The sequence below is a fragment of the Orbicella franksi genome, chromosome 7 (assembly GCF_964199315.1).
Source record: "Orbicella franksi chromosome 7, jaOrbFran1.1, whole genome shotgun sequence".
In the NCBI taxonomy this organism is placed as follows: Eukaryota; Metazoa; Cnidaria; class Anthozoa; order Scleractinia; family Merulinidae; genus Orbicella; species Orbicella franksi.
The window spans coordinates 27542810-27806524 of record NC_138151.1 but is presented as its reverse complement, the minus strand read 5'-3'; the positions used below and the strand labels follow the sequence as shown (position 1 = coordinate 27806524).

Sequence of the window (263715 nt, the reverse complement as noted above, 5' to 3'; positions counted from 1 at the left end):
GGTTCAAACCATTTAAGATGTTTATTATATGGCGCAAACAAAAACAATTTAATTCGTTTAATGTAACTGGTTTGTACTAACTGACATTTTGCTTGCGAACGGCGATGAGCTCAATTTAATTCTGCCAAAGTTTGCTTGTCTTCTTTACTTTTTTTCCCATCAGGCTTTTTGGCACTTCCATAAATAAATATTGTTAGATGAAAACAGTCAATGATTTTGTGTTTTAGTTTGAAACTTTTTTACTGCAAAACATTACCGATCTAGATGGCGGTCTAGATGGGAAAATCTAGACCGCTTTTAATATCGATTTCACGAAATCAAATTCATCAATTTGGTAGTTCCCTGTCCTTGTGAGACAGAGCCATATAGTAATCACGCTGAAAGAACGGCATCAAATTTCTGAGGCACCTCCAAAGCAAAACGAGTCAATTTGAAATCGTTGTTAAGTGACTCTTAAGTCGTTAGCAGGTTTTAATACACGATTTCAGAAGTAAAAGGAAACTATAAACTTTTACTTGCTAAAAAAAAGTTAAGAACATTTGGTGATAAATCACGAAACATTTTGGCGACAAAAACAGCTTTGACTTTTAGCTAGCCGTACAGTAGAATACGGCCCGCTAAAATGACCAATCACAGCGCGCGTACTAACTGAGAAATATAATTGGAGCGTTTATGACCTAGTGAAAATCGAAAATCGGAGTCATAACAGAAGTCATACGCTCGACGGAATCGGAGTCGGAAGAATCAGAACGATTCCATTTCTTCCGATTCCGTTTATGACTCCGTCGCTTATGATCCAATAAAAACTAGGATGTCAGAGTCGGAAGCAGAAGCAGAAGAACCAACCAATCATAAGGTCCGGAATCGAGTATTGCGATTGGTTTATTCATCCGCTTCTGCTTCCGACTCCCGACAATCTAGTTCTCACTAGATCGTAAGCGACAGAGTCATAAACAGAATCGGTTTTCTGCTTCCGACTCGGTTGGTTTGATTATCTCTAGATCTTATCACTTTACACTTCTGATTACGACTCCGACTACAACTCCGTCGCTAGTGAAAACCAGCCTTAGAGATTTTTTCAAAGCACCAAAAGCAGAACCCGATTACTGTAATTCTGTCGGAAGTTTTCAAATTAAAAACTCGAAACTAGTTCGTGTATGCGGTCTAACTCCGCGGTTAAGTCTGTACTGCGATCGTTTTAGCTTTTAATAGATATAGGTATGTCTTTACTAATGCAGTTGGATTGTCCTGCAAGTGAAACTTTCCGAATATCTTTACAGCGAAGATTTTGTTTCACAACAACATACTAGCATCGTCTCTTGCTGGCGAAAAATAGTAAAAGGCATTTGCAGCAAAATATACAGAAGATAAGCATTACAATAATTGAGACTATTTACCTGCAAATCTTCGCTTTGTCCTGAATATATTCTATCACCAATTATTTGCAGCACACCTGGATTTCAACTGCCTAATGCGATCTTCATTAGGGTAAATACGCTGTTAAAACTACACGCGCCATCCTGCTTTTAAAAGTTTCAAATTTAACTTTCGCGCGCGCATGATCACTCTGCCGTACGCGCTTAGACAAGTAGTCAAAAGTAGGATGGCGCGTGTAGTTGTAACCAAGCATTTACACTGATGATAAAGGCTTCGTTACTTCTTCCTTGGTAATCTCTTTTTATCAATTCTCTCATTTTCTTTAATAAAAGAGGGAACAAATCCCAACCGAAACGATAAATTGTATGCCGGTAACGAAAACTTTAGTGTAACGTTATTATTTCTAAATTGGTCTCTTTGCTCAGGTGTCACGCCATGCAATTCTCCGGTAACATATCAGTACCTCGCTGCCTAACCAGATCGCAGTTTTAAACTGCTACCTTTGAATTTTTTGCTTTCCGTTGTTTTAGAAAAAGATACAGAATTGGGAAAAATATCCAAAAAAGAAGAAGCGAAACTTTTTCTGGTATAACTGTCAAATTTAAGCAAATTTTGGGTTGCAAAGCTGCCGTTCATCACTTGATGGTGGCCAATTAAGGACGCTGCCGACTAAACATGCTAAATAAAAAGGCTTTTGCGCCAGATTAGAACCATGCGGAAAAAGTAGATCTTTGCAAGGGCTGCTGCGAGGATTTTTGCGGATGTAGCGCGAGGAAATGTTTGATGCTTATGGCCCACAACTCAAAACGTTCATGTCTGTTGGAATTTTACTTCAGTATTTTCGTCGTAAGCTGCTCCAGTTTGAGTGAAGTAAGCTTTATGATGTCACTGACAAAGTTGTGTTCCGCTACTTCTTTTACAAGAACTCCACATTACTCCACTCTAAGTTTCACATACGTTGAAGATTAACAGCCTTTCCATAACACAGCAAAAAACTGGTTGGATATATTTGGATATAGCAGCGTTTGGGGACTTCAAAGTTTCCCTCCTCTTGCCACACACTTGCGAGGATTTCGCCAGTCTATCTCGACCGAAAAGTAAAGACAAAATTAATTGGAAGTTTGAGTTTCGCTTGAATTGTAAGCAACGCTTGATGTTTTATCAAGGCCCGATAAGTGACAATTAAGTTTATGTCTGTCGATACTGCTCAGTTTTGTTTGTGTAAAACTCCAATAAATTGTCTATTGTCGATGAATAAGAGCGCCCGCCGATGCGTGTTTTGTACAGTCAGTAAAACATGACAAATTGGACTTCCCCGCTTTCGTGTGAAAACGTACATCGAACTCATATAATATCCCTAGTTTTTAAATATGTTTAAGGTTGATAAATGTTTGAGAACATATTAAAAGCTTAGCTGAAAATATGTGAATACAGCAGAAATAATCAGCAAAATTACGATGACGCTTCCTTTAATCAACTCGAATAACGATTTCGATTTTGTTGGTTGAGTTATCAAAACTCCTTGTCTATTTTATTTTCGCAGCGTAAAATTTCACGATGTTAAAGAAACACACATGATGATAGCAGCCTTTTGGCGTTGGTGAAAATTGTTGCAGCATCTCAGCACAAAAGACAACGAAAGAAATCTCTGTCAAGATTTGTTGACTGGTGAAAACACCGACTCGGATTTGAAAATGCACGCGCTGCACTATGCAAATGAGCTACTTAATGCACGGGTTAGACTTTCCTTTCAAAAACTTTTGCAAACTTGCCAAACAAACAGAAACAATGAGAAACTATCAAAACAGGGTTTGGTTGTAATTAAACATTGTTTGGGAAACCTCACAAATTAAGGACTGTGCCTACTAAATACAAAGGTTTTTGCGCTAGGTAAGGACCACGTGGGAAAAGTAGACCTTTGCAAGGGCTATTGGAATCCACAAAGAAAAACTGGGGTAGCCACGCATTTTTTCGAGATAGTTAGCCTTGAATCTCAACAAAAATGCTGAAACCAGCATTTTCTGGAAAAAAGAAGGCAAGGATATTTCTTCGCAGATTTCCTTCGAATTCGCCTGTACAAACAGAAAAGCAAACACATTTATAAAGATCTTAAAACTGCATGGTAAATGGTAACATAAAATCCATTTTTTGTATGTTTTTAATATCAAAATCGTTCCAACATTGCTTTTAACGTCTCCAACAGCCTTCCTCTGGTTCAGATAAAATATAGTCTAAATACCTTTTACTCACAACCAGAAACTAATCACTTGTTGAATAGGCTTGCCACTTCCATTTCATAACAAAATGTGGGTGTAACCACGCGTTTTCTTTTTTAAGTTATTGATCTTTTTTCAAAACTTTTACGGTGCCCGGTGCATTTTTTTTCCTGTCACCTCCCCAGTAAGTAAAACATTTGCGTATTTCGCACTTGTTTTGCGCGCGCACTACGCCATCTGCAGGTACATGTTTACAGTTGGACTTCAGTACAATTTTCCACAGAAAACAACTAGTTTTTCAGCTGGATGACGTTAAACGTTAGTGGTTAGCGATATGCTGCTATTTTGGTGTTCCTGAATTTAGTACGGGTTCATTAAACTTGATTTGGTCACAGTAAGAAACTTTTGCTTTCTTTTAGTCGTGTACTTGGTAGCGTAGTTGATTGCGTCAATGTCAACCCCAGTGCGCGCGTGGCACTTAAACCATGCCTTGTGCAATGCAATCTCGTTCCAAGAGCCCAAGTGTCTTTTGGTTAGCGTTAAGACACGGAGCTCTGGAATAATCAATTTCCAGACTCCAAGATTTTAGGAGTTCCCGTTTCACGGCGCATGCGTGCCTTGGCTTAAAACATGGCAATCTCGTTCCCAGAGTCCACGTGTCTTTTGGTCAGGTGCTGACCAAAGGCGTAGCACATTTTCCAAAGCAAAATGAAGCTGTCAATAAAAAATACATTTCATGTGCATATAGATAGCGTTGAATTTGCTACCCAATTGAAGGAGTCTCCCAGTAGCCCAATGGTTACATTTCCGAACTTCGGTTCGGAAGGGCATGGCGTTCAGCCCCCGCGGGGAGACTCCGTTATTTTATTTTACTATTATAATTTTTTTTTTCGCGCACAACACGATCCACTTTTGAGAAGCCATTTCTGAAAAAATGTAACCAACAAAGAACATATATACTGAGTTATTATTGTTCGCTAGAGTGGAACTTGGTTGAGGTCTGGGTTGATATTAATACAGTCAAGTATTCAAATGGTTGCTGATAGGAAAGAAGAATGCAGGCGTTGAATATTTCATGTAAATCACGAGCGTTAAGAGAGAATGCCCCCGAAGACCGCGTGAAATCAAAAAAAAATGTGGCGCATGATTGAAAAATGAAAAACCTTTACATTTCGCTCAGAGATACCCTATGATGAGTTTAGAGATGTGATATGATTTTTTGCTTAGGTCTGCTTTTATTTTCCAGAAATTTCGCAAAAAACTACAAACGACGCCGATGGCCACAAAATGGCGGACATTATTAACAACACAAGATTTTCGGTTTTGAAAATTCCAAAAAGAAGCAGGCTCCTTAACTTTGGATATTTGTGTAGTAGCGCTATTAGGCATTGGCAAATTATTTAAGAGTAAAACCAATAGTTCAGAATTCGCAGTGCGCGTGGTTAAAAAATCTCATTCTGGAACAGTTTTTCATAAAATATTTTCCAATGCGGCATAGCCCAAAATCACTTGAGATTAACGTGGTGATTAGTCGAAATGTTTTGCTTCTCAAGGTTATAAAATATTATTCTGGGGCTTTTTATTACTGTTGAAAAAAGCACGCTCTATTTCGAGTAAAGTACAACCTCGACTTGTCAACAACCGCAAATGATCGAATTAGAGTCGCTATTATCGACAGAAAAATTCAAAACAAAACCTAGTGCAATGAAATGTAACTACCAAAATAAAGTACCCAAACAAAATTAGGCTTCAAGGTTGGTTTTCACTAGTGACGGAGTCGTAATTAGAGGGAATTCCAAAATCATTAGTGTCGATTACAAATTATTTGACTAGATTCGGCCATATTCCTTTAGGTTTATCGGAGTGTTTTATCACTCAAGGGAAAGCGAATGGCGATTGAGCTAATAAAGAAACAATAGTTTATTTTAAGTACACATTTATTATTTGTCCAGACTTTTTGAAAGAAAGGAAAATGTGTATGAAAAATATAAATAATCTTTTGTTCACACAGAGCTCGCAATCAGCATTTTCAGCGTCATTGCGAACAAATGAGAGTTAATAACTGCAATATTACCTTGTGTTTAATTGATGTCATAAAATTGCTTAGAAGTTTTTTTTGTCAGTCATAAGATCCTATATGAAAATTTTGTGTCGAACCTCAATAGCTCATTTGTATGTTTTCATGTGGTAACTGTTCTTTGTTTCACTTCTTATACACAGTGTAACTGTGCAAGCATTATACCACAAGTAACTGTCACTTCGGTGGACAAGGCAGTTACAACAATGGTTCTAGAGACAGCTGGTTAACTTTCAAATATCAAGTAGCTATTAAATCGCATTCCAGTCACGCACAGAAAAGTCAGATTAACCACATTGTATTCTTTATTTAATATTTCACAAAGTATTTAAAGCAAGGAAGTTTATCATATCTCGTTTGAAAAGCCACAAAAGGTACTTTCCATAAAACAAAGGTTGCCTTTATGAAAACTAATATTACTTTTAAAAAATCAAATTAGCAAAAAAGGTTTACGTTAAGAGAACTTGATAAAATACTGCAGAACCACTCTGTTGTTCGAGTTTGATGCAGAAAAAAAAAGCACTGGAATGCGGAAGGGCAAAATACTTTCAGTGGAAGTGCAGAATACTTTTAGTGGAAGTGCAGAATACTTTTAATGGAAGTGCAAAATACATTTAGTAGAAATGTAAAATACTTTTAGTGGAAGTGCAAAATACTTTAACTGGAAGTGCAAAATATTTTTAGTGGAAGTGTAAAATACTTTTACTGGAAGTGCAAAATACTTTTAGTGGAAGCGTAAAATATTTTTAGTGGAAGTGCAAAATACTTTTAGTGTTTTTACGCCCGATACATTTCAAGCAAAAAGTAAAAAATTGATTGACCTTTAAATTGTAGTTCTCTAATCACAGCCTTAAGTTTCCAACTATTGTACTGAGAGTGTTGATAGTATGCTTATCTCCCTATCGTCTCCTTATAGCTTTGGCCTCTCAAATTAATATTCTATGTATATAATTATTGTTTCAAGAAAGGCAGCTAATTTAATGACTGAATGGTGTGAACTAAAGCAGGCTTGACCGAGGTAGATTTAATCATGAAGCTTCATTGTATATGCTGCATCTTCCTGCTCCTGTTCAGAATCTCGAGTTTTTTCTGTTTCTCCTTTTTCTTTGTAGGTAGTCGCGGTGACCTCATGGTTAGTGCGCTCTTCTCCGGATCGAGCGGTCCGGGTTCGAGCCCTGGCCGGGGACATTGTGTTGTGTTCTTGGGCAAGACACTTAACTCTCACAATGCCTCTCTCCACCCAGGTGTATAAATGGGTACTGGCGAACTTAATGCTGGGGGTAACCCTGCGATGGACTAGCATCCCATCCAGGGGGGAGTAGAAATACTCCTAGTCGCTTCGTGCTACAGAAACCGGGATAAGCTCCGGCCTGATGGGCCACTTGGCTCGTACGCAGACTTTACCTTACCTTACCTTTTTCTTTGTATTTGTTTGTTAGCAGTTCCCAGGCCCTGCTGTGTAGAAATCTCGTGCTTTTCAAATCCAAAATGGAGTAAAATATCGAACACTATCGAACGAACTTAAAGCGATATGCAAAGATCTTGAAGAACCTGATTTTGAGGAGGAAGAGGATCCGAAACGTATTTCAAGTCATTAAGAAGGTAATTTTTATAATAAGCTCAAACTTCAAAGCTAAAATCCAGGTGAGCAAACTTATGCGAAGCTTCCAACTGGCACCTATTTTGCATTGTGAACACATGTTTGGTTAAAATGCGTTGGGAACGCCGTTTCCATGCTTAGAATCTCGCTTAAAGTAATGAGAAGCAGGCTGCTTTTGGGAGCATAGAGCTCAGTAACTTCAGTAACATTGGGATCGCCCGTCAGGAGCCGGGTCCGCCTTATTTCCTATAGACGGACTCGGCTAACGCGTTTATATCCTTGTTGCCACCCAATAGACCATTTTACACTTGTCTGCTCAGGGACCTGGCCTTTGGATGGCAGCGAGGCTGGAGTTGACCTTGTTTTGGTACAGACCTCACCGCTTTTGTTGTGTAAAACAAGTTGTTCTGATGCTAACTAGGTGCATTTGCATAGCAAAAGCAGTGAGGTCTGTATCAAAACAAGGTCTACTCCAGCCTTGCTGCCATCCAAAGGCCAGGCCACTGAGCAGACAACTGTAAAATCGCCGTGATGATTCATTTGGGAGGTTACAGTTGTGCAATTTGTGACACGCAACTGATTGAATAGGTACAAACAGAACAATTGCCGGTAAACCTCCTAGGTGAATAATCACATGATCTATATTGGGTAACAATATGTCTATTTTTGGCTTGCACTGTCACGCAATAAAAAAATATTTCGAAAACCATTCAGTGGATAAAGTTAGGAAATTGTGATGTTATAGAAGATTGGCAAAGAAGACTCTTCTCTAAGTTTTACGTCTGCGCGTTTTCCTAAACTTCAAATATTCGTCGAAATATTTTGCACAAATTTACAGAGCCCAGTATGGAGCCACCATGTTGGTGTACCTCCGTGGGACACCAACATGGCGGCCGGAAAATAGTGTAAACATCTGAAACTTACATTGTCTATCTAGGCGACTGATTATCTGTACTGAACAAAGAAGCATTCACATAAGCACTTTTCCTAATACTTTAACTTCTAAATAGGCTAGTATATATTTTTCGACAAACGCGTTCGTGGCTTTATGTCACGCACCGCCATAACTCTGAAATTCAAAATGCGCTGGTTTCCAGACGAAGCAAGCTACTGAGCTGAAAAGTTGTAAGCAAATATAAATTTACCCCCTCTTATGCCTGACGAGGATAAAAACTTTGGTGGCTCTTTAGTTTTAGATTTTAAAAAATGATGACGTCACGTGCAAGACAAAGAATAAGGGGTCGCTCTCCCTGTTGATTCGAGTTACAACTCTCGGAAGCCGTCGGTGGTGTTCGGACGATCCCAAGGTTTGGTCAACGCTAGAGAAATGGGTACAAGCTTTTCCATCGATTTCGTCCACCATATCAGAACTGCTTTGCACGTGTAATATTCATCTCATGGATTTAAAACAGATCTCCCTCCTGGGGTTTCCCCGAAGGTTAGTTATTTGTTTAGCTATTATCTTTTCATTATTATTTTTCACTTCTTCTGGTATTCTGTATTTCCTTGCCCTTACAATCGGTTAGCCCTGGTGTTGTTAAGATCGTCTATAAATGATAGATACATCACAAAGTTATCTGTAAGACTGTTCGAATAACTGTAGTAATACTTGTCTCATTTCTCATTGTTTTAAGGTTTCACCGTTAATCCCCTCTCTGGAAAGTCCAAGGTGAGTCTAGCAAGGTTATCTTTTGTAGTTCACTGATGCTTAATTGGCCGGGAATTCTTCCAAGATAAGTTTCTAGTCCCTTTTTGATAGCTCCAAGTGCTCCAATGATAACTGGTATCGTTTCCGTTCTCATGCCCCACATTCGGCTTGTTTCGATTTCCAAGTCCTTATATTTGGATAGTTTTTCACTGACTTTCACGGATGTGTTTCTGTCTGATGGTACTGCCATGTCAATAAATTTACAGGTTTTCGTTTTGTGGTCTTTAATCACTATATCGGGTCTGTTGGCTGCTATTTTCCTGTCTGTGTGTATTGGCATGTCCCATAATATCGTGACATCCTCGTTTTCTGTAACTGTTTGCGGCTCATGGTCATACCACTTTTCTGATGTCTTTATATTTTATTATTATTATTATTATTGTTATGTTTATTATTATTTTACGCTTCATCTGGTATTCTCTATTTGTTTGCGTTCACAATCTGGTGGTCCTCTTGTTGTTGTGTGTTTTGATGCTGAGACAGTCAGAAACTTCTACCTAAATACAGTCAAACCTGTATATAACGGCCCTGTATAAAGCGGTCACCCTGTCTATAACGGTCACTGAACAACTTCCCAAAAATCGTTCCTTATATTTACTGTTAAGTTGACCTGCATATAGCGGTCACCTGTATATAACGGACGCGGTCACCCTTTAGACTTCCTGAATCCACAATTTCATTATCTTTTACCTGCATATAACGCTCACGAAATTGGGTTACGATTAACGAATAATGACAAGCATTATTCATCAGCGCGTTAAATAGCAGCCACCAAGGCAGGGGTCTCACAAAAATACAAATATTAGTACTAAACAGAATTACTAATACATGAACATGAAGAACTTTCTTTCACACTGAGTAAAGTTAATGACATACTTCATGAAATCAAGCTTCGAGCTCCGAAATATCAGAAAACTATTACCGATTGTTTTTCTTCTTGAGATCCATATTGTTACGTTAAAAGCTTTTCCCTATAATTTTATGAGGTGATTTGTTTTTATATGGGGTCACGCAACTCTTTTACAAATTATCCTTATGGCTTATTTTTTTTTTGTTCGTTGTGCTGTAAATCTGCCATTAAATTGTAATAACTACAAGGAAACGTAGACCCAAGTACACTGTACCTCCCTTTAAGTACATCACGGACATTTTGTGGGCCTTTTTTATCGTGTTTATTTTGTTGCTGTTACTCGTTATTTAGTTGTCAATAAAACGTAAATTGAGTGATTATTTGCACATAAAAATGCTATTTATTGACTTCCAGGGGAGTTTAAAGGGAACCTGTGTACAGCGGTCACCCTGTATGTAACGGTCACCTGGCCATTTCCCCAGGGTGACCGTTATATGCAGGTTTGACTGTATCCCTGCAAGCATGTGAAATTTAATTGGCACAGTTGTAAACGGTCGCCACTAACAGCAAAATAATAGTTTAGCACGAAAAGCGAACAAGACTTACATTCACGAGCAAATTATATATTTTTCGGTAACAATTATTCATACAGCTCTTGTTATGAGCAACCCGCGTGTATTCGATTAAATAGTAGCGTGAACGTGCTACACGTATGAGCATCTATAGAATAAAATACGAGGATATCTGTTCTACTCAAGAGTTCCTTCCTGCGATAAAACAAAAAAATGAAGTGAAAGAAATGTTTCCGGGCAATGACATGGAAATGGGCAATGGGCAATGGGCAATAGGCAATATAGGGAATGGGGAACGGGCACGGGCAATGGGACGGGGAACGGATAATGGGGAACGGTGAACGGTGAACGGTGAACGGTGAACGGTGAACGGTGAACGGTGAACGGTGAACGGTGAACGTGAAATGTGAAATGTGAACGGTGAACGGTGAACGGTGAACGGTGAACGGTGAACGGTGAACGGTGAACGGTGAACGGTGAACGGGGAACGGGGAATGGGGAACGGGGAACGGAATAAAAGAACTCTGATGTGTTAGCAACCAGTGGCATAAAGCTGCCTTAACTTTCAGCTCCTTACAGACCGCTTGAGAGGCCAAAATCATAATGCGTTAATGTCTCGAAGAGAAACGAACGCATGGACTACTTCAGTAAATGTCATGCATATGGTTGTGTATCTTTGTTGATAGCTTGTATACCTGCCCGGTTTTCTCTGACAATGACACTTAAACTTGACAAATTGTTAATGAGTTTGCGAAGACCATTTCATTTATATTTAATTGCAGGCATTGTCTTTGAGCGGTTCAGGGTAAAGCAAGGTTTTCTGTTCTCTCGCCTCTGTTTGCTTTTTCTTCTTCCTCCTCTTATAAAGATAGCGTAGAGGCTGTTTGTCTAAAAACCGCGAGAAAAGATCTTAATTAATTCTTACCAATTTTTAATTCCTAACATAGTATTTCCGGCCTTCTTTTTCAACAGACCAAAGGAACTTCCATCAAAAAATTGGTTAAAATCAATTTTATTCATGATGAAGCAAAACCCAACGGGTTACAGACTGAAATTTTCTAAAAATCTGCCGGTCTTATTTTCATCTCAGATCTCTTGGCGGAGTAGAAGTTTCCCTTCCAAGAATACCAGTTGATGCCTTTCGCGTAATTCCTGTGAGGACCGTGAAGGTAAAGACTGTTCAGGTTTGAGTCACGACATTCATAGTACCACCATCCTCCACGAGAATGTACTGCACAGTTTCCCTCGTCGTGTGTGTCATTATCTTGATCTTTGGTCGTAAAACGGTGGCCACTATGTCGCTTAAAAGAGTCACCAGCAGTTCCTGGGTAAACAATAATAATAAAAAAGAATGTCGCTTAGGTACTTAATGCGAGTCTCCAGACGTCTAATACGGCGGGGCCATTTTAAAAAGGTCAAGCAGACATACGTTTTACCACAATAAGGGAATTATCTAATTTAAAGAGTGCAGTATCTGGGATTTTTAAAAAATAATGTATCAACACTGTAACAGTGTAGATGATAAATTAGAGTCCAAAAGTTGAAAGTCTTATATCATGTTATATTAAACTGTGAAGGAGGCGGCGGTTGATACAAAAATCCAAAACTCATCTTAGTCAATTTAACCTTTCTGAGAGTGAACAGAATTCTTATTGATCTGGAAAAAATAAGCAGTAAAATCTATGCACTAAAATGTCTGATAAAATACAGGGAATGTGTTTTACTCTGTGATTCAAGAGTATCGTTTAAACAAAATTAAACTTTGTGATTATTGGCGAGAGTGATTACTGAGTAATCACTTTCGCCAATGCTCACAAAGGACACAGGCAATTCACTGAACCACTCAAAATTAAACAAAAAAGGAAGGACAGTGCGGCTAGTGGGAAGCGCAGGAAAGCGTGTGCAAGCCCGTCACGTCACAAATTTTTTCTGATTATATGAGAAAGTTCACCGAGATTTTCACGCTTTGTGAACGTAAAAATCCTAAACCAAATCAATTGCAAATTACAGTCGACAGTCAAACCGTGTTATATCTCCATCGACAGCCGAAGATGGCTATTTTAATTTACTCTATTGGAGAGCTGTAAACGACAGCGCAAGATTAACACATAAAGTACATAGCATTTAAAATTTTACTTTCATGCCGGTTAGTGGTTGATCTTATTTAGTTTCATTCCCTTACCAGAGTACCTCCCCAGTCTTAGTCGATATTTGTTATTCTCACTCGCCACAGCAAACATGTCGTATTCAGCATAGGCAGTTTTTCCTTCGATGTCCTCAAGTTCTATTCGAATCCTGTTTCTTCCTTCCTTGGTCAGTCGGTGGATCTTGTCCAGTCCCAGCCAGAACTCGCCATTCAGGTTGCCGAACCCTCGTTTGTAGTCTGCCCAGCCTCGGTAAAAATCAACCGAGCCGTCCAATCTCTTTTGTATCACTGTCCACCCTCCACCGTCTGTTTTTTGGTCACAATAAACATAAAAAGGGTCGTCATCATCTGGATTGATGACGTACACACCACTGATCCCAGTTTCACCAGATTTTTGCAGATCGGCACAGTTTCTCTTGAGAGCTGCAGCAAAATAACTGAGATCAGTGTTACACCTGGTTATCAGAAATACTTTTTTTTACTCTTGATAACAATATATTTCCTATAATAGTAAGATGCTAAGATATAGTGTAGAACAGAGAGGGGGGTGGGGAAAGTGCTAGTAGAGCTACAATGAACAATAAATACTGATGATCACAAGGCTGTTAAACTTGATATAAGACCATGGGTGTGTCTGCGGTGGCGATCCACAATACCTTGCGAACCTAACAATGCCCATATGGCCCAAACAAAGCCAAATTTTTACAATATTTGTTCCTGTACTAAGGACATTGTGCAGCCTGGGTTTGAAGATTTTATAACTTTTCTGTACGTTTTTATGAACGTTTTTAAGGTTTGCTTGCGCCAAGAACTATGGGTAAATGTACCAGTCGCCATCTTTTTTCCTACGGAGGATTGATCGTCTTTGTGTGACACCTAAAGAGGACCTTTGGACGGTTGTTTTCGCTGGCTAGCCCCTAAGCGGTAACGGCAAAATCACTACGTGTGAGATCGCGGCGAGGATCAAGAGACTTAGGAGAAGCATCATGACATTAGGAAGAATATAAACAAAAATGTGAATATCCTTGCGAAACTCTGCGTTAAAAATTTACGTAACGATGATGATTAAACTTGATAGTTCGTAAAACATGACGGAGCCAATTGAGAAATCCGCGACTCTGGCTCACACGTTTGGAGACAAAACTAACAGGCGATTTAACTGCCAGATTTAGTTGTCATATTCTCTGTGAGGCAGTGAGCTAAAAGAGACTCGAGTCCTGAGAGGCCTTCATGGCAAACGAAAAGGGTCAGAGAAGTAGTGTCCAATTCTACTCCAAAGTAGACATCCTAGGATAAAGCCTGAACCGATTCAGCCAGGGAGGTAAGGTGTGATGGAGAGATTCTTAAGGGCCAAGATTTACACGTAACTCAAGATGGGAGAGAAAAATCCTCATCAACCCGTACATCGGCTTCAGGAGCTGGAGCTACAGGACCCCGACAATCTTTGTCGAGTTTGCCATACGGGTGCTGAGACTTTGCTATTTTACATCCCGGGCAACTCAAGCAGTATGTTCCATAACGAGCAAAGAAAAGGGAAAATTTACATTTTCTGCTGATTTAAACTTCTTGCCGAGTAGGATAATATATAGATTTAGCCAAGCCTAAAATCGGAGCTCCTGATTGCAATAATTAACCATAAAGGAGAAAAGAAGATTTGTTTTTCTTGAGTCAGAAACTCACAAAAAAAAGATCAATTGTGAGCATGTAATTATTCAGCGTGTGGTTTCGCTATTTTTTTCCAGTAAAATTTTAACAAACTATACCCAGTAAGACTTATAAGCGTAACCAAGATTGTAGAAATTACTTACGCAATATATCAGGGACTTTCCAACTTCCAAGAGACAATTGTGAAAGGAATATGTCGGAAGAAAAGTCAAGAATGCGCCAGGGGTTAATTTGCCTCGACATTTAGCCTTTGCACGTATTCCCTCCTTCTCCCCCAAAGTAATAACCTGGTTTGAGCCTGCGATCCGATGGAAAATCTGTACCTGGTCAGCGGTCAACTTAACACAGCATGCGGCCTCATTGAACTCTAAACATGAGCCCACGATGTGGTCACGTGATACTGGTCAGATACCTTGTTTTGACAGCTGTCAATTAATCATAACATGGATGTCTAATCTCAAAGATGTACCTATTTTAATGGTGCTGCTAACATATTTTTCAAGGTTTTGGGTTTGCGTACCGACGTACGGACGGACGCACGAACAGTCATATGACAACCAAAATTTTTTCGATCGATGGGTTATCAAATTTTCTAAGGTATGGAGCTCCGCTCGCGAGCCTTCGACGCGCCGGAGCTCCGCTACAACAGCAGCAAGGCTTAAAAAATAACAGATTTTCAAAATCCGGTTGGCAGATTAACAGAAACATCTTTCTTATTCTCAATAACGTATTTCAGAGCGTTTTTCTGGTGGTCATTGAGAGTTTTAAACCCCCCCAAATCGTAAACTTTACTGAATGTTGAGTTTTTATGGCTTTATTTGCGATTTTCATGAATTTCCTTCGGTGAAATCTTCCAAAATTTTTACATCACATCGCTTCCAGCAGGATACGAATTTTAAACACGAAAAAAGTAGGGTTTGTAATGGCAGTTTTTTCGATATTTTCAAATTTATGTCTTTTACCGCTGCAAAAAATTTGGTCTTATAGATTTCCCTGAAAAACGAGCTCCGACTAAAGTAAAATATTTTCTACCAATCTGTTAAATTTTACGGAATTTCACCGAAGGAAACGCGAGAAAATTCACTGTCAGTTTTGCTTTTAGTGCTCATGTTGACGTAATAAAATATCGAAAAACACTGACGTTTTCCTCTGAGCGCGCGCAGATTACTTCCTCAGCGCTCGCGCGATCGTAAAACTATAGAGAGCCACCTTAAGGTGGCCGAACACAGTTTTTGCGCGCGCTTTTGCTGATGCAATTCAGCGCGCACACAAGGATTGCAAAAAACAAACATACCGTCAATAGAGCGATCATTTTATTTACTCAAAACCCGCAGTATCTGTGCTATTTTTCTCTATAATTTGACGCAGTGTATTGATGGCTTAAGTCTTTTATTACAAAGATATGTTAGAAAAGGTAACGATGCAAAGAACTCAGCAATTCTCAGCTTTTTCTTTGTTACCGAAAGAACCCAGTTAAATGCAGCGCATGCGTAGTAGGTCAAAAAATTGCGATTGAATGAAAAATTGCACTCTCGGAAATACGCCTAATTCTCGAGAACCACTTATTAGAATTTCACGAAATTTGGCACGAAGATACTTTAGGAAATAAGTAACTGGAGTATTAGAAATAATTCTCTCCGTTAAATTATTAGTAAAATGGCGTTAACTTGTGAGAATCGTTACAAGCTTGTTGCAGGCAAATTATAACGAAAATCTAATGACTAGATTTTCTACAAATAAACAAAACCGATTTTAAAGGCCTGTTTATATTTATTCATGTTGCCATGGCAACGGCACATACGTCAGCTTAACCATCAAAAAACCAAAGTTTGTGTTATTAACTTGCTTGCTGCCATTTTTGGCGACCGACAGATCAAGGGTTTTAGAGAAAAAGGTGAATGAAACACAGGTATCAAAAACTCTGTTCAGCCACCTTGATTGGTCACTGCTCTATTAGGCGAAAAGGTGAGATAAAGTCTGTGTTCGAGCCTAGTGGTTAATCATTCTATCCTGAGTGTCAGAGGGTTTTATTTTTCGTGGCGAAGCCGCTATAAGTGAGCAGCGAAAAAGGAAAACCCTCCGGCACCCAGGGTATGTTACTACAGGCTGGCGCTTATCTTCGGTTTCTGTAGAAATAGGCGACCAGGAGGTATATGTCTACCTCCTCCTCCCTCCGTCTCTTTCTAATCCCTCGCAGGGCTACCCCAGCTTTAAATTCGCCAGTGCCCATTTATATACATACACATCAGTGGGTCAGGGCTTAAACCTGGACCACTGCATCCGGAGTCCAACATTTCAGCCGTTAGCTGCCAGTGCACCAGTGTGCCAGAGCGTATCAAAATTTACTTTATTAACGAGAAGAAACCATTTTTTTTTTCACAACATACACTAATGCTCAGTTGACTGGAAAAGCCTTTTTCGCGGTTAGCTTTTTTCGTTTGCATTACAATATAATCCAAGGTAGATGCGAGGCAATTTCGGACAGAAAGCACAAAATTGCCCGAAATTTCCTTACCATGATGTTGGGTCATATTGCCATGTAAATAAGAAAAGATGATAACCGTGGACATGGGTATACTCGAGATAAATGCGAAACCATACGTTACAAGCCAAAACCTAGTTTTGTGTGAAAGATACTTCTTTATCACTCTTTAAATGTCAAGCTGAATTCGAAAAGGAAATGATAATGTTTTGGGTCGCTGGTAAAAGTTGATGCATGGTGTTTGCCCGCTTGCGTGTGTATAACACGAGTATCTAAATCAAGGAGACCTTTTCTATGAGAAACTTTGTGAAAGCGTAGTTCGTCTCGTCTCCGTTTCACAGGACAACTAGGTGACTTACCGCTATAAGTAACGTTTTCAAGAGCGATGAGAGTTTCCTCTAATTGTTGAATCACTTCCTCTAGACAGGTCGGAGAACTTCTTACTTTCGCCATAAAAGTAAACAGCGACAGAAAAGCGCACAACACGATCCACTTTTGAGAAGCCATTTCTGAAAAAATGTAACCAACAAAGAACATATATACTGAGTTATTATTGTTCGCTAGAGTGGAACTTGGTTGAGGTCTGGGTTGATATTAATACAGTCAAGTATTCAAATGGTTGCTGATAGGAAAGAAGAATGCAGGCGTTGAATATTTCATGTAAATCACGAGTGTTATAAGAGGGAATGCCCCCGAAGACCGTATGAATTTAAAAAAATATGGCGCATGATTGAAAAATGAAAAACCTTTATATGAGTTTACGGATCTGATATGATTTTTGGCTTAGGTCTGCTTTTATTTTCCAGAAATTTCGCAAAAAAACTACAAACGACGCCGATGGCCACAAAATGGCGGACATTATTAACAACACGAGATTTTCGGTTTTGAAAATTCCAAAAGGAAGCAGGCTCCTTAACTTTGGATATTTGTGTGAGAGCGCTATTAGGCGTTGGCAAGTTATTTAAGAGTAAAACTAGTAGTTCGGAATTCACAGTGCGCGTGGTTAAAAAATCTCATTCTGGAACAGTTTTTCATAAAATATTTTCCTATGCGGTGTAGCCCAAAATCACTTGAGATTAACGTGGTGATTAGTCGAAATGTTGTTGTTTTCAAGGTTGTAAAATATTATTCTGGGGCTTTTTATTACTGTTTGAAAAAAGCACGCTCTATTTCGAGTAAAGTACAACCTCGACTTGTCAACAACCGCAAATGATCGAATTAGAGTCGCTATTATCGACAGAAAAATTCAAAAAAAACCTAGTGAAATGAAATGTAACAACCAAATAAAGTACCCGAACAAAATTAGGCTTCAAGGTTGGTTTTCTCTAGAGACGGAGTCGTAATTAGCTCTTATTAACCAAGTAGGAGGTCTGTATGGGAAAATCTTGACCGAGGTCGTGAGTACAGACCGAACGCAGTGAGTTCTGTACTCACGACCTCGGTCAAGACTCTCCCATAAATACCGACTAAGCTCGGTTAATAAGATATTTATTATATGGCGCAAACAAAAACAATTTAATTCGTTTAATGTAACTGGTTTGTTCTAACTGACATTTTGCTTGCGAACGGCGATGAGCTGAATTTAATTCTGCCAAAGTTTGCTTGTCTTCTTTCCTTTTTTTTCTCATCAGGCTTTTTGGCACTTCCATAAATAAATATTGTTAGATGAAAACAGTCAATGATTTTGTGTTTTAGCTTGAAACTTTTTTACTGCAAAACATTACTGGTCTAGATGCCGGTCTAGATGGGAAAATCTAGACCGCTTTTAATATCGATTTCAGGAAATCAAATTCATCAATTTGGTAGTTCCCTGTCCTTGTGAGACAGAGCCATATAGTAATCACGCTGAAAGAACGGCATCAAATTTCTGAGGCACCTCCAAAGCAAGACGAGTCAATTTGAAATCGTTGTTAAGTGACTCTTAAGTCGTTAGCAGGTTTTAATACACGATTTCAGAAGTAAAAGGAAACTATAAACTTTTACTTGCTAAAAAAAAGTTAAGAACATTTGGTGATAAATCACGAAACATTTTGGCGACAAAAACAGCTTTGACTTTTAGCTAGCCGTACAGTAGAATACGGCCCGCTAAAATGACCAATCACAGCGCGCGTACTAACTGAGAAATATAATTAGAGAGTTTATGACCTAGTGAAAATCGAAAATCGGAGTCATAACAGAAGTCATACGCTCGACGGAATCGGAGTCGGAAGAATCAGAACGATTCCATTTCTTCCGATTCCGTTTACGACTCCGTCGCTTATGATCCAATAAAAACTATGATGTCAGAGACGGAAGCAGAAGCAGAAGAACCAACCAATCACAAGGTGCGGAATCGAGTATTGCGATTGGTTTATTCATCCGCTTCTGCTTCCGACTCCCGACAATCTAGTTCTCACTAGATCCTAAGCGAAAGAGTCATAAACAGAATCGGTTTTCTGCTTCCGACTCGGTTGGTTTGATTATCTCTAGATCTTATCACTTTACACTTCTGATTACGACTCCGACTACAACTCCGTCGCTAGTGAAAACCAGCCTTAGAGATTTTTTCAAAGCACCAAAAGCAGAACCCGATTACTGTAATTCTGTCGGAAGTTTTCAAATTAAAAACTCGAAACTAGTTCGTTTATGCGGTCTAACTCCGTGGTTAAGTCTGTACTGCGATCGTTTTACCTTTTAATAGATATAGGTATGTCTTTACTAATGCAGTTGGATTGTCCTGCAAGTTAAACTTTCCGAATATCTTTACAGCAAAGATTTTGTTGACAACAACATACTAGCATCGTCTCTTGATGGCGAAAAAAAGTAAAAGGCATTTGCAGAAAAATATACAGTGGAAGATAAGCATTACAATAATTGAGACTATTTACCTGCAAATCTTCGCTTTGACCTGAATATATTCTATCACCAATTATTTGCAGCACACCTGGATTTCAACTGCCTAATGCGATCGTCATTAGGATAAATACGCTGTTAAAACTACAAGCGTCATCCTGCTTTTAAAAGTTTCAAATTTAACTTTCGCGCGCGCATGATCACTCTGCCCATGGATAGTAGTCTCTTTACTATCCATGCTCTGCCGTACGCGCTTAAACAAGTAGTCAAAAGTAGGATGGCGCGTGCAGTTGTAACAAAGCATTTACACTGATGATAAACGCTTCGTTACTTCTTCCTTGGTAATCTCTTTTTATCAATTCTCTCATTTTCCTTAATAAAAGAGGGAACAAATCCCAACCGAAACTATAAATTGTTTGCCGGTAGCGAAAACTTTAGTGTAACGTTATTATTTCGAAATTGGTCTCTTTGCTACGGTGTCACGTCATGCAATTCTCCGGTAACATATCTACCACGCTGCCTAACCAGATCGCAGTTTTAAACTGCTACATTTGAATTTTTGCTTTCCATTGTTTTAGAAAAAGATACAGAGTTGGGAAAAATAGCCAAAAAAGAAGAAGCGAAACTTTCTCTGGTATAACTGTCAAATTTAAGGAAATTTTGGGTTGCAAAGCTGCGGTTCATCACTTGATGGTCGCCAATTAAGGACGCTGCCGACGAAACATGCTAAATAAAAAGATTTTTGCGCCAGATTAGAACCATGCGGAAAAAGTAGATCTTCGCAAGGGCCGCATCGAGGATTTTTGCGGATGTAGCGCGGGGAAATGGCGTCCGAAATTCCAAAAATGTTTGATGCTTATGGCCCACAACCCAAAACGTTCATGTCTGTTGGAATTTTACTTCAGTATTTTCGTCGTAGGTTGCTCCAGTTTGAGTGAAGTAAGCTTTATGATATCACTGACAAAGTTGTGTTCCGCTACTTCTTTTACAAGAACTCCACATTACTCCACTCTAAGTTTCACATACGTTGAAGATTAACAGCCTTTCCATAACACAGCAAAAAACTGGTTGGATATATTTGGATATAGCAGCGTTTCAGGACTTCAAAGTTTCCCTCTTCTTGCCACACACTTGCGAGGATTTCGCCAGTCTATCTCGACCGAAAAGTGAAAACAAAATTAATTGCAAGTTTGAGTTTCGCTTGAATTGTAAGCAACGCTTGATGTTTTATCAAGGCCCGATAAGTGACAATTAAGTTTGTGTCTGTCGATACTGCTCAGTTTTGTTTGTGTAAAACTCCAATAAATTGTCTATTGTCGATGAATAAGAGCGCCCGCCGATGCGTGTTTTGTACAGTCAGTAAAACATGACAAATTGGACATCCCCGCTTTCGTGTGAAAACGTACATCGAACTCATATAATATCCCTAGTTTTTAAATATGTTTAAGGTTGATAAATTTTGGAGAACATATTAAAAGCTTAGCTGAAAATATGTGAATACAGCAGAAATAATCAGCAAAATTACGATGACGCTTTCTTTAATCAACTCGAATAACGATTTCGATTTTGTTGGTTGAGTTATCAAAACTCCTTGTCTATTTTATTTTCGCAGCGTAAAATTTCACGATGTTAAAGAAACACACATGATGATAGCAGCCTTTTGGCGTTGGTGAAAATTGTTGCAGCATCTCAGCACAAAAGACAACGAAGGAAATCTCTGTCAAGATTTGTTGACTGGTGAAAACACCGACGTCGACTCGGATTTGAAAATGCTCGCGCTGCACTATGCAAATGAGCTACTTAATGTACGCGTTAGACTTTCGTTGCAAAAACTTTTGCAAACTTGCCAAAAAAACAGAAACAATAAGAAACTATCACAACAGGGTTTGGTTGTAATTAAGCATTGTTTGGGAAACCTCACAAATTAAGGACTGTGCCTACTAAATACAAAGGTTTTTGCGCTAGGTAAGGACCGCGTGGGAAAAGTAGACCTTTGAGAGGGCTATTGGAATCCACAAAGAAAAGCTGGGGTAGCCACGCATTTTTTCGAGATAGTTAGCCTTGAATCTCAACAAAAATGCTGAAACCAGCATTTTCTGGAAAAAAGAAGGCAAGGATATTTCTTCGCAGATTTCCTTCGAATTCGCCTGTACAAACAGAAAAGCAAACACATTTGTAAAGATCTTAAAACTGCATGGTAAATGGTAACATAAAATCCATTTTTTGTATGTTTTTAATATCAAAATCGTTGCAACATTGCTTTTTACGTCTCCAACAGCCTTCCTCTGGTTCAGATAAAATATAGTCTAAATACCTTTTACTCACAACCAGAAACCAATCACTTGTTGAATAGGCTTGCCACTTCCATTTCATAACAAAATGTGGAGGTAACCACGCGTTTTCTTTTTTAAGTTATTGATCTTTTTTCAAAACTTTTACGGTGCCCAGTGCATTTTTTTTCCTGTCACCTCCCCAGTAAGTAAAACATTTGCGTATTTCGCACTTGTTTTGCGCGCGCACTACGCCATCTGCAGGTACATGTTTACAGTTGGACTTCAGTACAATTTTCCACAGAAAACAACTAGTTTTTCAGCTGGATGACGTTAAACGTTAGTGGTTAGCGATATGCTGCTATTTTGGTGTTCCTGAATTTAGTACAGGTTCATTAAACTTGATTTGGTCACAGTAAGAAACTTTTGCTTTGTTTAAGTCGTGTACTTGGTAGCGTAGTTGATTGCGTCAATGTCAACCCCAGTGCGCGCGTGGCGCTTAAACCTCCCCCATGCCTTATGCAATGCAATCTCGTTCCAAGAGCCCAAGTGCCTTTTGGTCAGCGCCAAGACACGGAGCTCTGGAATAATCAATTTCCAGACTCCAAGATTTTAGGAGTTCCCGTTTCACGGCGCATGCGTGCCTTGGTTTAAAACATGGCAATCTCGTTCCCAGAGTCCACGTGTCTTTTGGTCAGGTGCTGACCAAAGGCGTAGCACATTTTCCAAAGCAAAATGAAGCTGTCAATAAAAAATACATTTCATGTGCATATAGATAGCGTTGAATTTGCTACCCTATTCAAGGAGTCTCCCAGTAGCCCAATGGTTACATCTCCGAACTTCGGTTCGGAAGGGCATGGCGTTCAGCCCCCGCGGGGAGACTCCGTTATTTTATTTTACTATTATAATTTTTTTTTTCGCGCACAACACGATCCACTTTTGAGAAGCCATTTCTGAAAAAATGTAACCAACAAAGAACATATATACTGAGTTATTATTGTTCGCTAGAGTGGAACTTGGTTGAGGTCTGGGTTGATATTAATACAGTCAAGTATTCAAATGGTTGCTGATAGGAAAGAAGAATGCAGGCGTTGAATATTTCATGTAAATCACGAGCGTTAAGAGAGAATGCCCCCGAAGACCGCGTGAAATCAAAAAAAAATGTGGCGCATGATTGCAAAATGAAAAACTTTTACATTTCGCTCAGAGATACCCTATGATGAGTTTAGAGATGTGATATGATTTTTTGCTTAGGTCTGCTTTTATTTTCCAGAAATTTCGCAAAAAACTACAAACGACGCCGTTGGCCACAAAATGGCGGACATTATTAACAACACAAGATTTTCGGTTTTGAAAATTCCAAAAAGAAGCAGGCTCCTTAACTTTGGATATTTGTGTAGTAGCGCTATTAGGCATTGGCAAATTATTTAAGAGTAAAACCAATAGTTCAGAATTCGCAGTGCGCGTGGTTAAAAAATCTCATTCTGGAACAGTTTTTCATAAAATATTTTCCAATGCGGTATAGCCCAAAATCACTTGAGATTAACGTCGTGATTAGTCGAAATGTTTTGCTTCTCAAGGTTGTAAAATATTATTCTGGGGCTTTTTATTAATGTATGAAAAAAGCACGCTCTATTTCGAGTTAAGTACAGTACAGCCCAAAAATAATGCACGCGCAAGAACTTCTTTTTGCGTCTGCAAGCCGTCAACTTCTTGCGGCTTCTTGCGGGTCGCTTGCGCTTGGATCCTGCAAGACGCAAGAACTTCTTTGCGGTTAGGAGTTAAAACCGCAAGAACTTCTTTGCGGTTGGATTTTCGATACGCAAGAACTTCTTTGCGGTAGGATTTTCAACCCGCAAGAACTTCTTTGCGCTAACACTCTTAGCACGCGAAAATCCGTATCAAGACAGTACCGTCTTGGCGACGGGTTCTAAAAAACACAACTAACAGGCACAACGAAAAAAACATAACTAGCGCCGCGCTTACCGTAAGAAGCATTAAAACGACAAATTCTTAACTCTTGACAATTTAAACTCTAAAGTTCAGTTCAGACAACGAACTTTTCATGAGTCTAACTTAATTCGAATTTGGACCGATCCCCGGGAACGACCAAAGTAAAAGTAATGAACGGATGCGCGTTTGATGAAACTTCGAATTCGTTGATCGGCGTGAGCTGCTGTTTACATGTTCCACAAAGCTGTATTTCAATCCATCAAAACGTAAACAAATATAACAGAAGAAGAAGTTGATTCTCAGCCGTACCGACTAACAAACAAATCGTCGACCTTACTACGTATACGGCTACCGTTACACAAGAGATCTTCGGAAGCTTCTTAATGATGTGACTAATATTATAAGTTCTAAAGTGTAAGCCATATAAAGTCTAAACGCTGTTGAGGTCGTCCTTGGAGAGAGTTTTCGTTTGCGAATAAATCAGTTGGTAGATTTTATCTCTGACAGTGGGAAGATTTTCGTCACGTGCTAAGCAACCTGTGAATCGAGAGTGTCTCAAAATAACTTTACAGATTGAGACAGAGATAAGGCCTTTGGCTTTTTGTTGGTCTATAATTATTTTCATCAGTTTAGTAACAGTACATGTTTTATCGGTTGGTTCTGAATTAGATACTGGGTTCACTTTGTTTTGCTTTCCGGCGACATGGAGGAAATTTTACTGTTTACAATGTTATTACGATGTGTCCCGGAGTCCCGGGCCTGCGGTGTGATAGCGGCGCGAAATGAGTTTATTTGAAATGGCTTTTTCTGTCCGGAACAAAAGTTATAAAAACACATATTTACTGGGAAGTAACTTCCAAGTGTAACCCAAATTTTGAAACAAGCAAGTTTCTCAGTCGGCGAAAACAAGCACAGGACTACATGCATGCATGACAAAAGCGTGACTTTTCACGCATCAGTAATGTTTGAAGAGTTTATGCAAATTCAAGGCGTCACAACAACATGATTGTTATCAGTGCATGCTGTCTTGAAAGATTTCGTTCAATGGGATTCTCTTCGAAATAAGAGGAATGCATAAGGCAAACTCATGAGATTTCGCTGTTCAGAAGATCATTTATGTGCTTATCACAACCATAGTTATACCGGTAATGTTTTACCGCATTGCAAACAGGGTAGAATTTACGAAGTTCGCTTCCATAGGCGACTTTCAAGTTTCCTTGATTACTGTTTGTTTAGAAACACAAAATATATTTTCTGCAAGGGCTTTTCGCCTGTAATACTAATTCTGCGAAAAGTTCTTAAAGAAACTTACAACATCGTAGTGCACACGCAGTCTTTGCGGTTCAGTGTGCGATTTGAACGAAAGTTGTCTTCGCTCACATATCCGCAAGAAGAAGACAACACTTCTGAATGATAATGAATTTTGCATTCAGAAGCAAAAAGAGTTGGACCCCAGACTAACTACATCGTAGTTCGATTTTTCTACGTGGACTGTTTCTTCATGAGCTTCATTACTTGGAGACGTTTTGTGATTGTCGCATAATCTGCCAGCAGACTGTTCAAGTGATCGAAGGGCTTTTTTTCCCGTAGGTATCATGAACACGCGAGTGCGTTCGATATTATTTTCACAGTATAAACAAACATAAATCCAGATCTGGTCTCAGCTGTTGGAAATATATCTCTTCCCACTGCAGTGACATATCTTATGGATAACATTGCGAGCAAACGCTGAGCATTTCGACCACCAACATGGCACTTATAAACGAACAGACTGTTTGACCTGCAACAACTTCTTGCGCCTTCTTGCGGCTTGCGGTAAGATTCATAAGTTCTTGCGGCTTCTTGCGGTTAGATTTTCAACTTCTTGCGGCTTCTTGCGGATAGACTTTCAACTTCTTGCGCTTCGAATGTTCTTGCGGGTAAACCGCAAAAACACGACATTTTTACTTCTTGCGTCGGTTTGCGTGTTCTTGCGGCGCAAGAACCTCTTGCGCCACTTCTTGCGCGTGCATTATTTTTGGGCTGTACTGTACAACCTCGACTTGTCAACAACCGCAAATGATCGAATTAGAGTCGCTATTTTCGACAGAAAAATTCGAAGAAAACCTAGTGAAATGAAATGTAACAACCAAATAAAGTACCCGAACAAAATTAGGCTTCAAGGTTGGTTTTCTCTAGAGACGGAGTCGTGATTAGCTCTTATTAACCAAGTAGGAGGTCTGTGTGGGAAAATCTTGACCGAGGTCGTGAGTACAGACCGAACGCAGTGAGTTCTGTACTCACGACCTCGGTCAAGACTCTCCCATAAATACCGACTAAGCTCGGTTAATAAGATATTTATTATATGGCGCAAACAAAAACAATTTAATTCGTTTAATGTAACTGGTTTGTTCTAACTGACATTTTGCTTGCGAACGGCGATGAGCTGAATTTAATTCTGCCAAAGTTTGCTTGTCTTCTTTCCTTTTTTTTCTCATCAGGCTTTTTGGCACTTCCATAAATAAATATTGTTAGATGAAAACAGTCAATGATTTTGCATTTTGGTTAGAAACTTTTTTACTGCAAAACATTACTGGTCTAGATGCCGGTCTAGATGGGAAAATCTAGACCGCTTTTAATATCGATTTCAGGAAAGTTCCCAGTCCCTGTGAGACCGAGCCATATAATAATCACGCTGAAAGAACGGCATCAAATTTCTGAGGCACTCCAAAGCAAGACGAGTCAATTTGAAATCGTTGTTATGTGACTCTTAAGTCGTTACAGGTTTTAATGCTCGATTTCAGAAGTAAAAGGAAACTATAAACTTTTACTTGCTAAAAAATAGTTAAGAACACTTGGTGATAAATCACGAAACATTTTGGCGACAAAAACAGCTTTGACTTTTAGCTAGCCGTACAGTAGAATACGGCCCGCTAAAATGACCAATCACAGCGCGCGTACTAACTGAGAAATATAATTAGAGAGTTTATGACCTAGTGAAAATCGAAAATCGGAGTCATAACAGAAGTCATACGCTCGACGGAATCGGAGTCGGAAGAATCAGAACGATTCCATTTCTTCCGATTCCGTTTACGACTCCGTCGCTTATGATCCAATAAAAACTATGATGTCAGAGACGGAAGCAGAAGCAGAAGAACCAACCAATCACAAGGTGCGGAATCGAGTATTGCGATTGGTTTATTCATCCGCTTCTGCTTCCGACTCCCGACAATCTAGTTCTCACTAGATCCTAAGCGAAAGAGTCATAAACAGAATCGGTTTTCTGCTTCCGACTCGGTTGGTTTGATTATCTCTAGATCTTATCACTTTACGCTTCTGATTACGACTCCGACTACAACTCCGTCGCTAGTGAAAACCAGCCTTAGAGATTTTTTCAAAGCACCAAAAGCAGAACCCGATTACTGTAATTCTGTCGGAAGTTTTCAAATTAAAAACTCGAAACTAGTTCGTGTATGCGGTCTAACTCTGCGGTTAAGTCTGTACTGCGATCGTTTTGGCTTTTAATAGATATAGGTATGTCTTTACTAATGCAGTTGGATTGTCCTGCAAGTTAAACTTTCCGAATATCTTTACAGCAAAGATTTTGTTGATAACAACATACTAGCATCGTCTCTTGATGGCGAAAAAAAGTAAAAGGCATTTGCGGAAAAATATACAGAAGATAAGCATTACAATAATTGAGACTATTTACCTGCAAATCTTCGCTTTGTCCTGAATATATTCTATCACCAATTATTTGCAGCACACGTGGATTTCAACTGCCTTATGCGATCGTCATTAGGGTAAATACGCTGTTAAAACTACACGCGTCATCCTGCTTTTAAAAAGTTTCAAATTTAACTTTTGCGCGCGCATGATCACTGTGCCGTAGGCGCTTAGACAAGTAGTCAAAAGTAGGATGGCGCGTGCAGTTGTAACAAAGCATTTACACTGATGATAAACGCTTCGTTACTTCTTCCTTGATAATCTCTTTTTATCAGTTCTCTCATTTTCTTTAATAAAAGAGGGAACAAATCCCAACCGAAACGATAAATTGTTTGCCGGTAACGAAAACTTTAGTGTAACGTTATTATTTCTAAATTGGTCTCTTTGCAACGGTGTCACGCCATGCAATTCTCCGGTAACATATCTACCACGCTGCCTAACTAGATCGCAGTTTTAAACTGCTACATTTGAATTTTTTGCTTTCCATTGTTTTAGAAAAAGATACAGAGTGGGGAAAAATAGCCAAAAAAGAAGAAGCGAAACTTTCTCTGGTATAACTGTCAAATTTAAGGAAATTTTGGGTTGCAAAGCTGCGGTTCATCACTTGATGGTGGCCAATTAAGGACGCTGCCGACGAAACATGCTAAATCAAAAGGTTTTTGCGCCAGATTAGAACCATGCGGAAAAAGTAGATCTTCGCAAGGGCCGCATCGAGGATTTTTGCGGATGTAGCGCGGGGAAATGGCGTCCGAAATTCCAAAAATGTTTGATGCTTATGGCCCACAACCCAAAACGTTCATGTCTGTTGGAATTTTACTTCAGTATTTTCGTCGTAGGTTGCTCCAGTTTGAGTGAAGTAAGCTTTATGATATCACTGACAAAGTTGTGTTCCGCTACTTCTTTTACAAGAACTCCACATTACTCCACTCTAAGTTTCACATACGTTGAAGATTAACAGCCTTTCCATAACACAGCAAAAAACTGGTTGGATATATTTGAATATAGCAGCGTTTCAGGACTTCAAAGTTTCCCTCCTCTTGCCACACACTTGCGAGGATTTCGCCAGTCTATCTCGACCAAAAAGTAAAAACAAAATTATTTGCAAGTTTGAGTTTCGCTTGAATTGTAAGCAACGCTTGATGTTTTATCAAGGCCCGATAAGTGACAATTAAGTTTATGTCTGTCGATACTGCTCAGTTTTGTTTGTGTAAAATTCCAATAAATTGTCTGTTGTCGATGAATAAGAGCGCCCGCCGATGCGTGTTTTGTACAGTCAGTAAAACATGACAAATTGGACATCCCCGCTTTCGTGTGAAAACGTACATCGAACTCATATAATATCCCTAGTTTTTAAATATGTTTAAGGTTGATAAATTTTGGAGAACATATTAAAAGCTTAGCTGAAAATATGTGAATACAGCAGAAATAATCAGCAAAATTACGATGACGCTTTCTTTAATCAACTCGAATAACGATTTCGATTTTGTTGGTTGAGTTATCAAAACTCCTTGTCTATTTTATTTTCGCAGCGTAAAATTTCACGATGTTAAAGAAACACACATGATGATAGCAGCCTTTTGGCGTTGGTGAAAATTGTCGCAGCATCTCAGCACAAAAGACAACGAAAGAAATCTCTGTCAAGATTTGTTGACTGGTGAAAACACCGACTCGGATTTGAAAATGCACGCGCTGCACTATGCAAATGAGCTACTTAATGTACGCGTTAGACTTTCGTTGCAAAAACTTTTGCAAACTTGCCAAAAAAACAGAAACAATAAGAAACTATCACAACAGGGTTTGGTTGTAATTAAGCATTGTTTGGGAAACCTCACAAATTAAGGACTGTGCCTACTAAATACAAAGGTTTTTGCGCTAGGTAAGGACCGCGTGGGAAAAGTAGACCTTTGAGAGGGCTATTGGAATCCACAAAGAAAAGCTGGGGTAGCCACGCATTTTTTCGAGATAGTTAGCCTTGAATCTCAACAAAAATGCTGAAACCAGCATTTTCTGGAAAAAGAAGGCAAGGATATTTCTTCGCAGATTTCCTTCGAATTCGCCTGTACAAACAGAAAAGCAAACACATTTATAAAGATCTTAAAACTGCATGGTAAATGGTAACATAAAATCCATTTTTTGTATGTTTTTAATATCAAAATCGTTGCAACATTGCTTTTAGCGTCTCCAACAGCCTTCCTCTGGTTCAGATAAAATATAGTCTAAATACCTTTTACTCACAACCAGAAACTAATCACGTGTTGAATAGACTTGCCACTTCCATTTCATAACAAAATGTGGGGGTAACCACGCGTTTTCTTTTTTAAGTTATTGATCTTTTTTCAAAACTTTTACGGTGCCCGGTGCATTTTTTTTCCTGTCACCTCCCCAGTAAGTAAAACATTTGCGTATTTCGCACTTGTTTTGCGCGCGCACTACGCCATCTGCAGGTACATGTTTACAGTTGGACTTCAGTACAATTTTCCACAGAAAACAACTAGTTTTTCAGCTGGATGACGTTAAACGTTAGTGGTTAGCGATATGCTGCTATTTTGGTGTTCCTGAATTTAGTACGGGTTCATTAAACTTGATTTGGTCACAGTAAGAAACTTTTGCTTTCTTTTAGTCGTGTACTTGGTAGCGTAGTTGATTGCGTCAATGTCAACCCCAGTGCGCGCGTGGCGCTTAAACCATGCCTTGTGCAATGCAATCTCGTTCCAAGAGCCCAAGTGTCTTTTGGTCAGCGCCAAGACACGGAGCTCTGGAATAATCAATTTCCAGACTCCAAGATTTTAGGAGTTCCCGTTTCACGGCGCATGCGTGCCTTGGTTTAAAACATGGCAATCTCGTTCCCAGAGTCCACGTGTCTTTTGGTCAGGTGCTGACCAAAGGCGTAGCACATTTTCCAAAGCAAAATGAAGCTGTCAATAAAAAATACATTTCATGTGCACATAGGTAGCGTTGAATTTGCTACCCAATTTGAAGGAGTCTCCCAGTAGCCCAATGGTTACATCTCCGAACTTCGGTTCGGAAGGGCATGGCGTTCAGCCCCCGCGGGGAGACTCCGTTATTTTATTTTACTATTATAATTTTTTTTTTCGCGCACAACACGATCCACTTTTGAGGTGCCATTTCTGAAAAAATGTAACCAACAAAGAACATATATACTGAGTTATTATTGTTCGCTAGAGTGGAACTTGGTTGAGGTCTGGGTTGATATTAATACAGTCAAGTATTCAAATGGTTGCTGATAGGAAGGAAGAATGCAGGCGTTGAATATTTCATGTAAATCGCGAGAGTTAAGAGAAAATGCCCCCGAAGACCGCGTGAAATCAAAAAAATGTGGCGCATGATTGCAAAATGAAAAGCCTTTACATTTCGCACAGAGATACCCTATGATGAGTTTAGAGATGTGATATGATTTTTTGCTTAGGTCTGCTTTTATTTTCCAGAAATTTCGCAAAAAACTACAAACGACGCCGATGACCACAAAATGGCGGACATTATTAACAACACAAGATTTTCGGTTTTGAAAATTCCAAACCGAGCAGGCTCCTTAACTTTGGATATTTGTGTGAGAGCGCTATTAGGCATTGGCAAGTTATTTAAGAGTAAAACCAGTAGTTCGGAATTCACAGTGCGCGTGGCTAAAAAATCTCATTAAAAAAATATTTTCCAATGCGGTATAGCTCAAAATCACTTGAGATTAACGTCGTGATTAGTCGAAATGTTTTGCTTCTCATGGTTGTAAAATATTATTCTGGGGCTTTTTATTACTGTTGAAAAAAGCACGCTCTATTTCGAGTAAAGTACAACCTCGACTTGTCAACAACCGCAAATGATCGAATTAGAGTCGCTATTATCGACAGAAAAATTCGAAGAAAACCTAGTGAAATGAAATGTAACAACCAAAGTAAAGTACCCAAATAAAATTAGGCTTCAAGGTTGGTTTTCACTAGTGACGGAGTCGTAATTAGCTCTTATTAACCAAGTAGGAGGTCTGTATGGGAGAATTTTGACCGAGGTCGTGAGTAGAAACCGAACGCAGTGAGGTCTGTACACACGACCTCGGTCAAGATTCTCTCAAAGCAAAGACCGACTAAGCTCGGTTAATAAGATGTTTATTATATGGCGCAAACAAAAACAATTTAATTTGTTTAATATAACTGGTTTGTTCTAACTGACATTTTGCTTGCGAACGGCGATGAGCTGAATTTAATTCTGCCAAAGTTTGCTGGTCTTCTTTACTTTTTCTTCTCATCAGGCTTTTCGGCACTTCCATAAATAAATATTGTTAGATGAAAACAGTCAATGATTTTGCATTTTGGTTAGAAACTTTTTTACTGCAAAACATTACTGGTCTAGATGCCGGTCTAGATGGGAAAATCTAGACCGCTTTTAATATCGATTTCAGGAAAGTTCCCAGTCCCTGTGAGACCGAGCCATATAATAATCACGCTGAAAGAACGGCATCAAATTTCTGAGGCACTCGAAAGCAAGACGAGTCAATCTGAAATCGTTGTTATGTGACTCTTAAGTCGTTAGCAGGTTTTAATGCACAATTGCAGAAGAAAAAGGAAACTATAAACTTTTACTTGCTAAAAAAAGTTAAGAACACCTGGTGATAAATCACGAAACATTTTGGCGACAAAAACAGCTTTGACTTTTAGCTAGCCGTACAGTAGAATACGGCCCGCTAAAATGACCAATCACAGCGCGCGTACTAACTGAGAAACATAATTAGAGCGTTTATGACCTAGTGAAAATCGAAAATCGGAGTCATGACAGAGGTCATACGCTCGACGGAATCGGAGTCGGAAGAATCAGAACGATTCATTTCTTCCGATTCCGTTTACGACTCCGTCGCTTATGATCCAGTGAAAACTAGGATGTCAGAGTCGGAAGCAGAAGCAGAAGAACCAACCAATCACAAGGTCCGGAATCGAGTATTGCGATTGGTTTATTCATCCGCTTCTGCTTCCGACTCCCGACAATCTAGTTCTCACTAGATCGTAAGCGACAGAGTCATATGCAGAATCGGTTTTCTGCTTCCGACTCGGTTGGTTTGATTATCTCTAGATCTTATCACTTTACACTTCTGATTACGACTCCAACTACAACTCCGTTGCTAGTGAAAACCAGCCTTTAAAGAGTTTTACAAAGCACCAAAAGCAGAACCCGATTACTGTAATTCTGTCGGAAGTTTTCAAATTAAAAACTCGAAACTAGTTGGTGTATGCGGTCTAACTCCGTGGTTAAGTCTGTACTGCGATCGTTTTAGCTTTTAATAGATATAGGTATGTCTTTACTAATGCAGTTGGATTGTCCTGCAAGTTAAACTTTCCAAATTTCTTTACAGCAAGGATTTTGTTTGACAACAACATACTAGCATCGTCTCTTGATGGCGAAAAAAAGTAAAAGGCATTTGCAGAAAAATATACAGAAGATAAGCATTACAATAATTAAGACTATTCACCTGCAAAACTTCGCTTTGTCCTGAATATATTCTACCACAAATTATTTGCAGCACACGTGGATTTCAACTGCCTAATGCGGTCTTCGTTAGGGTAAATACGCTGTTAAAACTACACGCGTCATCCTGCTTTTAAAAAGTTTCAAATTTAACTTTCGCACGCGCGTGATCACTCTGCCGTGCGCGCCTAGACAAGTAGTCAAAAGTAAGATGGCGCGTGCAGTTGTAACAAAGCATTTACACTGACGATAAAGGCTTCGTTACTTCTTCCTTGGTAATCTCTTTTTATCAATTCTCTCATTTTTCTTTAATAAAAGAGGGAACAAATCCCAACCGAAACGATAAATTGTGTGCCTGTAACGAAAACGTAAGTGTAACGTTAAATCTCTAAATTGATCTCTTTGCTACGGTGTCGCGCCATGCAATTCTCCGGTAACATATCTACCACGCTGCCTAACCAGATCGCAGTTTTAAACTGCTACATTTGAATTTTTTTGCTTTCCGTTGTTTTAGAAAAAGATACAGAGTGGGGAAAAATGGGCAAAAAAGAAGAATTGAAACTTTCTCTGGTATAACTGTCAAACTTAGGGAAATTTTGGATTGCAAAGCTGCGGTTCATCACTTAATTGTGGCCAATTAAGGACGCTGCCTACTAAACATGCTAAATAAAAAGATTTTTGCGCCAGATTAGAACCATGCGGAAAAACTAGATCTTTGCAAGGGCTGCTGGAATTCTTAAAGAAAACTGGGGGTAGCCACGCATTTTTTCGAGATATTTAGCCCTGACGCTCAACAAAAATGCTGACATAAGCATTTCTCCGAAAAAAGGTGGAAAGGATATTTCTTCACAGATTTCCTTAGAATTCGCATAGAGAAAAGCAAACACATTTACAAAGATCTGAAGACTACATGGTAAATGGTAACATAGAAACCATTTTTGGTATGTATCTCTTTTCCCCTTTCAACCAAGTTAGGTGTGAAAAGATCTTTTCAGGAAGGACATCAAACCTGGTGGAACGTAAAATATTTCCATCTTGCAAGGTTTTCTTTTTAACCTCTCTTCATTAGCTTCTATCCAATAGGTAAAGACCTACAAAAATATGGATATTAATTGAGAGGGCTTTTTTTTTTGGCGAAGATTTATTAATGGATTTCAAAAAATATATATATACAACTTAAGAAAGGTCTTTATTTTTCTCATAGCACATTTTCCAAAGTAGAATGAGGCTATCAACAAAAACTGCATTTCATGTGCATAGAGGTACCGTTAAATTTGCTTTCCAATTCTCAACGAGCCGCCCTGTAGTCCAGTGGCTACATCTCCGAACTTCGGTCCCGAAGGGCGTGGCGTTTACACCCGTAAGGGGACATCGGTTTTTTGTTTGTGTTGGACTTAATTTATTTTTTTTCGTAAAATATTGGTTTTTTTTCCCGTTTAAACCAAGTTAGGTGTAAAGAGACCTTTTAAGAAAGCACATCAAACCTGGCTGACCGTAAAATATATCCATCTTGCCATGTCGTTTTTCATTTGAGCCGATCTTTATTAGCTTGCTTTCAATAGGCAAAGATCTGCAAAGTGTGGATCTTAATTGGGAGTTTATTATTTTTTTTAATTTGGGAAAGATTTATTAATGGTTCAGAAAAACTATATAACTTAAGCGAGGTATTTCATTTTTTCATAGCACATTTTCCAAAACCAGATGAGGCTGTCAATAAAAACGACAGTTCATGTACACATAGGTACCATTAAATCTGCCACTTAATTCAAGGAGTCCCCCTGTAGCCCAGTGGTTACCTTTCAGAGCTTCGGTTCGGAAGGGCATGGCGTTCAGCCCCCGCAGGAGGACTCCGTTTTTGTTTTTCATGTTTATGTTGAAGTTGTAGAAGCCGACAAAGATGTCATATACAGGACACGTTATGGGCGTGTAATCAGACGTCCCAAGAGACTGTATAACATTTAAATTATACGCGAGTGGGTGTGCGTGTGAGTGCTTGTTGCGTGTGTTTTTCTGTTGCTTGAAGAGTCGGATTACAAGTCTCGATGTAATACTACCGGATTAAACTGCTATGTCGAATTCTGCGAGTGTTCGTCGTTTTACTGGGCTCGTACATTGGTAGCAGAGCGAGGTTGTCTATTTTGTGGAGTTTAATACGTCGGCCGAAACACGTATACGAACATGGCAGGAAAAGGTCAAGAAGAAGTCCATTGATCTTTTTTATACGATTTTTTTTTCTGTTTCAACCAAGTTCGGTGTTTCGCACCTCGGATCAGGGTACTACTCGAATTGAAGACACACCAGGAAAATAAAGTCTACGGGATCTACCAGTTGTTTTGAACTAGTTTAATCAGCACAAGCTAGCTAGTCAACTGAAAGCAAAGGCATACATGTGGGTTGACTATAGCAATTCTAAAAAATCGGATCTAACCTAAAAAACGAAACAGCAAAAAACATTCTCCACCATACTGTCGATATACTCACAATTCTGTAAGGCGTAATCCCGTTTAAGACGCGCTATTTTCCTACTTTTGTACAGAGAGCACAAACACACTGTTTTCGATAAAAGGATTACTTTCTACTGATCTCTTGATATCCTACTAGTACCAGTCCACGAACGAGAGCCATAATCCGATTGGCTACTAAAGCAAAAATGGCGGGAATCTCGCGTGTTCGGTTTTATCACTAAGAAAACAAACATAATGTCTAAAAATAAACAAAACTCTCAACGAAGTGCAAAACATTCGGTGTGAAAAGATCTTTTAAGAAAGGATATCAAACCTGGGTCACCATAAATTGTACCCATCTTGCTATTTTATTTTATTTTATTTTATTTTTTTTTTTTCATTTAAGCCGCTCTTTATAAACTTACAAACGCTGCCAAATGCATTAAAAATGAAGGAGAGGGATTGAAGTTGATCAAAAACTGTAAAAAAGTAAATAATATTTTAAAATGACGGGTTGTGTTTATTTCACGTGAGCTCTATTTAAACAAAGAAAATAGATAGATAGATAGATAGATAGATAGATAGATAGATAGATAGATAGATAGATAGAAACTTTATTAAGAATGTCATCAACCACCTAGCTGGGGAAAAACTCCCCTACTAATACGGGGACATAACAAAAACGAGTTAAATTAGAAAAAAAATACTAAATTTACAATAGTAAAATTTAAATCCAAGTTAAAAGATGTTATGGGACTATGTACAGTGGATTTTATAATACAATAATACATACTTAAAAAAAGTTCTTTAGGAGGAGCAGAGGGGACAGCCTCTGCAGCCATCATCTAGTAATGCATCAAGATTGTTGAGATTTCTGATGTTCGTCTTAAAAGTGCTGAGAGATGTGGCCTCTCTCATGCTCTTTGGTAATTTTGACCACAATTTGGGTCCTAGATATCTGCAAGGATGCAAAACTTTTTCAGAATAAAGCGTGCAAAGGGTATTGTCTTTAAAATTCGTGACGTGCCTGTTAGCTAATTGGTCTAATTTTATTTTGCATATTCATGACGATTATTGCTGACCTAAGGTGCTTGTTTGCCATTTTGAGATGTTTGCCGTCGGAGTGAGATGATGTGTACAGTTCCCTTCTAGACGAGAAGCAAACTCTTACTTTGAAGAGGAAATGGCGGCCACGTTTGGGGATGCAGAGTCGGTTGGCACCCATTTCTGTCAATGGTTAGTACCAATTTCTTTGCATTCTACCTTCGCAAGTAACATTTCTACCAAAAATACCGGCTCCAAATCCTTGCCCCACGTGCGCTCTACGGACTCGGTTTACGTTTCGTCTCGAACTTCATAACAACCTCATTGCTTAAACAACGGAGTAAAACGTACGTTAGAAGTTAGTTTAGGAACCCTACAAGATGCTGAAGTTCGTAGCAGATATTTAAACGAGAGTTTGTCTTTCCTTACGAAAGTGGCGTTTCTTTGTCCAAATTTGTCTTGTGCTTGTCAACGCGCACTCGTGTTTAACAGCTCACTGTGAATTATGTTATTTTTCGTTTACTCTTTTCAGTTTCCACACTGGGGTTTGTTCCTTACTCAGTTTTTATCTCTTCTATTTTCAGGGTTTGTCAGCAAGACAGGGGGAGATCAGGGAGGGAGCAGGGAGGACAAAGTTAAGAATATCAATTCAGAATTTGGTTAAATTGAAATCTTTCCGATACGAAATGGCAGTCTTGGAATTAGAAAGTTATATCCGAGGTCAAAACTTCGTAGTCTAAAATCATTTTGATTGTTTAACGTTTTAATTTTTTTCTCGGCTGAAATATTTGCATTCGATTGACATTCGGGCGCGTAAAGCGTTTCAATTTGGTAGTGAAGTTTAATTAATTATTTCTGCCATTTTTGCTGGAAAGGTTTGAACCGCTTTTGAGGTTATCGTCTGTTATATGTTTTCAAATTGAGGGGAGTATTATTTCTCGGATCGAGCGATCATCAGTTTGATGAAATTAAATTTTATCGGTCGATATTTGCATGTTTTACTACATTTATTTTGTCAGATTCGAGTGCTTTTGTTTTTCTTTCGAAATTCAAATTGTTTTACAATCGCTCAACTCTCCTAAGTTTGAAAACATGTTACTAAACATGTAACTAGGCGATAAAAAGGTGGCACTGCAGGTTGAAATCAAACCGTGATAGTAATTGGACGTTAATAACTATAAGTTACGTGATCATGTCAATCATAACAAATTGTGTTGTGACAACAATTTAGCAAACAAGTCAATGCTGAATTTTTATTGGTCGTGTTCTCCAAAATCGCATTAAGCACTGAGGTTTTACGAAGGCCTAGTTTTAATTTATGATGCGAATTGCCTGTTGGAGGGCAATGCCCTTACTCCAAAACAATATCATACGACTGTTCAATAAAAATTGTTTCATTTTGGAAGCTTATCAAATACTCTAAGTTATCGAAGAATCATTTCTACTTGTCAAATCTTAGCATTTCAGACAGGAAATTAAAGTCTCTTTTAAGATCGAATTCACGTGAACATATTTAGATTTCCAATTTTCGCCCCAAAAGGTGTCACAGAGCTTCTAAAAAAGAAACACATAGCTATTAATTTCTGTGAATTGTAAACGTTGAAAGAGCATGCAATTTCCTTGCTCAAAATTTATTAATGATCCAATTAATTTGAAATGCTATAGCTTGAAGCTGATTAAAATTGCTCACTACCACTATCACACAAGTTGTATCGTTTCTTTCTACGTCAGTTGAAATTTTGAAACACTTCAACTTATTACAAGAATCGTTAGCGATTCGTTAGTAAATCTGAGTTTCGTGGCAACTTCTTTCAAGTTAATTTCTAAATATTTTAAGCATTTGTTGACATGATCACCTGTTATTAAACGCTTTTTTTCTTATTTCACTCGGCGTTTTTTTTATTTTTTTATTTTTCTCGGGTTTTTTATGCACTTGCAGTAAAATGCGTGGACATTTCTTCTGACGTTTGTTGTGTATTGACATGCAGAGCCACTTTGAATGAATAATTTTAGAAGAGGTTATTGGGTTTCTGCATTGATCTTCGTATCAAGAAAGTACTTGATCTATCGACAGATATTGTTATAGACATTTCTGTCAGGAAAACGGTCGGTTTAAATTTTACCTCGGAGGGGACTAAGCATATAAACATCAATCGCAGCAACCAAATGTATCCTCTTGTTTAACTTCCAGCGAGGCTGTAATGAATTATGTCTGGTATCAAGCAACTCTTTCCATTATCGCTTTTCGAAAAATTTAGGTCTAATTGTCTGAATTTCCAATTTTTTTGCTCTTATTACTGTCAGATCTATCAGTTTTTTGAAATGTAACTTCAATTGACGGAATGTTCTAAAATATTGCTTCCGTTCGCAATTGACAGACATTCTCACTATTTCAACTTTGATTTTCTAAACTTGGTTCCAACCGTATGATGCTTTGAAAATTTTATCGTTGTCGTTTGTATTTACTAATAATTTATCATCATGAACGTAGCTCCAAGTTTCTGATTGTTCTAAAATTCTTGCGTTATCGTTTGCTACGGACAAAAAATTCTCCAAACAGTTGCTATTGCTCTATTGCTTTTCCAAACTGCAGTTTCAATTTTCTGATTCATCTAAAATGTTATTGCTTTCGTCCGCAACTGACAGACATTTTCACTAAAAGTATTCACTATTTCAGCTTTGATTTCAAAACCTGGTTCCAATTGTCTGATTCTTTGAAAATTTTATCGTTATCGTTTGTATTGACTATTACATCTCCTGTCACGAACGTATCTCCAATTGTCTGATTGCTTTAAAATTTTATCGCTATTGTTTGCTACGGACAAAAATTTTCAAAGGACTTGCCATTAGCTCTATTGCTTTTCCAAAGTATCTTTAATTGTTTGATTGTGCTAAAAATGATGTTGCAGCTTTCGTCTGCAGCTGACAGACATTTTAACTAAAAGTAGTCACTATTTCATCTTTGATTTTTAAAACTTAGTTCCAATTGTCCGATAGTTCTAAAATTTTATTGCTATCGTTTGCTACGAAGAAAATTGTTCAAACCACTTGCTATATTGCTTTTCAATTTTCTGATTCATCTAAAATGATTTTGCTTTCGTTCGCAAATGACAAAGTTTTATAACAGAAGCCATAGGATGTATAGAGACATTTTAAAGCTTGATAACCAGACATTAACCTTTAACACCTCGCTGGAAGTGATTTCTAGAAGATAACGAAGCAAGCCATGAACAGTTTATCTTAAATTGGCCTATGATATGTCGGGTATTGGTTTTTCATCTCGGCTAAAAGTTATGGAAGTTCTAAAAATTTTCAAATTCTAGGTTTAGATTGAAGTTTTCGCGGTTTTTTAATGTTCGTTGGAGTAATCGGATTCATGGCTTGCCTTTGCTATCTTCTTGAAATATATTACATGATGATATCACGTTAAATAGTTAAGCTGTGAATGACAGGCATCTAGAAACCTGTTTACAGAAACGGGAAGAGCAAAATTTGTACAACTGCAACACTTCTAAACAACATTGAGAAGTTGGCGACATTTTGGAATGGCTATAGTTAAGAGAGTTTATATAGTAGGGGCTCAATTTACCCGGCTATATGAACGTTCTTAAATATAACGATTTAGAAATGTTTTCCCCCTCTCGATGTTGTGCGGACACTTCTTTGTTGTACAAATTTTTAACTTGCTCTTCTCATTTCTGTAAATAGGTTTCTAGCTGCTCGTTGTCTTTCGGCTAACAATTTAGCGAAATGTCATCATGGAATATACCATCTTGAACTAGAACAAATGTTCACCAGATTCAAAATTTTATTTTAATCAAAAAAACGAATAATTGGAATCAAAATTTTCCGTTAGTTTGTGTTCAAGATGGTATATGTCAAAGTATTTTTGGCGGGAAAAATTCAAGGGGGTACCCCCTTACAATTTTTGTCAAAAAAGTTGTCAGGGGAAACGCTGTGCAAATTTTTTCCAATTTTCCCGCCAAAAGTCTTAGTATATATAGTGCAAATTTTTTGATGACACCTTCGTAATCAATTTAATTGAATTTCACTTAACTAATTAACTATTGTAAGTAGAAAATTAAAGATGAATAAAACAATTGAAAGGAAACACTTGTTGTAAGTACTTTATTCTTTAAAATATTTCATTTAGTTAATAAAAAAGAAATATGGACAGCTGAATAAAAGATTGCATTTATTGACTATCAAGTTAAGCAATAATTTAGAATTAAATTACATCTTTGAAAAAGAAATTGGCGCATGCGTATTTTAGGCGCCGTTTTTTTCCAAGTCTTTTGGCGGGAAAATTAAGAATATTTAAACAGATGTTAACAAGAAGTATTTTTTTTTTAAAAAAAGTTGGCGCATGCGTATTTTAAGCGCCCGTATTTTTTCTAAGTTTTTTGGCGGGAAAATTAAAAATTTTGACAAGGGTTACCCTTAGAATAAATTTAGGCAGTCAAAACAAGTTTTCAGAATATTTAATAAACAAGAGAAATTGATTTTGTACAAAGCTAACTCGGCGAAATACGCGTGAAATAGCTCTACAAAAACTTAGCAGCGAATTTTGCTCTAAATTCTGGTTAAGACAATTTAAATAAACAAGACAATCCATTCTGAAATTGGTCCGTGAAAGAAAACTAGGAAAAAACTGTGATTCTAAACATGAAGGCTGACTATACAAATTTTCTTCTCGAGGAAAATAAAAGAATCACGAAGCTCACGATACGAGAACTCGGTGAATCATATGATAGAAACGTACGTGACTATTGATCAACATTGGTGTTGCGCTACACTAGCGACCGTTCAGAATATGTTAATAAAATTTTGCACAGGAATTATTCAAATCCAGGAAATGTTGCCGTATTTTAACTACTAACTCAGAATATAAAGAAAATATAGTTTCGTTTGGTACCCTGCTGCCTTGCTGTTTATCTAAACAAGCCAGCAAAATATCAAAAGGCCCTTTACAATCTTTATTAGCTAAATTCAGAAACAGTTAAATCTCCTGTTGCAATGCCGTGTATTGAAATTCCCGCTGAAAACCTTACTAACATATTCTCAATCGGCCGATAGGATAACGCAACACCACTGATGCTCAAGAGTCACGTACGCATCAGTCACACAATCCACCAAACTCTCGCATCGTGAACAAAGGCAAAAGATTAAAACTGGATGGAAATTTGTTAACGAAACATTCCATACAAAACGTAATTGTAAATCATTTCTTGGGCCAGTCCTTTTTCATAGAAAGCCTTCGTGTTTTGCTTAATTGCGAACTGAAACTTTTCCGATCCGAACGTTTAGTCCCAAGAAAAAATCCTATCTTACACGTTCTATTTTTTCGGCTTGAAAAACTGTCTCAATCGGTCTTACTTTGGTCCCCTCTGTATTATGCCTTGTCTTTAGTGCCCTGTCTTCTTAGTATTGCGTCCAGTGTCTTGTCTTTGCTTTCATCTTCCTTTAATCGTATGGTCAGAAACCCTGAAAGAAAAATGTTTAATACATCAGTCATAGTAAAGCTTCGAGTTGTTTCTCTTTTAATTTTTTTAACTACGTCAAGCTTTCCTCATCCTATCCCATGAACCTTGTCTAGATATTCTCATCACCTGTTTGTTGACAATGTGCAGATTTTGCAGGGAGAAATTAGATTTAAATCACATTTTAAGCAAATAGATCAGAAAATCTCCATTAGCTAAATCAACATTATTTGCAAAATCGATTTAAATAGTAATTGTTACAAGATACTTATTGAATTTCGTTGTTCTTTAAACAGAGAGGAATTTAGTTAAATTTGCAGACTGGCTAGACCAGAGCACTGGTTTCGAACCCGAATAAAAATATTTCATTCAAGAATGGTCTTTTTGGTTGTAGCTGTTGTTGCTGTTGTTGCTGTTTAATAAATTTGTAGATTTTGTAAACAGAAGCCCAGGTGAAGATTAACAGGACTAAGCAACGGTTACCATTGTAAACCTTCTTCTTTGGTTCCGCTAAATTTGCAATTTACGTACTGTACTAGGTTCAGGTTATGTAAACTTAGGACGAGAGTTCTTTCGAACAGGAGGAAAAAAAATATACTTTTGCTCGGCCGACCCAGTAAAACAAACAATCTTTTGATGACAACATGAATATCTTTAACTATAAGAAGAAGTCTCAGTTAAATTTTCGAGGGCATTTCAACGATTTGCAGCTGCTCTAATTTTGTCTAATTCGATAAAGAATAAACAGTTCACTTTTTGAATAAATAGAATAAACTCTGCGACTATTTGTCAACCAGTTTCTCTTTCACCATACGAAAAAATCGTTCATGTCTTTTGTCTCACTTAGTACCAAGAAAATTTCTTCCTTCTTCTATTTTAAAAAGAAAGCTATTTTTGTTTTTGATCAGAACATCTAAGCTTTAAGGATTTAAAGAAAGCTCTGCTTTTTAACTGATTTCACGGCCGTGACCAGTCTGAGGCAAACCAAGACACTTGCCTCGATCAGATTTTTTGTTTTTGTTTTTGTTGTTGTTGTTGTTTTTTGCCTTGTTGTAATATTAGCTTTTAACTTTGTTTTATAGGGCGGTTTTCATTTGAGTGTCGAAAAGTAACTGATTTTGCATTAAGTAGGCCACACGATTGGCTTAAAAAAATTCGTGCTACTTTTTCAACCAGTCAGAAGTAAAACCAAAACCAATCGTGACGCGTTCGCACACTTTTTCCCGCGCTTCGTGTCAGAGCGGCTACAGGTAATTACTTCGAGTTTTGATCGGTTCAGTTTATTGCCTGTGTCCCTTTTGATCGGCCAGAATGGTTACTTTGGTTTTGGGTTTACGACATTCAATTAAAAACTGCTCTATGTTTATATCTCTATTTAATAAGTTACTTTTGCTGTATATTTAATACACATGACCGTTATTTTTATTAATCGTATTTGTATAGATAGCTGCTTAATTTTTTCTAGCCACATGGTTGTTATGGGCAGCTAATGCCATATTTGTGAGCTTCATATTAATGTATCCTTCTTTCCTTTTTTTTTTTTTGAGCAAATAAGTGTTGTTGTTGTTGTTATTTTCTTTTTGAATGAAGGAAGTGAAACACTGCTAAATACCTAGGAAGAGAATTAATCCGTAAACTTTGCCTCAGTCATATATATTTTTTTTCTGTGTCTAGATAGATGTCTAGATAGATAAAGTTATTTCTCAGTTAATCTGTTAGTCGTGAGAAGGGTGCTGAGATCAAAACATGATTCATCGGTAAAATTTGGTAAAAACTGTCGATAAAGATACTGACATTAAAACATAAGATTTGTCATTTATAATTATCTGTAGACATCTGATCTACAAGTCATCAGAACAAATGTTAAAACTCGGAGCAATCTGTAAGCAATTACTTTCAAGCCATCTGTGAGCTAAAGGTATCTGTCCCAGAAAACGTACAGCACAAGTTTCATTTTGTATTTATCTGTCAGTTTATCAGTAACGATGTTGAAATCAAAACATATTATTCATCCGTGAAATTTGGAGTAATCTGTTTGCTGCCAATAAGAATGTTGAGTTCGAAACATACTTTGAAGTAAAATTTGGAATTATCTCCGGCCAGTTATCGTTTATGATCTCGAGAAGAAAAAAATTATCTGTTACTGAAAATGTGAAATCATGCCGAGTTGTCAGTAACGATGCTGAGATCAAAACGGGATTTTGTCTTTTAAAATTTGGAATCATCTGTCAGTTGTCAGTAAGAACATTGAGATCAAAACATGATTTTTACAGTTCCCGAACAGTTGTTACGCCAGATGGTCGCCATGACGATGCGTTCAGGTACGTAGCAACAACCGTGCCTCTTTAAATTTGTTACTCGGTTTTAGATTACAAAAAATTAACTGACCTGCCATATATACTTTTGACTCCACCATTGATCTTTCACTACTTCAATGCCATGACTATATGGGCGTCAACTTTATCTGAAAAGAGATACAAAAGTTTATTTAATTTGTTGAACAATGTGCTAGTGGCTCTAGTTACGTTTTTTTTCGGAAACCCTTGATCCTTTGGTCGCCAAACATGACAACACGCCAGTTAACAACCCAGACTTGTGTTTTTTTTTTTGATAGCTTAGCTGAAGTATGTGCCGTTGCCATGGCAACATATATAAATATAAACAAGCTAATCAGTTTTTGTTTATTTGCAGAAAATCTAGTAGTTATGTTCGGCCATTTTAACATAACGTGACTAAACGACATTTGCTTTTTTAGTGCAAAGAAAAAAATTCGCAGCAAAAATATGGATTTTGACTGTAACAAATAAACAAACAAAAGGCCAGTTACTTTTTGGAACCTTATTCCAGGTAAAGTGAAACATCAACTGACCCTGCATCGTAGATGTCTTTGACTCCACCACTGATCTTTCACTGTAGCGATGTCATCCGTCTCCGTAATAGATGTCTACCTGCCGTCAAATACAAAAGACATCTCGATGAACAAAATTATTAATAGTAATAATCTCCTTAGGTAACGCAAAACGTACAGCAAAACATACCGCGTAACGTAACGCAAACTAAAAGCAATGCTCTTATTGGGCAAAGAAATTATTAACAAGAACAGGTTATTTGCCAAACCTGGTTACTCTTCTCTGTATTGTATATGTATATGACTAGCTATATAACTCCATTCAAAATTTAGGAAAACATGAACTGACCTGCTGGAGATGTATATAGGTCCATCTTAGATCTTCCTCTGTTCTAATTCTTCACTTGATGAGCAAGTCTGCCTGAATAACACAAAATACGATTTCATGAGCAAATTATAACTGGTTATGGTTTCGTTTCAGAGTAACATTAAGCAACAAAAAGTGATGCCAGTACATAAATAAATAATACATCAATCACAATATTTAGAGAGCAAGCCACATCAGCCTTAGACTTATAGGAGAATAGGGATTTAGACACGAGCAGGTCCCTCTTAACCCCATTGTAGATCATTGTACACCGTACGCACTTTCTAACTCCATGCAAGAGTAAGGGAAACGTGAACTGACCTGCCATAGCATTATTTTGCTCCATCAATGATCTTTCACTTTTCCAGTGTCTTCATCTTTGGTTTCATTGCCTGATAAGAAGTACAAATTAAAAGACAATATGATCTTATCGTAAGGAAACATGACGAATTTGACAAACATTATGAAGGAGAAAAGCTGCAAAATATGAACCAAAGCTGTATCGGGAACCGTTTCAATTCAGTCCTTCTCCTTGTTCGTTATTGATAACTACTAAGTATTTACATCTCAGCATCAGTATAAAATTAGTTGTGCTGTACTGGCATGAATTGTTTATCCATTTTAGATAAATAAACGTATCGACTTTTTTGAAGTTATTTTAACGGTCTGACGTAAAATGAGTAATAAAGCGTAAAGTTTCTTACACATACCTTGAGCAAGTCAAAAGTATTTGTGAGCTCACTTCGCAACTTGAGCTCGCTTGCCGTTTCCGGCTCTCAAGTACCACATACGATCCACTTTCGTTCCAGAGGGTTTCTATAACAAGGGTTTTTATCTGTTTGATATGTTTGGCAACGATTCTTCTAATTTAGAAAAGTCGCTGGGCGAATTTTGAACCAAGAGACCGAACTTCCGAACACTTCGTGCAAACGTAGCGAGCAACATGAATATCAAGTGAGCGTAAAAGTATTTGCAATGCAAATAGAACAATTTAAAAAAAATTCTAACTTGGTTCCCAGGGGAACAAAAGAAAAGAAATTTAAAATTATCTATCTCTAAACATCGATGCGATTTCTCTGGTTTTATTTCCCTAAAGCCCCTGCCAAACGATCGCAACATTTCAACGCAACATATCGCAACATTGTTGGGCGCAACAAGTTGCGCGCGTTTGGCCACCCTGTTATGTATTGTATGTATTGCGATGTGTTGCGACATGTTGGGTGTTGTTGGCTCAAGTTTGAAAATTGTCAAATTTTTCACGCAACATTTGTGGATATTGCATGATGTTGTACTTTTTTGGCCATGTTCATGCAACAATGTTGCGCCAGGGCATGCGCACTAGTTCGATTTGCAGCACCCAAAATGTCGCAACACGTCGCAACAGGGTGGCGAAACGCACGCAATATGTTGCACCCAACAATGTTGTGATATGCTGCGTTGAAATGTTGCGATCGTTTGGCCGGGGCTTAAGCCCAAGCCTGATGGTTCACAAGGCTCAAACGCAGACTTTACGGGGGATCGGAAAAATTCGGTGACCTTTTTGATGGCGTTCAAAAATCGTCGGGAAGGTCTCGTTCTTCGTCGGTATTAGAAACTTTTAGATTCACGTTTCCCACGAACAGTTAACCGCTAAGGATCACGTGACCAGAGCCAGACGTCACGTTTGAGGTTTTCGACTCGCGTTTTGAACGTCAAGAAGCAGGTTTTCACGTAAGTCATTTACCACAAGCTTTATTGCCTTGAATTGTATTTTATGCCACGTACAAATGCTGAAAGCGAATAAAGTGACCCTTTTTCTACAAATCGGATGAATGTTTCAGGCAAATAAGTAAGTACCTAGCGTTTTGTTGTTATTTGAAGAAAGGCGTTTATCCTAAGTGGAAATCCAATATGGCGGCGGCTTAAGTCGAATGTGTGTTTTATGATGCTTTAGTTCTTTAGAAAACTACACATGCTAGAACACTTTTTTTTTTTCAAATTCGGTGCTATTTTGACAATTTCTACTGTAGTGACAGGATGATTTCTATTTGCTCCAATTGACCTCAATCTAAATCTGCGGTAAACGTGGATCTAAAGGTCTCTAATATGTTGCTTCAGAAAACAGCACTTTATCTAAACCAATCGGAATTCAGATATCTTGCCCTCTACGCTATAAATGAATGAAGATGTATTCTCAAGTAAACAAAAAGCAAAACTGGGGGTTCAGATGCTAAATGCTAAAAGTTACCTTTACTCTGATCAGTAATTCCAACTGCCGTCTGTGAGCTCTGCACAGGCAGCACCAGGTCATTCTCGGCAGTTTCGAACGTTACCATGAGCTTTCTCGTAGAGGGCCTAAGCACGAGACTCTATCACGTGATACAGCCGACTTTGGCTTGGCCGGAGACTGGGTTTACTGTCAAGTCCAGGGCCTTGTTGTTAAAGGTGTACAAGAACCAAACAGCTCGGCTTGGCTGTGACCGTCAGGTGTGTCCTCGGGATCTCCCACGGACATACAGTCGAGTTCTGGCTGGAACCATTGGACACATATCTCAAAGTCGCCTGCTTTGGTGGACCTGTCTACGAAATCTATGGAAAATAAAAATAAAAACAAAAATAAAGACCAGTAAAATTCCTGTCTCTTCATTTGGCAGGTCCCGAATCAGTGCTCAGTACCTTTACCTTAACCTACGTTAAGGTTTGCAAGCCAGTGAGAGACGGTAAATATCAGCAAAAGACTTATATTTGTTGTCAATACAGAGCATAAAGAACGAATTAATAACACATCGAGCTTTAATCTCTGGGGTTTTTAGTTTCCTGCCTAACATATTTGCGTCACCACAGTTGTAAGGCGCGTAGTTTTATTCTGAGAATCCTTAAATCATTTGCTGTGCGAGCATCATTCCGCGACATTCTTGTTTACATCAAATTATTGTCTCACCGTCACGATCGACCCTCAATCGAGCACTAGAGCTTGTCTTTTGGATATTGGTAGAGTTAAGACTGGGACCAGTAAGGTATGATACTAAGAAAAGAGATGAGTGTTTTCAACAGAGCACGGTGTGATGTAGTAGGTGAGGGGATTCGTTTGAGAACGGGAGGTTCGAGTCCAGGTAGGGAAAAGAGAATACAAAGAAGAAAAAATACGTAAGGGGACTAGTGCGCTGAAAATGGGGGGGCAGTCCATGGACAGTAGGGGCATTTATAGTCAAAGGGGATGTCTTTGGAAGACAACGGGGGGAGCCCTTCAGAGTCAACGGGGGGAGAAATTTCGGGGTCAACGAGGGGAGTCCTTGGAAGTCTACGGGGAGGCGAACTTCGGAGACATAGGGAGGCGGGAGATGCTGGAAGCCAACAGAGGGGTAGTGAAGGAAATGAATCGTGACTTAAAGGGTTAAGAGGCATACTAGGGGTAAAGAAAAAAGGCTGGAAATGTTAGAGGACGGGATAAGGGAAAAAAGAGATAAGAATGGATAGGGTTAGACAAAAGGGAGGCTAGTTTAAAAATAAATATTGTTAAAAATAACTTGATATCGGGAAATATAAACTTAACAAAAAAGAAAAGGAACTTTTTGTGTGTGTAGCACCGCTGTAAATTTTTACTCGTCATTTGTATTTTGACAAACCGAACAGGCTTGCCCAAATACTTCAAGGCTTTAAAAACATCCAACGATACTACACGCTATAGAATGTTTATTGACACCAAGAATCTTGCGGCAACTGCTGTGATTAATGCGGCAGACAAGCGCAGTTGTTTCTTTGCCACCGCAATATTAATCCCGAAGTTGTAAATAAAGGCAAAAATAAACCCTATAACTTCATGCATGGTGACGCATTGATGGCGAGGTGTGACAAGGGATCGTGACAAAAAAGCACATACTGATCTGAACTATGTTTCACATAACACGATGCACATGAACGTCCCCTTTATCTGATCGCGAAAATTGAAAGATGTGGAAATTGTAGGAGCAGAATTCTATCTTATAAATTCTGTACTGGTACGCATTAAATGTCTCTAGAATGTTGACAGACTGCATGTGTAGAGGACGCGTCCTTCGCGATATGTGAAAATGCTAAAGCTTTGGCTCAAATTTATATTTGGATGAAAAGGAATAGATCACAGCATATATGAAATTCGCGTGTTCTTGCGTTTTGTAACCTGATTCCTCTTGCGCTTTTTCGTTTCAATCGTGTCACACGTGTCGGAAGAATCCCACCTGTAATATATTCGTAACCGGAAGTTGTGTTAAGCTGTTGTATTACCCAAGATGCTTAGAGAATAAAGTTGTTGTGTTGAGCAAGCCTCGTGAACTTGTGTTGTTATGTCACCAAGCCATACTTTTGCTAGTATGTTTCATTTTGGCGACGAGGATGGGATACTCTACATGCACGAAGACGCATGAGAAATCCAGTGAAGTTTTGATTTTCTCTGTATCAGGAAAAAGGTTTGTTTTCGACCGAAGCAACTTGATCAAAGTTTGAGCACGTGCTATCAAAATGGCGGGAATTGGATTGTTTGGTCGTGTCGGCGAGTTCAGCCCTGAGCGAGAGACTTTTCGTTCCTATGTGGAAAGAATGGAAATGTTCTTCATGGCAAATAATATCATAGAAGAAACAGGCGAGGGTAAAGAGGACGCCAATCTCGCAGTTGCAAATAGAAAACGTGCTATCTTTCTGACTGAGATTGGACCCGAAGCATATTCTACCCTGAGCAATCTGCTGGCACCAGTGAAACCAAAAGACACTCCTTTTGCGGACATTGTCAAAGCATTGGAGAAACATTACAATCCAGCGCCATTGGAGATAGCAGAGAGTTTTCATTTTGGAACCCGCTATCAAAAACAAGAGGAATCCATCAGTGACTTTATTGTGGCCTTGAAGAAGTTATCGATTCATTGTAACTATGGGGAGTTTCTCAACCGAGCTCTGAGAGACCGTTTTGTGTGCGGATTGAACAATCCCAAAATACAGAATAAACTTTTGAACACCGAGGATCTTTCTTTTGACAAAGCGTGCCAGATTGCAAAGTCAATGGAGATGGCAGAGAAGAACACCCAAGAATTTCGTCCTGTCAGTGCAAATGATGACAGCCAAGGCATAGTAAATAAACTGGAAACTGTAAACACTAAGGAACCCTCATGTTACCGTTGTGGTGGTAAGCATGCCGCACCTAAGTGTAAATTTAAGTCAGCAAAATGCTACAAATGTAGCAAAGTAGGTCACCTTGCATCAGTTTGTCGCAGTAAAGATGTTGAGTCTAGCATGAAAACAAAACAACCAGGAGCTAAAGGTACTGTTCATAGTGTCTTAGAATCAAACACAGAAGGTTGTGATGATAATGATGAATTAGGTATTTATTCCATGTATGCAGTTGGTACAGATAATCCTACCAACAAAAGTTATACTGTAGAAATGACCACAAATGGTTCACCATGTGCAGTGGAAGTAGACACTGCAGCTGATTAATCAATAATGAGTAAGAGCACACATTCTCAGAAATTCAGTAATTTTCCACTTCGTCCGTCAAAAGTTGAATTGAAAACCTATATGGGTGAAACCCTTACAGTGTGTGGTGAAATGCTGTGTGATGTAGTGTACAAGGGCCATGAATATGCATTGCCAATTATTGTAGCTGATTATGAGAAGAAGCCTACTTTGCTGGGAAGAAATTGGTTAAACCATATAAGGCTTGAGTGGGGTGAAATATTTAGTTTAACAAGATCCGAGTTGGAAAGTGCCAAAAGTCAACTTGATGGATTACTAGTTAAACACAGTGAGTTGTTCAAAGATAGCTATGAGGGCATGAAAGGGTTGGAAGCACGCATCACCATGAAAGATGGTGCAAAGCCCATATTTATTAAGCCACGTAGGGTTCCATATGCACGAAAAGATGAAGTTGAAAAGGAGTTGGATAAATTAGAGAAAAATGGGGTAATCGTTAAAACTGACAGATCAGACTGGGAAAGCCCAATAGTAGTTGTGCCAAAGGCTGACAAATCGGTTAGAATTTGTGGGGACTACAAAGTAACCATCAACTCAGCTGTTGAAGATGAGCTGTATCCCCTTCCCACTCAACAGGACTTGTATGCTGCCCTCTCGGGATCAAAATTTTTCAGCAAACTTGATTTGTCCCATGCATATGCTCAGCTAAGTGTTGACAAAGCAAGTCGTGAGTACCTGACAATTAGCACACACAAGGGACTCTATTCCTACACCAAATTACCATATGGGGTTAAATCAGCACCTAAAATATTCCAAGCTAAAATGGATATGATTTTGCAAGGAATAGAAAAATGTGTGTGTAAGCAGGATGACATTCTTATTGGTGGTGTCAGTTGGCAGGAGAATATCAAAATCCTGGCTGAGGTATTGGAGAGGTTGCATAAATATAACCTGCATTTGAAGATGGCAAAGTGTGAATTTCTGAAGAGGGAAGTTGTCTATTTGGGTTTGAAGATTAGATGCTGAAGGTTTGCATCCAGTTGAGGAAAAAGTGGATGCTGTAAAAAGGGTACCAGTACCACAAAACGTCAGTGAGTTGAGATCTTTTTTGGGCATGGTCCAGTACTATCACCCATTTCTACCAGGTTTAGCAACCACACTAGCACCATTACATGAGCTCCTCAAAAAGGGTGTCCAGTGGACATGGACAAAAGAGTGTCAGCAAGCATACGAAGCTTGTAAACAAGGTCTCACCAGTGATGCACTGTTGGTGCATTATGATGGGGACCGTGAACTGAGACTTGCTTGTGATGCGTCCAGCTATGGAATTGGAGCAGTTATTAGCCATGTGATGGATGATGGCCAGGAGAGGCCAATAGCCTATCCCTCTCGGACACTGAGTTCAAGTGAAAGGAACTATGCACAAATTGAGCGTGAAGCATTATCAATTGTTTTTGGTGTAAAAAAATTTCACCAGTTTTTGTATGGGCGTAAATTTACCCTGATCACTGATCGCAAACCATTGTTGGCAATTTTCAATCCAAAATCCGCTATCTCCACACTACCAGCAGCTCGAATGCAGAGGTGGGCTCTAGTACTTTCGGCGTATGACTATGAGATTGAATACAAAAGATTTGAAGACCATGCCAACTGTGATGCTCTCTCAAGGCTACCACATGAGGACTCCACAGTGGGAAGTGAGGGTGTGGTCCACAGTGTGAGTGTAATTGATGATGATTTTCCAATCACTGCAGAAGATATAGGAAAGGCAACCCTTGTAGATCCTGTACTTGGTAAGGTACATCAATTTGTGATGTCAGGTTGGCCAGAAGGGTGTCCTGATGAGACCCTCAAACCCTATCATAATAGAAGAAATGAGTTGTCCTGTGAACAGGATGGTGTCCTTTGGGGCTCTAGGGTGATTATTCCACCAATCTTTAGAGCCAAAATGCTGGGGCAGTTGCATTGGGAACACCCTGGTATATGTGGTATGAAAGCAATTGCTCGTACATGCATGTGGTGGCCAAAAATGGATCAGGAAATTGAGGAATCAGTGAGAGTATGTACAGTATGCCAAAATGTTAGAAATGCCCCACCCAGTGCACCCCTGATCCCATGGAAGTGGCCAACTAGACCATTTCAACGGATCCATATTGATTTCTGTCAGAAGGGTAATGATTACTTCCTTGTTGTAATCGATAGCCACTCAAAGTGGATTGAAGTGAAACATATGAGCTCTACAACTACTGAACGGACTATTGATGAGCTCTGTTTAATTTTTGCTACTCATGGTTTATCTGAAGAGGTGGTGTCTGACAACGGACCACAGTTTACGTCCACTGAATTTGCCGAATTCAGGCGCAAAAACGGCATCAAGCACACGTTGGTTCCACCCTATCACCCTCAATCTAATGGGGCAGCGGAGAGGTCTGTGAGAGTTGTTAAGGATGCTTTAGTTAAACAAGTGCTTGAGGGTAAAAAGGGCAACTCTATGAAACACAGACTTGCTAATTTTCTATTTCGGTATCGCACAACCCCTCACAGTACAACTGGTGTGACCCCCGCTGAGTTGATGGTGAAGCGTTGCCTAAGAACAAGGTTAAGTCTGATTAAGCCTAATCTGGCACAAGTTGTAGAGAATAAGCAAGAGAAACAGAAAATGTATAAGGATTTGAAATGTAAGAGGGAAAGATCCTTTGTAAGAAATGACAGGGTGCGGATACGAAACTCGAGGGCTAATTCTAAGACTGATAAGTGGATTCCAGGCACTATAATTAAAGTTTGTGGGCCTAGAACCTATGTAGTTACGACAGGACACAAAACCAGATATGTACACACTGATCACATGATAAGAGCACATGATAATGTACCAGATGATGTCAGTGAGCCAGATGTCGTGGTGCCTGAATCAAGTGGTCAGAAAATAAATGATGATAATGTGAATCCTCTCGATAGTACTTCTGAACCACATGTAGATCTGCCTGAGAACGAGGATACCGTTGTATCTCCTTTAGTTGTAAGTAGTCCACCTACAGTTTTGCGAAGATCTCAAAGGATTAGAAAACCAGTTGTTAAACTTAAACTGTAGCTGTAGGTTATCACTATGTCTTGGGTATAAGTGCATCCTGAAAATCTGGGGGAAAGCAGTGTAATATATTCGTAACCGGAAGTTGTGTTAAGCTGTTGTATTACCCAAGATGCTTAGAGAATAAAGTTGTTGTGTTGAGCAAGCCTCGTGAACTTGTGTTCTTATGTCACCAAGCCATACTTTTGCTAGTATGTTTCACCGCCAATCTTCAACATGTTTTTCGTTTCTTCCTCCCTTTAGCTCGCCTTGAATACTCGTTGCTGGCCTCGGAGGAAAACGAGGAAGATCGAGAAGTTTCACTGCTTGTGCTGCTATCAGAAACATGTTCAGAATCTCCACATTTATCCGATCCATCCGCCATTTTCCTACATGAGCCGGTCACTGGTCAGAGCCCGCACGATTTTGGCCAGCGGGAACCAATAGAAAGAGACGAACTGCACTTGTTTCTTAAGAGCGCTTCCCAAGCCCGCAATCCTTTTGTACAACAGCTTACCACGTAATACCCGATCCTTTAAAAAGTTTTCGTATAACAGAAACAAGAACGGAATTCCAAACTCGTGACTTTTTCTTGCAGGGGAGCACGCCTCACCAGGGAAACTAAGAGTCTACACCAGGGAGGAATAAAATTCACCAGGGAGTTTTCAAGAAAACACCAGGTGCCAGGGAAGTCAAAATTCCACCAGGGAGGGCAAAATAACCCACCAGGTCGGGCTTCACCAGGTCTGTTACAGAGGGGTGTCATCTTATGGGAACGCAACGGTTTTGCTTGAAAGGTCAATTATTCTTATATTTTGTGAATAAAATCTACTTATCCTGTTGCTGTGTTGTATTCTTTGTTGTTTGCCAGCTCCTCAGGGCGATCTAACGGCGAGATATCGTTCTATGGGTTTCAACTAGTACTAGTGATTTTTCAAGCAAAACCGTTGCATTCCCATACAAACCTTTACAAATTCAAGCCTTTGTAACACAACACCTTCCGTAGGGCTACATGGCGAGAGTTACGTTTAGCTTAGTCAAATTCGGTCGTTGTGTAGTAGTATATACTGTATACATGTATGCCATAAACTTGTCACGTTTCACTGAGCGTTCGCATAAAAGTAACAAAAAAGCTAACTCCTCGCATTGTGAGCTTAGGCCGCCTGTGTTATATGTGAATTTCGTTTTCATGGCGTTAGGATAGAATGTTTTGTTAGTAGCGATCTCTGCTGGGAAGCCAGCTGTGCCTAATTCTAAACAGTTGGCGCAAAATAGCTAACACACGACATTATATATAGTGGCGGACAACAAACAGGGCGAATGCAGCATTGTGGTCAATGGGTCTCCATTAACCACAATGCTGCATTCGTCATTATTCTGGTCCAAACAAGGAAATCTTGACCCCAATATATACAACAACTAGACGAAATCAAAGCAGTCGACGACAGCGAAACGGGCCAGCGGGAAGAAAAGTCCAAAACTGCAATTTTGTTTGGCTAATTTTTTCGCGTATCTAATGAATCGCGACTTACTCATTGATCAAGTTCACGTAAAGTATTAGCATTGAACGTTTCAAGGCGACGACAAAGCCACGACGGTCGCGAACGATGCAAGTTCATGTTCCACCATTTTGGTTGTGTTTTCTGGATTTCATCCCGGTCGACCGGGCTGAAATTTCCCATATGAACAGACCACAGAATTGGTCCCGGTTACCGGGCTCATATGAAGAGGCCCTGACAGACTTAATAAGTGACAACAGGTTTTTCCGCTCTGAACTCTAACTAGGGGACTGACGGGCGTTGAGAGGCCTAACTGGCTGGAAGACTGTGCTTGACTCGGGAATTAGCTCAGAGCAACTCGCTTGCTGCGGGAAAGGAAACTGTCACGGGTTCCAAAGTACCGTCGGATCTGCTACAGCTGAGATCAGGACACTCAGAGAACTTGGACTTCACACGTTTATTCTTCGTGCTTCGCTATACGCCTACGATGTACAACTCGTTGACGTAAAATCGACTCACAAGAGTGCGAGCACTGCTTTTGTATCACACAACTCAAATTAACATCATAGAAAACAACAAACATCAGAACAAATGGAAGGAGACTGGATAAAATCTTCTTCTTTTACAACTAAAACAAAACGAACGGATTCAGCTGGAAAGTTCGCAAACCAACGAACAGCTAGACAACTTTAGCTTAAACTATAAAAGGAGAACTAATGACAGCCTAGATGACATGAATAGAGTTGGCTGCATTGAAACTGGCGTTAACTAACTAAACTCAGTTTTACAAAATAAATGTGCCAACAAAACTCAACAAAAGATATATGCGTAGGCTGTATACTCAACGTAGAAAGCTGCATAAAGATACATTATTTTTCGGCCAAGGTTAAAAAAAAAAACAACAAAAAAAAACGTGAAACTAAAAGAAAATTACTTGTCCAATGTTTTTCTCATTTCACAATATTAAAATTTGAACAGCGAAGACCATTACGCGAGTGTATTAAAACTTATTTACTTAAAACGCAATATAGATTGCTTTATCGCAAGTCACTGTTTATCTAAGTCCTGAACACGAAAGAATTGTCGACAAATATACCAGCAAAACAATGCTCCAACAAAATTAAATCAGTAGTCCTATTTTTTAACATTATTACTATATTTTTCCCTTGACAACAAGATATCAGAGAGATGAACGAAGACGTTGTGATTATGTGTAAGAAAGTGCATGAGAAATATATTACCTTATGATCTAAGAAGGAACATTGACATGTCATTTATTGCGTTCGATAAATGTCCACAGACCTTGTCATCTGTAATGAGCACTCAGCTGAGAAATTGCAAGAAATGAATGAAAGGGCTGTTCGTCTAAATACAGCCCTAGAAACACGAAAAACATAATCCAAAGAGTTTATAATTGTCAGTTACCACCGAATAACAACAGACTTGACGACTGTTGATCTGAGAAGATGACTGTAACAGCTGTTGTGGTAGTTTTTGGCTGGAGTTTCTTGCTGACAGGGATCTCTGCCGCGAGCACTAATGTTTCTGTGTCTAAATCGTCGGTCCAAAATGGCCAAGGGACAACAGTGCCTCCAGCGAATGACAAATGCGGCACTGTGGTTCATGGAAACTACTACGCCGGGGTGAACAAGGAGGTCAAAGCCATTCTTCAGGGAATCCAAGCTCAGTTGTCCGAAATGCAAGAACAATTACGGGAAATTAAAATATGTAATGGCAACAAAACAGGTGAAGAAAAAGATCAGTGCTTCGCTCATTGAAGACCACCTTTTCAATCCTTCGTTAGCTAATTTCTGACCTATCTGATAACATTAAATATGCAGTTCTACATGACTTGCTTCGTACTAGCTTAAGTTAACTTGCGCAAAATTCAGTGCGAATTTTCGAGAATTTTAAAGATTAGGAAAATTGAGTTCGAATAGTGCTTTTAATTTCCGCTCGTAAGAAATCTCCGGAGTTCAGAACTGAATTTGATTTAGCCTTGCGGCTTAAAGGATTACATTTCTTGGTTTTTGTTTTTTGTTTTTTTCGCAAACCTCAAGCCATAACGAAACCTGTTTCAAACTTGTGAAGCCTTGTGCAAAATTAGCAAGTATAAAACTTACAGCGTAAATACTATTTGGCTTGTTAGTCTAGCACTTTCACAGCCCGAGACTGCGCGCTGACAAAGATCTTAAAGTGAGTTGATTCCTTTCCGTAGGCAACAATAGACACTGTGCTGATCTGTACAAAGCTGGGGAAAGAATTAGTGGTGTGTACACGATCCATCCAGATGATGGTGACCCTTTCGATGTTTACTGTGACCAGAAAACAGCCAGTGGAGGGTGGATAGTGATACAAAAGAGATTGGACGGCTCGGTTGATTTTTACCGAGGCTGGGCAGACTATAAACGAGGGTTCGGCAACCTGAATGGTGAGTTCTGGCTTGGACTGGACAAGATGCACCGACTGACCAAGGAGGGAAGAAATAGGATTCGAGTAGAACTTGAGGACACTGAAGGAAACACTGCCTATGCTGATTACGACATGTTCGCTGTGGCGAGTGAGAGAGCCAAGTATCAACTAAGCCTGGGGACTTACTCTGGTAAGGGAATGATACTGAATAATTAGTTCGACCACTAGCTACCATGACAGTAAAATTTGAAATGCTATGTTCTTTATGTGATAATCTTGCAATGTCATTTACAGCTCTCCAAAAGAGTAAATTCAAATAGCCATCTTCGGCTGTCAATGGAAATATAACACGGTTTTAATTTCGACTGTAATTTGCAATTGATTTGGTCAAGAGGAGAGCGTAAAAATCTCGGGGCACTTTCTCATACAATCAGAAAAAAAAAACGTGACGTGACGGACTTGCACATACTTTCCTGTGCTTCCCACTAGCTGCACTGTCCTTCCTTTTTTAATTTCGGTTGGTTCAATGGATTGCCTGTTTCCTTTGTGTACATTGGCGAAAGTGATCGTGATTACTCAGTAATCACCCACCAATAATTACAAAGTTTGGTTTTGTTTAAACGACACACTTTAAATCACCGTAGAGTAAAACACATTCCCTGTATTTTATTACACACTTTAGTTTTTACTGCATAATTTTTCCTACCAGATCAATAAGAATTCTGTTCACTCTCAGAAAGGTTAAACTGATCAACATAAGTTTTGGATTTTTGTATCAACCACCGCCTCCTTCACAGTTTAATATTAACATGATATAAGACTTTCAACTTTTGGGCCTCAATTTATCCTTTAAACTGTTACAGTGTTGATACATCATTAATTAAAAATCCCAGATTCTGTACTCTTTAAATTAGATAATTCAATTATTGTGGTAAAAAAGTATGTCTCCTTGACCTTTCCTTAACTAGCCTCACCGTATTAGACGTCTGGAGACCCGCATTATGTACCTAAGCGACATTCTTTTTTATTTTTGTTGTTTACCCAGGAACTGCTGGCGACTCTTTTTCCTTTCAGCGCGGCGCTCCTTTTTCAACCAAAGATCAAGATAATGACCCGGATGCCCGTCACTGTGCAGTAACCTTTAAAGGAGGATGGTGGTACACTTACTGTCGCCAAGCAAACCTGAATGGTCTCTATCATCACGGTAATCACAAGTCCCACGCTGATGGAATCAACTGGTATCATTGGAAGGGAGACTACTACTCCGCCAAGAGATCTGAGATGAAAATAAGACCAGCAGATTTTTAAAAAATTTTCTGTCAGTAGTCCGTTGGGGTTTCCTTCATCATGAATAAAATTGATTTTATTCAAATTTTTTGATGAAAGTTACTTTGGTCTCTTGAAAAGGAAGGGCGGAAATACTATATGTTGGGAATTAATTGTTAGGAATTAATTAAGAGCTATTCTCGTGCTTTTTAGACAAGCAGCCTCTAGGCTATCTTCATAAGAGAAGGAAGAAGAAGAAGAAGCAAACAGAGGCGAGAGAACAGAAAACCTTGCTTTACCCTGAACCGTTTAAAAATAATGCCCGCAAGCAAGTATAGAGGAAATGGTCGTCGCAAACTCATTTGATAATTTGTCAATTGGAAGTGTCACTGTCAGAGAAAAACCGGGCAGGCATACAAGCTATTAAAAAAGATAAACCGTTAACCTTGACATTTACTGAAGTATGCGTTCTTTTCTCTTCGAGACATTAACACATCATGATTTTGGCTCCTAAAGCGGTCTGCAACAGCTGAAATGTAGGGCAACTTTATGTGCATGGTGAGATATCCTAATCTACCTGTGCGTCGCGGGTCGCGGGTAAATTGTTGCGGGTCCAGAAAATTGTCGCTGGGCCAAAAAATCGAGAACTTCTAATTATTTTCTAGTTTCCCAAAAACAATAACAATAACACTAACACTAGACTAACACTAACACCAACGCTAACACTAGCACTAGCACTAACGCTAACGCTAACACTAACACTAACACTAACACTAACACTAACACTAACACTAACACTAACACTAACACTAACACTAACACTAACACTAACACTAACACTAACACTAACGCTAAGGCTAAGGATAACAATGACAATGACAATAACATTGACAGTGACAATGACAATGACAAGGACAAGGACAAGGACAATGACACTGACAAGGACAATGACAATGACAAGGACAGTGACAATGACAAGGACAATGACAATGACAAGGACAATGACAATGACAAGGACAATGACAATGACAAGGACAATGACAATGACACTGACAAGGACAATGACAATGACAATGACAATAACAATAACAATACCAATAGCTTGAAAATTAGCCGATAATAAATTTTAAAATTTTAGTTTATTTTTATTCGCAAGAAGCGGGGAGCAAAATAACTCTCGTAATTTAAACACATCCCTTCAGTTAAACAAACAACAAACCCACGAAGTTCAAACACATCGATCCCTAAAATTTGTATTCAGTTAACATTATTACAAAGGCAAACCATTATCTTTCAAAGCTGCTATTGTGACGTCACTAAATGATCTTTCCGCTCTGATTCTATCCAGTGGTTTAAAATTAGTCCAATGCGGTATATTGTTTATGCATTGTTGGGTACTTTCTTTTCGTTAACTTCGAATTTTTGGAAAAATCTATTGAGAATAAAAGTTTGATAGCTTAGTTTACCTTTGGAACGAAGTGACTATTCTTTGGAACGAAGTGACTATTTGGTGGAACGAAACGACTCTGATGGAACGAAGTGACCGTAAACCCATAGTGATAATTTTAAAGGCAATTTACATTTAGTATTGTTGTCAAATATTTACATTGGCTATGGTGAGGTGTCAAAAGGTTCAACTCAAAAGTGCTGTTCATATAAATTTCATATAGTAATACAACTGGACAATATATTTACTTTGTGGCTGCCTCAGTTCCAGGCTTTCTATATCTCTTCGCCCTGCTGTCATACTCGCTTGAAGCCTCCTGAAGTTTCCTTCTGGACACACAAACCAATTAAGTTTTTGAAGTCTAGAAAAACCCTGATATTCCAAAAAATGCAGCTTGCCGATCGTCCCCACATTCGATCGACATAGTTGCGTGGCCCGTGCAACGGAGATTCGCACGTCGTGGAAAGTTTCAGAAGTCGAGAAACATAATAAGTTGTGTAATCGGCAACCTTTTCGCGCCACCAAGAACAGTGTAGAAATCGCGATACATTAGCGATATAAATTTACGATATACCTTCGATAAGTCCGCCGTGAAAATTGATCGACGAATGTTGTTCCCTTGCGTCCATATCACAGCTTGTGATTTCCTCGACTTCGTTGAATCTTTTTTTCTGAAACTCTTCCCGGGCCAAGCAACGAAATCAAAGCAGTCGACGACAGCGAAACAGGCCATCGGGAAGAAAAGTCCAAAACTGCAATTTTGTTTGGCTAATTTTTCGCTTTTCTAATGAATCGCGACGTACTCATTGATCAAGGTCACGTACTGAGCATTAGTATTGAGCGTTTCAAGGCGACGACAAAGGTGCCCCGTACAATGAGAAACGTTTCATAAGGGAGAACATATCTCCCTATAAAGAACGAAAGTTGATTCCATATGAACACCAATTTGACTGCCGTGACGCCAAGTGAAAACGTTGTTCGTTTCGCCGAACGCGATAAACGTTACATTTTAGTCTGCTTGCCTGGAAAGCGCAAACTGCGCGGGGGAGGATGTTTCGCGTAGAAAACATTTCAAGTTCATGGCCACGTTACGAATTGGAACTGAAATAAAAACAATAGCTAAAATATGATTATTGTACCCTTAAGACGAAGTCGCTCCAAATTTTAGAGCGACCACAAAGCGGCTTCTAGGATCTTTTGCCGCCTAAAAGACCTAATAAAGAAGATATCAGAAAAATGAACGAGGGGGTTGTGATTACACATGTATATATGTACAAGAATTGGAAACGGGGATGTCCTCATGAACTGATTGTCGAACGAACAAATAAAACGCCGCAACTTTGCAAGGGCAAACGCCAAAGCCGCAAAAACAGTCGAGTGCTCAAAATGGAAACGGCTTGTTGTGGTCATGTGAATTTGTTCCTATATGAATTATATTTCCTTTTAGTAAGTTTTTGATACCTTTGTCAGTTAGCTAACTTTATATAAAACTGCGCGATTTTGGAGCTTGAGTTGACAAGCTGACACAACAGGTTAGACAAAACAAATTAAAAGAACAATGTTCCGAATTAAAATTAAATCCTAATTCAAATACTTCACGGCGCTAATTGTCAAAAACAATCGACTTGGCTTTTAGCATAAATTCGATTATGTGTAGGAAAGCGGCCTCAGTCAACAGGTTGCAGTTTTAAAGTTTATCAGAAATATTAATATATTGCCTTATGATCTAAGAAGGAATATTTACATTTCATTTATTGTGTTCGATAACTGTCCACAGCCCTAGTCATCTGTAATAAGCACTCAGCTGAGAAATTGCAAGAAATGAATGAAAGGGCTGTTCGTCTAAATATAGCCCTAGAAACACGAAAAAACATAGTGCACCTCAGCCACGTCACAAGGAGTAATCCATAGGGTTTATAATTGTTAGTTACCACTGAATAACAACAGACTTGACGACTGTTGATCTGAGAAGATGACCGTGACAGCTGTTGTGGTGGTGTTTGCTTGGAGTTTCTTGCTGACAGGGATCTCTGCCGCGGGCAGTAATGTTTCCGTGTCTAAATCGTCGGTCCAAAATGGCCAAGGGACAACAGTGGCTCCAGCGAATGACAAATGCGGCACTGTGGTTCATGGAAACTACTACGCCGGGGTGAACAAGGAGGTCAAAGCCATTCTTCAGGGAATCCAAGCTCAGTTGTCCGAAATGCAAGAACAATTACGGGAAATTAAAATATGTAATGGCAACAAAACAGGTGAAGAAAAAGATCAGTGCTTCGCTCATTGAAGACCACCTTTTCAATCCTTCGTTAGCTAATTTCTGACCTACCTGATAACGTTAAATATGACTTGCTTCGTGCTAGCTTAAGTTTGCGCAAAACTCAGGGTGAATTTTCGAGAATTTTAAGGATCAGGAAAATTGAGTCCGAATAGTGCTTTTAATTTCCGCTCGTAAGAAATCTCCGCAGTTCAGAACTGATTTTGATTTAGCCTTGCCGCTGAAAGGATTACATTTCTTTTCTTTTGTAAACCTCAAGCCATAACTAAACCTGCTTCAAGCAATTGTGAAGCCTTGTGCAAAATCAGACAAGTGTTAAACTTACAGCGTAAATACTATTTGGCTTGTAAGTCTAGAATTTTCACAGCTCGAGACTGCTGGCAAAAATGTTAAAGTGAGTTCATTCTTTTCCGTAGCTAGGCAACAACAGAAACTGTGCTGATCTGTACAAAGCCGGTGAAAGAATTAGTGGTGTGTACACGATCAATCCAGATGATGGCGACCCTTTCGATGTTTACTGTGACCAGAAAACAGCCGGTGGAGGGTGGACAGTGATACAAAAGAGATTGGACGGCTCGGTTGATTTTTACCGAGGCTGGGCAGACTACAAACGAGGCTTCGGCAACCTGAATGGTGAGTTCTGGCTTGGACTGGATAAGATGCGCCGACTGACCAAGGAGAGAAGAAACAGGATTCGAGTAGATTTAGAGGACACTCAAGGAAAAACTGCCTATGCTGATTACGACATGTTCGCTGTGGCGAGTGAGAGAGCCAAGTATCAACTAAGCCTGGGGACTTACTCTGGTGAGGGAATGAAACTGAATTAGATGGAAACAGTAATTAACATAAAATTAAAATATTCTACATCCTTTTTTTAGACTACCGCCGCCATTATATTTATTGTGGTAAACGAATGTCTCCTTTATCTCTTGTAAATATCTTTATCCCTATTAAACGCCTGGAGACCCAAATTACATTTTTGTTTTTGCCATTGTTGTTTATCCAGGAACTGCTGGTGATTCTTTTGCCTATCACCTTGGCGCTCCTTTCTCGACCAAAGATCAAGACAATGACGCAGATAGCCGTAACTGTGCAGTAACCTTTAAAGGAGGATGGTGGTACATTGGCTGTCGCCATGCAAACCTGAATGGTCTCTATCATCACGGCCCTCACAAGTTCCACGCTGATGGTATCATCTGGCATAAGTGGAAGGGAGATTACTACTCCGCCAAGAGATCTGAGATGAAAATAAGACCAGCAGATTTTTAGAAATTTCTACTGAAAATGTAGCCTGTTGGTTACTTGTTTAATGATGAATAAAATTGATTTTATTCAAATCTTTAGCCGAAATTCCTTTGGTCTAGTGAGAGAAAGTCGGAAAGAATATAAATTGAATATAAATTGCTAAGAATCAAGTAGGTTCTTTTCTTGCACCTTTTAGATGATCAGTTTCTCCACCATGTGTATGAATGAGATAAAAAGGCACAAAGAAGAAAGAGATAACAAAGCCTTTATACTAAAACGCGAACAAAAGAGAAAGTGGTTTTTAAAAGACTCAGGGTTACAAGAGTGCTAGCTACCCAAGATTAAGATTAAAAGTTTCATTTCATTTAGCGGTCCCGCACAAGCGTTTCTTTCTACAGAATAGTTAAACAAATCACAAAAAATACTGCTCACTAGTTTTCATTGTTTGGATTTTAAATAAAACGAAGATATCAATAAGATATCTTTATTTCAATTCGCAGAGAAAACATTTTAACTTATAACAAGAGAGGACAAGGAGTAAAAAAGTGTATATATGGACTTTATTCCCAAGGTAATCCCTCTTACGTTATTTTTAGATCAATGCTCTACCTTGGATGTAAGCTTGTCCGATCACTTCCGTCTGCTTGCAGCGGACGAATTCCTAGAAAGTCTGCCCCGACTGACATTTCACAACTCGATGGGTTCGATTTATTCGAAATATCAGAAAAAATTTTGAAGTCCTCCGAAAGTTGCCCAAGTCTAAGTCATTTCCCTTATATTCAGAAATACAAGCAGTGAAGAAATTGAGAGATTTGACGAAGTTTCGTCAAACGGAGTAAATAATATTCATGGATTAAACGATTATGGCGAACTTTAGTCAAATTTGTCAAAGCGAAAGAAGGTTGGCGGAATGGACGAGTTTGCAATTTTTGGCCACTTGTGTAAATAACATGACGTGTGCATCTCAGTTTAGTTGCAAACTTTCTGTCGAGCTTAGACGCGAGTTGCTTTTCTTAAAGTTTCGGAAATATGTAAATTTATTATATGGCTAGCTCCGTGAGCGGGCAAGATGAATCAAATCCAGCGCTGTGATTGGCTACCCGAGCGGGCAAGATGGAGCTATCTTGCCCGCTCGGGACTACCCACCGTGTCCCGCGAGAAAAATTTCGCCGAAAGCCATATAATAAATCCTTTATTGACCAAGCTTGTTCGGCCAAGATGGCTGGATATTGGCCTCATTCTTTTTTTGCGAGTTTATGGACCTCGACTCCGTCTCGGTCCATAAATACGCAAATAAAAGAACTTGGCCGATATCCAGCCATCTTGACCTCACACTTGGTCAATAACCCATACATACTTCTTAACAATCAAAACCCTGTAATAATCAGCGGTATTTGGTGTAAGTTCAGACATGCGCATCGTACCACGACTGGATAGCCATGCTGGAATACAACTTGGGTCTTGTTTACTAAAGCTGTTTTTATCCAAATTCATCGTGCCCTTGGAACAAAAATATTACATGGTGTAAAGTATGAAACAGAAATTCAGCTACCAATTTAGCTCAGTATAAGTTTTGGATAATTATGAATTACAGACAATACGCAAGTGGGGTGATAATCTCAGCCAACCGGAAGAAGTTCAAACAGATCAGAAATACACAAATTACGAAACTGCGCCCGGAATAAGCTCGAAGGATAGTGCAACTAGAGTAACAACACGTTTGTTAGTCATCGGCACCGATGCTATCGAATTTTCCCCCACTCTAACCTGGGATGCAGAGGAACAAAAAAAAAATGTCAGCTACGAGACATAAAAATTCTTCTCAAGAGCCCAACTAGTACGTGACGATATTATGTGAATTTGAAACATTGAAGAACTCTCTCATCAAGGACCGAATTGTACTTGGTGTAAACCACACAAAAACAAGAGAAAGATTACTCGGGGTGCCAGACCTTACACTTGAAAAAGCATTAGATGTGGTACAATCTGCAGAAGCAACAAATTGGACAGCGACTCATCAGTGCATGGAATTGAAAGGGAGAAGAACAAGTCAACCTACAAGAAAACACCCTCAGATAATGAAGGAAAAAAACCTCCGAGCAACTCGTTCAAATGCTGGAACTGTGGAACCAGACATGGCGCAAGGGAGTGTCCTGCATATGGCAAAACATGTAACTGTTGTCAGAGACGAAATCGCTTCCAGAGTGTGTGCAGATCACTGAAAAAAGTCCATGGACTGGACGTAGAGCAACAAGAAGAAGAACATGATCTTGACTCAACCCTATCTGTAGGAGCCGTCACTGCAGAAGTTCAGATCCAGAATGAGCAGTGCTATGTGATGTTGCCAGTAAAAGGACAGACACCGGTTCTCAAGTCAACATCGTACCATTAGAAGACCTAAAGAAGATAGTTGGAAGCACTCCACAGATAAATGCCTGCACCCATAATCTAGTCAGTTATTCTGAGGACAAGCTAACTGTACTTGGCACTGTTAAACTACCAGTGAAATCCAAAACAGATGTAGAACATGAGCTGACGTCATTCATTCCAGATAGTGGAAACAAATCAATCAGAATTTTTGGGACTCACATCATCTCAAGATCTGGGTCTAATCAAAGTAGTTCTGGCGGCCAAGACAGAGAAAAAAGCAAACCGAACCAGAGAGAGGTGAGGAAGTTACCAAGTTGTCTGAAGAACCGAAAGAACAAGTACTGCAGAAATACACACGAGTATTCACTGGGTTGGGACGTTTGGAGAAACCTTAACATATTGAATTAGACCCTACTGTGACACCTGTCGTTAGCTCGCCTAGAACCGTCCCAGCAGCTATTCGCGACAGAGTGAAAGAAGAATTAGATGACATGGAAAAGCGAGGTGTTTTTCGCAAGGTAGAAGAACTCACTGATTGGATCAGTTCTTTGGCCATTGTTGAAAAGGCTAATGCTAGTTCTGAGTTTGCGGATCTGTTTAATAAAGCAATAAAGCGAGAACATTTTCCCCTACCCATCATCAAAGACATCACTACACGCATGGCAAATGCAAAATGGTTCGCCAGGCTAGATGCAAACCGAGGATACTGGCAGATGCCTCTTGACGAAGAAAGTCAACTTCTAACTACCCTCAATACACCGGTTGGGCAGTACTGCTATCAGGTCACTCCATTCGGAATCACATCTGCCCAAGAGGTCTTTCAAAAGCGGATGAGTCAACACTTTGGCGAATTGGAAGGAGTAGAAACCGACATCGATGACATAATAGTGCATGCAGAAACAGAAGTAAAACGCCACCATCGTCTACTAGCAGTCCTGGAAAGTGCCATCACCAACTGATAAGAAAGGATTAGAAAGACTCTTTGGAACAGTCAATTATCTGGGAAAGTTCATCCCAAATCTGGCAACCGTCACTGAACCTATCAGAGTTCTACTACGAAAGGACGTTGGATTTCGGTGGTTTCGATCGGTAGACGTTTTTAACTAGCATCACTCCCTGAATTGTGCAACACGAGTTCCAATTACTAATGACTACTATTGTTAGTGCGCACACGTTCTGTGCATCACGAAAGGCATGGTTTAACCGCCCCCCACGCGCTTGATCTGGCAATGAAAGCAAAATTTTTATACTGTGACCAAATCAAGTTTATTGAACCTGTACTGACACCAGGAATACCAGAACAGCAGCGTATTGCTAACCACTAACTGTCGACGGCTTCCAGCTGAAAACCTAGCTGCTATCTGTTGAAAATTATGCTGAAATCCAGCTGTAAGCATGTACCTACAGATGGCGTAGTGCCCGCGCAAAACAAGTACGACAGACGCACCATTAGGCTGATTTAGCAAGAGAACGGGAACGCCACTTGACGACGGCGCGCGCTGTACAAATACCCAAATATCGTCAAATTAGACCATATTTGGGTATTTGTACTGCGCGCGCTGTCGTCAAGTGACGTTCCCGTTCTCTTGCTAAATCAGCCTAATGTTACATTGGGGAGGTGACAGGAAGAAAAGTAACGGGCACCGTAAAAATTTTCAAACTTTGAAAACTTTTGCCATGCCCGTTACATTTAAAAAACGCGTGGTTTCCCCTACATTTTAAGTTATCAAATGAAAGTGGCAAGTCTATTCAACACGTGATTAGTTTCTAGTGTTGATGAAAAGCTATTTAGACTGTATTTTAGCTAAACAAAGGGAAGGCTGTTAGCGACGCTAAAAGTTTTATTGCAACGATTTTGTTATTAAAAAGTTTTATGTTACCATTTAAGGTGTAGTCTTCAGATCTTTATAAATGTGTTTGCTTTTCTGTATGCGAATTCTAAGGAAATCTGTGAAGAAATATCCTTTCCTTCTTTTTTCAAAAAAAGGTTATTTCAAGACCAAAGATCTCAAAAAATGCGCTGCTACCCCCATTTTTCTTTGTGAATTCCAGTAGCCCTTGCAAAGATCTACTCTTTTCCCATGGTTCTAATCTGGCGCAGAAACCTTTTTCTTTAGCATGTTTAGTAGGCAGCGTCCTTAACTGGCCACTGTCAAGTGATGAATCTCAGCTTTGCAATACAAAATTGCCCTAAATTTGACAGAAACTTTCGCCTCTTCTCTTTTGACCATTTTTCCCAACTCTGTATCTTTTTTCTAAAAAAACGGAGAGCAAAAAATTCAAATGTAGCGGTATAAAACTGCGATCTGGTTAGGCAGCGTGGTAGATGTGTTACCCAAGAATTGCATGGCGTGACACCGTGGAAAAGAGACTGATTTAGAAATATCAACGTTACACTTACGTCTTCGTTCCCGGCACACAATTTATCATTTCAAGCCTTTATCATCAGTGTCAATGCTCTGTTACAACTTCACGCGCCATCCTACTTTTGACTACTTGTCTAAGCGCGTGCGCCAGAGTGAACATGCGCGCGCGAAAGTTAAATTTGATACTTTTAAAAGCAGGATGACGCGTGTAGTTTTAACAGCGTACTTACTGTAACGAAGACTGCATTAGACAGTTGAAATCCAGGTGTGCTGCAAATAATTGGTGATAGAATATATTCAGGACAAAGAGAAGATTTGCAGGTAAAGAGTCTCAATTATTGCAATGCTTTCCTTCTGTATATTTTTCTGCAAAAGCTCTTTACTTCTTTTTCGCCATCAAGAGACGATGCAAATGCGTTTTTGTCAAAAAAAATATCCTTGCTGTAAAGAAATCTGAAAAGTTTAACTTGCAGGACAATCCAACCGCATAAGTGAAAAGACATACCTATATCTATTGCAAGCTAAAACGATCGCAGTACAGACTTAATCGCTGAATTAGACCGCATACACGAATTAGTTTCGAGTATTTAGTTTGAAAACTTCCGACAGAATTACAGTAATCGGGTTCTGCTTTTGGTGCTTTGTAAAACTCTTTAAAGGCTGGTTTTCACTAGCGACGGAGTTGGAGTCGGAGTCGTAATCAGTCGGGAGTCGGAGGCAGAAGCGGAAGAATTATGTTTTTAACAGTTATTATATTGTATATTCCAAATTTGTATTCATAGAATTGTTTAGGTTTAATATGTAATTTTATTTTCCGAGGGCCACAAGTTTATTAGCCCTTGACTGTTAGTGTGAACCGTTCTTAAATAAAGTCTACTTTAGTTTATTATTATTATTATTATTGTTATTATTATTAAAAAATATTTAAAAAATTTTGTTAATCGTATCTATTTAACAAATTGACGTCAGTTTTTCATGCGTCTGTTCTGTTATTGATGATGAATTTCGTCATAACATTGTCAAAGTAGCTGTGGATCCACGAGGCGATAGCCGAGTGGATCCGCAGACTACTTTGACAATGTTATGACGAAATTCATTGTCAGTAACAGGACAGCCGTATGAAAAACTAACGTCAATTTGTCTTTTACGATAACAGATTGTCAAATTGTCCGCTCTCGCTCGTTGACGCATCGCATCAATTATAAATTCATGTCTCTGTCCGCATACTGACGATGAAAATTAGCCAATGAGCGTGCGAAAATTTCTGCAGTTATCGTAAAAAACAAAATTCTCGATCGTGATTGGTTCTCTGCGCGCCTATTTGTCACGTAATTATAAACGGCTTTTTAGCAAGTAAAAGTTTGTAAATTCCTATAACTTCTGAAATTGTGTATTAAAACCTGCTAACGACTTAAGGGTCGCTTAAAAACGATTTTAAATTGACTCGTTTTGCTTTCGAGGTGCCTCAGAAATTTAAGCCGTTCCGCGTGAATATAAATCGTTCCCGAACCCGTCAGATACACAGTAGAGATATAACAGATATCTTACTAACCTCGTTTTCTCGGTGCGTACTAAGTTACGGATATTCGCTTTTCCCCTTCGAAGAGGGAAAAACAAGTGAATGAATTTCGAACGCTTAAATAATTTACCAATGCCTAATAGCGCTCTCACACAAATGTCCAAAGTTAAGGAGCCTGCTTCCTTTTGGAATTTTCAAAACCGAAAATCTTGTGTTGTTAATAATGTCCGCCATTTTGTGGCCATTGTCGTCGCTCATAGTTCTTTTGCGAAAATTTTGGAAATAAAAGCAGACCTGAGCAAAAAATCATAAAAATCTCTGAGCGAAATATAAAGGTTTTTCATTCTTCAATCATGTGCCACATTGTTTTTTTTATTTCACTCGGGCTTCGGGGGCATTCTCTCTTCACACTCGTGATTTACACGAAATATTCAACGTCTGTGTTTTTTTTCCTATCAGGAATCAATTGAATACTTGATTGCATTGATAATAACCCAGACCTCGACCCAGTCCGGTCCCGCTCTAGCGAACAATAATGACTCAGTATATATGTTCTTTGTTGGTTAGATTTTTTCAGAAATGGCTTCTCAAAAGTGGATCGTATTGTTCGCTTTTCTCTCGCTGTTTACTTTCATGATGGAAATAAGAACTTCTTCGGCTTGTCTAGCGGAAGTGATTCTACAATTAGAAGACACTATCAGCGCTCTTCAAACATGTGAAAACTACAATTATAGCGGTAAGTCACCTAATTGTCCTGTAAAATCGAAACGGAGACGAGACGAAGAACGCTTTCACAAAGTTATTAAAGGATCAAGGGTCTTGTCAAGGGAAAGGGTCTCCTTGTTTTAGATACTCTTGTTATACATACGCAAGTGGGCAAATACCAAGAACTTTTATTCCATTTTTTGCCAGAACAACCATTTGCCGGTTTCGAATCTAGCTTGACAATTAAAGAGTGATAACAAGTATATTTAACACAAAACTAGGTTTTGGTTTGTAACGTATGGTTTTACATTTGTCTCGATAATACCCATTTCCACGGTTAACTTTTCTTATTTACATGACAATATGATCCAACATCGTGGTAAGGCAATTTCGGGCAATTTTGAATTTTGCTTTCTGTCCGAAATTGCCTCGCATCTACCTTGGATTACATTGTAATTTAAACGAGAAAAGCTAACGGCGAAAACGGCTTTCCAGTCAACTGAGAATTAATGTATGGAAGAAAGATGTTTCTGTTAATCTGCCAACTGGATTTAGAAAGTGTTATTTTTCACGTCTTGCCGCTGTTGAAGCGGAGCTCCTGCTCGCCGAAGGCTCGGGAGCGGAGCTCCATACCTTAGAAAAATTTGATAAACCATCGATCGCAAAAATTTGGGTTGTCATATGAATGCCCGTACTTCCGTCCGTACGTCTGTACCCAAGCCCAAAACCTTGAATAATAGGATAGTAGCACCATTACCATACGTACATATTTGAGATTAGACATTCATGTTATGGTCAATTGACAGCTGTCATATCAAGGTATTCGCTGACCAGTATCACGTGACCACATTGCGGGCTCATGCTTAGAGTTTATTGAGGTCGGATACTTTTTTAAGTTGACCGCAAGTACTGGTTTTCCATTGGATCGCAGGCTCAAGTCAGGTTATTACTTTGGGGGAGTAGGAGAGAAGGAGGCAGTACGTGCAAAGGCAAACTTTCAGAACAAATTAACCCCTGGCGCGTTGTTGACTTTTCTTCCGACATCTTCCTAGCACAATCATTTCTTGGAAAGTCCCTGAGATATTGCGTACATAATTTCTACAATCTTGGTTCAACTTATAAGTCTTTCTGGGTGCAGTTTGTTAAAATATTACTGGAAAAAAAATAGCGAAACCTCACGCTGAATAATTACATGCTCACAATTGATCGTGTTTTTTGAGTTTCTGATTCAAGAAAAACAAATCCTCTTTCTCCTTTATGGTTAGTTATTGCAATCAGAAGTTCCGTTTTTAGGTTTGGCTAAATCTATGTATTATACTACTCGGCAAGAAGTTTAGATTTTAGCAGGAAATGTAAATTTTTCTTTTTCTTTGTTCGTTATGGAACGTATTGCTTCAGTGACTTAGGATGTAAAATTGCAAAGTCTCAGCACCCGTATGGCAAACCCGACAAAGATTGTCAGGATCCTGTAGCTTCAGCTCCTGAGGCCGATACACTGGTTGATAATTTTTCTCTCCCATCTTGAGTCACGTGTAAATCTCGGGTCTTAAGAATCTCTCCATCACATCTTACCTCCCTGGGTGAATCTGTTCAGGTTTTATCCCAGGATGTCTGCTTTGGAGTGGAATTGGACACTACTTCTCTGACCATCTTCCGAAGCCATGAAGGTCACTCAGAACTTGAGTCTCTTTTAATTAGCCTGCTGGCTCACAGAGAGGATGACCACTAAATCTGGCAGTTAAATTGTCTGTTAATTAGTTTTTGTAACCAAACGTGTGGGCCGGAGTTTCGGATTTCTCAATGGGCTTCGTCATGTTTCACGAACTATCAAGTTTTATCATCATCATTACGTATATTTTAAACTAAGAGTTTTGCGAGAATATTCACAATATTGTTTATTTTCTTTCTCATGTCACGAGGTTTCTCCTAATTCTTTTGACCCTCCCCGCGATCTCACAAGTGGCGATTTTGCCGTTACCGCTTAGGGACTAGCGTGCGAAAACATCCGTCCAAAGGCAGGGGCGGAATTTTCCTTCTTTGGTTGTCACACACAAAGCGATTAATTACCACCGCAGACACACCCATGGCCTTTCATCAGATTTCAGTTTAACAGCCTTGTGACCAGTATTTATTGTTCATTGTAGCTCTACTAGCACTTTTCCCACCCACCCTCCCTGTTCTACGCTATATTTTAGCATCTTACTATTTCAGGAAACATATTATTATCAAGGCTAAAAAAAGAATTTCTGTTAACCAGGTGTAACACTAATCTCGGTTATTTTGCCGCAGTTGTCACGAGAAACTGTGCTGATCTGCAAAAATCTGGTGAAACTGGAATCAGTGGTGTGTACTCGGTCAACCCAGATGATGGCGACCCTTTTGATGTTTACTGTGACCAGCAAACAGACGGTGGAGGGTGGACAGTGATCCAAAAGAGATTGAACGGCTCGGTTAATTTTAAACGTGGCTGGAAATATTACAAACAAGGGTTCGGCAACCTGAATGGTGAGTTCTGGCTTGGACTGGACAAGATGCACCGACTGACCAAGGAAGGAAAAAATAGGCTTCGAGTAGAACTTGAGGACACTGAAGGAAACACTGCCTTTGCTGAATACGACATGTTTGCTGTGACGAGTGAGAGAGCCAAGTATCAGCTAAGCCTGGGGACTTACTCTAACTCTGGTGAGGGAATCAAACTGATTCAGATGCCATTAGATTAGATGCCCAAAAAAAAGTCTTATGTCACTTTATTTGTTGAACTTGGGCTGCCATTTTACAGCTATCCAAAAGAGTTTATAAAAAATATCTTCGGCTGTCGTTGGAGTGATTGGTACGAGACATACAACGGCTTTCATTTGACTGAAAATGATTCGCAGTTTTTTTTAAATTATTGACCAACTTGATTACCGTATTTTCTTGATTAAACGCCGGGTCTCCCAGGTAGATTCGTAAATAAGACCCTAACGGAATTTGTATTCGAGTTATAGAAAGCTATAGGTATAGTTTTAAGATATTTTAAAGCTCTAAATATAATGAATAAAAACTCCAATAAAATCCAGGCTCGATTAAACTGCAAAAGTCCGCAAACACCTGATCCTTGAGTCAAGTTTACTGGGGGTGTTTAATCGAGAAAATGCAGTACTTTGGCTTGGGTTTACGACGATCAATTGCGAACCGATCTAACTCTTTGAGCAAAACACACTCGTTTACTGCTTGTTTTTTTCTACCAGATAAATAAGAATCATTTACTTTCAAGTACATTAAAAGGTCTTAAGGACGTTCGCGCGAACATTTTCCAACATTGATTTTTTTTCTGAGACTTTTACCACTGTAAGATGACGAGTTAGTTATGTCAGAAATATAAAAAAAATCGGGGGTCACCGACTTCGTTTGGGAGAGAACATGCCCGGAAGAACACCCTCAATCTGAAAAAATCGGGCTTCGTTAGCGAATAAGGCCACAGTGTCTGTAAGCCCAAAAATATTATAATGAGATCTTTGAAGTGAAATGTCCTCTGCCAAATACTTATTAAGTGGATGTATTACGTGAATTTAGTCAACTGATGAGGTTCCTCAAAGAACAAGTTCGCATTTAGCGACCATGGTTTCACGCGCCTTGCAGCCGCAAGATGATGGGATTCGATGTCTCGTGGACAGAAATCTTGAAATTTTTTCGACTGTCCACATTGATTTTTTCTTCATTTTGGGCCAATGTGGAGACAATTGTTCATAAAATCTGTTTCTGGAAAGAAAGGTAGGGGTCACCGAACGTCCAAGATCTATAAATCAAAGCAAAGCTATAGCAATGGCCATCTGCCCTATCATTGTTCATTTTAATGCTCAGCGCGCGCGCTCGATGCATGACGTGGCGTGTGAATTTGCTTGCGCAGGAAGGATGCGCAGAAACAATCAGCGCGAACGTCCTTAAACGCCAGGAGGCTTAAGTTACATTGTTTTGGCTTTATTGTCTATCCAGGAACTGCTGGTGATTCTTTTACCTATCACCGTGGGGCTCCTTTTTCGACCAAGGATCAAGATAATGACGAAGATGACCGCCACTGTGCAGCTACCTTTAAAGGAGGATGGTGGTACCAGACCTGTCGCCGAGCAAACCTGAATGGTCTCTATCATCCCGGCCAACACGCTTCTCACGCTGATGGCATCAACTGGCGTGATTGGAAGGGCGACTACTACTCCGCCAAAAGATCTGAAATGAAAATAAGGCCGGCAGATTTTCAGTAGAAATATAATCTGTAAGCTGCTCGCAGATTACTTAATGTTGAATAAAATTAGATTTCATTCAAATCTTTATCCGAATATATACATATATATAGATATCTATTTGCCTCTTGAGAGAGAATAAAGGAGCTTAGTCACAGTATTTTGAGTTATTTTGGCCACGTTCAAAACTCCACAAATTGAAGGAAACCTGAAAATAGTACTTTACCAAAATAAAGAAGAACACTAAACAGTTAATAATAAACCATAAAGGAACAATGATGGCTGAGGATGGAGAAGATTAACACGGATTGCAAACGACAAAGTTGAAACATTTATGCTAAACTTTTCAAAATGCACAAATAGCTTCGCAAGACGCGCGACTTTTACTCTATCCACGACAATGCACGTAAAGCGCACAACGCAGGGAGATCACGACGTAAAGAACGAGCAAACACATAAATATAAGAAGTCTACTACTAATTTACGATTAATGAACGACTTTTTAGATTAATGAACGACTCTTCGTTTTGCGGAAAGCGCAGGGATTAGAAGGAGAAACAGAAAGAGAAAGTTAAAATGAAATACACGAGGGAATACACGGTGAAAAGGATTACAATCCCGCAGGGGTGCGAACGGAAGAGAAATTAAAAGTAGGTGGGAACCCACATGGAAAACCGTGATTTCCAACGTAAATACCAACGTAAATACCTCGATATGATAGAAAACTTGTATCTGATTAGGGGGTCGACTTTAATATAGATCAGGTGTTAATAAGATGCAATTCTCCGACCGTATGCGGATGGAAAACGGCCTTTTCCAATCGTACAAACCGTACGGATCGACAAGCTGTGTAACCTCTGGGGCCCGTTTCTCGAAGGTCCCGAAAAGCCGTAGCAAAATCTCAAACCTTTTGACTTCAGAGCTGTTTAATGAACATATTCTCAATGTGAACAGAGGTTCCTTTCATATAAGACGTTTCAGGTGTCTACACCTCTTTATCCTTAAATACCAATCATATAAAAATGGCTGTGCGGGTCCGAAAGGTTTCCGGGGCTTTCGACAAAAAGGCCCCTGAACTCTGGCAAGACGTGATTTATATTTTAAGTCCCCCTAATTAGATGCAATTCTCCGATCGTATACGGATGGAAACGGCCTTTTCCATCCGTACAAGCTGCACGGACCGACAAGCTGTGTCACTCCTCGGCTCTAGCAAGACATGATTTATGTTTTAAGTCCCCCTAATGAGATGCAATTCTCCGACCGTACAAACCGTACGGACCGACAAGCTGTGTCACCCCTTCGACTGTGGCAAGACGTGATTTATATTTTAAGTCTCTCTAATAAGATGCAATTCTCCGACCGTTTACGGATGGAAAACGGCCTTTTCCAACCGTTCAAACCGTACGGATCGACAAGCCATGTCAGCTCCTCGACTCCGGAAAGACGCGATTTATATTCAAGTCCCCTCAATGAGATGCAGTTTTCCTACCGTTTACGGATCGAAAACTGTCTTTTACTGTCTGACAAACCGTACCGATCGAAAAGTTGTTTTTTTCCGGATTGTATCAGATTATGTGTAGTGGACAACCCTAAAAAAAAGTATGTTCTTGTGTCGTCTTGAGCGGCGCAATGTAGCGGAGTTGGGTGTTGCTTGCATTCGCTGTACAGCTTTTCTTCGTAAGTTACTTTTGGTTATTTTAGACGAGCTTTTTATTATCATTTATTTTCTTAGTGTGACTAACGCGAGGAACAAATCTCGTTCCTTGGGTCTCCGTACTTTACTGCGCAAGCTTGACGAAACGAGGGACTCTCGAGAGTTCTGCTACAGGCTAGATTTTGCTTAGTTTTATAAACAATGGAAATGAGCGGAAGTAAAACACCAGCATGTTTGTCAGCTGGGTATGCGCAATTCAATAGGAATTCAGATTAGATCAATGCAGATTTTTCCAGAGTCGCTCGTTTCTCTGCTGCTGGTCAAGACTCTGGATACGGCGTTGCCCGGAACTTTGTAGGAGTTCGTGTGAGTAGCAGGGGTTGCGGACATTAACAGCCATGCGGGCGGTACAGGCATTCCCGGGCCACTAACGACGAATGCTTTTAATTCAAATTAAACAGCTTTTGAACTTGTTTGCATTTCGTTGGGAGAAAATGCATAATTTAGTTTTATCAGCTTATACGACAAGTATCCTTCATGGTTACTCCAAGTTAAGAGTGGTCAAGGGGAAGTATTGTCGTGATTTTCGGAAATACACCAATATCAAACTTTGATTCTTCTTGAATTCAAAAGCCACGGGCATCGTGACCATTTTTTATCAAACGTTTTATTTACAACGCTTAGAGATTCGTACAAACCTCACTGATGCAATCGAAGGCGCGAGTACCAGCCGCTGGTCAGGAAAGGAGCCCGCGCTCCTTTCCGAATGAACGAAGACGGGACCCGATCGAGAAAGCGACAGAGAGAGTCATTGTCTAAAATATCGAACGCGTGATTAACTTATTTATTTATATATTTATTATTTATAAACAAGAAAATTCATAAAACATGGAACGTCACAAGTTACAACGTTGGGAGATAAAGGAAAATTATTGAAGAATACAATTATCAGTCTTCTATTCGCCAGGTTGTTTTTCTTCTTCCGGTATATAGCCCAGCTCGTTTTCGTAGGAGAGGCTGCTAATTGGAAAGCGTACAGACAGCGAGCAAGAACACATCTTGAAAACAATTCAGGTACAGCAAATCAGACTAAACTTTAAAAGCTTGCCATGTTTGCCGTAATGGGAATTCCAAACAAGACAACAGTTTCAGAACTTCGTCCAAGAAGGAAATTATCAGAAACTACAGCTCCTCTTTTGGTTTGACTGGAGAATCTGTGGGTACGAAAAACAGAAGATACTTTTACTTATCGATTTAACAAAGACCACAATAGCATGATCGGCGTACAAATGTTGCTACTGATGTAAAGATACCTTTAGGGCTCTGTTCTATCTTGTGATCACCGCAGACCATACGTAGAGTTTTATGAGCCAGCCTCCTTCGCGGACGTTTTTTTTAAGGTTTATGGGCGAAGAATACTGGCTCTCTGAAACATGACTCTAGCAGTGTCTCAAGAACGTTTCCCCTACCTGGTTCACACTAGCGACACAACGACATAAACGACATGATGACATAACGAGATAATCACTTATGCCGACAAAGTGAGCATCGACATCAAGACACAGGGAAAAGATCAGTGTTTTCATTATGTCTTTATGTTGCTTTTATTTCATTATGTCAGGATGTTTACAATGCAAAAATAAGGATACAACGTCCTTCTACTGTCGTTAAATTTATGTCGCTATGTCTCCAGTGTGAACTAAGCTTAAAAACAATAACAAAAATATTAAAAAAATATTGCACCATGCCCTTCTGTCCCTTCAAGAAAGAAAAGAGTCAGAAAACGATATGTTTTAAGCAAACAGTCAAACCTGGTGGCTGCCAAAAACTTTCCATGACCTTTCCCCGATACAAAGACCATTTCGCACACCAAATAAATACGACATCATTTTCCTTCAAATTGTCAATTTTCCCTGGCTCAAAATAAAAGCCTCTGATTTTCCCCGGAACCTTGAAGAATTTGTTTTCCTTGACCATTTCGCGACCTAAAACAACTCTGAAAAGTTGAACTAGTCACCTGGTTTAGCTGGTTCAGATTTTGACGAAGCCGCGTGCGTGGATACCCTTTCTTGTAGACCTCTCACTTCATTATCTAGGTCCGTCCACTCTTTCACTATCCTCACAGCGCTTTGTAGCTTAGGTTCTTTTGTCAAGGGATTGTTACACTAGTAGGAATAAAAGAAAAAAATTCGTATAGAGATTAGTCGCGATATTTTGAGTTATTTTGGCCGCGTACAAAACTACCTTTTCAGGCGGTGAAGGAAACCTCAAAATAGTAGTTTACTAAGATAGGAAAAAAACACCAAAGGGACAATAACAAACCACAAAGGAAAAAGGATGGATACAGATGGAAAAGATTAACATGGATTACAAACGACGAACTTGAAAATTTCAGGCTAAACTTTCCAAGATGCGAAAACCGTGACGTAGTTCCCATGAACAAATCGCATTCTTGCAGCAGTGTCTGGTCAAAACTTCGCATCGCCTTTATTATTTTAGCCTTCAAAACTTATACGATTCATTGTCATATCTACCACATTAACAGTCAAACGTTAAAAACTTTTTACCGGGGTTCTAGTTTTTAGTTTAGTTCTGCTGCCCCTTTACAGCTTCAAAGCATCTCTTCTTTTTTTTCTTTCACAGTGAAACTTGGTAATCAGCACTGCGAATATCGCAGAAATGTTGGAAACGAAGGATCAATCTCAGCTCATGAGTCAACGTTCACTGAACATCTGTTCCGAGTTTTACAGCTGGTGTACAGTTTTTAAAGACTTGGATAAGAATTTATTAAACGGATTACTATACCAGGTCAATAGCTTTGGCTCTGCTCTTTGATTCATCGTCACACCACGTTTCACACCACAGCCACTCCTGAGGGAGGGACCTGATAGGCACTTGATGGATCATGTTGTTGGGCAAGTCCTGAACAACACAACAAACAAATAAACCAATAAACAACCAAACAAACAAACAAACAAACAAACAAACACAAGATCAAGCGTTTCACTTTAGAAATACAGAAAACATTTGGATGACTTTGTCAAAAGAAAGTAAACTTAGTGAGAAATGAGTAAGAGTTTAAGACTCATCCTTTCAGTTCGGATCCTGCAGACTGTGACTGCCTGGCTCTCGTTCTCCAAGAAAAGATCAACTGGCCGAGTAAACGATAATTTGTAACGCACTTAAATTAAGCAGTCAAATTAAGCGTGGTCCATTTTTGTTTTGCAATTTTATTTACATTTTAAACTATTTGAAACTAAAATACTTTTAATAAGATTAATACGTTGCATCGTACCTGATCGAGGTTAGAGAGACTGTTTGGATCCTGACTCAAGCCCTGTAAGACAAATCAACAATTCATAATGAACATTTTGTAAGGATCAACACAACAACTGGCTTGATGACTCATTTTTGAAGACAAGCATTATTTCCATGCATGGCCGGCATTTGACTAAGAGGGGTTTCTTAGAAATATAACGCATTTCTTGATGTTAATGTTTGTGTGGTCGTGACTATTGGACACATTTTGCGATAGATTAATTATAAAAAACCAGAAACTCAACAGGTAATTTTGTGAACAGCCCCCGGACAAAGAACATTTTATTACAGAACTATTGGACTTTGGAACAATTTAGACCCCTTTTTAAAATTAAGCTGTTCAGTTCAAGTTTTTAAACGTATCTTAAAGAATAAGCTTTTAGACAATTTTGTAAATACTCCCTAAACTTCATTTATTTTTAGTATTTTTCGCGACTACAAAGTTTAGATAATGTTGTAAATGTTTCTTAAATTTGATTAATTTTGATTGTGTAGTTATTAGTAACTTAGTAATTTAAGTAATTGTTCCTGAAAAGCCCCATTGGGAAGGTAACAATAAAGTATATATATATATATGAATATTAAACTAATGGTAAGAACAGTGGAACTCCGTTAATCCGCGGTTACCAACAGGCCACAAAAATCTGGCCGTATTGAAGGGGTTCTTAAAATATAAGAAAAGCACTGAATGAGCTTTCGTTCAGGTCAGAATAAAGTGGCCGTTGTCGTATTAACGGGATGGTCTCCACTCTAGTCACTTTGCGGTCGGCAAAAAGTCACTTTTTAGCTGTTTACAGCTGTTTCGAGAAAGAATGTCCTTCCAAAGCGTAAGATCTCACGTGACAATGTCGGTAGGTATTATGGTTAATGGTGGTTCACGATTGCTTGATTGAAGTTCAAGGTGTTTCAGGGTAATATAGGGGAACAGGACAAACATATGTATTCAGGCTTCCTCCTTTCTTCTTGATGAAACACCGTGAACTTCAATCAAGCAACGCCAAACTGTCACTACTCGTAATACCATTCGTCATTGATGGGTAGGCTTTTACAATTTTGTGCGACAAACTTTGTTGAAACAGCTATATACATGTGTACGGCACGTGTCGTGTTTCCCTCCAGGTCCGTGGATAACTGTTTACTGACCTGATACTGTCCTCTTAACCTGTCGCCCGCAGCAAGTCGCCTGAATCGATCTAAATCCACGACGTAAATTGCACTTCAAAAAACAAAAGATTTAAAATGAACGAAACTTATAAATTTTTTAACAAAATGATGCTGAATTGGTAATGCCACACGCACACGAAGCTTAACTCGATAGTGGTAAGAAGTCGGAGTGACTTAGAAAAATGGATAAAAGGGTTCGGAACCGAAAGGGATTACCGGACTTGAATGAAGTAAAAAAAAAGTTGCTTTGAAACAAAGCACAGACAACCGTTGGCACTTATTTTCCTTTTCTTACTTGTGGTGAAAGACAGGCATCTCGAATAGTTCATCTTACAAAAACCCGATCAATACGTAACCATGTCGAAAAGCCTTGGGAAAATATCCGTTCATTTTTTCTTAAATTGTAATTCACGGTGACTATGGTATTATTTTACTCACCTGATGTGATATGGCCGTCCACCCAAGTGACTTCTCCAGTAACCAACATTCCAGAATCTGCAAGGAAAGGATAAATGAGATGACAGCTCTCAAAAGTGTTCCAAATGTATTTTACATACAAGTCTCAATCTCCATTCTGTGAGCTACATATATTTCTGGATGTTTTGTCACCTGTTGGGTGTGGCTGCCTAGCCACAGGGGGTTATTTTGTAATTTGTGCATCAATGAAAAATATATCTATTACACGTAGGCTTTGACTCTTCAAAGCCTTGCTCATGATTATGCTCAACATCGCTTGATTTTAGCCAGCTCAGCTCGCGTCCTCGTCAGCTAAGTATTAGGACATAATCAAAGGAATTTCGCATGGTGATAATTGTTGACTGCACTGCAAAAGCATAGTGCACGCCTTGAATAGAAGTTAACAGAACTTTCTCCACTTTTTCGTTTCTGTCCATGTCAAAAGAAAAAGGAAAGATGGAAAATAGGTATTTATGCATTGAAAAAATATTATATTTTGCTTTATTATATTTATCGCACCTAAACCCGTCCATCTCTTTGCGACTATCGCAGAATGGCGTGTAGGCGTAAGGAGCTCCATATAAGTCCAAGTCATTCAGTTCCTTCAAGTCCGCCCTCACAATCTGAGGAACAAAAAGATTTTATGACAAGGGTTAGTAACGAGGAGAGACTATTCATGTGGTGAGAAACACCTGATGGCAAATTCTACCAAATGGCGGAGCAAGGTTTTTGAAATTCCATGACTTTCCATGACCTTTTCCATGAGTTTTCCGAGTTTTCCATAACCTATGTTAAGCAGTTGTTCTCAAAGTATTGTCGAAACAATCTATTATTTAAGGTAATTTCCCACATTATGACGCATAAAATGCGTGCTAGTGTTCATTTTTTTTTACTGGAATTAAGTGGTTTTCAGACGCCTTCAGGGAATCATGGTCGCTCTATTCATCAAAACAAATATGCAGTCCAAGATGATGAATGCAAGTATTATGATTACCCGCGGGCAAAGGAATTGGCCATTCCAACATGTTTTTCGAGACGTCTAGCGAAAACGCTCTATGGCGTTTTGGCTAGGCAGAGAATACACGCACATTTGCTCTTGTTTCACGTAAGCGATTTCTTAGCGTTAAAATAAACAAAGAAAAGGAAAACTACTGAACACACGAAATTCTCAGCTCGAAAACAATTAGGAAGTGTCTGAGCCCCAAGAAAGCTAGGTTTAAAATCGTTTGACCTGAAATTCACTCTTAGTCAAAGTAAAACATTAACTCTACAAAATACGTACTAAATCTGCATCGACGAAGATGATTTTCTTCACATGGAGCGGGAACAGAACATCCAGAAACAAAATTTTGTATCTGTGAATCAAGGAATAAAGAAAAAACAGTAATGAAAAAAAAAAAAAAAGAAAAAAAAATGAACTCAAGATAATCACTAACATCTTTACTGTGAAGCTCGTAAATATAGTGGATCTTTGAGGCACAAAACAGGAATCTCACCAAGTAGGGGAAAAGAGGAACTTCGTTACTGATCTCAGTTCTATACAAATATCTCAGGCGACTTAACACTTACCCCCATATCACTCTCTGCTTTTCTGTTTGGGCGTGTAACCAATGAGGCCAGTGATACTGCACAAGCTCATACTGAAAACCGTACTCCTTGGCCATGTGAGGCAAGAAAGCCTTGTAAGAGAAATAACAACATACAGGCTTTTTCAGCGTCTGAAAGAACGCGGTGTTTAATATACGCTCTTCTCGGCCGCCAAAAGACATTCAAAGCGAGTTATGTTTAAGCATAAATCGCTTTAAATGGTTTTTTTTTTTGGCGGCCCATAAGAGCGTATATTAAATACCGCAGTTTTCAGACGCTGAAAACGAAATAAGTAGTTAGAAATAAGTAGTTAACACTACTTATTTCTGGCATGTGTAACAAAGGGACAGCTCAACGAGCGAGAAAGCTACTGAGAGCGGGCAAGATGGGACTGTTTACGGCTTGTAGTGTTATTACCATTTAGTATCACCCAACTAGTGGACTAATGCAAATCCTGCATTTTGATTGGCTACGCTACTAGGGGACTATTAGTAATTACCTTTTCTGTCCGACTAGTTGGGTGATACTAAAACAGTTAGACCCTTCGCCCTCAAGGGCCACGGGTCAATAGCCCATGAGGCTTCGCCTTATGGGCTATTGTTAAATAGTACTTTGACCGTATTTGAAAAGGAAATTATTATTCACCCATCAACTTTGGCAATTAATTAATAATGACCTAATTACTTAATCATCAAACCTTAATTGTAGGCGAGAGGTAGTTCTTCAGAAACCAAAACTTCACAGGGTTTTTGGTGTTCTTCATGACGGTCAACATCATAATCCTGAAAAGAAAAGAATACCAATACTAAAACAATTAGATTATTCGCTCTCGATTTCTATCGCACGATAGTTGACTCGGGCTGCATTGTTTTAGTATAATTCTACTAGTCGTTCAAGACTTAATCTAGATCCTCTTCACAGACACTTCAACAAAAACGCCAAGAAGCGGCCTTGGTTTTGTTAACAAGGGCACATTGCTACGCTATCACAGATTATAAAATAACTGAGATACTACGTACGCTCTGATTGGTCAATAGAGTTGCTAGACCTATGTTCTATTGTACCGGTAAACCACGGTTCCCGATCTATGGCAGCTCTAGGCGGAAACTGAAAACTCGGAACTCTAGCGATAACAAATGTAATGATCAGTTTTGCCTTTCACTGGCCGAGATATCAATGACACGAATATCTTTTCATTCAACATATACATGGAAATTTGCGAGGAAAAACAGGACCAGAAGTTGGTCGTCATATAGATCTTTTTATTTTTTTTCCACGGCAAAACGTTTACGCCGACTTAAAACACTTATTTCGGTGCCGGTCTGTGGAGGACGAAGTCAGTTGGGTTTGACTGATGAATTTGGGTTGTCAAAAAAGCAGGCAAAAGATTTCTTTCTATCAGAAATTTTGAGTTTGAACTCAATGCACGCATGCATTACACGATAAATGAATATGATTTCCATAAGCTTAGCCTTCAGCATATGTAAGCTAATTCTGCCGGAATGAATTTCGGAAGCAGCGTTTCTGTTACTAACCTGTATTCCGTTCGCAAAACTTTGGAAACTTATTGTTAAACACTGCGTTGAATCGCTTCGCCAATTCAAACACATGAAGTTTGGACTGCTACTTGCACCCTTTTCGTACAGCCTTTTACTATCGTGATGACCGATTCCACTTACGAATACTTTTGAGTTCATTAATATGCTTTTTGCCTTTCACCGATAACCTTTTCCTTTCCTTTCTTAAAACTTTCTTAGCATGAAATGTTTTCGTCGCTTTGCTCTGCGGATTTCGTGTCCGGCGCGGAGTCTGTGTTTTCATTCTTTCAGTCGCTGTGATTGGTTTGTCGCGTCATGTGATGAATTTGATGAGAATAAGCAACTTGATCACGAAAGTACATTAAATTTTCCTCTCATTGACAGACTTTTTCCATAGTTATTTCATAAAAACGATAGATACTCTTTCTATGGGTTTACCGGTGCAATAAACCACTTGGGATGTTGGGAGAACACTCACTCATCACTCTAACGGCTCGTGATTTACAAGCTTTTCTCGTGTTCTCCCAACATCCCGCGTGGTTTATTGCGCCAGTAAAACCATAGAAAGAGTGGTCTATTGCTTGATTATATAATAATCCACGTTATTCTCGCATTTTGATTGGTACTCGCCTATGATCTATTAGAGGACAGACGCACGATTGACGTCATCATTTCAAAGTTTTTCCCTCTGTGTTTAAAATGGCGGAAAGTTTTAAGAATTTAGATACTATTTTGCGTGATAGTTGACGAGGGCGCAGCATAGAAATCGAGAGCGAATAATCTAATTGTTTTAGTATAAATCTATTAGTCGTTCAAAACTTTATCTAAATCCTCTTCACAGACACTTTGAAAACGCCAAGAAGCGGCCGTCATTTTGTTAACAAGGGCACACTGCTACGCTACTCACTATCCATCACAGAATAGATAGTGAGTAGCGTAGCCAATGAGAGAACGGCATTCGTGACAGAACGCTAGTAGATTCATGCCTAAAACTCGATAGAAACACGGTACATGTCCTCTATTTCTTAAATAATACAAAGAATAATACACTAGCTATGTTGCTAAAGATTACCTCAAGAAACGTTCATAAAGATGACCAGATGCTACTGAGAACACGTTTATGGTTTCATCTTTCGGGATGTCTTCCTTTGTTTCATTTCCAACCATGCTAGGTAAATAGGTATGAAGAAAACTGCTTTTGGTTATTTAGAACAGTGGTACAAAACATCAAAAAACAAGAAAAAGAAAAACAATAACAACACCAGAAATAACGACTACTGAAGGCGGGCATCCATACTGTGAAGCCCTCTTATCTATTTTGTGAAGTTGTGGGCGCTTTCCATTCAACCAGAAATTTTCGAATTTTCGACACGTAGGCAATTGGTGCGGAAGTTTACTTAGAAATGCGACAATCCGGGAGGAAAATCAAACAGGACGGAAATTCCCGGTCAGACATTTTCGAACACTTGGATATAACTGGCGAGGTTGTCCTCTTTTCCGAATTCCGGAAAATGTTTTTTTTTTTTTTTTCGCCAATGAGAAGTTTCCGGAAATGCAAACCGGAATTTTTGATTCAATGGAAAGAGCCCTGTGTCTACATGAAATACATCGCAGTTCAAATCACCTTGAGAGTGAATCCCATATTCCTCCGGAAGACTTGCTGTCAGAGTCACTTAGGAGATCTTTACCTTCCATGCCAGGCTTTCTCTTTACCTGAACAATGAATAATAGCTGATCAGAGACACATTAAAGGGAACATCGCCACAGGTAAAACTGGGAGGGCTTCACAAACAGAGAGCTTGCGAAGTGAAATATTTCATATACCATGATACATAATTATTAAAGCCTGATTCCTCCGCCCGGTAGCAGAATTGTGACCTTGCTTTATTTCCCCCAGAAACTCAAAGTAGACGTTGATGGCATTCTCCGCAATGAAAATTGCGTTTATTGAATGCACTTCAGCATGTATGAATGACCAACAAAATAGTTTTAAATATGGTATTCATAAAACTCTCACTTCTCCTCAACTTTCGACCTGAATACAAAAAGTCCCCGCCCTGTATGTCAGAGTTATAAGTGCTCCCTTAAAACTTGTCCCAGATTGTCAAGAAAACATGTTTCCTAACGTTATTTTCATAATGGTGTCCTTTACAAGATAAAATTCCTTTTGATCAAGAGAGCCTCTTACACAGACGTTCTTATAGCTGGTCACGCACTCCTGAAAGATTGCGTGACGAGTCCAAGGAGCGTCTACGCAATAACCAATGATCAAAGTAAAATCACACCAGTTCAAACATGTGTAGATCAAACTCTCTTGACGTGGAAGAGGACTCTACTTAAGAATGAAGCTTAACACCAAACACTCGCTAGACTCAGTCTCACCTTTACTTTCATAAGTTTTCCAATAAAGCTGTCGACAACGACCGTAAAATGAGTGTCACCTTCCTTTACGCTTCCGGAAACACTACAGGAATGAAAAAATAAAACAACATCACTCAAAAGAAAAACTACACGAAGCTGTAATAAATTTTTCATGGCAAAACAAACAAGCAATGAAGTGCTTTCTTGCAAATGATCAGGAATAAAGCGCGCTCTCGTTTGACCACCAGCTATCATCAACTATCATTCACTTTGAGCTTGTTCAAATTCTTCATGACCGTAGATGATAGTTTTCCCGTTTGATCACGCCTGTAATAGTTCATGATAGTATGATAGATATCATGAACCATCATGCACCGTTTAATCACGGCTCAATTTGTAATAATAGCTTGGACCTCCTCGTCCAACAATAACTTAATTATGAAACGTTTATGTTATATGACATAGCTAACAAATTACTTAAGGCCGAGACACACTAGGCGACAAGTCGCCGCAACAATTCGGCTTCTGTGACATGGTGAAGTTATGTGAAAATCTTTGTCGCTGCGATAAGTCGCACGAATTCAAACTGGTTTGAATTTGTGCCACTAATCGCAGTGACAAAATGACTGAAAGCAGCGTTGTCGCAGCGTGTGTACCCTTCAGTGACGCGTCGCTGCGACGAAATATAAATTAACTAGTGAGAGAGCGTCATTTATTTCCCATGATCCCTCAGTAGCCTGTTCAAAATGGCGACTGAACATGTGGATGGGCAAAAATCTGAGCGATCCGAGGATTCTTCGCCTTCAGCATGCAATGTATCCGCAACTTAAGTGGTAATCCAGTTCTACAAAGACAATAGACTCTTATGGGATAAATCCTCCATAGCAGCTTCTTTAAAAGAGGGCAATAAGCCCCTCATTCTTCTCTTCTTGACACTCACTGTCGTGTTCAGTATCTTCTTTCAACGTGTTCATATTTTTCGTTATCTAACAGCATCGTTAACAAAACTAAAAGATTCTTTTTCTTTGACCTTCGCTATAGGTCTGCGATGTTGAATTAGAACTAGTTCGTATTCCCCCTCATCCGAAATCACGGTGGCGCTTGGTAGGAACAAGCGTCTTGTCGCAGCGACTTGGTTTAGAAGCAGTACACACGGAGCGACTTATCGCAGAGACCTGTCGCAGCGACTTGTTGCCTAGTGTGTCTCGGCCTTAATGTGAAAAGCGTATACGCAGCAGCTGGACACAGGTTTTTTTCCAGTTGTGACACAACTTTAGCAAGAGCAGAGTTCATTTTCCCTTGATGTCGGTACAATGCTATAGCATTCGAGTTGTGAAGTGACTGGTGGTTGTAAGGAGAGGTTACATTCGGTTACACAACACAGCTTAATTAACAGTACTACCTTTCAATCTCGTAAATTTCAGATGACCTGCCCTCTCTTACTCTAAGTGACCAAGCACCTGGATAAGCTTTGAGCTGGAAATATCCCTACACGTCATACAAAACAAAAAAAATTAACATTCACTTGAAATTCTTCAAGACGCTAGGGTGCGCTACTTTACCTCTGATGGGATCATAAAGATTATTTTTGGTGCTTCCCGACCCTTGCGCTTTTGTCCTTTCCCGGATTTTGCTCGCCAAGTTATTCAAGATGGCGACTCCCTGGATTGAACTTCACAGGCAGAGGGTGCAACGCAGAAATCAAAATTGGAGCGACTGCTCACGGAAATTTAAATAATGAATGGAATACCAGAAAAGCCAAAAGCCAAGAACGAGTGTGTGAAAGGTCATAAAAACGTCTACGTAGGGGACTAAAAGCGGAACGGAATCCCGACAACTAGGCAAGAGTAAAATGCACTGCATTAGTTTAAGGCAATTTGTATGAACACATTGTTTATAATGTCAAGATGTTCTGGCAGCTGAAAATCGTTTTGGTCACTAATCTAACCTTTCATTGCATTGCTTTAGTCTGGAGCTCATTGTAAACGAGAATGAGAATAACAACTCAACAACAGTACAAAAAAAGAGAGAAACTTCCTGTGGAAGACAAAAAAACGTACAGGGAAACTGAATTTCCATTTCAGTAACTTTTCTTATCAATAATACTAAATAACGGTATTAAAAATATTATTCCTTTTAATTATATGCACTAATGATGCGAACGGTCGGGATAACCTTCTCAAGCAGATAGCTTGTTCTCCCTTCTTCCCTTCTAAGAAATGTTTGTCAACGAGGCCTAAGTGGGACATCAGGTGTTAGTGGGCCCGGAGGGAAGAGAGGGAACGCACTTCTTCCTGTATACCACGGAACGTAATCGCCGCTGGAGGTAGGAGAGCGGGACTGAAACAGTGCCAGTAACAGTTAAGAAAGTTCGCACAATCTTACCAAATTCGCCATAACGATTGTATCAAACATGCCAGGGTTTCTTGGTGTACCAAGAGTGAACTGAAGTCCTCTTGGTGGTTGTCTGGTATGAAAGTCCGAGCAATGGCCTGTCGGTTAAAGAAAAACATATATATTGTAGACAATTGCGGGAGTTAAAGTCTGAATTTGAGCCAAGTGGCCCATCAAGCTGGCGCTTATCTCCGGTTTCTACAGCGTGTATCGATTAGGAGAATTTCAACTCCACATCATATGGGATGCTAATCCATTACAGGGTTATCCCTAAGTAAATTACGTGTACCCATTCATACACCTAGGTAGAGAGAGGCACTGTGAGAGTAGAGTGTCTTGTCCAAGAACACAACGCAATGACCTCGACCAGGGCTCGAACCCAGACCGCTTGATCTGGAGTTCACTGTACTAACCATCAGGCCCACAGTGACTCCTGCTTAAAGGAGCTCTGTCCCTATATATCTTTCAGACTTCAATAAAGAGTTAGACATTGGCTGTGGTCACATCAAGGCTACTAAATAAAGTTAAGATAGAGATAACTTCGGTTAACTACGCGGTAGTGTGACCTGTCCTTTATATATTTATACTCTAACTACGGTCAGGAAATTAACGCTTCGGTGTTCAAAAAACAATACAAACTAACGAAAGTTGTACCCAACCAGGATGCGTTGGTTAAGCCAAGAAAGCAACAACAAGAAAACAAATTGCTCGAGGAATTCTACGTTTCATCTGGGCAGTTCCTTCATTTCAAGCATTCGATGCCAAATCACACGTTCTGAAGACTGTCAAAATAGTAATGTCACAAGATGTTTCTAACATCGCTGTCGTTGGTCATTAGTATAACTTCAAAGTGGTTTCGCTCAATTGTCGAGTATTATTGCCCAAGAAAACAACCAAAATTAAATACCAAATAAAAACACATAAATGTAGAGATCATGTTAGAAAAAGAACACGTTTCGCTTTACCTTCGATAAAGATATATTCCAACTCAAATTTTCCCATGACTTGGTTTTCCACCTGCGAAGAAAAGTAAACATCAGTCGTATCTGAATATAAGAACACTTTTTCACAAGCTTCTTCACATGTCAAATGTCTAAAACCTAGTAAAAGCAGAAACAAATCAAAACAAACGTATATTTGGAGTACTTTTTCAACAAAATTAAGTGATAACCAGACGCTACGCGAGTAATGTTCGTACACCATTCAAAGTCAGGCAAATATGCGAAGTCATGAGCCCCTTTTCATAATGAGCTGCCAATTTAAAATTATTTTGTTTGCATTTAAATTAGCCTTACTAAACTCGTGAAACTTCCCAAAACAACAACAACAACAACAACAACAACAAAACAAACACAAGAAAAAAAACTCCCAGTTGGCTTGATAGCTCAATTGTTAGAACACAGAGGTTATGGGTTCGAATCCCGCTTGAGCTCGATTATTTTTCTCGGCATTAATTTCAGAACTGCTTAAGTTGTGTTCATATATGTCTATAGATTTTTCTCCGCAGTTCTAATTTAAGATCTCTGACACATTCACTTGCATTTTCAAGTTTGTTGCCGGAAAAATAATCTGCAAAAGGATAATCACACTAGAAAGGAACTGAGATCTAATAAGGATTGCAATCAAAGATTTGTTTGGTTTATCTACAAATGAAATGTAAAATGGAATTCACGGTCTCAAAACCCAGGTTTCCATGGGCTACAAGACACGCTAGCTAGAAAAGCACTATTAAGCAACTATTGAGAAAAAATAGGAAATATATTCCGTGTTTCTGGAGTTCAGAAACACGAGTGAAAGTTGGCAAAACGAGAAAAACCGCGTGGAAGACAAGCCGCAGGCGAGTGGTTTGCTCGTGTTGCGAAAAATATTTGAAGAATAATAAACACAATAGCCTCCATTTGGCGCGAAAATATGCTCGGATATTGTCCTTAGACATTATCTGTTCCTCAAAGCTCACAGTTTTCCTCGGGTTTCGCTCTCGGAAAACTGTTCGCCTCTCGGAACAGATAATGTCCGCGAACAAATATCCGAGCATATTTCCGCGCCAAATGGAAGCTATTGTTTATGTAGATAACCATCCTTACCTCCTGTAGTTTGATGTTGTCCAAGTCATGCGGGGAGTAGACAGCCTCTACCATCCACCCCAGGGGTGTGTCCATATTCATGGTAAAAAGCACGGATTGCGGCATGTCAGAGAACAAGGCCAGCGGCCCCTCAGCCATGGATCCATCGCCATCAAATGTGACTTCAGGCTCCAGGACATATCGATAGAAGCGATTCAGAGGCAACTCAGAGAGCTTCTCACGAGAATTCATTGCCAGTTTGATGTTCACGTTTGTCACATCTTGAAAGACCTAAAAGAAACAAGAATTCTCTATATAACGTACCATTCACGAAAAGAAGACACAAAAGACATGGCTGATAAAAATTTTAGTAACTGAAATTTTTCTGTTGCTTGTTATTGTTTTCAAATATTTTTTTTTGTTGTTTTTCTGTTTCACTTCCTCTAGTACGTTTTAGGCTTCGTCATGAGAAAATGAGGGCCTCGTCCGTGTTACGCCTGAGAAATTCAAAAATGACAAATGTTTTCCGTCCACACTAAACGTAAAACATAACCCGTCATTTTTGATTTGTGTTTGAGGGAAACTCGGGTTGGGAAATTAAATGATTATCGTTTTCGAAAAGCTCCGTGTGAACGGGGCCTTAGTGTAAGAAAGTAAAAGATACCGGTGCAAAACAAACAGTCAATGTAGTCAATTAGCTTTTATCGCAGCTAGTTTGCTTGCGGTGTCTCTCCTTCGTTGTAAAAACCGAACGCACTGTCAGTTACATGAAATACAAATAATCACTCGCTTTATCATTTGTTTCGTCTTATTTTTTCTTCTGCGTTCCTAAATACATAACAGACAATTCAAACTTACCGCTAGTATTGGAGCAATTTTCTGGGCAGCTAAATACAAACAAGAACAAGAAAATTAGACGACTGCCGAAAAAACGTGAAGATACAACGTAGATTCTAAGTAGCACATAAGTAAAAGTCGCCCATTAAGCACGACTAACACAACGAAACTAAATGGAGTTTTAAGTAATATATCAAACACGAGAGACTGTTTCATCGGGATATCCAAACACCGAGAAGAGAGTTGAAAATACGATGTGCAGCGGAGTATTCTTGACGAAATTCGAGGTGTTTGGATACCCGACGAAACATTGTCTCGAGTGTTTGATATCTCTTCTCAATCAAAACAAAAACTAAGGAGTAAACGGAGAAGTAAAATCGTCAAAATCTATGCTAATTAAGACCGGGTATCCAAACCTCCTTCACGGTTGTGATTTTCTTTGTTTTAACTTGATGAATTATTAACAAGTTTGAGAAAGTTAAGTGGTAATTTTTGACATCTCTTAGTTAAAATTAACTTCTATTTTAAATAATAATCGCTCAATACAATAACTACATCACGAATGCATGAGAGTAACAGTGCATTGGATTAACCCTTTTAAGGCGCACGATTGTAAACTTATTATGTTGTGTTTTGTCGTCTTGAGCCCAGTGTTACTTTACACAACAGCAGTGAGTCACTGTGCATTCACAAGCAGTGTTGTTTGATAAAAAAACAAACCAAAACAAACAAACAAACAAACAAACAAATGAATTACAGGGGTACCTTGCGACAGCGGATCCAGTACAGCCACAACATCAAAACTGGGACCATCAAGGTTTGGTTTAATGTTCATGACACTGAAAAATGAGACAGAAGGTGAAACAATCTTGTGTGAAATTCTGTCTTGACATGTCGGGAAACCAGTACATGAGTAAACACTCTGAACGTAAGTGGGGCATGTGAGATTGACGAAATGGACCAATTTATAATCTTAAAGTTTACTTAATTAGCACTGTCCGACAAGTAGTAGGCCCGGAAGCCCAGGACAAGTAGAAAAAGTTTCCGGGCAAGTGTTTCATTTCTCGAAGAAGCCCGCCAGACAGTCGCATTTGGCAGTCGAGTTATTTTGCGCATTGAACTGACGTCTATTTAACGTTTACCTTTGCCCATAGAGTGCGACTTTGAAGACCCTTCGGAACAGATAACTCACAGATGACTAAAACTGCTTTAACAATACACGTATTTACTTTTTTCAGAGGATGTGATATTATTGTGAACAAGAAGTTCTTGAAAAACGTAAATTTCAAGCTATCGAACGATGACTAAAGAAAAAAGGCAAAAAAAAAAAAAACCCACTATAACTCAAGAGAGCTTCATAACATAAGAGAGCGTCACGAACAATTAAATATAAAAACGTCGAGAGGTAACAAACATACAAGGACATCTTGGATTTCTTCTCTCACTTTCTCACCTGTGTTCACTACCTTTAAACGCAATTTCCTGGCGAGATCTCTTCTCTCGGCTTATCAATGCAGAGGATACCTTCATGATAACGTCACTTCTAAATTCGCTGAAAAAAAGAAGATTATAGAGCTCAGTCTACTTTCCTTACAACTGTAACCCCGTGATACGACTGCGAAATATTCTACAACGATACTTGTAACAACTGCTGACGATTCCAGAACAGACCCCAAAGGGGTGGGTTGGATTGGGGCAAGGCCATGGTTAACCAAGACACAATTAAAAAAAAGCAAAACAAACAAACAAGGAAGAAACAACCAAAAACAGTGCATGACCTGGAATAACTTTGCGGCATGGGTTAGCAACCTTGCATGTTATATTAAGCAACAATAACAACATTCCTTTGCACTTTAAATCACATATTAATCACAATTAATACATAAATTAAAAAGCCGCTGGTCTCCCAAAATAAGAGAAAACCTAAACTACTTGGGTGATATTGTTACAAAACAGGATATCGTCAAGAGATGTTACGGATGTCACAGGGACTCTCAGAAAACTCTACCAACCTTGTATCGTCATCAGCTGACAAGCCTTCAAATGACATTTCATCAATCTACGACAAAAAAAAAAAAGAATAGATTTCAACAAAGAGGAAAATGGGAAGGAAGACAAGTGTTATAGAGAGGCCCGCGAGAGATGAAGGGGCCCGTGAAAATATGCCTCTTGGGGTACTACAAATATAGTTTCAGGACATAACAGCCTTTCACTTCTTTAATTTTGTTACGTTGAAGACAAAACTGCATTCCAAAATGATGCAGTTTGTCTTATCTCGTACAACGACATGCCGTCCATTGATGCGTTATTAATCACATTTGTGAGAAACACAACATTACTACACCATAAAGCATTTAAGATACAATTCTGTAACACCCACACTTTCACATCACAACGCTGTCGCCACCAGAGCAGCTGTTGTAGAGATTTTTATCTGAAACGTTTTAGCGCTCGATGTCTGCCAATCCAGAAGCTTGCATTAACAACATACCTGATCTCGGACTTTGCGAGCATACAAATCCATGTCAAAGTTCTCAAGAAGTTTGAAATCATCTTCAGTAAACAAGGTGTTTCCAAACAGTGGACCAAAAACCTGTAGGCAAAAACGATTTGCGGCTGGGGTCAAGGAAGTAGAGACTTACAAGGACATGAGAAGATATAGCTATATGATCATGCATGTTGCAGTCATTTCCTAATTGCCTGTCTGCCTATGTGTCTGTCTGTCTGACTGTCTGTCTATCTGCCTGCCTGCCTGATTGTCTGTCTGTTTGTCTGTCTGTCTGTCTCTGTCTTTCTGTTTATCTATCTGACCGTTTGACTGTCTGCCTGTCTGTCTGTCTATCTATCTGACTGACTGACTGACTGACTGACTGACTGTCTGTCCGTCTCTTTGTCTGTCTCTCTGTCTATTTGCCTTTTTTATCATGCCAGTGGTCCAGTGACTTTCTCGGTCGGCTTATGATGAGTTTGCAGTCAGCACAAAAATGGAAGTAACCCACATTCTCTTTATTATAGCGGATTCAAATCTTTAGAAGATTCGTCACTTTTAAAAAGAAATACGCAGGAGCTTATCATGTAATAAATGACAAAACCTGTGTGACGTTCAAAAGTCAAGTGGTCAAATAGGCAGCAAATCGCATATTGATCCTGTATATCTTCGAGATGTGTCAGAGTCCATTATAATGTGCAGACCAAGCTCCCTTTTTATAGTTAACAAAAATATGAAAAATCCCCCCCCCCCCCCCCCTTGAGGTACGCTTACCCTTCCATTGGTTATGACCGCGGCCTGTCCTAGCTGAAGATTAACAACTCGTTTACAGAAAGCTTGGTGAGAGAACAGCTTCCCTTTGAAGGCATTGCTATCGATAAGCTTGGCTTTAATAGCTTCTGCTTTCAGGCCCTGTAGGTATCAGAAGACATCTGTATATTACAAGTTTCATTTAAAAGTAATCAGATATACTGAAAATGCTAAGAGCTTTTGTCGTAACGCACTGCATACTCTTATTGTACCACGTTTCAATGTTCCGTTTTTTACTTGACGTAGTTAGTGAACGTTAGTGATGAAAAGTTTTCGCCTTTGAGAAATAAGTACTTTTCTGATGAAAACATTTCTGACCGTTTGTATCATTGTTTTCAGCCATGACGAAACAGAACCAGAAACAGACCAGAAACAGTACCTAAAACGCTATTAACTAACAACAGCACTGTCCGTTAACGACTGTAAAAGTAACTTATCTAAAACCACTTGTTACATGAACACACCGAGGCCTTGGCTAAGAGGTCTTCCATTGCCTTGGAATCCGAGGACAGCTTTTCAAAATCGTTGCTTTCGTCAAGCAGCTTCTCCATGAATGTTAGCATCGCTGGTGTCACGTGACTTTTTGAAGCTAACACTGCCTCGACTGTCCTAGCAATGTGAAGTGCCTCTGGCTGATGGTCTGTCTGTGTTACTGCTGGATTGTGGATGAGGCCTACTCTGGCACTCGATGATGATTTCTGTAAGGAAAACGCAAAACATTCTCAGAATTCGTAGTGGAACATGAAGCTCGTTTTCACTATCTTTGTACATTTTTTCACTAAAAGTTGCCCTTTAGAGGATTTTGTCGTTATTTAGACTAGATTTAATGATTCAACCTGAGAACACAGTCGTTGTCTCTTTGAATACTTAAGCGAATCTTTGCTGACGTCATTGTTTACATTTTTTCTCATTAACATACGACTTTACGCAGAGAAAGCATCGCGCTAGACAAGAATTGACTACAAACATTTAAAGAGCTTATGAAATGTATTAATTGGTGAAATCTGTGGCTCTTTGAGTGTAATATTCGAGGAGAAATTGGCTTTCAAAAACTGCCAAACTTCTGGATGGCAAAAGCGCTAATGAGCTCCTGTATTCTTTGTAAAATTTTCAGCCTTTAAACCCGTATCGCGCAAAAAGTATTCAATACATCGGGCTCAGATTTCATGGGACAGTTAATCGTGCTGTGCCCTTTCAATATTCAGAACGGATATTTTTGTACCTCCATCAGAAACTGTATCGCTCATGATAATGAGGCAAACATTGTAAACAAAGATTCTCCTATACAACACACTGAATAATTCACTTGGCTCATTTGTTAATTTGCAAGTGCCATTGTTTCTTTGTCATGGGACCCAACTGACCCCACTAATTGTCATCTTCGGAGCCACATAAAAGGTCGAGTAACGTGAAGACATCATGGTAAACAGAGCACCTACTATGATGGGGGGAGGGGGGGGGGGGGAGGCGTTCAAACGGTAGCTTCCCATCAATCGTTCTCTTTTTGAATGAGCAGTCACTATTTCTTGACTCTGTATGAACATGTCTAGCTATGTCTAGAAAGTTACCCCAAGCAGACGTTATGTGCGCAAAAACCTCAGGGAATCAAGGTTGCAAGTAGCTTCTTCTATATGGAGGAATAAAAGATTGAGTTCGGACTGAAAATTACGCTTTATTTGAAAGATGTTCAGAACTGTAACTGTAAACGCATTTACGTACCATCTGCTGGAGAGCAGCCTTAACAAGAGCTCTGCCTTCCTTGTTAGCGAGATCAGCAATCACCCAGTTAGTGATAGGCTTCAAAGTAAGCTCTTCTGCAAAACAAATAAAAACAAAAACAACTTAACACACCATAACGAATCTGTAAACATGAACTGTCATGTTTACCAATTTACGCCTAGAGCGTGAGTTTCAAAATGATATAAAGTAAATAACAGTTCGACAGACGTCATACGAAAATTATCAGAAGTCATTAAATTTTGCGCCTCTTTTTTCTCTGTATTTTGCTAACATGACTTATTTCGGATGAGAAAATTAGACGCAAACTTTTATGTAGATGAACACAAATTTCCAGTTGGTTTACGACTTCAGTTGGCACAAATTTCCCTGTCACTTAATGGAATTGTTCGACGTAGTCCTGTGGCTCAACTCGAAACCTTTGTGGGTTCCTTTAGCCTCCTGGCTCTAATTAATAACTGCTTTCCTGGTTATTTTCTTTGATCAACCTGTACTGCATAATACTTCTCATGTATTAATCTAAGTGTGACCAGAAGCATATCACCTACGTGATATGCTTCTGGTGTGATTCAATAAAGATTGTACTTATTGTCAACTCCTCATACACGATTAGTAGAGAGCCAACTGGCTGACCTCTTCAGTGCCAGATGGGGTTTTCAACCATATTATGTTTATTTGTTGTAGTTGCTTCGTCTTTTTGAGCAGCATGCCTGAAAATTCCAGGAAACTTTCGTTTAATCTTCTAAATTATCATTTACCTCCTTGCTTTGTAAAGTATTTAACATCTTTCACAATCACTGATGCCATTTGAGAACTGTCAAGCATAGCAAATGCTTCAGGATCATTTATTTCCACATCTAACAAACAAACAAAAAAACCCACACACACAAAGTTATAAAAACTGTGACAATTGCAGTGTATCGTGGTGTCCGGCGAGAGAGGAAGAAGAGTAATGCCTGGGTCATACTAGCGACACAACGATATAATAGCTTATGTAGCAATGTGAACATCGACATAAAAGCATAAGGAAAAGATCTGTATTTTTTTTTTCCCTAATGCCGCTATGTTTATACTGTTAAGCCTGGTTCACACTAGCGACAAAACGACATAACGACATAAGGAAAAGATCAGTTTTATCTTTATGTCGTTATGTTCATGCTGTTATGTTGCTAATATGTCATTATGTCTACATGTTCACACTACAAAAATAACGTCCGTTTTACGTCGAGATAACATCCGTTTTATGTCGTTCGTGACGATGTCGTTATGTCGTTATGCCGTTATGTCGCTAGTATGAACCAGGCTTTATGTAGCTATTATGTCATTATGTCAGGATGTTCTTACTGCAAACATAACGACTTAACGTCCTTCTTGTGTCGTTGTGTCGTGATGTCGTTATGTCGTCAGTGCGAACTACACCTAAGAGAATTAATCTTTCTAAATAGACTATTTTTCTCAAAGTGTTTTAAGTAATATATCAAACACTCGAGACAGTGCTTCAATGGGATATCCAAACACCGAGAAGAGAGGTTAAAACACGACGCGCAGCGGAGTATTTTTGACGAAATTCGAGGTGTTTGGATAGCCGATGAAACACCGTCTCGACTGTTTGATATATCTTCACAATTAAAACAAAAACTAAGGAGTACACGGAGAAGTACAATTGTCAACATGTATGCTAATTAAGACCGGGTATCTAAACCTCCTTCACGGTTGTGATTTTCTTTGTTTTAACTTGAGAAATTATTAATGAGTTTGAGAAGATATTGTAGCAGTTCCCCGGGATAATGCTACCACACCCATTGCATAGGTGTTTTACGTCACAGGATTGGCTATTTCAAGATCCCCCTTGGATTTCTAAAGCGATTTTCTAAAGGGAGTGATCTTAAAATAACTTCAAATTAAGGCCTATGTGGGGTATTACTTCACGTACCCTTCAGCCTCTCTTGTCGTCAGAAATTTAAACAGTCTTACTGCCTTAACGTTTTGTTACAAATACGGCCAATTTCTGCTCATCTAAAGCTACAAAGCAACTAACTTTTAAGGATTAACTCTCTCACCATCCATCTTATCTTGTTAGCGGATATTGTTTAAACATTTAACCCATTGACCGTAGAAATCCAAGGTAAAGATTGTGCGCAGCCTAGAATCCTCCATGTGTTTCATCCTTCTCTCAAAATTCGTTACGTCTTATGACAGACTGCTAGAACTTGAGGTCAAGTTTTAATTAAATTTGTGTTAAATTTGGTGCAAATAGATTCTTAGCATGTCAACTAAAAATGTATAAATAGAAAACATTCTTCTTGTTTTCATGAAGTCATGGGTAACACGATAGGAGGTAAGGCAGAACAAGGAAAGCTTTGGAGGGACATGCCGTTTGCTGGTCTTTTTGAGAGGGTTGCTCGCCGAGATACCGACGAATTCTCAAAAACTTCTGTGGGTGTTTCAAAAACCCTATCCATGTCTTCCATGAACAAGGAAAAAAGAAGGTTATTATCGTTGTTTTCATAGAGACATTGTGGTTTGAGATCGAAATTAAAAGATCTCGATGCGCGGTAACTTGTTTATGTTATTAAAGTACAATTTGCCTGTCCCAGGCTCTCACACCCCTCGTCTTCCCTTCACCTGCTAGCTTTTTCGATCGTCTCACTGACCGAGAGCCTGCTACAGCCTAAAGTGAACCGTGATGTGTGTACCTGCATCTGGCATCTGATGGCTACCGGTCAAGTCAATATAAGGTCTCTCCATGGACTGGATCATGCTGTTTACTCGAGGGACTACGTTTGGTTGACTCATGACGTACTCATACACATTGGAATAACGATAAATGGCGCCCTACAAATAAAAAATACCCAGGGCAAAAAAATAAATAAATAAAATGTTTGAGTCTTTAATTTTCAGATCAGTGAAAAGAGCTCAAGAAATTGCTTCATGATACAAACATAGAGAGCTTGGTTTAGTTAAGGTCATCAAGTAATTTTGCACACTTTTGGAAAAAATTAGCAAACTAAGTGCAATGAAAAATGAAAAATTGACAAATCCTTGTTCCATTCCAAATTGGTTGAAAAACATCATAATTATTTTCAAATAATACACGCACAATTTTAACTTTCGAGTTTCACTGTGATATTTGAGAGTTTCAACTTCAGAAGTTGTGTCTAAAACATTCACCAAAGCACCGACAAACCTAAAAGCATGCAAAAATTGCGATCCTCTGTTACCTTTGAAATCTTCGGCAGAATTCGTATGACAGTTCTCGACTTCGGAGGCCTTCGAGTGATTGCTATATTTTGAAATACCTTACCTCACCACTGGAAGCAGCTAAGATACGTAAATCTTCGAATTAGCGCCCGGGGCGCTTATTTCAAATTTAGGATAATACGGGGGGCGCTTATTCGAGGGGCGCTTATTCGAGGGGGGACGCTTATTTAATTTTTCCCAAATCGTAGCCTGACATGATCATTCTTTTAGTACATCATCTGCGCGTAAACACCAACATAAGCTGTTTATTGACATAAAAAGCTGATCCTAAAGTTTAAATCGCGGCACTGTTAGTACTTAACGTGTTCAACGTGTTCACTAAACGTGTTCACAAACTGAAACAATGTACAAATCTAATACTACATGACGAAAACTATACACCCTTTGTTGTCTCATTACTCGTCCATAAAATGGGGGGAGGGGGGGCGCTTATTCGAGGGGAGGGGGGGGGGGGTCGGCGCTAATTCGAGGATTTGCGGTAACTTCAGTAATGTCATAGCTGTTACAATTCTCTGATTCGCATCCTACCACAAACACTGATCATCTTACCGAAAACACTGCATGCTGTATCGGTCCAGTTTGCATCATCACCTCTCGTATGACAGCTTCATCTAAATTATCAAACTAAAAAATAAAGAAACAAACCACGACGGTAAATAGATATCGAACCAATTCAACTGTTATCAGCCGTGCAATAAAATGTGCTGTAATTCACTTACCTCCTCGTTATCAACTGGCACCCCATTAAGGATAACTTGAGGCAATTCATGAAATCCTGTTTTGTCAAAGAAACGCTGCGAGGACTGAAAGTGAAATAAGTGAGTTATTGACTAGAAATAAGCACTACGATAGGCATTAAAATGTTTTCGTCGGAAAATCATTTTCGATTACTGTTTGACAATATTATTCTGCTAACAGGGGTAAAGGAGTGGTTAAATAATTAACAGAAATATCACTATAATGGCTAAAACTGTAGAAACAAGTCCAAAGCAACACATAAAAGCCAAAAGAGGCAAAGATGGGCAAAATTGGAGAAGATTAAAACGTAACATAGTAAATGGTTTGAACGGATTGCATGCGGGTAAACACTGGAATGCACTTCTTGTTTAACTCCATTCGTATGAAAGTACCATTATTTTATAATGCTAAGACCCATTCTTCGTTCGCTATGTAGCCGTGAGAGTAAACTGAATTATCAAAAAGTTTGTTTCACCCTCTTAAGTTTATTGCCTTAGTTTCTGGTGGAAGGGCGCCTTATTTCGTGCAGCACATATTACTGAGCTGGAGCGAGGCTTTGAAGCCGTATATTGTAAAAGAAAAAATTATTTCAGACTGCGATACACCATGCACATGTAGGAAAAAGCCATGGCCAAAGAACGAGATGAAAAAAAAAAAAAAAAAGACAGAGAGAGAGAGACAAACTTAAACCGAGGACACCTTCTTTCTTGTACATACTTTCAGATAAGGAGCAAAGTATAAACTATCTCAAAGACCCCAGTTAACATCAAAGTACCTTTCGATCTTCGTCGTATTCAGAATCTTCTCCAAACACTTCTTCTACATCATCTTTGCCAAAGGAAGCTGTAAATGACTCCACGACCTTCTCTGCAGAAGGTACTTCACCTTCGGACAGACTGTTATAAAGCTAAAACAAAAACGATATTAGTTTTGGGTGAAGTATGAAACTGTAAAACCATGAATTCAGAAGAAAAAATAAGCAAGCACGCAAGAGTACGTAAAAAAAAGGCTGCTCTGTAAGAGTTCATACAGATAAATGGACCTATAGCATCACTAACCGCTATGAGCCAATCAAATGCCTGGCGGGTGTCTTTGTCAGATGAAATGAAGCTGAATGCACGGGCTATTCCAACAGCGGCATGAGTCTTCGCATCGACTTCAACATTCAGTGGAGCATTGGTAACCAGTGATAATCCGATCCTGGCGATATGAAAAACAATTACAGGGATGCCTCCATAAATATCATTCCGCGTACAAACAAGAAAACCCGAAACAAACGATAGAAAAATTCATTAATGATGGGGAAAATCAGGAAATCTGCATCCAACTTAATAACGCGAATATAAGTACCCAGGGTCTATTATAGAGGTTCGCAAATTCCGAAAACTGTCATATTTTGTTCCTTCGAAAGCGCAGACCGCTTTAGTTTCCTCCTAAAAACCGAAATCGCCCTACTAGTAGGACGATTGTCATCATAACCGGTCTTTTAACAGTACGTAACAAATTCGTTACGATAAGTTAGCTCAATGTTTCTCCTCACAAAGACCACAAGATCATAAGAAGAGAAGAATTTGTGTCTAGCCCTAAAAGGCAATATTTTGTTAAGGGAGAAGCTTCAAGCAAGATAAAGTTACCGCTTAGTCTTCTAAGCCTCTTAACTCTGTTTGAATGACCGCCACAAAAAGCAAGAACCACGAGCCAAATGTACGATTTCCCGCAACTGTGGGATTACTTCTAAACTGTAAATCTCCAAATAAATGTGAATATAACCGCAAACCGGCACTGAAAATTGGCTTAAACCGCCAAAGTGTAATAGACCCTTAGTAAGTTCTTTTCACAAGAAATGAAATATTTAAGTGCCATACCTTACTGGAAATGAATTTTGCAGCAATTCGTTCGCAATGTTAAGCAGTTCGATGCTTTTGAGGTCCACCGGGTTGAAAAAGAAAACCTTGAAAGAAGTAAAAATAGTAATAGTTCAAATAGTGCTGTAACAGTGCACACTCCATCATAAACTTCATTTGCGCAACAGAATAGGCCATTTCCGAGTTAACATTTGCCTCTGTTTCAAAACGAGTCCACGTGCAAAACCTTTCATATGAAAATGAGTTTGATTAACAGGAAAGTGAAGTTGTACGCGGAAAACATTTTCATATGAATAGCTTCGCTCAAAGACTCGTTTTGACACAAAGGCACAAGGTAATTCGCAAATGGCCTATTGTGACCACATTATGTCACTCTTCATATCGAGAAACGGCAAACACAGTAAAGAGACAGAAATATTACACCACATGGAGTGTGGTGGGTACGAGAGAGTTTGTGAATATGTGTAGGGGGTGGGGAGTGGAGGGAGGTGTTAGCATCTCTTACCCACCAGTCCTGCACTTCCTTCAGAAGGGGGAGGGATAATACTAAGCAAAATAATCAACTCCCTTAATTGTGATTAAATCAGAGTCCACACAACTACTCTGTACGGCGAATGCACTTCATTCTAAAGAAGACCTGTGACAGTGGTCAAAGCTGTCGTAGTATCCCTTAGCAACCTGTCTCAATTTCCGGCCTGCGGTCGTTGATTAGTTACCAGGCCCCCAATATATAAAAGAAGTATTCATCATGTAACTTGTCATCTTCTTATCGTGTGTGTGTGTGATTTTTCTACATCATACTCCTCCTGGTTTCCACGAGTATTTCAACAAAAGCCTCAACCTTACTCTGATGTAACTTCAACTATTTTTATTCTTTAAAATCTATTGGTATACCAGCCTCGTGAAGCCTTCCTCTCTCAAGAAAAAAAAGGTGAAGCCTTGGAGTCGACTGACTCATAGCTGCAGGAGCTTATCCCGGTTTTTGTAGCATGAAGTGGCTAGGAGTATTTCTACTCCCCCTGGATGGGATGCTAGTCCACCGCAGATCACTCCCCTACAATTTGTTATGTTTCCCCAACAATTTGCCAGTACCCATTTATACTCCTGGGTGGAGAGAGGCACTGTGAGAGTTAAGTGTCTTGCCCAAGAACACAACACAGTGTCCCCGGCCGGAGCTCGAACCCGGACCGCTCTATCCAGAGACGAGCGCACTAACCATGAGACCACCGCGCCTCTCAATGAGCAAAATAACAAATATTAAATAACGAGACGATGTTACCAGATTGAATATGTTCTTGGCAATATAGCGCATCATTCCAGGAAACGTTGGACGTAATATCTGACAACGGACAAACGAAACACAGTTATTACTTACATTCGTTTCACAAAGCAGACAGAATTAATTCAATTATGTTATTGTTCCGCATCCTCTTTGGAAGAAACAATCAACAAACTTCTCAGTACTTACATCTTGAAGATCAGAAGGCCAACCCCAATATTGCCGATCTTTTTCAAGGTCATTGATAAACTGACAAAGAAAAACAGATACTTGTTCTCAACAGTGTTTGTATATCTAGATTTATGAAAACAGTTTTAAAGAAATCGCGCCCTGTTCAAGCGTTTTTTTCTACTGAAATATATTTTTTAGTTTTTTAAAGTTTTTAGGAGTCGTGAAATCAATGTGCATACGGATGATTTGGTGTAAAGTATTGATGCGGTTTTCATAAATACAGTCATATGTATGAAAATGCTTATATCACCTGCTTATAAAGTATACATCACACTGATGTACTTCAGCGACATATCACAGACTTACCACAATGGAGTCATGTCTGGCATCCAGAACAAATGATTCATGCTCTGGTTGAGTGGCAAGAGACACGAGTTTGCCAAGGGCGTCACCCTAAAGAACGTAATGCAATGGTGTTTAATATAGCAACGCGCAGCGCAGCTTCGGCATTCGTGGAAAATTTTCCAAAAATGTTCGGAAGCGTTTCTGCGGCCTTCGGATAACCTTTGGAGAATCTTCGGAAATCTTCGGAAAATCGTCAAAAACTTCGTTATAAGTATGTTAATATAATAAACAAAATAATACATGTTGCTTGTGGATATGGAATTTCTCTTTTCCTGTTTAACTTTATAACTCACTCGTTCACTGCGCTCACTCGCGAGATATCTAATTGAACACATGACGAGAGAAGTCATTTGTGTCATACACTACCTTTATCCCAAGAGAAGAAAGCCTGTCAATTGCAAGGGCTTCACCACGCAACAAGTCTAAAAGTCTGAAAGACAACAGCAGTTTAAGAGATATTTAAAGAATTTCTCTATGGAGGAACCAAACCATCACTGACATCAATGGCTTTGCAAAGCACAAAATAGACCAATTTCGATATATTAAAATTCAGCCTAACACAATAGACCTCAGCACGAGGCTCTGTTGAATAAACCCCACAAACTCTGTAGTTATTCCCCAGAGCTTCGTACTGAGGTCTTCTTGCTTTAGGTTGAATTTTAATATATCGAAATTGGTCTATTAGCAAGTTGGAAATTTAATCGATCGAGCAATAGTCTTCCTACACCGATGGTTTTTCTTACTTAATCGTACTTTTTTTGCCTTGGCGGCATATCTGGCGAGCTTGGTGAAGCCAGGGTTGTATTTTGGCGAGACATAGTCCAGCCAAAATACCAATCATGAAGAGACCAAAACAAGGTACGGTAGGTATTTACCGTGGCTATTATCTGGTCAGTGACTGGTTGGCTGATATCGAATTTGAGTACGGTAATTAACTATATTGGGACTTAGAGACCATATGAAGTAGAATAAAAGCTTGAATGTCGTGACTGCAGGTTCCCAGTATTTATTGTACTTTTTGTTACTTGACCATTGATCCTGTTACAATTGACAAACAACTTACTGAAAAGGATTAAGATCATCCACTTGGAACATGAGTCCGTTTATCATCAAGGTACCATCGCCTGGCTCAAGTCCAAATTGTGCAAAATGCTGCAAGAAAAAAACCAAGACAAGCAATAAGTTTGGGCAAAGTTGTGGATAACACAGCTTCTTTAACCCAATTTTCCAGTTTAACCGAACCAAAGCAATAAAATATCAATACAGAGTGAAAGAATCGTCACCGTCAAAGTAAACGATTATTGTCTAGGTAAGCATTAATATTAATACGAACTTGCATAAAGCAAGGAAGAAGTAACAACTTACACCAAGTAAGAAATGCTTCCTCAAACATACCTTGGAGGAGAGCATAATTCAATGTTTTTGGTACAATTTAATGTACTTTTGAATCTTACCTTTTGATTCAATTGAATTTCTTTTCTCATTTCTTCCTTCACCTTCGTCTTAACTAGCGATCTAGGGGAGTTAAAATCGCATAGAATAATTTTGCATCAGCAGAGTTAAAAAACAATTATACGGACCCGGTCTAGCTCAGGGTGAGAGCACAAGATTAAGTATGATTAACACTTTTCAAACGTTGCGCTTATGCGTTCGCTCATGCTTTACAGGAATCTCAGAGAGATAGTCTACTGAGCAAATGGTCAGAAACAGGAAGAAATAAAGGCTCTGGGAAGATAACTGGATTGAAATTTTAAATTCGCACCGGCATTCAGTCGCACTCAATCTGGCGCTCGTACTGCATCTAATTAAAGGTCCCTGGTACATGAATCAGTAATTTGAAGTTTTCAAATGGCTACAACAATTCAACCGCTTCAAGGATCCAGGTGTAACTGCTTTCTGTGACTCTGTAAAACTTCATTTTCAAAATACCATTAAAACTCCACCGCCCCCCTTCCCTCCCTCAAGGAAAAAAAAACAAAACACGAGTGACCTTAACGTACTCACAGCAAAATGACAATTTTTTTTTCTGCGCATTAAATAAACCTTTTGTAATATATATAATCATCTGTATCCCTCTATTCCTGTTGTGTTTCACCTACTTCAAGCAATTATTTAGTTACATAAATTATCATTTGATTTTGAAATGCCTTGCCGAGCTCTTTTGGCTTAATAAAACCATCTCCTCGAGCTCATTAATATTTCATCAAGTTAAAACAAAGGAAATCACAACCGTGAAGGAGGTTTGGATACCCGGTCTTAATTAATATAGATTTTGACGATTTTACTTCTCTGTTTACTTCTTAGCTTTTGTTTCGATTGCGAAGATATATGAAACACCCGAGACAGTGTTTCATCCGCTATCCAAAGACCTCGAATTTTGTCAAAAATACTCCGCTGCACGTTGTATTTTCAACTCTCTTCTCGGTGTTTGGAATATACCGATGAAACACTGTCTCTCGTGTGTGATATATTACATAAAACCTTCTTCAAGCTACCTGGTTTGCATGGGCAGATTCTGACTGATGTCTCTCAGCACTTTTAATGCTCTCTGTGGATCAGATGACATGACTCGTTGTGCTGCCTGGAAACTCATATCTGAAAGGAAATTCAAACCATAATTCATCCGTTACTTTAATTTCCTTATCACAACATGAAAATGTTCTCTGTCTCAAGAAGTATGGAAAACATGTGTTTTATTTAAGAATATAGAGAACACTGCAGAGATGCTTATCATAAGTTAGTTTCAAGTTCTTCCAAAGTTTTCAAAGCGTAGAGATTCCCGTTAAGAGGTTGGTCGCCAGGAGTAAAAGAACAACCACCAACAAAATCTATGACAAGAAGCTTGACCCTGTCAAAGGATTTTTTGAAAGCATGGATTTAAAACTCTTGTTGTCAGCAAGTTCAAAGTTCTGTCTAGTTATAATAAGCCCGACCTGTTGGAATTTCGTTTCGGTAAACTTAAAAGAGCTCATATTGAAAAGTTTAGCCTCAATTTGTCAAATTCGTCGTTTGTAATCCGTGTGAATCTTCTCCATCCTTAGCCATCCTTGTTCCTTTATGGGTTATCATTATCTCTTTGGTGTTTTTCTATCTTATTAAACTGTTATTTTCAGGTTTCCTACCATTTAAAGGTAATTTTGTATGTGGCCAAAATAACTCAAAATACCGTGACTGAGCTCCTTTAATGTATTTAATCGATCACCGCCCCAATGGACAGTGGGTGGCGATTTTCGAGTTTCTGGCTCCCTAATTTCATCATTAGTTAATACATTGTACCTTGCAACTGCCAAACTTTCAAAGGAGCCATTTCATGTGCACTTTCTTTCAAGTGTGTCCTGAACTGTTCAAGGTTTTCTTTAAGCTCTGGATAAAGTTTTCTGGAAAAAAATCAAATATGCCACTGAGAAACAATTCCATTCAAAATGTCAACCATAACGTTTAAACTTGTGGCAGGTTAGCATCGATTTCCAGCCATTTTCGGAGTCCGGTAGTGATCCTCTTCTAAAAACAGCTGGAAAAAGAGCCTAGTAAAACGTTACACTACTCATTCACGGAATCGCTATAATTTTGCCTTCACTACACAACCGAACACACTCAAAGTTTGAGGCATGGGCGCGTTGGTCAGTCAGGCCCAAGATATGTTTTAATTGTGACAATAAGCTTACAACAGAGTGGATAAGAGAGACATCAAGTAACGTCCTACATGCGCCAGAGCCGGACACGTAAACCGCAAAAACCTCTTGTTGGGAAAAACAGGGACCGTGTACCCCCAACCAAATGCAGTGGCACCACCTTTGGGGTTTTAAGGTTGATATATAAACAACAGAATGAAAAAACAAAGCAGATACGTGTAACGCTAATTACACAATAAAAGCAAACCTTATGCTAAAGTGCTAGTGGCAACTGGCTGACCCTAGAATGTCACAAGTTTCTCAACCGTCTGTTTTTACAAACGTACTACCCATGAGCCTTCGCGTACTACCCTCGCACCCAGTTCTCTGATCCATGTTGACAAAATATTAATTTATGTCAATACCGATTATCACATATTACATTACAGTATGTTGCGGTTGTCAAAATTATATTGTCTTTGGTTGATCTATAGCCTGCAGAGCACGCGTTGTTTTGGAGCGGAACGCTAGTAATTTATTATTTTCGCAAACCAAGTGAGCTTCCTACACTACATTTTTATTAATTTATGTCAATACTGATTATCACATATTACATTACAGTATGTTGCGGTTGTCAAAATTATATTGTCTTTCGTTGATCTATAGCCTGCAGAGCACGCGTTGTTTTGGAGCGGAACGCTAGTAATTTATTATTTTTGCAAACCAAGTAAGCTTCCTACACTACATTTTGTCTCAATCCTATTACTGTTTAAGAAATAGAAAACATGCACCGTGTTTCTATCGAGTTTTAGTATAAATCTACTAGCGTTCTATCAAGAATGCCGTTCTCTGATTGGCTATGCTACTCACTATCTATTCTGTGATAGATAGTGAGTAGCGTAGCAGTGTGCAGTTGTTAAGAAAATGACGGCCACTTCTTGGCGTATTCGAAGTGTCTGTGAAGAGGATTAATTTTAGAAAAAAATTGAACGACTAGTAGATTTATACTAAAACAATTAGATAGTCCGCTCTCGATTTCTATGTGTGGTAGGTGACTCGGGCTGCACCCTTGTCAACTATTACATAATAGAAATCTCGAGCTCATAATCTAATTGTTTAACAGAAACACGATTTTTAACCAATCAGCCCGTGTATTTTCTTAGGACTGTTTTCTATTAATAGTTATAGTTTCATGCATAATAGTTATAGCCTGGTTTGAAAATTTTTCGCTTAAAAAAAACTGAAGTCACAACACATGCATAGTACGCTGCACAAACCTCAGCTTCCCAAACAGGAAACCTTCTACTTCATCATCATCTGCTTCATCTGTTTTCTGCACCTTTCCTTCTGTGTCATCCTGGACTTTACTGTCATCCACTGCTTTGTATTCTGTTTTCTTTACAGCAAGTTCCACACCATAACCAGAAAGCCTGATTTTCCTCTCTGATGGCGACTGAATTAAGAAATATTGCTTACTCAATAAGTAATAGATCAAACACGAAAGACTGTGTTTTACCACATTTCCAAACACGTAGCAGAGTATTTTTTAAAAACTTCAACAAGTTTGGAAATGTGGTAAAACATATAGTCTGGAGTTATGAAGATATGATTGATCATTGCAATTATACACACAACTTAAGCAGTTGTGAAATTAAAGCCTGAAAAAAATTCAGGCCAGAACAGGATTCGAACCCATGACCTCTGCAATGCTGGTGCAGCGCTCTACCAACTGAGCTATCAAGCCAACTGGAAGCTGGTCACATTGTGAGTTTGCAATATACCTGTAGATGGTGAAGATATTGGTCTGAAGTGTTAGATATATCTCCTCAGTCAAAACTAAAAACAATGAGAAAGTGAAGAAAGAAAAATAGCAAAAATCTATGCCAATTAAGACCACGTATCCAAACACTGTCATAGTCATGATCTCCTGTGTTTAAACTTGAGGAATTATTAATGCATTGGAGAAAATTAACGTCTTGCACAGGAAGCAGAAAAAAACTCAAACTTAATCATTTATCTAGCCATAGTGTCAGAGCCTTTTTCAAGATCCTGAAGGGAAAGGTCAAAATTTATACACAATTTTAGACTGCTGACAGCTGGTCACGTCTTTTATTTTAGGGTTAGACAGTTTTTTATTCATGAACCATGAACACAAAGGGTTGGTATGGTGTGCCGCACCCATGTCCTGTCCCAATCCCTTCCAGCCTGGAAAATCTCACCTCATACTTCTTGCCTAATTTCAAGAGATGAACAGACTGTCAGCAGTCTAAGGATATTTGATATCTTAAATGAGACAAGTTGTGCTTCATGAAAAATGAATAAGGCATGATACACAAGAACTGCAAACCCTGAAACATGAAAAATCAAACATGTATTTCATACCTGCAAATAATGCCTGAGAATGTAGTGCACTTGTCCATTGTTTGCCAAATATTCAAGCTGTTCATGAAATCTCTGGAATGATTGCGATCCAATCCTCCCGTACAGGACCACAGCTACTGAATTGTTTTCTGACTTGGGGTAGTGGTGATCAAATTCAAAACTTTGTGATAAGGGTCTTTCATTTATAAGGAAAAGAGAGAAGTAACTGTTAAAAAAAGACTTGCATTCATAACTTTTGATCAACTGCTGATAAAGCTACATTGTATCATGATCAGTCTTTCCAAATTCATAAAAATAAACCTAATGCCTACATGTGAGGTATGTACTGTAAGATCTGTATGGTTAAAGTGTAAACAGTTCCATTCTTTTCAAACCCTGATTACAATAGTACCATACAGTACTATGAAAAGTATTTAATTACTCCCACTGGAGTGTGCAAAGGTCTCATGGCTAGAGTACTCACCCCCTGGACTGGCAGTCCAGGTTCAAACCCTGACCAAGGACATTCTGTAGTGTCCTAATAGGCAAGACACTTTACTCTCACAATGCCTCTCTCCACATGGGAGTATTTATAAATGGGAACCAGCAAAGATAACGCTGGGGGGTAACCCTGCAATCGACTACTTTCCAATCCAGTTGGGAGTAAAAATACTCCTAGTAACTTCATGGGACTGAAACCCGAGATAAGCCCCGGCCTGGTTTTTCCTACTGGATTGGACACCAGTGTATGATAAACTTTGATTATCCTAAACACAGTGGTTCCAGCCGCCATATGGATAATAACTTCCTCAGCAGCCAGACTGGGATCCCTTTTCCCTTCAGTTCTTGCGGGCTTTGAGCCCAAGCATCTAGCTACATACACGATACAACGTGAAATGACTATGCCTAGCTTGCAGGGTAGTACATGTAAGACAGACATACATGTTTTGAGCTTGCTTGATGAGAGAAACTGCTTCTGTGACATCACATATTGTCTTGCTACTAAGTTCAATAAATGCTTCACAGTCTGGTGCTGGAATCTCATGAGCTACCTGTTTCAAAATACAAAAGCAGCTTTAAGAGTACATGGTATTGCTGGATATTAATTGAATTTTGCTACGATCAAGTGCTTCGAATAAACTGTGAATCATTAAATTGGCATATGAATTACATGTAAATGGCAAGTTTTAAACTAATTTGGGCACATTAGGAAGCGTTGAGAAGTATATACAATATTATTGTATATCCTGTGGCCAAAATGTGATGCACCATGATGTTTATGATACACCAGTAATGATCATAATATGGAAAGACAGTCGCAAGCAGTAAACAAAAACAGTTGAATGGGATCTTCTTATCAAAAGTGCTACAGTGTACATTAGATCTATACGCAAACTGCAAGTCTTTTTTACAAGCTTGTTTTGCTTGTCCCACATTTGACCTATACAATGCTCTCAGCACTTTTTTCAAAGACCCTAATGAATTTTTTAAGTTAATGAATTTTTTTAAGTCAAAGATAACGTTAATTAAAACAGTTAACAAAGTTCCACCGTATTTTGGTTTTGATTGCTCAATTCTATGGTATTTTAGCTGTCAGGAGCATTTAAGCACCTGTCGACTTCTAGAACAGTGGCAGCCAGTCAAAACTTGTTACACTGCATTGAATTTGATTAGCGTATCATAAAAAGTAAGCAACCTACATGTAGGGCAAATTTTGTAGAATAGAATCAGTCTGTAAACTGAGCTACAAAGTGAGATGACGACTTTTGTTCTTTCATGTACCATGACCTGCTTCAGGTCTATTCTAGATTTTTGACAAGCAGCCAAAGATGTTCAAACAATCAAAATGATTTAATTCAACTTTAAATTGACTCTGATTATAATGTCATTCCATACTTTACTCATAACTCACCTTATTAAATAACTCCACTCTGGGGGAGTAATATCTCAGAGACAAGGAAAATTTTAAGAAATCTAAACCTAATGGAGCTAACAACTGTCCTGCGGCTTGTAAAATATGTTGATATTCATCTGCAAATAAAGGGTGAGAATAAAGGGTGAGAGTTAACAGTACTTGTAACACAAAATACATTAAAAACCTGAATTTGAAAATGATGATAAAACTGAGAATTGTTCCTTTCTGTCAATAAAATGCTGGAAAGCTGCAGCGACTTGCAGTATACTCAACAGATTGGTTCTAAGGGTGAAAGGCAGGGATTGCGGAAGCAGACTGTCCTTTGCCATGGATAGGTCTGTTAGACCAACTTGCTTACAATCAAAAGAGCAATGGCAAGAGTCATGTCAAGAATAATGCCTCATCATGAGAAATCCCTTTTTGCCAGCACTCATGTACATGCATACAGTATGTTCTTGTAAGCCTATTTTGCAGGTTAGCAGCATGCTAGATGTTTTAGAGATATTGAGGCAAGAACTCTTGACAAATTGGTCATATATAGTATAATAAACTAATTCAAAATTTCAATTCCCTCCTTTTAGAGTATAGAATGGTAAAATCCAAGACTCGCCGAGATACCAGGCACAGCAATTCAAAAATCCAAGCAGAAGACACTGTGATCAAGTAATCTTAGCGTAAGATTATACAACAATGCCTATCCCTGCTGGCAGATATACATGTAGCACATTCAAGTTCAAACTAAATATGGCAATTTGTACGCAGAATATATTCAAACCTAGATGTTTCACAATAGCGATTGCAATGTTGAGCCATGTTGTTGCTGTAGTTTTATGGTTTATTCAGACGAACTTTCACTTGGCTTTGAAGACTCCGAGACTGAAATTTCAAAATATGAGATTCTAAGACCCACTTTACTTTTTTTACATGTACAAGCTTGAGATTCCAAGACTCTAGTTTGAGATTCTGAGATTTGAAGACTCACTGTAAACTTGCAGAGAACCATAATTTTTCAAGGACCATTTTATTCATGCACTCCTTACTTCTAACTATTCATAAAGTTAAAAAATCAAATTGATGACAACAAATTGTCGTCAATTTACTGAAAATGTTGTCCATGCTAATACATGACTGACAGCATTTTAATGGTGAGGATCACATGCAAACATACCCAAAAAGGTAGTACACGTAAATCCAAATGGGACCTTATGCATATTTGCGTGGCACAAAAAGTCAGGCAAAGTTAAATTAAATATATTAAAAAAAAAAAAAAAACTTTTTGTTCCATATTTGCACAGCACAAAAAGTTAGGTGAAGTTAAATAAATAAAAAAAAAACACACCAGAAAATGTTGTTGATGGTAATGATGATTAGGACCAACTATAATCACTGTCCAACAGTTAATTTTATTTACATATTCAATTTTTATGTCTTTTTAAGGCTTCATTTAACCCTAACATAAACAATAATTGGAAGCATGTTTGTACATGTACATGTATAAGAGATTGTACCCTTTTTGGCCTATCAGGATCTAAGCAGTTGCTATTAAGGCACAATGTTAATCTATAGATTTAGCTGAGCCTAAAAGCGGAGCTCCTGATTGCAATAACTGACCATGAAAGAAAAAGAGAATTGTTTTTTTCTTGGATCAGAAACTCGAAAAAATGATCAATTGTGAGCATGTAGTAACTGGTCAGCGGTCAACTTCAAAAAAAAAAAAACATGCAACCTCGATGAGCTCTAAACCTGAGCCCACGATATGGTCATGTGATACTGGTTAGCGGATAGCTTGTAGTGACAGCTGTCAATTAATAATAGCGTGGATGACCAAAATCAAAGATGTAGCTATGGTAATGGTACTGCTCTCTTACTTTTCAAGGTATCGACATACAGACGGACGGACGTACTTACAGACAGTCAGATGACAACCAAATTTTTTCAGATCGATGGGTTACCAAATTTTCTAAGGTATGGGGCTCAGCTTGCGCACCTTTGGAACGCAGGAGCTCCACTATTATATTTCAAAGCACATGAATTAAGTGCTGAAGTTGCCAGTCTTACCTGAATCTTGACTGAATGATATCTGTTGAGATGAATCTACAAACTTCCAAAATTTTTCATTGCTATCTGCAGCTAAATATTCACTGAAAAGAAAAGAGAAAGCACACTTGTGCATTGTAATTCGATATTACAGTTTCTAGATATTTGATGCAGCAAGACATCAATCCTCCAAAACCAAATGAATTAAAAATAAGTTGTCATGAAAATTGTATACAAGTACAACGCATACATGGGGAGCTGCTGCTGCATTGGCTTCAGACTTGGATGGGTGGCATGATCTTCTGGCCGGCAGCCTCAAGAGTCCTCCTGGACCCGATGAGGATGAGTGTGTGTGACAACATACGCACAACAGGGAAATACTATTCCAAAAATCAAGGTATTTCTTGACAAAACTCTCTCAAGTACAGAACAATAATGCAAAAAAATCCATCATTGTTGAGTCTAAGGGTGAATCAAATTAAAACTGCATTTCTGAAAACCACACATTGAATTATAATAAGAAAAATACTATTCAGTATGTTACCTGAAATAAATTTTAAGGTACAATAATTATACTGTTCATGATTGGGATCCAATACAGTAACCTCAAACATTGGCCAGGGGTGTTTTCATTTTAATATTTTTTTTCCTCGGGAGTGGGGGGGGGGGGGGGGGGATAAGGGAAGAATGTAGTCTGCAAATGCATGTAGACTCAGTCACAGAGAATTAAGACTAACATGTATCCTTAACCCACCTTGCTTCAAGAAGGAGTGGTGTTGACCCCCATCTTGCATCTAGTGTGGCAATTATTGATTTAAAACTGCTAGATTTACATGAAGTAAGATGGACTAATGAGAGCAGAATCAGGAGAGTGGCCAACATCAAATGGAGAACCTGCAAATAGAAAATAGGAGTAAAGTAAGAAGAGTTATACACTAGTGCATTATTTTACCAAGGTACTCAGAATACATGCTCATACACATTAAAGGTATTTCAGTGATTTTCAAGGATCACCTGAAGTCAAATCTGACTGTGATGAAGAACAAACATAACAGGTTTCTGCAGCAAGGTTACCACAAGTCATAATGATTTGACCTCATTTTTGGGGGAATTTGGCTGAGATTAGAATAAAAATAGATAATTTGACTCATTCATCAGCAGAATAGAGGATACATATGGGTTATTGACCAGTAGCTGGATATTGGGCCTTTTTTGGGAGGTGCCTATGAATAGAGACAGAGTCAAGGTCCATAAAGACAAAAAAGGAATGAGCCATTCAACCATCTTGACCGAACAAGCTTGATCAATAAAGGATTTATTATAATTTATTATCATTATTATCTTGTGGGACACAGCACGTAATCCAGAGCAGGCATTAGATAGTGACATATTGTCCACTCAGGTAGCTAATTACAGTACTGGATTTCGTTCATCTTGCCCACTCAGCAAGCAAGCAAGCTATATAATAAATGTGCATATTAAAATTGATACACTTATCAGAAAATGCATACTGTAATAATATTACAGTATGCATTTTCTGATAAGTGTATCAATTTATATTATAAATTATATTATAAATTATAACAAAAACATCTACATCAGTAAAATTGTGTGAATGGGAGGGGGGGGGGGTGATTGTTGGAAGGGTCATGCCATTAAATTGTTACATTATTACATATATTTTCTTTTTATCAGCACATAACTAACAACTTCAATGCAAATTCTTACCTAAGGTGTGAAAATCAATTAATTTTAAAATAATTAACTTCAGCTTATGTAATCAAAGGTAATGGAGTTTCCTCTACATGAGATCAGAAATTTCTTATTTGAGACGGATTGTCCGATTTTAAGACTTTTGATTAAAAAATAAACATTACTTTAGTTATCATAATTGTAGAAAATTGCGTAAAAAAGTTATTCTTAAGCTTGCACAAGTGTCTTGTACATGACTTGTACATAAGCTTAATGAGCACGACAGCCTAAGTTCGATCAAAATAATTCCGCGACAAACGGGCAAGATATGTGATTAACGAGGAAAAAGACCGTTACTGAGCTGCAGGAAAAAAAAAGACAACACGTTTGATTTGCACATTCGACTTCCTGTGACAGCCGGCTAAAGCTTTATACGGGGTACGCTCGTGTGAAGCCATATAAACTGATGAAAAAATCTTCAGTTTACAAAAATTTCACCACTCTTTTTTTTGGAACCATCGTAAAAGGAAACAGTAGGATTGATTTATTTGTTACATCCATCGCGTCACGAATTGTGCATTAAATCCTAAATCACAAGAAGATTTGCTTACCTGGCTGTTCAGACACTTTTTGGCCGCCATGTTGAAAGAAAAGCCAATGCCGTGTAACCACGTCGCGTGACGTTGGAGGCAGCCAAAAAAGCCACTGGGGGTAGGAGTGCAGTGACCGAGTAGCATTTTCCCAAATCTCCATTTAAAAATTAATGTTATCGTGTAAAATTCATTGAAAGAAACTATTTGCTCCATAAGGTAAAATGTATTTAAGCTCGATCAGTGTATCTTAATAGTCAAGCAGAGTAATCCGTTAAAATATGACCTGAAAAACAAAACGTTATGAGAAACTTTGACAATACTGTCTGTACCCCCGACAAGGTAACATTGTTCTTGTTTCAGCGTTACCATAGTGATCAAAGTGTTTCGTTTCAAATATGGCGGCCTCCAGGTCAATAGAAGGAGTATTTTTATAAATCTCCGTAAAAACTAAAGGTTTATCTTTCGATAGTTAATTTCAGGACTCTAAATTCAAAGCATCATAATCTCCATGTCAACTGCAAACACCGCGACCGGTTTTATTTCGGGTACGGGATTTTCCAGTCAATGTTTTCCAGTGCGAAGTTTGACTCGATACAAGCGACAAGATGAAGATGGTAAGGCTTGATTCGTTTCCAGGGTAGCCCTTAATTTTGTGAAAGGCCCATGACGATTTGAGCTGTAGGATGCAGGAGTATGTTTTTTTACTGGTACTCAGAAACTCTCAATATGACCGATGTATAAAAAGCTAAACTAATGCACGTAAGTTATAAAGTCTTACATGCTTTCCCTCCAAAATAAGCCTAACCTTAGGCTTCATCAATACGATTAATAATCGAATACTATATAAACAGTAAGCTTGCATTAAATTTGCTCCATATGAAGTTTAATTTAAAATTTAAAGGAAAAATCGTCTTGATAATTATAATCTGTAGTAATGTACACTGTAGCTGCATGGTGGGTAGTTGACATCATATTACATTCCCATATGTAGCATGTGTACGCACTTTCATTTGACATGTTTGGCTATCTTATATGGCATCTGAACCCCAAAGGAGATGTTAGACATAGTGTCCAATTTGATTTTCATTCTTTTTTTGTTTTTGTTTTTGTTTTTTGTTTTGTTTTGCTTTTCTTAAGGAGGAGCATGGCTTGTTGCTTACCGAGCAGAGCAAAGAAGGAGATTCAAAGCTGTATTGTGTTCTGGAGAGCCCAGTGTGCCAGCAAAGCCTACAGTGGTTACAAAGTTCAAGGAAGAAGAGACAGAAACTATAGAAGATGAAAAACCACCAAAACTTGATGGCTTTTATCTGGTGAGTTTATGGTATTTTTTTTCTGTATAAACACTCTGTTCTGTTTAAAAAAGACCTGCATGAATTAGTACCTTGTGAGTCAGAAATTCCCTTCTCTTTCTGCTCGGTGAGAGACGAGCGGGAACCTCTGCTCAAAACCGCTCCATTTTCTGTCATGCAGGGTCGAATTGCATCAACATGTTGCATGTATCATGCTTTGTCATGCAAAACATTTGCATGCAATCATTTTTTTATTAATTTCAGTTCAACTGTGGTGAATTGCTTGAATTCCGACTTGTAACTTTTTACATTTTTTATCAGAGTGTAAACACAGGTAAATGATCGTGTGTTAAAAACAAATTCCAAAATTGAGACATGGCACGTAACAGACCTGTAGATATCTGTTACATGTATTTGACATAAATGTTTCTCCCATTCTTCAGATGAAACAACTTCATGTTGATGATCCATCTGACTTGTGTTCAATCAAAATAAGTGGCCAGGAACTAAGAGAGGTACAGTACAAAAAATACTGGTAGAACATTGATGTTTTCAAAAATTTGGAGTCTTTGAACCACCATAATTATATTAGTTTTACTTATTTATAATGTAATAATGTTATCACTTTTCTTTTATCCAGGTGAATGAAAATGACTTCTTGCTGTTTGACAATGTCATTCATGTTGATGCTGGTGATAACAATCTGCCATTTTGTAAGTTGAATTCCTACAGTTATTTACCTTACTTTTTTTGGTACTACATATACACACACCATGGCCAGTCAGTTTAGTGGGCCATATTCTTCTGTACGCCCCCTAAAATTCGAAGCTCAGCCAGTTCTAAAACCAATCAAACACAAGTATGTACATGCCGAGATATAATAAATATATATTTACAATGAACCTCATCTTTATTGTCCATTCTGTACTGTGAGTACATACAGATCCTTCAATTTGTCACCCATGTGCTTCCAGCTTGGGCCATACATGTGAATGAAAAAGGAAAAAACTTACTCCATGCATGTAATTTAGAGTACTTGTACTAATAGACTTGAAACTTGGTTAGTAAGACATATACACATGCACATACATGTACATGTACCTATTTTATGAGGAACTTTACTGTGGTTACATGAAGTATCAAATAATGATATTAGTTTATGTCCAGTCTGCCTTCCTTTTATAACTTGAGCATACTGCTGAACCTTTATGAAATCGGTGGAAACATGCATTAGTAAGTAGCAAAATCCTGTCTCTGAGAATTGACATGCCTGTGGTCTTTCCCATTCATGTAGAAGTTGGTAATAAATGTTGCATAACCTCATTGAGTCATTAAATGGTGCAATTCCATGCATTAGTCGTAGTGCTCATCAGCACTTGGGATGCTTTAAAGTATTCTGAGCTCTCATGAGAACTACGAGTTTTGAGTACTACATATACGAGTTTTGAGTGCTACGAGTGCTATGAGTTTTTGGATTTTAAAAAATATTCAAAAACTTATTTCAAGACCCATTTCACAGAGGTATGCTAATAGTATTATTCCTTGTCTGAGTACTAAAGGTGATCTCTTTTTTTCTTTTCTTTTCTTTTTGTTTACCTTTGTTTTTTCCTTATAGATATGTTTTTTTAATTTTCTTCTTTATTTGTATCTACCCTTGCTCTAGCGGCCTTCAGCAAGTTCTCAGCACTCCAGGAATTAGAGCTTCCCCTGAACAATATTTGTAACTCCATCAAAGTTCAGCCAGACATGTTTGAATGCCTGATGACCCTGGACCTTTCATACAATCGCCTCAGTGGAGATGACATCTTAGCACTTGGTCTTCTAAAAAGTCTTCGAACCTTGCATTTGACTGGTAAATAATTTTTATATGCATAATAATGTAGACTTCAGCCAATTAAAGTGCTTTTTAGAATTCTACATGTACATCTTAAATGAAAAGTACAATTCATTCATTCACTCATTTATCTAATATATAGTGACATGTACATACATACATACATTGTTCATTGTACATATACTCGTATATACAATTAATAATAAACATGCCAAATACATGTATTTACATATCTGGAGAGGATCTAGGAGGTTCCATTTAACCCCCTAAATTAAAAAAGAGACATTTTACCATGCTGATCTGAGACAATTTAACACGCTGATCTGGCCTCAGAATGTCAGAAATCCCATTTCCGAGGACCTCAAATTTTAATTTTTTTTTCAGAGGAGGATATTATTGGCACTGCACCCCCTACAGGGGACTGCCTTTGACAGTCTGTATCTCAAGCCCAGCCCTCTCAACAATCCTGTATCCACCCCAGCATATATTTTCCTTTTCCAGCCACCCAAGATTTTTAGTATCATGAGATTAAGAAGAAACTTGAATTGAAATGAGGATTTAACTAATATTTTCTCTGTCAAAAAGAAAAAGAAAAGAAAAATCAGAGATGTATAAGTTAAATTATATAAATGTCTTACAAAATGCGGTTATCATTAAAAAAAACTGGTCAATCTTACGTGTATCAATTTCTGTCCTTTGATAGGCAATGAAATAAGAAAGCTTCCAGTTGAAATGACAAGAACATACAGGACAATCACAGGAATGACACCGTATGTAACTTAATCTACTCTTACTAGTATAGCTATATGCTCAGTTCTTTTCTGCTTTTAATACTAACAAAATACATTTCGCATGTACACTTCAGTAAAGTTGTGAATGCAAGGACATGTATCATGTTGTACAGTGTTGATACTGGCCCAGTCATCAAATGGCTACAATGCATTTGCTTGGACATATTTCCAGATCAGGTAGCTGTCCAGGCTTAAACTCCAAAATATAGTTATAGTAGGTTGACTCTGGGTTGTTAAATTCTAGGGCAAGACACTTAACTCTGATCAGTCACAGTTACTCTCTTTAACCAGAATTGTACAAGCCTGCATAAATGAGTTATAGTTTTCAAAGTTAACTGTTAAGGCAATGTGACAATATGAAGAGGAGTAATCAGGATTGGCCTTTACAAGCCCATGCAGGGAAAGTAATGTAATGCATGTAAAGGCATTTGCATAATGCTACAGGATTGCATGTACATTGTGCAGCTATCTTCGGCAGTGTGAACCACTGTGCTGGCCAGAATGCAGCCCTTTTCCTTTATCACTCAATCCCATCGTGTGTAGTGGTACATAAGGCCTCAGGAAGGTCATGTAAAGCTGCTCTAGCTTGGGCATCCCTATATGTATGCACTTGGAAGTATCCACACATGTACCTCCCCCATGGACGGGATTTTTTCTAAGGACCCCCCCCCCTAACCACCACCACCACCACCACCACTTTGAGATTCCAATTTAACTTCATACTGTACATTTCTTTAACTTGTTCAGTTTTTGCAGAACCCCCAGGAAATTCCAATTATTATTACCCTATGGAGTTTTTTTTTGCCTTGAACCCAGCCCATTACACTCGTCTGGAAATTAGCCAAGACCTTAGCTTTGCAATTCCTTGCTAATTGTTGGCTGTGACCCCCTGTGGGGAGGGCATTGATATTTTCTGGAACCACTCATTGTAATCATAGTACGTGTACACCATAATACTCACTGGCTGAGATACACAAATTTTGTTTAGTACTAAACCCTTTGTGATTTCCACTAAACCTTTTTTTTTTTCCTTTCTCACAGTTCAGGGGCAGTGGAATCTCAGGAGAGGAGACAGAGATTTCCTGCTTTGGAAAATTTGTACCTTGATCACAATGAACTCACAGACCTGTCTACATTTGCAAGCCTGGCAGGACTCAAAAAGTAAAGCTTTGGATTTCTGTTAGACTGCTTTATTTGCTTTTTCAAACACTCATAACTTGCGTCTTCTTGTTTTAATTATCAACAGACTAAAATACCTTAACTTGGAACACAATGAGATATCTTCCATTCCCCATCTTCGACTACTGGGTGCTCGAGTGCGTGAAGATGATACTTCAAGACAAGAAAATACAAAGACTGTTGAAAGCTCTTTACCTGATGTTCTTGAAGAAAACGAAAAAGAGATGCAGAAAGAGGAAGAATCAAAGCATGATGAAGACAAAGAAAACGTTAATGAACTTAATCTAGATGATGAAGTAGATGACATGCTAAGCCGGAACCTTGTGGATCATGAACGAGGAGAGAAAAGGAGTCGGCCTGAAATTAAGCCAAGCTCTAGCACCTTGACTGAGGATCCTTCACTGCTAGGTAACTTGTTGAGTGCTGAAAACATCAACCTATACATGTAGAAATGATGTACATAGATTTTGCACTGTGTCACTTTATTCAGTTTGTACACGTCATGTGTTAGTGACAGCCATAACTTTACTGGTATGTTGTTGTTGTTGTTTTTACTTCACAGTCAATCAAACATCACTGATGAACACTTGTGTGGAAATACATGTAGTTTGTAGCTCTCTCTCTCTCTCTTTCCCAGACTCACAGGCCTACATACATCTGGTTTTGACTAGAAATTGATACAAGATTAAACCAACAGATATGAATGTAAAAATCCTTTAAGTTTTAGAGTTCACAACACCCATTTTCTTCTAACAATACAGTTCCAGAAAATATGTAGACCTCTTCCGTGGAAGGTTCTCTTTTTACAACCCTTCCCCTACCCCTCTGGAAATTCCAAGTAAGCTTCATACATGTACATTTCTTTCAAGTTTTTGGTCTTATAGAACACACCTCCCCACCCCAGGAAATTCTAATCCTTTCTGTGGATAAAGTATGGATAATTTCTGGAATTGCACATGAAATTATATTAATAATTCAACTTCAAAAAGAGAAGTGAAAATAGCATGTACCATGTGAATAACTTCTTTAAACCAGCATTACTGCAGGTACATCATGTAGAATAATTAATTGTTTCTTTTGACCTTCAGGTGACAAGTACAATCCACCAATGCCATTTTCCAGTCTTCTGCACTTGAATCTGGCAAACAACCTCATCTTTGAAGAAGAAGGTCTCTTGGCACTGATGAGTTGGCCCTCTCTCAGAGAACTTGTTGTGTGGGGTAATCCACTTACAACAGCTTTCAAAGGTGACCCACCGATACTTTCATTTCAACTTGGGAGATTGAAAGGAGTAAGGATCTTTAGGTAGGTGATCTCCACCGACAAGTTGTTTTAGTTGTACAAAATGAAATCAATTCATTTGTTTGTCTTCCGTTAATGACCTTTAATGTAATGTAAATCCTATTTATAGTAGTGGTCATGCACTTAGCTATACAAGCACCAAACTTAGCTAGTTTACAGGCATGCCATTGAAACAAAGGAAACAAATATTTCAAATAAACGTAACATGGTAAAAAATCCCAACTGGCAGGAGGCAGATCAGTTGGCTATTTACAAAGCGTGACCGAGGATTTGAACTCGGGACTACCGAGAAACAAATCCCGCTAGTGGCAGGGTGGAGGCCTTGAACCCGGGACCTCCGGATTACAGCACCAGCGCACTAAACCACTCGGCCACGCTGCCTCCCTGACGTGCAAATCAGTGAATCACAACAATTGGCACTTCCTTTCATGTGTCTGACTACATTGCCTGATGCCGCTTAAACTACTTGTAGACTAACTGTTACAATTTTATTTAAGTTATACCGTTAATGTATTGTCCCTAATCTCACGGAAACGGCTTTGATTTCCATTTGGCTCCTCCTACCATTGTAAATCTTCAGGGCATGGTGTAAACCTTTCTCAATAACAAAGCAAAATTAAACAAAACGTGAATTTGTATCCAAAAATTAATCCTTATTGTGCTAAAAGTGTTTCAAAGTTTGTGAACTTAAGCACATGTGTCGTGTTTCTGTTTTCTTCTCACAGACAAAAGCCTCCAAAGAGACCCAAGCCGATTGTGAATCTTGCAAATACTCACAGAAAGGTAAGTTCTTAAAAAGTGTATCAAAGTCCTTTGAATGGGTTCATGTCCATCCATCTTTCTTTCGACTTCGAGTCTTTCTCCACAACCAGCATCAAACCCGCTGTCTTTAATTGTCTATCATTCATTTGTTTTACATGTACATGAAACTGTTTTCCTCCTTTATAAACAAAAGGTAAAAGATACTCTTCCCCCCATGCCGAAGAAGCAAAACCTGGCAATGCTGGAAGCCCCTCCTGATCCGAAGTCAATCGCATATGTTGGACCACCATACAAGACATTACCACCGATAGGATCAGCACCCCCCACAGGACGACAGCGCCAGTCTACCACCCCAAGGAAGCTCTATACTGCGCCTGGCGCCACTGAGAAGACACCAAGAGATGATCGCCCTCCTTTCGACCGTACCAATAGCATGCCTCCGGAATTTCCTGAATCAGAGCAGTACCAGTCTGGTCACACAACCAGGCAGACGGTGAAGACGGACGGAGAAGCTACTGTTAGTGAAAGTGTCGGGACTGCTGATGGTCGATATCAACCTCGTACAGATGGGGGGCTCAACACTGACGATAGATTTTTCATGACCCAAGTAAGACTTTCTTTTCTTTTTTTTTTTCTTTTCAATTTTTTTAAAATTGTACCTGTGTCATGTAGTCGCACTTAGGGAGTTTAATTAAGAAAACCACAACGACAACGGCAACGGGAACGTCACCAAACAAAAGGTTTGATGAGCAGAACAATAGCTGTGCACGTGCGTTATAAATCTTTGTACATTTCTTTGCCGTCCTCTGCAAAACAAGAATGTGACATGATCAAGTTCTGCGTCGTCTACGGAACGTGGAGACGGGAACGTCGCTGAACAAAAGGTTTAACGTGAAGAAAAATTTCTGTGCACGTGCGTTATAATTCTTGGTACATTTCTTTGCCGTCCTCCGCAAAACAACTTTGTGAAAGGACCTTAATCTACTTCTCTGGGGACGTGAACCATGAAATTTATTTTATTCTTGTGTATATCTATCTGGAATTGAACGCCGTGTTCCATATTTAGTTTTGAGATAGTTTTGACTGTGAGAAACATTAACTAAATGACTTTAGAGTATTGCCAGATTCGTAGTAAAAATATAAATTTATTTTTTAACAGCCTTTGTCCCCGGCGTCGCTTTTATGGTTACATAAATTCCCTTTTAAGTCAGCCACGCAGCCTATAACGTTTCTTTCGTTGATGTTCCCTTGGCAGATTGACGAACAAGGCGACGAACAAGGTGTTGAAGCGCCTAAGCAAAAACCAAACAAAGAAAAAGAGCGTCCATTTAGCGTGGAAACTAAGTATAGAGGCTACGAAGAGTTGTTAGACGTCGATACAGAAGACCCTGACATTGTGGTACCAAAGGACCTCCAGGGAAGCGTTAGAGCTCTGAACTACGCTCTGGCCCATCCATTGATCTTCAGTGAACCACATGGAACATACAAAGAACGAAGAGTCAAAAAGATCAAGGTAAGTTAACGTTTAATGCTCTTTGTTGGCACTTTGTTGGAGAGACTGCAGTCTCGTGTGACAACAGTTTAGTGGCTCATTACCCATTTTTCATCCCAACTGTAAAATTACATGAAAAGCCAAAAGCAAACTACATAGAAGGCTTTTTCAACGGCTAACCCATGCATTATATCATCTTGTTTTCTCATAGCGAAATCGTTTTGCATGCTTAAACGTGATTTCCCCTCCCCTTTCCATTCATTTCTCTTCGCCTTCCTTCCCCCCCTCCCCACCCCACCCCCACCCCCCCCCCCCCCTCCTCGCCACCTACAAGGAGGCCTTGAGAAGATACAATGCTTCCCCGGCAGTGGAATTTATAGGTCCCTCGGATTTAACAATCATAGGAAAGAGTCTCATAATTTTGCTTGTACACCTGTACCAGACTGTGTCAACATCGACGGGATCCAAGTCGCGGCAGAGCAAAGTAGAAGAACTCGGAGGCATCCTGGACAAAATGAGGGTCCAATCCAAGACAAAGGAATCCAACTTAGGTTAGTTCAGTCTATTTTCGTTCACTGTAAATCTACTAGCGTTCTGCCACAAATGCCGTTCTCTGATTGGCTACACTACTCGCTATCTATTCTGTGATAGATAGTGAGCAGCGTAGCATTGTGCAGTTGTTAACAAAGTGGCGGTCGTTTCTTTGCGTTTTCGAAGTGTCTGTGAAAGAAATTTAGATAACGTTTTGAACGACTAGTAGATTTATACTAAAACAATTACATTATTCGCTCTCGATTTCTATGCGTGATAGATGACTTGGGCCGTACCCTCTTCAACTGTAACGTGATAGGAATCTCGAGCTCTTAATCTAATTGTTGAATATCGTTCCTTAGCCATATTAAAACGGTAACCGTCACCATTTTTAAGTGCGAATTCCGGAAGATTAAAAGCACGACTACAGGTATGTAATTAAAAAACCCAACATGATACCTTGGTTTTGAAGAGCAGTGCGCTTCATATGATCATAACTCATTATTTGTGAGGGTGACTAATAACGGCTAGCGAACTAGTTAAAATAGATTTACAATATGGACAAGCTTGCGGCTTGTGAAATGAACATCTACAGTTTTTCCTGCAGTGTTTTTGCACTTGATAATCCCCGCTGCTGTTTGTTTTGTGTTTAGAAACTGCTCTGCAAGATTTTAAGAAGGATCCCAAACTGAAACAGGAATACCGCGAGGCCAAGAAGCTTTTAAATGAGGTATGCATTCCTGGGTTATGTTTTTTGTAGTTTGATGGATTTTGCACTTTTTGAGGCATCATTTCACAGGGAAGTCGTAGAGCAGAAAATATCATGTATGTACTTTTGTTTGTTCTTGGCGATTTTCTCCAGTAACTCTCCATAAACCAGATAAAAGTCTTTTCGTAAAGTTCTCTTGTCGTGGAAAAACTCGCGACGCAAGTTGTCTAGTTCATATTGCTATTTGAAAAAAGTTTAGTCCTTTCAAACCATGGCCCCTTTACGTCTATTCGGCAGACGCTTCGAGGTAATAAACTTATGGTCTACACGAATTTATGTTTCAAAACTAAATTAATGTTATTTTCATTTGCTGTTCATAGGTCCAAACAAAATACAACGAAGTTCGGGTGGCTTCGTTGAGGCCGACTGCCATCGCTCAGGAACTCTTCGGATCCCGAACGGAAGGCGGAACAAAAGAAAAGGATACACCAAACGAGCCTACTCAAGTAGGAACTCCAAAATTAGGACGCGACAAGAATATTGCCAAGGAACTAAAGAGATTTAAAGAGAAAATAGATAGTAGATTATGATGTGTACGATTTAATTTGTTCGAATGAAAATTGTTAGTTTCTTAGAAATGGCATCATGTAAATATCTATACAGGATTTGAAAACACTTTTTGTACAAAATAAAAAGACTGAAAAAGTGTTGTTTGGAAACGAGTGCTAACGTTGAAAAACGCAGTCCTGCCATCGCTCCAAAAAACTCTTAAACCTTTTTTTTTTTAATTTGTTGTTGTTTTGTCTTTGTTTTGTCTTTTCGCACCCCTTACCTTTCCTTTTTTTCGGTCAGGTTACATCTTAAAACTGTTGTCATGGCATTTACTTAAGATCACTCGATAGATAGATAGATCAAACGATAAATTCAATTGGAGATATAACTGTCGCTTTCTTTTTCCTATTTTTCATTTTATTTCAATAGATCGTTTTCACGTGACGTCATCATTTCCTAAAATCGAAAACTAAAGAGCCGCCAAAGTTTTTATTCCCATCATGCATAAGAGGGGGTAAATTTTTATCTGTTTACAATGTTACAGCTCTATAGTGCGCTTCGTTTGGAAATCAGCGTATTTTGAATTTCTGAGTTATGGCGGTGCATTTATACAGGAGCTTTATAATACCGCATTTTGAGTATTGTAATTCTTTACTGATTGGTATAGGTAAAACGCTCAACAAAAAAGTGGAAGACGCTAACTACTACGGTCTACGAACAGTAATGAACACGGGGAAAACTTCTAATTATGAGTCATTACTCAAACTGCTGGGCATGAGAACGCTAGAACATAGACGTTTTGAACAATCTCTGATAATATTTTTTAAGTGTTTTAAAGAAAATGGCCCACGTTATATCACCAACTTATTCAAGCCCCGGGTCACGCCATACAATCTTAGAAGCAGCGGGCTAAACGTAGAACAACGCCCTTACAATAGTAGATTCTTCCACGGCTCGTATTCTTATATCATCTCTAGAATTTGGAATCAGTTACCGCCGGCAGCAAAAAATGCAGCAAACGTTCCAACTTTTATTAATCATCTTAATACAACAAACTTTGGTGGCTGCCAATGTAGTTCTTGTCTTAAATGATTCCTTTATAGACATGTTGTCTTTTTATTGTTTTTTAATATTGTATTTTTAACGCATATTTTTTAAGATATTAATAGTATGATAATTTTGTATTTTTTAATATATAGTTTTTAAATCTTTTTTTTAACATGGTATGTCAAACACTTTTATCATGAGCCCCTGGCTCGGGAGACTTGGGCAACCACTCCCCGTGTTCTTGACGTAAAATAAATTACCTTACCTTACCTTACCTTAAACAAAGCTACGATCGCATTTGTTGAAAAATATATACCCATCTCGTGATTTTTAGCTTTTCTAGAAAATAGAGCATTAGGAAAAGTGTTTATGTAAATGCTTGTTTGTTCTGTACAGATAATCAGTCTCCTAGATAGAAAAAGTAAGTTCCAGATGTTTACAGTATTTTCCGGCCGCCATATTGGTGCACCACAGAGATGCACCAACATGGCATTCTGTAAATTCCTGCGAAACGTTTTGACAAATATCTGCAGTTTAGGAAAATGCACAGACCTAAAACTTGCAGAAGTGTCTTCTTTATTTATTTCCTATAGCATCACAATTTCTTGACTTTGAATTTCTTGACACAATTTCGTGACAGTGAAAATGATCCAGAAAGTCTGTATCTATAAAAGTAGTCTCGGCTTTCCCAGCCGTTTTTTGGGATGTCATGCAAAGAACGGCTGCAGAGGAGACTATTGAGGGTGGAGGGGAGACAAACCTCACTGTTTCCCTTAGGCCCAGTCTTAATTATTCGTTATAAAATCGAAAATGTATTCGTGGGTGGCCGATCTGAAGTTTCCTCCTCAGTTCTCATCTCCCAGATGTCCAGTCCACGAATAAATTTTCCTTTCTTTGCGCATGAGCAACATATCGTTAAAAATTTTCAAATTTTGCAAGTCCTAAGTTTGCAATTTACACAACACACTCTTGTACCTGTCATGCTACGAAAATAGTTTATGCTTCGATTTATTAATAGACAGCTGCTCGTTTGTGGACAAGGCCGGTGTTCGGGAGCACATCTAGTGAAATACGCTAGTTTTTCGCTCAGTTCTGTTCGGATTTTGTACGGTGCAAGTATGGCGAAAGCAGCTCCGCCGACAATGACAATTTTCGGCTTCGAAGCAAACGACATCGATGGAAACCGGGTGCAGTTATCGAAGTACGACGGTTTTGTGACGCTCATCGTAAACGTGGCGTCCAAATGAGGTTTCACAAAGAAGAACTACGCTCAGCTACAGGAACTGCACACCAGGTTAGCATTTAACTAAAAGTCTCGGATATCCAGGTGGGGATCCAGGTTTATTTCTCGCCTCTTGTAATTGATCGTTGGTTCTCGCCTTGCTCCAAGGGCTTTTCTCTGGGTACTACAGTTTTCCTCCCTCTGCAAAAACCAACATCTCCAAATTCCAGTTTAACTAGGATTGAGGAACTGCATGAAAGCTAGCTAAGCCTGATGTAGCTTCCTCTCTGAATATTAGCCATGTTCTAAACAAGCAGGAGACTGGGTACAAATATTTAAAATCGATTGAATTGAGAAATGGGACCCACCATCTGAAAGAGCAGTCAAACAGTAGTACAGTTTAACAAATCTGAGAGTTATTGGTTTAAACGCAAAGGCATGGTACAATTTAAAAAAAAAAAAAACGCTAAAAAGAGCTTTGTATGGATTGTAAGGATGCAGGGTTTTGGTTCATTTTGAAAAGTTAACACAAAGATTTCCAAATCATAAAGATATTATTATTATTATTATTATTATTATTATTATTATCATCACTATCACTATCACTATCATTATCATTATCATTATCATTATCATTATCATTATCATTATTATTATTATTATTATTATTATTATTATTATTATTATTATTATTATGGATTTTAGAGATGTTAATTAACAGAAGATTACTCGTTTCTCAGGTATGCTGAGAAAGGTCTTCGCATTCTTGCTTTTCCCTGTAATCAATTTGGAGGCCAGGAACCAGGAAGTGAAGAAGAAATCAAGGAATTTGTAAAGGCTTACAATGTTGAGTTTGACATGTTCAGCAAAATTGACGTCAATGGGTCTAATGCACACCCACTCTACGTCTTCCTTAAGAATGCAAAACATGGAACACTAACAAACAACATCAAATGGAACTTCACCAAGTTCCTGTGTGATAAACGTGGGGTTCCTGTGAAGCGATATTCACCAACTGTTTCACCTGTTGACATTGTGAAAGATATTGAGAAAGAGCTTAACAAAGAATAAGAATAGAGTTATGCTACAACCATATGCAGAAAGTTTGACATTATTATTTTAGAGGTGTATGATTTTATATATTAAATAGCATGTAGAACAGTATTTAATTTTTAACTGAGTTACATTTGTTAGTTTTAGCTGAAACTAACTAATCTGCTCTAAATTTGCCTTTTTCGACTCCCAGATTGAACCCCATGTGAACAGGGCAGAATGCTCATCAGAAAAATTGAACTTAACTCGTAATAAAAGAAAACTAATCTGAGCATGGGTCAAGCTTAATTTAGAAGGCATATCAACAGTTACTTCTTGAAATTCAACCCTAAAAGGCACTTTGCATAAAAACTTTGACTGTTGAATATCTTAAGTAAAATCAAAAACTGTAGTTTACACCCTAAGAAAGATGATGAGAATTCCAACTCTTTTCACATGGGAGTCTCCCCCTCTGCCAACCCCTTTTCTTCTGAGTTCAACTCTTGCATTATTCCTTTATTGAGAAAATATAACTACTTTCAATACTAATGTAATTGGATCCTGAAACAATATTACATGATCTTGCTTATCCAGCTGCAGATATCAAATGAAATTCAATATCTGCAGTTGGAGAATCACCTTTCATGACTATATATGTATGTTTCATCACCTGGAATTTTTACAGCTGAAGGTAGATGTTAATAATTATTATCTACCTTATTATTATTTGTGAATTAACAGTCTTGAACAAAGTTGATTTCCATGGATTACCATGGTATTTAACTAATCGGCCACATTCAATATCTTAATATTCTAACATGGCTCTGAGGCTTTCAGGACAAAATTGCAAATTTTTTAAGTTTCTTTTGTCACTTGATTCCCAAAAAAGACAGATACAAAGAAAACACCACCAAATACAAAAGTTTGTCCTGAAAGCCTCAGAGCCGTGGTAAAGTATTGATATGTCGAACATGGCCTATTCAGAATTTATGCAAAGCCAATGCTTCTGCATTTGCCTGAGACAACTGAATTTTCATCATGACTATTTTATTCAAAGAAAATAATGTTATATTTAATCTGAAAATGTTTTACAAAAAGTTGGCCAGTTTGTGGGTAGATAATAATTTAAATAAGGCACATGCATTTTATCATTTAAACTATCATAGTGATGCCGCAACAACTGTTTGCCGCTTACTATAGGCATTTTGCAATATGTAATGATATCGATGCCGGTGTCGCTTTAGAAAGCATTGTGACTGGCACTGATACAGTACAGTTGCATATGTATGAATGCGTCACTGTGTTACAGAAATTTATCCATACCCTGTCACTAACGAGGTCTAAGTTGCTTTACAGTTTTAGCTTGTAAGAATTTTCCTTAGTCCCAACTCGACTCATGACGTTCTGTTTCTAAAATCTCCATTTTGGAGCGAAACGGAATTGAAGATTGTAAGTAAGTGCAGATTGCTCACAAGTTGAGGATGACTAAGGCGTGAATGTAGGCTTAAATGTGTGGCTTGTGTGCTTCTTTTGAAAGAGAAATGAAGTGCAAAAGATAATTTAAGTGTGTGTGTGTTGATTACACACGGTTCTAAGCTAGTTGCTAGAGTATTAGAGATGTGATAAAGGTGGTTTTTTTTTTTTTAGAATTCCAACAGGTTAACAAAACGTAGGAACTATGGAGCTCTAGAGGAGTTTATAAGACGCCTCTATAAGCTGTTTGAGCGATTTTGGATTGCGTTAGATCGTAATGCAGTCCCTGAGCTCTCCTCTCCCCGCTGAGTTTAACCCTTGTATAGAATATTTTGGTTGTTTCAGCCGCCATCATGATCCAGGGGCACCCAACAGATCGTTTCGGTAAATCATCTGTTCGGAAGGCCTTTAATCCCCTCTGATTTTCTTAAGAGGATTGTCACCTCGAACTTTCATGATACGAGAAGTTTTCGGATTGTTAAAAATGTCGTTTTGGGTACCGAAAAAAGGTCGGCTATCATTTTCGGAAAGGCGATAAGACCTAAGGTTTTCGGGAAATGGAGAAAAGAGCGCTAATAAATTCGAGAATACTCAAGTTCCCCTGGAATAACCGAATAGATAAAAGTTTTTTAGCGCAACCTAAAATTGACCTACAGAGCTTTAAAAGTACTCCAGATAGCCTAAAACAGCGTTTAAAAGCATTTGAGCGAAAACGGTCGTTGGGTGCCCCTGATGATCTACTATGCAAGGCCTGAGGACAACTGTGGGATTCTCCAACTGTTGAAAATCAAAAAATTATAATAAAGTAAAAGTAAACTCACATTTTCAAGTGAACAAACTCCCCTTTTAATCTTCAAAAAACAACCTCCCATTCTCAAAAAACAAACTCCTGTTTTCATAAAAACAGCCTATCCAGAAACTGGTTTGTCCGAGTTGCGTAAACATCATCGTCACAAGGGGTTCAAATTCTTAATGAGATCGCACTTCTGAAGGGGTGCATAATAACAGTGACAAGAGTCACAACAGAAAATTACTTCTAAGAATTATGCGCAATTGCTAAGCTGATTGCTCAAAACATATTGTATACCAAAAGAGGATGCTGGAAGTAATGCCCCATGCAGACTTCATTTCCAAGGTAATCCCTCACAAGTTTTCTCTAGACAGCCAGTTTACCAGGCGCGTCACGAGAATGGTTTCAAAGAGACTGAATATCAGTGCATGTAAAACTACCTGGGATGTCCCCTGCGTCAAAGGATTGGCTATATCCAGACCCTCCACGGAATTCTGAAATCGGAAATGATCCAAAAATGTCTTAAGAGAGATTACCTAGAGAAACTATTGCGGTCATGCATCAAGCACGCGCGCTAAGGAAGAAATAAAAGCAAAAATAGGGCTTGGTACCAGGTGCGCAAAGTTCACTTGCAATTTACAATTTACTCCTCTGTCTTTTTCCATGGATCACTTCCTTTACCGATTTTCTTCATGTTAACAAAAAAACTGACTGATCAAGTAATTATTCATACTGGATTTAATGACGTTACCCAAACAAGCTTTTGGCGTCTTCGACCATTCTTTACCTACACTATATGTAAAACTTAGCATGTTCTATATTAATTATAAAGAAATGGTTTCTGGAAATTCGCGAGTCTCCCGGCAACGTCCCCACAGCTCTCTTATTCCTTTGTGCAAGCTATTGAAAACTGTTGTGATTGAGGTTAGCCAAACGCTCCATTCAACGGAAAAAGAAAATTTAAAAATGAAAAATTCAGTCTGAAAAACAGTAACTCAACGAAAATATATTAATTTCTGATATACTATAAGAGTTTTGTGAACACCTTTTTTTTTTTACGTTTTTGCTCCTTTAGAAAGTAAAAATGAACAAACAGTGAAAAGAATCCTGCAAAGGAAGTGGACGTGAAAAAAAATTCCTGCAAGCTGAAAAAGTCTGCCCCCTATCACTTTTCTCATAGTCCATCCCTTTAATTACGCCCTTCATGCCTATATTATGGCGTATCCCCCCGCCCCCACGGGCGTTGGCCAAAGTCAGTGTCGAGCAGGTTATTACCACGGCTTGCAAATATTATTCTTTACTTTTTGGGTAGTTTTATTCGAGGAGGTATTTTTGGGTCGTTAATCAGTATTTTATGTTATTATTTTCTTGATCTTTAGCCTAAAATATGATAAATTATACCGTGCATAAAGTTTGTATGTTACGAATCTTTTAAATCCGCGTTATGACTCGAGCTAATCTGCATGTTTTATAATTTGAAGGCCCAAGCTTGTCATTCGTTGAATTGAGAAAATCTGCAATTTATAAAAGGCTACATTCTAACCACGTTTGAAGATTTTTTCCATTTTGCACCCCTCCAGTCGATATTTAGGTTGTGCAAATACGCTTAAACGATAGATTGAAGGCGCATTTAAAGAATGTGTCCATTTAGTTTGTCAGTGTGAAAATTAAGATAAATTCCTTTGAGCAGAAAACAGGTTGCTAGGAGGACGTTGCCGACAAACACAGTGAATCAGTAACCCGTGTTTTGCAACTGTAAAAATAAAAAGATTCGGTATATTTTATCGTAAACGTATTTGTCAGTGCTGAATCAGTCAATGAAACTATTATAGATTACTTTTACCGTTTAAGGATGTTCGCGCCCATTATAACTGAGCATCCTTACGGCGCACGTAGCTCACGTTGCAACGTCACGCCACGTCATACATCAAGCGCGCGCGCTAAAGAAGAAACAAAAGCAAGAATAGGGCTTGGCACCGGTTGCGCTAAGTTCACTTACAATTTACTTTTAAGTGGCCCTCTCTCTTTTTGTCATAGATCACTTCTTTTACCGATTTTCTTCATGTTAACCAAAAAAAAAAAAAACAGAAAAAATCTGTAAGTCAGAAGTTACAATTTTTCGCCTTTCCTGCTCTCGTATGACTGTAGTTTTCTCCGAATGTGGACGAGCAAAAGTACCTTAATATACTTAGTTTTGTTGCATATTGAGTACTGACCTTCAACTGAACGAAATTTTACCAATGTTGCTTCTTTTATGCTGATAGTCGTACACTAAGATCGTTTTAAAATCACAAAAGTTTCTAAAAACGCATGGTCTTCAATGCACTGTATTTCGAAAACGCGCACGGTGACCGGCCCCCATTTTGTCTTACTTTTTTGGCAAAACGTTGATCTTTGCCTTACTGTATGGCAATATTTAAGGCATACAGCTGATAACCGGCTTATAACTTTTGTCTCGTCGATAAACTGATCAAGCAATTTGATTCATATTGGATTCAATGACGTTAAACAACCAAGCTTTTGGCGTCTTCAACCATTCTTTACCTACATTCTATGTAAAACTTAGTTCTACATTAATTATAAAGAAATGGTTTCTGAAAATTCGTAAGTCTCCTGGCAACATCCCACAGCTCTTTATTCCCTTGTGCAAGCTATTGAAAATTGATGTGATTGAAGTTAGCCAACCGCTCCGTTCAACGGAAAAATAAAATTCACGAATGAAAAAATTCAATCTGCAAGACAGTAACTTAACGTAAATATATTAATTTCTGATATACTATCAGAGTTTTGTGAGCATTCTTTTTTACGTTTTTGCTTCTCTAGACAGTAAAAATGTACAAACATACACATACACTTTATTTTCGCTCAAACACTCCTTCACGTTTTTGCTGCCATATATAGACAATACAACCAGACATACATACACGTATAAACTTTATCATCTCTCGAATTTACAGAGTAGCCGTGTAACTTAAACTTCAAGCTTTGATTAGAATCATAAAGAAAAGTTTAAACAAAGCAGATATATTTATACGTTATTATAGCATGGACAAATTAGATATCCAACGAGACCTTTTGAATATGATTCAATGTGTTTTAAACAATACACTGTCCTTACCTAAATATGGTCAAAGCTGCAAGATGTATAAAACATACGCTTCTAAGCTGTCACCATCACTTTTAAAGAGTTGTTCACACGACCTGACTGGTATTTGGTAAGTTAAAAGGTGTTTCATTCAAACTTTGAAGTTTGCTAGTTAGCAATCATTATTTCACACGTGTAGAAGATTTAGTATCAAATGCCTGTTATTTCTCAAAGTATTAATTTGTTAAAGGGGCATATTGATGATATTTAGCACCAACCGCGTCGGGTTTTTTATTTGGCTTTTGCTTCGAATCTTTCTCAAAACTTGTTGGATCTTTGAAAAGCAGGTTTTTCGTTTCGTTAAATTGTCCGCATAGCTGTTTACATTTTACAGTCGTTCTTTTTGCTTGTAAGACTTTATAGGGCCTCAAATCGTGAACATTTCTTTCGTTCCTTTTGGATACATTAGTCGGGATTGAAATTATAGGCTGGATTGAAATTTAAGTCTGAGCTGAAAATATCTGAAAACATTGAAAACATATTAGAAATGAACGATAATTGCAAACGACACAACAATTACAAGTCAAACTTTGAAGAAGAATTAGTCAGCGTAATAAATCAACGACTTGAGCTTTGTTTTATCACAGGGAGCTTTTTTTATTGTTTAGGCTGCAAATGAATGATGTTGTTTTCGTCGACGCCATTTTGTGTGAAAAATTTTGTACCTTTCCTTTGGGATACGCAGTAATATTACAGGTTGGCAAGACACTGCAGAAGAAACAAGCTAGTAAAGATGATATTTTGGATGATCGGGCTTTTCGTGGGGGTAACAAAAGGTGATGATATTGTGGAATTTGATGTTTCTGAGACAAGGTAAGGAGCATGTACAGTCTTTCTCAACAAAGTCAAACTGAACTGACATGCAAATTTTCAGTGCCACGTAGAAATATTTCCTTTATGCATAACTTTGTTCGACACGTAACATAGTACATTAATTGTTTCTATTCTTTTTATCTTGTTCCTAAAGCATTTTCTCAGCCGCCATCGATTGTTCGACGTCCTATCAAATTTCGCACCATATAAGGTGTAGTTTCCGTTTGACGAACAATGGTCAGCGCGACTATTCCGTGCTCAAATGGCGCACTCCGCTGGACGGACTGAGATCTGACTGCCTGGCAGTCACCTGCAATGGAACGAAGATACCTTACGATGGCATTTACATGAAGCGCAGTATCCCAGGCCCCGATCAGTTCTTGCTCCTGGCACCTGGACAAACCGTCTCCTCCACGTTTGATGTTTCCGAAGGATATGACATGACCAAATCTGGAAATTACTCTATAGCAGTGGACACTTTTTTAGAATATGCTTTAGGTAGTGTTGTTGGTATGAATGTAGTTGGCCAGCCGAGTATCCAGACAAATATAGCTTATTTATCTTCCCCTGTTGAGGTTTTTTACGTAATGGATAACGCCCACACTAAGATAACTTCGGGGCAAAGGGCACGTAACTTAGAAAATCGGAAACGATTTTATGAAAAAAGCTTTTCTAGGTTTATGCGAGGACAAAACAACAATAACATTGTCAAAGAGGGTATTGACCAAGCACCTCTTAATGCAGTGGTGAAGCGTTGTCCTGCAGCTCAAAGAAGAATCACCAAAGAGGTTCATTTGGCCACCTACCGTTATGCAAAATCCGCCGTTCTTGAGCTTGAAAATAACGAAGACCTGGCTAAACTCTGGTTTGGAGAATCTCATGTAAGCAGCGCCATCAAAGTTTTCGAGAAGATGGTGTAAATATTACAAAAAGACACGGTTACATATGTTTATGGTGGAAAATACTGTGAGCCTGACATGTTTGCGTACACCTTTCCTGGTACGCGAAAAGTATTCTTATGCAAAAAGTACCAAAAGGCTCCGAAGCTTGCCAAGTTTGCCAGTAAAATGGGAATCCTTACACACGAGTTAAGCCATGCTATATGCCATACAAATGATATAGTGTATGGTCAATCAGGCTGTAAAAAGCTTGCAAAGAAAGCTCCGCGACGTGCTGTCAAAAATGCCGATAATTACGAATATTTCGTAGAGACATTATCAGTCACAGCAAAGTCATAATACAGAATGATATAATAATTGAACAGTTAGGTTACATCTCAAGGAAAACTTACAATCAGATTAAAACTGAATAAACATTTGGTTCAGTTAAAGACGTATCTGTTACTTGACTGACAACAGTGATGAGTTGGAACGAAATAAAACTTGATCAGCTTGAAAGTGTTAAATGAACATTTAATTTCTCAGGACGATTTAGGGACATTTCTTAGCTGTGTATCAGGGATGATAAAACGGGCGCGTTTAAAACACGAAATGGCGAAATGACGAAATGGCACTACGAGTAAAAGTCAAAATGGGATACTGGTGTCTGCAAGGGCTAACCCTTAATATTACTAAGAGCTAGTCACCGTCGATTCAGTGATATTAAGGCTAAACGGAGCGCTGTTTAAGTTAACCGTTGTGCCATTTCGTGTTTTAAACGCGCCCGCCGGATCAAAACGTTACGAATCACACGACTTTGATAGCACTCGTATCGTAAACATGGCGCATACAACTTTCAACGTTGCTTGAGACCACGATAGCGGGATTTTATAAGATGTTTTAGAATCCTATAACAATTTTCAGGTCGCACACGTCAGTTATAAGTAAATTGGAGGTTTGATTTACACCAAATGTTTTGAGTTAGAGTTCTCGTAATCTCTTCCCAAGCAGAAAAGTTGCACCGTCTGAATCCCTGACTGCACAGCCGTAACTGTGTTCCATATTCACCTGAACAGAGGAGCTAGCCATCACGTGGCCTAAAATATGATTTAGCTCGTAGAAGATCAACTTCGTTCTCAGAATCTCTCTTCTTCTTGCCCCCTGGAGCTTCAGGGGACGCGAGACTCTGGGAAATAGGTTGGTTGAAGATGTTTTCAGCGGTGGATAGCTGTCATGTTGCTCATCTTAAAATTCTCTTCTAAAAAAGCTTCCCTCTGGCTGTTTCTTTTGTAAAATCATCGATAGCCTTAAATTAGAGGAAAATTAACCACTGAAAAACACATGGCAACGAAATCCGGTAAAACAGTTAAATTGGAAAAACACAAAGAGGATACAGCAAATTTGCGCAAACACGCCTTTCAAAAAATAATGAGCCACCTCGAATCTGAAAAAAGGTCAATGGTCTATCTCTCTATTTATACCATGCCGTAGAAAATACAGCCGATCAGAATAGAGGAAAGTCGTTGTATATTCGACGGTGTTACATCCAACCTTCCCATCATGCTCCGCGCGTACGTCGCATTGATTGTGGTGGTCACAGAATTTTTTATCGCGAGGCGAGTATGTATATAGCCTGCGAACGCAGACGTATTTCCGGCTGTCGCTTGTTTCCGCCGAAAAAAACGTCTGCGAACCCGAGCCAGGAAACGATTTCTGTGAAGTAAGAATTTTAAGCCAATCAGAGTTTAGCTCAAGTAACCCCAGGACTACTGCGCGAGGTATTTGCTGCGAGGAGCACTCGAGTTTTCTTCTATCATGAAATCTAATTGGCCAAGGAGAAACAAAAGCCATTACGTTACAAAAATCGTTTCCTGGTTCGGGTTTGCAGACGTTATTTTCGGCGGAGACAAGCGACAGCCGGAAATACGTCTGCGTTCGCAGGCTAGTGTGTATACCAAGAAAATAAAAGTGACAAGTGGGATATTCCATGTTATTGTATAGAGACGACTGTTTTACTGGAAAATACGCCACTTGTAATTCATACGAAAACACATCCTGAACTCGGATGGCGTATTTTCCATATCCTCACTAGTGAAGATATCGATGATTTCACTGATATCAAGTTTGTCTCTTAAAATGCACTTAAATTCGTTGGTGTATGATCAAAACATCTTCGGGTCTTCCTCGAAAGGCTTCGGCAATCTCCGGTAATCTTCGGTAATCTTCGGTTATCTTAGGAAATTTTCTAAAAATGTTCGGCAACGTTCGTGTGACCTTCGGACAAATTTTGGAGAGTTTTCGGAAATCTTCGACAAATCGTCAAAAACGCCGTCATCGGTATGTCTATATAGTAAAAAGAACATTACACGTTAGTTCGAAGATATGAATTTCATGTTCTTGTGACAAGAACAATAACTCACTCGTTGGCTGCGCTCACTCGTGAGATGCATGTATTTTTCTTGCTACTCGAACTGCATAAAATTCATATCTTCTCGCCACCGTGTAATATCCTCTATGTTTACCACGAGAGAGCATTGTATAACTAGCATTTTACACGACTAAGTAAGTTCAGAGATCCTTGACATATTATTATGGCAGTTCCACGTTATTCTGAGGAAGTCGGCAGTTGCGATCTCCTGGAAACAAGTTCACTGATGATGAGCCTGGTGCTGTGAGGTGCCGCTCTAACTTGACTACACTCATTTGCGTCTGGTTAAGGAACTTTTTATCCCTGACATTGTTACTCATAACCGCAAAAGATTCCACCCTTCTCACCTTTCCAAATTCCTGGCTGGTTTCTTTCCACACACAGCAGCCCGCTGTCCATACCGCCCGAGGAACAACAAGTGTCAGTTCGTCCAGCAACATCGTCGCATAAGATAGCTCTTTGCTGGAATCCTGCACCGATTTCCTGCCGAGATCACTTTTGAGGCTAAATTCTGAAGTTCCTGTCAGCAGATAGAGCGTTCCTTGACGAGTGCGGTTTCCACACACGTTCTGTGCGTAGCTTCGTATTTTCGCCTCAAATATCTGCCAGGGTCCGCTGTTAGATGCTACATACTGTGGTACGACATTGGTAAGAGTGTATGTAGCTTTCATAAAACGTTTATCAAAAGAATTTATTGCTAGAGGATCCATGTGCCCTCTGCTCAGCGGCTCTTGTTTAATGGCTTTTCTGTATGCAGCATCCAAGCCAGGGACACCTGTTGACATACATAAGCTTAAGGTTAACGACGTCGAAAGGGAATAGCTATTTTGCAATTTTAAAGAGAGGATTTACTCCATGATGCTAAAACTTTAAGTAGCTCAGCTGTTTGTTCATCTCCTGCGTAAATTCATATGTCAGCTGTTTCTTCAAGTAATTTGACATTTGTCACTTTTCGATAGAATTTTTCTATTTGCTCATAATGTTCCCTTTCTATTTTCTTGTGCAGCATTGCAGAATGAGCTCTTTTTTGCATGCTATTTATCATTTATGGATTTTCGTTATTTTCTGCATGGCCATGTTCCCACGAAAATAATTCAATCCCAGAAAGCGCTCCAAGATGGCGGATTTAGGTTGCGTTTCTTTACGAAAATTAAACTCCGGATTCTATAACCCAATAACGAAATTTCGCGTTTATTTACTGAAATACTTCATGATTTGTGAATCCGAAGAATTCAAACTACAACTGGATCTAAATCATTATTTTCGGAATCATGTGTTCGTTTCTTCGCCGAAGTAAATCGTTTGCTCAGCAGTCATCGCTGTGAAAATCGAAAACCGCTATTGTGTGAACACTGTCAATACGGTAAGTCTCCAGAATTCCAAGTGTCTTTTTGGGACATTTTTCGAATGAAAAATGATTGATTATATATAGTGTAATTATGCAACGTATTTTGAAACACTGGTCACCGGGTGCTTACTAGCTGAAGCCCTTCTGAAATCGTCAGAAGTGGTGCTTGCATAATTCATTTTTCCATACTACTTTGCTTGATGCGCTCATTCCACCTTGTATCGCCACATAAAGCCTGGTTTTCGCTACGGCACCAGCATAAGTACCAGTATAAGCACAAACTCACCGTAGTGAGGACGCGCACAACACTAGCATAAGCACAAGCACAAACAGAACAAATGTTTTTGTTCTTCTTGTGGTTATGCTAGTGTCAAGTGAGAAGGCGCTACTGTGAGCATAGCAGAACCGTTTGTCCACCATCTTGTTTTACTGTTTCGAGGAGGTATGGAACCGAAAATAAGGCAATTATCCATTTTGCGCTTGTCTGCGTGCTTATGTTTATGTCGTGAACGTTCTCACCACCGTTAAGCTTCTTGTGCTTGTGTTTTTGTTTCAGAATCGTCTCTCCACGTCACGCATCGAGCGCGCACTAAGCAATAAAATAAACAATGACAAGGCAGATGGCCCTTGCTATAGCTTTGCCTGGATTTAACTAACTTGGAGGTTCGGTGACCACTTTTTCTTTTGATGGATCATTTTCTCTATTGATTTTCTACGTTTACCGGAAAAAAGAAAAACAATCTATCGATCAGAAGTTTGAATTTCTTTTCAAAATCGAGTTCCGTTCTTTTAATTTTAGCTCTTCGTTTATCTGTGCGGCGGTTTCAAATGCCTCTTGAAGGGTTACGTTTTGTGAAAACGTTGGCAACATTTGGAATTATTAACTCAGCGGATTCACTGATACAAAATATTATATTATATTATATTATTATATTATCCGTTGATTCATCTTTGATATTTTAAGCTACAAACTCTGGAGACCATGCTAATTTACGCGCGCCAGTTTTTCAAAATCAGACTAGATTTCCACACGCTTTATCTCTGAAACGAAGTCCGTGACCCCCAAGTTTTCCATTTTTGAAACATGCAAGTAATTTTATTATCTGTCCGCAGTAGACGTTTGAAGAAAATCTATCGAGTTGAGCATTTTCGCACGGACGTCCTTAAAAAAATGCTGGTTCATCTTTTAATCTACACGTTATTATCAAATCTGCAGCTCGATCAGCGTAGCTCACCTGGAGGATTTCTCCACCTTTTTTTCACATCTTTTCTGGAGTATGTTCCGATCAGCTGGGCCTGTCGCGGAGTCACCTTGTATGCTGAATAGAATGGGATATTCCTCTCCGGATCAAACAGTGACACAAAGTAAGGATCAGTACCATTTGTGTCTGTAGGAAGTGTCTGCTGTATTTCTTTGCCTCGACTGATGCCGGGGAGGCCCTCAGGGCGTCTGTTCCCTGCGAAAAATGGCGGCGGCTGATGTGGCAACAGCGTCTTGGATCCCCAGCGGAAGCCATTCTGTCTGTTGGTTTCTGAGTGTTAGGAGCAGATCAGAAAAAAAATTAGACGAATGTCAATGACAAAATAAGTTTCCACGCGATTTTAGTAAAGGAAAAGATCTCTTTATTTTCAAACTCACACAAAAAGACAAGCTCTTTTTTTGTAAGAATTCGGGTGAACGTTTGTAGGTTTTTTGTTTTGCATGGTTGTTGCTTGTTTGTGTTTGCCATTTGAGTCTGAAGCGTGCTTAAGATGTTCCTAAGTTGTCATTTCCAGTCGTTTAAGTTTTAAGTAGTTTTGTAATGTCTCCCAATTTGGAATATGCTTTTGAAAACATAGGAAGAACTGACTAGTTTCCATGCCTTTCGTTTAGAGCTATTTTCTGGCTTCGATGTCATAATCAGCCGACGCTCTGGACCCAATACTTTAAAAAAAAAAAAAAAAAAAAAAAAGAAGCAAAAAGGAACAAAACAAAGCAAAGGGATCAAAAACCATTGGCGTCATGGCCCAAGAAAACTAATGCAGGATGAAAACAATTCTCTACAAAAAAGAATTGACAATGAAAATTTGTCCCTGTGCTTGGGGTTTACTGGTGCTCGCACCCAAGATGAAATGTTTATCCATCGCACAACAGACTATTCCTACGTTGCCAGGTTTCTTAAACAGAGAGAGTATTAACATTCGTATTTCAACAAGAAGCACTTACCTGATCTTGAAGCGTAACTCGAGGGTGCTACGATAGCCACTAAGACTGCCAAACCAATGAAAGACCAAACTTTTCCCATCAACATTGTGCCAGGTTTGGAATCTGGTTTTAAAATGCTACAAGAACCCAAGTAAACCTCAATTAATATACGTAAACCTAACGCAATGTGCGTACGCGTTTCTCATCGCTCGGAATAGAGCATGATTCTATATAACCCTGTAATCGTTGACAGCCGCTGGTATGCTTCCAAAGAACACAGATATTTTGCCCAGCGATCGCCAGCTTAAAATAAGTAACTTCCATCGATCGAGCGATTTTGGCGATAGGACTTGGCTGTAACTGATACAAAACTTTCGAAACTCGAGACACAGGAAGACATTCGCAATCTTGCTATTTTAAGCATAACTCAGGTGACTATTAGAAAACTCGCAATATGATTGGCTGCGCTTGATGGTGCGTCGATCGACAGAAATCCTTCGGAACGCGAGCTCGGTTTTTCATCCATTGTTAACGAAAGACATTATGCAAAGGCCTCAAATTCATTGGTCTTTTCGGTTTCAATCACTTTGAAATTCGAGTCTAAGTTTCGCCCCTTACCAACTAGCAGCCGATAATGAAGTAATTAACACGGCGTTGGTAGTTTTCATTCTAAAATTGAGGCCTTCCCCCCTTCAATTAAGGACACTGATAGCACATTAAACTGTTCATTTCCCACTACGGATCTACGTTTTATCAGACGCAACTTAACGATGACATCAATAATGACTTCACTGAAATCAATGAATAATCAATAGGTAATTGTTAGGTAACTGGTTTATTAGTCATTGACTATTGCCAATGATCGACGAGAAATCGATATATAATCGATAATCCACAAAGTTTTCCGTCATCGTGCTTGGATTGATTAGCCACTGATGACCCTGATTAGTCAATGATATAATATCGTGGCTACAGAAACTCTGCCAAATCACAATTAAAGAAATAGAAGCAGCTTCCTCAAGGTATAACGCCGGGATAACGACGTCCATTTGTGTAATCAATGGGTTATCGATGACTAATCAATAGCATCGATAAGTAATCGATGAGTAATCGATGTCGTCGATGAGTAATCGATAGGCTACAAAATTTTGTAATCGATTACTTATTGATCATTGCCAATAAGAAGTGACTAATCAGTTGATTACTCATTCTGTTCAGTACCCAACGATTACTCATATGATGTCATTGATCACTGACTAGTTACGTCTGGGTTTCAAAATGAAAATAAACTCAAACATAAGTATTTTTAATAGACTATGTCTTATTAGTTTCTTCTATTCTTCATGAATTTAAACTCTTATTTCCATATATTTTAAGTACGGTTGTGAAAGATATGAAAGTGAAATGCCCTCAATTTTGAACCACGTCACTGCTGACCACTCAAGAATTCGTCACGCAATTTTTCCTCGGTAACAAACGTATGTTTCCTGAATGTCACTATAATCTCGACAATACTGATCATTACTGTAGATTTTACAGGCACGTCAACAAATTGGCCGGTTGAGATTAAAAGAAGTAAGTGCGAATTGCTTCACGGGCATTTCAGCTTAAAGATCACGCGAACACAACTCAAGCAACAAAATCTTCTGTCAAAGGAAATCGGCGTTGTACTGTTTTAGTATTTCCGCGTAGCTAATATTTCCGCGTTGCACTGTTTTAGTGTTTCCGCGTAGGCCAGTCATACGTTTTACTTACCAGAAAGGACAGTCACTCAGATCCCAATACAGTCAGCTGCCAAAGAGAAGTCGTTCAATGCGAAGTGAAAGTACTCGCACTGTAACAGTGTAAGAATGACCAAATGTCACTGAAACCTGATTCGACTTTTCCGTCCTTGCCATGCTGTCAGGTCAGACTTCATCACCTGTTTGATCACTTAGTAACGGCTCTGTCAATTCCATGCCCGCCCATCCCCCCGGTGCATTTCAAATGTTCTAGGTCCCCACCATGGGCTCCTCGGGGTGGGGCATTTGACAATTTGGTCACATACAATCAACTATAAATCGGTACCTTTTAAAAACGAAAGCCTGCTGTCTTAAATATCTTAAGGATTAGCCCTAGGCTGTAAATTCTTTTTGCCACCTTCTACCTTCTGAAAAATAAAAGTCAAACGCCCGTCAAATACTCGAAGAGCAAGATTAGAATTGACAGAGCCATAAATTTGCGATTTTATGTTCTAAACTTGGGGAAGGAACGCGTGACGAGCCCTAAGAGCGTTTGCGTGGGAGGCTAATTCAGGATTCCCATCAGAAAAATTACTTAACATACTATGGGAAAACGAGTTTGCTTCTTTGGCATAGCTAAAACGCGTCCTATGTGCGAAGCCTTGCCGCTCTCGGCGCTTGCTTCTCGCGCTCTACCCCAGGGCTCTACCCCAACTAAACCGCCTGCTACGCAGGCTATATGTGAGGAACAATCCATCTTTAAAAACGTATCACAATTTTCACGATATTGAAAAAAAGAAGAAGTGCCGAAAAAGGTTTGAAAACCGTTCTGTTCCATTTCTAATCTTTTAGCCGGGATGGTAAATAGGAAGGTGAGACTAGCGTTTCCGTTTGCGAGCCTGAAACATTTTATTTGGCTTTTCAAATTGCGAGAGCAAGACTTTAAAGTCTTCGATGTTTAATGAACTTTGAGGATGTACAAATTACAAATTAGATTAAACTTTAAAATTACAAAATTACAACTTGCACTATATTCGCGTATAGCGTAGGCTAATCGAGGCGGGCATCGTAATAAACTAGTAATAGTTCTCACTAAAGCTACCCCCGTTTTTTTTTTTTTTTGTGCTGACTGTATGTAATAAATAATACATTGAGTCACAAAAAAGAATAAAATTAAATTAATGGACACGTAAGCAAGTAGAATGAGTCGAACTAGTGATAAGCAGGACAAATGATCAAAAAAGAATTGTGAAAAGGGGAAGTTATAATAAATAAAGTCATAAGATACAATAAATATCAAGACTAGGGAATGGGCGTAAACATAAGTCATCCTCAATCCCAAGCACTGTGAGGAACAATTTATGAATTTGTCTTTCAAACAGCCTTTTCGTAAGTTTACCGTAATCAGATTGCAAGTAATTTCATAATCCTATGTTAGAACTAGAAAAAGACTTTCAATTTACGTTCAATCTCGCTGCGTTAACATATTGATTCCTTGCAGCAGAGAATCGAGTATTACATAGACGAATGTTAGATGAGCGAGACCCACGGTTTTTGAAGGACAATTTGCCACCACTCACGGGGCATTAAAGCCACTGAAACCCCCAAGATTCACGGTACCTCTTCCAAATAAGCGGGTAGCCGACCAGTTCTAGAGCTATCCAGTACATGTATCGCAGAATTAATGCTAATGTCTCCGAATGAAAGAGCAAGTTTTTGGGGAATGATTATATATTTGAGAAAAATGCGTTGTTCTTATCATGAGACCTGTTTCAAGATGATAAAGGCTAGAAAATAAGAAAAAAATAAAGCAGGAAAACAAGCTTCGCACCTTTCCTTGGAATTTTTGATGCGTCAAAATGGAGAAGAACGCAATATCAATTACTTTCTAGATCTGCAGTTAAGTACCAAGGCAAGACACTTCACGAGAAGCTCTTATAATTCATACGCTTCCGTGTGGTGACAGTCTTTTGTGATATGTGTGATATGCACATTAAAAGCATACCTACCCGCTAATATAGTCACATTGACCACAAGACTATTAGTTCACTATCGAGCGCGTTTATTTTATCATCATCTCTAAGGTTACATCGTAGAAGCAGGTGAGAAGTGATTCATTTCCTTCTACCGATCTGTTTAACAGTCTTTGCTTATAATATTTCTATTTGAATGAGCAAATCGGTTTTATAGATTCAATTGTAACAAAGATAACACATGGCATAAAGAGATTGTATTTGAGTCAGATATTAAACTTATTCGTGTTGATTCGTCATTACCATAGCCACCTGCTGTTTAGCAGAATATCCTTTTTGGAATTGTCAGTCTTTTGCAATATGTATGACATCCGTATTGTATTTCATTCCCACACGTTAACAAAGTTACACTGACTACCAAAAACATTGACTGTTCGGAGCGCTGATATTTTCTAATCTCCCTAAGGTTAAAGCACATGTTAAAATAGGTGAGATGGCATTCCATTCCCTCGTGCCGAACAGTTTTTCTCTTACATACTTTTACTTGAGTAAGGAACAATGTTTTGTACGCAAAAATGCCTGTTGACTCGTCAGTTTCTAGATGTACCCTCTTGTTATTGAGTATGCTTGTTTGGATTCCTGTTACGTCAACTAAAACTGCATGGTTAACTTAAATTTGCGATTTTATGTTCTAAACGTTGGGAGGGAACGCGTGACAAGCCCTAAGAGCGTCTGCGTGGCAGGCTAATTCAGGATTTCCATCATCAATCTCGTTCCCAGAGCCCGCGTCTTTTGGTCAGCGCCAAGACACCGAGCTCTGGAATAATCAATTTCCAGACTCCAAGATTTTAGGAGTTTCGGTTTCACGGGGCATGCGTGCCTTGTTTAAAACATGGCAATCTCGTTCCCAGAGCCCACGTGTCTTTTGGTCAGGCGCTGAGGCTAATCGCGTAGGCTAATCGAGGCGGGCATTGTAATAAACTAGTTATAGTTCTCACTTAAGCAGCCCACGTTTTTTTTGTGCTGACTGTATGTAATAACTAATACATTGAGTCATAAAAAAGAATAAAATTAACATAATGAACACGTAAGCAAGTACAATGAGTCGAACTAGTGATAAGCGGGACAAATGATAAAAAAGAATTGTGAAAAGGGGAAGTTATAATAACACAGTCATAAGATAAAATTAATAACAAGATTAAACATAGTAGAGTAAACATACTCATCCTCAATCCCAAGCACTGAGGATCGCAATTTATTAATTTGTCTTTCAAACAGCCTTTCCATAAGTTTACCCTAATCAGACTGTAAGCAGTTCCATAATCCTATGCCAGAACTATAAAAAGAATTTCAATTTTCGTTCAATCTCGCTGCGTTAACATATTGATTCCTTGTAGCAGAGCATCGAGTATTGTATAGACGAACGTTAGATGAGCGAGCCCCAAGGTTTTGTGAAGCACCGTTTACCACTCCTCATCGCGGGATTAAAGCCAGTGAAGCCCCCAAGACTCACGGCGGTACCTCTTCGCATAAGCGGGTTAGCTGACCAGTACTAGAGCTATCGATCCAGCACATGTATCGCAGAATTACTGCTAATGTCTCCGAATGAAAGAGCACGTTCTTGGGCAATGATTATATATTTGAGAAAAATGCGTTGTTCTTATCATGAGACCTGTTTCAATGATAAAGGCTAGAAAATAAGAAAAAACAAAACAAAAATAAAATAAAATAAAATAAAAAACTAAAAACAAAACAAAACAAAACAAAACAAAGCCAAAAAAAAAAAAAAAAAACCAGGAAAACAAACTTCCCACCCGAACCACACCTGGATCCGCGTCAGCGCTAACACGGGCGTTCCCCTTTTTCATTATTACTTTGTCTTAGGAGTCATAAGTATCTATGTCAAGAGAAGGAATTTAAAATGTTTTTCTAAAGATTAGTGAAAATGGCGTAGAATCAAAAATGCAAAATGAATAGGGAAGCCGCTTCCGACAACAATACTTCGAATTCCAGTTTTAGCACAATTAGTAGCAAGGCCAGGCCATGGATCGACTCCTTTGGTAACCATTTTTTAGAAAAGCCCAATATTAAAACATCTAGTTAGGTTCTTTTAAATTGTCGCAATTATTCATAGTTAGGAGTCAGTTAAATTATTGTAATTATATATTTTTTATTCATTGTTTATTTATTTTTAAGTGCCCCTATTATCTTTCTTTTCAGTTGCTGTTTAGGTATTTATTTTTCATCTTTACGATTTGTCGTTCTCATGCTCGAAAACCCTTCAGATGGCTCAGAAAATTTGGTTAAAGTGTAAATAAAAGTGAAGACATAAGGGGGTTGACTAAAGCTATCGTTGTTGTTCGGACAATCAAATGAGATTTATTACCAAAGGGGATAAATAATTTTATGCGACCTGCCCCGTGATTAGTTTCCCGGATAGTGTCACAACCGGGGCTGGAATAGATTTAGATTTAAGCATTTGAGCATCGGGTTGCAGGCCTCTTTCCTAGACGCTTCGGTGCAGGGCAAGCTTTTTCCCCACCCCCTTCATCCCTCCCATTTTTTGAGCATGATTGGTGGTACATTATAAGAGATGTAGTGTCACGTAGGGCGTGTTTGCCCTCACCTTTGCTAGAAAAAGGTACTCATTTCCAGTTCTGTTGTAATTTGAGATGATCTTACAATAAACGGCCACTTAACCGAGTGGCCAAATTATGGCAAAGATTTGTGTCAGTTTAGTTCTCTTCCCAGCAAACCGAGCTTAGCTTTAGCAATGCACATTGTGGAATACAATCCATAGTGACGGAGCAGGGGGCATAAATAAAATATTCAGTTTTAGTTTCTATGGGACGATAGTAAACGTGTGTCTGTAATAGTTATTTACACATTCAAAATCCCTGATTGAAACTGAGCAGGTGCCCCTACACATAAAATTCTCATCAGGTCTTTGGAAAAAGAGATAATCAGAAGTGTCTGATACTAACTGGGAACTAATTTCTATCTGAATATGTATAACCCATTACCATAATTGCAATCCGAAAAAGATGGCGACAAGTAAAGTTACCCATAATTCTAAGCGCACGAATGCCCGAACAACGCTCATAAAAACGTAGCTTGTGTACATCCACTCCTCCCATAAAAGAAAAAAAGAATTTTTTTCAGGGAAGGAGACGGATGTCACAGACTTATAAAAACGCACAGAAAAGTTCTAACTTCAAACTTAGCATTTATGATATTTGTAATAAATGAGTATATTAATTTAAAATGTACAGCGCTATGTTTTCCGTATACGGTGGATCGTAATTTCTTCAACTCATTAATAATTCATCAAATTTCAACGAAGGAAGTCATGACCGTGAAGTTGCTTGGATATCTGATCTTAATAAGCGTGGCAAGATTTTTACGATTTTATTTCTCCTTTTTCTCTTTAGCTTTAGTTTCTATTCAGACGACATATGAAACACTCAAGACCATGTTTGACCCCATTTCAAACACCTCGAAGTTCGTCACAAAATACTCTTGTCTTTTCGGTGTTTGCAAAACAGTCTCTTTGGAATGCAAAGAAATGCAAAAAAAAAAAAAAAAAAAAAAAAAGGCTGGCTGATTCCAGCACAGCTGAAAAAAACAAAAAAACAAAAAAAAAAACATTAATTCCGGTTGAATTGACCTGTGACAACTCATAACATTGACGAATCGTCATAGTTAACCTTTGTCCTGGATGTGAATCTGCCCGCAATGGTTGATTACGTCCATTATATTCGCTGGTGACATTAGCATTACTACACCGTCTTCAGAATTAGACGAAGACAAATATTTTAAGATGATAGGTTATTTAAGGAAACAAGTGGCATGTCAAATTTTAGACATTCATTTCATTCTGGACACCAATAGCTTCTATGTGATAAGCCGAACAACTGATACCGACGAACCATTTAGTTGAAAACAGTTTATGTCACAGCCGCCCTACAGGCGAGAAAAAATCGCGGGGGGCAGCTTAGAAATTTATTTTGCACAATTTAAAAAGATCATTATCACTAGAAAGCTCTAGAAAACTCGCGACCTCCAATTAATTTTGTTCTTACATTGTAGTGTTCACATCATGTTCACAAATAAAACCCACTTCCAAAGAAAACAAGTTTCTACTTCTTAGAGGGTGAGAATTCTTAGACGGTCCGAGATCGCTTGAGAGCGAGTGGCCTCGGACCGTCTGGGAGGGGCTGCAAACAAATTTGAATTTTGTCTGAAGTCTGCCTGACTATACGAATTTGACATTACAAAAGTGTGTATGCATAACTTATTATAAGCAGGTAATGTTTTTTTTTTTTTTTTTTTCCCGCGAACGGCTTCTACCCAGCCATATTTACAGACCAAAGTATCAGGAAAATTAGACAAATAAGCTGAGCGTCATCTAGCCAAGCTACATCATTCAAAGTCCGTGTATACAATCTTCTACAGTTCTAGCTAGTGTTTGAACGTTGCGATTCTCAAATTGTGTAATTTTCAATTTTGGAAAAAGTTATTTGCGATCGGGTTCCCATACAAACACTGTAATTTCTGACCGCTTTGCGGGCGTACCTGTCAAGATGGCGTCGAAAACTGTGATAAAAATATGTTTTGCCTTGTCGAATAAGTCATGCAGATGATAGCATGACAAACAAATGATAGCATTATCAAAAAATGAAACAGCCCTTGTTCCTTCTTGTTTTATTTTTACTGTAGCCTGCAGTGCTTCAGGCGCGTGAGGGCAGATTTTCTTGGATTTGCTGACATTGACCTGGTTTCAGGAGTTCTTCGAGCGTTCCATTCCAATACAGCGCCTGCACTGGATGCATTTATAATCTGTTCACGGTGTTTGTATTTTATGGCCCTACTACCGAATTTACTTTCGTTCGGAATACTTTTTCTATGTACGTCACAAAAATGATCTGGTGTATGTATACCGTGACCGAACAGTTCCTTCAACTTTTTTCGTCACGCCATCCTCCTTTGCTCAGCGTGATGACCCCAATACATCGGCGACTATTACCAAATTGACGAAAATATAAGCGTCTACAAGCATCTGAAAAGTTAGCATTGTCTTTATCAAGGTCTAACGGTTTTGTAGCCTCTTAAGGGCTCGTCACGCAGTTTTCCTGTGACCAGCCCAAAAAGTGTTTGCGTAGGAGGCTAACGGTTTTGATGCGGCATTTGATTAATCCCGCACATCACGCCCCACCCGTCATGATCCGAAGTGAAAGACCGGAAGAGACATCTTCAGTTGAAGAACTGATAAGAAGAAGCCATAATTGTGAAATAGTTTGATATAGCTAGGAGAATAGTTGTACCTCCTTTTGGTTTGAAAGCGTTAACATTCTTAACTTCACTAGATTATAATTTAGACAACTTAAGAATTTTTTCCTTCCAAAGGAAAAAAAAAGGAAAGAGAAATACTATTATTTCGTTTTTACCACCTCCCACGTCCATGAACATGAAAAAATGAGTGACGTCGCCGTCAGGTGGAGGAAAACGTGTTTACCACATGAACCGGAAATGAATCTTCCCACCCTCAGTCAAAATAATCTGTGACTAATTCGAAGACTTTGCGTATGTTTCCGCTATTTGCATATGGGGGCCTTAAATATGAAATATCTGTATCTCATAAATTTTTCCAGACACTTGAGAAATTAAGCTATTATTGCACTGACAATTACTTACATTGATCAGCACACATAAACTCACTTCCGGGCGCAAAAGTGCCATATTTGGTAGGAGTATAATTGCCTGAGATTTCGACCAATCACAGCCGGAATTAGACTGGATCCTTTGAAGCCATGTTGGTGTTCGCGCCGAGTGGATATTTTGGACACATTTTGTTGTAGTGTTTTAGTTTTGAATTTCCCTTTAGTTCGTCTGCTCTTCAGTTATCAAGGTCTTGTCTGAGGGGGAGCTTTCACTGTCAAATTTTCGCGTGCCTTTTGAGGACACAGCTCACGAAAGATGTCTCGCCGTTACGACATGGGCGAACAAGACAGTTCGAGCCGTGGAAGGGCAAATCGTCGCAAAGTCACTGTCAAAGTTTGCATGCTCGATGATTCTGTGGTAAAATTCGAGTTAGAGGTAAGGGCATTTGTTTCTAACGCGATGATAGTTTTTCTAGGGCCAGAAAAATAATTACCCAGTATTGCCGCTTTGTGTTTACTATTGGCCATCTATATGCTTGTTCTGTAATTTTCCTTTTCCTTCACGCCGTGCAATAAAAAAATACGGCAGCTGCCTTTGAGTAAAGCGAGTTTCTTGCCATCCCTGGTTTTCTGCCTAAAGGAAAATGGCGTGTTCTTGGTTTTACTAACTTGTTGACGCGTTTATTTGGCTGTGGGGATTTTTTTCTATTTCTGTTGAAGTTGAAAAATATGCCAATTGGTATTATCAATGAAGCGTTCGAGTTATTTTGATATAGCGTTCTCGGAATATTTTTGTGAAACTATTAAATATTTCGGTTTTCCACGTGCCCTTCCTTTATAACTTGCAGTCTTTTTCAGCGCTGGTGGTTTTAGAATTTTTGTTGTGACCTGAAGAAGAATGCTGACTTTTAGATTTTTCTTTGGAAATATATGTAATTTTTGTAATGTTTTGTCGATCTACCCTCGCACATTTTGTCTTAGTTTGGTTAGGGAATCCTCAGGCAATTGTTACAATGTAAAATCCAGCATTTTCTTCTGTAAACAAAACACCATCGGGCAGCGTTGATATTTTCCTAAAAAACTTAATTGTGTCGAAAACTGAAATATCGCCAGTGACATCAGCATTCTTCACCTATTCAAAATAAACTTTGCCGACCGTGGTTTGTCGCTTTATCTGATCGATTATTCGAATTCTTCAACATTTACTTTGCAAAATTTCAAATCTGAATTTTTACTCGCAGTGTTGGCTTTCTCCGTCCGACCACCTCTACGAAAGCGACGTAAACATTGTTTGAAATACAATTCTTAACAGATAATCTAGCGGTTTCGTGCTCGCTATTCGAACAATTTTTAGTAAATCACTTCCGAAAGCAATGGCTAGAGAAATATGCTGTATTTTGTTACCTCACCTATGCCAATTGACAAGTATTTGAACTGAGATACGGTGGCAGAATTTCAATTGCATTTGGATAAATAGAAGTGAATTGCTTTTAGGAGTTTGTATTTTGCCATGTTGATGTACATCTAATATTACGAGCTCAATTCTTTTGTCACTTAAAGTATCATTCACGATAGGAGCAATTTAGAATTTGCGTTGATGTAATTTGCGGGTAAATTGTCAGATGATTCGGTAGTTTTCTTGTTTTCTTTTTGCCGTGATAATGACGCCAATGGTTGATTGTATTTATATGTATCTTATTTTTCTCGTTAACCATTGAACGATTGATTTTTTTGGGCCGCATCAATTTTATTTTAAACGCTTGATCGGCAAGTCATGTCACGAGTGTTTTGCTGTGATAAAATGCCACATTATTAATACTTGTCAAAGTTTCTTTTGGCGTGTTCTTCACAGCCAGAATGTAAGGATCAGTTTTAGATTTGAACATTCACAAATTCCCTCCTCTCCTATGTGACAATATCCAGCATTTAGATTCTTCTGTAGGAAAATATTAATTTCTAAGTCCTTCTAAAGGCGTCTAAATACCTCCTAATCATTAAATCCTAAGACATTTTATACAAGGTATACAGGACATCAGGTTGCTGCCTAGAATGTTACAAATTCCATGATTGTAAATCATATTTTTCATTTTCTGAAGTTTGAAGGGGTACTAAACATGTAGCATAGCTCATTGCCAAAGTGTTGTCCACACATACCCCCTGCTGAATATATGCCGAAATTTTTAAGGGTTAAAGAAATACTCTGCTATAACCTACACAAATTGCGCTCTGGGATCTGTGCTTAATTACTCTGTGTTTCTGACAAGGGCGATAATCACCTGTGCACGCAAACATCGGTGGCGTGTAGTGGCCTCATAGTTAGTGCGCTTGTCTCCAGATCGAGCAGTCTGAGTTGGAACCCTGGCCGGGGACATCTTGGGCAAGACACTTTACTCGCACAGTGCCTAAAGCTCTTCACCCAGGTGTAGAAATGAGTACCGACGAACTTAATGCTGGTAGTAGAAATAATCCTAGTCACCTTATGCTACAGAAACTGGGATAAGCTCTGGCCTGATTTGCCACTTAGCTTGTATACAGACTTTACCTTTGTAAATATCTTACTTGGTATACTTCTCTTAGTAAGACGCCCTTAATTACTGAAGACTTTAACTTGATGTTCAAGCCAGTGTCAAAGCTCACTTCAATTTGTAACATTCAGTGCAAATTCATAGTCTGTAGTTTTTGTTGTGTCACGTGATGACAGTATTTGCAGTCCCAGAAATGAACGGTGTGACCTACACTGTACATGTATGTAGTGGGGTGGAGGTGGCATGGCCTGGTGGTTAGGGTACTGGATTTGTAATGGTCCCAGATTCAACTCCTCCACGCGTGTAAATAGCGAACTGGTTAGCCTCCTGTCAGCTTGGATTTTTAACAAGTTTCTGTTTAATTTACAATGTACAATATTTGTTTGCTTATTCCAGTGTCCACAATTAGTACAGCAGTGCTAAACACTTCGACACTTAAATAAAGTATTTATTATTATTTTATTTCATTTTAAACACCTTGCAATGGTTATGCCTAACGCACAAATTAGAAAAATTTCCCTTTTTGCAGTGACTGTGGCAATGCCGCACAAGAAGATGGGCAAAAATCTCAGCTGGTTCACTTCAATGAATTTTTTTGTGAGGGGGGGAGGGGGGTGGGGGGGGGAGAGAAGGTGACTGGTGGACAGGGGTATATCTGTAAATTTGTAAAGGGAAAAAGTTGTGATCTGTACTTTACAGTCAGACCTCCCACAAACGAACACTGTTGGGGTTTGAAAATGTGTAAACCTAGCAGAGATGTTTGCTTATGCATTTACCTGGGACCATGGCTGTCTGCCCTCAGGAGGTGTTGGTCAACAGAAGGTGGTCTGGTTGTATTAGTAAGGTTTGACTGTAAGAGGCCATTGTTGGTGCAGGTTCATATTGCGCACAATATAAGTACATGTACATGCAACGTTACTCACGGGGGGGGGGGGGGGGGGAGGGGGTATATGGGGTGGACATGCTCATGCTCTGCTTTCTCAGAGGTTACTTGTCCTTTGAGGTTGCATGTATATTAACCTTATTTTTTTATTATTATTTCTTTGAAGCCCAAAAGCAAAGGAAAGGCACTATATGACAACGTATACGAACAACTAAACTTGGAAGAGCGTGAATACTTTGGGTTAAATTTTTATGACAAAAGTGATAACTTGGTAAGTATGTGCATCTATAGGTTCATCTACATCTAGTTAGAAATTTGCTACTACAGTACATGTTTACTTGTGTATTTGTAGCCAGATATCATAGTAATTTTGTTAAGAAACAACCATTTAAGTGCAAATGTTTTGCATGTGTCGCTTTTTTAACATGATTTATTGAGTGCAGAAATTGCAGTTACTAGACTGCCAACAAAACAAGAAAAGGATTTCATCGGATGCAGCATGGCCGAGTGGTTTAGGGCACTGGTGTTGTAATCTGGAGGTCCCCGGTTCAAGGCCTCCACCCTGCCACTGGCGGAATTTGTTTCTCAGTAGTCCCGAGTTCAAAGCCTCAGTCATGCTTTATAAATAGCCAACTGGTCTGCCTCCTGCCAGGTTGGGATTTTTAACTATGTTGCGTTTATTTGAAATATTTGTTCCCTTTCTTTCAGTGGCATGCCTGTAAACTAGCCAAGCTTAGTGCTTGTATAGCTAAGTGCATGACCACTATAAATAAGATTTACATTCTACATTACATTTACATGTACATTTTACATCCCTGACTATGAGCAGGGCTCAACTTTCAGGAAAAAACCTTGGGGCCAGTTGGCCCCTAAGTTTGCAGATTTAGTCACTGGCAAAGTATTTCAATCGGTGAAAAGCATGGAAAGTTAGTCAACAGTAAAAAAAAAAAAATTGGTTGCATTGGCGATCTGAGTGGTCGCAACATCAAGCTCTGATAAGAACTTGTCAAGGCTAATGTGTGATTAGATCAACAACTTATTTCTCAATACAGAAATTAGCTTTAATTTGGGGTAGGGGGAAGGGAGCAGTGTTCAATGACACAATGAGGATTGTACTAGCCCTCAATGCAAGCACTATTCTTCCACTAGTGTGCCCAGGTTTGAGTTTCAGACCTTGTGTCCTGTGTGTACAGTACCTGTACTTTGTATATTGGCTGAGTTTGGCATTGATTTTTGTTCTTTTTTCTCGCAGTGGCAGGGGGAGGAAGCAAATTCCTCTGACTAGTTTTTATCACTCCACAAAAACTATCACTTTTAAAATACCAGTTTCATCTGAGAACAGTGGAATAGTAGGGCTACCTTGTAGATTGCTATTGTATATCCCAGTTACTCTATGTATTTATTATAATTATCTTTATTTTTTACATACACATTACGAGGCAGGCTTGTACATGTTGAAATGCAACTAGCAACACGTTAGAGAGATCTTGTCTTGATCTAATGTTCATCAGATTCTCAGAACCAATACGAGCATGAACTGTATGACATTGGGTAATGAGAATTAACATTTTGAGAATGAGGCTGAAATGGTTGAATTAGCAGTAGCAGCATGGCAAACAGTTTTTTGACTGGGCAGCCACAATGATCTGGGCTTCATTTATGTCTTCAGTTGAATATTTGGAAAAAAATTAGACAATTCTGCTTGGATGTGCTGGCAGCTGGTTTGATTATGCTTGTCTGTCAGTAAACAAGTTGCAATGTAAACACTATGCTTGTCAGAATAAATTGTCTTTTACAAAACACCAAGGCAAAATTACATGTATTTTTTCTCCCCCAAATTTTAATTTGATGGATGGAAATGTCTGTCCATACTTAGTGCTAACAAATTATGGATACAAACCACTGACAACAAATCAGCGATATTGCAATCTTCAAGGAGAGTGAAATGAAATTTACTTAATGGTGGTTTCTTGTCAAATGACTTTTGAAAACAAATTAGAAGGCTGTCACTTTGGTGCTACATGACTAGGAATAATTTATTGTGCCTTTGAAGACTATGGAAACAAGTTGACCAAAATGGGCGGAAATCACTTCAACGAGTGAAACCTGTCATCCTAATTGTGCGAGTTAATTGTATAAAGCAGGCTAACCTGAACAGTGTTTAGGGTGGGTAGAGTTTCCACCTACAGAAGAGGGGCTAAGCCCGAAACGTTTAGATTACCGGCGAATAATTGACACTTTTAAGAGCCTTTTGAGCCTTATATCAATTTTTTCGGCAGTGTCCTGCATCTTATGAGTTTTTTGTTCATTCCTACTGAGTAGAGTTCTTTTCAGGCGAACTGCAAATCCGTAGCCTCTTTGGTAGTGTTTGGAAAGAGCTGTCCAATTATGTACATGTCAAGTGCACAGTCTTTTCGCAGAATGGAGCAGAAGTAAATTGCAAAGCCAAACACACTGTCAGGTGCATTTTGATATGTGATATAGTAGAAACACACACAAAAAAAGGTTTTTATGCTTTGAAACCAGTGTTTTGCATCTGAAAGCCATTTTTGTACATACATTTACATACATATATGTATTCATGAATGTGTTTTGACATCATAATTGATGACAAAAATGTTTTCTCTTTTAATTACATTCTATTAATTTGTAGCAATATCTTAGCTGCCAGGTTGGCTGCCGTTCCTGTCCATGTTTTGAATACTGATCATATTATTAAATTTTCTTCAAGATGCTTTTATTTCTTTTAATAACTTGTAGACCTGTTGACTTCGTCTGTGAGTCTTGTATTCTACACATCCTGGCACGAGTATTATTGTTCTGATTTCACAGACATTTGAAAAACAACATTGACAATAATAATTATTATGTATTTCTACATGTATTTTTAATTTTGAGGGTTCTGTTATTAAGCAGTAGTTTTGTGTTGTTCAGATCTAATATTCACATGCATGTAGTTGTTTTTGTTTTGTTTGGCTGTTGGAATTTTTAGAAATTATAACTTAAAGTTTGATGATTAGTAAAATAATATTATTTTGTAGAAATTTAATGGCTGTACAAAAGAAACGTGTGTAGTTACATTTATTAAATGCAAAATAAATTCCACCACAGTGTTACTGGTCGAACACAGCAGATTGTTGTTCTGTAGTTGATGTATGACATGTGTATGACATGTGTATGTATGTATCTATATATTATCATATTTCAAAGAAATGTTTGTTGAACTAGACAGTATAACTCAAGGCTGTGGTCTAAGAACTATTACAAGGAGTCCAAAGGTTCATAGCCATGAAATCTTGGGTGCTCAGCATTTACTGTAAGCTTAATAATATGAGAAATAGTAAGTTTTTCAAGTCGCCCAGAGGCAAAAGTTAATCACCTGTGGCAGAAATTGTTTGTCATGTTTTTGTTTTTTTGTTTTTTTTTGTGGAGGGGGGGGGGGGGCGGGGGTGGCAGTGAGGCTGGTGGGGGGAGTACTATTGACAGCCTCATTCCAAAGTTCAAAGAACAAGGAAGACCATTATTTAGAACTTAATGCTAAATTATTTTCATAAGGGCTTAGCAAAATTGATCAATACACGGGGTACAGCTGAGAAAACAAAGGTCTTGACATCAAATGTTACATGTAAAAGTTACAAGAAGTATAAAACGCTGACTACGAGAGAAGCACAGATTAGGATGGGGTTTTATCTGTGGATCATTCTTTTTTCACTTTTCAGTTTGTACATGTTTATGAGTATCTTGAAAGATCTCAAGAGTACAGTAGCTGGCGTACTCAGGACCACTAACACATACCTGTAGCTGTAGATGGTGATTTTGCCTGGTCACTAGTTATAAAGTATCCTGTTTGTAGGTGTTTTTATTAAACATTTAGCTTTTAATTTTTTTTTTCAGTTTTGGCTTGATGATATAAAGCCCATAAACAAACAAGTCCAAGGTGAGGGTACATGTACATGCAGATGGCTTTCACTGCTACAAAAGAGTGATATCAATCCTTAACTTTCAATTAGTTTTGAGTTCTTCAGAATTAATTTTGGTGATACTATGTTACGATTCGCATTAACTTCTTTATAAAATAAATAACAGAGTATGTTGTCGAAAACGTTGACAAATTTATAATTTTAAATTATGTTCATTTTTAGATCTACGTTCAACAATATTTAGATTTTGTGTGAAGTTTTATCCACCTGATCCAGCGCTTCTCCAGGAAGAGTATACTAGGTATTGTATATTTGTTTTATTATATGGCTAGCTCTGTGAGTGGGCAAGATGAATCAAATCCTGCACTGTGATTGGCTACCTGGTTGGGCAAGATGGTGCTGTCTTGCTGCTGTGGATTGTGCACTGTGTCCAGCAAAAAAAATTTCTGGAAGCCATAAAATAAAATCCTTTATTGACCAAGCTTGTTCGGTAAAGACGGCTGGATATTGGCCTCAGTCGTTTTTGCATGTTTATGGACCTCCACTCTGTCTTGTCTTGGCCAATATCCAGCCATCTTGACCTCATGCTTGCTCAATAGCTCAGATATCTTGCTTCATTGTATACCAAACTTACATACCTTTGCCTCATTGATTTGTTTATTTTTCTTTGTCACATTGAGTAAAGTTAAATACATACTTGTATCGTTTGAGTAAACACATTGCAGTGGAATCTCAACCTCTGGAATCTCCAAGGGAAATTAAAGTTGGTTTGAAAATTAGTCCCTACACTGTATTTTTGAGGAAAAAATTTCCAGTATCTAGAGGAAGGGGGTGTGCAATGGAAGTTGTGTCCAATATAGCCTAAGGTAGAGGATTTTCCAGTTGGGGCTGGTGGATTCTGTCGTCACTTGCCTTTGAGCAAGTGGAGTTGCTTGGAAAATTTTTGATGGAGGAAATTCAAATTACGGAAGTACGGTAAGTACTGATGAATGTTTTAGGGGCTAGTGAGAATGATTATTTTGTGGGCTAGTAAATCATAAGTAGAACTTGGGCAAGCTCAAAACATTGTCAAGTTTTCTTTGCAGCCCAAGAGGTGAATGATGTGCAGTTCATCCATTGAGCAACTGGGGCCTACACTGTTACCTGTTTTGGAATAATCAGATTTTTTTATGAATGAGTACATCTTGGGTAGCAGTTCTTCAATTTACACTGTACCTTAAAATGTACATAATTATATACATATATGTCTGCATCTTTTGGTTGCAGGTATTTGTTTGGTCTACAGATAAAAAGAGATCTTCTCAGTGGAAGGTAATAAAAGTTCCTTTACTAGGATCCATTGTCTGTTTTATTGTTTATCTGTGTCAAAATACCGTGGGCTTCAAAATAGGCCTTATTTGTATGTGATTACATAGTATGCTACACTGTACATGTAGTACTTCTGAGAACTTTATTATTATGTTCATTACAAGGTCTGGTGCAAAATCCTGTTTTTGAAAATAAGTTTATTTCCATTAAAATGAAACAAACTGGTTGTTGTACGACGTGTTTTTCAAGAAAACCCACAACCGGTCTGCAGAATTAATACTTTAAGCATAGCATGAAATTAAAGTCCTATAAATGTGCTTTGCAACAAGAGTTTATTGATAACGTAACACTTATTGTTAATTGCTTTCGGTCTGTACATTCTTGTTGATCAGCCCAGTCAAACATTGTCAACAGAACTATTTCACATATTACTAAATTATGTGCATGGGTATAAAATTTACAATGCACATGTACATTTATCTGTGAAAAATGTCATCAGTTTTCTGTACATCTGTCATTGCACCATTTTTGCTTTGCCACTCCAGATTAAAATGTTCAGAAAATACAGCAGCTCTCTTGGCGTCCTATATAGTTCAAGGTAAGCTGGTTTTCTCTGGCCTGTACGTGTAGCTTAGAGACCCATTCTTGAGTTGTGCATGTGAAGAGGAAACTCTGAATAGCAGTGTTAGATTGAGCTACACTTGTCTAGACTTAACAGCACTTTATTGTACCTTAGCAACAACAAGAAACCTAAAATTAAGCAATGGGGTTGAAGCAGTACGTTTGTACCAGGTTAGACACCTGTACACTTGAACTTGTTGTTGGAGGTGCGGTGGCCTCATGGTTAGTGTGCTCAACTCCGGAGTGAGCAGTCCGGGTTCGAGCCCTGGCCGGGGACATCGTGTTGTGTTCGTGGGCAAGACACTTTACTCTCACAGTGCCTCTCAGCCAGGTGTATAAATGGGTACTGGTGAATTTAATGCTGGGGGTAACCCTGTGATGGACTAGCATCCCATCCAGGGAGGAGTAGAAATACTCCTAGTCGCTTCATGCTACAGAAACTGGGATAAGCTCCGGCCTGATGGGCCACTTGGCTCATATGCAGACTTTGCACTTGAACGCGTACATGTGAGTAGGCATGCGAGTGTCCCATGAAAAGTTTTTAATTTTGGTGCTTTAATGTAGATGGTACAACTTTGTAGTGTACACATAATGCAAAAGGTATAAACAACTCGCATGATCGTACAATACCATCTAGTGTTCTGATTTGAAAACTTTAAATGTATTTTTCAACAAGTTACAATTCTAGTTGTAGACTTGATGTAAACTTCTTACATGGTCCTCTACGGTATATTCACTGTAAGTTTTCCTTTTGTGTAGGGGAACTTGGAGATTATGAAGGAATGTCATGCAGAACAGGATATTTATCAGAGTTTCAATTTTTTCCTGGTCAGGTATGCTCAGTTAGAATAATTTATGCCCAAATTTATGAAAAAAAGAAAATGTGGGCATTATTGTACTTTCTTACTTAATCCTATTTGTTTGTCCTCTGTGGGACATAAGGCAACAGCAATGTTTGTCTGTCTAGGTCTGCCTGTCTGTCTGCCTGCCTGTCTGCCTGCCTGCCTGTCTGTCTGTCTGTCTGTCTGTCTGTCCGAGTGAACTCAGCCATGACAGTTCAGTGCCAGGTCGTTTTTGGCCAACCAAGTTTCTGGTACATTCTGTACATGAAGAATACTGTATATTGTCTTTACATAATGAATAATGTATCTTTATTTTCTTGTACATACAGACACAAGATTCTGAGAAAAGAATATCAACTTACCACAAGGAGCACAGGTACTGTTTGTTTAGGGTAAATTCCTTAACATTTAGTTTGTTTCTTTGTCCTTTCTTTCCATTGGTTAACAGAATCTTGCACGTTTGCTCTTTCAAAACGAGCATTTAAATTGCCTGTGTAATGGTTACTGGGGACAAAACAAAACAGAAGCCATTAAAAAAATTGTTTCCAGTACTAGTTCCACAGGCACCTGTGAAATGCGATTTTTTATCTTGATAGCAAATTGTATTGTCTGCTTTTGTCCTGCCAAATAACTAACTACTAATGTTTGCTAATAATGCACATTAATTTTACATGATTGTACAGTGTAATAATTGTACACCATCACATTCATTACATCTTATAATTATTTGAAACAAAATGAGGTTTACCCCATGCATACATACATGTATGGGAAATAATATCATCAACCTCTGCACAAAGAGGAAATAAATGCAGCATACATACGTACATGTGTCTGTACGTTCTGGTTGCGAACATGATTCCTAAGTTTATTAGGTCCCAGGGGGATTTCAGTATCTCATATCTGATCTTATTAATTTTTTGCCTTGTATCCTGTGTCCCAGTAATTTAAGTTGCAGAAATTAACAGTTTTTCTACTCTAACATGTAGGTCTATATCCCAGGTTATCTGTTCTAAATATCCTCTATCCCATAAATTCTCCCCCCCCCCCCCCGCCAATATCCTCAGCTTTGTCCCACTAATTTTTTTTCAAAATATCCTGCATACAGGAAACCCCTAGTAGGGCCTTGTGCATCGAATGAAGGCAACAAGGATTACATGTTTAGAAAGTGTCATGATAAACACTTAAAATGCATTCTACAGTGTATGTTCTGACTGTTGTTTGTATTATTGTTCAGGGGACTCCTACCTGCTGATGCTGACTACAATCTGTTGGATGTAGCCAGAAGATTAGAAATGTATGGCATGATACTTTACCCTGCAAAGGTACATGTCTTATGTAGTATTCTGTAATATTAAAAATAGAGAATTCAGCTTGTCTGCAAGTGCTACAAGGCACAAATTTGACTGACTGTATAACTAATATAAAAAGAATTTTATATTAGTTATCGAGGGTTCATGAAATCACAGACAAGAGTACAAAAGGGTCAAAGGATTTTTGCTTTGAATTTATAGGTTTTCATTTTAATTGAACATCACATACATGGATATAACAATGAAACCACTATCTTCTTTTCTCCTTGTAGGATAAGGATAATGTTGATCTTTTTCTTGCTGCTGCACATATGGGTGTCTCAGTATTTCAAAATGGCTCAAAGATCAACACTTTTTCCTGGTAAGCTGTGGTTCTTACGTTATCTTTTTTTTCCTGTTCTAATTTGGTGTCCCTGTCAGATCTCTCTTTGACACTGAAACCATCCAGCACCTTTGATCACTCTTAAATACTGCATTCCTTCTTATTCAGAGATCTTAAGAATTATTTTTGGTACTGACCAAAACGATTGCGACCTTTCAGAACGAAAGACCTTTTCAGATTAGTTAATAGTACAAAATAAACATACATTTAGTTCATTGTATGCTGTAAGTGGTGGTGTTCTTTACAGGTACACGTAATTTATAAAACAGACATGTATGTACCTTTAATTTAATTACTATTTTACTGTAAATTTTATTCTTTCAGGGCAAAAATTAGAAAACTTAGTTTCAAGAGAAAGAGATTTCTTCTGAAGCTACATCCAGAGATATTTGTAAGTGAAATTAAAGCTGCGTGTCTTAAGATGCACAGAAACCATTGTTTTGAAAAAGACGGACCAACCTTCATGACCTACTGACTGACTGATACATTTTAGATTGTTATGGGTAACAGTTTGAATCGGCCATTTGTTTCTTCTTTACTCTAGGGTCACTACAAGGATGTTGTCGAATTCCAAATGGCAAGCAGGAATGCTTGTAAAAGTTTCTGGAAAATAGCAATTACCACGCATGCCTTCTTTAGGTGGGTTGATCATTGTACATGTAAAGTCACTTGTACCAGTAGTACAACCCCAGAAACTTGTGAACACAAGATTATTCATGAAATGTTTAAGGTATCAGGTAACCAGAGGGTTCAACCAAGTGGGTAAATAAACTGAAAAGATGGTCTTCAAATTGTGTGTTTTTTTTCCAAATGCCTTGCTTTAAATTGTGTTGTGATTGGTTCAATTTTGCTTGTGATAATTAAGTAATATTAAGTTGACTACTGTTGTACAGTTTTGATGGTTTTGGTGGTTGTACAAAATTTTTCATGTTGATCAGCAGAAAAAAATGGAAAATGGCAGCAAGGGACCCAATTTGTTTCAGTCCCCGATGATTAATTAAGTCATTTTTTATGTCTCTATGGATGCATGGGAGAAATCCTAACGCCTAGTCCTTAGTCACATGACTTTGTGATGGTAAAAGTGTAAAGTACAAAAGATCAGTGTGTAATTATGTTTTTTTTTTCCAGACAAAATGCAGGCAAATCTATAGCAAAGACTGGCCCAAGACTCCTAAGCAGAGGGTCTTCATTCAGATATAGTGGAAGAACACAAAAACAAATCATTGAAGGATGTCGGACAACCTTCAGACAGCAGCCATTGTTTCAGAGGTTTGTGTCTGCAACAACTGCAGCATACTGTATGTACAGTTACATGTACATGAAATTGGTTGATGACAAGAAGGAAAGAAAGAAAAAAGATGTGAAACTCAGTAATTAAGATAAAATTGAAAAATGCCATCTACATGTACCATGCAAATGACAGCAACTGCTTATGGTTAACCTGTCATGTGTTTCTGATCAGGGATACAAACAAAACTATAAATATTAAACATATATTAGTCAACAAGCAAGCAAACAAACAAACAATGCCTCCGTCATCAGTTGAATCACAATGAACACTGGGAATAGTTAAATTTAATTTAGTTAAATTAGTCAGAAAACAGTTTTCATTCAAGTGAGAATATGAATGATCTTTATATTAGAACTGCAAGATAAAGGCTTAAAGACATTAAAGACCATCGAAGTTAGGCACTTGCAACTTACTAGGCAGTTACAAAAATAAAACCCAGTTGAAAAACCCTGTTCAAGCCTTAATTTTTTTTCTAGCTTTATTTCCTTAATTACCTATTTGTTGCATACATAATTGCAATGATCTCTAGTATCTAATCTCTAGTATCTAATAGCACGTTGGGTGTCATTCTGTATCTTCTGTGATGTACACTGTGCATTCCTGGTGCCAAGTTTGAAGAACGCTGCTCCAATATTTCTAGAGATATCCTGTTTATGACATCATCACTTTCCTCATTTGCATAATACAAAAATGTAAGAATATCTTGAAACGAAAGAAGGTACCTCAAAAAGAAAAATGCCATTCTTTATTTTGAAAAGTCTTTCTGATAAGCAACAATTATATTTTACTTCATAGGCACTGTAAAAAACAGTATAACACACAAATTTATTTCATTCTAAAATAATGACCTTCTTGTATTCTGTTGCATATATTGTTGATTCTTTCTTCCTTTGTGGTAGTAATGTTATTAACTGTATTTCAGATCGCAAAGCATGAAAACACCGACAAGACATAATTCTGTTGGAAACTCCTCACAGCCATCACCAAGGTTATTGGCGGGATATGGTAATGTTGAAACAAGGATAGTAGAGAGCACACCTCCACGGCCTCTTATACCCCACCAGGAACACGAAGAAAAACAGCTTTCATCCCTAAATGGGCCAACCACAAGTATTGAGCATGAAGAGAGACCACATGAAACCCCACCTGAGGAAGAGTTTGTCACAGAACCATTACCAGAAAATAAGGGTGCTATTCCACTCCAGGATCTTGATGATGAACCTGACATGACAAGGGAGGAGTCTGACACACCCTCTGAAGCTCAATCAGAGGCAGACCTTGAATGGCAGGCAGAGCCACTGCATGCGGCAGTGGCTGGCACAACTGAGGCAGCAGTAAACATGTCAGTTCCCAAGGAAACTGTTGATGATCATGCTGATGAGGGAGTGGGGGATGTCGATGAAGGATTTGAACATGGTACACCTTTGAACTATTACGGTGAAGATGATGATCAGGACATTGAAGAAGAACTTTTAGTTCCTGAAGGTTGTGTGCGCATTGAGTACCAACCGCAACCTAAACCACCGTCGCCAGTGGAAGTGAGTGATGTTGACACATTGTCACCTCCTCCACCTTCCCCTCCCCCACCACCAGAGGACGATGAAATCCCTGAAGGGATGAGAGACGATGGAGAAGGACAGGAATTTCCATCACCACCACCAGAACTTTTACCTTCACCTCCTCCAGAGCTGCTGAATGATATCGAAAAGTAAGTGGATTGTAAGTCTTGAAAAAAGTTAAATTCTAGCATGGCCTTAGGTTGCATGCAGCATGCATGCTACTTGTACAACTGTATGCATACTGTATGCGTGGGTACAGCATGTAGCCACAGGCATGTTGCATGCATGCAACATACATGCAACATTAACAGGAATGTACACGAACAGGTATGTTTATTTGTATACTCTGTGGGTTTCATTAAGGACTGGGCACCGGGCAAATTGATGAGCTGTGAGGATGATTTTACCTGCGTGCTTTGACCATCTAGTGGAAAACATTTCTTATAAAGAAGTTCAATTCAAATCATTTTCCCCACCTGTGAAAACCAGTTGCCCTCCAGCTGAAAACATTAGTGAACCCCTGATGCTCTGTATAATTCTTTGAGACAAGCTGTAGACCAGTATGTCCAGAAAGTTGTTTCAAGAATATATATCTCATCTTAGTTTTCACTTTCACAATTTTGAGCACCCAGTAATTACTGTGTTGAGGTTACATTTAATAGTGCAAATGCGAAAGCACAATCACTATGAGTTATTCTCAATAATGGTGTAATTAATTATTAATTAAAATGATTTTAAATTGTTAGACCAGAAGTTGAGCACCCTCCTGTGGTAGTACCACACAATGGTTTCCAACCAGAAAACAGGGAAGTCAAGAGAGATTCGGCAAAACTGAATATCACATGCAGTAGTATAGTCACAAAAGTACAGAATGGTGGAGTGTCCAGACATAGTAAAGGTCAGTACAACTTTCTTTCGAGTTTCAAAGCTTTTATTGAAAGTTGTGGTGGCATAGTACTGTAACTACATGTATGTTGTAAGAGTACATGTATGCTGGGAAGCTTTGGGGATTGTACTTAATAATAATTATTGTACGACATGCGTGCACGTAAGTTAACAATGAAGAGGCCCATGGAGGCCAGCAGTCTCAAGAAGAGTTGCTTTTCAGCAGATCTGTATACTACAGTAGCAGGATTTGTTTTACAAAATACGTGATGTTATACATGTACAATATGTGTATCTGTTGTATCATTATGTACAGCAGCATGGAGCCTAGTGCCCAAGACTGGCTAGGGGAGCCATGTGTCTTTGGAAGATGGCAATATTCCAGCATTTCTTGATAACAATCTTGTTCTTATACAAGTTATTGTTGAGTTGTGTGGCATGGTTCTTTTGTTAAGCTGTGTGAATTATGTAGAACTCTGTTGGCAAACTCGGAGTCAAGATTAAGTGGCCCGGTTGGGTTTGAAAGGTGACAATATTATGTTAGTAGTATTTTGTTGATGACATGTATTGATACAAGTTATTGTTCAGTTGAGTGGTGTGACTCTTTCATTTGGTGTCTTAAGCTGTGTGAATTATGTAGAATTCCATTGGCAAGCTCAGAGCCAAGATTAAGTGAGCCAGTTGTGTTCAAGGGTGTCGGCCATAAACAGTAGCATTTTTTTGATAACCTGTATTTAATACAGCTAATTGTTCAGTTGAGCAGCATGGACCTTTTGTGGGTGGTCTTCATCTGTGTGCTTGACTTAGAACTCTGGTGGTGAACTTTTGCTTGTAGCTGTTGAGAGATTTGTTCAAAAAATTTAATGTAACATTTTGGTTACAATGATATAAGGCATATGTGTGGTTGATGTAAGAGTATCATAATGCTGTAAGAGTTTAAAGCTGTGCAGGTTGTTGGCAGGTGTGACCAGTTTGTGATGTTGTACATGTAGCAATCTATTTGTGAATGATTCCTCAAGAGTATTTTCATGGTGGTTGAAAAATCTCAAGTTAAACTTGGACGTCATCTTCTCTGGGTTGTTTATTGTCCTATTGATAAATCTTCGGGATAAACAGAGCCTCTGATTGAATGTAACAAAAACTTGTTAATTTCTAAAGCAGTGATTTGGTCAAGTGTGTATTGTAAGATATAGTTATTATTGGTCCATAGTTTTAAGTTTATCTCTTGTACTTTAAAGTAATATTTATTATCATCAAGATGCACAAGCACTGCCATGACTACTGATTAAGAATTGATGTAAGATACAACCACTTGCAATAAAGACTTTACAACTGTGTATTGTATCCATTAACATAATTTATTATATTGCTGCATTTCAAAATAACATGACCTTTCTTCAATTTAATTGTTTCTTTTTTATAGACTAAATGACAAGAAACCAGTTCACTAAAACATTTTTTAAAATTTCAAATCATGACGTAACAGTAAATTAATATTAATGTAAGTTGTAACTTCAGATTAACACACCTATTTACCTATGAGATAAAAATTTAGAGGTAAAATATTGTCAGTGATATTGTACGCAGTAACATGCGGTGTTTGTTTTCCATAATGTGGTTCATTATTCATGTCATGCATGACTGATGCACTGGTTAATCAAGCTGACTTTTAACTACATGTATTTTCTAGTTTAGTTAACAAGCACTGGAATTTCTTTTTTCACTATCAACTCCAAAATTTATGCATTGTCGATCATTCAGTCATTTGCAAGTGATTTGAAGTAAGCAATTAATTGACAACTGAAGATAGGATTGTTGTGTTATTGCATCCCCTGAGAACTACATTATGTAATGCAAAAATAAGTGTGTGGCACTCAGTTTAGCAATTGAAAATAATTTTAGTTTTAGCTTACAACTGAAATGGTTAACCTACAGTACAACTTCGTAACTAGGTTGAATATAAAGAGTTTAATTAAGAGTTCTGCATTGTCATAACCTGTAATTGCTAACCCGTAGTCATTGACATGCTTGTCAGTGAGGCACAAAATTACGCACTAGGGCACTGTGCCATGTTATCTTCATTTCTGTTATGACCTGCTTCTCTTTTTACTGAACTCTATTCATTTGACTGCACTTTATACTCTGTCTAACTCTTCTTTACTCTGTCTGACCTAATTCTTTTCTCCCTAATCTCTCTCTAGATCTGGATGAGGTCTGTGGCCCTTGAAGTCAAGGACAGTAGTCTTGTGGTTTTCAAGTTAAACAAAGTACATTTTTTTACTAAGAAATAAATGAATCCACAATAGAATGATTTGTTAGCTCGTGCTGACAAGGTAGTGTGCAAAACAGATGCCTTTGTTTACATAGGTTCCGGACATATTATTTGTAGGATAAAAGGATGAAATGTTTAAATAAACTTAGTCTAAGCTAAAAATGCAGACGGCTAAAACTATGCAAATAATGTAAAGAATGTCCTTTCCTGCATATAAACCTTTTTTTCTCATTTCCTGTTTCCTGCGGATTTAACTAATACATTCCTCTGGCACTAATACAGCTTATGAATTACTGAAGCTTAACCAATGCCTGTAGATATCTACTTCAAACGTAAGTGAAGATCTTAATCTTTGAACTTTTGTTAAAAAGGATGACCATTAAGAAGTTGAACCTGTTTGTACTTAACACCTTCAAAAGCTTCTTAATTAAAACTACAGCTGGCTCTGGTAGATAAACGTGTCTTCGCCTTTCTTACGCAAAAAAGATACAGGATATGGTTGACCGAGCTAAAGAAAGCTATGGTGGCCACAACTGTCACATCAAAAACAAATTGCTCACATCAAAAAGAAATTGCTCACACCAAAAACAAATTGCTCACATCAAAAACAGATTGCTCACATCAAATTCAAATTGCTCACATCAAATTCCAACCGAACACTAAATTCCACTACAGATAGGTCAGCAGTTGAGTATGTGCAATTCAGTATGGCGGGTGATGAAAGTGAGCAAGAACTTCACACTAGCGGGCTCTTTATACCTGTGGAATTTGTAAAGAAACTGTTACTTGATTACAATTACTGCTCCTTTTGCGGCAAAGGAGGAGCTTGTGCTAAGATATTATTTCAGTCAAGGATACGAATACGATGTTATCATTGTGTTCCTGTCTAAGTTTCATGGTGAGTGATGCAAATCGCTCGGAGTGCAACGCAGGGGTGCCGATTTTTATGAAACAGAAGTTAGAACGAGAATACAGCTGGAGCTTGATGGCCCTGGTTGTTTATCTAGTTATATAGGCGTTTGGCCATTTCATTTGTATTGAACTACCTTTATATCAAACAGAATAAACCGCTAGATACCAGATACTGAAAGTGAATAAGGACAAGTATATTCAAACTGAAAGACAATTTAATGATGAACAACTAAGAGAGTATGGAAAAACCTGGTACATTTGCTTCAGATGAACAGACAAAGAGTCTGTTGATAATTCACAAGGCTAGAAATATATCAGTGACAAAGTATCAAATGGCCTGGTTGTCATACTCTGATGGGAAAAGGGGGATCCTCCTTGATAACATTGTAGCAAATCATACTCTGATGGGAAAAGGGGGATCCTCCTTGATAACATTATAGCAATATTTATATTACAAAAAAAAGAAAACAAAAACCCTTTCAATTAAATTTTGCCTGGTAAATAGCTGTCAACAATTCTTGTTTTTTTTTTTTTTTAACTTTAACAAACTGAATTTACTAACTGAAATAACATCAACCTGAACACTTTTAAAGAGAGAATATTTCATAGAGTAACTCTTTTTAACAATGATAATATTGATATAATGTTCTTATTTACACTGTATGTAACACTTCCATCAACATTGAGAAACACAACAAGGCCCATGTAAATGTTTCTTCCACCTAATTCTTCAACAATTTATAAAACTTAGGGCACATTTGAATCTATCTGATCCACTTTCTACAGCTTCTGTAGTCTGTCAAGTCCAAGTGGCCAGATATCTCATATGATATGGTAAAAAATGTAATTAAATAGTGGCCATTAAAAAGCACAATAGCAATGGGAAATGAGATACACTGATACTCTAAATCGTCTCTTGTATAATTATGATCTTCACTTTCGCTTTTTCAACTACTGTGTAGTTGGTGGCATAATGCAACCACCTTCTGAAAAACAAAACCAACTGTTTACTCTTGACCTAAAGCTGACAACCAGTAAAAAGCGAAGTTGTTTATGGCCTTGAAAATGCTTGGCCCTTACAATAAGCAAGGAGAAAAGTTTTTCGGAATGCTTCTGTGTCACCCATGTGACACACTGGAAGAGTTAAATCCCTTCCACAGGCGGCAACACATGGAAAACAAATAGTGTGTTTGGGGTTGCGATTGAAACATTGGTGATCAAAGTTTACACAAATTGTAAGAGGGTCCCCATCCATGGGTCGGTGGCTTTGACTGGTTAGCCATCTTAAAACACCTGGCACTGAAACATCCGCTGTGTTAAATTCTTCTGCTGGTGTTGTGTTCTCTGGTGCAGTCTCGCTTCCAACATCACAATTCTCCTCATAGTTCCAAGAAACTGCTTCAGCATATCCAGTAACCTTCTCCTGATCTTCCAAAAAGATAAAAAAGTCTCGAAAACTGTCCATCACTGACTCTTCAATGTCCTTTCGACTTGATCCCTCCAAAGAGAAGTTTGGTTTCATAAGGAAAAATACATAGTTTGCATCAACACCCTTTATACTCTCCTTTACAAAAAGGGGTTTGCATGAATTTGGCTTATGTTTTATGATCTCAGCAAGACCATAAAGTTCAAGTCCTCTCATAAATTCTTTCAAATACAGTTGTCATTTAGTAATAAGACTAATCATATTGGATCCCATGATATCACTGATATGTTCTTGGTCTATTTTACCAGTGTAACCATGATCAACAATGGTACCATTGTGGTTATCTAGATCATTCTGGATATTCTCAAGCATCTTCTTCTCCTGAGGTGTGATGTGCATTTCATTCAAGTTAGTGAAATCACTTTCCGGATTGACCATTGTGTCATAAACACATTCTTCAAGAAAACAAGGTGGTGGGCCTCCCTGAGCCAGACTCACAGCAACAATTTCTCCACAAGACTGGAAATATCCATTCTGTACATTGTAGGTGGAGTTGACGGGGGTACCACCAGGGAACATTATGTTCCCCATGTCTAATATGGCCTGTGCAAGAAACTCTTTGCTCATTGCTCCACTATCTATTCCACCTGTGAAGTGAACTCTCAGAGATTTTTCTGGGCTGGTTTGCTTTGATTCATGTTGCCACAGATTTAGTCGTCTTGTGAAGTTACAAGCCCTTCAAACCACCATAAAGAATTGGCCTGTGTTATCAACTCTCTTACTAAGTTCTTTAACAACACTAACATGGTCTGTTACTATTTGTTCAGTTGCTGGTTGTTTAACTGATTGTTCTGCATCTTTATCTTGCTCTACCAGGTTGTGACTTCTTTCCTGCATTGTCAGATTGTCACTGTTTTGATAGTCCTCCAAAACATCCTGGTTTAGCTGATTATCTAATTCTCTTGCCAACTTCTCATCCAGTTTTATTTACTCTCCAACTGTAGTAAGGGCTGTGGTATTCTCAAGTTTGGCATATTTTGCTGCTGAATGAGAGGTGCTTTCATCATCACTCTCGTCACCATGGGCTGTGTTATTCTTGCTCTTGCTGTAATTTGATGCTGAATGAGATGCACCTTCATCCTCACTCTCATCATGACCTACTAGTGTATTGTTGTAATCTTCACTTGTGCACAGATACAAATAGATTCTGTTATAATCTTTGCCAGTTTCTTCGTGGTATGGCTTAAGAGTGAAGACTTCACTTGTCCCAGGCAAGAAGAGAACTTGCTGGCCGTCTTCATAAAGGAGAACATACGTCTGGTTTTCATCGTACAAGTTCCTATAATAAGCTCTCCATTTTTCTTCAGCTTTCTGGAGAAGAAGTGAAGACTTTGCTGAATTTGAAATTCGCAGTGCTACCTTCTTTCCCCTTTTTGGCTTTAAAATATTTTCTTTCTCATTCCACTCAAGCAATCCAATAAAGATAAGCACCTCCTGATCTGCTGCTGAGTTCTTGGTACCTTTGGCCTTTCCACCTTTGACTTTTGAAAACCACTGTTTTCCCTTGGCTGCTTTATAATCTGAAAATGACTTGACGGGCTTGGATGACTTGACTGAACTTGATTCCACTGCACCAGAGAGAGTACTTGGTCCTGATTTCCCTTGGGCTGTTTCTTGAGAAAAAATAAAAATTGACAAGTTTTAATGATGAAATGCCTATCATTTCTCCCCATCACAACATTTTGTAACCTTCCAACCAACTCCTCCCCCTCCCCTCCTCTATTTTCTAAAATTGATCGATATTTTTTGAGGCCTTCCACTCCTCTCCTATAATAGCTCTTATTGCAGTCGAACCTGCGATGAAATATTCTTTCGTTAAGAAGGTATGCGAACAGGGCAAAAGGTTTAACTCATCGGTTAAAACAATGCAGATTGATCCTTAGACTTTTGTTCATTTGTTGTTGAAATTTTCGGACACAGTGAATTTACTCGGTCTCTAGTAATCATCGTATTTACAAATGACCCATTGGCTATTATAAAGTGCCAATTTTCAGCTTTTGAACCTTGACATTGTTTTTTAATGGCTACACCAAATTATATCCAATGAATTACTATTGCAAGTAAAAGAAAAAAAGTAATTGGTCGCTGATTAGGTACGGTACACACCTATCAAAGGTAAGTCTGAAGAAGGTGGGTTTGGGTTGGCATTTTGGCATTTAACCTGTATAAATTTGACGTACCACTCCAGTAAAATCGACTTGTATTTGGGTCAATGTGTTAGTTGCTTGATCGACACAGCCTTTCTAGTCACTTTGGCATGTGCAAAATAAGACTCTTTCCAAACCATTGCTACGAGCGCATGAGTCAAATCACACTTCAAGAACCAGATGAGCTGAAAATAAGCAATTTATCTCTTTCATTTTTTCACCCTTGTCTGGAAGTTTTGATCATCAAAGTGTTGTCCTTTGGATGCTTTCCAAAATCCCACTGCTACCAAAACGTGTCAGTCTAGTTCCTTCAACTCGTTAAGCCGCTATCGTCCATAATCTACCACATTTCGCTTACCTTTGCCGCAGCTCCAACAGAAGTTGCAGTTTGTGGCAATTTCGGTGCCACAAGTACTGCAATACATTTACCGATCCTGATTCCGCCAATCTGTTCACAAATAGCTACAAAACTCAAAACAACGGGACTTGAACGAAAAAATGGTGGTCAAGTGAAAAATCGAGTGAAAACTGGGGATAGTCTTTTTAACTTAGCTGCTGACCAGTGAGTAATGATTTTGTTTTAGTTTTTGATTTTGATGTGAACGATTAGCAATTTGTTTTTGATGTGAGCAATTTGTTTTTGATGTGAGGAATTTGAATTTGATGTGAGGAATTTGTTTTTGATGTGAGCAATTTGTTTTTGATGTGACAGTTGTGGGCCACCATAGAAAGCAGTGTGATTCTTTTGTCGGAAGCTTTTCTGTTTTCATTTTATGTGGGTAGTATGTGAAAAGAATTAAAAGAATGCTGTAATTAATTGAAGTTTGACTTCAGGTAGATGTACTTGAGTGTAACAGTGCTGTGGAGGGATTGTAAATTGCTCCTTTGGGAATCTTAATTGAAGACATAACATGAAACGAAAATATAGAAGCCCTGGCAGCAGCCAGGGTGAAGTGTAGTAAAATTTTAAAGAATTCTCTGGCTAAAAGTACATATTAAAAAAACACAAGACTTCGTCTGCCCTAACCACAGTCTTCAACAGGCAAAATGAAGACTGCGCAGTAGTTGAGGCAGTTGTTAGGTTCTGTTTTGTAAGAGACAATATACTTTTAACCAGAAAACGCTTTTAAATTTTACTTTTATTTAATATGAAATGGTTGTTGATGGCTTTATTGTAATCCCATTGTATACTTTTGCTGTTATTTCGGTCTCGTCTCTAACTGAAACTTTGTGTATTATGTAGTTATTGCTAATATTAATGTACTCTTATAATGGGTAATACTTCATATAGGACAGTATAGAAAGTGAATGTGATTATAATATCTGTAAATAGTTTTGTACTCAAAGGTACGATCATTATCATCATTATTGCTGATTTCACACTTGAAGTGTTTTCATACTCTATTATAAAAAAGCTAGAAATTAAGTTACAGCCTAAGCCATTGTGTTAATGCCCTTTAAAATCCCAAGATGTGTTGAAAATTGTGGTGCAACTGTATGTACAATTAGAATTTTTAATTAGCATTATTTAATGTAAAACGTAGTGAGCATTTTGTGCAAGCTTATACATGTACATGAAGCTGTTATAAATTATATAAAAAAGAGAATGTAAGCGTCTTAGATTGAATACTTTTAAAATAGTACAAATAATTATTATACTCTATAACGTATTGATGTAAAGTTTGTTGTGGGCTGTGCTACATTTATATATTACGTGAAGGATTGGTGGTAATTTAGATGTCTTGAAACTTGTCTTGAAAAGATGAATGAGTGAACGTGCTCGATCTCATTAGTTACATGTCTCTAGCATAGGGTCAGAGAAAATTCTAAAGTGTGCTATATCCAGTTGCTCAGCGTAGGTGAATTAACCTGGCTCTTTTCTTGAGAGTGGAAATGTGTTTGTTTTAAGTGTATATTACTCTGTGATGTTCAGTATTCATGTGAAATCGGTGAATGTTTTCAGAAGTGGTGAGGGCAATGATGTTTGTTTCATCTGAGGTTTTACCAAGAATTGCACTAATAACCGCTCTTGATCCTTCACTTTGCATTTTCAGCATGCATATTATTTTGATGTATTGTTTGCCATAAAAATAATTTGTGTACAACTGTACTTTGACTGGGAGAAATTTAGTGCAGTTTAGTTTAGTTTTATTGTTGTTGTTGTTGTTGTTGTTTTTGTACTCAAGGTGTTTCTGGCATTGTACGTAGTTGTTTGAAAGCCTGGCCTTATCATCTAGGATTGAGATGAAACACATGCTCTCAAAGCTCTTTTGCTAGTGTAACTAAAAGATTGTTCAAGTATAATGCAAACACCCTTGGGACCAGAAGAGTGCCCACTTAGGATACAGTAGGTGGCTTTTCATAGGTGGTTAGAAATACATAAGCCATTTTAGGCAGAAAAACACTAGTTTAAGAATAAGATTCAAGAATTGTGTTTTGCAGCATTTGCTGTTTACGGGGTTCTAGAACAAGGCCACATGGAAACTCTCACTAATTTATAGCAAGCAGAAGTTCAATTCCACTTCATGTGTATTTTTTGATTACTAAGGTCAATGATATTAATCCTGGCAGGGAAAAAGGGAACATTTTTTTCTTGGAATTGCTGTTGAAGGGATATGATCTCCTAATGTTAACCTTGTGTTGCTCTGATGTTTTAATTTACATGCTTATGTTTAGTTAACGTTTCTAACTTTATGAATTTAAAAGTGAGTTAACTGTCTTTGAGACACTTTTTGTAATGTATTTAAAAAATATTTTTATGATATGCGTCAGATAATTTTATGCCAGTTTTTCAGCTTTTCAGTCAATGATGTCATCGTTACATACGGCAGCTTGTACATGTTAAAACATGCAATGTTTATATTCTCAAATTTTAGTTACTTCTTTTTAGGGTAAAACTCAATAAAATGCCTTGTATCAGGTACTTTGTGTTAAAATGTTGCTGCCTCCCTGACCTAGTTTCCTCTTCCATTCACGTACACCCATAAAAGCTCTAATTCGGAAAAAGTAGGATTTCAAACGACTCAAACAGTACAGTGTGAAAGTATTGCTCAAGAACTATCTATTGACAAATTTCTCCAATGATACAAGGGTCTCATTAATGTTTTCAGCTGGAAGGTAACTGGTTTTAACAGGTGGGCAAAACGTTTTGAACTGAACTTCTTTAAAATAAGAACTTTCTTCTACATTCTTCTTTCATCCTTGCAGGCAGTCAATTTTTCCTGTCACCAGCCATTATTGAAACCCCTGATGATAGGTCACACACAAGGGTTTCGTCCACAGACTTAAAAGTTAGGACAAAAGGGTAACAAAGAAGTGTAAAATACATGTGCAGCTTTCATTTGAATGATTCCATGTGATAGTAGACAGTACCATAATAGACAGTGCCACATGTAATTACAGCTCTGTAGCTGTCATTTGATTGGTCACACACCTTGATCATTAAGTTATGTATGGCTCACTGTCACAAGAAGGTGACAAGTCATGGATGAAGTAACTTAAGAAAACTTACTACTACTTGTATCCCTGGATGGTTGCTATTTCGTGACAGGCAGCCCTTGCCCAGGTTTTTAAACGTTTCATTGGACTAATAAAATATCCTGATGGGTCAGGTTGAGAGAGAGGTGCTCTGAGAGTCGCTTGATTCGCCCAAGCACTCAGTATGATAACCCTGACCAACCACTGTTCATGTGGACTTCAGGTGAACACCAGTACTCGAGATGATTCAACACAAATATTTATACAGTTCTGTTTTCTTATTCCATTAAGTCTTGAAGTCTATTGCCAGTTTGCCTCTTTTACAACCTGACCCATTCGCTGATATCAGTCTCTCATAATCTGACCTGTCCCGTAGAAACTGGTCAAAGCTGGTTACATCTAATTTCAGACGATTGAACGACAACATATCTTAAAGAATGAAGCCACTCATTGTTTGATTAATTGTTCTTGGTGATGCCTTGTGGAGACAGGTTTTACAACACTCTTCTACTGTCAAAACTGTCACAATTCACAAATGTGCTTCAGTTCAGCTGTTGCCTTGCCTGGGGTGAAAAAAAAAATGCTTTAGGGAGTGATAGAGGTTTAGTCACTGTTGATGAACAGAACTCCGTATTGAATGATAACCTGTGCTTTAGGATCATACTTAATTCTTGGCGTGTGTTGAAACTATCTTATTATGACAGACACTCCAATTTGACCCTTGTAAGGGTGGTATCTTCTGTGTGTTTGGTTGTGTGTGTAGTGTGTACTATTGCTTGCCCTGCTGCCTTTTCTTCCCTCTTTGATTTTTTTCTTTTTTACCCAAAATAAAGGGGGGGGGGGCAGGCACCCCCTGGCCCCTCCCCCATTGTGTTCCAATAACAGCACCATCAGTGTGCATTGAGATCATCCATGGTTCATCTTCTTTCTGTAGTGCATCATTCTTGCATTATAAAAGAATTGGTGCTCTGCAATGTTAATGTTTCGATTGTTAGTTTCTTACCAGGTCATAATTCTTTCAAACGAAAAATCACTCTATAGACACATTCAGATGTTTTCATCGATAATTAATACGTGCACTATCCCAGTAAAGTTTTCACTGTGGTAAGCACCTCCCACGTCCCTTCTCTCCACTCTGGTGCTTGATTGCATTATTGAACGGTACAGAGAAAATCATAGCACACGTGTTATTTTTTTTATTATGCTTTTTTAGGCAGTAGAGGCTCTCGTCACAGCACAGACAGTGGCACAACGTCAGACTCCAATGAAACAAGAGACACTGTATTTGACGATCTAAGTTCTCCATTCCGCAGCGACCTGGAAGCATCACCCCCTATGACACCAACCACCCCTCCCTTATTCCAAAAGGGTGCCTATATCTCAAAGGTAAGAATTGTACGTGTATGAAAACAAAGCAGCAGTGTTTTCACAACTTTACTATAATACTGGCCTCCAAACGTGTGATGCCTTGTGCATTTTTAATGCCTCTATGGGGTTTGGGTAACAAGAGAGAGATTTGTTGCTGATGTGACAGTACTGTTAGCCTGCGAGCTAGCCGAGTGTGGTCTGTTTGGTTTGGTTTAGTGCGAGCTAGCCGTGTGTGGTCTGTTTGGCGCTAAACGGCTCACTTCGCTCGCCGGGATTTTTTTTCAGCCCTCGCTGGGAGCCTGTTTGCAGGCCACCGTACTGTTAGCCTCCTACATGTACGCAGACGTTCTTTGGGCTGGTCACACAATCTTTCTCCCCCACGAACAACGTACTCAGGGGAGCAAGATTGCGTGACAGGCCCAAAGAACGTCTGCGTTTGAGGCTAACAGTACTGTTGATAGTGATACATTTACCTAGAAAATGCAGTGAAATGAATAGTATTTTTCCCTCTGAGAGACGTTTTGTGTGACATTGTACAAGATGCAACTGCGGTAGAGTCCTGAACACCCTGTTGAACGAAAATTTCCTCTAATTTCGGGGGCAAATTTCTCCGAACTTTCTTGTCAAAGGAGCAAAAAATTACATTTTGAGTAAAATGGGAATTCCACTCTATTTTCATCTCATGGAAAACGTCATTGAGGTGCAAAGTGGTAATCGATGTGCCAATCAGTGTGTGCCTTGTATTGATACTGGATTTATGCACTTACCGGTAACTAAACCGAGATAATGACTGGTGATTTTTTTTCTTTCAGGAGTTGTACAGTGCTGCTCATAATGTTGCCAGAGAGCTCTTAAATACGGAAAGAACGTAAGCACTTCTGTGATGTTTAGCTCAGTGACTGTCTTTTTCAAGTATTTTTCTCTAAAGTTAAGTTGCACCAGACACTGACTCATTTTGTTTCAATTTGTGAATCAACAGGTTTATCAAAGATCTTGAAGTCATAACCATTGTAAGTAGCACATAAGAAAAATTCATTTCATCTTGATTCTTTTGGAAGTACATAATTCTTAGAGTTGCGTTATAATTTTAAAAAAGACGTAAATGTAAATAATGTAAACAAAAATTCTAGAAATCGACAGAGGAAGTTGTCATGTATGTCAGTTTTGGACACTGCCAGTTTTGATTCCATTGATATTCGAGTGAATTTGGTTTAACCCATTGACTCCTAAACCGTGCAAAACCCGGCGGGCGCTGGTCTTCGTGCAACCTTTGACCATCGGTTTTCATGCCAGAAGGTGCTTTTAATAATCAGCTGATAAAATGGGAAACATGCTCACAAAGCATGTCTTAACGAGCATGATGAAAGAAATGTGCAAAATTTCCCTTTAACTGAAATAGCAATCTTGAAATGAGTTTTGAGCCGTTGGTTGGCAATCTCTTGAGCTGTTAAAGTTGTATTGTTGTCTCTGTTGAGCGAGACACTGATTTGCTGTTTGGTGTTTTCTCAGGCCTTTCGAGATGTTATCAGTAACGATGGTGTTCTTCCTGAGATAACAAGGAAGCTTCTTTTTTCCACGTTTGATCCCATTTATGACTTTCACTGCTCATTCCTGTCCGAGTTGGAGCAGAGAATGAATCTATGGTAAGCTATAATTTTTTTTTTAAGTACTTGTTGAAAGTTGTCATGAAAGACAATGAAAAACAAATGCATTGGTAATGATGAAGTCATATTTTGATTTGATTGCCCGCTACTAGAGCAGCTTTCATTTGAGTGTCGTAAAATCAAAACCAAGCCAATTACCTATTAATTAGACTACTCAGCCAATCTCAAACCTTATTAAAACCAAAACCAAAGTAATTGCCTGATTACGTTCGACATTTAATTGAAATAGGCTCTAAGTAATCATAATTCGTCCCAACAATTTAAAGGGTGAGATAGAAAATGGAGTACATGTAAAGGATTTTCTTGCTAAGGGGTTACTCATCTTCGTAAAATTTGCATGAACGAAGAGCAAAGTTGGTCAAGATTGATTAGCGTTATTTTTAAACACTGAGTATGTATAGACTGTTGCTATAAGTTGAACCATAAAGGGTCGATAAGGAAGTCTTTGATTGTTGTTATTATTCTGTTATTGTAGGGATGCAAGTGGAGCATCTAAGACTGACGAGAGTCCAAGAATGGGAGACCTTATGCTACGTAACATGAAGCAGTTAAAGGTACATAAATTATGTAGATGCAGTGTAGCAGAGGCAATGTTCTGCGCACTGTTATCACAATTTGGAAGCAGTACTCGTTGGAACCGCCTAGAGTAATACCCATGTAACGTCTTTCGTTCAATTCCTCCTGCAACGGGTTTTAATTTTCGCCTTTCACGTTCGCTGGTTCGCTGGTTCGTTCGCTCGTTTTTTCGTTCGTTCGTTTGTTCGTTCGTTCGCTCGCTCGCTCGTTTGTTTGTGTGTGTGTACGTGCGTGCGTGCGTGACTAGATGTATGCATGACCGCATTCGTGCATTCGTTTATTCGTACGTTTGGCTGTGCGCTCGTTATTGGCCCGTAATGCTCTTTTTTTTTTTCTTATTTCTTCATTGGTTTGCTCTTTTAATTCATTTATTGCTTCTTAATTAGCGGTACCTGTATCATCTCAAGAGGCATGATCAAGTTATGCTTGAGTTAGAGGATGCTACAAGAAACAACAAGGACTTCGAGGTCGTTTACAAAGAATTTGAGGTACATTGTATATATATATTTCGTTTGTCACTTTCTATTGTTATTTTTTTTCATTTCATTGCGACTTTACTTTTTTTTGTAGACTCAAAAAGTTTGTTATCTACCATTCAATGCTTTCATTTTGAAGCCGTCCCAGAGAATAGTCCATTACAAGTTCCTTCTAGAAAGTAAGTGGAGGAAAGCAGGTTTCCATGAAACGTGTTAAAATGTAATCCCACTTTATCAGAGTAAGCTTCAATGCACCACTACAGTGGTTTAACAAATTGACGTCAGTTTTTCATGCGTCGGTCCTGTTATTGATCATGAATTTCGTCATAACATTGTATCCGCAGACTACTTTGACAATGTTATGACGAAATTCATTGTCAATAATAGGACAGACGCATGAAAAACTGACGTCAATTTGTTTTTTTTTACGATAACAAATTGTCCGCTCTCGCTCCTTGACGCATCGCATTAATTATAAATTCATGTGTCTGTCCGCTTATTGACAATGAAAATTAGCCAATGAGCGCGCAAGAATTTCTGCAGTTATCGTGAAAAATGCCCGTTCCACGATATGTTTTCTCCTGGTACTGTAGTTAAAATTTGAACAAAGAAACGTGTTAGCGAGCTCCCATGAGATAGTTTAGTTTACTAGCCCTGTCTCTGCCTTCCCCTACAGGAAAAATTGTTATGATCTGTGGTCATTTATTTCGACAGGACTTTTAAAGTTTTATCCTAAGGATGATATCGACTACCAAGACACCCAAAGTAAGCTTGCAGCTCAATATTTGTTAATGATCTTTAGATTAATTTTATTAGCACCCTAGGTTAGTCTCTGATTAGTGTACTAGTTTTGCCATAGTTGACTCTGGTTTTGCGTGTTGGTCTAGGAAGGCTTTGTTGTTTCTTCGTGTATGTCTTTTTTGCCACAGAAAATAACGTTACAAAAACGTGAACAAGTTAGAAACACCTTGTACTGAATTAACAGCCGAACAGAGACACGTGAAGATACTTCTCATTAGCTTTCATTTGAATGGTCACACACTAAAGTTTAAAACCACCTTGAACTGCATGATGTACAGTACCACATGAAAGTAATCCTTACGAGATTTGTTTTTCATGGTCACAAACTAGAGTTCTATCAGCAGACTCAAGCTTCACACTATTTGCTTCTCTTCGTTATTTCAGGTGCTTTGGATGAAGTGAACGAGGCGGTCAAAGGTGTAGAAGAAAGCATAAGGAAGCTAGTAAGATAAATTATATCTTACTCTTCACTGACCGTTATTAGTGACTTACAATGAAGAGCTTTGTAATTAAACAATCTTGTGCCTTTGTAATACTCCTTTCCTTCCACTCTCGTTGCGTCATCATAATATTTTCCCAACGCATCCTATTTCTCAAAGTACCCTTTTCAACCTAGTTTTATTTCTGCTTTGGTCATTTTGACCGTTTTCGGATTACTAAAATTCAACACACTGATTGTCAAATTCTGTTGTTGCTCTTCAGGAGAACTTTCAAAAGATTATTGAGCTTGAAAGAGATCTACTTGGGATTGAGAACCTTGTTCAAGCTGGAAGGGTAGGTTCATCGTAACAGTTTTAAAACGTCTCTAGAAAAATGGACATAAATCTTGATTTCAAGTCGTGGAAGCAATGAGAAGAATCAAGCAGTTATGAACTTGGTTTGGGGTGGTGCGGTGGAGGGGCGGGGGAGGGGGGAAGGGAAGAGGTGTACGGTGAAGTTTTGTGGAATCTAGGACTTGGAAGTCAATCAGCAACAAGCGATACACATTTGTATGGAGTCAATGTGTAAGATCATTTTGGCCTCTGTGGCAGATGTTTTTCAACAGTGACAAGTGTCTGAATCTTTCTGGGTGTTGTTAACTATACTAAATCGTTCACAGAACACAGAGTGCACGTGGCTATGCCATTTGTAATGCCATTTGTAATGCCATTTGTAATGCCATTTGAAGTCAGTGGGTAAAGCAAATTTTACCCCTCTTGCGGGCGTAACTGATTTCCTGGTTTAGATTTGATCGGAAACGTTTATAAGTTGATGTTTATTTGATTTCCTGATTTTTGTCTTACAGGAATTTATCCGGGAGGGATGTCTTCAGAAGCTAGATAGAAAAGGACCGCAACCGAGGATGTTTTTCCTGGTAAGACATGGACACTTATTTTTGTGTAGACTGTGAGCATTTCGTGTCGTCGAGTGAGAAGTACGAAAAGAAAGGGGCGGGGGAGAAAAAACTGCGAAAACTGAAGGCGTCGCATTTTGATTTCTAGCAGTTTTGAATTGTTACGATTTGCCACAGGCCTGGAAAAAGGGAGCGATTTTATTTCGGAAAGTCAGGGAGATGGAGTTGTGATCAGGGAAATTTAAAAACCGCTTTGACCAACCCAGGGAAAAGTTAGGCAATTATATTTCAAGGCTGTCACAGGGCTTGACGAGTGTTGTCGATAACGACCGACTTCTATGTACAGAGAAAACTGTCTTATGGAATAAACATGTTTTAGTTTTGGTTGGTTGTTTGATTGTTTATTTGTTAGAGCTTGTGGATGGGATGTAATGTCTTTTTTTAAAGCAAATACTAGAACAGAATACCGATATTTGTTTTGCTGCTGTCGTTGTTGTTGTTTTTTTGCTTTTGGTGTGTTCTTTTCTAAACAGTAATTTCTGGTTTTTCTTCCTTTTTTCCAGTTTTCAGATATTCTTATTTACACTTGTAAAGGCGTGACTCTAACGAATCAGTTCAGAGTGCGAGGTCAGATACCTCTGGATTCTGTCAGGGTATGTGTTTATCTTGTTTCAGATTAAATATACAATAATTTAGGCTGTAAAAGCTTCATCTTTTCCCTTGACGCTCCTCTTAATGTCAATCTTTTGCGTATTATATGAGGTATTAATTTTTCATCTTCGTGGCACTATTATTTTAAGTTACTGTAGCTTGATATTACTGCTACAGAAATGATTAGACGAACCACTCTTTCTTCCAGCTTGAAAACAATGGTCCAGAGATGCACGGGCTCTATTCATTCGCTGTTATCGCAGAAGGCAAAGAATTCCTCTTAGCTGCAAACTCGGAGGAGGAAAAATACAAATGGGTGGAGGTAAGAATCAAAAAGAAGAATTGCAGTGCGATCGTAATACAGGATCAAAGGGAACCAAAGAGATCTTCACAGCAACAGCATCTCCACTATCATTTATTACCCTTACGATTACTTACTACAATTGTCTGTGTTTTTCAGCTGAAGTTTGAAAAAAGTACTCCAATCTCTTTGAAAACGCGTTGCTGTTCCCCCTCCCCACCCAATACAATATTGAAACTCAGGAGAAATTGCAGGTACTAGTTTTCAACATTGTATGAGGGGTAGGGGGAGAGGTTAGAAAGCTGAAGTTGTATTCGCGTCTGGCATGCGCTTACCGGGGACCTTTAAGATTGCACTACGGGTACGAGGATGAGATCGAGTACGATTTTTGAATTTCAAACCAGTGACATTTCCAGAGCCCGCGCTCGTCATGTTGGTTTTAGGTAGAGAGGGTAGCTCATGGGATGAGATGGGTAGGTGACGGGATAATGTGGAGCCTGCAAACTAGAATTGAAAAGTCGTATTCGATCTCGTACTCCTACTCAAAGCAAACGTACCCTACTATCATATCTTGTAATGATAACTGTGCTGTTTTTTCGTTTTTAATAGGATCTCAAAAGAGCTGTAAAACAGGCTAAAGATCGGGTAAGTAATAAAAGCAAATGGACCATTAGCCTGGTCCAGGATCTCGGTAGTTGGGGACGAGCGAGAGAAACAACCAGGGCGGAAGGGAAGGAAGAGAACTCTCTATCGCCTTTCCTCGCCTTAGTCCTCCCTCGTTTTTTCTCTCGCTCGCCCTTTTTTTTTTCGCTCTTCTCCAACTACCGAGAGCTTGGAACAGGCTAACGGACCATTGACAATCATATCTCGAGTATTTAGTCGGTAAAAAAGTATCTGAAACACTTAACTAACCAAAACGTCAAACTGCTTCACAAAATGGCTTCCTCAAGTCTCGTTAGAATGCGGATGTACGGCTCTGACCACTGAGCCGGTGTGGAAATATTTCATCAAGTTTAAACAAAGGAAATCGTGACCTTGACAGTGTTTGAATATCTGATCTTAATTACGATAGATTTTAACGATTAATTTTTATTTCTCCGTTTTCTTGTGGGTTTAAGTTTTGATTGAGAAGATATGCACTCAAGACAGTGTTTGACCACATTTCCAAACACCTTGAAGCTAGTCAAAATACTCCTCTACGCGTCATATTTTTAACTCTCTTCTCGGTGTTTGGAAATGTGGTCATGATATATTGTTTCGAAGGTAGAGTAGTAACAGCCTTAAATTTTGACCAGGAGTGTGGTTTTGTCGTGACATGATTATTAAATGCTAGGTCATGTTTAATGCTTTGGAGAGCTGAGTTTCATTCAGGTAAAGTGGTGATCATTTTTAACATCTCAGTTTCGTTTTTTAGGTTTTCTGTGGCGCTTGCTCGCAGAAGAGATCCAACCTGGCATATCGCACACCCAACACGAGATCAACAAGATACCTTTGTGAAGAGTGCTACAACGTCCTCGAGCAAGGTACCTCAGCAATGGTTTTGAGAAAAAGCTCAGAAAACTAGGCTAGCTGTGTTAATAGACCATCTTCGTATTCTCAGTATTGAACTGGAACTAGCTTGCAATGGAGGCTCATGTGGGGGGGAGGGGGCAGGGGGATATCATAAAAAGGGTTAGGTGCTATTTGCTTATGAAAGGACTGCCCGCGTTAGCCTCAGTTGCAAGCTAGTTCCAGTCCAATACCGATAATACGAATATGGTCTGTTCATGCGATGTTTTCATAACTCCTGAACCTGACGGGAGACGGGAGTAGCTTACAGGAAAGGGGCAGAGCCATTTCGATAGCTGATAAACAAAGCGAACAGCTGTGTGGCATCTATGTTAATAAATACCTTTCAAACTGCTGGTCAATTTTGATTCCCGACTCCAGCCCGGTGCGTCGTGAATGGGTACCGTTCAGTTGGTGGAGCAATCTGATAACATGCTGGATGATAACTTGAGATAGACTAAACTTTCATTCAGCGGGCAGGAACAATACTCTTAGTCGCTTCAAGCTTTTGAAACTACGATTAAGGGATCGATAGCCTGACGATTCCGTAGTAGGCTTGGAAATAGCAAGCTAACGAAACATCTTTCAATTTGCGTTTCAGAGAATTTACTTAATGGAGACTCGCCCTACCCCCAGATGGGGCCAATAGGCAAGGTGCTGCCCTTACCCACCCCGGTGGAGATAGCAGAGAGAACGGATGGTAACGGGTCGGATGATGATATTGGTACAAGTCCTGTCTCGAGCCTGGACAAGAGACACGCCCACACGCATACTATGTCCACGCGGAGAGTTTGTTGGCATAGAAACACAAGTATCAGTATGACAGAGCACTCGCTTTCTGTTAGAGTAAGTATTCTTTGCTTTTTACTGTTCCGAGATAACGTCCGCAGGGGGACGAACATGAGGCCGAGCATGGACCGGCAGCATGAAATTGAGGCCTTCTTTTGGTGCCTCGATGTCATGCAACTCGCTCCAGTGTATCTCATGCAGACTACATTTTTGAATTAGCAGTTTATCTGTATGCAGTGCTGTACCACGAAATGGAAATGCTTCGTTATAGCAGTTTCTAGGCGATTGAAATAACGTTCTGTATGCGGGAGCTAACCTAAATTTGTCTTGCATTCCAGAATCAAATGAGCGGAGAATTGTTAAGGAAATTCAAGACAGGGAATCGATGGCAGAAGTTGTGGGTTGTGTTTACGAACTTTTGTCTCTTCTTCTACAAGACACACGAGGTATGAACTTGGATGGCGTCTCATAGTTGTAGTTTGGTAGTGAGTTTATAAAATCTTTGTACGCAAAACCTACAGTAAGTCTGTGACACTTTTCGGGCGAAAATTTACTTCACGAAGTGAAACCTTTAGCATCTAATCTTAAAGCAAACTTTACATGTGTTTTTACGACTGTTGCCAAAGTTTCCCTCTCTCCGAAAATAAGCCCTCAAATTTTGAACGCAAAAGTTCCGCCCTGCCTGTTATGACCCTCTCAGTGTAAAAAATCTCTAGTCCTCGAGGGAGGGCCCTACATTAAAGTTATGTTTCTGTCTCGTCTTTCCTACCATCTTGAAGAAAGTGTTACAATTTACTTTAGATTTTTCAGCCAAAAGATCTGCTCCAAATCTAAATTCGATCTTTTTATTGAGTAGCGAGTCTTATGTTCTTTTGTTTTGGTTTGTTTCAGGACGAGTTTCCACTGGCCAGCTTACCGCTGATTGGTTATTCAGTGGCCAGGCCAGTCGAGGTAATAATCGTGACTTCGTTTCCATTTGAACTACTGTAAACGTTTGAATTTTCCATTTGTGATAAACATCTATTTTCTCCTTGCAATATGTAGACATTTTTAAGCAGCCTAGTGAAGAGAATACAGAAAATCATCAACTAGAGGCAAAGTTTTCGTGTGTCACCTGATTCTAAAAATTCACAGTAGAGCATTTTCTCTCACATGGCCAGCAGCCACGAAAATGTTTTGGACCAAAAGAAAGGGTTTACATAAGAAAAGAGTTCAATTCTCATAGGATTGGTTTGGTGTACCAACATGGCCGCCGTTTTATTGCTTTGAAACACTAACATGGCTGCCGTGACGTCATGTGAAAACGCTCTATTGATGAGAATTAATGTCACGTGCAAGAGACACATGTAGTGCACGTGCAGTGCAGTCACCCCGAGAAAGCTAGAGCTTGCTAGCTCCTTATAAAGCTTTGGTCAAAAAGCACGTCAACCAATGGTTTTCCACCTCGGACCCCCTTCCACACGGCAATTGTGTACACCAGTTAATAGACTGTGCGAATTCTCTATTTTCTATGCTGGTATTTTTATCTTGTCTAAACAAGGTTGTTTTTGTGTGGTTGTTGTTGTGTTTGGGATAACCTGTGTGGAGACGTAACAGAGGTCTGTACTCACAGGAACCTTGGGGTTTTGTTGTGTGGATTCACAAGATGCAGGAAAAAAAAACGATATTGTAACAACAAAATTACTTATTGTGATTACAAAATTACTTTCTTGTTCTGTCTCTTCTTGACTTAAAAGGCTGATGGCATCGACAAGGATCTGGTGTTCAAACTCCAATACAAGACGCATGTATACTTCTTCAGAGCAGAGAATGAGTACACCTTCTTCAGGTAAATGGAAGGATTTAACTTTAAAAACCAATTAGCAAACGCATTACACGCAGAGTACAAAGACAGTAGATTTTGCAGGCAAAATGGAGCCAATGTGCTTACCGTAAAGGCCTTTCTCAGTGCACGACTTAACTTCATCTGCCACCTGAAAAGTCGAAAACTGGTGCTTGCCGTTGTACATGTGACTACAATGTAGCCCCATTAAAAATTCCACTTCCCCCAGGCTATCGAACCAGACTACCCTTCCAAGCTGATGTATTACCCACTGTGACACTCGCTACTCACTCATTCCTCTTCGTGCCGTTGAACACACAGGGTCATAGATTTCCATAACATCTAGCTTTTTTCACGGGGTAGGGTTGTCGGCCTTACGCCCAACCCCCAACCCGGAGGACCAGGGGGTGTAATATCGCCTGGCCCCTCACCCCAGACCTCTCCAACATGGTTGAACCTGCCGAGTGCGTAAAAACCCCCATTGTCATAGCTCCAATGGTTCTAAAGGCGCCTAGGCTATGGCACCAACAGCAAGATATTAACACCATCGTGGCAAATGAACCCGCTGTGAACCTCTTAAAGTTACCACCTTTATAAAACATGACGCGGTCTCTTCAATAACTTTAACGAAGTATTTGTTTTCTTTTCTCTGTGATTAGGTGGATGGAGGTGATCGCAAGTGCAACCCAAAGCTCTTCAAGAGTTCGTATTTTTAGTCGCCAGATCAGTGCTGTTCCCTAGATGAATTTATAATTTAAGCAGGGCAGTCGGCTTGTCAGCCGGCCTGCCTGCTTGCCTGCTAGCTAAGAGGTATTATAATAATCTTTTTATCATGTATACACTTGCCGTATCCTAAAGTAAAGCAATCGTGCAGGCTTGAAAGAGATGCTCCCGATAAATGAGAATTTAGTTACGTGTGTGTCGTAATTTCGTTTTCAAGACGGTGGATAGTCCATCTCAGACGAATTGTGAAGGACGAACATCCAGGAAATGTTGTGGAAGTGTAGGGAGTTTAGTAACCCAAATGCCTTTTTGAGCGCAAACGCTATAGCATTATATTTTGTACGTATTCTCTGATTCTCTCAGTCTTTGCACCAAACAAGCTTTTATCTAGTAATACACTTCTTCGCATTCGATGCGCACGTTTTAGCCTAAACAGTAGACAGAGATATGGTATTTATTGCACGGTGTAAACAACAGTAATTTCCGCCTCAAGCGCGGTGCGTAGCGATCGAATTGAGTGGTTATTCACCCAGAATCGCCTGCAGTACAGTTAAAATAGCCAGGGTGCCAGGGGCATTTTCGAGTTACTCTAGCCTCTGTTTCACAACGATAGTTACGGCAACATATTCATTTGTATGCTCGGCAAGCTCTTTATTCAAGGGTTTTGCTTGGAGTGTTAATTGAAACAGATTCAAAGGGCTCAGAAATAGCCAATGGTTTTTGTGCTTCATTGCGGCGTTTCTTTGAGTCGTCACGCTGCGTTACATGAATGCATTGCGTGACTTTCCAAGCAAAGTCTGTGGACACTGCTTGTGTTACTCCTAGGCGAAAAAAGAACGTGTTTGCCTTTGAGCAAACGTCGACGAAACTGATTGTTCTACCAGCTCTGTTGCGCGTGTTTGAGACTTGAAACCAGGAGAGAACTTATAAAAAAGCTTGCACTGTTGTAGTCTAAATCAATCTCTTAAAAGTTGCACTGAAAAGCGACTTGAAACTGTTGGTACGGAGATTTCAGTTTATTATTCAAGTTTAATTTAAAGTATTTACAGTTTGGTTTTCATTTTCATGCTAGAAAACCAATCAATTGTTGAAATATAGTTATCGTATTGGTTTTCAGAGTTTTACCAAATTTAAAATGTTTAATATCATACGTAGCAGAAATCGCATAGAAAGTCCAGAGGTCTTGTACAGTGCCTAGGAGAGCATGCACGCGGGTCTTTTTAGAATTTTTAAGAAAGAAAGTATAAGAGCAATGCCCTCTATTTTAAACCTGGAGAGAGACCTTAATAACGCGGTGAAACTCACCATATTGAAAACACGCTAAGTGGAGAGTTGCATGGTAATTACGGCATGGATATACGTGAAATTTAATTTCGGCATTTTTATATCTGAGGAAGTGGGGAGGGAGGGTGGCAACATTGCATTTGTAATTTTCTATACGTCTGCGAAATGACATGCCGTCATATGCGCTTACCATGTTCAAATTGCATCAATAACATCGTAGGTTTGCAATTCACAACGCAGAAATTTATATCATGAAAGTTCGCACGGACTGTTTCCCCCACTTTCAATATGGCGAATTTTCCCCGCGAAAATCTCTCTTCCCAATTTTTTAAAACACATTGGTAGTGGACGAGGTTTAGAAATTGCTAAGGCTTAGTGGACAAGTCACAAATAGTGCAATCCCGATATAGCGAAATCGGAGGTAGCCAACACGCGGTTGTACCAAATACTCAGATGAAAAGATTGAATGGCACTGCTTTACCTGAAGTCGAAGGAAAGTTAAATATGAAAACTAAGTCAAATGAAAGAAGAAAAATTGCCAAAGATGTCAGAAAGCTTTAAAGAACGATCGGGGTTGCATTGTTTTAAGGTCTGAATTAATCGTGGACTTTGTAGTATTGACTTGGAGGAAATTGCTCTTGCTTAGCGTATTTTATTCCCAGCTAGCAGAGTATACATTGAATTTGCTGTATTTGGCAATGGCACGGTTAGTAACACAGCGGATTCTCATCATATCACGTTACAGCGTGACAACTTTCTGAGAATCGATGACGCCTTACCTGCCGTTCGTCGTCTTCGGTTCCAGTCTCACTCAGTGAAGAGAGGACTCTCTAGGCTTGGTCTCAGTCCTCCAGTGTCCGACTCCGAATACCGTAGGGGGGCTTGTAGGCGAAGTAAGCCGTATAATGTAACCCGTATATGTGTGTAAGTTGTAAGGCGACCATGTAAGCAGGGAAGTTTGTATCGGAGATTTGAATTTTTGTACAGAATATCCTTAGCAAAGGCTCAATAAATGTTAAATTTATATTGTTCAAAGTTATAATACACCTAAAGTTCATTGTACGTTCAAATAAAAATTTGGAACGAAAGTGACGAATTAAATGACGTGTGAAATTGTGAGGGGACCTCATGAAAATACAGCGAAGTGGTCTCGATCTTGAACGTGTGGCCGTGAGCAGGCTAACGTGGCCCCGAGTTAACTTGACGCGGAGTCCTAACGCTGGAGACGAGCTTCGTCGAAGGTGCGAAACGAACGCGCAAGATCTTGAAGGGAGCGCGAGCGCGGAGCGTGATGTTTTTGTGTCAATATGCCTTGCGTACGGGTCAAATGGTTTCTAAGCTAACTTGGGAGTTTTCATTCCCGTTCTCATACTAAAACCTTACGGTGGATCAACTTTGTCTAAACGAATGGAGGCTTGGTTGGCCATAGATATCTTTCTGAGGGAGCGAGAGAAATGTGAAAGGGTGGGGGTCTTGCTTCATTTCAAGTTCTTTCCACTCTTAGAAAGAAAGCGGCTCAACGGTCACAACACGCAAAATGACATTGTTACAAGCTTTTAGTTTATTTCTAGGTTATCTACAACGCCATATCAATTCATAGATCCTTTCCATTCATTGACAAGCAGCTTGGTTACATCAAAAATCAAGAATATCAGCCAGGTTGCAAACTCTGGTAAGCCTATTGTAGTGTTATGGTATACCCCTCTACTGGATCCCATGTTGTTAGCGGCTTAAATGTTAGACACGATCTGATCTGGGTCCTCTTCAGGTTTCTTGATCAGCTCAGTACCTTCTCCTTCCTTATCGCCTTCTTCCATTTTTGATTGGTCAGCTTCCTTCAGCTCGTCACGTGACAGATGCGCCACTATGCCGGCGCCCACAGCATCTCCAAGAACATTAAGAACGGTTCGAAAACGATCCCTGAATGATGCAACAAGAGAAGATAAAATATGACAGGAAGACGTCGTGGCGCAAACTACTACCACACTACCATAGTTTATCTTCATATACAGCTGGACCCCGCTACAGTAATTCGAACACGGTTATTTCGAATTCCCCGTTATTTCGGACTCAAAACATTGGATTTGTCCTTCAGTCATTTACTATCGGTTATTTCAAACCCCCCGCCATTTCGATCTATCTATCATTTCCCCTAGCGGGATTCAACTGTATTTAGTCTATTTGCATGCACGGACAAAACATCCTCTCAGCATATGGCAGGTTTGTGTTGGTGTTAAAGTGCCTGTGAAGTATAAAAAAAAAATACTCGCTGCTTATTTGAAAGGCTTTAAAATAAAGAAACATGGCGTTTTTCTTTTTGGAATATCTTTCGTTTTAGAGATATTTACGTTTTTGTATTACGCAAATGAAGAAAGTCATGACGTAAATAGTTCCTCTATAACGGCAAAACACAATAAAGAATATCTCCAGAATTAATGGGGCGATGCTCTTCAAACTTGATGCCAGAAATTCACATCAAGCCTAGTAGCAGCAACATCAATTCAATTAAACAAGTAATGCATTTGAAAACAATGAATTCTCGAGTTCAGTGCGCTCTTTACATATGCAGAATAATGGCGATAAAATTGAAATGGTCTTACATGAACCAGTCAATGGCCCAGAGAAGAGCTACGTCATCCAGGGGAAGATTGACAGCTTGCAGCACGATTAACATGGTAACCAGGCCTGCAGATGGGATTGCGGCTGCGCCTACAGCAGCGGCAACAGCAGTTAACCTGTGAGAAAAAATGACGCACTTAGGAAATGAACGCAAAAATCGATGAAAACCTACATTTGCTGGGTGAATTTTTTTTACAGGTGGAGCACAGAGAACCCTAACATCAAGAAGTTTGAATTTTAAATACGTGATCGCTGATCATGTTGGTGCACTATCTGGAGCGGTAAACTTGAGACTGAGACGGACGAGAGACTTTGGACATCTCGGGGCATGGATCACCCACCGAGAATAATAGAACTTCGAACGCTTTCAGACCATTTCTCAGTGACACAAAATGATCTACTCACACAATAGTGATGATCTCTCCAGGGCCTAGGCTGACTCCATGCAGCTGCGCGATCCAGAGGGCGCAAACGCCTTCGTACAGAGCCGTTCCATCCATGTTGACGGTAGCACCCAGCGGAAGAACAAAACGGCTGATACGCTTGTCGACATGGTTGTACTGCTCCACGCATTTTATGGTGGTTGGCAAAGTGGCCGCGCTGAGGAGTTGAAAAATAAAAGAGTTGTCTCGTAGATAACATCGTTTCGTCATAAGAACTTCATATACAATGCAGTGAAAAATTCGTCCCCAAGCGCTCATTGATTTTAAGTTCAGAAAACAGTAATTTGAGAATGCAAAAACATTTTGGTACATTTCTCAAAAGAGTTAAAGGTTGGGCTCATATACTGGACATCAAAACTGTGTTAAGCCATTCTCGTCCCCAGAGGCCGCGCTCCTTTTGGTCAGCACCAAGAATCACGACCTCTGGCCGGTTCCACGGACTTCTCGTCACCCTGCGCATGCTCAGAGTCAAGTCTGACAAATCTAATTGGTTCCGGTCTCATTTTATTGTGTTTGCAAAGCCAATCATGCGGAATCTCACTGGACCTGTCCAGAGGTCGCTATTCTTGGTGCTGACCAAAAGAAGCGCGGCCTCTAGGGGCGAGAATGGTAGTAAGCCACCTTATTAAATGTGACATATGCGCATGCGTGACCTACCTGGAGTCCGTACCGTACGCTGTTGCCATGGCGTCAGAGAGATTTTTAATGTAGGTAATCGGGTTCTTCCTGGTACATACAAAGTAAATCAGCGGTATCACGATAATGCCATGCACGAAAAACCCAGTAATGGCAGTTCCCATGAGATAACCCAACATCTGGAAAGCTTGTCCGATGTCACTCATGCCTGCTACCTTGGCAGCGATCAAACTGCAGATTCCAATTGGAGAGATCCTGAAGAAAGACAGTCAAGGAGGTCATGAGAAATATTGAACCTGTAAGGGTAGCGGCTGGGACGGGCGGAAAGGGGTGGGTGTAAGGAGAGCATTCCCGTACAGACTTGACAATTTTGACTTATTCATAATTAGTAACAATTTTGTGCAATGTTGCTGGGCGAGTCACATATGAACCAACTTGATAACTACTGGATAAAAGTCATACAAAAGTCTACAGTCTTACCACATGACCAAGGAAATCAATTCCATTATGATCTCATTTAGCGACTCGAAAAAGGCTTTCACAGGCAACCCACGCTCTCCAACACGTCCCAACACGATACCGAACACAATGGAAAACACAACCAACCCGAGGACGTTCATATTTCGGGCGGCTATCTCGAGTCCCGCGGGAACGAGGTCTGATCCTGGGGCGAGCTCTTCTTCCATAGTTGTAAAATTGTGAGTGCCATTAGTGAAAATTTTCATCGTGGTGTTTGGCGAGAGTTCCTTTATGTCTATCGTCTTGTTGTATCGATGCACATCTGGTGGGACTGATTTGTAATGCGTTCTTTTCTAAGAAAATAATAATAAGAAAGTATTTTGACCAAACTTGCCCGTGAAACTAGAATTGACAATTAGCTTCCCTTTCAGGCAGAACCAGTGCCTGTAAGCTTTCTTATGCGCCTGGTTCCCTGTGTCGTCCTCAGAGTCCTCGATTCTTGTAATCAAATAAATCGAAAAGAGCACAAAATGTAGCTCTGGAGACAATAATTAACTGCATATGGATTTGTCCTTGTTAAGCGAGCCAAAGTGCTTGTGCGAAACAAAGGACTCGTGTTTGGTTGTACGAGCTCGCGTATTTCCTCTCAACTAAACCTTCATTGTAACTAACCTGGATGAAAGTTGCCTCCACAATGTTTTTAGGAAAACAGCTCCTGTAAGAGTGTAGACATAAAACAACATATGAACCGTTGCAGTTTTAAACCGCGGCCTGCTTTGCATTGTCTTCTAGCGTGAGTCAGTTAGACGCTGTTTTGCACTTCTGGACAAGCTTTCAAAATGTTGCGCCATGTTTGTGTGGGATATTTATCTATTTTGACTTCGCTTGTTCATTGCGCTTGTTACCTTTGCTGGCCCCACCCTCCTAAGATGAGTCAATTATCCAAGCTTTTTGATAATAATGACGGTGCCTCTACTTAGATTCCATGTTGCCCTGCGTCTGTTCAGTAACGCCGAGTTCACAAGTTAGCGACTAGTGCAAAGATGTGGGAATCTGTACCCCTTAGAATTAAGTGTCTGCCCAACAAAACCTTTAAGATAGAGTACAAATGCCACCTTCTGAAAAATCAAACTTGACTTTACTGCTATTATGTTTTATTTTGCTGTTTGATTTTGTTGCTTTACAAGTGTGAATGTAGTGTATGTATGTTGTAATGCAGTGCATGTAGGTCTAGCTTAGCTGAATTTATTTTTTATGCTGCCATTTACTCGAACGTGGCGGTGCCCAGCCAGAAAACTCTTGTTACTTCGGTCACTGCTCACATGAATTTTATTTCTTTACGTCTTAATATTCCTTAATATGTTACTATTTTCATTATTTACAATACAATATTTGTGTAAGTGCCCTTTACAGTGTAAATAAAGGATTGAATTGAATCGCGACATAACGACATAAACATGCAGGGTGAACATACGGACATAATGACATAATAGCTACATGCATGACAGCATGAACATAACGACATAAGGGAAAAAGTGGTCTTTTCCTCATGCTTTTATGTCGATGTTCACATTGCGACATAAGTTATGATGTCATTTTGTCATTTCCAGTTATGTCATTATGTTGTGTCATTAGGGAGCTTCAGCAAACCACGCCGACGACGGCAACGAGAACGTCACCAAACAAAAGGTGTAATGAGCAAAACAATCGCGGTGCACGTGCGTTATAAATCTTTGTAAAATAAATATGGACCAATTCTCAGTGTAGGACAAAAACCAATCGTCGGAAACGTGAATTTAGCAAGCAATCGTGACTACAATCATGGTGCTATTATAAGGATTTATATGAGTATAAACAAGGTGCTGTTGCTCCTAAACGAACATGGGGACCCCTCATTTTTATTTCAAAGTTTAAGTTCCTATAATATAAACAATCAAAAGGCAAAGTTTCACAAAAATCTCAGTGCAGGTTCTATTTCAGTGGAATGACCTTAAATCAGTACTTAAGCACCCCAATATTGAATTAGGCTTTTGTGAGAGTAAAAGAAAAACAAAAACAAAGGAAAGTCAGCGAACAACAGCAAATAACAGGTTTTTAGAAAACGTTGCTTGTGAAACTAGTGTTTGAAAGTCCTAACAGTGCCTCCATGATTTTGTTCAAGTCTATCAGAAAACCATCGATAGTTGGTTATAGTTAGGTGCTGTCGACATATTGCATAAATTTCCGCAGAAAAATGGCCTCCCCAGGAAGCTCGTTTTATAAACAAAGGGGCCTTTCATACAATAATAAGTAACGGTTCTGGGTAAAAGTGGGGCGCTTTCTTCTTGAATTTTTCAAGTTGTAAAGCGACAACATCTCATCGAGATAAGACTAACACTCTAAAGGAACAAAAGTGAAAATTCCAGTATTGCTTCACATTAGTATATATTACGTTTAAATCTTCTTCCAGTCGAATCCTTCAAGAACAGTGAGAGCAGTCATGCTAAGAGAGGCAGTTATTATGACTAAATGAGCAGATTTATGCAAAAAAAATTAAAAAGTCAAAAAGCTTTGGAAATTGAAATCAATTTTGACCCATACTCACCTCAACAAGTCGAGAAAAGAGTCCAAGTTTCGATAAGGTCTCGCCAGCGATTTAACATCTCCCTCTTGGTCAGGTCTGCTGCGCGCTCCCGGACGAATGGCGACGACCAAGATGATTCCGATCAAAACAGCAATTAACATAGTACCGAAGTAGTAAATAACGGTTCGACGGCCGATTCTGCCCGTCGCTTTGGAATCAAGCGTGGCAAGCGCTGTAATCAAGCTTGCGACGATGAGCGGCAGAATCAAAAGCTTGAGCATGTTCATGAAGAGTTCGCCTGGGAACCCGATCAACATGATGGCAGTTGCTTTCTTCTCTGGGTCTTTGATAGCGTTTATCGAGTCGTTTACTGATGCGCCGATGATGAAACCAATAATAACACCCAAAATGATGAGAATGAGGAGTAAATCTTTGCGGAGACGGCGTAACACGGCGCCGCAACATGACAGGCAGCGACTGCGGCAGCGTCCGCCCGTACCTCGAGCCATGGCTTATAGCGTGTGTGCTTACTTATTGACTGCACCTTGGCCACACTCAAGATTTTGCATTGAATTAGAACAGCGCCCTTTGTTTTAAGCAAGGGTTGCTGAACTGGAACAACAGAGTACATAATCTCTTAATGCTTGTTCGACTGTTAACAAATCTTACTGAAAGGGACCTAAAATAAAACCGATATTGGTAACTGGTATAAATATACGGACTACTATCACGAACGCCGTTCTCCTATTGGCTGCGCTACTGACTATCTATTCTGTTGTCAACAATGAAAATGGCGGCCGCTTCTTTGCGTTTTCGAAGTGTCTGTCTAAAGAATTTAGATAAAGTTGGGAAAAAGTTTAGATGTAAATAGATAATTAAATTCCTGAGAAGACTAAAAGAAGGACATTAGCGGTTTATTGACTTTAAAAACTTGAAATTATTGAAAAAAACGGGTGCGCGCGCGTAAACAGCTGCAAACTATTAACTATGCTGCAAATTTACCAAGGACAGTTCAATGCGTGCGATTTTGTTAAAGCGTAAAGTTCAATAATGCGTAGAAAAATAATCAGAAATCGTTATTTGCGTTTATTTCAGTTAGCATTCTACTAAAACAATTAGATTATTCGCTCTCGATTTCTATGAGGCCTGCGGCCTCGTCAACTAATCACCTCATAGAAATCTTGAGCTCATAATCTAATTGTTAAAAAGTAGTGATATTCGTGATAGATTAAATTTCACCGAGTATTTGACATGAGAGGACAACGCAGTTACAACGATTTTACATTTTACCTACGAATCTCGCGATACTCTTAGGTCCTTTAGTTTGTTTCTCTTTCTCAAAACTATCTCAAAACTGAACATGGAACGCAGCATTAAATCCGAAATAGAAAAATTCTAAATATGGGCGTTTATAGGCCGGGTTTACATTCTCCAGACAACGCAGAATTTTGTCATTTTACGTTGTTGGCGGCAACCAAAGCCGGGTTCCAAAAATTATAAAGTATGTCTGTGTGAAGCCATTGTGCTGCTTATTAAACTTGTTGTTTTAGCGACTTTTCCGTTGCCGTTGTCGTTATGGTTTTTTCTAGTTGCTCGACAGCTTTATGGCGTACTGTCGTATTAATTGTTCATATTTCGAGCAACTTTTCGAATGCGAGCTTTTGCATTCTCGGAAAATTTTTCCCATTCTGAAAAAAACCGGAACAGATTTAATTAGATTTAAGCTTTGTATTGGTCTGCCATATTCTAACTTGGTTTTTCAGGGATTCTCGGAATGTTTTCTAAAGGTTATATGAACGATTCCAAAAATATCCGAAGTTTTAGGAAGATTTCCGAATCTTTCCGAAAACTTCCAAGAAAGATCGGAAGACTGGGGATCAGCAAGTCATCAGCAAACGTTACGTCATCGATATGACACAACTTGAAAATCCTTCACAGCGAATATTAAAGATATAATACAACTATTATCGGGGAAAGGAAATCTAAGGAAATGTAAATAGGTTGTAGTTGTTATTTTGCAATTCCTGCAGTAAAATTACATCCGACAATGCTAAGGAAGTCTATTTCCGTTAATTTATTAGCAAATTTACTTCAGACTAAGCGACAGAAAAGCGATACTTAAGGTAAAAAGAAAATTTGCCTATTTTCATTGGTGAACTGAACTTATGAACAATTTTTTAAACAAATGTTTGTTGTGACAGACCCTTAGGACGCTGCCGTCTTCGGCTTGAGCGTCTTTCTTTTACACCTTAAGGGCCCTAGTCAGCCACACCTTTATTTCTGGTTACATGCGAGAGTTTGGCTATTATATTTTATTCGGAACATGTCAAAACGAAGAAAATTACTGTGAGACTACTAAAGATACGATAATATAACATATTGTAAGGTACACAAGTTACAGTATCGAAAATGGAATCGATAGGATAGTCGAGGGAAGTAACGATAGAGCGTAATTTAATGCATTCTTCGTTGAAAACTTTTGTTGTAGAGGACAGGGCGTATGCACGATGGATCATTATTATGAGCGAGCAATCTTTGTGGCGTTTGTCCATGTGAGTTTGGAAATGGAACTGAGTGGTTTATCCCCCATTCGATTAGCTCTTAGCCTGTTAGCCCCCAAAGTCGATTAGCCCCCGAATAAAACTTGTCTTTTTAGCTCAGTAAGTGCACGTGATTCTTCTTGTCTATTGTTGGTCGGTTTTCTGTGCTCCTGTGAATAATTTTCATTCAATCTCCAGTTTCAGTCGATTAGCATACTTGTGCTGCAATTGATCAGTGACATATTATTGAAGTGGTTGCTTCGTTAACTGTATGGAAGAATATGCATACTCGGTGTTAAAATCTATCAAACATTTTTGCTCACTCGCAATTGGTCTAAACGCGTCAAGTGACTAAATAGCACCCAGCCAAAACTGGAGAATGTCCGAGTAACATCCCCAATTTTAAAAGCTGCTGGTGTTGCGAAAAACGTTTCGAGAATGGTAAACACAATAGCCTCCATTTGCCATGAAACCATCCTCGGATATTTGTCCTTAGACATTATCTGTTACGAGAAGATAACAGATGATGTCCAGGGACAAATATCCGAGCATATTTTCGCGCCAAATGGAGGCTGTTGTTTAGATGTAAAAGTAATCAAAACCAAGCTACTAACCCAACACCTTTAATTCAAAGTTAAAACGGATACAATCTGATAATACACAAACGACACACTTGAAAAATGGATTTCTACTGTGAATGAACGCTCCTTGAAACGGTCGCCGCAGAACCAGCTGAAGAAAGAGACATAGTAACAGGAATTAAATCACTGGTCCAGCCTGTTCTATTGTAAATTCTTTCAACCAGGTTGTAAGAAATACATTATTTTAGGAAAGCTACCGTTAAGGATCAGAATTGTCGGACCAGGGATGTTTTTGTCATTAGCCACGTCCCATTTGATTCCCAAGGGGTTAACAGCCGCACCACCAGGTGTGGAAGACAGCACGGTCTATTAATTATTCAAATAATATTTTATGAAACCAAAGGGTACACATGCTTAGTACTATAAATTTAGTCCTTCCTAAGGTTTTTCATTTGTTTCGTAAAGTTTTTCGTCGAGTTCTCGTTAAATTTATAATTCACAATCTTGACCTAATGATGGCCAGACTACCTTCCTCCAAATTGCCTTCATAACTATTCGACGTATCCCTGTTCTATTAGGGTAATCTATCATTTCAAATTTTAGTTTTGAGGCAATATTTTATTACATACTAACACTACATACTTTTTGTTTGTAGCCTGTCGTCTGTCGTCTGTCACCTCGGTCAACCAAAGAATAGATCTAATCTTCTCTTTCCTGGCTGGCGGATACTTTATTAAGGGTAGTCCTCCTCCACCCCCCCCCCCCCCTCCCCTCCTCTGCCCTCCCTGTACCCAGCCAGCTTTTCTGCTTTGGACTTTAGCTAAATTAAACCTTGAGAATCTTACCCACAATCTGAGTAAAAACATCACTTGCAGCCGCAATGGGAGCAGTCTCCGTCTGGATTGAACATATGACACATCGATTGACAGTCTTCGTCGCATTTTTCTTCTTCTTCTTCCCTTTCTTCTTCTTCTTCTCCTTCCTACCTTTTTTCTTCTTCGTCCTTCTGCACTCTTTTCTTTTCCTGAGCTTGGTCCCCTTCCTGATCATCACACCCGCAATGGGAGCAGTCTCCACCTGGATTGAACATATGACACATTGATTGACAATCTTCGTCGCATGTCTCTTCTTCTTTTTCTTCCCTTTCTTCTTCTTCTTCTCCTTCCTGCCTTTTTTCTTCTTCGTCCTTCTGCACTCTTTTCTTTTCCTGAGCTTGGTCCCCTTCCCGATCATCACACCCGCAATGGGAGCAGTCTCCACCTGGATTGAACATATGACACATTGATTGACAATCTTCGTCGCATGTCTCTTCTTCTTCTTTTTCTTCCCTTTCTTCTTCTTCTTAATTGCTTTAGCCTTCATAACTAACAAATATATGAAGTAATTTTCTCACTCGTATAATAAATCTGTTTATGTAGTAAATTATTTAATTGATTATTTCGAGCAGTTTTCAATTGAGTGTCAAAAGTAATCAGGTAATTATTCTGTTTGTGGTTTTGGTTTTACTACAGTTTGATATTCATTGTTTATTCTAATCAGTAAGTAATTATTTTGGTTTTGATTTCACAACCCTCAATTGAAAACTGCTGTATTTATTTACTTATTTAGCAGTGAGGTCTTTATCAAGAAAAGGTCATCTGCAGCCTCGCTGCCATTCAAAATCCGTGCAGGCCACTGAACAGACAACTGTAAAATGGTCTATTGTCAAAAGTTACATTTACAACTGGCATTTTTAACGTCCTATCCAGACCCTCCCTCCTACTTTTTTACAAGGTGATAATTGCACCCCTATCAAAACTAATGATCTAAAGTCCAAGTTCTCTCCTTATCTGCTGCCTTCTTCGGACAGTTTCAGCCTCAGCAGCAAGATCATCGGCATCAGCTTCCTCGTCCTCATTCATACTTACAGAGCTGGTCCTTTGTAGTGGGCCACTCTTATTCAGGGCAGAAAATCGGCTAAAGTATCGAGCGATCTGTTGCTCCGTCAACCAGTCGATCTTGGTGAACATTTTCTGACCAGTCTCGTCTCTTAAAGACTTCATTCTAAAGGCCACATCGGAAGCGGTTGCCTTCTTACCAGTTTCTTCTCATCCAGAACATATCTAACAGATAGCTCTTCAGTTTTTCCGAAAAGGTCACTGATTTCCGTGTTCTCCGAAGAGTCCATCCGTGTTCCACTTGGCCAGCCGGGGCGGGGGATTGGTCGTCAGAACTGGTGGCTGATGTCTGACCACGAACGTAGCCACCACCTACGGAATGACACGCCTCCGTCCATTTCCGTTTGATCTCGTCGTACGCGGACTCCTTTGCTAGCTTCACCATGTGTTTCCTGACGTCCAGGTGCTTTTGGAGGGCGGCGAATGACTTGAACGTCTTGATGCATCCTTCTTGACAGGAGAACATCTCACTTAGAACATCTCAATTGTTCGCAATGGCTGTTGTTCCCTGCCCTGTATATCTATGACTAGAGTCTAATCCATAGACTCCCCCTCTTGCGTAGCTGAAATTTCGAAGGGACTACAGGATCCCCGTGTCTCGGTGGGGATCTCAGAGGGTGGCTCACCCTCTTCCATATTATTTGTATGGGCGCCTCAACAGTATCTGCATATACCTAGTAAGTGATAGGGTTTATCTTTTAAGTAAACTTCATTTGCATACCCGACTTCTTTGGAAAATTGATTTTAGATGACCGGCTAATAAGTAGATTGCTCCTCCAAACTTTTTTATTTCAAGGTTAGTTTACAATCAGACTACTTTAATCAGTACAAAAAATACAATCTAAAATTACCTGCACAAAATGGAACAACAGTGTTCCACTTTGCTTTGATTTCTTTTGCCATTTTCAGATTTATTCCCCTCTCAACCTTGCGCCTCCGATTGCCGTGAAGAGGATGCCGGCATTTTATTGAAGGTCTGAATCGCACCCCAAGTTCTGCACGATGTTTGGGGCATATTGTGAAATCGCGGCCGTCAGAATGACCAAATAAACCAGTACGAGCTAAAATGAGCTCTTTCTCAGACGCAACAAGTGTTTGAGATACTTTCATTTCTCTCAAATTTCCCACGCGTGATTATTTTAGATCTGATAAGATCTAAGCTAATGATCACGATTTACGGCTGTTAAAAATCTTACCCAATTGGTTTGGATTGAACAGGCCTAATATCAACTCAGTTGAAATGAAGAAAAGCTATTTTTGAGAATTATTTACTGTAAACTTCTTAATGATGTGCTCGAGCGCTTTTGATTACACAAATGTAGACATAACGCGTGCTTATGTACTTTGACGTCGCGAGCATATTTCTTTGGTGTCACGAAACAAGTTTCATTGTCACCGGATTTTGAACAGTAATAATCTCTCGAAAAAAAAATATACATATTGCAACAGAAATGCTGTTAAAAATGACAAAGGTTCTTTAAGAAAAACATCGGAAGGTCAAGGTTGACGCAGCTGTGTACCGGCTGTCTCAAAAGAGTGCTGGCGCACATTTACTGGCGAGAGACCTAGAAAGTCACATAGCGTAAAAATAATTCGAAATGGCGATAAACCAGGTCACATAGCAGCCAAATGTACTCTAGAGGTTTCCAGGACATCCCAAAAGCGTTGCTTAGTTGAAAGGATGAATAATTTGTTGGAATTCTCATGAAAGGTTACCAGGTCGCGTCACGCTACAAATACCATTTATGCGTGGAAATTTTAGGTGGCAGTAAGCCTTGGTAAGTGACAATAATAACACAATAATTGTAGTCTTTTTTACTGGAATTATGCATTACTGAACTAACAAATTTCTTGGAACTGCATTTCCTTTTTAGTCAGTAAAGGAAGATTTCCTCGTAATGTCATTTTTAGCTTGTGCAAGGTTATGTTGCTGCACACTAGCTGGAATGTACTTGTCAACAACAACTCGGCATGTGACCCTGAAATCTCCTCAGGGCATTATAAACAACACGACCTCTTGATAATAAAGAGTTGAACGAAAGACTGAAAAGTGTTTTATGCCGTACGAAAGCCAACAGCTGATTTTGCGAGCAAATCTCAAAATAACAAACGTCAAATCACAAACACTGCGATTTTACTATCGATATTTTGGTGACACGTATCTCTAAAAACGCGTAATCTCATCAATTTCTTCTCAAAATCTCAAAACCTTTTAGCCTTACTTTCCCTTCTGGTGCAGTTTTCTTGTTAAACGAGCTTGTAAATGTCGATTTATTTTCTTTAGTGGCCGCTTTTGCCAGCATTGTATGACGGATAAGGTTAAAGTAAGCTTGTTTTAGGTGCAGTTTTCAAGTGGCATCCGAAGCGAAAATACGGCAGTGCCCAAAGATGTTTTAACTGTTTTTTAAAGATAAATGATCGATGGACAAAGGAACGTTGAAATTAGTGTCATACCTTTTTGGCAAGGGGAGATATTTGACCTTTAAAGCGTCAAATATTTGAAGGTCTAAAAACACAGTCACGTATTTATGTCCATTGATTGACAAGCGGCTGATCAAATAGAGTGTCAATAGGTTCTTGCATTCACTATAGATATACCAATATGTGTACCAAACTTGGCAGCAATCTGTTGAATACAGTCGTTCTGAGAGCTTCATACATTTTGCCTATATTGAGGCAATTTTCTTGGCAAAAATCTAGTAAAACCAGGGGGAGTGACCTACTTCCCCCCTGAAAGATCCAAAACCGAAACCAATGTGTCTTTCTGAGTTTTGGGGTAGACCCTTTATACTGGCTAAGTTTCATTGAAATCGGTGAGATGGCATGTAGCAGACTTGCTTGGTGCACCCATGGACACGCTCTAAAAGTAGCGTATTGTAAGCTGATTTATGCACCGTGCCGTGAGTAATGCAGTAATGTACTTACTGCATTGTAAGTAATGTAAAAATCAAACAAAACAAAAACAATTACACTGTGCTTACGTGGGACAAGGAAAAGCAAGGTATAAAGTTGTTTGGTAAAAGATCAGGTAAAAGATCAGGAATATATCACCAGGATCTAGGGGAATAGGAACGAGGTATATTATCCAGAACTCAAAAATAGTGTTTTCAATCATTGCATCACTTTATCTTTTGCTTTTTGCTGTGACAACGTGTAATTACCATATATTTTTGAGGTACTTGATTTCGAATTGATGAATAAGCACACTCGGTAATATAAAGAAATCAAAACCAAGCTGCTTAACCCAACACCTTTATTTCAAAGTTTCAACAGATACAAACCGATAACACACAAACGACACACTCGAAAAATATATTTCTATTGTGAATAAACGCTTCTTGAAACGATCGCCTTGCTGCAGAACCTGAAAAGACATACAGTGACATGGATTAATAATTCATTGTTCATATCCTTGTATTGCATTTCTCACCACGAGACAGTAAGAAATAAATTTATTTAGGGAAGCTAACACTGGGGATCAGATATTTAGGACCAATGATGTTTTTTCATCAGTCATTTAATTGCCAAGCGATTAACAGCTCCACCGCCATAGGGAAAACACAGAACTGTACATCAGTTATCCGCATGCCTGTAAATTAATGTAGTCCTTCCAAACGTTTTTTGTTTGTTCCCTATCCCGTTTGGCCGAGTTCTCGTTGAATTCAGAACAAGATAATATTGACATAAATGGTCAAGCTCCCTTTCTCCAAATTGCCTTCATAAATTGCCAACGTTTCGCTGTTCTATTACGGTTTCTTCATATTAGTATTGAGTCAATATTTTATTATCGCCTGTCGTCTCGGTCAACCCAATCGTAGATCTAATCTTTCCTCTTCTTGGCTGGGTGCTATTTTAAACCCGGCCCCTCCCCTTCGTCCTTCCCCCTTCCCAACAACCTATTCTGATTCCAGCCAGCTTGTTCTGAATTAAACCTTGAAAAGCTTACCCTCAATCTGAGTGAAACCTTCACTTGCAGCCGCAATGAGAGCAGTCTCCGTCTGGATTGAACAAACGACACATTGATTGACAACCTTCGTCGCATGTTTCGTCTTCTCCTTCTTCTTTGTCCTGGCGCACTCTTTTCTGATCCTGAGCTTGGTTTTGTTGCTCATCATCACATCCGCAATGGGAGCAGTGTCCGTCTGGATTGAACAAACGACACATTGATTGACAATCTTGGTCGCATGTTTCGTCTTCTTCTTCTTTTTCCTGGTGCACTCTTTTCTGATCCTGAGCTTGGTTTCGTTGCTCATCATCACATCCGCAATGTGAGCAGTCTCCATCTGGATTGAACAACCGACACATTGATTGACAATTTTGGTCGCATGTTTCGTCGTCTTCTTCTTCTTTGTCCTGGCGCACTCTTTTCTGATTCTGAGCTTGGTTTTGTTGCTCATCATCACATCCGCAATGGGAGCAGTCTCCATCTGGATTGAACAACCGACACATTGATTGACAATTTTGGTCGCATGTTTCGTCTTCTTCTTCTTTTTCCTGGTGCACTAATTTCTGATTCTGAGCTTGGTTTTGTTGCTCATCATAACATCCGCAATGGGAGCAGTCTCCATCTGGATTGAACAACCGACACATTGATTGACAACCTTCGTCGCATGTTTCGTCTTCTTCTTCGTTCTGGTGCACTCTCTTTTGATACTGAGAAGTCACGAAAGGCCGTCTGTTTTCTTTGTTGACAAACGACTGGTCCATTCCATCACGGCTGCGAGATTTCACTACATTAAATTGAAATAAAAACGACATTTATCAGCATGGGGTTTTAACAAATTCATGTTATTTATATGCAGGTAGAATTTACTTCCCCTATATCCGGTTAATTAAATTCCAATATATGCTTTACAAGTATTTTAGCCGATGGCATAATCTCAGCTTATTTGAAACCCTACTTTGCAAGATTATTGCATCGGGCGGTGTCATTCATGTAAATATGAATGTAAGTCAAAGAGCGATTAACTAGAATATACCATACTTAAAGAATATACCATACTTTATGAAATGCAAAATACTTACTCGGAGTATATTTCACTCTTTATGGACTTAGTTAAAAAATGATAACCGTTTCTTAAAATTTTCCTTAAGAGAGCGGCAAACGGTTTATGCGAGACACGTGACTAAGGGCAAAAATGAAGTGATTCGTGAGTCGAAATGAAGTTACCAAGTACAGAAAGCGAGATTGTTCCTCTTTTTGGATAAAATCAAAGAAGTGGGGAATAAAATTTGTTCACTATTTCGCCGAGATGATAAGTGGGGAAGCCTCAACAGTTGGCAACCCGCGCCGAGTGCTTTCAAAACAAACAATAAATTTATGTTGCTTACATGTAATTACCTTTTGGAAAAGATCGCGACGTCACGGACATCATGCAAAGTGTAAGCAAAACAAAGGAAATAGTCTTCATGATGAAACCTGAAGAGCAGCAGACTGCAAGATGATGAACAACAATCTAAATAAAAAGATGATAGACATAGTTTGTATAAATTACCTATATTCACAGCGATTGTTCTAAAAGAGGTTAGTTTAACCCTCCCCCCCTTCCAGGGTGTAGCAGCTGTTATTGTTTTGGGGCTAGGGGTATTGTTTCTGTTGCTCGGTCTATTGTCCTCTCAAAGGGTATCATACCATTCATGTGAGACCTTATGAGAGCTGCTACATGCATGACCCTTTACTCTAAGGGGCTGAAACATAAAGTAGCTGTTCTTTTATCCTTCGCGGACATTTGGATATTTTAATTGTGTGTCCGTCATTATTGACGTTACCATGGCAACCACAATTTCATGTGGGTTTGGCCAAAAATCAACTTTTTGACATAATTCTGAATTATTTCCAGTTTTTCTTGATCAAATTTCAGAAATTCACCAATTTGTTCTTTTCACAAGCATTCTGGCTTGATTTTGAATTAATTTCCTTTAATTTATTTCTTGACTTTTCAAGAAAATAGTAAGATCCAGGACGGCGGATCCAAGGTGGCGGGTCAAATGACGTCACAACCACAAATATGGTATCATTTTTTAGAGCTAGCTCAGGGCTATCTAATCAATGTAGATTTATCTCGCTGTGCCTTAAGAGAACGAGGACCCAAAGGGAGGGCCCTATCCACCCCCCCCCCCCCCCCACCCTTGTACCATGATAGGAGTATGAGTTAGTTTGCGCGTCCGAGGGTTAAGGCAGCCCCCACACTACGCCGGATCGAGCAATTTGAACTGAAAACGCAGCTTTATTTCTACGGTTAGGCATACTGTCCAGACTAATCCGTCACGCAAACGGAGCTTTTCGAAAACACTCTTCAAACTGGAGGAATTTGAAAACACCGGCTTTACGTTTTGTCTTGCGGACGTAAAATATTTTGAAAACGGGGAATGGGCCTGAGCTTCTCCCAACCTTTAAGAACACCCAAAGTGAAAGCTAAGGTCCCGTTCACACTACGCCGGAGGAATTTGAAAACGGAGCTTTCACTCTGAAAACGCATCAAATGTTTTCCGTCCACAGTACGCTGGAGGAATTTGAAAACGCAACAATAACCGGTCGTTTTGGATTTGTGGTTGCAGAAAATTCGGTCAGAGAAATCACATGGTTATCGTAAAAATTATATCATGGTTAACGAAAAGCTCCGTTTTCAAAATGTTTCCCGTCCACACTAAAACGCAAAGTCGGCGTCTCCACATTCTTCCAGATTGAAGAGCGTTTTCGATAAACGGATTAGTGTGGATGGAAACCGAAAAAATAAAGCTCCGTTTTCAAATTCCTCCGCCGTAGTGTGGACGGGGTCTAAAGAAAACACTGGCAAATTTTTATCAACTGCACCATCATAGTATCGTGAGTAGACTCAACATTTTCGCTTTGTTTGGCTGTGTAAGGTTAGATTAATTTAGTGCAAGAACGCTAGAGCTTTGAATCACGCTGGCGTCGGGAGGGAAGGATGTGATAACAACGGTTTTTGTGCTCAGCTAACACAAAAGTTCTCTATTTACATAAAGTGGGCAGCCAGAACACGATGACGTCACAAAGCAAGATACGTTGGCGGTCTTTTCTTAATCTATTATGGATAAATTTCATAACAGAATAAAATATACTTTATTTCTATTACTTAGTTTTTCTACCTGGGAAATATTTTAATTATGTAGGCGGCATGGAATTTTTCTTTTCCACGTCTGGACCGCCAATTTGTATTTACACTTTGAATAGACGCTAAGCTTAAAAGAAATTTCCTTTGGACATGATTACTATCGGCTTTAGCGCCTTGGGCCAAAGTCTATACGAATCGCGATTTCGTCTTATATGCGTCGTCTTGTACTCCAACTGACACTCAGAACGGATGGATTAGGAGCTTACTATAGGATACAAGACTATCTATGCTATCTCGAAGTTACATTGAAACAAACGACTAATGACTTCGCAGCCAGTGTAAACAGAATTGTCGATAAGACTCTAAGTTCAAAGTGTGGTTCAGTGTGCCGAATCATGACCGGATGGAAAGAACAAACTGTAGGACTTTGCTTTGATCACTTGACAAGTTCGAGCTCTGAGAGTTGTAAATAGTTAAAGATTAGTTGACTGCAATAAACGTCTTTGAAAAACATTAGTTCGTTCATTTTCTCGGTCTTGTCTACTCGCATAATTTTAGGTGTTAATGTACCCCAGGGAGATTATTTTGCAATAACAAAGAAACAATGGAAAACTCTATTGTATTTGAACAAACAGAGTTGTTTTGTTCTGTCTGTTAAGTCAATACACCAAATAGTAATCGATTTATTCGCAATCATAGATTCTTACAATGACTGAGGCGTATAAGACGAAACCGCGATTCATATAGGCTTTGGCCCAAGGCGCTAAAGCCGATAGTAATCATGTCCAAAGGAAATTTCTTTTCTGCTTAGCGTCTATTCAAAGTGTAAATACAAATTGACGGTTCAAACATGGAAATGCAACTTCCATGTCGCCTACATAATTTAAAATATTTCCCTGAGGTAAGAAAATTAAGTAATAGAAATAAATTATATTTTATTCTGTTATGAAATTTATTCCGTAATAAATTAACGAAAGAGCGCCAACTTATTTTGCCTCGTGACGTCAAGGGAGTTAGTGAATTTTGCTCGCCCTAGGGAGTTAGTGAGTTTTAACCCATGACACGTGATACGTTCTCCTCCAATCGAAAAACGTGTTCGAGTTGGGAGGTGTAACAATAGTGTCTATTTTAAGCGCGGCCGTCGTCAATCTGTTTTAACGGTTTTTTTAATGTCCGTCCTTGAAGTACAACTACAGTTTTTCGCCCGTTACGTGGTGTCAGTGGGAATGAAGGGAAAAAAAAACAATACGGGCAAAGCCTGCAGCCCAATGTTCCTTCTATCTCATAAATCTCGTTAAACGCATTAGACTTACATTAAAATTTGATCAGTAGCCCGCGAAAGAGTTCAATATTTGAAGTTAGGGCGAAAACATTTTCAAGACGACTATCTTAAACCAAGAATTCTTTTACCACGAGACTTATTCAAACTTTTCAGTCATCCGAGCAAAACATCAGAATTTTTTGGCATCCAAGGCTGAAGAATGCGTAACGTTAACGTCAGTCGTTAACATCTGTATCGTTAACATCTTTATCAACTGTCGGACTTAATGAAAGTGAAGTATGATCATCGCAGTAAATTTTCCAATTTAAGCAACTGGAAAGAAGAAGCCTGAAAAAAATCAGGGCTTCAACGGGATTCGAACCCGTGACCTCCGCGATACCGGTGCGATGCTCTACCAACTGAGCCATGAAGCCACACATTGGGAGCGAGGTCAATTAATTGAGTTCATATATTCCCGTGAGTGAAATGATGTGAAGTATATATGAAATAATTCATATTGAACTGCGGTAGTAGATGAAAGTGAAGTATGATCATCGCAGTAAATTTTCCAATTTAAGCAACTGGAAAGAAGAAGCCTGAAAAAAATCAGGGCTTCAACGGGATTCGAACCCGTGACCTCCGCGATACCGGTGCGATGCTCTACCAACTGAGCTAGGAAGCCACACATTGGGAGCGAGGTCAATTAATTGACCTCGCTCCCAATGTGTGGTTTCATGGCTCAGTTGGTAGAGCATCGCACCGGTATCGCGGAGGTCACGGGTTCGAATCCCGTTGAAGCCCTGATTTTTTTCAGGCTTCTTCTTTCCAGTTGCTTAAATTGGAAAATTTACTGCGATGATCATACTTCACTTTCATCTACTACCGCAGTTCAATATGAATTATTTCATATATACTTCATGTCGGACTTAATGTTTGAAATTGAAGTAGCAACGAGCCATTTTGAAAGTAGCTCTCTTTTCAAATAGTTTTGCTTTTAAGTCTGCATGGGCAGCAAATATGAAAACCCGAGCAAATTTTCACTTGTTTTACGTAAACAACTTAATCATGCTGTAAGAATTTTTCGAAACATGATAAATCAGAAAATAAGCTCACATAGGAAAATAAAACCTGAATTCAAAATGATACAGAATACAATTGACCTTGTGGAGATTTTCAACCATCTCAAATACCCTACCTTAGCTTTCTTGGGTCACAGCTTTTAAGGAGTCTGCTTTCAACAGAAGCGAAGCGCAAAATGGACTACATGCTCTGTTGCAGATGCTGTATTCAATTCATAACAAAGGATGTCGGTGATTGATTAAGAATGGGGCCTGTTGTCCTTTGTGATTGCTTATTGACCTGTCTGACCTGGATCATTACAAGGGTTTATACAACCTCACCGTTCTGCCCATGAATATATTATTTTATTAACATCAAGTGAAATGCAAATTATAAAAAGTAATTTAAGGCTGAATGTCGACTCTCAGTAGGAGAAAGGGACGAAAAGATGACTAGTAAAGCAAAAATGATATTGAAATGGCCTGCCAGCAAGCTCTCTTGGCAAACGTTAGAGTTAGATGGTAGGGCATTGCTTAGAATTCAGAATGCCGTGTGCATAATTTGGACGTCGCGTCCAAAATTTGGACGCAGCGTGCAAACAGTTTACATTGGACGCAAAATTTTGATTGGTGGAGATTAATTTATTGATGATGAGTAAACATGTTGCATAGTGTTTTATCACTCAAGCAGAAAAGCGAGTTTAGCTATTATTGCAGTAAACTTCGGAGAGCAGGAATATGAGAAAAAAATTTCTGTTAAGTACTTTGAAACTTCTTTCCAAGGATCCCTTTCTTGATCCAAATGTTTCGTAAGTTTAGGAAAAACAGCTATGCCTTCACTCGCAAGTCGTCACACCCTGAGTGCTTTTAATAGCGAAGGAAAGGCAGGGTTCTAAACGCAAGCTAGAGTCTTTTTTGGCGCTTAACACAATTAAAAGTTCAAAAACGTGCACCGGGAATTTTGAAGCGGAAATTTTCACGAGCAGAGAAATATGTTCCAGCTGTACTGAGCAAAAGAATTATTTCAAAAGCTGTGTTTTGCGGTTTGACCTGCTGATTGGTTTCTGAGAGAACCATGCTCTTTCGGGCGTGTGATTACCTGTTTGTACTGAATGGCTTACGCTGCCCACTGGGATAACCGAAAGCGGTGGAAGGTTTTAGGGGTTACATCCTGGCAAGCTCTCAAAATAAGTATACCTCCATAAGAAGGACATTTCTTTATTACGGACAGTTCAGTTTTGTCCCTCATGACAACGGACCCTTGTAGCTCGTTATCATCATTGCTATCGGTTTTGAAGTCAAAACAGACACCCACTCAGTCTGATAAACACAAGAAATAATAATAATAATAATAATAATAATAATAATAATAATAATAATAATAATAATAATAAACAATGCCCCGCAGCTGTGAATGAATACTACTGGCGACGGCCTGTGAACTGCAGAGCAGAACGTGAAGAAACAAATATAGTAACTGGAATTATTAGTCTTTGGTCTTATCCATCTACTGTTGCAAATTCTTAAAACTAATACGTAAGAAAGAAATACTAAAGCTAAGAAAAACTTGTATGATAGTCAAGTCAGACTTTGCCGGTCATGGTCAATGCTTTTTCAATGGGGTCTGATCTGTTTTATGTTGGTGCAATATTACGAAATTATTTTCTGCTTTGTTTACCTAGAATAAATCACATTGTTTTCTTATTTTACGCGCCAATCTCGCGTTAATACATGTACATATCGGTATCAATTCAACAATATTCCTTGCTGTCGTGAAATTAACATGATAAAAGATGCTCCCTTGTTACCAAAAACCTCACCTATTCCGCAGGAAAAAAACCCTTGGTCAGTTGAAACATTTTCTCTGCTGGTTAAGTCAAAAGTTGAAGATCCGAGGTTGTAAACTAAAATTGTGGCTGACGGCCTTTGGTCGTACACGAAATACATGTTTTAAATCGCTGGGAACTTAACTTGAGATCATCAGATCCTGGAGAAATGAAAGCAGCTCATTAATAAAATATTGTGTTAGCCCGGTTATTGTTTTCTAAGTGCCATAGTGCAGATGTTTCTATCAGTTCCGATCCTCTAAGCCTAACACGAGTGCCCAGGTGATATTGTTTGTTTATCTAACGTAAATTGTCCTCGGAGATCAACGGGCAATTATATATCCGGGGCAGGACAACGTAAAATCGGCAAAACTAAAAGTAGCAAAAGATCGACTGAAGCTCATGACAATCGAGCCGATTTAATAGGTCACTCTCGACATATTAAAATTGAGTTTGATAGTGAGGCCTAGAGGACACAAACAAAAGAAATGAATAAACATGTTATTCAATTCCCTTTGTTTGTGTCCTCTGAGCCTCAATGCCAAACTGAATTTTAAAATATCGAAAACAGTCTACTGGAAATGACTCTCTGAATGCTGGCTACTGACTGGGCAGGAAAGAAACAGTTTCATTATTCTGTCCAGTCAGCGAACAGAAACACTTTCGCTTGATCTTACTTGGTACATTCATGCGGTGGAAATTCTCATTATAATTTTCTTTATAGAGCCGAAAAAGTTGAAAAATCATTTCGGAATTCGGCAAGAAAGATACCTAAGGATCCTCCTACCTTTAATTTAAGAAGGTGATTTCCACATCGATTTTATGGCAAAAATCTTGCACCTGAGAGTTATGTTTGGAAGTAGAATTGAATTATTTTTCTCCTCACTACAAAGATCAAACACAGCGAGAGGCCCAAGCCTGACGCACTAAGCTCAGCGCTTTGGTTAAAATATCTGCGAATTCCCTTTCTCAAACTCCATGGAACTTATTTTGAATGTTTTCTCGAGTGCAAAAGTCGTTCGAGAAGAAATTCTCAGCTAACTAGCTAATATCTAGTTTTTGACAAATGGTCAGCATTTATAATACTTAATTAATACCACGCTAAATTAGCCGCTGAGTGCCGCTAAAACGACTAATACTGAAAATGTTCTTGGTGAGAGGACTTTTTTTTTTTATGAAAATACTAGTTCAAAGTAGGACAGGTTGTAATTTGTCCAAAAATTTAACCTACACTTTCGCCCTTTTTAAGGCAAAAACAAGGGAATTTCTCTTTGTCTTTTTTTTTTTCGTTGATAAATTACGGTGCCTTCGTCTCGCGTTCCTTAAATTTTGCGTCGTTTGGCGGGTTAGAGTAAATGGCTCTCTCACGCAATTAACTTTTGGCGTTTAATAATGATAGGTTTAATAATGATTTTTATAGGCCAAAAGTCAAACTTCTAAGGGAAGTGGCTTCTATATGATCGCGGCGACCACAGTTAGATAGCTGTAATTTTATCTCTGATAATAATTTTTCGTAGTCAATCATAAAATCACGGCGAGAAATTTCATATGGTCCAACTCCAAAAATAAATTTTAAAAGCGAGAGACAGGTGATTAACAACGTTTTAACGTGATCACTTTTTCTCTCGGGCTAATACATCCATGAGGATTGTTCTCATCTAAAATTATTGTAAAGCGTAAAGTAATATGAAATTATATGGAGTCTCAGTGTTCGAGCCTAGTGACTCATAGCTTGAGTGGGATGTTGGTCCAGAACATGGTTATCCCCAGGAAATTCTCCAGTGCCTTTGTGTGAAGCAGGCCACTGCGAAAGTCAAGTCCAAAGATACAACGGAATAAAACCGGCTAAGGCTTGAAGCTGGACCGCTTTATCTGAAAAAATAGACGCAATAAACAAACCACCTGAAGGCAGACGAGTAAACCTGGTTTAATCTTCCCTTGTCAATTCTAATTATAAACAGGGTAAAATGGTAAATATCACACGTGGAAAGGAACTACAGTCGAACCTCCGCTAACGGCCACTTCTCTACAACGGCCACAATTTTGTTTCCGGCGGATGGTCCATACGCTTACTCTTATCTTAACTTCTCTACAGCGGCCATCCCTTCACAACGGCAATCTAAAATTTGTTCCAACTGCCATAATAACCTATTGACAAAGGCCAGTTTATCAACGACTGACGGACAGTGAATACAAAACCCCGAAAAAAAACACACACACACACACACACCTACTTCCTCCTAACGGCCACCTTTCTACAACGGCCAATTTTTACTCTGTCCCAAAGGTGACCGTAGTGAAGAGGCTCGACTTAGCTGGAAAAGGAGATTAATTCTCTTTAGGTGCAGCCATGCATGTTGGATACAGGATTAAGAGCCAGATGCAGGATTAGCGGGCAAGGCATAACTTGCTCCAAACGAGAATTGAGTTACTTCATTACGGATGTGGCTTAAATTGTTCAGCTCTGGCCTAAACCAAATGATATATATCTTTGGTAATAATATGGAACAAATAAAGCCATAAGCAGTCAAGAGCGTTGTAACACAGTCTACAGCAGTCACATACCATACATTCATTGAGAACTCTATGGGGTAATAAGCTAAAACTGAAAACGAAAATATGTACATCGAAAATGCTATTCGTTTAGCCTCACTAAAGTTTTCTGGTACTTTCCTTATTTTAAAAGAACAAAATGAAGCAAAAAGTATTTGGATGAGAATGTAAGAGCGCGTTGCCAGGAAGAAGCCTTGGCCAACTATTTCGCGGTATGCTTTACACTCAATAAAAATGTACTGTTCCGTTAGAATGTGTTTCTTTTTGATAGGTGGATCCAGAAGCTGCCAGGGTATTAACACAAGTAGCAACACAATATGCATGGCTATTATGATTACTACTTGCTTTCTATTGGTAAGAGAGATTACCACAAGTGGACGTGCTAATGGAATTTGGAAAGCACTGGAAATACGCAAAATTTTCACTAGTAGAAATGAGAGGCACAAGTTGTAAGTTAAGTAACGCCATGGATAAGTAATTTTGCATATTGTATCTGAAGGTTTAAGAAGATTGATGACCACCAGAGTTAAGAGCAACAGAATGCTTATCTGGAGGACGATGCTGAACTTCCTGTTAGACGCCTTAACAATTGGAGTATTCCAAAATCTACAGGTGACAGCAAACGAAAAGAGGGTGGCTACCATACCAGCAACAGTAAATACAACAATGGCTATTCCTCCTGGGCTGGAATACTTGAGATTGGACCTTGGTAGATCCACGCAATGGGTCCTGGCTTCATTGGATTTTTTTCCTCTGGGACATTCAATGCAGGTCTCCAAGCCAGGAATTGGATTGACTGTGCCACGAGGACATGCGACACAGTTCCAACAACAGGGTGAAGTTATGGATTTTCTAGTTCCAGCAGGGCATTGCTCCAAGCATTCAGACTTTGGAGGTTGGTTAGTTGGAGAGTTCCAGTGAATCTCTTGGGAAAAATGTAGCCGTTTGGCATGGGGCTCATTCTCTTTCCATTTTCCGACAACAACTTGTTCTAGGCGCTTAGTATGGCCTTCTTCAACTTGTTGAAAATTGACAATGTCGTACAAGACCGATTGTCTGTCGCCATCTTTATCAAAACTTACATTCCCCGTAAGTCCAACAAAACTAACTCTAGAAAGGAGGCCCTTCTTCACATTAATATCCATAGTGCGTTTCAGCTTGTAATCGATATCTTTCACTGTGGCGTTTTCAAATAAGACGTTTAAAGCATGTGCCATTGAATAAACAGCGTCAATGACGTAGGGAGTGTAAGAACTCTGCATGCGTTGAACAAAATCATGGAAACATTGCTCCATTGAATTTGCATTCTCATTACTTGCCGAGCAATTTGTTATCAGCGTCTTTATCTCGCTCGACCATTCTGGGAAGGTTTGGTTTATCGTTTTGATAGTTAAAGCTTTTTTACGTTCTTCAAATTCTGTTTCGGCGGAAAAACGATGAGGCTTGACTACTATGGATCCATCAAAAATGGACGAAAAACCTGGAATGGAGTCAGAAATGAATACATCGCTTAGGATCCAGACTCGGCCAGTCAGGTTTTGTCTGTAGACCTCAGTGAAAAAGTCCTTTGCGTAGGTGCCGTGTAACCATAAAATTACAACTCTGATGTTTTCGTACCGACGAAGCGTTGTAACAATGTTTCTTATGTTCAAAATGCGACCTTCGTAGGATATAAATTTCGTCATGGCAAGGCAGTATGAATTGTTTCTAGCTTCAGCTTCTCTGACTACTGACCACAGCCCATTTCGTCCATATGAGTCATCTTGTCCAACGGCGGCTACATAACTCCACTTGAAGTACTCTATGAGGTCAGCCATGGCTTTTCCTTTGAAAGCATCTGAAGGCGCCGTTCGATACAAATACTGATAAGTTTGAGCGCTTAGTTCAGGACTGGTCGCAGTCGGACTAATAACTGAAACATTTAAGACTTGAAGAAGTCCAGCGATAACAACAGCGGAGCTAGAGTCGTCCGGACCGATTAGAGCCGTGATCGATTTCTTTCCAAGTTTACCTCGCGTTAGGTTCGTGAGGAGCTTGCTTTTAATAAGATCGTAAGAGATCCGCGTAGCCTTTAGGGCAATTTCGCAATAATCTCGTATATCGTAGCCAAGAGATATGTTTGGGAGTAGGTTTGAATCGTTGTTTATCTTCTCAATAGCAAATATCATGGCGAACACGCGGTTTAAGCCCCTAACGTCAAGGTTACCGCATTGGTTTTCAGAATCTCCTCTCAAATGAACCCTTAAAAGACCACCCAAAATAATGTCTCCATCTTTGTAAGGCCCTTGAACAACACCATTTAAGATTGTAAGGCAGAACAAAACGAAGTGGTAGCGAGATAGAGGCTTGTAACTATTCATCTTTAACATGACGAAAATGAAAGGCGTTGTGTATTCAGTTGTAGATTTTGTCGGCCCACTCCTAGCAACATTCTAGATGATTCCCAAGCCAGGTGCAAGTATTGTCGCTTGTATTAACATCATTGACATGCTGCCTGAGGCCTGTAACTATTCAGCTTTAACATGACGAAAGTGAAAGGCGTTGTGTACTTAGTTGTAGGTGTTGAGTCAATATCTATAACATTGAAGAATTACAAGCCAGGTGGCAGCGTTGTGGTAAACCAACAACATTAGCATGCTGCACACATAACTTATTTTCAATACGTCCACAATTTTGTTTTGTTTTGTTTTTTTTGAAAAAATGGCTAATTGTTCAGCGTTTCAACATGGCCATGCCTGGTAACATAAAGATGACAAGATTTTCGATGAGCGCCAATAAAATCATTTTGATATGTTTAAATAATTTATTTGTCAATTTTTTTACTTCAGTTTCTATGTTTATTTTTAAAGAAAAAAAGAAAAGAAAAGAAAAAACAAACAAACAAACAAAACCGACCAAACAAAGCAGCTCTGTTTTCCTTTTCACACGCCGATTTTAAAAGACACAACGTTCGCGCCCATTGTTTCTACGTATCCTTATTGCGCACGTAAGTCACGTCATACATTTAGCGCGCACTAAGGAAGAAATAAAAGCAAGTATAGGGCTTGGTATCGGTTGCGTTAACTTCAACTTCAGTTTTCATAACCAGAATACCGCCGTCAGACTGGTCTGTCAGCAAAGTGGATATTGCCATGGGCTTCCAAATACGAATACCCCGTGTTGTAATAACATCTTTTGTTTTCTTTTTTTCTTTTTTTCTCTTCCCTTTCCAAGGCTATATCAGCGACTGCAGAACTCCCAGTCTCGTGTAATGTCTTTTTTTTCTATTTATCAACTATTTTGTTCAAACCATTTCGCCATGTCTGCATTCGTCTTTGAAGCGCTTATTTACAATACTGTATAAATAATAGCGAAACGCATGTCTGTATATTAATACACAGATTTTATTGTAGCCAGTACACGAGCGAGAAAGGACAATTGTTACATATATAATTTAACACCGCTCATCACGCGGAGGTTTTCACAAGTCTTTCCTGGAGCGTCTTTGTCGAAATCATAGGTCGTGTTCCATTGGGATCAACCGTTTTTGGCTGGTTGGGTCGACTGGGATTTTTCGTGTTCTACTGGGGAGAAACCGTTTTCGGTTGGTTTAGTTGATTAACTTTTTCAACCGGCCTGAAACCTTAAATTTTCGAAAAGTTAAGGAGGCTCTGAACCCTACCTACAGACTTTTTTTAAACTTTGCCAAGAGTTGCGTCTTATTATGTTTATCAAAAGTTAATAATATAAAAAAAATTTCGCCGTGCTGTTTTTGAATTATGAGCCCCTAAAGCTGTAATTAAGGGTGTTTTTAGGAGGTCATACTGTTGCTATGGTAACCTTTTGCGTCACGAAAATGATAACAACGTGTTTACCAATGATTGGGCAGTTTTTTTTGATACCATGATTGTAGCATCAAGTGATAGAAAGTGGTTATAACGACCCATCAAAATCTAAGTGCTGGAAACTGTTTTGAGCCACCTTAATTGGAGCACTCTGTGGTTTTTCAGTTCTGATTACCTTAAATCTGCATAGCCAAAGAGTTAAATTAATTATATAAATTCTAAGACATTGACATTGTTTACTGACAGTTGTTATTAAATCAAATAAAACCGACGCGTTTGATGCCGGAAGTCGACAGTTGAAAGCAAAGTGTGTCAGGTATATTTTGCCACATTTTGTTACTTTCCACACTTATTAAATTCATTTTCAAACTTTGAATGACTCAAAGTAATTTCCTCACAGGAGAAACAGCAGTCTTCATGTAAATGTAGATATGTGACGTGACAGGCTTGTTTCTGTTAAATGATTAAGAAATAAAATTCACTGAGCTCGAAAAAAATAAAGCTTATCTTTGACAGAAAATCCACATTCTACAGCAAATTAAGTTCTTCCCGGTTACTTTTGTAAAATCTGATTGCACGAGTATTTTCTGAGATAAGGCTAATGTAAACACCGTCGCCATGAAAAGCCAACAAAGATAAAGGAAAGCACGTACTAGTCTGTTAGCTTCTGTTGTGTCGCCATTATTCACTGTATTCTCTGTTTCAATTCAACTGTGATCTGGCGACTAAATGATTATCTTTACGCTTTGCTCAGTCCTTTGAATTACGTTTTGTGGTATTATTGACCAACCCGAGAATAATTAAAAACACCGGCATTCAACGATTCATTTTTTGTGTCAATATTTTCGAAGACCGGAACTAGTATTAACGAAGTAACTGAAGTTTTCTTATTACAAAAGTTTATAGTTCTTACAACATCTCAACCCCTTGAATACCAAACTTTCGCCAAAAAATACTGGTTTTTACCGTTCAGTCAGGTTTTTTGGCTGCCATGACGCTAAATAAGCCTAAGTTTTTCTAAGATAGCTATATTTTACCAAAAGGAGAGATTTTACGAGGATTACGTACAAAATTGAGCAATATTTCAATTCCGGGCATGCGCATAAGCCAAAATTTGGACAATGTTTTTTTTTTTCTTTGCCATTACCCGGTCTCAATTTTGTTTGTCGCCCCTCTCCTTTCTTTTTTTCTCGGCCCTGGTGACATTTAAATTGATGACGTCACAAGTGGTACAAAGAGCACGACCATTAAGTGGCCGTAAATGGTTACTTGGGCGTCAAAGGGTTAAGACTATAAACTGATTGATAGATATTCTGGTTATTTGAATTCTTGCAGAACCAGAGCCGGCCTCTCATACGTCTTTTTATCTACATAAATGCTAATGCTTTACCAAGTAGATTCTTTCCACCTTTCATTCCAGTTACAACTGAATTCACATTGCTATGGTATGTGGCAAGAGAAGGTTGCTAATAGTGGCGGTACTCACATGTAGAGGGTTTTTGCTTTCCACTGTTTTGCCAGCTTGCTCGCCAGGTGTTGTTTTGATTAACTTTGTAAACACTACTTTTCACCTCATAGCAAGAGTACTTTTCAAGGGTTCCTTCGCACTTATACATAAAATGCACTTTTTAAATTAAACTTCTAGTTCCCTTCTTATATAAATCTTGTCTCCATCGCTTCTATTTCGCTGACATAATCAAGGTCTTCTTCCACCTCTTGGGAAGCACTTACATTTAGCTCAAGACACTCCTCTTATTAAGGGCTGACAACCTGCTGAAACATCTTGCAACTTAAAGTGTTGAAAGCCATTCCTCCTTTGTAAACAATTTATTTCCATTTGCTGATCTTAGACTCTTCATTTTAAACGCAATATCAGCAGGATTTGCTTTAACACTGGTTTGGTCTCTTTGGAAGAATGCATCCTGCAAAAAAGACGAATGCATTCAAAAAATCGGGTAGACTTCTTCGCTTTCTTCAGTGCCCAACCCTCCTCCAGTGAAGGACTGTCAGCTGATACTGAAGGCGATTCTGTCGCGGACGGCGCAACACCAATTTCGCCTCGCACATAGTCTCTAGTAACAGTTTTACAGGTTTCCGCCCACTTCGCTTAATGCTGTCATGGTCAGATTCTCTTTCTAACTTGATTAAGTGGCGACCAACATCAAGATGTTTCTGTAGACTTTTGAATTCCTGGTAGATTTTTTCACAGCCTTGTTCTGGGCAGAAATAAGAAGCAACCGATCGAGTTGCTGACTCTGCTTCTTCTGACTGGCTTATTTGTACCTCCGTTGGCGCTGATGGTCCGACATCTTGGGCCTGAGTTGCTACTGCACGAAACGTGCCGACATTTTGAGATGGTCGGATAAATGGCTGAAGCTCTTTGACTCCTGTGGGACCTTGTGGAGTACCATACTTATTAAGCCGTGCCAGCGAAAAAAACTTGCCGGTGCCCACATTGTATGCCTTCCAAACTCTCAGTCCAATAATGTTCAGTGCTTGAATACCAGTCATCCTATGTTTCGTCATAATTATAAAATCTTGAATTTCTGTAACAGTGACATAACAGCCCTTGACACCACCATGCGATTCAATTGCAACCTTCATATCTTCGGCGTTGTTTATGTCATTTCCCTCGTTTATAAATCGCCGCATCTGACTGTTAAGAGTGGCTATACGGCGATCACAAACATCTTTGCCGGCTTGGGGGTCGCTGAAGTCGTACCGGGAGGTTCTGATTCCGACACGCTCACCAATACTTGCAAGAAAGGCATTGTGATAGCACCCCAGCGTTATGGGATCGCAGGAAAGCCTCCCTGAGGTTGGAATAACTAGACTTTAAAGCCACAAGCGTACTTTCCAGGATCAATGCCGCAGCAAACATTTCAGTGTCAAAAACGTGGATGTAGCTTCTCGTCTAGAGAAAGAACGGGATTGTATAACATTAGTACTGACAACATTAGGCTTACAGGCAATGTGGAAGTACGGTAAAGCTCTATATTATCAAACACCCATGCAATGGGGGATTTATTTTAATCGTGTATTTGCATTTCCTTTTTACCAGCATTTTTTCTTACATCTGTATTTCATATTTTATTAATTATTAGATAAGTAATTGTAGTTATGTGTCCCCAATTAGTGTACATAGTGTGGGAGCGACTTCTATACTTTCATAAGTTCTGTTCTGTTCTTATCTCGTCTCGTCTCGTCTCGTCTCGTCTCGTCTCGTCTCGTCTCATCTCATCTCATCTCATCTCATTTTATCTCATCTCATCTCAGCTCAGCTCAGCTCAGCTCAGCTTAACTTAGCTCAGCTCAGCTTAGCTTAGCTTAGCTTAGCTTATCTTATCTTATCTTATCTTATCTTATCTTATCTTATCTTATCTTGACAGATGTCTTTGTTGCGGTATCGCTTTTACTTATTCCGTTACTCTAGATCTAAGTTAGTCTGATGACTACTAGATTATTTTTCCTAGACGTCGTCCTTAGATACATCTGATCACACCCAGGCGTAAGAATCTACCTCAATTTCACTGTCATCCTCCTTTTTGACAGCGACAGAAACATGCCATAACTTTTCTTTCTTACCGAACGAATTCCGTTGTGTTTCCCGGTAGCTGATTGGGAGAAATTTCATCGCCCAGTCCATAATGATAAGTACCTGGTTATCGACCAGGTTCTCGATAACAATGTTTTTTTGCGGTGTCCTGATGAGTGACCCTGAGGATATGCGCTTTCCACCCATCAATATCAGGAATTGCGTTATCCATATCGTACTGTAATTCTTCCAGCCGGTCTTTACTGCCAAGTGACGTATAACAATATTAGATATGCTTTCTTTGAGATTTCCAAACCTGTATATTGTTTGGAAAATTCTTTCCGGGATTCTAAACAAAATCAAGAGAGTGATCAACCTTTGCTGGGTGCAGTCTACTTCGCTTTATCTGTGGTGGTTCTATTTGTTGACCAGGTTCATTAAGAAAAGCGTGTTTTCTTGCTTCATCAATAAACCATTTTACAGTTGTCTGCTCAGTGACCTGGCCTTTGTATGGCAGCGAGGCTAGAGTTGACCTTGTTTTGATACAGACCTCACTGCTTTTGTCATGTTAATGCACCTAGTTAGCATCAGAACAACTTGTTTTACACAACAAAAGCAGTGAGGTCTGTATCAAAACAAGGTCAACTCTAGCCTCGCAGCCATACAAAGGCCAGGCCACTGAGCAGACAACTGTAAAATGGTGTATTCTCCATTTTGTAAGACCCGGAATTAAGGTCAATAATTCTGACTTTGGATGGTCACAAACAAAAATCGAGAGTATCTGCTGTCTGGTATACCATGAATTTGACCCTAAATAGAGCTTTACAAGTCTTGCAAGAAGTTCATTATCTGGTACGTTTCTATCCATTCCTCTGCTGCACTTCTCAACCACCCGATGGAAAAGCCAAGTGGACTACTCCGGTGCAATTGCCTCCAGTACTGTCTCTACTGCTTGCATTGCGTTACGTTTGTATTAGCGACTTGAGAAAGAGGACAAATTCAAGACATCTGTACAAAGCTGAGATCGAACGGGACTTGGCTTCCATCCGCAGAGTTTCGGAGAAAGTTATTGAGATAGTGAAGCCTATGCTGTACTTGAGGAGAAGACTGCCATTTTAGCGACGTTTCGACTTCAGGAACTGATTCTTGTGAAGCGGACGAAAACGCCTCTGAACTGGCATCATCTGCCCTCACCGGAAGTTGTTGAGTTGGTGTTACCTCAGGACCTACCTCTTGTGAGGCGTATGAACGTGCCTCAGACCTTAAATCGTCTGCTCCTGTTGGGAGTTGTGGAGTTGGTATTACCCGTATAGAAGTATAAAAATGTACGTTACGAAAATCATAGTATAATGCAGGTGCGTTTCTTTTCCCTCGTCTTCAAGAGGACCAAGCAAAAATGGAAAGGAGGAAACTTACCTCACTAGCCTGCTCTTGGCTTGATGACGGGCTAGTTTCAGGTTCCCTGACTGTAATACGCTCAGCGGAAGGCTGAAGTTCTGGTGATGTGAGAACTTCGAGAAGAGCAGCACTATGTTCCCTCCGGCATAATTTGCAAATACCTATAATAGTTCGTAGCATAAACATGAAAATATGTTTTACGAGGGGAATAGGGTAGAGGGACCAAGTACATTTATTAAGCGGCAGTATGTGTCCTTTTCAGTATCGATAGCTAACTTTATTTTGCAACAAAAATAAACCTTCCTTACAGAATCATTGTCGTTAGCTGCAATTTTTTTTCCTGATTGTCAATTGTTGGTGAAACACTGAAAGGAGCACATAAAGTTGGGGTTTCTCGCTCAACTCTGGAGGTTTGACTCGCCGTCACTTTCCACCTATCCGTACAAAGGCGTTTTTCTCCGTGTTCACCCAGTCGCTTTCCTTGCTTTCACATTGACCCTATACTTAAGACTAAAACAGCGCGTTCGTATATGGCCAACGCAGAAGTTGAACCTGCTTTGAAATGGACATTCATCTACGATCCTGTAACTTATATGCAAAGTAAATGGTAAAAACAAAAACTTTTTCAATTCTTTGTTGAAGCTCTTGCCGCAAGAAGTGAGCGGATATAACGATGATACATTATTTTTAGTATAACTTCCAGAGGTGAACTGAAGAATTAGACATTCTGATTGGTCGACAATCTCAGCTTTTGACGTTATATTCGCCGCGCTAGACGATGAATATAGCATTTCTAAGCTAGGATTCGAGGCATTTAGAAGGCGTAAAAGCAATGGATTCGAAATCGTCAGTCAAACTGTGTCCGATTGAGTAAAAGAAGTTTGTTGTTCTTCAGACTGAAGCTACTCTGTTATTATTAGACACTGAATATAGCAATGCATGAAGTCAACAACAATGAAACATACGTGAGGTGCCTAGTGTTTTTTCCCTGTATATTTACTGTCGGTTAAAATATTCGATATGTTAACTGGAATCAAACGAACAACAGCCTCTGCGTTTGCGTGTTTCAGTCTGTTATTTTGTTGTTCTTGATATTCCCCTCTGGAAATTATACTAAAACAATTGTTTTCCTCAGGCTCAGGGAACATTACTTTCGTCTTGGCAAAATAGTCACTGCTACCATTCGATTCAATTTTTCTCTTCCTTGCCATTGGCCAAGAGCTTAGCACGTGACCTGCAAATAATTACCTAAAAATAATGGTCTCCTCTGTCTAAATGTGTTCTGCTCATGTGTGATTGTATCCACGCTATTGTTTAAAAAATGGCAGAAGCTTCTCGAAGCTGTCAGAGAGTGATTTAAATATTCATATTTAAACAAATTTGGCAATCGGATGATAAAACAATTATTGAACTCGATTATCGCAAAACATCGTGATTTGTCAGTGTCTCGCAGATCAATTATTTGCCTCAGCCTTCGCTTTCGGTATATAACTGATCTGTTTGCCGTTAATCAATCATAATATTTTGCTCAACGTCGTCCAATAATTGTTTTTAATGTTCACTTTGCCTTTGGCGAGCAATTGTTAAATGCAGCCGCACTATTTTCCATCACACCCAGTAGCTATTAACCGTGAATAAATTTATTAATTACCAGTTACCAAACTACAAATATAAATATTACAGTCATATTGTAGCAAAACTTGCAATACCATTAAAAAAATCAATAATGCTAGATGGTATACGAAAGTTATTACAATTCAACAGTATATTCCATTAAAACAAGTCAGTTTAAATAAAATAAGTCAACAAAAACAGATAAAAAGAATTTATTAAGAAGGCTTTCTTCAAATGATAAGTCTTTAGTTTGCGCTAGAATTCGTTTAGAGATTCGCCACATCGATCTCAAGAACGAATGTCCAGAGAAAGAGCAATCAAACTTTAACGCTACCTTCGGTCGTTCGATCTGCTGAGTCTCACTACGCGAGAGCACCACAGTATAATTGGTTTTACTCAATCAGCGACATCTCCTGTCGCTCGGTATCGCATGTTGCAGAGACCTAATTTACATCACAAATGCAGAGCAGAAAGGACTTGTTTTTGAAACTCGAACTGACGTTGAAAATTAGCAAACTATAATTATTTGAACGCGCTAAAATGACTATATTGCCTTTCAAAGGCTAATTGCTTGGCAAAATGGACTAAGTAAAATGCGGCTTTTGTTATTATTATTCTCTCACAAAATGCGCTACTCACTTTCTCTGCGTAAGTTTCTTATGCCTTCTGAAAAAAAGCCTTTCTCCCAGGCATGGCCATTTTAAACAATTTCATATCTTGCCAATTTGCCAAAAATGAGGAAGATTTCAATATAACTTACGTGTGCAGCATGTGAATAATATTGATATAAGCAACAATACTGCCACCTGGCTTGGGAATCGTCACAATGTTGCTAGGAGTGGGTCGTCAAGACCTGCAACTGAATACACAAAGTATTTCATTTCCACCATGTTAAAGATGAATAGTAACAAGCTCCTATCCTACTGCTACTTTGTTTTGATCTGCATTTCAATCTTAACTGGTGTTGTTCAAGGACCTTATAAAGATGGAGATATCATTTTGGGTGGACTTTTAAGGGTTCATTTGAGAGGAGATTCTGAAAACCAATGCGGTGAGCTTGACGTTAGGGGTTTAAATCGCGTGTTCGCCATGATATTTGCCATTGAGAAGATAAACAACGATTCAAAATTACTTCCAAACATATCTCTGGGCTATGACATACGAGATTATTGCGAGATTTCCTTAAAAGCTACACGAATTTCTTACGATCTTATTAAAGACAAGCTCCTCACGAACGTGACGCAAGGTAAACTTGGAAGAAAATCGATCACGGCTCTAATCGGTCCAGACGAATCTAGCACCGCTGTTGTTATCGCTGGTCTTCTTCAAGCCTTGAATGTTTCAGCCATTAGTCCGACTGCGACCAGTCCTGAACTAAGTGCTTATACTTACCAGTATTTGTATCGAGCACCGCCTTCAGACTCTTTTAAAGGGAAAGCCATGGCTGACCTCATAGAGCATTTTAAATGGAGTTATGTAGCCGCCATTGGACAGGATGACACGTATGGACGAAACGGGCTTTGGTCTGTAGTCAGAGAAGCTGAAGCTAGAAACAACTCATTTTGCCTTGCTATGGCGAGATTTATATCCCATGAAAGTCCCATTTTGAGCATTAGAAACATCGTCACAGCACTTCGTCGGCAAGAAAATATTAGAGTCGTGATTCTGTGGATACACGGTAGCTATGCAACGCACTTTTTCGATGAGGTCTACAGACAAAACCTGACTGGGCGAGTTTGGATCCTAAGCGACGTCTTCATTTCTGACTCAATCCCAGGTTTTTCTTCCATCCTTGATGGATCCATAGTCGTCAAGCCTCGTCGATTTTCCGCTGACAAAGAATTTGAAGAACGCAAAGAAGTTTTAACTATCGCAAAGCTTAATGAAACCTTTCCGGAGTGGTGGAGCGAGATTAGAACGCTTATAACAGATTGCTCGGCAAGTTATAAGAATGCAAATTCAACAGACCAATGTTTCAGTGATTTTGTTCAACGCATGCAGAGTTCTTACACTCCCTACGTCATTGACGCTGTTTATTCAATGGCACATGCTTTGAACATCTTATTTGAAAACAACACAACGAAAGATATCGATTACAAGCTGAAACTCACCATGGATATTAACGTGATGAAAAGCCTCCTTTCTAGGGTTAGTTTTGCTGGACTAACGGGAAATGTAAGTTTTGATAAAGATGGCGACAGACAATCGGTCTTGTACGACATTGTCAATTTTCAGCAAGTGGAAGAAGGCCATACTAAGCGACTAGAACAAATTCTGGTCGGAAATTGGAAAGACAATGAGCACCATGCCAAACGGCTACATTTTGTCCAAGAGATTCACTGGAACTCTCCAACTAACCAACCTCCAAAGTCTGAATGCTTAGACCAATGCCTTGCTGGAACTAGAAAATCAATCACTTCACCATGTTGTTGGAACTGTGTCGCATGTCCTCGTGGCACAGTCAACGCGATTCCTGGCTTGGAGTCCTGCATTGAATGTCCCAGAGGAAAAAAATCCAATGAAGCCAGGACCCATTGCGTCGATTTACCGGTGGCCAATCTCAAGTATTCCAGCGCAGGAGGAATAGTTATTCTTGTATTTACTGTTGCTGGCATAATAACCACCCTCTTTTCGTTTGCTATCACTTGTAGATTTTGGAATACTCCAATTGTTAAGGCATCCAACAGAAGATTTAGCGTCGTCCTCCAGATAAGTGCTCTGTTGCTGTTGACTCTAGTGATTATCAATCTTTTCGAACCTTCAGATACAACTTGCAAGGTCATTTATCCATGGCGTTACTTAACTTACAACTTGGGCCTATCATTCCTACTAGTGAAAATTTTACGCATTTCCAGTGCTTTCCAAATTCCTTTAGCGCGTTCACCTGTGGCAATCACTCTTACCAATAGACTGCAAGTAGTGATCATAATAATCATGCATATTGTGTTGTTACTTGTGTTACTACCCTGGCAGCTTCTGGATCCACCTATCAAAAAGAAACACATTCTAACGGGACAGTACATTTTTATTGAGTGTAAGGCATACAGCATGGTAGTCGGAAAAAGCCTTTTTCTGGTAACGTGCTCTTACATTCTTATTCAAATACTTTTTGCTGCATTTTGTTCTTTTAAAATAAGGAACGTTCCAGAAAACTTTAGTGAGGCTAAACGAATAGCATTTTCGATGTACATATTTTCGTTTTCAGTTTTAGCTTATTACCCCATAGAGTTCTCACTGAGTGGATGGTATGTGACTGTTGTAGACTGTGTTACGACATTGTTGAGTGCTTATGGCTTTATTTGTTGTATACTAATACCAAAGATGTATATCATTTGGTTTAGGCCGGAACTGAACAATTTACATCAAATCCGTAATGAAGTAACTGAATTCTCGTTTAGAACCAATTCCGCTTTGCGCATTAACCCTGTATCTGGCTCCTAAGTAATGTATCAAACAGGTAAGACCGTGTTTGACCACATTTCCAAACACCGAGAAGAGACTTGAAAACGCGACGCACAGCGGAGTATTTTTGACGAACTTCGAGGTGTTTAGAAATGTGGTCAAACACTGTCTTGACTTCCTTTGTCTAAACTTGATGCATTATAATGAGTTTGAGAATGTTGTATCCACCATGCATGTCCACAGTTAAGCAAAGTTAATCTCCAACTAATTTCTTTGGTCTTTTTATAGTTACAATTTTGTCCTGTCTATAATTAGAATTGACAATGAAATATTTAACCATATTTACCCGTTCGACTTGAGTTGGTTTATTTATTTTTCTTTCTCATTGGTTTTTGCGCCGGATTCGGGATCCAGCGCTCCGGCATCGAGCTCTGGATGAGTTAATTGCGTTGCGTTTTTTTGGACAGTCACCTGGTTCCCGTCTTCTACAACCAGGTGCAGAAGTACCTGGGAATTTAATGGGTTGGAATAGTTTCCAGTTCATACTAAAGATACTGGCGAAAAGTGTCGACTTGATGAGCAACTAGGCTGGAATAGAGGCCTAAATTAAATATATATATCGTAGTTTACTATTTGCGACGAAGTTAGATGGGAATTTAGTACCTATGCATGGCCCGCTGGAGAAATAGCTTTGATAAAAGATGTTTTTCGACTACCAGCTGCATCCTTTTTTTGTTTCTGTTTTGTTTGTATGTTTTTTGTCCGCTATGGATGAGGATAACGTTCGCGTTTTATTTTTTCTAAATGTTGTCATTAATCTGGGATGGAATGGTACTGTGTTAACCTGATGGAAAATGTGAACTTTACCTCAAGTCCTGGCCAAACAGACTCGTAAGTAGTCGTAAGTACTCCCACAAGTTGAACTTGCGTAGAGACTTGCGTTTGGTGGCCAATTGGACTCGTAAGTTTCCTCGCAAGTATACGTAAGGCGCCAAAAACGTCATTTCATGGCTACGTGCTCACTCCCACGCGGCCAATATCCTGTGTTTTATTTTCTAATAGGTTGCTGTAACAACGAATGGAGTCACTCAACTTGCGTTGACTTGGGTCGGGTGTTCAAACGGTGAAAAACTTGCGTCGACTTGCATGCAAATTTGGTCTTGACCAAAGCAAAGGCAAGTCATTGCAAATCATCGCAAGAGCACGCAAGGCCTGGCCAAACGGAGTCGCAAGTACACCAAAGTTTGCAACTTGCGTCTACTTGCGAGTCCATTTGGCCAGGGATTTAAATGCTGTTTGGCATTGCTTTTGGATAGATTTTTACTATAGGGAAAACAATTAAGGCTCACACTTTAAATGTAAATAATCAATTGTACTTTCACCTGCTTTAAAAATCCATTTTCGGTCTTGGACTGTGCATGTCCAATATCTTCAGTTTTTGGCTTATCATTGTACGCGAAAAAATATTCTGTCAGGAAAGCACAATAAGTTAACAAAAGAAATGGCTGTCGATCCTAGATCGTCGATGATCATATATGTATGTGGAAACCACTCCCCTAAGTAACCCAAGAGTCTTTCGCAGCACTTTAACTTGAATGATCACCAACGTAATAAAATGGACGAGTTGCCCGAAGATAATTATTGTTAAAATGGGAACAGCTAATTGCGGGGAGAATCAGGTAACCTAACTACTATGAGTAGCTAACTCTCCGGAAGTCTGATTTAAATGTGAAAAGAAACGAGGAACCCTTGTTTTTACAGGAAAAAACCCCTGGTAGAGTGAAATAAAAATAGTTTGATGGAGTTTGCTGTAAACAATGTCAACGAATTATAATTAAACAGAAAATGCTCTCTCCAACAAAATTAACATCAGTATTAGAATTAATGAATGCGTCAATATCTTTTACCGGCCCTCAAAGGCTGTTTCTGTTCGGTGTAATAATTTCCGAAGGCGTCATTTCTCAGAAACCAAACCTCGAAAACGTTTTTGCCGAAAATGCTCTCGTGAGCATTCAAAATAAGTTGCATGTTCGACATTTTGCTATTGTTGATTTTCGTAAATAGTATCACCTGCTTTTCTAATTGACCGGTGTTAAATGTCAACGATCAATACAACTTCAGAAAATGCTTTCATTCTGAGATACCTCGCTGTTTTCCACCTTTCCATCCGCGCCGTTGTTCGAGGGCCGCATACAGCGAGAGTTCATTTTGGGTGGACAAATTAGCGTTCATTTGAGAGGGCTTCATAGATTCAGAACAAGTGCGGTGAGCTCGATGTCAGTGGCTTGTATCACGCGCCGGCCATGATTTTTGCAATTAAAGAGATAAGTAAAGATTCAAATCTACCTCCAAAATAACTTTCGTGAAAGATTTACGAAATTATTGCCCCAGGCTAAGAATCTTCGAGAATCTTCGTGAGAATCACTTTCTTTGTTACTGGCAGTGATCGTAGAGTATCTTCCTTGAAGACTTTCGCCTTAAAGACCCTAAAAGAAATGGCGTTACTGGATACCAGCGTTTGTAAAGGTCAAGTGAAACGAAGCAACGTTTGTAACAACAACTTTTGTTAGAACAATTTCCCAACAAATGGCGCTGCTTAGCAACAGCTCATTGCGTCTGCGTACTTAGCTTATTCCTAGTGCAACCTATTCTTCAAATCAGAAATAGACATTTTGAACAATTTTATATCTTGGCCATTTTTCAAGAATTGAGGAATTATTCAAAATAAATTGTATGTGCAGCATGTCAATGTTGCTGAGATAGATAAGCGACAATACTGCCACCTGGCTTGGGAATTCTGCATTGTTGCTAGGAGTGGGCCGTCAATACTTACAACTAAATACACAAAGCATTTCATTTCCTACATTTTAAAGATGAATAATTTCAAGCCTCCATCATACAGCTACTTCGTCGTGTTCTACCTTACCATCTTGTATGGTGTTGTTCAAGGACCTTACAAAGATGGAGATGTCATTTTGGGTGGACTTTTAAGGGTTCATTTGAGAGGAGATGCTGAAAACCAATGCGGTGAGCTTGATGTTGGGGGCTTAAATCGCGTGTTCGCCATGATATTTGCCATTGAAAAGATAAACAGCGATTCAAAATTACTTCCAAACATATCTATTGGCTACGATATACGAGATTATTGCGAGGTTTCCCTAAAGGCTACACGAATTTCTTACGATCTTATTAAAGACAAGCTCCTCACGAACATGACGCAAGGTAAACTCGGAAGCAAATCGATCACGGCTCTAATCGGTCCAGACGACTCTAGCACCGCTGTTGTTATCGCTGGACTTCTTCAAGCCTTAAATATTTCAGCTATCAGTCCGACTGCGACCAGTCCTGAACTAAGTGCTCAAACTTATAAGTATTTGTATCGAACGGCGCCCTCGGATGCCTTTAAAGGAAAAGCCATGGCTGACCTCATAGAGTACTTCAAATGGAGTTATGTCGCCGCTGTCGGACAAGATGACACATATGGACGAAATGGACTTTGGTCGGTAGTAAGAGAAGCTGACGCTAGAAACAATTCATTCTGCCTTGCTATGACGACGTTTATTCCGCAAGAAAGTCGCATTTTGAGCATTAAAAACATTGTTACAACCCTTAGTCGGCGAGAAAATATCAGAGTTGTGATTTTGTGGTTATACGGTAGCTATGCAAAGCACTTTTTCGATGAGGTCTACAGACAAAACCTGACTGGGCGAGTCTGGATCCTGAGCGACGTCCTCATTTCTGATTCCATTCCAGGTTTTTCTTCCATCCTTGATGGATCCATAGTCGTCAAGCCTCATACTTCTTCGGCCGACACCAAATTTGAAGAACATAAAAATGATTTATCTATTGCAACAATTAATGAAACCTTTCCGGAATGGTGGAGCGAGATAAAGACGCTTATAACAGATTGCTCGGCAGGTGATGAGAACGCGAATTCAACGGAGCAATGTTTCCATGATTTTGTTCAGCGCATGCAAGGTTCTTATACTCCGTACGTCATTGACGCTGTTTATTCAATGGCACATGCTTTGAACATCTTAGTCGAAAGCACCACAGTGAAGGATATAGATTACAAGCTAAAATCTACCATGGATATTGATGTGATGAAAAGTCGCCTTTCTAGAGTTAGTTTTGCTGGACTAACGGGAAATGTAAGTTTTGATAAAGATGGTGACACTGTTGTGAAAAAGATGGCTTATGACATTGTCAATTTTCAGCAAGTGGTAGAAGGTCACACTAAACGAACGAGACAGGTTCTTGTCGGACAATGGATAGAAAATGAGCCCCATGCCAAACGGCTACATTTTTCCCATAACATTCACTGGAACACTCCAGCTAACCGACCTCCAAAGTCTGAATGCTTGGAGCAATGCCCTGCTGGAACTAGAAAATCCACCACTTCACCATGTTGTTGGAACTGTGTCGCATGTCCTCGTGGCACAGTCAATCCAATTCCTGGCTTGGAGACCTGCATTGAATGTCCCAGAGGAAAAAAATCCAATGAGGCCAAGACGCATTGCGTGGATCTACCAGTGGCCAATCTCAAGTATTCCAGCACAGGAGGAATAGTTATTCTTGTATTTACTGTTGCTGGTATGGTAGCAACCCTCTTTTCGTTTGCTGTCACCTGTAGATTTTGGAATACTCCAATTGTCAAGGCATCCAACAGAAGATTTAGTATCGTCCTTCAGATAAGCATTCTGTTGCTCTTAACTCTAGTGGTTATCAATCTTTTCGAACCCTCAGATACAACTTGCAAGATCATTTATCCATGGCGTTACTTAACCTACAACCTGTGTTTATCATTTCTGCTAGTCAAAATTTTACGTATTTCCAGTGCTTTCCAAATTCCGATAGTGCGTTCTTTTGAGATAACCCATCTTACCAACAGAATGCAAGTAGTGATCATAATAACCATGCATATTGTGTTGTTACTTGTGTTACTACCCTGGCAGCTTCTGGATCCACCTATCAAAAAGGAACACATTCTGACGGAACAGTACATTTTTATCGAGTGTAAGGCGTACAGCTTGATAGTCGGCCAAGGCTTTTTCCTGGCAGCGTGCTCTTATATTCTTATTCAAATACTTTTCTCGGCATTTTGTTCTTTTAAAATAAGGAACGTTCCAGAAAACTTTAGTGAGGCTAAACGAATGGCATTTTCGATGTACATATTTTCGTTTTCAGTTTTGGTCTATTACCCGGTAGAGTTCTCAATGAATGTATGGTATGTGACTGTTGTAGACTGTGTTACAACACTGTTGACTGCTTATGGCCTTATTTGTTTTAAATTGCTACCAAAGATTTATATCATTTGGTTTAGGCCAGAGCTGAACAATTCAAGCCAAATTCGTAATGAAGTAACTCAATTCTCGTTTGAACTTAGCTCTGCTTTGCGTATTTACCCTGCATCGGGTCCTAATACCACGGATGGCGAAACCGGCTAAAAAAAGCTAGGTAAACTCCTGTTAACGATAATTATTTCCAAATAGTTTTCTTGGTCTTTTGATGGTTGCAATTTTGCCCTGTCTGTAATTAAAATTTACAACAAATTATTGAACATTATTTACTCGTTTGGCTTCGGTTGGTTTATTTATTGCATTTATTTTCATTTAGTTTAATGGATTGGTAGATCTGAAGCACCATAATGAGAACTACTGATTTTTCTAGTAATTGCGTAATTCATTAAAGTCATTATTATTACTATTGTTATTTCTCATTGGTTAGTGTACTGGACTGGGGATCGAGATGGGTCTGGCTATAGCCCCGTCCGTGTTCATTGCGTTGTGTGTTTGGGCGCAAGTCGCTGGACTTTCGCAGTGCCTTTCTCTACTCAGGTGTACAAATGGTTACCGAGGATTTAAAGCTAAGGATAACACTGGGATAGAATAATATATCCTGTTCACTGTATAAAACCTGGAACATTGTATACAACACTTAAAGTCGTTTTATTGGTTCGTTGCGGTTTATTATATTATAATCATTGACGGCGCTATATGTCAGAAACCGGACATCGATGGGAAAAGTTCATTTTTTCAGAGAATGCCTTCTTAAACGGCTTTTCCGTTTTGACAGAGCATTCAAAATAGGTTACATTTACAACGTTATGATATTGTGGAGATAAGTTAATACTGCCACCTGCTCATAAAAGTCCCCGCCTCATAGCTCACAGGGCTCTAAGCCGGCACATAAGTTAACACACCAAGGCAAGGTATGGGCACCACCGTGGTAGGGAGTGAAAAACAAGGCTTCTTCAAAGGAAAGTTTATAAGACTTTTCAGACCAAACTCTTTAAAAAGATATTTATTTTTAGAGAAAAGTCAAAGCTTCAAACCACGCTTGCGTGGTAGAGGCTATCCAGATAATTTTACTCCAAGGACCCAAGTACAGTTTGAAAACAGGCCACAGGAAAACTCCCCTTTTAAAAAGGGGGTTGGAGAAGGCATAATATTAATGCCTGTCTCCTTCACAATAAGCCATCAGTGCATGCCTCATGTATAACAACTCCTCGAAAAAACTGGCATTATAAGAAATCTAGAAAGACCCGCCCGGCCACTCATATCTTACGAAAAGCCAAAATATGAAAAGGCTAATACACGTGATAGAGAGCCTTCATATTTATCGACTATTTTAACGGCTTTTGCACGACTAAGATGCCTCAGCGAATCAATATCGAGACCGTAACGCTATCTCAAAACGTTCAGGGGGCTTTTGAATTGTTCTACACTTAAATTTCATCGATCAGTTCATTGTTATGCATCAACAATCACGTGCTAAAATGTTTGCCGGTGCATATCCCCGTTCAGTTCCTTTCCAGAGATTTCCTTTTGGTCTTTCGCAGAGTTGGGATCTCTGTGCGAAATAGGAAAGTGCGCCAGCGTTTATCACTGCGGTTGCATGCTTTCCCTACGCATCTTAAGAACCGCATATGTAATAAACGGCACGCAACGCATGCAGCAGCGATGACGTTTGAAAATTGTTCCCAGAAGATTGGAACATGAGCAGACAAACTGATTCTTAAACTTTTGGGTTAGAAATTTTAGGGGTTTACATTTAGGGTAGTCATTGGTGGTTCATTCAAGTAGTTCATGAACCAGGTCCATCTTGTTAGTCCATGTGCTAGGGGTTAGCGAAATGTACCAACCCAAATAAAAAGCACTCCGCTGAAAAGTTCCTCTCTGTGAAATCAACAACTTATTATTTTTAAAGATATTTGGCAAAGCTAATGACCTCACCGGAAATTAATTTGTTGTTTTAATCATATACTTGTCCAAGAGAAAATCATTTTCTCTTGACTTGTCATATCGCGTGTGCGACCCGCTTGCCTATCTAAAATTGTATGTATCGAAGATATGTTATTATGAGTTTGCCCGTGAGCGCAAATTTATCCGACACTGTATAAACCAAAATCAACCCCCAAATCTTCGTTTAAAAGCTGAAATTAAAAGCACTCCGCTGATCCTACAAACAGCAAAGGACAGCCACAAAGGAAACCCGCAAAGGAATGTTACTCTCTCTGAAATCAACACCTTATTATCTTTAATTTGTTGTTTTAACTCTATACTTGTCATATCGATTAAAAGCAGTCTGCTGATCCTACAAACAGCAAAGGAAAGCTGCAAAGCCTTCACCTATCGCTTGTGCGACTTACTTTTCTATCTAAACTTCTATGTATGGAGGATATGTTCTTATTATGAGTTTGCCCGTGAACGCAAATTTATCCGATACTGTTTAAACCAAAATCCACCACTAAATCTTCTTTTAAAAGCTCCAATTAAAAGCACTCCGCTGAACCTACAAACAGCAAAGTTAAGTAGCAAAGGAACTCCCAGAGTGCATTTCGCTTCCACAGGGGGATAAAAAGTGCACGACATAAGCGCACGGACATAAGCGCGACAAACTATGCGAAATCACTATCCAAAGGAATGCATGCATGCCAACATAAAGCGATGACGTCACACAATACGTCATCGCTTAAAAATGGCCTCAAAAATATCCTGGATTTGTTTCTTCTTTTAGGGACGGCAAGGGTCGTCAAAAGGGGGTCCTCGAGCATTAATTGATCGGACTTCAAACATGAAGTTTGCTTTCAAAGAAACATACAATGTGAATAATAATTCATTCACAGATTTCACTGCAGCGGGTGGCTACGGTACGCCAGAATAGCAATAATACTTTATTCACTATGTGTGAGCCAGGACACGACGTAGAGAATTGGAACTTTTTTAATTTACATGGACGGTCAGTTGTTATTTACATAATGAAAAGTCACTTATCTTCGCCATAGCTTTCCACAAGTCTTTTTAGGGCAAAGCTGTAATGTCTCAGTAAGTAATAAGACTTGCTTCCCCTTACTGATGGTTTGAATTTTGGACAAAAAAGATGCTTGGGTCCATTCATGGAGCATCAATTTGCAGCATTTTCAAAGTCTCCGCGAACTCGCCCGCTAACAAAAATGAGCAGGCGCAGTCATTCTGTCGCTGTATTGACCTAGGATTTTCTCATTTCAGTAATTGTATCTCGCCCAGATCATAGAGTGTTTGGTCACCGTTGTTTGAAAACACGAGGAGCATGCGAACATTTTGAATCTAAAAGTGATGGAATCACGATGGAAGCTTTAAAGCGAATTCACTGCTGTCCCCGGTCATTCGATCTGCTGAGTGTTACGAGGCGAGCACGCTGCACAGGTAACAGCTGTTTATATTTAAGTCCCGGAAGAACAACAATATGTCTTTTTTTTTTTTTTTTCAAAGTAGAAACTGAGAGACTAATGTCAGAAATAATTAATTAATTTAGCTAAGATGACTTGAATGGCGCTCAAAGGCTAATTGTTTGGCGCACACCCAGACGAAGTAACAAGGTATTAATTAGCAGGCTTGATTAGAAACATTTTCTGACAAAAGGCGCTACTTAGCAACATCCCTTTACGTCTGGGTAAGTTGATTATGCTTAGTGGAAACCAGTGTTTATTGCAGGCATGGCCATAATGAGCAACTTCATATCTTGGCCAGTTTTAGGAAAAAGACGAAGAATTCATGTTAAGTTGCGTGCATGTGTAGAATGTCAATATTGTTCAAACATGTCAACACTGACACCTGGCTTGGGAACTCAGCGATGTTGCTAGGAGTTAACCGTTATTGTTTACAATTGAATACAGAAAGTATTTCATTTTCCGTGTGGTAAAGATGAACAGTTACAATCCCATACCTCGTTACTTCTTTGTTGTGTTCTGCCTTGCCATCTTAATTGGTGTTGTTCAAGGACCTTATAAAGATGGAGACATCATTTTGGGTGGACTTTTAAGGGTTCATTTGAGAGGAGATTCTGAAAACCGGTGCGGTGAGCTTGACGTCAGGGGCTTAAATCGCGTGTTCGCCATGATATTTGCCATTGAACAGATCAACAACGATTCAAAATTACTTCCAAACATAACTCTGGGCTACGATATACGAGATTATTGTGAAATTTCTCTACAGGCTGCCCGAATCTCTTATGATCTTATTAAAGGCAAGCTTTTCCCAAACATGACGCAAGGTAAACTCGGAAGGAAATCGATCACGGCTCTAATTGGTCCAGACGACTCTAGCACTGCGGTTGTTATCGCTGGTCTTCTTCAAGCCTTGAACGTCTCAGCAATAAGTCCGACTGCAACAAGTTCTGAACTAAGTTCTCATCCCTACATGCACTTGTATCGAACGGCGCCTTCGGATTCCTTTAAAGCAAAAGCCATGGCTGACCTCATAGAGCATTTTAATTGGAGTTATGTAGCCGCCTTTGGACAAGATGACTCATATGGACGGAATGGACTTTGGTCGGTAGACAGAGAAGCTGAAACTAGAAACAATTCATTCTGCCTTGCTATGACGAAATTTATATCCCGTGAAAGTTCCATTTTGAGCATAAGAAACATTGTCACAATACTCAATCGGCAAAAAAATATCAGAGTTGTAATCTTATGGATACACGGTAGCTATGCAACGCACTTTTTCACTGAGGTCTATAGACAAAACCTGACTGGGCGAGTCTGGCTCCTAAGCGATGTATTTTTTTCTGACTCAATTCCAGGTTTTTCTTCCATTTTTGATGGATCCATAGTAGTCAAGCCTCATCGTTTTTCCGCCGAAACAGAATTTGAAGAACGTAAAAAAGCTCTAACTATCAAAACAATAAATCAAACCTTCCCGGAATGGTGGAGCGAGATTAAAACGCTGATAACAAATTGCGCGGCAAGTGATGAGAATGCAAATTCAACGGGACAATGTTTTCATGCTTTTGTTCAGCGCATGCAGAGTTCTTATACTCCGCACGTCATTGACGCTGTTCATTCCATGGCACATGCTTTGAACATCTTATTTGAAGACACCACGGTGGAAGATGTCGGTTACAAGCTGAAACTCACCATGGATATTAATGTGATGAAAAGCCTCCTTTCTAGAGTTAGTTTTGCTGGACTGACGGGAAATATAAGTTTTGATAAAGATGGCGACAGACGATCTGTCTTGTACGACATTGTCAATTTTCAGCAAGTGGAAGAAGGCCATACTAAGCGCCTAGAACAAGTTGTTGTCGGAAAATGGAAAGAGAATGAGCCCCATGCCAAACGTCTACATATATCCCAAAACATTCACTGGAACTCTCCAACTAACCAGCCTCCAAAGTCTGAATGCTTGGAGCAATGCCCTGCTGGAACTAGAAAATCCACCACTTCACCATGTTGTTGGAACTGTGTCGCATGTCCTCGTGGCACAGTCAACCCAATTCCTGGCATAGAGGCCTGCATTGAATGTCCCAGAGGAAAAAAATCTAATGAGGCCAAGACTCATTGCGTGGATCTACCAGTGGCCAATCTCAAGTATTCCAGCGCAGGAGGAATAGTTATTCTTGTATTTACTGTTGCTGGTATGGTAGCCATACTCTTTTCGCTAGCTGTCACCTGTAAATTTTGGAATACTCCCATTGTCAAGGCGTCTAACAGGAAGTTCAGCATCGTCCTCGTGATAAGCATTCTGTTGCTTTTAACTCTAGTGGCTATCAATCTTTTCGAACCCTCAGATACAACTTGCAAGATCATTTATCCATGGCGCTTCTTAACCTACAATTTGTGCCTCTCATTTCTACTAGTCAAAATTTTGCGTATTTCCAGTGCTTTCCAAATTCCATTAGCACGTTCAGCTGTGGCAATCACTCTTACCAATAAAATGCAAGTTGTGATCATAATAGCCATGCATATTCTGTTGTTACTTGTGTTACTACCCTGGCAGCTTCTGGATCCACCTATCAAAAAGGAACACATTCTAACGGAGCAGTACTTGTTTATTGAGTGTAAGGCTCACAAAGTAGTGGTTGGCAAAAGCTTTTTCATGGTAGCTTGCTCTTACATATTTATTCAAGTACTTTTCTCGGCATTTTGTTCTTTTAAAATAAGGAAAGTACCAGAAAACTTTAGTGAGGCTAAACGAATAGCATTTTCGATGTACATATTTTCGTTTTCAGTGTTAGCTTATTATCCGGTAGAGTTCTCAAGGAGCGGATGGTATGTGACTGTTGTGGACTGTGTTACAATACTGTTGAGTGCTTATGGCTTTATTTGCTGTTTATTATTACCAAAGATGTATATCATTTGGTTTAGGCCAGAGCTGAACAATTTACACCAGATCCGTAATGAAGTAACTCAATTTGCGTTTGGACTTAGTTCTGCGATGCCCCTTGATCCTGCGGCGAGCTCCTAATCCGGTATTCACCATGCATGGCTAAACGTAAACAAAGTTAATCTCAACTTTAAAATTGTTTTGGATTAGTCTGTTTGGCTCTTTTAATAGTTCCAAATTTGCCCTGTCCACAATTAGAATTCATTATCAAAGAATGAACAACATTTTCTCGTTTGGCTTCACTTTGTTATGGATTGCATTTATTTTTATCAACGATTACTGTCTGGACCTCGGATCAAGTGGTCTCGCGTTCTTTGGCCGTTTTTGTTTTTGTTTTTTGTTTTTGTTTTTTGTTTTTTGTTTTTTTGTTTTTTTGTTTCTTTTTTCATTTTGTCGTTTCTTTGGGCGGGACACTCTACTTTAAAAGTGCCTCTCTTCACTCATGTGTTAAATGAGCACAGGAAATTTAACATTTTAGATCGATAACCACTGCAATCGACTATTATTACATCAAGCGGGAGCAAAAATACTCCTAGTCGCTTCATGCTACGGAAATCACTGGACATTAGAGCCACGAAGCTTCAACACAGACTCTGGTAGAAAAAAGCAAACAAACAAAAACAAAAACAAAAACGAAAAAAAAAGAAATTAAGGTTATGCTTCCCAGTGGTTTTGGGTGAGACTAAAAATAATGATCCCCATGTATGGCCTATTTAGAGATAATGTGATTAAAGGCGTTCCCGAATAAAACTATGCTTGTTGTTTTAGTTTTTGCAATCGATGTGAGTAACGTTCGCATGTTATTCATTCTCAATTGCGAGATGGAATAGTTCTGCATAATCTTGACAGGAAATATGGACCTTTGGTATTGCTTTGCGTTCAGGTTTTGCACATTCATTAGCAAAATGAAGAAAACAAAGCGCACATTAAAAACGTAACTAATCAGTTGTCTATGATTTGGTTCCAAAAATAATTCTATTTAACAATTAGATTATGAGCTCAAGATTTCTATCACAGAAATGCAGAGCGAATAATCTAATTGTTTTTAGTATAAATCCACTAGTCGTTCAAAACTTTATCTAAATCTTCTTCACAGACACTTCGAAAACGGCAAGAAGCGGCCGTCATTTTGTTAGTAACCGCACACTGCTATATGCAACTCACTATCTATCACAGTATTCTGTGATCGGATAGTGAGTAGCGTGGCAAATCCGAGAACAGCATTCGTGATAGAACGCCAGTAGATTTATATTAACAGGAAATGGAAGGAGAAGGAATTTTCGAGTCCGAGGAAACTACACATTGTCAGTGATAAAATTACGGCCATCGATCCCTGGTGGTCGCGGTCATTTAGAGATTACTATGAGGAATTTAAATGGACCGAGTCGTCGCTTGATAGAGATAATATTTTTAGGGAGCTTAAGCAAACCACGACGACGACGGCAACGAAAACGTCAACGAACAAAAGTTTTAATGAGCAAAACAATAGCTGTGCACGTGCGTTATAAATTGTACATTTCTCTGCCGTCCTCTGTAAAGTAAGAACATGAAATGACCAAGTTCTGCATGGACTAAGGAAAGCGAACGACGGCGGCTAATTTTTCGTATTTCCATTTGGAACAGAACGAGGCCATTGAATACTTAGCCTGACACGTTTTTTGAGCCATTGGCATACTGAACCGGATCTATACAATCGCGAATTTTTGCTGTTAAAATACAAATTCATTTTTGACCGGGCGTCGTGCTCGGCGTCGCCGTCGTCGTTGCTTAAGCTCCCTCTTCTCAGACTTTTTGGGCTGATCGTTCCTATCATATGAAACAGGCCAGCAAGCGAAGCGGTAACGATCGTTCAACCAGTTTTTCTACAGCGGTCAAAACGATCGCAGTGTTCGGGGCGATCGTATAGAAAACAGCCTTGAGTTTTGTACGCTACAGTATTTGAATATTGCTGAGGTTGGATCAAAGATTAAGCACTATGACAAAGAATGAAATTCGCCACAAAAAGGCTTTTTTTTGCCTTGAAGATCATGATCCTGTATAAAATCCTTTTAAAATCCAGTGCTACGTTTTGGCAAGAAAACAACAACAACAAATTGAGAGAATCCTCTTTTATCTGTACCTGAGATTTGAACACATCTACATCATACTCTTATATATAGCAACGAAGGATAAATTATTTAATAGTCTACCATCAAAACGATTAACCTGCCTGATAAAAGAAAAGAAAAAATTCTGGATAAAAAAAAAGACTTATTATCGGGACCCCTGGACGAAATCGAAGGTGAGTCCGCGTTAATCACGGCAGGTTGATCTCTACGCATGTTCAGAAACCATTGATGAATTTCGATGCGTGTGCCTAAGCCAAACGAACATGTCAGGACTTTTGGTTCCGGGTTTTTGATATCGCCCAGGTCGTTTGGTGTTTGGGAACCGCTGGCCGAAGACGCGCTTGTCTTGAGATCAAATTGAATCTGAAAGTTAATACACTCTTTTTTTATAAGAATATTGTTGTTCCAGCCGAGTCTGAATGTTCTTGTTTTTCGCCTATTTTTGGCTGAAAATATTTTTGGGAATATTTTCAGATTATAGCGTGTGGTATTTCTGTTTTCGAACCTGTATTCAGGGTGTCCGAATGGTGATAAATGAATTTTAGATTTTTAGATTTTTATACACTGCTTTCAGTACTTTGTACATTGCCGAAACTACTCTGAATACGAATTTCCAATGCATTACTTACGACAGCCCCACAATTTATTACTAAAGTAGATTTGCCTTTCACTTAACAAGCTAATACTGCAGCACGTGTTTTTATACTTTCACATTACATTGCACACGTGCGGGTCAATTTTTCGTGCACTGAAAGCTGCGAATTCGGAAACTCTACTTCGGTTCAGTGTCAAAATCTCTTGTGCGCATTTATAAGGATCAAAATTCGAATTACCAAGAGGTATAAGATGATTAAGGGTAAGATACGATGAGAAGCCATGTAATGCACGATGAAATTTCATTTTTGGGCTGGTAGGTTTTTGAAGCGAATTTTCGACTGTCTCCTATTGTTTTCACGACGCGAGTCGTATTCCCTATTTCTAGCTACTGGACTGTTTCTTTCCCAGTAGCTCGGCATCTTATAAATCAAGGAAATTAAGACTTTGAAGGCGGCAGGCTGCGTAATCCATTCGTTTTTTTCCCATAATGCTTGTTATGCATATGTATGGGTTTAAGATATTAAATTGTCCACTTTGCTTATCACGGTGCCCGGCTAGCTCAGTCGGTAGAGCATGAGACTCTTAATCTCAGGGTCGTGGGTTCGAGCCCCACGTTGGGCGCTTATTTTTCTTTTCTTCTTTTCTTTTTTCCTTTTCCTTTTTTCCCCCCAACTTTCTATCTAATTTTTTTTCCTTAATGCTTTTAATGTTTTTTGACCTTTTAATATTTATTTCATATCATACGCACAAAAGACTGCCAGATTACATACGGCGATCACATGGACCCGACGCCGGGCGCGTGGTAGAAAATTCTGATCCTTCTGGTTAAATTTATCATGACCTCGACACTGTTGATATTTTGCGAGCAGTAAGGTATAAAACTGTTGAAATCATCTGAATACATGATGGTGAGAGACCTTCTAAGACTACTAAGGTAACTGAGAGCCCGGTGTACATGTATTACTTTGACTCAGTTAAAACTCCGAATAATTTAAGCAGTCGAACATGTAACGAGAAAAAATAAGCGATAGTCTTGTTGTGAGGTTTTCTAGAGGTGATGTACGAAACTTTTACGTCTCCATTCTCGCCAGCGAATCGTCTTTTTGTCCAGTTTGTGCCTCAGGAATGAATAAAGTATTTGAGTATGTAAAGTAAAATTTCAACCATTTACTTGAATTGTTGCGAGACATTCTTTGGGTGACAACACTGGAATTATTCGTCATTTGCACAGGAGAAAACTTAAGGAATTTTCATGCAATTAGCTGATTAGACAGCTTTTCTATTTGTGGACTGTTTTCAAACGAGACGGACAAAATAATTAACATAGCTGATGGTCGTTCCGTACGTAAACAAACAAAAGCTGTGTCACGCAATACGCGTTATTATTCTACCGGTCACGTCAACCATCGTAAAGTCGAGCGCGCGACCAAGTTGATTTTGAAAAAATGATGCGCATTGTGTTTAAGAAATAGCAAGCATGTACCGTGTTTCTATCGAGTTTTAGTGTAAATCTACTAGCGTTCTATCATGAATTCCTTTCTCTGATTGGCTACGCTACTCACCATCTATTCTGCGATAGATAGTGAGTAGCCTAGCAGTGTGCCCCTGTTAACAAAATGACGGCCGCTTCTTGGCGTTTTCGAAGTGTCTGTGAAGAGGATTTAGATTAAGTTTTGAACGACTAGTAGTTTTATACTAAAACAATTAGATTATTCCCCCTCGATTTCTATCGCGCGATAGAAATCGAGAGGGAATAAGCTAGTGTTTAAAAGAAACACGATTTTTAACCAATCAGCGCGCGTATTATCTTAGGACTATTTTCTAAAATAATTTAAAGCCACTTTGTTTTACTTTTCTTGCTTAGATCCATCAAAAGCTTCCTTTCGCAAAAGTAAGTTCCTTTGAACATCACAATCCAAAGAAATTTGCTGCCCAATAATTAATGTGACGCATGAAACTAAATTAACCACTTAGAAAATAATTATAACTCTGGATTCGTTTGAGTTAACTCAAACGCAGATACAACAGCTGAATAATATGATTTAATTTTTCTTCAACTTCACCTTTTTTTTATTATTCCAATCTTGCGCCCATGGAAATAACTTTACACTGAAGTCGGCAAACTGCAGCGCTTTCTTCGCTACTTTCGCCGCATGTCGGCATCGTCCAATGAAAACCAAGAACACGAGGCGGCGGACGACTGTGAAAGAAACACCGACAACAGTCAAACAAGTCCCGAAAATGAGGACGGCGACGAAAAGAGAAAAACCTGCGAAAACCAAGGATCCCGACCGAGCGACTACTTACCTCACCTGCCGCGCGAGGAACCACCGGACCACGCTGGCGAGGTGCTGGCGGCTTACGGCTACGTGTTAGGAGATTCGTTAGGTAAAGGTTCCTACGCAGTTGTTAAAGTGGCATTTTCCAAGAAACTAAAGCGGCAGGTGGCCATAAAGATCGTCCTGAAGAAAAAGGCGCCTGAAGATTACATTACGAAATTTCTACCTCGCGAGATCTCCGTCATGAAACAACTCAGTCATCCGAACATCATTAGACTTCACGAAGCCATTGAAACAAGCTCGCGAATTTACCTTGTTATGGACATGGCGGACGGTGGCGACTTGCTCGATTACATCAAGACGAACGGTCCGGTTAGCGAGCCTGAAGCGCGCAAGTTTTTTCATCAATTGGTCGACGCCTCGGAATACCTTCATAGTTTGGACGTAGTGCACAGAGATTTAAAATGCGAAAATATTTTATTGGATCGCAACAAAAACATCTTGCTTTCGGATTTTGGCTTTGCCAGGACTCAGCCCATGGAGTACGACACAGGGAAAAGGAGGCTGAGTATGACGTTCTGTGGATCTTACGCTTACGCGCCGCCTGAAATTCTTCGTGGTATCGCATACGATGGAACTCGTTCGGATGTGTGGAGTCTGGGAGTTGTGCTGTTCACCACGCTATGCGCAAAATTACCTTACGATGACTCAAACCTCAGATTGCTAATGGAACAGGTAACAGAAACTGCATTGTCTTATAATTGAGTTAATTTGCTTGATTTAGGCTAATCGATTCTCGTTTGAGATTGAAAAAAAGAAAAAATCTTCGTGCCGTTTAGAAGCGGTAGAAAATGTTTTAGCTGTTTCAACTGAGTTCTGCTGCATGATGCAGTATTTTTTCAATATGCATTCCAGTGTTTCAGTATAGCGTTGCCGGCCAAGCGGCCCGTAATATCGAACAACTCGCTACCACATTTTCCGGGCGGGGTCTTCACAAGTATCGTGGCTGTAAGTAAGTCATAGGCTTGATTTAGACCAAGTAGTTATTTTATAACCTGAATGAGCGTTGTAACAAAATTTATACCGTCTTGATCGACCCTGACTGAGACTAACTATTTCAGAAATCTTTTATGAAATGCTATGGTCTTATGCCTACTTTGTGCCTTGTCAGGTCTCTAAGACAGTCGTTTTTCCCAAGAAGCGGAACGTCTCCGAGGAAGCCAAACATCTCATCTTAAAGATGCTTCGTGTCGAGAACGAAAGAATTGACATCTCGGGAATCAAGAATCACCCATGGTACACAGGTAAGAGGATGAACGAATGGCTGAAGGAGGGCAAGAAAAACGAGATCCTTGTAAAGGACAAATCGCACGACTCGGGATTGGGAAATGAGGCTGAAAGCGTTACTCAGGACATGAAGGAATAATGAGCGAGTAAGAAGGTACGGGGGAAGTCACTGGTAATATCTAAGAACATGATCTGCTTCCAAAAGCAACCAGAATCCCGAAGGTACGATTTTGGTCGGACTTCCAAACTGGAAAATGTCTGCCTGATAAAATTACGCAAAGGTGTACGGTTTGATTAAGGGAATACAAGTGGGCAAATGACGGAATGACCCACACGCAAGTCACCATCATGCAAGACCATTAACGAAGGCAGAAACGTGTGAGATTTTGAAAGAAGCGTAAGACAATTGAGAGAAAAGACCGAAAGCTAGCTTTGACAGGCAATAATTCAGGAAAGCTAAATAAACAACGAACAATGTGGTCTCAAGCGTTGTCTCTTCCCATCTTGAGTTATTAAAGAGCAATCGTTTTTAATTTCGGTGATTTTATCATAGACACTCACGGACAATCATTCAGTCAGTCGGTCAGTAGGTCGGTCGGTCAGTCGGTCGGTCGGTCAGTCGGTCGTTACGGGTCCGTCGGTCAGTCGGTCGGTTGGTCGGTACTGGTCGGTCGGTGAGTCGGTCGGTTCAGTCGGTCGGTCGGTCCATACTGGTCAGTCGGTGGGTCGGTACTGGTCGTGATCGGTTTCAACCTACTCGTTCTGAGCAATTTTCCCTTGTACATGCAAGGGCAAGAGTTTTTTCCGCCCCTTTCAATAAATTTAATATGTGGGAAAAGCTCCAGAACAAGTTTTTGTCAATCACGAAAGTCGATCGAACGACAGAATAATCAATCAGTCAATGATCACTCAATCAGTTAGTCAACCAATGAAACCCTAATTCAGTTGATTACACAACTAGAAACATAAACTAAACACAATGGTAGCAAGTGCTAAATATCACCTTTATTATATTTAGTTTGATCGTACAGTGTAGTAGTGACAAATGTTTGGTAGCTAATTGCATGGATATTGCCACACTATTTCACGATCGGTCACATTACAAAACTGAAAATCGTACTGTACACTGAAATAGACGACTAACGCAGCTGATTATCATAATATGTAATTAGGGTCGGTCATTTTCTTCCATTCAGTTGATGATTTTCATCCATCTGACATGAAATCTTTGAAATTTCTTTACAGATTAAAGAAAGCATTCAATGTTCTTTTAAAATTACGGTCATGTAAGACATTATTATTAACTTTTAGTTGGGCAAAAAACATACTGCTCTCATGTAGGATTTTATATGAAATCGTTTGAAGAATTAACAGCCTCGCCCCTGAGACACTAAGCCTCTCGCATGCGAGGGTCAGGATTACTGAGTCACTAGAATCATAGCTATCAATCACTCGTTTCAATTCCAGTGCTGGAAGTCCTTGCTTAATTTTAAAGCGCTCACTATGTAACTCACTCACGTGCTTCTACGGAACAAGCGCGCGACGTACTTGCGAACTCACTTTTTACGACAACTGCAGAAATTCTCGCGCGCTCACTGGCTAATTTTCATTGTCAATAAGCGGACAGACACATGAATTTATAATTAATGCGATGCGTCAACGAGCGAGAACTGACAATTTGACAATTTGCTGTCGTAAAAAACAAATTGACGTCAGTTTTTCATGAGTCTGTCCTGTTATTGACAATGAATTTCGTCATAACATTGTCAAAGTAGTCTGCGGATCCACAGCTTTGACAATGTTATGACGAAATTCATCATCAATAACAGGACAGACGCATGAAAAACTGATGTCAATTTGTTAAATCTGGCTTACTTACTACGTCATAGTTGCCACTAAAATGTTTCTAATTTTTTAAAATATAAGGGAATGTGCATTTTTTTGCTTAAGCAACGTGAGCACCTTGGCTATCAAAAACTAGATCTGTTCGAATTCTTTTCTTCACGCCTCTAGTGTTTGCCCTGATCTACTATTTCCCATTTTGATTTGAGTTCCATCGAATCCATTGTTAATTGGAATTTCCAGCATTCAAAACTGCAGCCATGATACCAGCAGTAATCAAAAACAGTGAAGATTTTACAGAGGTGGCAAACCCTTTTGGATTCCTAGAAATAGATTATAGTACTAACGTCAGAAATATCAATAATATTTTTTACGATAACTGAAGAAATTCTCGTGCTCTCATTGGCTGATTTTTATTGTCAATAAGCGGACAGACACATGAATTTATAATTTATGCGATGCGCCAACGAGCGAGAGCGAGTGCGAAAGCGGACAATTTGAGAATTTGTTATTGTAAAAAACAAATTGACGTCAGTTTTTCATGCGTCTGTCCTGCTATTGACACTGAATTTCGTCATAACATTGTCAAAGTAGTCTGCGGACCCACAGCAATGTTATGACGAAATTCATGATCAATAACAGGACAGACGCATGAAAAACTGACGTCAATTTGTTAGCTTTGTGGTGACTTTACAATAAATAATGAATTAAGCTGAAAACCAATCGACATCTATCTTCCGATATCATTTTTCAATTGGTCTGTACTAACAGTGTTTGTCCCTTTTTTAAATTCTTTTTTTTTTTTTTTTCTTAAGGGCTATCTGTTTACGGCAGTATTTTACTTGCCTTTTTGTATTGTGGGCCGGCATGCCAATGAGTAGTAATCAACATCAAGCTGGTTTTATTAAACGATCATAATTATGTGCACCAGTTTTAAGATTTATTATATTCGGACCACCTATCTCTCTAGCCTGAGTCCTTAAAAGGATTCAATCCCAGGGCCTAACAGAGTAGGTATACAAACATACACTACACTCTACGCATTATCATAGTAACCAAACATCAATCATGATAAATGACTGAGCGCTTCGAATTCCTTTGCCCATCAACGCAAGAGCCATCGTGCACGCACTTACACTGTGTAACTATCGATACTAAGACTGACATTAAAATAGTTTCTTTAATTTAGAAGCTAAGATATGACCTTTGCATGCCTCTTACACTATGTACAGAAGGTAAAACTAACCTGCAATTTTTGTAGTGAATTATTGTCCTGTTCCTGTAGCCAGCTTCCTTCAGAAAAAGACATTCACGAGAGAGCGGATGATCAGCGCACAAAATATGGCGCACGTCACTGCCAAATAGAGATGGATGGAAACTAGATCAACGGCTGCTTCAGTTCCGTTTAATTTCAGGACAATACAATGCAACCGTATCCGGGAAAAGCACTAATAAAAAGGTGGGAAACGATAAAGCGTATAGCAAACGATAAAGCGGAAAACCTCACGCTCATCTGACAGCAGAAAAATATTATTAATTCCAAAATTTGAAACTACGGTGTATACAGGAAATAGACAAAAACAACCATAACAGTGAGCTTTTCATCCTAGCATTGACCAGGAAACATTTAAAACAATTTTTTGTATTTATTCATTATGTCTTTGCCTGTTTTCTTTCCCCTTTGGAGGGGGGTCAGTGGGGGGACGGTTTTGCATCCAATTGCAGTTGTAAAACAAGTGGTTGAGAGAGGCACATAAAAACGTTAGCAAAAACAAAGACAAATAAATTACACACAACTGAGTTATAAATTCTTACTCCGGGTCGTCATGACAACTGACGGGTATTCCTATGTTTGTTGCGTCATCCTGGAGCTGCTTGATAGAATCTTCCCCACACCTTTCACTGTAAACATGTCAGTGAACGACACAACGAGTCAAAAATTAAACCCTCTTGTAGGTAGCCGAGTATTATTGGGTCTATATCTGTATAATATATGTAGTATGGGATAATCTATATCATATAACGATTTTAGTCTCGCCTTTCTCGGCACACAAGTATTGTTACCTTTGAAGACACGCGAAACAGTGAATTTCCTAGTTACACAATGTATACTGTTTATGGTTCAGGGTGTTGATGTAATGCACACATATACATCTACAGCAAGCTCGCCTGAGCCGTTTTTGTAAGATTTTCATTAAATGAAACCATGATCGAAATGCAGTTATAGTGAAGGGGTGTCATCTTCTGTAACTGATCAAGAGCAAAAATAGGCTCTCGTTACATTTGGATTTAGTATCATCATTTTTGCCTCGCTAATTCGATTAAATATGGAAACGTTGACGGATGAAATTTACCAGCTCTTCAACTTATTCTTTTGATTTTGACCTCGTTATATGATCCATGTAAAATTTGAGACTAACCCGTTGTTATATGTGGGACTCTTAATTAATTCCAAAAACAAAAAGAGGAAAACGTTGCCATCAAAATGTATTAAATCGCTAAGCGATTTTGTACATTTATGACCTCAACAACGTGTTTGAGTGCTTTTTTGCGTGGCAAAAGGTAAAACAACATACACAGATTTTACAGGAAGTATCTACTTTAAATCTCTCTGGTGAGTTTAACGGGAATATATATGCCTCTGCACAACTGGCGCAAGGTTTCTTACTGGGACCTTAATGCTTTGCAAGAAGGTGAAGTGCGATGGCTGGTTTGCAGTGTCATGCCATCAAAAATAAAAATCGTAACCATTCAATAAATTATGTCAAGAAGCTGAGATGTGAAAGATGACTGATATATAAACAACCCCGCCAAGATTTAGGTCTGTGCGGTTATTCATTCGCGCGTAATTCAGAAAAGTGTTTGACCCAAACTTATAGAGCTTTGTATGGAGACGCAATGTTGGTGCCATTCCGGGAGGCACCAACATGGCGGCCGTAAAGTAACAGAAACATCTGCCATTGAGTTTTGCCATCGAAACGAACAGTTATTACTTTAGAGCTCTGACACATTGAAATTAATACTTCCTCTAAAGCAAGAACTGTTTATTAAGCAAAAACTTGGGCAATAACTAATCTTTTGACCTACTCGAGAGCCTTTTAATGTCACGCAACGCATAAACTTGGAAATTCAAACGCTTTATTACATAATGAGGAACCCAGCAGGGCTTAAACGTTGCCAAACGTCAAGTCTTGAAAGGGTCTTGCATCTGATGAAACTGAAACTTCAGAGGAAGTGATAATTTATTTATTAATTCCTTTATATTTATCTTTTACTTGTATTTTATTTTGGAAAATGATGACGTCACATGAACAGTGTTTTCCGATGATAGCGCGAGTATAGTACTTGCGGGAGTAAAAAAAAAGTGCAATATGTTTTCATAAGCAAGCGCATAGGCGTACGGGCACCTTCGGACTTGGGTGGCGGTGACTCTCTTGCCCGAAAAATTTACGCCTTGCCCGAAGACGAGATTGTTGAGATCGGGGTGCAAACGCACTCAAATTGCATGAAAAACAAAAAACTTTCACAATTCCCACATCTAATGAAACTGCAATAATTCCAAAAAAAGTTTTTGTACATAAGCAATCAATCGTACCCTATCAACAGCCTCAATCCTACTAAGATCTAAAAACGTATTAGAAGAAAAAACATCAAGAGAAAGTTACTAACTAGAAACTTCATTTACGAGTTTTGGAAATCACGCAAACAGCATTATTTTGCAGTGTTTACTCTTCAAGTGTCTTTGCCCAAATCAATAGCGTTTCGCCCGAAAAATCACATAATTTCCGTAGCTGGGGGCCCCTCGACCCCCCCCCCCCCCCCCTTCTCCCAGCTCGTACACCAATGAGCAAGCGATCAAACGACCACACGATCTAAAATTTGCTGGCTGGAAAACTAAAGTGTTTACTCACTATTCCGTCCCATTTATTGTATGGATTACGATGATCATCAGCTCGGTAATTTTCTCCACGTGAAATCTTGGCAGCTCGTAATTTCCAAAATAGCTTGGAGAAAAGATAAAAGGGAAAATAGAAACTGCTTGTAAGTTTGTTGAATTGCCAGTTAATGCATAGCATAATTAGAACAAAGCTGAAGCTTTGCAATGTTGCCCATGCAGAGTCAACGTTTCAGGTCACATACCCATCACATCCCATGAGCGACCCTCTCTAATTAAAACCAACATGAAGAGCGAGGGCCCTGGAAATGTCTCTGGTTTGAAATTCAAAAATTGTTGTCGAACTCAACCGTATCTAAAGGTCCCTAAAATGCATCGTTCTTACCTGTCTCTCTTATAAGCTGGAATATGATTTCCCTCTCGAGAAACTCTGGAACCATTCACCATGACTCGTACGATCCCTCGGGCATGCTCTGCAAACTTTGAAACAAAATTATACATTCAAAATTAGATCCGGCAGTGATTAGGAATATTTTTACAACCTGCTCGTTCATTAGTTTGTTCATAAGTTCGTTGATCATTCTTTCTTTCGTTTCATCGTTAAATCGTTCCCTCTTTCCCACGTTTGCTACTTTTACATGTAGCTATTTACTGAACTGAAGTTGATTAAGGTTAATTATTTAATTATTAACTTCGTTAAAGGCATTTTTAGCTTTTTGATTGGTTCACTGAATCTCGGTTTCCAGTCATACCACTGACATTACACCTGTTTATGACCGTATGACTGAAGCAAGTAAGTATCGCTTATTGAAATTTCAGTCGAAAAAAAAAATTAAGAGAGATCTTGGGTGAAGCTTTTACTTTTACATTCTACTTCCTTTGTACATATTTTATTTAACTTACTATGCTAGAAGCTTGACCCCAAAAAGGCGTCGTATAATCGCATTTCTTGCTCCAATTTGGACAGGAATTGTAGTCAATGCCATCAGTTGTATTCCGAGACAAGTTTCCATTTCCACAAAAGGTCAATTCATTTACGATCCATCTAGAAAACAACAACACAAAACCAGAAACAAACAACGATCGGACATCAATTTCTCACTTCTTTCTCAAATTCCAATAACCATCCCCCACCCCCCATCCCCATGCACTACCCCATCTTTTCTGGTCTATCTCTGCCTCAGTCAGTGTGCTCATGAAAAAAGCTTCAATCAGAAAATAAGCATGTACAAGGAAAAAGAAGATACAATGGAAATTTTAATTTAAATTCGCTATCTGAAGCCATCACTTATATCAATGCGAAAGCATTTAAGAATTTCAGTGGTGTTAACTCTTTCCTTACCCAGTCATGGTGTCTTCTAAGGTTGTGAAGCGCACGTCAAATTCTGAATAGGAATGCACAGCTTTGTACGTTCCTGACCAAAACAGGCTCTATGAAAGAAGGGAAGAGGAGAACAAAGGAAAATCTAAACAAACTACATCGGGTATAATTATTGAGGTCGGCACTAACTAAGGGGACATTTTGAGTGGACGTGACGCGCGGGGACAAGGCCGGTTGTGTGCATCAGCTGTACGCATAGAACACAATTTCGAGCTGGTGCACACGATGCGGTGTGATAAAATTCAAAGGGCATGTCTCACGGGGAAACTGTGGCTGCAACACGTCTCCGGGGGAGAACAATTTCCTTCGCTTATACATTTGTCCCCTAATGTGCCGACCTTACAAATTACGAACCCAATTGTTGAGGGTCCTTGTCTTTGTCAGACGAACGAACGAATGAATGAATGAATGAATGAATGAATGAATGAATGAATGAATGAATGAATGAGTGAATGAATGACTTTATTTAAGTGTCAATAGTATTTAGCTTAAAAAAAAAATAATTGGGGACACCATTTACCCATTTAAGTGCATTTTCTGAATGCTTTAGTAAATACTTCTCTACGCTCTTGGATAACCTCACATTGTGACAGAAGAATCTCGCTTATGTGTCCAGATGAATGTGCGTGACAAACGGGTTTCACTTTGTGTTAGCAGGAAATATTAAAGCAGTAAATAGAAAATAGCTCGTGGTTCAATTCATTAAAGCAAACAGGGAGCACTAATTTATAATTTTTATTATGAACAAGCTGTAAGCTAAGTTTGTTGGCCACGTTTCTTGGTAAATGTCGAAACAGCGGACGGAGGATGAAATCAGTAAAATTCCAAGAACCTTGCGAACTGTCACGACTAGGATTTTGCAAATTATGGAGAATAGATGTAAATACTAGTTATACTCGTATGTGTCTCGTATAGGCTGATTATTAATGTCTTAACGTCTTTCTTTACAGTTCAAATATGTGATCTTTTATATATTCACTTGAATTCTTCTCCCTTTACGGGTATATTACGAACTCACAACGTGATCAGCTCCCATGCAGTGGGCATGCAGTGGTCATGGGTTCGAATCCCGTTCAAGCCTGAATTATTTTTGAGACTTTATTTTCACAGCTGCTTAAGCTGTGTACATAACTGCGATGATTATTCATGTTTTTACATGTGTTCAACTTCTGTTAGCGATGCGGGTTGTGACTTTATAGTATGCGGATTTTTAGAACTGAAAATACATACTCAATTAGCGCGCCATCGATGTAACCGGTAAACGAGGGTTTCTTACAGCACAATTTGGAACCCAAGGGGCTTCGACCTTTACATAATTCCCACGATGTAGATCTGCAAAGTCAGTCCTCACCTTATTGTAAATCTCCGCCATTCCAACCTCGTCAAAATACGGCTTGTAGTCGTCAAAGGTTAAGTTACAAGGATTCTTGTAAGCAAATGCCCCGTGAAACGTGTTCCAGATCTTACTGCAGTTCTTCCAAGTTGTTGAATTCGAGCCAAATTTTTTGTATTGGTAATCATAGCATCTACCGACCACTATTTCTTTAATTCGGGGAGTTGTGCCTTTGTCCTGAACGCTCGGGTGTACCGTGATGCTCAGAAGAAGAAACAGGTTAGCCAAGGATGCAAAATCAGCCATCTTCACGATTTCACAACTCCTCAAGATCACGCAAATGCCTTGTACTCAACATCAACTTATTGCCAAGTAGATCAGTTCGTACCAGCCAGAGATCGTCCCCAATTCTTGGAAAACCGAACCAATTCTAAGATGAGTCTGGTCGCAATCGGGTCATCTACTCGCTACTTTGATTGACCTTGATTCGCCAACGGTTTTAGTGGTTTAACCTGTAGGCTTTTGTCGATTTTGCCAGCATAATTTTTGCCATGATTTATCAAACCAAGCATGATTTTTATTTTTTTATCTCAATTTAGCACTGCTAGCATAATCTGGCTTTTCTGACCTTCACGAAATGACGTAATTTTCCAGTTACGAAAGGCTCTTCTGGAGTTGTTAGAGATAAGAAAACCGAACGCAATTCAGCCAGCAGTTAGTGTTGCGTGATTTGTCTGAAGGTTATAAGAACTTCAGGGAATTGTTTTCCAGACCTTCAAATTCAAATAAAAATAGCAGGCGTCAGCTGTGCATGCAACCTCGCATGACAAGATCAGCTTCGTGCGATGAAGCCATTTTTGTAGATTGTGTTCACCGGCTTGCTAAGCCCCACGAAATATTTTTAAAGTGCCACTGAAACGAAATTTTCGTACTCTCTTTTATTAGCCCAATTTGTAGTTTCAAACGTGCTTAAAATAATGGTGAACTTTATTTCTGTCAAATCCTAACGGAAAGTGCTTTTTTTAGCTGCTGAAATCGACTTTTTGGAGCAAAACTGTGTCCGGGCTCTGGAACCGAATTTAAGGACCTTGTGACGTCACTGGTTGTATTCACGCAAGAAGCGCTATAGATTCTCTCTTGTTTTCACTTGATTTATTAAGTCTATTTTTCATATTGTCGATACCTGCTAGTTTTCTACCTTATAATTTCTGTCCAGTTTTGACAGGAAATACATATCATGAACGTTGGAGGGCGCCAAAGAGTGTAGATTCACCAAAATAAATGCTACAGATTAGAACAGCTCAGTTACTTTTCGAACATCTTGAGTACTCGATTGGAGATCTCGAAGACGAGTGTGGCAACTTTTATATCACTTCCTAAAGCCTAAACACGATATTTCGTCGTCTGTTTTCAGCCTGGTTCTGAAATTTGGATTCTCACGTTTATCTAAGGTCTATTACACAAGGTTCGAATATATCCTCGGCAACTTTACTGCAGTAAAAGCCGTAAGCGCATCAGCCATCCGCACAATCACGAAGTTATTAACGGTCCACAAGCTTTGAGTCGAGTACTTCTTTGCACACAGAAGGCATCTTTTTATGATACTAATAAGTGAGAGTTCTTGTGGTAGACAAAATGTATCTTTGAAAATTGTGATCCGCAGCAGGGTTTGCTTTATTGCCGCATACGTATCAGTGTAAACAAAGCGGGAATTTCGCTTCTCTTTTACACGTATCTCCCAATTGCAATATTTCACGGTCGATGGATTACTTTGAGTTCTTTAGCACATACTTATGTCTATGATCTTCATTTAATGGTATCCAAATTCAAAGCAATTCGTTAAAACGTCACTAGTTTACACTCCTTTCGAAGGTTTATTAAACAGAATTTGAACTAATTTGCATATATCATCTTTCGCCGTCGACATTGTCACGCTTTCTCTCGTTTCCTGAAAACATACCTGTAGGGTCATGGCAGCTTAGTTTACCTTTATAGTTTAAATTCGCTCCCTCACATAAAAGAAGAGGGTTTCTTAAATTGTTGCTGATTTCATAACTTGTAGGGTGTAACAGATGCAACTGGACTAAAGGCCACTGTAGCACAATCTCGTCCGCGGTGAAACTCACAAAGCGTCCGGTTTCCTCGAAGCGAAGCGACTCGAAACTCGAAGCGTTGTTGCTGCGATTCGTGCAGCAGCAGTCCGGATAATAATTTCAAAAGCCGCTTTCTCTTGTTTTCATGTCTTTTTTACTTTATGAGTGTAGATATTGTTTAATTGAGTGGTGGCCATTTCACCAAGAGTCCCGATCATTTTGCGATCCAAGAACTCCCACTCGTTTGCTTGCTTACATAAAATATCCTGCAAATATCCAATTAAATAGACTGAAAAGCCCCAGGATCGACTCTCCACCTCTTCTTGTCTAAGGCTACTGTTATTATCTGCTTTACAGCTCTGAGATGTCCTTAAGATGTTTTTTGGGGGGCTTCGAACAGTATTCTCTTCTCCCATAATCACTCTAAATTTTCAGCGCGACATGAGAGTAATACAACCAGTGACGTCACTAGGCTGTTTTGGCCGCGCCAAGATGGCCGCCAATTTTGGGCTTAACCAGCCAACTTCGAACGGCTGAAAAAGCAGTTTTCGCTTACCGTATGCGAAAAAAAAGTCCGCAGTGTTTCCAAGTAAGGTTGAAACTTTATTACTAAGCAAAAATCTCACATACGAAAATTTCGTTTCAGTGGCACTTTAAGGAGAAAACTTTCATCCTCAGTGTAACTGAATATTCACAGTTGCTGTTTCGATAGATTAGAGCTGCAGTAACTTTCCTTCATCTCAGATAACAATTCAAAAGCGATCCATATAGAAAACGGTGTGTAACCTGTGGCGAAGAAAACGAACCGATGCGACCTTGTCTCACGGCAACTCTTGTCCATCTCGATAAGTTAACAAGACCTAAAATCGCTGTCCGTTTGGCGTTTGGCGACATGAGGCCTTTTTTGGGCGATTTAAGGCAATTCTAGGCATGTTAAGATACATCTTACTAAACTACACTGTCATCACCAGCTTGGTAGAATTAGTTTGCTCGGTATTATGATTGAATCCATATGTCAATTTTTCCGTCATGTGGCTATAGTGTCTAAATAGATAGGCTGTTTATACTATGCCATAGAAAATAGAGCCAATCAGAACACAGTTTTGTCAACTTCACGTTATTGTACCCAACCTTTCCATGGTGCGCCGTGATACCATTCCCGCTTAAGTTTAGTAAGCGGCAAAGTTCTTAATTCTTATATATTCTTATATATTCTGTGTCATGAATTCTTATCAATAACCGTTTTCAAAGAGTTTTAAAAGTGTTATCGAAAACGTAAGTGCAGGCTAACTCATACCCCTACCGTGGGACAAGAGGGGGAATTACTGTCTAGTAAAAACCACCACCCCGCCGCCCTTTGGTTTTCGTTCTGCTAAAGCACAGAAAAAGAAATTTACCTTGATTAGATAGCCCTGGGTTTGCTCTACAAAAATGTTATACCATAATTGTTGGTTGTGACGTCATACTACGTCAAATTACGTCATTTGACCCGCCATCTTGGATTTTACTATTTTCTTAAAAAGTCAAGAAACAACAGAAACTAGTACAAAATCAAACCAGAATGCTTATGAAATGTACAAATTGACGTATTTCTGCAATCTGATGAAGAAAACTGCAACAAAAAATACAAAATTATGTCAAAATGGTTGATTTTAGGCCAAAGCTACATGAAATTTGTGGTTGACATGGCAACGTCAAAAATTATGGTCACACAATTGACTTATCAAAATTTCTGCCAAGGAATAATGAACAGCTACTGAAAGTTTCACCCCCTTAGAACAAATTGTCTTTTCAAAACTTTGAAAAACCCTATGGAAGAGGGGTTGGCATCCCCCCCTTGTACGTCTCTAATATGAGAGGCGCTAATCATTGCATCAAAGTACCCGCCATTTATTAACTTAATTTTGAGACTTTGTTATGATTCTTCATGTTAATAAGATAAAAATATTGTGTACTCAGTAAATCAGATGTAATAAATATTCAATCAATATCTTTAATTGTGATATTCTGGGAGACCTCATGGCTCGGTGCGCTCGATTCCGCATCCAGCGGTCCTCCTAGGTTCGAGCCCTTGCCGGGGTCATTGCGTTGTGTTCTGAGGCAAGACACTTTACTCTCATAGTGCCTCGCTCCACCCAGGTGTATAAATGAGTACTGGCAAATTCTATGCTAGGGGTAGCTCTGCGATGGACTAGCATCCCATCCAGAGAGGAGTAGAAATACTCCTAGTCGCTTCATGCAACAGAAACCGAGATAAGCTCCGGCCTGATGGGCCACTTGGCTCGTATGCAGACTTTACCTTTGATACCTTCAACTTCCTAGGGAGCGAACATCAGTTCCCCAAGACCCGTGACCAACTATAAGCTTAAATTGAAGATTTCTAGATCACTGAACATTTCCGAACACTATCATCAAGTCCCAACATAGTCAATAACGACATCAGTACCTTATTGGAAAGTGAAGTAAAGCTGAAAATGAAAAACCCCTTTGTTCAAACCTGTAGATTATTACCCAGGGGGCAGGAGCCTTCCGCTTTCCGCCATTATTAAAATAAAATCGTGTGGCCTACATGTGACGTATAACAATAGAGGAACACAGCTCTCTTATGATTGGCTATTATAAAAACACCCGCAAAAACCCCCGTGAGAGGTGGTTCTAAAAATAAAAAGACACGAGACAGGGTTGAATTAGAGGGTCGCTAGAGAAGATGAAAGCACCGGGTAATGGGCTCCTGCCAGGGGGATATTTGGGTTGCCAGATTCATCGTTGCCATGGTAAGCGCACTTGGTCGCAGAAGCACCAGGTCCCGTGATTTTGAACTACGAACTCACTCTTAAGAAGTAAAATAAACATTCACCAAGCGAATCCTTAGAGCTATTCTCCTACTAAAATCTGCTATAATAGTATTTTGGGTTTATGAACACCGCAAAGCGGTTGATATACCATGTCGGCAGTCGGCCATTTGGGCCAGCAAAAAATACAAGCATACATGGTGATTTCCGCGGAAATACCATTTCCCGAGCCTGCTAAAAAGACAAACAAAGATTTGATGCAGCTTGTGAGTTCGTTTCCATTGTTTCTTATAACAAGTCAATTTGTCTTTGAAGTCCGCCCCGAAAACCATGAAGAGTTATTACTGTTTTGCATTTACAAATTTTCAACACACGATATTTCTTTTCGCATTAACAAATTGCTACCTTTTGTTTTATTGTTATTGCCCTGTGAAAACTTTTCTTCCCACAGCTGTTTGCTTTGAAAGAAGCACAGCCGTAAGAGTTTTCCTTCGCTGATCATGAAAGTCTACGCTTTTGAAGTAAAGAACTAAACCGCGACCTTCAATAAATATGGGTTATTGATCAAGCGTGA

General features: G+C 39.1%; 14 protein-coding genes, 2 non-coding genes and 6 pseudogenes across 19 annotated transcripts; 13 read left to right on the top strand and 9 right to left on the bottom strand.

The window, feature by feature from the left end:
* Nucleotides 1–11458: 11458 nt before the first annotated feature.
* On the bottom strand, nt 11459–17456 carry LOC145492915 (ryncolin-1-like). The gene is made up of 3 exons (XM_081472292.1): nt 17053–17456; nt 12583–12969; nt 11459–11724 (listed from the first exon to the last, which is right to left on the bottom strand). Exons 1-3 carry the CDS (start codon nt 17228–17230, stop codon nt 11459–11461), a joined length of 831 nt encoding a protein of 276 aa, XP_081328418.1. The 5' UTR covers nt 17231–17456.
* A 31849-nt stretch (nt 17457–49305) lies between these two features.
* Nucleotides 49306–50165, top strand: LOC145493704 (uncharacterized; annotated as a pseudogene).
* Nucleotides 50166–56388: 6223 nt separating this feature from the next.
* LOC145491989 (microfibril-associated glycoprotein 4-like) lies at nt 56389–58933 on the top strand. The gene is made up of 3 exons (XM_081471295.1): nt 56389–56832; nt 57305–57688; nt 58544–58933. Exons 1-3 carry the CDS (start codon nt 56553–56555, stop codon nt 58804–58806), a joined length of 927 nt encoding a protein of 308 aa, XP_081327421.1. The 5' UTR covers nt 56389–56552; the 3' UTR covers nt 58807–58933.
* A 3210-nt stretch (nt 58934–62143) lies between these two features.
* Nucleotides 62144–62525, top strand: LOC145492066 (uncharacterized). Its single transcript, XM_081471382.1, has one exon. The coding sequence runs from the start codon at nt 62184–62186 to the stop codon at nt 62493–62495; it is 312 nt and encodes a 103-aa protein (XP_081327508.1). The 5' UTR covers nt 62144–62183; the 3' UTR covers nt 62496–62525.
* Nucleotides 62526–62552: 27 nt separating this feature from the next.
* LOC145493703 (ryncolin-1 pseudogene) lies at nt 62553–63822 on the top strand (annotated as a pseudogene). The gene is made up of 3 exons (XR_014050152.1): nt 62553–62564; nt 62903–63290; nt 63493–63822. The product of XR_014050152.1 is annotated as a ryncolin-1 pseudogene (transcript).
* A 6800-nt stretch (nt 63823–70622) lies between these two features.
* On the top strand, nt 70623–73498 carry LOC145493702 (fibrinogen-like protein A pseudogene; annotated as a pseudogene).
* Nucleotides 73499–75347: 1849 nt separating this feature from the next.
* Nucleotides 75348–117532, bottom strand: LOC145493865 (UDP-glucose:glycoprotein glucosyltransferase 1-like). Of its 2 annotated transcripts, none has more exons than XM_081473339.1 (47): nt 117265–117532; nt 115716–115855; nt 114983–115065; nt 112922–113040; nt 111952–112061; nt 111031–111205; nt 109926–110101; nt 108314–108414; nt 107533–107632; nt 106492–106552; nt 106101–106189; nt 105404–105467; nt 104999–105085; nt 104651–104710; nt 104462–104521; nt 103183–103268; nt 102376–102517; nt 102093–102224; nt 101299–101382; nt 101129–101203; nt 100015–100153; nt 98077–98175; nt 97301–97395; nt 96046–96279; nt 95546–95683; nt 94775–94876; nt 94296–94342; nt 93737–93835; nt 93049–93122; nt 92305–92333; nt 91468–91737; nt 90349–90400; nt 89375–89481; nt 88392–88477; nt 87011–87092; nt 86253–86341; nt 85701–85820; nt 83788–83872; nt 83073–83182; nt 82786–82858; nt 82023–82126; nt 81486–81542; nt 81027–81099; nt 79861–79902; nt 79371–79487; nt 78583–78730; nt 75348–77779 (listed from the first exon to the last, which is right to left on the bottom strand). In XM_081473339.1, exons 1-47 carry the CDS (start codon nt 117457–117459, stop codon nt 77748–77750), a joined length of 4842 nt encoding a protein of 1613 aa, XP_081329465.1. In that variant the 5' UTR covers nt 117460–117532; the 3' UTR covers nt 75348–77747. The 2 variants fall into 2 exon arrangements, with proteins under 2 accessions (XP_081329465.1, XP_081329466.1); XM_081473340.1 differs by having other exon boundaries at nt 85701–85796.
* Trnaa-agc (transfer RNA alanine (anticodon AGC)) lies at nt 110320–110392 on the bottom strand. Its single transcript has one exon. It is a non-coding gene; the product is annotated as a tRNA-Ala (tRNA).
* A 91-nt stretch (nt 117533–117623) lies between the features above and the next one.
* LOC145493868 (X-ray radiation resistance-associated protein 1-like) lies at nt 117624–127876 on the top strand. The gene is made up of 15 exons (XM_081473344.1): nt 117624–117860; nt 118384–118556; nt 118979–119050; nt 119176–119248; nt 120199–120387; nt 121073–121139; nt 122202–122321; nt 122407–122747; nt 123428–123644; nt 124367–124424; nt 124597–125010; nt 125659–125916; nt 126338–126446; nt 127080–127156; nt 127516–127876. Exons 1-15 carry the CDS (start codon nt 117755–117757, stop codon nt 127723–127725), a joined length of 2484 nt encoding a protein of 827 aa, XP_081329470.1. The 5' UTR covers nt 117624–117754; the 3' UTR covers nt 127726–127876.
* Nucleotides 127877–129475: 1599 nt separating this feature from the next.
* LOC145493222 (glutathione peroxidase-like) lies at nt 129476–132547 on the top strand (annotated as a pseudogene). Its single transcript, XR_014050106.1, has 2 exons — nt 129476–130028; nt 130697–132547. The product of XR_014050106.1 is annotated as a glutathione peroxidase-like (transcript).
* A 5912-nt stretch (nt 132548–138459) lies between these two features.
* LOC145493884 (nuclease EXOG, mitochondrial-like) lies at nt 138460–146013 on the bottom strand. Its single transcript, XM_081473364.1, has 4 exons — nt 145804–146013; nt 144070–144185; nt 143099–143395; nt 138460–141290 (listed from the first exon to the last, which is right to left on the bottom strand). Exons 2-4 carry the CDS (start codon nt 144152–144154, stop codon nt 140677–140679), a joined length of 996 nt encoding a protein of 331 aa, XP_081329490.1. The 5' UTR covers nt 144155–144185; nt 145804–146013; the 3' UTR covers nt 138460–140676.
* A 7505-nt stretch (nt 146014–153518) lies between these two features.
* LOC145493867 (FERM, ARHGEF and pleckstrin domain-containing protein 2-like) lies at nt 153519–193649 on the top strand. The gene is made up of 35 exons (XM_081473343.1): nt 153519–153838; nt 156977–157081; nt 160705–160747; nt 160953–161031; nt 161997–162041; nt 162584–162636; nt 163419–163492; nt 163831–163877; nt 164739–164826; nt 165087–165175; nt 165521–165587; nt 165741–165835; nt 166325–166465; nt 167410–168195; nt 168793–168944; nt 180439–180611; nt 181406–181461; nt 181573–181603; nt 182103–182236; nt 182733–182811; nt 183220–183321; nt 183404–183488; nt 184024–184074; nt 184495–184553; nt 184813–184884; nt 185396–185464; nt 186007–186096; nt 186303–186416; nt 187005–187040; nt 187810–187918; nt 188545–188789; nt 189071–189178; nt 189624–189683; nt 190469–190560; nt 191214–193649. The coding sequence occupies exons 1-35, from the start codon at nt 153719–153721 to the stop codon at nt 191293–191295; spliced, it is 3831 nt and encodes a 1276-aa protein (XP_081329469.1). The 5' UTR covers nt 153519–153718; the 3' UTR covers nt 191296–193649.
* On the bottom strand, nt 174523–180410 carry LOC145493886 (uncharacterized; annotated as a pseudogene).
* A 113-nt stretch (nt 193650–193762) lies between the features above and the next one.
* Nucleotides 193763–199846, bottom strand: LOC145493878 (excitatory amino acid transporter 1-like). Its single transcript, XM_081473357.1, has 7 exons — nt 199303–199846; nt 197391–197433; nt 196740–197071; nt 196281–196514; nt 195586–195780; nt 195162–195296; nt 193763–194481 (listed from the first exon to the last, which is right to left on the bottom strand). Exons 1-7 carry the CDS (start codon nt 199788–199790, stop codon nt 194292–194294), a joined length of 1617 nt encoding a protein of 538 aa, XP_081329483.1. The 5' UTR covers nt 199791–199846; the 3' UTR covers nt 193763–194291.
* Nucleotides 199847–216907: 17061 nt separating this feature from the next.
* On the bottom strand, nt 216908–220880 carry LOC145492237 (extracellular calcium-sensing receptor-like). Its single transcript, XM_081471594.1, has one exon. The coding sequence runs from the start codon at nt 220480–220482 to the stop codon at nt 217930–217932; it is 2553 nt and encodes an 850-aa protein (XP_081327720.1). The 5' UTR covers nt 220483–220880; the 3' UTR covers nt 216908–217929.
* Nucleotides 220881–222289: 1409 nt separating this feature from the next.
* LOC145492712 (uncharacterized) lies at nt 222290–228081 on the bottom strand (annotated as a pseudogene).
* A 232-nt stretch (nt 228082–228313) lies between these two features.
* Nucleotides 228314–233532, top strand: LOC145492164 (extracellular calcium-sensing receptor-like). Its single transcript, XM_081471506.1, has one exon. It carries the CDS (start codon nt 229373–229375, stop codon nt 231923–231925), a length of 2553 nt encoding a protein of 850 aa, XP_081327632.1. The 5' UTR covers nt 228314–229372; the 3' UTR covers nt 231926–233532.
* Nucleotides 233533–234571: 1039 nt separating this feature from the next.
* Nucleotides 234572–238088, top strand: LOC145492163 (extracellular calcium-sensing receptor-like). The gene has a single exon (XM_081471505.1). It carries the CDS (start codon nt 234760–234762, stop codon nt 237331–237333), a length of 2574 nt encoding a protein of 857 aa, XP_081327631.1. The 5' UTR covers nt 234572–234759; the 3' UTR covers nt 237334–238088.
* Nucleotides 238089–241025: 2937 nt separating this feature from the next.
* LOC145492839 (extracellular calcium-sensing receptor-like) lies at nt 241026–244325 on the top strand. Its single transcript, XM_081472218.1, has one exon. It carries the CDS (start codon nt 241072–241074, stop codon nt 243613–243615), a length of 2544 nt encoding a protein of 847 aa, XP_081328344.1. The 5' UTR covers nt 241026–241071; the 3' UTR covers nt 243616–244325.
* A 2462-nt stretch (nt 244326–246787) lies between these two features.
* Trnak-cuu (transfer RNA lysine (anticodon CUU)) lies at nt 246788–246860 on the top strand. Its single transcript has one exon. It is a non-coding gene; the product is annotated as a tRNA-Lys (tRNA).
* A 1388-nt stretch (nt 246861–248248) lies between these two features.
* Nucleotides 248249–250190, top strand: LOC145493882 (testis-specific serine/threonine-protein kinase 3-like). Its single transcript, XM_081473361.1, has 2 exons — nt 248249–249253; nt 249690–250190. Exons 1-2 carry the CDS (start codon nt 248393–248395, stop codon nt 249942–249944), a joined length of 1116 nt encoding a protein of 371 aa, XP_081329487.1. The 5' UTR covers nt 248249–248392; the 3' UTR covers nt 249945–250190.
* Nucleotides 250191–251873: 1683 nt separating this feature from the next.
* LOC145493883 (ADP-ribosyl cyclase/cyclic ADP-ribose hydrolase-like) lies at nt 251874–258800 on the bottom strand. Its single transcript, XM_081473363.1, has 8 exons — nt 258275–258800; nt 256885–256973; nt 256446–256587; nt 255928–256022; nt 255559–255651; nt 253463–253549; nt 252894–253001; nt 251874–251970 (listed from the first exon to the last, which is right to left on the bottom strand). Exons 1-8 carry the CDS (start codon nt 258560–258562, stop codon nt 251874–251876), a joined length of 999 nt encoding a protein of 332 aa, XP_081329489.1. The 5' UTR covers nt 258563–258800.
* Between the last annotated feature and the right edge of the window lie 4915 nt (nt 258801–263715).

Coding starts and splice junctions, on each gene's coding strand:
- LOC145493883 (XM_081473363.1), bottom strand. CDS start 258,562: ATGGCTGATTTTGCATCCTTGGCTAACCTGTTTCTTCTTCTGAGCATC. Junction 256,023..256,445: donor GGGGTCAAGCTTCTAGCATA/GTAAGTTAAATA, acceptor TTTGTTTCAAAG/TTTGCAGAGCATGCCCGAGG. Junction 253,002..253,462: donor AGTTGTCATGACGACCCGGA/GTAAGAATTTAT, acceptor TCTATTTGGCAG/TGACGTGCGCCATATTTTGT.
- LOC145492163 (XM_081471505.1), top strand. CDS start 234,760: ATGAATAATTTCAAGCCTCCATCATACAGCTACTTCGTCGTGTTCTAC.
- LOC145492839 (XM_081472218.1), top strand. CDS start 241,072: ATGAACAGTTACAATCCCATACCTCGTTACTTCTTTGTTGTGTTCTGC.
- LOC145493878 (XM_081473357.1), bottom strand. CDS start 199,790: ATGGCTCGAGGTACGGGCGGACGCTGCCGCAGTCGCTGCCTGTCATGT. Junction 195,781..196,280: donor GCGTACGGTACGGACTCCAG/GTAGGTCACGCA, acceptor TCAACTCCTCAG/CGCGGCCACTTTGCCAACCA. Junction 195,297..195,585: donor GGAGAGATCATCACTATTGT/GTGAGTAGATCA, acceptor TTTTTCTCACAG/GTTAACTGCTGTTGCCGCTG.
- LOC145493882 (XM_081473361.1), top strand. CDS start 248,393: ATGTCGGCATCGTCCAATGAAAACCAAGAACACGAGGCGGCGGACGAC. Junction 249,254..249,689: donor TCAGATTGCTAATGGAACAG/GTAACAGAAACT, acceptor GTGCCTTGTCAG/GTCTCTAAGACAGTCGTTTT.
- LOC145491989 (XM_081471295.1), top strand. CDS start 56,553: ATGACTGTAACAGCTGTTGTGGTAGTTTTTGGCTGGAGTTTCTTGCTG. Junction 56,833..57,304: donor ATGTAATGGCAACAAAACAG/GTGAAGAAAAAG, acceptor TCCTTTCCGTAG/GCAACAATAGACACTGTGCT. Junction 57,689..58,543: donor AAGCCTGGGGACTTACTCTG/GTAAGGGAATGA, acceptor TTGTTTACCCAG/GAACTGCTGGCGACTCTTTT.
- LOC145493867 (XM_081473343.1), top strand. CDS start 153,719: ATGTCTCGCCGTTACGACATGGGCGAACAAGACAGTTCGAGCCGTGGA. Junction 160,748..160,952: donor CATAAACAAACAAGTCCAAG/GTGAGGGTACAT, acceptor GTTCATTTTTAG/ATCTACGTTCAACAATATTT. Junction 163,493..163,830: donor TTCAATTTTTTCCTGGTCAG/GTATGCTCAGTT, acceptor TTGTACATACAG/ACACAAGATTCTGAGAAAAG.
- LOC145492915 (XM_081472292.1), bottom strand. CDS start 17,230: ATGTTCTTTGTTGGTTACATTTTTTCAGAAATGGCTTCTCAAAAGTGG. Junction 12,970..17,052: donor TGAAAACGTTACTTATAGCG/GTAAGTCACCTA, acceptor ATTTTGCTGCAG/CTCTCAAGAGAAACTGTGCC. Junction 11,725..12,582: donor AAGACTGGGGAGGTACTCTG/GTAAGGGAATGA, acceptor TTGTTTACCCAG/GAACTGCTGGTGACTCTTTT.
- LOC145492164 (XM_081471506.1), top strand. CDS start 229,373: ATGTTAAAGATGAATAGTAACAAGCTCCTATCCTACTGCTACTTTGTT.
- LOC145492237 (XM_081471594.1), bottom strand. CDS start 220,482: ATGTTAAAGATGAATAGTTACAAGCCTCTATCTCGCTACCACTTCGTT.
- LOC145493865 (XM_081473339.1), bottom strand. CDS start 117,459: ATGGAGCAAATAGTTTCTTTCAATGAATTTTACACGATAACATTAATT. Junction 115,856..117,264: donor AAAAGTGTCTGAACAGCCAG/GTAAGCAAATCT, acceptor TTCTATTTGCAG/GTTCTCCATTTGATGTTGGC. Junction 105,468..106,100: donor GATGATCTTAATCCTTTTCA/GTAAGTTGTTTG, acceptor GTTGTCTTTCAG/ACTTTTAGACTTGTTGCGTG.
- LOC145493868 (XM_081473344.1), top strand. CDS start 117,755: ATGTCAACTGCAAACACCGCGACCGGTTTTATTTCGGGTACGGGATTT. Junction 121,140..122,201: donor ACAATCACAGGAATGACACC/GTATGTAACTTA, acceptor CCTTTCTCACAG/TTCAGGGGCAGTGGAATCTC. Junction 125,011..125,658: donor ATAGATTTTTCATGACCCAA/GTAAGACTTTCT, acceptor TTCCCTTGGCAG/ATTGACGAACAAGGCGACGA.
- LOC145492066 (XM_081471382.1), top strand. CDS start 62,184: ATGACCGTGACAGCTGTTGTGGTGGTGTTTGCTTGGAGTTTCTTGCTG.
- LOC145493884 (XM_081473364.1), bottom strand. CDS start 144,154: ATGTTGATGGGAAAAGTTTGGTCTTTCATTGGTTTGGCAGTCTTAGTG. Junction 143,396..144,069: donor GAGTTACGCTTCAAGATCAG/GTAAGTGCTTCT, acceptor CCTAACACTCAG/AAACCAACAGACAGAATGGC. Junction 141,291..143,098: donor AAGGTGGAGAAATCCTCCAG/GTGAGCTACGCT, acceptor GTATGTCAACAG/GTGTCCCTGGCTTGGATGCT.